The sequence below is a fragment of the Eurosta solidaginis genome, chromosome 3 (assembly GCF_040869045.1).
Source record: "Eurosta solidaginis isolate ZX-2024a chromosome 3, ASM4086904v1, whole genome shotgun sequence".
Classification (NCBI taxonomy): Eukaryota; Metazoa; Arthropoda; class Insecta; order Diptera; family Tephritidae; genus Eurosta; species Eurosta solidaginis.
The window spans coordinates 81,474,211-81,762,568 of NC_090321.1; the positions used below are offsets into that span (position 1 = coordinate 81,474,211).

Here is a 288,358-nt window from a genome sequence, read left to right on the forward strand (position 1 = left end):
TTACTTAGTTACTGCTATGAAATAATAACTACAGATGCACATGTATAGCTTCTCATATGTGCGTGTATTTGTGAGCGATATTTCCGCAATTATAACTACCTATTTTGGGAAGCATCGCAGATAAGATATCTGCATGTGTTTGTATGTGTGAGCGACACTTGCACAACCGTTGCATACTTTCGGGAGTATCTCAGATTAAGCATGTGGTTGCGCGCTGCTTCTCCGCTGCGTGTGCGTACATATGTGTAGACAAAATGATTGAATTATTGATGCATACAAGTCACTGCTTAGTATCGGCTTAGAGATGATAGTATCCCTTAATGCTGCTAATATTCGTTAAAATACGTATGCACATATATATTCACCGCGCTAATGACTTCTTCTGTTTACTTTGATTGGAGCGTGATTATGGCTCTGATGTCTCTGTTAGACGATTGGAAAACCTTTTCTTCAATCCGATCCTGTTTTTGGGTTATTTTCGAATTTTCGTATTTCGCTCTCGAGCGTATGAATCTGCTACCGCTAATCGCACGTTTATAGAGGTCCTGTCTCTAATTCATTCCTAAACAGAAAATTGTCCTGGAAGCTCAGCGTGAAAAAGAGAGTGAAGAAGGCCTCGCCTCCTCTCGCTCATTGGGTATTTCCTGCAATTTCAAAGCATATTCTTACTACGGAGGCCCTGTTTGGTGGACAACCGCATAAAAAAGAACCTACCTAAAAAAGTGAGAGGGGATATGCAGGCTTGAATGCTTAGCAATAAGGGAGCGCAAAACAAACCCGACGGCAGCGCTATATGCCCTTCTGTACATTCTACCTGTAGACCTGATGGCAAAGAACATAACATCAACACCGCAGCGAGGCTCAATGCGACGGGTATCTTAAGCGCAGACCTAACGGCCATAATTGTGATCAATTACTGGACGAACAGACTACCTAATTCCGTAGCAACGGTATTTTTTTGTTATACCTTGGTTATTTCATATCTCATATTTAAAATTTTTATTCAAGTATTTTTGCCTTTTCTCTATTAATCCTTTCAATGTACTCTTGAGCTATGAATTCGTTTTCGGGTGAAAACAATTTCGTACTTTACTGGGCTACAACTTGCTAATCAGAAAAATCTATAATAAAACGACCTCGGAGCTTAAAAGGTCATTAGAGGGAGTTGAAGATGGTCTCAAACCAAAATTTATAACAAATCAAATTTTGAAATTCGATATAAAATAATGAAGTTACAACCGAAAAAAAAACGTGCAAAGATCAACGATAATTTAGAAATCTGTTTCCAAGACCCTCTCAACATAAGCTTCAAATTTGGGTGAGGACTACTGAAACTTTTTTTCCGACTAACCCTTGTGTGAACCGATGGTTCCTAAGTAATTAAGAAAGCAGAGTCTGCGTTATACTGTGCTGATCTGGAAATAAAGAGATCTTACAAGCCATCAAATCACTTTAATATAATACCTAAAATTGTGTTAGATTGTTAGCAATTCCTGAAAACTATCGAAATTGGGAGAAGCATACATCTTTATTGGGTACCAGAACATATTGGAAAAGATGAAAGGAAAAAGCGGATGAGCCAGCTAAAAAGAGCACATCTCTCGAGTTTTACTCCGTAGACATCGCAACCAGATTGGGTGAGATTAAGATAAAGCGAGTGTCGCACATGTTCGCCTAACAGAGAAATGCGTGGAGAAAAGCGCAGGACTGTAAAGTAACGAAAATCATGTGTAGGTCTCACAACCTAAGACAAACAAAATTACTATTATGGTTTAAAAGAAAAGACAGTAGACTCATGACGGGTAGTAGTAGGAAGTACGGGCTGGATGAGGAAACAATCAAGCATGCTTTGTGCTCGTGCCCTGCGCTTACAGGCTAAGATTTTAGCTATAAGGAGTGACACAGCTGTCAGATCAAGAAGCAGCATGTAGCTCATGTCCAAAAAAAGGTAATAGGGTGCAACTATATTATAACAAAGGTCCTCGTTGTTGATAGATCTTTACTGTTTGGTTATTAAACAAATTTCTGGTAACACCATAGACTCATTCAGTATACGTAAGGTCCTTACGAATCGGCCGTTTTTACTTAGCCTAACCTTATATAAGGAAAGTGAAAAATGACTAGAATGTACGCATATTTCCAAACACTTGTTATAAAAGCAACTGATACAAAGCAAAAATATTAATAATAAATCATACGATATTTGTAAAAGTAATTTCTTACAGCTGTTTTAAACTTCTGGTTAATACTTACGTAGCATTTAAGTAATCATAAATAAGAACTGTTACACAACATTTTAATTCCACACATTCTGATGATATTACAATTTTTACACGGAACTTCAATAAATTTGACAAAGTTGCGACAATAAAATCACAAATGGCTTAAAAAATAACAGCATAAAAAAGAATTACACGCGTCCTTTGTCGCCTTTTAACATTTAGTGCCTAACAAATGGGGTGAATAGTGCGCCATAGTAAAGGCAAAGTCAGCGGAAAAGCCAAATAAAAATATTGCGAAACAATAAAAATATACTTAACAAAAGGGATAAAATGTACAAATTTTTGGAAGTGTTTTGCGACACATACACATATTCATACATTACACATACACATATACATATACACATACATATACACATACATATACACATACCTATGCATACAATATTAACTAGCACACATTTGTACATGACGAGGGCAAGAGGACGAACACAGTAAACATAAAATATTAAAAGTGTTTAGGAAATTGTGTGATGATAACAGCAGCAACCATTTTTTATTAGTTTTTTTTTCTGATTTTTTTTTTGCTTTGTTTTTTGCTTTTGTATGGTGGTGTTAGTCATAAAACTTGCAATAACAACAGCACAAAAGAAATAACATTCAAAAAATACTAGAAAACAAATGTTATGAGTAAAATTATGAGTATAAGAAAGGAAGATAGTTGGAGAGAAAAAAAAATGAATGGTGAACAATGGTAATGGCAAGGCTTATATGGATAATGCGTGACAATGCTTAAGCGCCTAAATGTATGCATACATATTTAACCAGTCTCTTTATAGATCTGTGACCTAAGCATTACATAAAAGCAAACGCGTTTGCCAAAGAAGTCGAGCGAAGGAATCAAAAAAGTATAAAGAGCTGACTTTAGTTTTCTCATATAGTTGAGCAAGCGGAATGTCGACTGTGTGCGATGGCCATGTTCATTTTTTAATAACTGTCCAACATATCCACAAATATTTGCATATGAACAGCATATACAGGGTGTACTAATATGTTGAGAAGGTTTCGCAAAACTCTTTTTTTTTTTTTGATCCTTGGAATTACAGCCGAGATAGCTTTTTGTTGTTACTTGATTGCTTAGCATCCCATTTTTAAATTAATATGCCCTAATATTTGCCCTGATAAACTCTATAAACAACAATTAAGGAAAGCTAAGTTCGGGAGTAACCGAACATTATATACTCAGCTGAAAGCTTTGGAGATAAAATAAGGGAAAATCACCATTTAGCAAAATGAACCTAGGGTAAATGTGGAACAGGGTGACCCAGAACATCTTCTGTCGGGTACCGCTAATTTATTTATATATGTCATACCACGAACAGTGTCCCTGCCAAGATTCCAAGGGCTTTTGATTTCGCCCTGCAGAACTTTTCATTTTCTTCTACTTAATATGGTAGGTGTCACATCCATTTTACAAAGTTTTTATCTAAAGCTATATTTTGCGTCAATAGACCAATACAATTACCATGTTTCATCCCTTTTTTCGTATTTGGTATATAATTATGGCATTTTTTTCATTTTTCGTAATTTTCGATATCGGCCATATTTTATAACTAGATAAAGTGACTTCAGGTAAGTACGTGAACTAAGTTTAGTTAAGATATATCATTTTTTGCAATTTTCTTTTATCTTTGTATTTTGTTGCACCATATCATTACTGGAGTCGAATGTTGACATAATTTACTTTTATACTGTAAATATATTAAATTTTTTGTTAAAATTTGACTTAAAAAACTTTTTTTTAAAGTCATCCGATTTCGCTAATTTTTATTTAGCACACACATAGTAATAGGAGTAACGCGCCTACCAAATTTTATCATCATATCTTCAACGACTGCAAAATTACAGCTTGCAAAACTTTTAAATTACCTTCTTTTAAAAGTGGGCGTGGCACCGCCAAAATTTTCCTAATTTTCTATTTTGCGTCATAAGGTTAACGCATCTACCAAGTTTCATCGCTTTATCCGGGAATTATCGCACTTTTTCGGTTTTTCGAAATTTTCGAAATCGAAAAAGTGGGCGTGGTTGTAGTCCGATTTCGTTCATTTTAAATAGCGATCTGAGATGAGAGCCCAGGAACCTACATACCAAACTTCATCAATATATCTCAAAATTTACTCAAGTTATCGTGTTTACAGACGGACGGACGGACGGACATGGCTAAATGAATTTCTTTTTTCACCCAGATCATTTTGATATATAGAAGTCTATATCTATCTCGATTATTTTATGCCGTTACGGATTACCGTTAAACGAACAAAGTTAATATACTCTGTGAGCTCTGCTCAGCTGAGTATAAAAAGACGTGAGTACCAAGTTTGCGTGAAGTCGCATTCAGGTGTACGTCTACGTAGGTTAGAAAAAGTTAAACCACAGCAAAGGAAAATTTATTTTTTCGATAACAGCTCGATAATTTTTCGATACATTTTTGATTTTTGGTAATAATCGATTAATTTTAGAATGGAATTGGTAACATCCCTATAAGAGATCTACAGCTTTTTCATAGCAAACTGGTAACCCAAACGAAACAATAACTCGTGGATAAAAAATCAGTGATTTATGGATTTTTGTTATGATAGAAAATTTTTAGCACTCCGAAAAAAAAAAATCGATAGACGGGTATAACTCGTTGATAACACACCTATAAAATATGTACAATAAACCGCTGGCATTTCGATAACAAATTCATGACACTCCGTCCAGTTTCGGGTTTGGCTCAGGTCCGGTTCCGGTTAAAATTCGGATTCCAGTTCGGTTACGGGTTCGGTCCCTGCTCACAGCTTGGTTCCGGTTTCGTGTTCTGTTTTCGGGCTCAGATCTGGTATGGTTCCGGTTCCTGTTCCGGGTTTGGGTTGCTGTTGTTATAGTTGTAGTGTTAAAGACATTCACATTGTAAGTTTTGGGAGTGTTATCGATGTTGGTGGTCCTTTGCCGAAGACATATCCGGCAATTTCCGGTAAAAAGCAGCATTAACATAGAACCTCCTACGCCACCTCGCCATGCGGAGCTACTATATACATATATGTATGATACATTCATATTTCAAAGAGGATTCCTCTCGGGTGGGTACGGTTGACAACTGGGTTGCGGAAGCTGTGCAGCTATAAGGCTTTATATTACACTTACCAGCTCATTGAATCTTAGTTTCAAGTCCTCGTATCCATGAGTTAGGTTTCTTGTTTTTAAACGGTTTTCTTTAGCTTCAGTTGACAGGCCGGCCGCACGGCTGTATGCTCGGCCTTTGTGAATGAATTTTGTAATGAAATTTAAGTATCTTCCCGATAAGGTACAAGCTTGAAACTTGGAACACAGTTCAGGACCCGATGACAATGCAATAAAAAGAAAAAAACTCCGATAGGTGGCGCATGGATCGAAATATTTGGAACACATAATACATACATGAATAGAAAGCGACCTATGATGCCCGATTTGGCTTATATTGGGAACAAATATTGTATACAGTCCGGTAGAAGTGACATCAAAATATTTTGGAGTTCGAGGGGGGACAAGCATACGTGGTGCAAAGTCGAGTAAAGTCTTTGGAAGGATTATGTATTGAGGACTTAGATTATAACAAATTGTCAGGAAAGAGTCCTTGTAATAATGAGTCACTAAATGAACTAAATAGAATGAGAAATAATAGGCAATTAATCAAAGACTAAAAACTTCAAAATAAAATAATTTAAAAAAATTTTAAGTTAAACGGTTTTATTGAAAACAATACTTACATAAAGCAATAATAATACTAAAAGCTAAAAAAATAATTAAGTAGGTCCTACGTACTAGTCATCAAACTACTCATCAATCTGTTCACCATTCATTATAGTCATAAGGAAGATCAACAGAACCTTAATAAGGTCATGCTTCGCCTCACATTTTTAGAAATTTCACTCGTCCAACGCTTTTATTTAATTGTCTGATCAACTGTGAGGAGTGTGATGATTAGTACCTAGGACCTACCTAATTATTTTCTAGTTTTTAGTATTATTATTACTTCATGTTAATATTGTTTTCAATAAAACCGTTTAACTTAAAAATTTTTAGATTATTTTTTTTCTTGTTCGCCACACGATGGCGCTCACTTACACCGCAATCTAGCCTTACGAATATAGGGCGGAAAAACTTATTTATTATTATTATTAGGCCTTGATGCACTGCGAACTTTGTTTATATCAATAGGGCCTGACCTCGCAGCGTATTACTCCACGTGGAGGCTTTTATGTATTTAAGTACAGTTATATGTTTTTATGTTTAATGGTGTGTTCAATTTTACTTAAGATAGGATAAAACTGATATTAGCCAAGAAAGCAAATACAACACAATAGTCAAATGGTTAGACGATTGTGATTTCAGCAGTTTGACTGCGACTCGATCCCCCATGAAACCTGTTGAAATAAAGAAAAACAAAAAATTAGGAAATTGCCTGACGATGATGATGTGGCGGTTTTCGAAATTGTACCATCGCAATATGCCAGTAAATGTTTCCATCTTTTCAGTTTTTCCCAATAAAACCAAAATAATTATTGAATAACAATTATTATTTACCGGTGTTAAGCTCATTAGTTCTTAAATATAAGTACATTTTCAGGATTTTTACGCCATATCGCGAGATGATTAAGGGTCACGTCACCTAGATGAGTGTTTCATCCTCCAGCACATAAAAGCGACAGGTTTGTGTATCCGATTGATTTAACTTACTTAGGTGACATTGTCGACGGGGGACCAGTCAAACTTACGGTATATGCAAATGAGGTTGCAGTTGTCATAAGTGGCAGGTGCCTTCCAACAATTAGTTATTTGCAGCATCGGGTGTTAGGGGATATACATGCCTGGGCATCTGATGTCGGGTTGATGCGGAGAAGACGGATATGGTTACTAGGAAATATAAGGTCCCAAATTGGACTAGGCCTAAGATTTGTTAACCTACCGGCTTTACTTATATCCTCAGAAGAAAGGCAGAGAGCTCCAAAATTAGGGAAAGTGCCCTGATTTATTGAAAAATCATGCGGTTGATTGTTATCATCCAGAGTAAAATTTGAATTGAAAAAATCTGCAAATAAATTGGCTGCAGCACTGGGAGTTTGTGCAGAATTGCCATCACGGAAACCCCATTTGGGCACACTGGCGCAACATTTTTTAGACTTTATAAGTTCCAGATTTTATATTAACCTCAATATTAAGAATGTAATTTTTGTAGAGAGATCCATTCAAATTGTTAAAAGTCGTTAAATTGTGCCTATATTTAGCAAAGAATGTGTGATTCTTGGTACATTTAAAATTTTTACGATATTTGTTCTTCAGGTTCCTCAGTTTTTTAAGTCCTTTTTGTACCACGGCAATTTGTAAGGCCGTTTTTTCGTACCGGAATATTATCCAAGCAGTGGTTGAACAAAATTATTTTTAAAAACAGAAGAACTTTCTGAGGTGTTAAGACCCCTAAGTAACTCCTCCCAATTTATTTCAAATAAGAATTCGTTGAAAGTTTAAAAATCACATAAGGAAAAGTTAAAAGTTAGTCTGTACTCAGAAGTATCTGGTGTAAAATAATAAAAATTAAATTTTATAATCAGAGATAGGTAATACCTGTCCTTATGAGTAATTGGATTCACACACTCACTAACTTCGCAAAAAATGTTATCACTTACAAATATAAGATCTAGAAGCCTGTTTAAGGTATTGAAATATTCATTAATTTGACATAAATTAATGCTAAATACATAATCGATAAAGTACAATTCATGATTTGAAAGAATATTATTAGGAGTGAGACCATAGTTAGAAGAGTTATTCGACCAATGAATATTACAAAGGTTAAAGTCACCTAGCACGCAGCTTGCAGGACATTTGGGAATTTATTAAAATAAAAAACGGATGAGCATATCTTTCTTAGCTTGTACCGTAGACGTCCCAATAAGATAGGGCAAAATAAAAAGAAGGCGACAGTCCACATGAAGACTGTGTTCGACCTGCATACGTAACTAACGAAGTTACTCTTATCATTTTTATCTGAGTTTTGGTAGGGTTTATTGGTTTGGCAATTGAAAAAACTTCTGGTAAGAGTATGGACTCATTCAGTCAATTTGAGATCCTCAGGGACCTGCCAGTTCAACCTTACCTAACTCAGGTGACATCGTAAAATACAGGGCGTCTGCTTAGATAAATGAGCTTGGCTGATATTCTCGTTGCTGGGAGTATAATCAAATTGCCTTGTCTAGTCTATCCGTTCATTACCTTTATATGCTCGATGCCCGTGAACCCATCCCAACAAAACCTTGGTTTTGGCTCCCAAATAATTAAGGCATACAATGCTGTAATATACTTGTTTAGAGTTAGTTGTGTAAGATTGCAAGGGCTACCTGTATGTTTGACATAATAAGCAACCTCCTCAAGGATAAGTCTCTCCGTCGACATTCTCAACCGCAAATTTCTATTGCATGCATTTCTACCTACATGGGGGGTAACATCCCATTGGTATCAATTCTTGAACTTCGGCCCATAGATAAGTGCCGTAACGTAATACAGAGCACTTACTTTTTGTATGTCAGTACTATTTATAGCCCACCCTGTAGAAACTTGCAACGATAATATATTTTAAGCACTTTATAGTTCATGCGGTAGTTTTTTACTTGGATTAGGAAAACCCGTACAACGCGGTTTTGTTTACAAGCTAAAATGAGTGGGTCGCAAGTGTTACACTACCGTAATCAAAGCAATGCTGAAGCTAAGGGGTCATATAAATGGGTCATCTGAAGCTGTCAGCCAAAAGTGAACTGCAGTGTACTTAACGGTGTGTGTTTGCATATGCAGTGTCCAATTTGTTCATATTTTTATTGCTGCACAAAACACGTCACGCTTTGAGAGGGGCAGTGAAGTATGAACTGGCCAGTCGAGTTAGTTGGATCAGCACCTCCTGCAGTCAGTAAGCTACGATACTCTTTTACCGTTAGTCACTATTTTTCCTTCTCTTGTTCTATCACATCTCAACCTCATATTCTTTTTTGTTTACAAGTTTTTGTTATTTTATGCTGCCATTTTCCTTCATCAAAAACCCTTACCGATTCGAAATATGACGCATAAATGTATCTGTATGTATTCATGTATTTGTTGTATTTATTGTTTACTCTTGAGAATGCGATCATTTCATCTCGTCGCCACTTGACTTTGCCGTCAGTTTTCTGAAAGGAAGATGCATGAAATTTGTTTTTGTAACAAAACAAATGGTTAAATTGTGCGTAAGGCTGAAAAAAAAAAATGTTGAAAAGTTTTGAGTGGGCTGGTGAAACAAAGAAACACACAAGCAATAAATTGAGTACCGTTGTCGGCTGTGCAGAACTACTCGTATCAAAAATAAAGTACATCTATACATATGAATAAATTTTGAGATGAACTTGTTTTCAAACTTGTTAAATACTTTACACGCACTTATGAGCTCGAGCGGAACACACATATCAACAACAAATTCATCTGAATGATAACACATTCCCACAAAGTATGAGTCTTAAACTTGAGCCAGTCAAAGGACTGATACCGGTCTGTTCCAAAGAAGAGTTGAGACTTTGACCATTTTTTTATCCGAAACTTTGGAGGCAACTGCACTGGGATAGAAATAGGATTCGATACAGAATGGAAATTTTAAACAGTTTCGAAACTGAATAAAATACTTAAGACCCATACCTACTGTTTGGGTGTCGGTTCCAATAAAGTTTTATAGCATTTTCAATCTAAGCTTCTTTTTGCATTTCCTTCCTATTTCGGTGCTAGAAGCAGAGCAAAAAATTACGCATAGTCGTTATTGATATATGAATAAACTAGCGGACCCGGCAGACGTTGTTCTGCCCTAACTTTGGTCTGTCAGCATACGTTTAAAGAAGTTTTACTCTCTTACTCTCCCTAGCCCTTTTTCTTGTACCTTTATTCAGTCCTCCACGAGTTTTTCCCTTTCTATACGTCTCCTTCTCCCTCTCCGGCTTTTCCATCACTTGTTTTCCGCTCTGTTCCATATAACTCTATCTCTTTCTCAGTCTCTATCTCCATCACCCTTTTCTCTTCTCTCTAGTTCTTATTCTTCTCCATCCCTTATTCTCTAATTCCAGTTACAGTCTTAGCCCAAAATTCCCCGTCCCAGTCAAAGCACCAGTCCTCCTGGTCCTAGTCCCAGTCGGTCCCATGGTCTATTTCGCCGTAAAAAAGTGTAGTAATAACTAATCTAGGCAAAAAAACCTATATAACATATTTTAGTCAAATCGAACCATGAATAGAAATTGTTCGATTGGGTTGTTCCCTTGTCCACTTTCAGGGAAGAAACTTCACAGGAAAACTCTTATGTTTGATTACATTAAATCTCCTTAGTGCAGAAACATTAGCATTCTTGCGGACGTCGTTCGGAGTCGGCGTAAAAGATGTTGGGATCTATAATTCTAGGAAAAATAAAAAAAGGACACGATGCAAATAAGAAGAGAAGCTCGGCCTAAAATCTCTTTGGAGGTATTCGCGCTTTGCAGTGCTACTAAAGTTAGGGTATTTTACATCTACTCGTATAGCCAAGCTGCTATCAAGGCCTTGAGTTCAACTACAGTGCGATTGATGTTGGTCCGGAGGTGCCTGACCTCGCTTTTGATTGCACCGAACAATTTTATGCTTAAAATTATCTAGGTCCCGGGTCATATTGATATCCCTAGCAACTGTTAAGCGGATCTCTAAACCTGCATCAGTACAACTGAACAGGATGAAGATGACTTTAGCAATTTCGGAATTCCGCTGGCCACCTGTTGACTGCTCCTGCATACATGGGCTTCGAATCAGCTCAGCAAGCGTTGGGCGGACACCACCAATCGCAGGGTAGCAGGATCTTTCTGTACGGAGCTGGATGGCAGGAGGTCTGCCGAAATTATTGGGTTCACCTCTCTATGGTCATTGAGGTTTTGGCAGGACACAGTCCAATGGGATTCCATGCGATTCGTCTCAATATACTGGAAACCCCATCCTGCTGCAACTGTATGGAGGATGATGAGGAGGAATCATCGAGTCAATTTATGTTCACTGCACAACTTTTTCCAGAACTAGCAAAAGTATTCCAGTCGCGACTCACTAGGATCTCAGGAGGGTTTATAAAAGGTTGAGGTCGGTCTCATTTGAAACTACTATATCGTTGCTACGCAACGACTCTCGAAGAAGCTTTAGCTTATGTAACCGTTATTTTATGTGGTATGTATCACAACGGAACTTCATGCTGTCCAAGTGCGCTTCCCCTACCGGGGTAGCTACCACAATATTATGAACTATCGACTTTGTTCCATTATTCGAAATATTGATATAGATTTTGTTTTAAATGGACGTGGTCGAAACGATTACGTTCAGTTTCACAAAGTATATATGTATATTAGACTGGGTCGATTTATTAACCGATATCGCGCCATCGATTTTTTGATAGGGTTTGTGTTCAGGAAAAAAAGTTCCACTACGCACACCCAAAAAAATAATTTTCGAGCCTGCGAAATTTAATTTTTTTGACTTTTTTTCGACTTTGATTTTTAAGGTTTTTTTCATGACCTACTAAAAAAAGTATTTTTTTTTTCCAAAAAACTCTTATAGACCACGATGTAATTACAAGGTGACTGATGTTGGCAGCTTCTCTTTCCAATCCGCCATCTTGAACTCCCACTCTGAAACTCAATTTGCCTCTTTCCAAAACTACTACTTTTATTCAGAAGAAAAAGTGTCCTAAAAACTACACAAGGAAATTTTTCTGAAAAGCTATGCAACGGCGTCACTTTTTCTCCAAATCTATTTTGTGCTGACTTTTATACAATTCGAATTCATGACAATTTTCATAAAATAATTTTGTCTATATAACAAAATTATAGAAATTTTAATATTTTCGTCGCAAAATAAAGGTAATTTGTTTAAAACAATCATTATAATATACATTTAAATGATATTTTTTAATCGGGACATTTGCTTTTCCTTTCCAGGTGCTTTTTTCCTGCTCTTTGCCGCTCTGAGGCGTATTCCGAAAGCATTTCTCCCGCCTGTTGCCAATGTTTCAGGTGTCACACAGGCACAGCTTTGTTAACCCTGGCGTTTACGTCGCTAAACCCCACTTTTATATATTTTTAGAGTTAGCGCTCGAAAGTTCATTACAAGCGCTAGTACAATGTAATATTCTTCGTCTGTAGCTCGTAGATTAATGTTACATTAAAGAACTACTACACAAGAGTCAAGCTTTTCTACAACTGACCATATTTCTTTCATATCTCTTGGTGGTTGTTTTGTTTTCATGTATATGTTTTTTTATGTGGCAGGTGCCAATTCCAGTGCACATCTCGGACAGCAAGCAATGGTGTTAAAATACTCATTGTATAGCGGTCCATCAGAAAAACTTGAAACAGTTTATGACGGAGTGAACATGCCTGGTTTTAGCCTTAAGCACATTACCATACTGATGGTCAGTGTACCCGTGGGCCATTCGATGGTGAATGACGAGAAAGTTTCATACTTATTCACATTCTTTATACAGTTACAACCTTCTATAATTTTTATCCCCGCAGGTTATCCAATCTTGTCTGCGGTGCTTACTGGTTAATCTTGGATGGGGCTGTGAGACGTGCCTCATATGATGTAGCAGTATCTCCGATTCAATGCCCGACATGGCAAACTGCCATGTTCTTATGGGAGCCGGCTGCCTCAGTAATTTTCGTAATGCCCGGTTAACCCGGTAATTGGGTAGCCGGGTATTATCTGACCTTTCTTCTCCTCTGAAATAACTAATGTTCCTATTCATATACAAATACATGCAGTTACTACATACCGGCCGCCGTGGTGTGATGGTAGTATGCTCCGCCATCCACACCGAAGATCCTCGGCTCACTCCTCGGGAAAAGCAACATTAAAATTTTAAAAACAAGTTTTCAACAAGAAGAACATTTTTCTAAGCGGGGTCACCCCTCGGTTGTGCATGGCAAGAACTCCGAGTGTATTTCTGCCATGAAAAGCTCTCAGTGAAAACTCATCTGCCTTACAGATGCCACTCGAAGTCGGCATAAAGCAAGTAGGACCCGTCCCGCCAATTTGTAGGTAAAATTAAAAGGAGCACGATGCAAATAGTAAAAGAAGCTTGACCTTAAATCCCTTCGGAGGTTAGCGCGCCTGTATTTATTTATTTACATTGTTCGCACGTTTTGGGTAATGATCGATCGCCCGGGTACTTGGATCCCCCCACATGAGTACCCGGGTATCTCATTACTCAAGTAAAATGATCAGCCCTACCTCTCGCCAGGCGTATTGCAAACTATAGCAGGCCACTGATATTTCCATTGTCAGCGCAACGTCATCGAACTTCCTTCCCTCATTGCGTCATCTTATGTTTATGTATGTATAGTAGTAACTACTATATAGAATAGCCGCAAGCATTAGTGGAGGAGTTTGGTCTTCATTAAGTACCTTCGCTGTTTATTCTTCTTGTAATTCATTTTGCCTTTCGGAACACAAACTAAGCGATATATCTCAGGTTTGCCATACCAAAACAGAATTCACGAACATTAGGTTCACAAAGGCTTTGAAGAAAGGATAGTAATCTATCTTTAAGCGGCGGCCCTGCATGTTTTATGCAAACTTCGAACGGCAGAAACTTTTAATAACAGAACTAGAAGTATATTAGGAGAGACTGACATAAACGTATTTTAATATAAGAATTATTTTCAAGAAACGTGTAAAAAAAGTACTTAGGCTTTGATACAAAAAAGTACTTTATTTAATAATATTTCACAAAACGGCCCCTTCTATTCTTCCCCTTTCTCTCATCATTAAGCAAAACTGAATGGATTTTTCACTCGAGTAGGCATTCAATAAAGCAATTATGAGATAATTATAAGTATTTTCTATGGAACATTGAGTTCAATTAGGGCTTTAATGTAGAAAACTTGACTAATTAATTCATTTCTGTGGGAAATTGGCATAACATACTCTTAGCCTTAATCGTAGCTTTGCTGTCAATGTAAAAATTGACGCGGCTGCAGTTTAAGCTTATTTCTTGAAATATTTTTGAGGATATACTGAATTACACAATTGTATCGAAATCCAAACCACGAATTTATTTTGCACGAAAACCGCCAACATAAAACACTTTGGGTCACACTGAACTTGCGCCAATAAACTCATACATGCTCTGTTGTTGGTGTATACATGTGCGCATGTGTGTGTGCACGTTAATGCGTATGAAACACTGCATGCATTAATTTTCATATCAGCAACAATGAGTTCTTTCAAAATAAATAGTGCGCTTTCTGGACGTTTAATGTAAGTCCAAATTAATTTAGTTAAAATTTATTTGTTTCAATTTTGTTTACATGACTTTCTACTTTATTTGGTTTTCTTATTGTGACTAATGTACCGGCATTACCTATCGCTTGCACGACTAAAATGCATAAAAAACAAAAAGAGCTTGAGCAAAAGATAAAAAGCTGTCCCATACCAACTGAAGTAAGAATTTAAAAAATAAAATCATCTTAACATATTCATTTAAGTTATCATTTTTCGATTACATAAGCACCAAAAAAAGATTGTCAACGAAGTTTTCTTTCATTGTTTTTTTTTTTTTATCTATGCTATAAATTAGAGATATAATTTTTAAATCGGTTAACGTCCCGATTCTAGTTTGGTAACAACATTAAACAGGTATTAAGGAGTATTTTAAGAGGGAGTGGGCCTTAGTTCTATAGGTGGACGCCTTTTCGAGATATCGCCATAAAGGTGGACCAGGGGTGACTCTATATTGTGTTTGTACGATATGGGTATCAAATTAAAGGGGGCTTTAAATGGGAGTGGTGGTAGTTTTATATGTGAAGGTGTTTTCGAGATATCGACCAAAATGTGGACCAGGGTGACCCAGAACATCATTTGTTGGGTATTGCTAATTTATTTATATATGTAATACCACGAACAGTATTCCTACCAAGATTCCAAGGGGTTTTGAGTTCGCCCTGTAGAACTTTTTCATTTTCTTCTACTTAATATGGTAGGTGTCACAGCCATTTTACAAAGTTTTTTCTAAAGTTATATTTTACGTCAATAACCCAATCCAATTACCATTTTTCATCCCTTTTTTCGTATTTGGTATAGAATTATGGCATTTTTTCATTTTTCGTAATTTTCGATATCGATAAATTTTTGTTCGATTTATGGCATTAAAAGTATTTTAGACAAATTAAATGAAAAAGGCGGAGCCACGCTCATTTTGAAATTTTCTTTTATTTTTGTATTTTGTTGCACCATATCATTACTGGAGTTGAATGTTGACATAATTTACTTATATACTGTAAAGATATTAACTCTTTTTTTTTAATTTGACTTAAAAAATTTTTTTTTTTAAAAGTGGGCGTGGTCGTTCTCTATTTTGCTAATTTTTATTAAGCATACATATAGTAATAGGAGTAACGTTACTGCCAAATTTCATCATGATATCTTCAACGACTGCCAAATTACAGCTTGCAAAACTTCTAAATTACCTTCTTTTAAAAGTGGGCGGTGCCAATCGCGTTGTCCAAAATTTTACTAATTTTCTATTTTGCGTCATAAGTTCAACTCACCTACCAAGCTTCATCGCTTTATCCGTCTTTGGTAATGAATTATTGCACTTTTCCGATTTTTCGAAATTTTCGATATCGGAAGAGTGGGCGTGGTTATAGTCCGATATCGTTCGTTTTAAATAGCGATCTGAGATGAGTGCCCAGGAACCTACGTACCAAATTTCATCAAGATACCTCAAAATTTACTCAAGTTATCGTTTTAAGGGACGGACGGACGGACATGGCTCAATCAATTTTTTTTTTCGATATTGATGATTTTGATATATGGAAGTCTATATCTATCTCGATTCATTTATACCTGTACAACCAACTGTTATCCAATCAAAGTTAATATACTCTGTGAGCTCTGCTCAACTGAAACTTTCCTTTATTTCAAGCTGAACAAACAAATATGGTACCATATTTTGATATAGGATAAGTCTATGTCTTTCACCAACCAAACGTTGTGAACCTAGTTTTGGTTACAAAGCTCTTGGTTCTAGCATTATGCTGTTGATTGCAATCAAATAAAATGTATAGTGCAGTTAGGTTTTAGTAAGAAACGGTTCAAAATTTGCGTTCTGGTGTTGCCGAACTATATATGTGGAAATTGGCCGGACGGGACCTACATGATTTTATGCCGACTCCGAACGGCATCTGCAAGGGTTTGAACCCAGGGGGTTGAACCCAGGGCTCCGGTGTGGTAGGCGGAGCACGCTACCACGGAATGTTTACCGGAGTGAAAAAGAAAGAAAAGTACCAATTGTGGCTACTGCCTGAAAAGGATCAAAATTGAAGAAAAGGGACCAGGGGATGAAATGGGGTTGGAAGGGACCATTTTTGGTCCAAATGGACCAAAGTGGCAACCGTAAAAGCGAAGAAAGCTACCTTTCAAAGTTCTCCACCGACACTGGTGAGTTTTTCGGTGATGACAGCGTTACCACGTGGGCCAGAATCGCGGATAAAAGAACTGGTAACGACATTCGGTTACAAAATGTTCGGAGTATTATTTTACCGGTAACACTGAGAATAGGGGCGTAGATCGGACATTGACTAGTCGCGCACTTCTGACTCGATTATTTTCCGCTTGCTTGGCTAAGATGCGGAAAAACCTGAGAATCCGCCTTTCGATAGTCATAAGATTAATATTTAGTAATAAACTGTAAAGATGTGACTATTTTAGATAATGCAGAATACCTTACGCCTTTCATGAATAGAGCTGAACTATAATCTACTTAATTTAATTCCGAAGTTTTGTGACATCTAAACAATGAGTTGAATAAGTTTTATAGATAAACGATCATTTAAAAAAAATCAAAAACAAAAAAAAAATCTTGGTTATCCCCAACAACGACCCAATCCGCTTGGGAGAAATCAAAAATAGACAGGAATTGCATATGATCCATCAAGCAGGAAAGGCGTGGACTTAAGCGCGGGCTGCAAAATTTCTTAGATCATGTGCAAATAATACGATGTTAGACTCCCAAAGTGGATCATAACTCTGACGAGGGAACACTTAAGGCTCACAATGGGTGTACTAACTCGACAATGCCTTTACTTCTGGTTTCACAAGGCCTCCTCAGTAACAGCACATGTAGGAAATGCCAGCTGAAGGAAGAACACGTTCTGTGTTCGTGTCCTGCACTCGCCAGGTCAAGGCTCCAGCTATAAAGTGCAGCACAGTTGACAAATCTCGAGACAGCAAAGAGCCTAGAAAGCTTCTAGTGTTTTCAAGAGGATGGAGTTATTTTTTAGCAGTCCAGGTTTTTGATAGAGGTTTTCAGTTTGGTCCTTAGACAAACTTTTGGTAACACTACGGTCTAATTCAGTCTATGTTAGGTCCTCATGGAAAGGCCACACAGCAAGAGAGAGATTTTGGCGGATAAAATAGAATAGAATAGAATCCATTGTGAACGTAGACGTGTAGAAGAAAAATTGTTATAGCTCATCCGACATTTGAACCGTCAGCGCAGTACTATTCAATAGCATTAGTTGGCAGCAGGTGCTATCTGTAGCATCCAACCAACCGGCCATACTCCTCTCGCTGGAACGATAAATTGATTTCATCACATCTCAACGCCACAGCCTTGGCGAGAGAACGTGACTTTGTGAAAAAACAAGACCCTGGCGACTCTTGAATTAGGACATAAACTTGCGCATCGGACAGCTTGTGGATAAGCATAAGCGAGGCGAAATGGGAGCAACATCTAAAAACTGTAACCTCTCTGCCGATATAAAGGCAATCGTCAAGTCCTTCACAAATCCGACGAAGCACAATGACAAAGTTTCGGATAAGAAGAAATACGCGGGTGTTTCGCGCTGGCAATACGTAATACATTTCCTGCTTGACAAACCTGCCGCCAGTAGCCAAGACACTTGAAACCGTCGTGCTCTCTCATTTATCGCAAGCTTTTATCCATAAATTCTCATAAATGAGATTGTGGGGAACTTGAAAAATAAATTTTTTTTGAATTTATTTTAATTGGGAAACTAGTTTTTATATGATTTTAATAACGAATTTCCTGAGGATGGCGCATGGAGCGTTGGAACCCCGTGGATCAATGTCAACAAAAAAATATTGTGCTTGTTTATTACACAATCCATGACACAATAAAACCAGAGATCATACGGCTGGGAGTACTTAATGTTTGTGTGAACGTTTCCAGAGCTAGCCATAGCTGTTTAAAATGAAGTTCTGATAAGCCAAAGCTTTTTTTTTTTGCCATTACCTGATCTATTAGCTATTATTTGTTTGCAGCATCGTTGCTGTAAAACCTCTGCCGCTATATATTTTTTCACCAGCCACTTCTTTCTTCAATATGATCCTACCTCAACGGTTGGTTTACATAGAAAAATGTTGGGTCTTGAGACAGTATACCGTCAATCCCGAGTTGAGCATTACAACTCTCCCAGATACACCAAAGGCAACGTTGTTATATCGTCTCAGATCCTCAATCATCTAATTGATTCTGAAGATCCAGTCATTCAGTTCCGTAGACTTAAACTTTTCCATTTCCTCTCACGAAAAGGAAATAAGCCCTCCCACAAACAGAAAACACAAACCGCAGGCGTTACATTATATTTCAAAAAGGCATTAATGTAGTGATTTTTTATGATACCGAAAAAATCAATTATACAGATAAGTCAAGAAGCAACACTTAAATATATGAGGGCGAGTATTGCCAAGTGCGACTCCGTTTTGAAATATTGACTACACCTGTCAGGTTTTATTGCATCATGTACAAAAAACTCAACCCAACAAACCATAATAATTTGTTAATTTTTTATTCTGCCATTTTCCGACCATGCGTATATCAGCTTCAGCATGCCCCTGAAGAGAATAGAGATGAGAGGAACCTTTAGAAACTCTAGGTCAACGAACTGGAATAAATTCCAGAAACAGGTAGAAACAAAAGTGGGACAACCCAAAGATGTTGCCAATATGGAGGAACTGGAGGAGTCTAATGAATTCCTAACAAGGACGCTTATGACCACATATAACAAAGCTTGCCCTCTAAGAAGATTCAGAGGAAAAGCAAAGCTGCCATGGTGGAGCAATGAGCTGAGTTTTCTAAGAAGACAAGTAAAAGAAATGTTTAAGCTAGCAAAAACCGCGGAAAGCGAAGCGTGTCGGGACGAGTACAGGGATCTACTGAGGATCTACAACCGTGAAATTTCCAGGGCGAAGAGAATCTCATGGAAAAGTTTCTGTACGGACATAGAGTGCTCCAGGGAAACAGCACGGTTGAGAAAATTCCTAACAAGGGGAAACATAGTCCAGGGACTAATAAAAAAGAGAGCGGGGAATGGTCACGTAATAGTGAAGAATCCCCTGAAGTGCTTCTCGATATACATTTCCCATCGGGAGATGGTTTAGAAGAGCCAGCAGACAGTACTCACACTTCGATCACGGAGCGGGTAGTGACGGGCTTGGTGACCGATACCAAGATAGAATGGGCAGTGAAGACGTTTTCTTAAGTTTAAATCGCCGGCCCAGATGGTATATTTCCGGACATGCTACAAGTTTCAAGTAGGGCGGTCGTGGAATGGGTTAAAACAATATTCGATGGGTGCATAAGACTCAATCATGTGCCGCACTCTTGGAGAACTACTCGTGTAGCTTTCCTACCAAAGGCGGGGAAGATCGGTAACGTGTATCCCAATGAATGTAGGCCCATTAGCTTATCATCATTTCTGTTCAAAACCTTTGAGAGGCTGATAGATGTGTACATAAAGTCCAACGTGGATGAAAAGCTGCACTCCAGAACACAGCATGCGTACACCAAAGGCAAGTCGGTAGACACCGCATTGCATAGGCTGGTAATAAGCATAGAGAAAGCCCTCGAATATAAGGAATATGCTCTAGGAGTCTTCTTAGACATTGCCGGGGCTTTCAATAATGTTTCTAAAGGGGAGATTATGGACGGTCTTAATTAAATTAAAGTACATCCAGCCTTAAAGAAATGGATCGGCTGAATGTTAGATTGCAGGAAGAGTACAACAGAATGAGGATTGTACGAGGCCACGAAATCAGTGGACAGGGGCACTCCGCAGGGAGGGGTGCTATCACCTCTGCTGTGGACGCTGGTCATAAACCAACTGCTCAGGCGACTCAATGAGGGACCCGTAAAACTTACGGCTTACGCAGATGACGTTGCAATTGTCATAAGTAGAACGTGCCTTTCAATGATTAGCTCTTTGATAGATCGGGCGCTTCGGGATATTCATACCTGGGCATCAAATGTCGGGTTGGAAGTCAGCATGAATAAGACGGATATGGTCTTGTTTACAAAGAGGTACGAGGTCCCAAATTGGATCAGGCTTAAGTTAGTAGGGGTGAGCCTTCAGGAGAAACCTTGCACAAAATATCTAGGAATCATCCTAGACAGTAAGCTGTTATGGAAGCTCAACGTGGAGGAGAGCGTGAAGAAGGCTTCAACGGCACTTTATGCATGTAAAATAATGCTGGGGTGTACGTGGGGCTTGTCGCCCTATCTTTCTCATTGAGTTTTTACAGCGATTGTAAGCCCTATTCTATACTATGGATTTATTGTTTAGAGGAAAGCCACACAAAAAGTAACCTACCCCAAAAAATTAGACTATCAATGCTTAGCATTACGGGAGCCCTGAAAACAACCCCGACGGCCATTCTGCACATTCCACCTGTAGACCTGGTAGCAAAGAACATAGCGTTAACAACTGCAGCCAGGCTCGGTGCCTCGGGGCAGGTTGAGCGCCGACCAGGCGGCCATAGTGGTATAGCGTCATCAATCACAGGACGAGCAGACTACCTGATTCCCTATCTGCGCTTCGAGGGCGATCTTAAGGCCACAATAGTGGTGTACGATTGGCGCAAGGGTGCTCAAATGGCGGTACGTGTGTACACAGATGGTTCCAAAATTGTGGACGGAGTAGAGTCCGGCGTATACTATGCTGATCCGGAAATAAACAAACCCTACAGGCTGCCGGATTACTGTAGCGTTTTCCAAGCGGAAATAGTAGCCGTAACCAAAGTAGTAGAAACCATGGAAGAGAATAGCCTAAGCTGCAATCGCGTTAACTTTTATATTGACAGTCAAGCAGCATTTAAGGCAATAATCTCGCATAGCACAGCATTTAAATGCGTGTTAGAGTGTAAGCAGTCCCTGGAGAGAATCGGGACAGGGAGAAGCACACATTTATATTGGGATCCGGGGCATATGGGAATAGATCGAAATGAAAAAGCGGATGAACTAGCTAAAAAGGGCGCATCCCTTGAAGCTTGTTCCTTAGACGTCCAACTAGACTGGGCGAGATTAAGTGAAGGCGAGAGATGCACATGATCGACCACAGGAAAGGCATGGGTTCAAACGCGGGACCGTAAAGTGTCGAAGATTATGTGTATGTCTTACAACCTTAGACTAACAAAGTTGCTTCTATCATTAAAAAGAGAGGACTGTAGACTCATGACGGGTATTCTGACTGAACACTGCCTTCTGGCGTCACATGCCTTTAAATTAGGCTTGGTCAGTGATAGCAGATGTAGGAAGTGCGGGCTCTAGGAGAAAATGATCGAGCACGTTCTGTACTCGTGCCCTGCACTTGCCAGGATAAAAATCCAGCTATTAAGAGTGATACAGCTGCCAGATCTAGATAGCAAGTGGCTTAAGTCCTAGGAAGCTTCTGGTATTTGCCAATAGGACGGAATTATTTTATAACATAGGTCCTGGTATTTGATAGGGGTTTTCAGTTGTTCGTTGAAAGAAACTTCTGGTAACACTACGAACTTATTCAGTCTATGTGAGGTCCTCATTGTGCCAGCCAGTTCAACCTAACCTAACCCATTCTGCCACGAAAATCGGTTTACAAACCACAATTTATGTACAAATTTTCACTAAGTTAGCACGAAAGGTTATCGTTCCAGCCAAAGTCAAACGGTTAATATGGTTTCCTACGTCAAAAAGTGACCTTACGTTATATGCTTATACCATGGCTATTCCTTGAAGGTCGAAACGAGAAATTCCTCCCGATCCTTTCGTAAGCAATATACTGCATAGGCGACCAGAAACAGGAAGCAGTCACAGATTTCCTCTATATGCTCTAAATGCTGGCTAAAAGTAAGTGAAATGGTATGTGGCTGAAATATTGCGCCAATTGGGGTGGTTTCAAGTTAAGAATAAGATTTGAATATAAACTTGACATAACAATAATAAAAACCCAATTCCTGTATTTTAAAAATAGCTAGATCGCATTATTTCCTTAACTTCCTTTATAATGAAAATATAAATAAATAGAAGGTGCAATATTCCTTCGAAGAGTATAAAGGCCGAGCTTATTCTCCAATTCGCATCGTGCTTCTTTTGAATTTTTTTCTAGAAATATGCGGGACGGGACCTAAATGTTTTACGCCGACTCCGAATGGCATCTGCAAGGTAGACAAGTCTTCATGGCAGAAATACACTCGGAGTGTTTGACAAATTACTGCTAAGGGGCGACCCCGCCTAGAAGTAATATTTTTCTTAATGGAAAAAACTTGTTCGTAAGTTTAATATTGTAAAGAATTTAGGGAAATCCTGGTTATTGTGCACCTAACGTTCGTGTCGCTGAACTGTCGAATAAATAACTCCAATATTCAGTATCGCAAAATGGTCTTTATTAGACTACTTTGGGAGTAGTAGTATTATATTTCACTTCACAATAGCGTGTTTAAATGAAACTGATTACTGATTCGTCAGCTTGCGCTGCTTTTATTATCTCGATTTTTTCGTTCCTACATTTCTCCTAAGGTCTAGGCATTTTGCAAACAGTTCAAGAACAATCGTATCTCATGCTTGGTTGCGAGCTATATACATGTATATTTGTAGTTTATGCTTTTCTACTGGCCATATCCGGGTGCATGTGTGAGTATAGTGTTAACTACTTTGTACTCTTTACTTTAGTTTTTAAAATAACCACTTCGACTATCGTAGGAGTGCGGCTCCCACTCCCGGGAGAAAAGGCTTTGAAGAGATTTACAAGGTATAATCGAAACAGCTGTCGCCTTGTCCGTCCTGATGTCACGTTGCTTACATTTTTCCCAAATTATTAAATAAATTATAAAATTAAAAACTGCTTGAAATAAATGTTTTCATACATTTAAAGCGGTACGGGCAATCCCCGGTTAACTCGTTATCGTAATTTTAATTCACAAACAAATATTTGTTGGTATCACAAACAATTTAAGAATAACGCTCTTAAATGTATACCCTCATGTAACTTTAATCAAAATCATAATTCAAATTCCGAACAAAACTTAAACTAAAAAAATCCATTAGGACGGTGACGGATAATGGAACTATTATTAAACATACTCGTCGCCTATTCATATTTGATAAATTCAATAAACTTAATTTTCTTATCGATACCGGCGCAGTTTTATCAGTTATTCCTTTTTCTAGATTAAAAATTTATAAAAGAAATTCGGATCTTACTTTGACTGCAGCAAACGGTTCTTCAGTTAAAACTTTCGGTACAAAACTACTTAAAATTGATTTAAGTTTAAAAAGAGATTTCGAATTTCCATTCATTATTGCGAACATTGATACACCAATTTTAGGAGCAAACTTTTTAGAAAAATTCGGAATTATTGTCAATAGTAAAAATAAAGAAATAATGGATTGCTGGATCTTCTGGATTGTCTGATATTTTCTCACTCAAAATTCCTATTGGTCAAAATAAGTTTTCAAAATTACTTAATGAATTTCCGTCTATTACTTGTGAACCAGATTATACTAAAAAAGTTAAACACCATACGGTTCACAGGATAGAAACAAAAGGTATTTTACCATTTTCGAAACCCAGACGTCTTGATCCAATCAAACTTAAAATTGCTAAAGCTGAATTTGAATTTTTAGTTATAGTAGTATATGCAGACCCTCAAATTCTCCTATTGCATCTCCACTTCATCTCGTTCCTAAAAAATAACAAAATGATTGGAGACCTTGCGGAGACTATCGAAGACTTAATTTTATTACTACACCAGATCGGTATCCTTTACCACATATCCACGATTTAACAATTGATTTAAAAAACAAACAATTTTTTTCCAAAATTGATCTTGTGCGTGCTTACCACCAAATTCCAATGGCAGAAGAAGACATTCATAAAACTGCAATAACTACCCCTTTTGGAATGTTTGAATTCGTAAGAATGCCTTTCGGTTTACGAAACAGTGGTCAAACTTTCCAACGCTTTATTAATGAAGTATTTTCTCATTTCGATTTTTTATTTACATACATTGATGACATTCTTATTGCCACTGATAATGAAGATCAACATACAAATCATTTAAAATCAGTTTTCAAAAGACTTGAAGAATATAATTTAAATATTAAACCTTCAAAATGTACTCTCGGTGTAAATAAATTAAATTTTTTAAGCTACGAATTTCAGGTATTAAACCATCTTTAGATCGAATTGAAATCATAACAAATTTTGAAAAACCAATTTCTATAAATAAATTACAAACATTTTTAGGTATGATAAATTCCTATCACAGATATATTAAAATGTTAGCAACAGAACTTAGTCATCTGCATGAAATGTTAACACATGCAATTAAAAACAAACTCAAACAATTAAATTGGACAAATGAAACCACAACAGCTTTCGAAAATGTTAAAAAACTTTATGCTAAAAATACTTTACTTACACATTTCGACAAAAATGGTACTTTATCATTAGCAGTAGATGCATCAAATGTTGCAATTTGAGCAGTTCTTCTACAAACTAGCAATTTTTCAAGAAAATTAACTACAACGAAAACTAAATATTCAACATTTGATCGTGAACTTTTGGCAATTTATAATTCAATTAAACATTTTATCGACTTTAAAACGCTTTTGATTTTCTCGACAGAAAATATATTTGGGAAATACTACGAAAACGAGGGATGCCCAATAAAATAATCAACATTATAAAGGCAATGTATGCCGAATTTAAGTGCCGGGTCAGTCACGATGGGTGCCTCTCAGAACCCTTCGAAATTAAAAGCGGGGTACGACAGGGATGCATATTCTCGCCGCTCTTGTTTATCTTGGCATTAGACGAGATTATGAGGAACGCAGAAAATGGTGGACACGGTGTACAGTGGACGCCTTTCACTCAGCTAGGGGATTTAGAATATGCAGACGATGTCTGTCTGCTAAGTCACAGAAGTACTGACCTTCAACACAATTTAGAAGCTGTCAACACACATGCAAAGGAGGCCGGACTAAGCATCAATACAGCGAAAACCAAAGTCATCAGATGCGGCTATAGTATTTCATCAAGGCTATTGATGCTTACGGTTGACGAAAATGAAATCTAAGGTATAGAGTCCGTTGTTTATCTTGGTAGTATTGTCTCAAATAAGAGCGGTGCAGATGAGGACGTTCAGTCTCGCATAAACAAAGCAAGAATGGTTTTTGGGCAACTGGCAAACGTGTGGAGGTCCAGCCAAATATCTTTAAAAACGAAGCTTCGACTGTTTAATTCGAATGTTAAATCAGTACTGTTTTATGCTTGCGAGACGTGGAAAAGCTCAACTTTAATTCAGAAACGTCTAAAAGTTTTATTAATAAATGTCTGCGCCGAATCCTGAAAATTCGATGGCCGGAAAGAATTTTAAATGACGACTTACGGTTTAGAAAAAATCAACCTAAAGCTGCCACAGAAATAACCAAGCGTAAATGGTCGTGGATTGGTCACACTCTCAGAAGACCTCCAGTAAATATAGCCAGACAAGCTTTGCGATGGAATCTACAAGGAAGCCGACGACCTGGTGCACCTGCGAAAACTTGGCGCAGAACTGTGGATAAAGAACTCGAAGACGCAGGATACACTTGCAATGACATCACAAGAACTGCACCTAACAGAATAAGATTTAAGTAGGTGGTCGAGGCCCTATGCTCCAATAGGAGTTGAGGAAGATGATGATGATGATGAAATATTTTAAACATTTTCTTGAAGGTAGAACTTTTACAATTTATACTGATCACAAACCTTTAATTCATGTTCTAAATTCTAAAGTAGATAGATCTCCTCGTCAACTACGTCATCTTGAATATATTGCTCAATTTACAAATGATATTCAATATATACGTGGAAAAGACAACAAAGTTGTCGACACACTTTCCCGTATTCCAGAAATAAATGCAATTTCAACTCAAGATATAAATTTAGAAACTTTATATAAAGAACAACAAACTGATACATTTTTAAAAAATACCATTTCTGATCAAAATTCTAAAAATAATTTAAAAGAAATTCATATTCCAGTTATTAATTTAAACATATGGTGTGATGTTTCTCTACAACCTTTTCGACCTTATGTTCCACATTCTATGAGAAGAATTATATTTGACAAAATTCACTCATTATCTCATCCAAGTATAGGAGCAACTAGAAAATTAAATCAAAATAAATATTATTGGCCTAACATGCGTAAAGAAATTAACGATTGGACTTCATCTTTTATCAGTTGTCGAAAATCCAAAATTTCAAGACATACTAAATCTCCTATTCAAAAAATTCAAATACCATCAGGTCGATTTGCACATATTCATATGGATATTGTTGGACCTCTTCCAGTTTCGAATGAAAATTGTTATATTTTAACAATTATTGACAGATTTTCACGTTGGCCTGAAGCTTATCCACTTAAAGATATTTCAACAAATACTATTGTAAAAATTTTTATTCAAAATTATATACCACGATTTGGTGTATCATTAAATATTACAGTAGATCAAGGTTCACAATTCACTTTAAAATTTTTTACGGAATTAACTAAACATTTAGGTTCTCATAAAATTCATATATCTCCTTACTATCCCCAAGCAAATGGCATGATAGAGAGATTTCATCGAACTTTAAAAGCAGAAATTATAGCATCAAACGACTGGGTTCATTGGTGTGACATTTTACCATTCATTCTACTTGGTTTACGGACATCTATTAAAGAAGATTTAAAATGTTCATCTGCTGAACTTGTTTATGGCCAAACACTAAGAATACCTATGAATTAATTATTTCAAATAGTAATAAAGAACATGATTTTTCTAATGGACGCTCTTCACAAAATAAGAGAACATTTTTGGCTTGTTCATTCTAAAGTTGTTAATCATAACAAAGAAAACTTTTTCGTTCCTAAAAAATTAGAAAATTGTGAGAATGTGTTTGTTATTTTTCTTCGTAAATCTAATTTAGAATCACCTTATGAAGGACCTTTTAAAGTTATCTCTAAGAAACATAAAACATTTACAATTCAATACAAAAATACTATTAAAAATATTTCAATTGATTTACTTAATCCAGCAAACATACTTTTTAACACTAATTTAAATACAAATACAAACACAAATACATTGAACAACAAAAAACAATAAAAGGTTACATTTAATATTAATTAATAATTTCTATGTTTTACAGTGTTAACTACTTTGTACTTTTTACTTTAATTTTAAAATAATTTTTAGTTGAGTTTTCGTGTTAACTTAAAACTTTTTGAATAACTTCAAACAAGAAAATTCTAATTAGTATTAAAATATCTAAACTCAAAAATAAACAAAAATAAATTTTTAAAAATAAAATAAATATTTGGTTTATTACCAAATATAGTGAGTAAATACTTCGGCTGAAGATTACATATGTTTGTGAGGATCTCTTCTTGTTGTTGTTGTTGTAGCGATAAGGTTGCTCCCCGAAGGCTTTGGGGAGTGTTATCGATGTGATGGTCCTTTGCCGGATATAGATCCGCTACGATCCGGTACCACAGCACCATTAAGGTGCTAGCCCGACCATCTCGGGAACGATTTATGTGGCCACATTAAACCTTCAGGCCATTCCCTCCCTCCCCACCCCCAAGTTCCATGAGGAGCTTGGGGTCGCCAGAGCCTCATCTGTTAATGAAGCAGGATTCGCCGCGGATAGGTGAGGTTGACAACTGGGTTTGGAGAAGCTATATATTCCGCTGGCAACCTGGAGGATTGCGCTACCCAGCCCCTTGAATCTGGTATTTTAGTCGCCTCTTACGACAGGCATACCTACCGGGGGTACATTTTGATCCCCTAACCCGATCTCTTCGTTGCCTTGTATGTAGGTGTGTAAGTGATGATTGACTTGTTCATGTACATAAGTGTCGCGGCTTGCTGTTTTTTGTTGTTGTGATTATTTACTAATGTATAATTTGAGCCCTTTTTTTGCACCGCCTATTCACTGCACCTCTCACCTTACAAACCGTAGCAAAAATAAATAAAAGGAAAAGGATTCCGTATACAAAATTATTTATATAAAATATTTAGCTGCGATGGCGCAAATCAACCGAATCGTATCGAAGTTTACAAATTGTGTTTTATGTTTATAAACGAATGTATATGTGTGGTGTGAAAATGTATGTGTGTGAAGGTGTTATTGTTAGTGTGTGGTGTGTTTAGTGGGTGACAGGGTTGCACCTGCCAGTGTGCCAGTGTGCCGGTGTGGTGGGTCACGCGCCTTAGCCAACTAACAGCATAGTGATGTCACCATTCGCCACAATATGTTGATTTGCCCGGTTGTTGATCTCAGGATCTTCAGTGTGGTAGACGGAGCACGCTGCTACCACACCACGGCGGCCGCTATGATATTAAATATTAAAAAAACAAGTAAGGAAGGTTAAGTTCGGGTGTAACCGAACATTACATACTCAGTTGAGAGCTATGGTGACAACATAAGAGAAAATAACCACGTAGGAAAATGAACCGAGGGAAAACCTGGAATATGTTTGTATGACATGTGTATCAAATGAAAGGCATTAAAGAGTATTTTATGAGGGAGTGGGCCATAGTTCTATAGGTGGACGCCATTTAGGGATATAGCCATAAAGGTGGATCAGGGTTGACTCTAGAATGCGTTTGTACGATATGGGTATCAAATGAAAGGTGTTAATGAGTATTTTAAAAGGGAGTAATCCTTAGTTCCATAGGTGGACGCCGTTTCGAGATATCGCCACAAAGGTGGACCAGGGCTGACTCTAGAATGTGTTTGTACGATATGGGTATCAAATTATAGGTATTAATGAGGGTTTTAAAAGGGAGTGGTGGTTGTTGTATAGGTGGTCGCCTTTTCGAGATATCGCCATAAAGGTGGACCAGGGGTGACTCTAGAATGCGTTTGTACGATATGGGTATCAAATGAAAGGTGTTAATGAGTATTTTAAAAGGGAGTAATCCTTAGTTCCATAGGTGGACGCCGTTTCGAGATATCGCCACAAAGGTGGACCAGGGTTGACTCTAGAATGTGTTTGTACGATATGGGTATCAAATTATAGGTATTAATGAGGGTTTTAAAATGGAGTGGTGGTTGTTGTATAGGTGGTCGCCTTTTCGAGATATCGCCATAAAGGTGGACCAGGGGTGACTCTAGAATGAGTTTGTACGATATGGGTATCAAACTAAAGGTATTAGTGAGAGTTTTAAAAGGGAGTGGTGGTAATTGTATATGTGAAGGCGTTTTCCAGATATCGACCAAAATGTGACCCAGAACATCATCTGTTGGATACCGGTAATTTATTTATATATGTAATACCTGCCAAGATTTTAAAGGTTTTTTATTTCGCCCTGCAGAACTTTTTAATTTTCTTCTACCTAATATGGTAGGTGTCACAACCATTTTATAAAGTTTTTTCTAAAGTTATATTTCGCGTCAATAAAACAATCCAATTACCTTACCATGTTTCATCCCTTTTTCGTATTTGGTATAAAATTATGGCATTTTTTTCATTTTTCGTAATTTTCGATATCGAAAAAGTGGGCGTGGTCATATTCGGATTTCGTTCATTTTTCATACCAAGATAAAGTGAGTTCAAGTAAGCACGTGAACTAAGTTCATTAAAGATATGCCGATTTTTGCTCAAGTTATCGTGTTAACGGCCATGCGGAAGGACAGACGGACGACTGTGTATAAAAACTGGGCGTGGCATCAACCGATTTCGCCCATTTTAACAGTTAACGTTATAAAATCTATGCCCATACCAAATTTCAAAAGGATTGGTTAGTTTTTGTTCGAATTATGGCGTTAAAAGTATCCTAGACAAATTAGATGAAAAAGGGCGGAGCCACGCCCATTTTGAAATTTTCTTTTATTTTTGTATTTTGTTGCACCATATAATTACTGGAGTTGAATGTTGACATAATTTACTTATATACTGTAAAGATATTAAATTTTTTGTTAAAATTTTACTTTAAAAAAAATTTTTTTTTAAAAGTAGGCGTGGTCCTTCTCCGATTTTGCTAATTTTTATTGAGCGCACATATAGTAATAGCAGTAACGTTCCTGCCAAAGTTCATCATGATATCTTCAACGACTGCCAAATTACAGCTTGCAAAACTTCTAAATTACCTTCTTTTAAAAGTGGGCGGTGCCACGCCCATTGTCCAAAATTTTACTAATTTTCTATTCTGCGTCATAAGTTCAACTCATCTACCAAGTTTCGTCGCTTTATCTGTCTTTTGTAATGAATTATCGCACTTTTTCGGTTTTTCGAAATTTTCGATATCGAAAAAGTGGGCGTGGTTATAGTCCGATATCGTTCATTTTAAATAGCGATCTGAGATGAGTGCTCAGGAATCTACATACCAAATTTCATCAAGATACCTCAAAATTTACTCAAGTTATCGTGTTAACGGACGGACGGAAGGACGGACGGACGGACATGGCTCAATCAAATTTTTTTTCGATCCTGATTATTTTGATATATGGAAGTCTATATCTATCTCGATTCCTTTATATATGTACAACCAACCGTTATCCAATCAAACTTAATATACTCTGTGAGCTCTGCTCAACTGAGTATAAAAATATATATGAATCGATCTTGCTACATACCTTACCGCTTCAATTTCGACTCAAACATCGATTATTTATGTTTCGATCTAATAATTAACTCTACTATGTATATATACAACTGTACATACATACATACGTGTATGTGTTTAAATTGCTCTTTCACTTCGTCACTTACTTTTGCTCCTCTCATTCCGTTTATCAAAAGTCGTCTCGAACGCTCGCACTAATTTAAATACACCAATTTCATTCCCTTCTGCGCCTGCCTTCTCACGCTTTACATACTTGAGTGTTTACGTATATGCGTGACCCTCCGCTGTTTGATCCAATGAAAACTTACAGTTTATTTATATTTCAGGTATATTCTTTTTCGTGGATACCTTTAGCTTTGCGGACAAACTTGCAACCACTTGTTTGTCTTTGGTGTTGAAAAGTCGTACAAGTTTTTTGTTTTGCTCATTTTTTTGTTGTGCTTTGGCACCATTGTACGCTACATACATACGTTATTTGTCTTTAGTTGCATGGACTTAAATTTTGAGACCATTCGACGTGATTTGCGTGGGCTCAAGCAGATTATGGTCTATACAAGATTTGTGTGTATGTAAATATGCATATGATATGCTAAAAAGTAGTTGCAACTAAGAAGTCAACAACAGTAACAAAAACATCAGATAGACCCAAATGGCTTCAACAACATTTCAGCAACAGTAACAATGAAAGCAATGAAAGGGCGGTAATACCTCTTACAACCGTTAAGCAATACATCACAACCAGCGCTGACAGGCGCTAAACTAACCAACCAAATTTGTGTATACCCCGACATATCTTTGCAAAGCCCCAATTGAGAAATTAGGAGCAGGGCAATATCTGATGTTAGGCTGCGTATGACGTATGATGAAATATCTAGCAGTGGTGATGAGTGAAGCATGTGGAAAAGGTTTCAATGCGAAAAAACCACAACTACTTCTGCTTGAATTGAGTAAAGTTGTTTCAAAAATCAAATACATTTTACTTCCTTTATAGATCGTTTTCATGCTGATCCGTGATGCGTTGCTTCAGCAGAAGGAAATCTTTCAATCGAATTCGAAGTAAATTTCCATGGTTCAAGCGTCTGGAAGCCAAGAACATAATGCAGAACGCGATGAAAATGCAACTGTAAAAAAAAATTAGCTACGGGCGATTTTTACGCTTGAGATTTACGTTACTTGCCGATGACCTAGAAACCTAAAACTTTTAAATGCAATACTACTTTGTTACTGTGAAGGAGCTGAGGGACAACTGAGGCTATTGTGATTTGACACACAAGGGTAAACATGACTTAGTTATATACATCAAGTTGGAAAAATTATCCCATTGAGTGCAACGAGCCCTGTGAATCAAAGAAAGGCGGAGTGATGCCAAAAAACTCTCTAGCAATCCTAACAAAACTGTCCGTCCTGGCGTCTTGTACCCGGGGAAGAAAACTATCCATGGCAAAATACCAACGGAAGCAAAATACTTGTACAGACCCCTTACGGGGAGTGCTCTTCTAGATGCTATCTTGAACAAAGCAACAGGAGCTTTCTTTGCCTTCCCTCGAATCTATGGTAAAACATGTGGACTGTCTCCAAAAGTAGTATACTGGACATTAGCAATGTTATGAAGTCAACAGGCCCCTATGATATCTTAGTTTGGAGGCTGAAAACCCTGCAAAGAAGAGCAATAATAAAATTATGCAAACACCATCTAATCGTTTGTATTGGCAATGAGAACGTCCCCTGCTGATGCACTTAGTGCCTTAGTGGGAAAGAAGCAACACTTGCTGCATTAAGACTCCAAAATATTTCTGAGCTTAAGATCGGAAACATGACAGGGCATATGAAAGTTATAAGAAAAGTCATGGAAATTCCCATATTGCTAGCACGTGATGCAATTACGCCTAAGGTAAGAATCTCATGAAATTTCGAGGTGTGAAATGTGGACAAACGTCTTTAAGAAACAGGGAATTCAATAACCCTGACTCGGAGATCTGTTCCACGCATTGATCAAAATTGGATGACAGAAAAATGGGAGCTGGTATCTATGGCCGAACTTGAGAAATCGATACCAAAGGGATGCTACCCAACAATTTTTCCGGCAGAAATCTATGCAACAGATGTTTGTATTAGAGAATATCTACGAGGAGGCTCATTCTCGAGGAGTATGATAATAATGTCAGATAGACAGACAGCATTGCACGTATTGCAGTCTCACACAACTACTTCTATACTTCTGGATGAATGCATCGGAGTATTGATTGATCGGGGAGCCAAGAACAAGGTTTTGTTAAAATGGGATTCCAGAAATTAGGTACATTAAGGGAATAAGCAGGAATACTACTATTCCAAACAGGTTTCTATAGGAGCATTCTATAGCCCAAAGCCGAAAGGAAATGGACTCACACAGCCACACACTAGTTACTGAGAAACAAAGCAGTTTAGAAAAAAATGGATTGAATGCCCAGGGCAAAGGCGGACCACATTTTTTATACTCCCAGGAACGAGTGTATTAGCCAAACTATTCAATTCAAGAAGCAGAGAAAAAATTTCCTCTAAGACGTGCACAGGTCGAGACAACTGAACAACTCAAACGAGATTAGGAACCTTCAGATTATTTTCTTAATAAACCAGGGACCTGAAACTTGGAACATAGCTTAGAGTCCTTTAGATTGTGAAATCTTACCAACGATTGAGCCATAAACTAAAAACTTTACATAGTTCAGGAAAACGATACAAACTTAAGAAAAATTTTGTTAGGTAAAAGAAATTCATATGTGGTTAGAAGTCCGTCTATCGGTTTTTAAGCAGTTTCTGGGTGAGATAAATAGCTTAATATTTAAACAAAGCTTGAATTTTATTAAAATGCAACACTAAGGTAACAACTTTCCATAAGATGGTGCTCCAAATAGAGCTTACGGAGTCTTGCGGAAAACTTCTGCTAGATGACGCATGTGTCGAGATAATTTGAAAATTCGTACGAGATTTGGAATATTCAGGTCTGTCTTTAAGTAACATCCCAATAAGCTAAGAACATGCAATTTTAAATGTTATTGAAAGTTCAGTGAGCTAATGTGAGAAGGCGACAACCTGGCTAGGCCACTCTGATATAATCGGTTTAAGGGCTAGCCGGGGGAGATCTCATCGGCAGCGTCTGTACACCTCTAGGTGCGGCTGCAAGCGGGCGTCTGTCTTGGAGCAAGCGGCTCGCTATATAAGAGTGCAAGTAATATTTTCACCCCCGCTGAGCTGGTTGTGCGCTGGGCTTGGGACCCGCCACGTAAAACCATACTCCAATGAAATATAACAACAAGCCTCGGATAAATACACTCTCTATTGATGACGACCATGGCAAACGTTTGAAGGACAATGAATTGAGGGCATGCACCTGGAACGTCCGCTCCCTGAATGGGATTGGTGCAGATGCCCGGCTGGTTGATGTCCTCGTCAAAGCAAAATCTGACATCACCGCCATCCAAGAAATGCGTTGGACGAAGCAAGGAAGAAGGAAGAAAGAAAGAAGATCAAAAATTGTGACATATATTGGAGTGGCCATACGAATAAGCGCAGTTTCGGCTTCGGATTCGTGGTGGGAGAGAGACTTTGTCGCCAAGTACTGGCGTTCACGCCTGTGGACGAGCGTCTCGCCACTATCCGAATAAAAGCAAAATTTTTTATTAAAATATTATTCATCTGCGCCCATGCGCCGACAGAGGAGAAAGACGATGAGGTGAAAGACACTTTTTATGAACAATTAGAACGCACATACGAGCGCTGCCCCCGTCATGATATAAATGTCGTCCTTGGCGACTTTAACGCCAGGGTAGGTAAAGAAGGTGTTTTTGGCCCTACAGTCGGAAAGTTCAGCCTACACAATGAAACTTCTCCTAACGGACTGAGGCTGATTGACTTTGCCGGTGCTCGAAACATGGTCATATCCAGCACGAGGTTCATGCATAAAAAGATACATCAAGCTACATGGCTGTCTCCTGATCGAAATACTCGCAATCAGATCGATCACGTTGTGATAGACGGACGGCATGCCTCCAGTGTTTTAGATGTGCGCACGATCCGAGGACCTAAAATCGACTCGGATCATTATCTCGTTGCAGCCAAAATACGCACCCGCCTCAGCGCGGCTAAAATCAAGGAACAAAAAAAAAGGAAAGCTAGACGTCGAAAAGCTTCAATCACAACAGACTGCCAATGATTTCGCAACTCGACTTTCACACCTGCTCTCTGAGAGCACAACTCATCCTGAAGGAATACAGGAGCAGTGGGAGCATATCTCCAAAGCACTTCGTACTGCCGCCCAGGAAAAAATTGGTTACGGGCGGCCACGAAAAACAACTGGTACGATGAAGAATGCCGCGTTGCAACCGAAAGAAAAGACGCTGCCTACAGGGCTACGTTAAAAGTGAGCGCGACAAGCGGAGTGTGTGAACGCTATCGCGAGTTGAAAAGGGAAGCGAGACGCCTTTTCAGGAAGAAAAAAGCAGAAGCAGAAAGGCGTGAGTGCGAGGAGCTTGAGCTGCTAGCCACCAGGAATAACGCCCGAAAATTCTACCAAAAAATACGGTGACAGACGGAAGGTTATAAGACCGGAGCAAACTCCTGTAGGAATGAAAACGGCGACCTTGTAACTGATGTCCAGAGAGTGCTTAGATTATGGAGGGAATACTTCTCTGCTCTCCTAAATGGAGGCAGCAATTCACCGCGCAGAGATGAAGAACCCGATCCAGCAATCGATGATGATGGAATATATGTCCCCCCGTCCGATTATGACGAAGTTAGAATATCAATAACCAGATTGAAAAACAACAAGGCCGTGGGCGCTGATGGATTGCCTGCTGAGCTATTCAAGTTCGGCGGCGAGGAGTTGGTAAGGCGCATGCAGCAGTTTCTTAGCAAAATATGGGCGGACGAAAGCATGCCCGAAGGTTGAATCTGAGTGTTCTTTGCCCAGCCCACAAGAAGGGTGATACTGCAAAATGCACCAACTATCGTGGAGTCAGCCTTCTTAATATCGCATATAAGGTCCTTTCAAGTGTATTGTGCGAAAGATTGAAGCCCACCGTGGACCGGCTGATTGGACCTTATCAGTGCGGCTTTAGACCTGGTAAATCTACCATCGACCAGATTTTCACAATGCGCCAAATCTTGGAAAAAACCCGTGAAAAGAGAATCGACACACATCACCTCTTCGTCGACTTTAAAGCCGCCTTCGACAGCACGAAAAGGAGCTGCCTATATGCCGCTATGACTGAATTTGGTTTCCCCACAAAACTTATACGGCTGTGCTAAATGACGTTGAGCAACACCATCAGCTCAGTCAGAATTGGGAAGGACCTCTCCGATCCGTTCGAAGCTAAACGAGGTTTCAGACAGGGTGACCCCCTATCGTGCGATTTCTTTAATTTGATGCTGGAGAAAATTATACTAGCTGCAGAACTTAACCGCACTGGAACAATATACTATAAAAGCGTGCAATTACTGGCATATGCTGATGACATTGATATCATCGGCCTAAACACCCGCGCTGTTAGTTCTGCTTACTCCAAACTGGAAAAAGAAGCGGTAAAGATGGGTTTGATGGTGAATAAGGACAAAACGAAGTACCTGCTGTCATCGAGCAAAGACTCAGCGCATATGCGCCTTGGCAACCACGCTACTTTTGGCAGCCATAATTTCGAAATAGTAAAAGACTTCGTTTATTTGGGAACTAGCATCAACACTAGCATCAACATCAGCACTGAAATCCAGCGAAGAATCAATCTTGCCAATAAATGCTACATTGGATTAGGTAGGCAATTGAAAAGTAAAGTCCTCTCTCGGCGAACGAAAATCATACTCTGCAAGTCACTTATCGTACCCGTCCTGCTATATGGGGCATAAGCATGGACCATGACAACAGCAGATGAAGCGGCTTTGGGAGTGTTCGAGAGAAAAGTTCTTCGAAAGATTTATGGACCTCTACGCGTTGGCGATGGCGAGTACCGAAGAAGATTTAATGATGAGCTGTACGAGCTTTACGCAGACATCAACATAGTCCAGCGAATTAAAACGCAGCGGCTGCGCTGGCTAGGCCATGTTATGCGAATGAATGATGATGCTCCGGCCAAGAAAGTGTTTCTATCGGAACCCGCCTATGGAAACAGAGATAGAGGGCGGCCCCCACTCCGTTGGAAGGACCAGGTTGAAAACGATTTAAACTCCCTTGGTGTGACCAATTGGCGCCGGTTGGCGGAGCGAAGGAGCGACTGGCGCGCCTTGTTGGACGGCCATAACCGTTTAGACGGTTAAGCGCCAATTAAGTAAGTAAGAAAATTCAATGACAGTTTAATATATATGACACAAAGTTTCACTCCAGACATAATATTGATGAATTTTTATTTTGAAATTTTAATCAAAACCAAAACTATAAGGGAAGAGCGCTGTATATAGATGTTCAATATCTTCTTTACTGCTCAAATTTCGATCTATTTGGACTTAAAATAATTGCTCAAAACTATGTCAGTGCGATGCCGTGGTGTGGTGTTCCGCCTACTAAACTGAAGGTTCTGGGTTCAATCCATGACAAAGAAACCTTAAAAATTTAGAAACAAGTTTTTTCAATTAGAAAAAATTTTTCTATGCGGGTCGCCCTTCGGCAGATTCCATTGGGAGTCGGCGTAAAACGTGTAGATCCCTTCCCGCCAATTCGTAAGGAGAATTAAAATGAGTACGACGCAAATCGGAAGATATGCTCGGTCTAAAATCTCTTCGGAGGCTATCGCGCCTTGTATTTATTTATTTTCTTATTACGTCTGCGCAAGATCGGCATACTGAAGCGATTAGTTCACAACTTAAAAGCAGTAAAAGTTGAATTAAGTCAAAATAAACATGAAATATAGCTTTATATGAGACGTTCATACGACAGATAACGCAGGTAGTGCCGGTGTACGTGCCACATTCTACACTTCAGATTCGATTTACGGTTCGGAGGGGTGTGTCATGGGAACGAGTACTTTTCTTGATCCAAAAGTGCAATTAGGGAAACTAAAAACTAAACGTAACTAGGTAGCTCTGTAACAAACGTTTTCTGTTGCCTTCATTTTCCTTAACTGAATTTGAATATATTCTTCAAATAAATCATATTTGACACTCCATTACTAAGAACTTACAACTAAAGCGGAGCAGAGATTTACGCGTGTATGTGGTTCTAAGTTTTCACAGACCAAAGAAAAGTAGAATGGCGGACAAACAAAACATTTACGTACACGCGATCCAACTAATGGCTGGTGATACTAAGCGACATAATGAAGAAAATCTTTAGATTTTGCGCCGTGCCGTTTGTAGTGAAGTGTAGTGATTTAAATTAGGTGCACAAAAAAAAATACAAACAATAAAAATATGTACAAAAATTATACCCAGCAAACATAGTCCCTAAAGTAAGAACATTTTTATTTAGGCAGGTTGGATAACTGGTGTAATCTCGACTAAAGAAAATTGATATCCTGTGATTATACCTTATAAAGCTCTTCAATGTATTTTCTCCCACGAGTGAGACTAGAACACGCACTACTGCGATTCGTTGACAAATACTCTCGACCAACGTCACGTTATGCCGAAATGCAACTTTATCTCAATTGCCTTGCTTTTGCATATATTAATTGGGACTCAAACCTTCGCCTTCTATCATACAAAATTAGGTTTCTTCTTATTAGCTTACTCACTCTAAAAAATCAGAGAATATAACTAGGAGTATTTTTTATACATAGGCTTAATATTGGAGAAATTGACTCCGCTGACCGCTTTTGATAGGTCACGCCCGGTATACTCCGTTGTTAATGTACACTATTCAACCCTCGCGGAAGAAGAAACCAGACTACCAAGGGAGACACGAGACACTCTGACCAAACATTGTTCTGGATACTGTAACAGGTTAAACTCTTGTGTTTTCAGAATGCCCGGCATGCGATGTGCCCCGACATGACACTAGTCATCTTTTCAATTGCAATGTGGACCTAACCAACGCCTCTAATAGCAACATCCCAACCCTGTTGAATCTGCTAGTTTCCTTGGACTCCTGTTAAGGGATTTTGAAGACAATATGTAATTGGTTGCACATATTGAATGGGGCGAAGCACTGTCAACACAACAACAAATACTCGATTCCAAAAAGCATCCTCACAAAAGTATCAGTATAGAATGGCAAAAGTATCGATATGGTCAAGTAAAAAAAAAATATTAATACTTTGCGGGGTTTACCTCCGAAGAAATCTTGGTCGAGCTTCTTTTCCAATTTGAGTCGTGCTCCTTTTAATTTTTACTACAATTTGATGGGACAGGACCAAGATATTTAATGCAGACTTCAACAGAGTTTTCCTAAATTATTGATAGTGCTTTGACAGAATTTTAAACCCAGGTCCACTGGTGTGGTAGGCAGACCACGCTACTACTGCACCACGCCGCACGGTGGGGTATTTGATCAATCAAATTAAAAAATCAGTTATTTGTGTTCAAAAACTAGTTGTTTCACTTCATTGTTATGAAAGAAAATATTTGACAGTAAATTCACGGTGTTCCGAGCAGAATTACTATGGATCGAGCCCCCGGTTTCGGATGGACCCGGGGTCATTTTTTGGCATTACATGAGAAATGTTAATATGGGTATCGAACGAAAAGTATTTTACTCCGCATTTCTATTGACATTTTTAAGAAGGTTTGCCACTTAGGGTTGCCACCTCACCTGTTTTGTATTTGTATACATTAATGAATATCAATTAATAACTCGAGGTTTAAAGTTGACAATTTATTTTAATAACCTAAAGCACTTGCTTTTTCGGTGAGTTTCAAAACTAAAGTAAAACTTACAAACTAATCGATTTTTAATCCTAACCTACAGCTGCCACCGTCGTAGTCGCTGCTGGTATCGCCACTGGGAAGAGTTCCAGGAACGCCGCGCTGTGACTGGCTTTTTATGATGTTGTGGAATTTGCAGATGTTCGAAATACGACATCTGCATGAATTCACTCCCACGATTGGAGGAAGTTCTTATGATTGCTGAACATTAATACGAACCGCCCTGCAGCTGCATGTTGGTGTTGAATTGAAGATTCGCAGTAATTAGCAAATGCTGGCTAGCCGCTAGTGAATTTCTTATTTTGATCGCCAGCTCTAGGAGATAAATTTGCTGACTTTGTTTATGTGCTAGTTTAGTGGCTGGCCTTGGGCTGCAGGTGTTAACTCATCCCTTCTAAATAAAGGCCGTCCTCGGACTTTTTAAGGCTTTCAATGACAGTGTGGATAACGTGCTTTTGGTGTTTCCTGTTTTGCTTCTGCCACAGTTTGAGGAGGGAGTAGCCACAGAGCAGGATTGCGATAGTAGCCAGGCCAGATAGTATTGGCCACACCACGGTTCTCGTCTCCATTCTTGCAATGTACCCCAAGTTCTGCAGATTCATTCTTTTAAGGTATGGTAGGCCAAGTATATCTTGCTTTTTGATAATATTGACAAGTGTTGTCGTCGCAGAACCTGGCAATTTCGTCAACATACCATTTTTGTTCTCAAAGCAAGATCCATTGATTTAAACCTCGTCCTCAAAGGTTATAAGGTATGTAGCAGTAACGGTTTTACAGGACCATCATTTGACTTGATCACAGCGGTATTGTCGTTGATAACTATAATACCTTCATCAACAAATGTAACGGGCTCAAGATGGCTGGGCGCGTGCTGCAGTGAGCCACACTTCCCAAGTGTAGTTGTTGTGCGCATGTTGTATTCTGTAGCTTCTGACAAAATGTGGATGTGAGTGCCGTAATACAGTTGCCAATAGCCAAAATCTGATTGTCACAGTCAGCGACGTTGTTGTTGTTACCAAAATGCAGCACAGTTTCATTGTGTTGAACGGGAAACAAGATGTCTCTCTTACATACTAATATAGGTTTCGGATACTTTATTAAAAAATATAAAAAATTATTGTCTAACAGGGCCCTAATACTAGATACCTCCATTAAGTCTGTTAATTATCATTTTTACATCTTAAAAATTTAATATTGAGGGATAAATGACGCCAATCCTTGCAAGGGCAATGGCTGAAATCAAGATTTCAATTTCGGAAATTAAAACTCTATTTATGGCGAGCAATGTTTCGTATAAATAATTAGTGTCAATCTTCTTAACTTTAACATTGTTTGTGGTTAGGTTCACTGTATCTGTTAGCTCGTTTAATTGTTTTTTTGTACTTCTGTGTTTATTTCTATTTTCTTATTTTCTGAATTAATTAGCTCTTGTTGTCGACATTTTAAATTTTCAAAATCATCGAAATCTGGTGTTCCCGCTATAACTTTCAAAGCTGTCCCTAAAATGTGGGTACTCAATGTTTCCAAAAGTGTTTTTATATGTCCGATATCCGAGTCCAATAACATCCTCATGTGAGATGCAGGGAAATGCTTCGTTAGTTCCTTTGTTTCTTCGGCTATTTCCATATAAGTCCTGAGATTTGTTGTGTGTTTAAGGAAGTCAACCTCCTGCCAAATAGTTACAATCCCGTCCTGAATAGGTATGTAACTAGAGTGCGAGTAATCAGTCAGTTTTGGTGTCCTCGACCCAATTAGAAGTATCACCGAAAGAATCCTAGAAAATATGAAAATTATTCTACCTTGGTTACCCTAAAATTTAAAATAAATTATTCTATGTTGTCCTTGTGGACAACCCTCCCTTTAATTAAGACTGTGGTCCCAAGTCTGCTTCTACCTTTTCCTCTATGTAGAGGGGTGTCAACTTATTCCCTAATCTTGTATTGGTTTTCACCAATACACGCTCCCCCACGTCGAATACTCTATTTTGTCTGGAAGGTTATTCCTCTCCAGCAGTATTTGTTGGGCTTTCTCTATTCTATCCATTATTTCATTTCGCATATCCTGTAGTGTGGCGTGAATCACATCAATTTTTTGGTTTTTGCCGATGACAGAATGAATAGTTCGATCATATTCGAATGTAGCCAATAATAAAAGCTCAATTGTTTCGTCAATTTTTTTTCCAACTTTGGGCATCTCGCAATCTCTGCAAGTGTAATGTGGAAACGCTCAACTGGGCGCATTCACAATATCGACATCAAACTGATTTTTTAACAGAGACTTTATCGTTTCGGAATTTAGCGATGCCTCATTATCGCAGTAGACAGTCCTCGTACCCGGAAATATGTTCATTAGCTGCAGAATTGAGCCTTTCAAACCTACAATAGTACGGGATGGCGAGTTTTTTTCCGAAATATATGAAATTTCGTCTCAAATCAAGATTTGCCTCCTCCAGAAAAATTTGGTTTCTGAAAAAATTGAGTGGTTTCCTTGTTGATTCGATTGTATGAACAATGACATTTCGCTATGAATGGTGGCCATATCGAACTGCCCTTCCTCCTCTAGGACATGGATATTCTGTCGTGACAGTGCGCCAGCAACATAATTTTCCTTACCAGGTTTGTAAAAAATGTGTGCATTTTGTCCATCAATAAAAGCCTTCCAACGTTTAATCTTGGCATTTGGAAACGTGAGTGGCTGGTGATCTGTATAAATATTCAGATTCCTAACGCAGTAAAGGTAATTTCTAAGGCTCTTGAGAGCCCAGACAGTTGCTAGCAACTCTCGTCCGTTAGTTGCGAAATTCTGTTCCCGATCCTTCAGGGTTCTAGAAATCATAGTTATCGGCTCTCCATCCTGAGATAACACGGTCCCTATACCCATTGATGAAGCGTCCGTCGTTAGATCGAAAGGCTTCTTAAAATCTGGATAGGGTAGTATAACGTCTTCAGACGCCAACACCTATTTTAATTTGTTAAAAGCTTGCAACTGGTCTTCATTCAAGTTTACCCTTACTTTCTTCGATTGTGTAGACTTTACCGTTTTCACCTTTAAGGATATCCGTCAAAGGCCTTGCTATCGACGCAAAATTCTTTATAAAACATCTATAATAACTTGCCAGCCCAAGGAAGGACCTGTCATTGAACAAAGTTGCGGGCTGCTCGTAATTGCAAATTGCTTCGATCTTACTAGGACCCGTCTTAATACCGTCCTTAGATACCACAAAGCTCAAGTACTCCACACTTTGTGTAAAGAAGTGAAATTTTCTCAAAACCCACTCAATATACTCAACGTGTTTCTCCTCGTCTTCGGAAAAAATAATAACGTCATCGAAATAAACATAACAACACTTCCCTATCTGCTCTAGAAGCACGTCGTCGATGGCCCTCTGAAAAATGCTGGGTATATTCTTCAATCCAAAAGGGAGTATACAGGACTCGTACTTCCCGTGACCCACCGAAAACGCGGTCTTTTCTCGATCTTGCTCCGCAAGTGATATTCGGCGAAAGCCTGATTTAAGGTCAATCGTTGTGAAATACTTGGCCCTTCCCAGATTCCACAATATGACTGTAACATTAGGAATAGGATATTTGTCGTCGATGGTTTTCTGATTTAGCTTCCTAAAGTCTATAACCAGACACTTTTTAGTGTTACCCTGCTCACCCTTTCCTTTTTTCGTGATCGCGATGACCTTATTAAGCCATTTCTTAATAAGTCACGAATTTCCGCATTCACGAAGTCTGAGACATCCACAGGCTATGGGTACAACTTGGAATGTACCGAGTCGTCACTTTAGGTGCGAATAGTGGCGACAATGTTCGTATTGTAAGGGAGTGCTTCATTTGGGTCCGATAATACCCCCATTAAATTTTTTATCATTTTTTGAAATTTGTTTTGCACAACCTGCGGCGCTTCTATGTCTTCCACTTGTTCATTTCACGTTACCACACCTCAAGAATTTAAGTTCCTCGAAGTCAGAACTGTTTTTTATTATTTTGTTTTTTAAATCAAATATGGCATTTGTCTGCGTAAGCAGATCAAGCCCAACTATTCCGTCGAAAGTTAAAAGCATGGGGGGCAAAAAAAGGACTGTTTGTGCCAAACAAATTACGCATACATTTTTCTTTAACATCATTAAAGCCATGTATTGACTTTGCTAAAAACCGATTTTCGACCGGTATTACATTCTTAAGCTCTTTTAGGGGCTTAATATAATTATTTGATGCCCCTATATCTAGTAGTAATTTAATTCTTCTCCCTGCAACTGTTCTCTCGATGAAAGGTAGCAGGGAGCTTTTTCTAAAAAATGTATTTGATCTGTATCAGACAAATCATCGTCCACTGCTGCAGCCTCCGAATTTGCACATCCCAATATTCTTCGCTATTTTGACCTGAGGATAAGTTGTCAATTCTTTGTTTTTTGGTCCTGTAAATCGAGCGGAACCATGATTCGGCCTTTTCGCAGCCTGACCATGTGATTGATTCTGATTTGCACGAGGCGGCACCCAATTCCGAGGCGGAACACTATTGTTGGGTTGATGTTGCGTCCTTTGCCTAGAGCGAAGTGAAGAGTCTATTTCCATTGGCTGCACTGGCTCCATTTTTTTGGAGGCTTATCAGTGGTTCCCTGACTTCTATTAAAATGAGGGCTCTTTGATGGATAACTATCCTTACCTGTGGCTCTTCCACCAGTAACCTTTTCCCTATGCTGCTTCCTACCTTCAAATCTTTGGGCTCTATCTTCCAAATTCCTAGTGCAGGTACTCGCAAATAAGTATCGCTCGTGATTTGACTCTACCTCCTGAGCCAACGCTAAAGCTGGGAGGTCACTAGGTCGTACCGAAAACAGCACATCGCAAAGCGGGTTTCTAGCACCTGAAATGAACAGGCGCAAGGCGTCCATCATATATTTTTCATTGAGGGACGCAGCTATGGTCTTGTCGTATGTCATGATTGTCTCGTTGGTGAGTAGAGATAATTTCTTCTCAACCTCGTCGTGGTACTGCAGGGACGTTAAACTTCCCTGGCGGAGGGTTGAGAGCTCCTGATCGATTAGGTAGATGGGTCGTTTATCGCTGTATGTAAAATCAAGGCGACTTACTATAGCCTTGAAGTTTAACACCGTGTTGAAGGATACCAGCACCATATCTGCCGACCCATTTACCTTATTTCTAATTTTGGCAACAGCTTGATAATGCTTACTACTGCCTTCATATTTTTCAAAAATCTTATATGCCGTCTGGGCTGCCTGCCACCAAGAAACATAGCACTCCTGTTTTCCGTCGAAGTCTGGCAAGGACTTCACAATGTCAAGGGGTTCATCGCACTGTTTACCGGGCACTATCTCTATATCCTTATATTCCTCTACCTCAGGTGTAGTAATTTTCACATCACTTATGCGCTGACTAATGGCAGCCAGCTGCTCTTCAAAGTTTTCCCTCTGTACAGCGAGTGCAGGGGAAATGGCTCTGTCTATTTGTGCCTTCAACTGGTCGGCTTCCAAAAGCATATTTAAACCTGAATACCAAGCTCACTGATCACAAACACCACCGAGCCTTTTTTTATCGACTACTATCCTCTTTAACGTACCCAACAAATCAGCCAATTCACAATCACTCATGAACCTGGCAAATTACTTGCCAACGAAAATTTCCGCAACACAAAACAAAAACATTAATATGCTCATACGATTTCACAACCTCCCGTGCAAGGATTAGCGAGTTTAAAAAACTCACAATTCGTTCTCGTATTTTTCTTTTTCTTCTGTTAATTATCATATATTTTTAATATTATTTAACTCAAAATTCACAATTTGTATTTTCTTTTACTTTTCTCTCCTTCCTATTCTTTTAATTGTCTTATATTTTTAACATTTCTTTGTTCAAAATTCACAATTTGTAATTTCCTTTATTTTTCTTTCTTTCTTTTTCTTTTAGTTATCTTATATTAATTTTAACATTATTTTACTCGAAATTCAAATTTTTTTCACTCTACTTACACCTTAAAATACATATTTGTAAAATAAAATTCGATTTCCTGGTGTCCCCCTTGATGTCTGGGTTTTATTTTAGCTATGCCCCACGTTGGGCGGCAATTAATGAATATCTATTAATTACTCGAGTTTTAACCTACAGCCGCCACCGTCGCATTCGCTCCTGGTATCGCCACTGGGAAGAGTGCCAGTTCACTCCCACGATTCGAGGGAGTTGTTATGATTGCTGAACATTAATACGAACCGCCCTGCAGCTGCATGTTGGTGTTGAATTGCTGATTCGCAGTAATTATCGAATGCTGGTTAGCCGCTAGTGAATTTCTTGTTTTGATCGCCAGGTCTAGGAGACAAATTTGCTGGCTTTGTGTATGCGCTATTTTAGCGGATGGCCTTGGGCTGCAGGTGTTAACTTATATCCACTACCATCTCGGAAGCAGCTTGACTGATTTAAATCAAATTTGGTACTTGGATATAGTATTACATTTTAAAACTTTTCACCTATGTGTTACCACTGAGGATGTTTTCACAAGAGTGTCACCTTTTGCCAATAAGGGTATCAGTCTCTTATAAAATTGATCACCACCCAAAAAATCTCAGGTATGCGCAGTAGTTTTTATACCCAGCTGTACTTGTACACAGGGTATTATATCTTCGATTGGATAAGGTTGGTTGTATCAGTATAAAGGAACGAGATAGATATAGACTTCCATATATCAAAATCATCAGTATAAAAAAAAAATTTTTTGATTGAGCCATGTCCGTCCGTTAACACGATAACTTGAGTGAATATTGAGATATATTCACCAAATTTGGTGCGCGAGCTTATCTGGACTCACAATAGATTGGTGTTGAAAATGAGCGCAATCGGATGAAAACCACGCCCAATATTTATATATATAACATTTTGGAAACACAAAAAACCTGATTATTTAGTAAAAAATACACCTAGAATGTTGAAATTTGACGTGTGGAATGATATTGAGACTCTTGATAAAAATTTTAAAAAGTGTTTTTAAATGGGCGTGGCATCGCCCACTTGTGATAAAATCAATTTTACAAATATTATTAAGCATAAATCAAAAATCGTTAAAACTATCGTAACAAAATTCGGCAGGGAGGTTGCCTTTACTATAGGGAACGCTTTGAAGAAAAAATAACGAATTTGGTTAAGGACCACGCCCACTTTTGTATGAAAGATTTTTAAAAAGGTCGTGGACGAATAAAATAAGCTATGTCTTTGGAAAAAAAGAGCTTTATATCAATGGTATTTCATTTCCCAAGTGGATTTATAACAACAAATAGGAAAAACTTCAAATTAAAAAAAAAAATGGGCGTGGCACTGCCCCTTTTATGACTAAGCAATTTTCTGTTTTGGGAGCCATAACCCGAAGAAAAATTAGTTCAAAATACTACCATATATATATGTATTATTGCGGAGCCTTGCAACATTATTAAGCACACAAAACAAACAACAACAGCATTTCAAGTGTATAGCTGGGTATGTAATGTTCGGTTTCACCCGAACTTAGACTTCCTTACTTGTTGTTATTAAACTTTGAAACAAACACAAGCTTATGTATACCCAAACAATTACTGACATGATATGCCATGGAGAAAAGTTATCTTTTTGGTTTGCAAAGTTTTTAAAAATTTAATATTGAGAAGCATTAGTATTACAAGTAGAATAACTGAGACAAAACATGCGGTATAATAAATCTAATATATGAATTAAAAACACTAGAAGAAAATGCAACTAGATTTGATTAAGGCTAAACAAGTGAACAAGTATTTATGTTAGAAGGGTATATTGCTTTTTAATCCAAAAATATGTTTTTTACTTTAGATGTGCGCGGTTAGCTCCTTTGACGTTGCAGATGGGTTTTGGGGTATGTATACTATTCAGTGGACATCTAAGAACGCCAGGGAGTATATTAAAAAAAAATTGGAATATTTTGAAAAATCGACTTTTGGCCAGCTAGATTGATCAAATACCCCACCGTGCGGCATGCCGGAAAAGTATGGTAAAATTTGTATCGAAATTCGTGTCCCTATCAAAGGTTGATGGTTGCCCAAACTAATCTAAATGCTCTGAAACAAAAAATGTTTTTTGATCTTCTCAACAATTACTGAAAAAACATTTTTAAGCTCTGAGCATAACTGTTGCTGTTGTATAACACAAAATTTCTAAAACTCAAACTATAGTTATATATATGTATGATTAAACAATAAGACAACTTAAAATACATTCTCCTGTTGGTATAAGACATTTATTATCAGCCGCACTTACACTACCTTACTTGTTCTGATTTATTTAGAATTTTGTTTTTAAATATTTATTAATGAGCTTAAGTAAGTATGTTTTGTGCAACTCTTCATTTTTCTTTCGCTTTGTGTTTTATTTTTGTTTCAACAATTTATGTTTGTGTGCGGCTTCAGGTTGTCAACTTGCCGCCAATGTGCGACTTAAGTGCCCCATCAACAATGCAGCGTGTACGCATCATTCATCGCTGTGCTACCCATTGAGTTAGTGCGACTACTTGCCGATCAAAGCCAGCAGCAGCAGCAGCGGTTGACAGTGAACAGTCAACAACGCCAAGAACAACAAACATCGCCCGTTTAATGTAGCTAGCTTTGCCGCCTTCTGGCATACAGCTTGCTTGTCCACCACTTGTTTCCCGCTGCAGCCGACTAAAATCATCACAAATGCTCAGACTACTGGTACACACACACACATACACATGAATATGTAAAGCTATGCGTATTGAGCACTCCGTTTGGGCGATTGGCTGTCATGCGTGCCGCATTTACTTTACGAGTTGCCAACAAATCAATTTACATGCATTTCTTTTCATTTACTTTGTATTGGGTTTATTGCTTCCTTAAGCCCTTGTCTTGGTTCCCATTGAAATTATATTTACTTATTTACTTATGTTTGTACAGATTTCTTATATGTGGACATTAAGGTGGTTTTTGTAAGTTAAATAAACGATTTTTCCCTCTCACAGCTTCAAACGTTTATGTTAAGATCAAAAATAAAACATATACATTTTTACCCCGCTAAGCGCTAGTAAAGGGGTGTAACATAGGGATTAGATTAGGTTGAACTAGCAGGTCGATAAAGACCTCACATAGCCCGAATGTGTCCATAGTGTTACCAGAATATGTTTGACGACCAATCGGAAGAGCTCTAATCAGGTGCTAGGACTTATGTTATAGAATAAGCATAATAAGTGATAGAGCCTTGACCTGGTGAGCGCAGGACACGAACACAGAACGTGTTCAACGGTTTCGTCCTGCAGGTCGTACTTCCTACACCTGCAGTTGCTGACGGGGCCTAACGTATAACCATGCGACGCCAGAAGGCAGTGTCCAATTAGTTTGCTCATCGTGAGCCTTTAGTTTACTCTCTTTAGAAATATGAGCCATTTTATGAGTCAGACGCCATATTATTTGCACATGATCTTAGAAATCTTGCAGCCCCGTGTTTTTATCCACGCCTTTCCTGCTTGACGTATCATATGCAACTCCTGTCTTCTTTTTATTTCTCCCAAACGGGTTGGGACTTATATCCTCGATTCAGCGGGTGTTGCACCCTCCTTTGCCAACTCATCGGCCTTTTAGTTGCCTTCTATCCCTTTGTTACCGGGAACCCAGTATAAACGTATGGTCCGGCCTGAGAAAAGTTTTTTCAATGCCTCTTTGCATTACAGAATACTTCATGATGAAGTCCTGTGTAAGATTATTGCCTTAATCGCCGCCTGACTATCAATATATATATTGACGCGATTGCATCTTAGGCACGCTTCCTCCAGAATTTCTGCTGCTTTCTTCGCGGCTATAATTTCCGTCTGATATACGCTGGATAACGCTAACTTGAAGCCATTGGTATACACGTGTCATATTCGCACCCTGGCGCCAACCCTCCGGCTCGGGACCATACATTCAGGTTATAGCTAAGATTTTTCTATGAAATTAATTTGTCCGTGTTTTAATGCCCATAATCGATTGTACAATAATTGGCGATATCACAAATAAATTTTGGCTCTGATAGGAAACGGTTAGGGCGTGTTGTATAGGAGTTCCAGTTAAGATTAGTTTATGAAGACTCAATAATTTTAATCTGAAGCGACAACCCTCCACAAGCTTAAATCAGGTTCAACATTTTTATTTGACCTAAACAAAGTTTGCAACAACTCTATGGTATTTAACTACAGTTGACTGATATTCTACCTCAGTAGTGGTATGGTTGAGCTAAGAACAAAACTTAAACAAATTTTGAAAATGAGCGTGACACGCACATTTTTTTTTTTGTTACACTTCTCAAAATACATACCTTTAAAGCCATAAGTCAAACAATCCGAACGAAATTTGGCATACATTTTTTTTTTTATAGATACAACTGTTTGCTCTGAAAATGAGCGAAATCGCCTGCAAGCCACTTCTACTTTTTACGCTCAGCGTGCTTTGCACACAGAGTATTGTAACGAATTTTGTGCAACTCCGCTTATTTTATACTCTTCAAATTCCTCGCTCGCATACTTCTACGCGTTTCTAGAATTTAACTTAGTTACCAGCTATAACTACAGATGCACGTTATAGCTTCTGATATGCGCGTGTATATGTGAGTGATACTTGCACAAATGATTGCCTACTTTTTTGGGCATCTCAGATAAGATATATGCATGTGTTTGTGCGTTTCTCTCCGCTGCGTGTAGACATAATGATTGATTCATTTATGTAGATACAGGGGTGGCAGCTTGCTTTGCTGTTGTTGTGGCTTTATTTACTTAGTATCAGATTAGTGATGTGAGTATCACTTAGTGTTACTAAACTTCGTCACAGTATATTAACTATAGCAACAAAACGGTTGATCGTAACGGCATAAACAAATTGAGATGAATATAAACTACCATATATAAAAATGCTCAGGATGAAAAAAGGAATTGATTTAGCGATGTCCGTCCGTCCGTCTGTCTATGATGACGATAAAATGAGTAAATATTGAGACATCCTATTGAAATTTGTTATATGGGTTCCTTGGCACTCATCTCCAATCTCTATTTAAAATTAGCGAAATCAGATAATAACCACGCCCATTTTTTACATATATAACATTTCGGAAAACACAAAAAAAACTTATTATTTAGCAAATTAATACACCTATAATGTTGAAATTTGATGGCTGAACTGATATTGAGACTCTTGATAAAAATTTGAAAAACTTTTTAAAAATGGGCGTGGCCCAAGCCGACTTATAATAAAATGCATTTTACAAATATTGTTAATCATATATAAAAATCCGTTAACCTATATCAAAATTCGGCGGAGAGGTTGCCTTTTCTAGAAAGAATTTTTCGAGGAAAAGTTAACGAAATCAGTTAAAACCCGCGTCCACATTCTTATAAAAGAAGGAATTCTATTCACGGTTCGATTTTCCTGATATTTCGTATATTCGTAGCACTTGGCCTAGATTAGTATTTCCGAAATTTTTTTTTATAGGAACCAGGGACCGAATGGGAGTGGGATTGGGACTGGGACTAGAACTGGGGGGTGAGGTAAGAGGTAAAAACTTCTTAAGAGGTATGCAAATAGACCAAGCATAGGGAAGAATAACGTCTGAGGGGTCTGCTATTTATTTATAAATGTTTTGATTTTGACATATTCGTTCGAAAGGATGAAAACTGAAAAATCGAATATATGATTCATAAGAGTCACCCTAGTGAAGATATATATATAAATTTTAGAACATTTGAAAAAATTAGAAATCATATACTCGTACAGTCATGTACAATATCTGTACATATAAATTGCTCATCTACAAAAGCACTACTAAACCACCAAGTTAATAGGTTTGCAGAAAACCCCAGAATTTATGACATAAGCATACAAACTTGAATACCAGGGCACCAGGGAATATTGTTGTTTTTGTAGTGATAGCGAAATTCCCTAAAGGGAGGAGTTTATCGATGTTGATAATCATTTGCGGAATATAGAACCGGTACATTCCGGTAACAAGCACCATTAAGGTACTAGCCTGACCATCTCGGGAATGACTGATTATGACCACATTGGACCTTCCAGGAAATACCGCCCCATCCCCTAGTTCCATGAGGAGCTTGGTGTCGTCAAATGCATATTTGTAACAGGATTCGCCTCGCGTGGGTGCGGTTGACAATTGGGTTGCGGAAGATATGAATTTGCGCTTATCAACCCGTCATTTACTCATACGGTTGAGAACGTTCTATGTTCGTGTCCTGAACTCGCCGGGTCAAGGCGCCAGCTAAAAGGAGTGGTGGAGTTGCCAGAACTCGATTTAGCTAGGTCATAGAAAATATTTAGTATTCGCCAAGAGGACGGAGTTATTTTATAAAAGTCCCGGTATCTTGGCGCTTTTCCGTCCGGTCTTTATTGACCGGCCAGTTCAATCTAACCTAACGTAGTTGCAAGTAAAGAAAAATTTGTACATTTTTTGAATTTAAATGTTTAAAAATCAAGTAATTTCTCACAGTGTTGCGAAATGCAAATCTCGTTCAGCGTTTTGTCGTATGTCATGGGAGAATTCATACATCGCATGCCACCTTCCCACATACACACTTACATACATATGTATATATCTACCTACGTTAATGCATTCAGATAGGTAAATATCGACGTGCCATACGAAAACAAACACTTTCAAATTTTCTTACGAAATCTGACACTTCAGGCCTATGACTGACGAAAACTAGCAATTTTTTTGCATATAAAGGAACTTTGAGTATTGAAACAATTTTTTGCAGCAGCTGAAGTTTTAATGCTCATTATTAATTATAACTATTGGGCGCTCAGAAGCCCATGCGATATTGTCCTTACCTAACGCCAGTTGTTTCGCTATAACTGACGCATATTTGGAGCATTTAGAGAGATTAAGTCTTACCACACCTGCCTCTACCAGCTCAGTGGAGGTCCCTATCCTGTGCAGCAAAATACGGATGTCGCCATTTTTTATCTCTGGTCGTTTTCATCCATACAGAAACCATTATCCAGCCAACAAAGTATTTTTATTCATTGTAATATCATCACATCAATTCATAAAGCTCAAAACATCACACGTCCTTCTGTACACGCAATTTTTGTTGAAAAATTCCAAGTCTATCACTGAGTCACATGTGGGCTGATAACTTCAAAAGTGGTACATAGAAATGAGAATACATCTATGCGCTTAACCCCCATCAGCACGTGCTTTAATGCTCATATTTTCCAGAATCATTTTGTGGTTACCTGGACCGCATTTTGGCTGATATCTCGAAAACAGGTTGGAATATCGTAATAAAGCTTTCTGTAGAGTAAAGCTCTCTGGTTTTTTGTTGTCTTTGTTGTAGCAAAAAAGACACTCCCCAATATTATTGTTGGATCCTATCATTGTTGATGGTCCTTTGCCGGATATAGATCCTGTACGTTCCGGTAACAAGCACCATTAAGGACAAGCCCGACAATTCCGGAAACGACGCAATATGATCATTAGAACCTTCTAGGCCACCCCCACCTCACCCCTATTTCAATGAGCAACTTGAAGTCGTCAGAGCCTCGCCTGCTAGGTAGGTGATCAACAACGCCGTGTGTAGGTGATGTTGACAATTTGGTTGGGCAACTATAAATTTCGGTGGCAATCCACTGAAAGGTTTTCGCTTGACAATCCTTGACAAACCTGCTCAATATCTAAAGAAAATCCAAAATCTAGCTATAATAATATAAACAACCCATGCCATTATCGAGCATTTTGTAAAAAAACAGAGATATGAATTTGAGTGTTAGTTTTCGTAATCCACAAGACGAAATTGTCAGTTTCAGTCTGCTACAAAAATCTCGGTGCTAGTTTTCATGTGGAACTACGTTATGTAGTATCACCGGAGCTCGCGTTTGCTCACTTCTGGATAACCCGTTTGTTGTTGCTAGTGATGTTTTGATACGAGTAACTATGAGTTTACTCGAGTACCTTGCTAAAGTCCCGAGTATTTTTCGTAGTCGATTAATGGAAACAGCGATGCACCACACAGGAATGATGAACCCGATCCCGCAAGCTATGATGTCCCGTTATGAATAAGTCAGAACAGCAATAGCCAGATTAAAAAACAAAAACGCCGCGGACGCTAATGGATTACCTGCGTAGCTATTTCAAATACGGTGGCGAGGAGTTCTTAAGGCGCATGCATCAGCTTCTTTGCAAAATAAGGTCAAACGAGTGTCTGTCGAACAATTTCAATTTAAGAGTTCTTTGCCCAGTCCGCAAGAAGGGGTATCCTGCAAACAGCTCCAACTACCGCGGCATCAGCCCTCTTAATATCGCATATAAGGTCTTGTTAAGTTTATTATGCGACAATTTAAGCCCACCGTGAATTGACTGATTGGACCTTATCAGTGCAGCTTCAGAGCTGGTAAATCTACCATCGACCACATTTTCACAATGTGCCAAATCTTGGAAAACCCCTGCGAAAAAAGAGTTGACACACATAACCTCTTCTTTGATTTTAAAGCCGCCTTTTACAGCACGATCACAAGCTTCCTATATGCCGCTATGTCTGAATTTGATTTCCCCGTAAAACGGCTATGTAAAATGACGATGAGCAGCACTATCAGCTGAGTCAGAGTTGGAAAGAACCTCTCAGAGCCGTTCGAAAATAAACTAGGTTTCAAACAGGGTGGCCCCTATCGTGCGTTTTCTTTATTTTTATGCTGGACAAAATTATACTAGCTGCAGAACTTAACCGCTGTGGAACAGAACTTTTTAAAAGCGTACAATTACTGTCGTATGCTGACGACATTGATATTGTTACGAATATTAGCAACACTAAGGGGTACTGTCATTTCTAAGCCGATGCTAAGAGTGACTTGTATGCACATCCATAAATCAATCATTATGTATCTACATAAATAATTCAATCATTATGTCTACACATATATACGTACATGCAGCGGAGAAGCAATGCACATACACATGCAGATATTTTATCTGAGATATGCAATATAATTCTGGAAGTGTCGCTCCCAAACACACACGCATGAGCTGTGAGAGAAGCTTTAAATATTGTGAATATGTAGTTATAGCTGAGAAACTTATAGCAGATAACCAACTAGTAGATTCTAGACCAGAACCGCCTAGAAATGTCAACGAGTAAACCAAAAAATATAAAACGCGACACCAGTAGAGGCGCGAGAATTCAATTTGAGTTAGGCAAGCTATCAGTAAGCGAAGTATAAGTGTTATTGTGAAGTACTTTAATAAAAGCCATTTTGCATTATTGAAGAGTGGAGTTATTTATTCAACAGTTTAGTGATTCGAACTTAGGAGAAGGTTGCAAATAAGAGGAATTGCAAGTAAAGTCGTTACAATATCATCGGACTGAACACCCAATATTTAAGTTCTGCTTACTCCAAATTGGAAAAAAGCGGAAGAGACCAGTTTGATGGTGAACGAAATCTCTTTCAACTAAGCCATTGTGAGCAGTTGTAATTTCGATATAGCAAAAGTCTTCGGTTTTTTGGAAACCAGCATTAACAAAAACAGACATCATCTTAGCAGACCGAATTAAATACAGTGGCTAAGCTAACTAGGCCATGTTATGCGAATGAAAAATGATGCTACGGCTAAGGAAGTATTTTTATCTGAACCCGCCTATGGAAGCAACGGTAGAGGGCGGCCCTGACTCTGGCGGAAGGACCAGGTGGAAAACGATTTAAACTCCCTTGGTGTGACCAATTGGCATCAGTTGGTAGAGAGAAGAAGCGACTGGCGTGCCTTGTTGGACGGCCATGATCTTTTAAACGGTTAAGCGCCCTAATTAAATGTTGCAACAATACATATGTTAGTGACGGATCAATTTTCCTTAGTTATGGTGAGCTATTCGAAAGCTACGATGCGAGTAGGTATCGAGTACTTTCCATCGATAATATTTTAGCATCTAGTACTTTTTACGATGCTTTTAAATAAGTACAGGTATCGAGTACAATTTGGTATCGGAACACCACTAGTGGTGTTTAGCTAACTTCAGCACATCAAAAAACCAAACTTTAACCTAAACTGTAAGTGCTGCGCCTGCAACTAAATTGGTGCTGCAGCAAGCAGACGACAAATCGATCGAACCAGAAGAGACACAGCAAAATCAAGCATCAACCAAAACTGTTGCAGTTGCAGCTACTTCTGGTAATAGCAGCAACAACATCCAAAGGAAATGACAATATGTGTTTGAAATCAAATAACGACGATAAACAATATGACAAACATATGTATGTGAATATACTCATATAATGCCGACACAACTCGCCACAGCTTAACACAGTTCAATGCGCATGCACGTGGGCGTTATGTTGTTATATGCTCATGGCTCTAAGTTGGCCTGTTACTACTACTGCACTGTCACGGAACCTGAACACTATACGAGTACTATACGCACACGTTTGGGCGATCATTACTTTACCACTTTATTGCTGTAGTCATTGTTGGTTATATTTTGACGGTGCACAGTGGTTTATGTTGAAGCAAAAAGTTCATTTAAATAAAAATATGGCGTAAGTACAAATTACTCGTGAAGCTCGCTGCGTAAGCGTAAAGGTGTACGACGAGAAACCTGATGTTTTTTAGTTAGCCAGAGCTTGCCCAGGTGTTAAAGTTTAACCACAACAGGGGTAACTTAACCAGAAAAAAATTTTAGGAGGAGCTTCGTCGACTTCTTATCGGAATAACCGCTACCGACAAGTTATTGTTTTATTACCGGCAAATTACTACCGACGAGTCAGAGGCTTGTTATCAGTTTATTATCGGTGGATCATAGGTATGTAATGAATTTTTTTTGGTAATAAATTGAAGTCTTTTATTCTATGACAAACTCGATAAACTCTCGACAAAAAACGATATAATGCCGATAACTAATTGGTAACACTCCTAAAATAAATCAATAACGTTTCGAAAAGAAGCAGATGGCTTTCTGAAAACATATCGATACATTTTTGATATGAAATTGATAACATTTCAATAATAAATCGATAACCGTGGTATCTTTAATTGACGCTTAACCACTTAAGCGATTTTGGCCGTTTCGTGATAGCTGACGCCAATTGGGAGCACCAACGAAAGTACAGTCTTCCACCACCTGCCTCAGCGGAGGTTGTCGCCTTCATCTGCTTCCAAACTGCGATGTTGAATAAAATAATTTCTTGGCCGGAGCGTCCTCGTCCAGTTGCATACCGTAACCTAGCCAGTCAGTTTTTTGGTTTTTTTTCGCTGCAATATCGTCATGTGGCAACCGCCGTGGTGTGATGGTAGCGTGCTCCGCCTACCACACCGTGGGTTCGCACCCCGGACAAAGCAACGTCAAAATTTTAGAAATAAGGTTTTTCAATTAGAAGAAATTTTTTCTAAGCGGGGTCGCCCCTCGGCAGTGTTTGTCAAGCGCTCCGGGTGTATTTCTACCATGAAAAGCTCTCAGTGAAAACTCATCTGCCTTGCAGATGCCGTTCGGAGTTGGCATAAAACACGTAGGTCCCGTCCGGCCAATTTGTAGGGAAAATCAAGAGGAGCACGATGCAAATTGGAAGAGAAGATCGGCCTTAAATCTCTTCGGAGGTTTTCGCGCTTTACATTTATTTTTTTTAATATCGTCATGTCTGCGTAAAGCTCATACAGCTCATCATTTTACTTACTTGATACTCGTCATCGGCATCACAGACAATACCATAAATCTGCCGGACACTTTTCTCTCGAACACTCAAAGAGCCATATAATCTTCCCTCTACGCTATCCATAATTCCAGAGCATACATCAGAATAGGTATGATGACCGTCTTGTAGAGCGGGATTTTCGTTCATCTAATTTTCTACTCAGTAGTCAAAGTATCACTTGTTGGCAAGAGTTACTCTCCGTTTGATTTCTAAGCTGGAACTGTTTTTGCCGTTGTTGATTCTCAAATAGACGAAATCCTTCAGGGTCTCGAATTTACATCCGCCAAACGTGACGTGGCTACTAAGGGGTAAATGTGCTATTTTTTTCTTGGATGACAGCATGTACTTCCTGTTGTCTTCATTTACCGCAATACCCACTTTTTTGACCTTCAGAAGGCGCCAGTAATTGTACGCTTTTTTAATAGATTGTACCGATAACTCGTTGGCAAAACATCGATAAGGTTTGTTGTCGATTGGAAACTAAACACTTCAATAGATCGTCTATACCTCGTCGTTAACATACATTTTATAAACCGATATTTCGTCGATAAGAAATTGATGACACGGATCGCTTTTTCATTGCTGACAGCAGCATTTCCATATACATAGACGATTCTAAGTGAAAAGGTAGGCTAAGAAGGGGTATATTCAAAGGGCCAAGGGATAGAGATAGCTCGCTGATCAATGTAGTGTTTCCCAGGCAGGAGTTTCAGCTATCATGGAAGTAGCTGTTTGAATAAGAAGACACACTTTCGGCAAGGTACTGCCCCGACCAAGTCCTCCGGAACCTTATTTACAAAGTGGCCAAAGAAAATTTCGAACATATTAGACATCAAAGTTGATTGCACCAAATATTCGACACCAACTCCAGAACAGCAACAAAGTCGACAATTATCTTGCCGGCAGCACTTGGGGCAAAGACAAAAAAATTCCTATAACGACTGATAAAGCAAGTGGCCGGCCGCTTGTATGCTGCACGTCCCCAATATGGTCGCCGAGCCTAAAACAAACAACTGGAGGCAACTGCAAGTCTGTCAAAACACCGCGCTCAAAATTGTCACGGGATGTCTTCTTAAGTCTTGAGAACATCATCTACACAGTGACGCGAGAATACCCCCCATAAATGAGAGAAATGGAAGGATGAACAAACAGTTTCTACTGAATATCCAGAAAAATGGGCATTCCAAGATACATTTTATTGAAAAGTCCCCGCCTCCAAAGCGCTTAAGAAATCATCTCCGTAATCACTAGGAACAAACCCTGCATTTAATAAGCTAGCCGTTTGATAAAACGGTTCAAAAAAATACCCTAAGAGATACACAAAAATTCGTCGGATTACTATGCCGACAAATTCCGGCGAGCCCCGTTCTTAAAGACAAGACAAATACCCTGAACTTGCAATTGAGGAAACAAACTCCCCAGGGAGACACACGTCACTCTAGCTCAACTTTGATCTGGCTACTGTAATAGGTATAACTCTTACTTATCCAGAATCAAAGCCGACATACCCAATGGATTTTCTGCACAGCAAGTTTCCTTGGGATTTCGTTACAGAATATTGATGACAATTTGTGAGTAATGGCACCCATTGGATTGGACGAAGCATTGTTACTACAACAACACTGGCCTATGTGTGCCTCGCGGCAGGCACTTCAACCTAACATATGATCAGATTGCAATGGCAATATCTTGTGTAGTCAGAAAAGCTCGCGTTATAAAGTTTAGCTGATAATGTATAACTTCTATAAAATTTCCCTTACTTTGACCACTGTTCATGTTGATTTCACGTTGTTGGCGTACCCTACAAGGTAAAAAACAGCTAATCCTACTACTTCGTACATCAACTACTACAAATAATACCACTAAAACAAAAACTACTACTACAACTATGTACATTGATTAGTGGTTTCTTTTATTGGCTTTCATGTAACAACAAAAGTTGTTGTTGTTTAAGTTGCTTAGGCCCTAAAATTTCTTGTTCTTCTGCTGTTTATGCTTCCTAAGCTTCTTCCTATTATCTGTTGCCTCCTCTGCAAGCTCTCCAATTGCAATTAATTTAGCTCTCCGTAAAGCTGCTACTTTTGTTTTGACGCATTTGCCGATCTGTAGCTGATCTCTTTTTGATTTTCTATGCTCAGCTGGGTTGTGCCATCTTGTTTGCCACTTAGAAGTTCCAACATCTTCCACGCATTCGTCAGTCAATCTCCGCACGTCGTATAAAGCAGTATATCGAATCATTTTCATATTTCGAAAGTGAAGAAATCTAAACATTTTTAAATAGCTCAACGTGAGCTTTTGTCAACGGCATACTTTATATACGGATATCTTATCAAAGTTCGTGATTTTTATCTCTTTTTTTTGTCTTTTATTTTCTTGATTGAACATTTTTAATGATCGCATAAATCTTTTTAATTAACACCAACTAAGTGGTTCATCGGGCCAAGTGTGCTGGAATTTTAGTTATTGCTACTTAAGTGTTGTTGTTATTGTTGTGTTGCACAAGTATTTTTTCGTATTTGTTTTATTATGGCGCGGTGTGGTCCAATCCATTCTAATTTATGTATATAAAATAATCTTTCTGGTGAATATTTTAAATTTTTTTTGTGTTTATATGTCGAACGAATTGCGTCAACAGCTGGGCGTACGATCGGGCGGCGCCGTAGATGATTATTAACTGTGACAGATATATATTATATATTTTAGATATGAATACTAAATATATATCTACATACATATGTTTAGCTTATCCACAGCATGAAAACAACAAAAAGCACAACGCGGCTGTTGAGTTAATCGCGAGTTGCCCAGCAGCGGCGAGATCTGCATTAATCTTCGAAATACCTTTGCTTCGCAACGGTTGTGGGAAAAGTTAACGCAGCAGCGTTTCTGTTTTAAGTTTATTTATTTATTTTGTTGTGTTTTTTCGTTTCGTTTTGTTATTTTTATTTTTTTTTTTATGATTCAACACCGGCTACTTGACACTCTTGTCACTTGGACATTGCTATATGCAAGTTGTTGTTTTGTCTTAATCGTTTTTGTTGTAAATGTCTTAACGCTTATGTAGAGTTGCGTTGAGTTTTGTTTTTTTTTGGTTTTTTTTCATTTTCGGATTTTTATTGTCGCTGCTACTCAATTGTCGGTGCTCCTTAGCCTGAGGTATACTAATGTCCAAAATTATTTTAATTTCGTTTTTTTATTGCTCTGCCATCCGGTGTGAGTTTTGAAAAATGCACCTAAGGCTCTTTTAAACGACATGCGCTGACATTCGCTACGGTTTATGTAGAATTGCAACTTAACTTATTTTGGGATTCGGTGAATTATTTCTGCTTTGGGCATTTCGTTTTGTGAGGTCGCGGTAAATGGGTGAACATGGATTTGTCAGGTATTCAAAAATTTAAAAATGTTAATACTTCTATATTAAAAAAAAAAATATTAGAAATGAGACTGAGTAATAAATAAACAAATAAAATGTAAAAGTGTATATGTGTCTTTATATAGTTTTAGAATTTCAACTGTGAACATGCTCGAATTTTAATTGAATTCGAAAAAAATGCGTACAAATAATTGCGAGTCTATATTTAGTTAAATAATTGTTCTTTCAAACACTTGGAGTAAATTGTATCTTGGAATACATACATATATCCTTTCATGGGGAGTTTCAACAAAATAAGATATTCGTTATAGAAAACGTAAGTAAATCGTTAACAATATGGCTTATATCCAAGATTTAATCACAAGAGGTTTGCTCGGCTGAAAATTTTTTCCGAAAAATCGAATTGACATCCGTTAACTATGTTATTTCTTTGCGATTTTTCGAATAATATTAGTAGTAGAGAGTACTGAACTATGTCATTATCTATTAGTGGCCGAAAATATAAAAAAAATTTGTATTTTGCGAGGAAGGATTTCGAAAACTTTTTATTTTTTTGCAGATTTGTCTTTTTCTATCTAAACTCTGTTTTATTACAAAAAAAAAAAAGCACAAGCTTTCATTCAACAAAATCGATGGACTAATACAAAAGTTATAAGCATTCAAGTAAAAATATCCATTTAATACTTAAGTATTGTTGAATGAAAGCTTATTTTTTTTGTAGTAAAACAGACCTTAGACAGAAAAAACAAATCTGCAAAAAAATAAAAGGTTCTCGAGATCCTTCCTCGCAAAGTACAAATTTTTTTATATTTTTTCAAAAAAAAAAAAAATGGAGAAAATCCGTAATGATTGTTCGTTATCTTTGCAGGGCCCAGCAAAAAGTGTTGTATGCAAAGTTTATAGACATTTTATTACCTTTTAAAAGCTTCAAACCGTCTTGGAATTGCTCATTTCGTTCTTGAGATATATATGTGAAGTGGACCCAATCTTTTTTTTTTTTTTGGAAAAAACCGTTATTCGTAAATATCTTAAAAACGTTACCATAGAATTAAAAATAATCGCGATTTTCGAAATCAGGGGGAGATTTTACAGAGGAATTTCATAATGGCGTATCTGGTGCATTTGGGCTGTAAACCAATGATATTTTTCAAAAATTTATCATTTCCGGATTTGTCACAAAAAGGTCCTATATCAGAGTTAAGTTGAAAAACGCCTTATCTCAGAATGCTTTTCATTAACTCCCTCGTATGTCAAAATGCATTAAACTTATGTATGCTCAGATAGAGAGTTTTCGAAACAAATTTTGAGATAGTGTATTTTTGAATAAAATTCCGACGTACGGTATTCTTCAAACAAATTCTGAAAGAACTCTTTATCGATTCACGAAATATTTAGGAGAAAATTAATTATTTCCCCCCAAACCTTTTGCCATTTACAAATTTATTATCACTACTAATATACTACTAAAGTTACTTTTCTACTACAATTTTCGCTGAAGGGGATTGAACTATTTTCCGTTTTCCTTACTTCTTAAAAGAAACCCGTCCAGATTTTTAAATTTGGGGGGTGTCAAGACTCTGTCGTCATTGGAGAACAAACCTCTAGTAATTGAATCATGCGTTAGATCTAATATTTTGAAATTACATACAAACAACAGCAATCATTTTGGGTCGATATTAAAAAACAAAACAAGAAAAAACAAGCAAGGGCGGGACTATCTTCGGCTGTACCTTTCATGAATGGAGCTGAACAACAATGTATTGAAATATCAAAAATTCATAAAATCTGAACAACCGTACTTAACTATTTTTTCAGACAATAACGTATGATATAGGTGTAAGCATTTCAAGCTTCTAGCCATTAAAATGAGGAAGAAATCACGTTAAACCCCTTATCTGAACAATAAGTTGTATGATATATATGTATATATTATATATATGACAGATCTTGAAAATTTTTTCAGACAACAGTGTATGCTTTATTTGTAATCATCCTGTGAAATTTCAATCCTCTAACTGTTGGAATGAGGAATAACTGACTAAAACTTTCTTTTTCGAAATATCGGTTGTATAGAAGATATATGTTAAAGTGGTCCAATCCGGCAGGTTCCGACAAACGGTCAATCGGACACTCAAATATACCAGCTCACCAAAGGCACCAGCTCACCATTGCGCTCAAACAGACAGAGAGACGGACGGAAACTCAGCTCGTCTTCATGATCATTTCGGTATACTTATGGGTGGCTATCTGTTCTCCTTTAAAGACTTACAATTTTGAGATTCGTGACAAACTTAATATACAATTGTATTTTCATGAAAGGTACGAAAAAGGGAAAACGGTTTCAAGTGTCCTCCCTAATGACTAAGGGAGAGATATCGCTCGATATGATTATGCTTAATTGGATGTTTCCTTGGTTTATTGAAAGTAAATCCCTTGACTATTTAAATTTTTCCAGAATAACGCAGGAGGACAAGAAGATTTTGCAAAACATGTGTCATGTAGCTGAATCCCTTATCGACAGGTTGTCTTTAGATAGGCATGACTATGCTTAAGTGCTCTTCATCCGAACCTGTCTATAGGGGAACACGTGACAGATTGTCGGCGGAAAGCCCTTGCGCACTCATTCTGATACGACAAAATTTTGTCACCAAAAGCGCTACATATTTTGTCGTAAATTGGGGGGACCTTACAAAAAATTCACGAATGACCATAACTTGCTCACGCCTACTGTAAGGTAACAGTTTCTTTGATGTTCTTCCAATTTGGTTCTTTAAAGGTGAACATCCATCGGTCTCAGTTACTTTGTGACGTGCTAAATAATGCGATTTTGTAGGTTGATTTATCGCACTGGATCCCTTTCGATCGCTGTAACTGCAGACGCAGAAGGGGGAAAGCTCGGCTTCGGTATTTAGCGGTTGGTGTCGAGAAATTCGATGTCGAATTGATGCCAGACCCACTATGTCATCAGATCAAAAAGGGGAAGTGAATGAATGAAAAAGACACAAAAATAAAATACGTTTATAGCTTAAGTCATTCAAACAAGTACTCTCGCTAGGCATCGTAGTTTATCAGCTCCGCACTGACATTTGCTATACCTGGCGAGCTGTGACAGCTTCCCAATACTCTTGTACTAACTTTTAATAACTGTGCGCCCCTGATTGATGCACTAATGTTGGTATGGTCTCCACAACTAGGGTAACAGATGACCGAGAGTGGGCAGATGTAGAAACCTAGGAGACTAGCAAACTTAAGAAATTCATATCGACCGATATCCCTCCTGTCGACAGTAGCCAAGAAATTTGAAGCCGTATATCCAACATTTCACCCCAGACCCGCTACTTGCCAGTCATTAGATGGCTTCCGAATATTACATAGCACCAATACCGCGCTTAAGGCTTGGAAGAGTCCACTCTTCCTCCCAGACAACAATAGTTGTCCCTGTTGTGTTAACAGTGCTTCGCCCCATTCAATTGGTGCGGCCACCCATCAAAGGCCTTTAATGGGATTCCAATGAAACTACCAGCTCCAACATGGGCGAACCAAATGAAAGTTGGTGTTAGCGGCCTAGGTTCCACAGGGTCGTGTCCTACTCCCACTTTTGTTTAACTTTTACATATCGAAGCTCCATTCTCCTTCAGAAAGGGTTACAATTGTAAGGGAAATTTACGTCTATCACCTTCAAGGCACATGCCACCGAAATTGTACTCAACTACAAAGCCGCTACAAAATCGTCATGTCGCTTGCCGGCAGCTCTTGAGGAAAAGATAAGAAAAGAATGCTGCACACCACGTACAAAGCAACTGGCCGGCCGCCCATGAGCGACGCGTCGCCAGTCTGTTCTTTTTGTCTAAAAAAAAACATACTGGAAAAAGCTGCAGGCCAATCGAAATGCTACCTCCAAACCTGCCCGGAATGATTTTTTATCACACCTAAACATCATCTACATAGTGAGAAGAAAGAGCTCTATATTAAAGAGGTAGCGAAATTCTGAACACACAGTTTGTGCTAAATTGTCACAAACCGGAACACCGTAGCAAACTTTCTTGATCTAGCTCCATCTCCAAGAGGTATAAGGAATCATCTCCGTACGGAATATGATTATCGATAAACACTTTTGCTTGATCAAGCCCAGTGAAGCCCGCTGTCAGTATAACCTTTAAAACCCTTGCAGAAGAAGAAAGCACACTTCCCAACTTCGTTCTGGATACTGTAATAGGTTAAACGCTCACTTGCATAGAATCAACCCCGACATAAGAAATTTATGTAATTGTAATGTGAGACCTACGCCCCTAACAGCAAATTCCCTATGGTCCATCTCTGTTGAAACTTCTAGTTTCCTTGAACTACCGTTGTTGTTGTTATTGTTGTAGCGATAAGGCCATCCCCCGAAGGCCTTGGGGAGTGTTATCGATATTGATGGCCCTTTGCCGGATGCACATCCGGTACGTTCCGGTAATAAGCACCATAAGGCACTAGCCCGACCATCGCGGGAACGATTTAGTATAACCACATGGAACCTTCAAGGCCATAACGCCCTCCCACCCCCTAGCTCCATGAGGAACTTGTGGTCGCCAGAGTCTCGGCTGTTAAAGTAACAAGATTCGCCACGGGTAGGTGAGGTTGACAATTGGGTTGAAGAAGCTATATTTTGCACTGGCAACACCTTCAACGGGGTGCTGTACACAACCCCTTGAATCAGTTTGCTATTTTAGTCGGCTCTTACGACAGGCATACCTGCCACGGGTACATTCTAAGGCCCCTAACCCGCTGGAGGACTACCGTTAGGAGACTTTGGTGACAATTTGTAAGTGGGTTCACCTTTTGAATGGAGCGAAGCACTATAAGCACAACATCGTCAACTATCGGGCTCTATTGTGACCCCAAAATATCTTTCGAAGCTCATATATACGGCCTATGGCCTGCACTCAAGCTGCGCCGTGGTCTATAGCCTTGTTCCAGTTGCAAACGCTGTAATCTTAGCCATAAGGTCTGTAGGTGGGATGTGCAGAATTGCATGCAATATTTCGGTAGGAGTAGTTTTCAGGTTTCCCTTTACGCTACTTCGATAATCTGCATACCTCCTCCAGTTTTTTGGTATACGTACATTTTTGTGTGGCTGTCCACCGAACAAGGAACCCATAGTAATGTATGGACTTGAAAATTGCCGTAAATACACAGTGAAGGAATTTAGGCGACAGGTAACATGTGCATCCTTTTGCATACATACAGTTTCACGGAGTGTTTATGCGCTCTCTCTTCCACATTGAGTTTTCACCGCATCTTACTATCTAGTATAATTTCTAAATATTTTGTGTTGTAATTTTCTTGTAAGGTTACCCCTCCATGTTTGAGCCTAGTACAATTAGGGACTTTATAATTCTTAGTAGAAAATACAAGATCAGTTTTTCCAACGCGGTTAACCCGACTCCAGAAGTCCAGGCATGTACATCGCGTCTGATCCCTCATAGAGCTGAATATTGGTAAAAATCTGCCTCTTATGATGACTGTAACGTCTTCTGCATACGCCGTGCTGGTGGTGAACCGCATAAGCAATTGTTTAAAGAAATGGCCTCGCATAGACGTTATCCAACTTGCTAAGGCGGGATGTACTCAATAGAATTGAGACTGTCGAAGATAGCTCGCTTTGATACATTATTGAAAGCCCTGACAATGTATAGAAAAACACGTACGGCAGATGACTGCTTCTCGAAAAGCTCGGAACGTGTTAAGTCTTATGCAACCCTCAAATATTACGCTAAGCCATTTTAGTATCGCATCTGAACCCGATGATTTGAACAAACACACATCATCGACTTTATTTATTTTAAATAGGATTAAGAAATATTTCATTAGGCGCTATATAATCTGGTAAAATATGTAATCTAATTTATTTAGCAGAGATAAGCAAGCAAAAGTCAGCGCAATTCAATTACAAACATATAAACTATCTCTAATGACAAAATAGCAGATCGATATCAAAAAATCGGCAGACGAAAAAACGAGAAACTTGCATTAAAATGTCACTGTGGAAAGGCAAACAAAAAGAAAAAGGCACTAAATTAAGCCTGTCCAATTTATAAGCTTACGCCCACCTCGCGCTTATGAATATTTGTATATTTGGTTAACGAAAGCATTAAATTTTTGGACTTTTGCATAAGAACAAACGTAAATTCAGTTGGAAGTCAGTTAACAGTCTCGTTGTGTAGATTTAGAAATATTTTACATAACAGGAGCGCAGTGAATGGGGGACTAACGAACCGAAACTTATCTACTGGCTCTTAAGGGAGCGATTGAAATTTGAAAAGCGATACCGGTATTTCAATAGGAATTTCAAGCTAGTTGTTGACTTCGTAAATGCAAAAGTTAACATTACCGCCTTGCAGGGCGGCTCTGACTATTAATTTGTGATTGGAGGGAAGAGAGAATCTGCTAAAAATTGCTTATTAGAAAGGAGGGAAAAGACGAGCAAAGACGTCGTTAACAAAGTGTTTTATGCTTTTGTTGTTGTAGCTGCAAAAGCACTAACCAAGGATTTAGTGGAGTGTTGCGGATGTGTGAATCGCTAAACTGTTGAATAAATCACTCCAATATTCAGTATTGCAAACTGAGCTTTATTAAATTACTTTGGGAGTAGTACTGCACAATTATACTTCACAACCAATAGCGTGTTTAAATCAAAACTGATTCGTCATTCCTCAGCTAGCGCTGCTTTTATACTCTCGGTTTCTTCGTTCACCCATTTCTCTTAAGGTCTAGTAATTTCGCGAACTTCATGCTTGGTTACCAGCTGTTTACATGTATATTTGTAGTTTGTAGCCATATGCGTGTGTATGTGTGAGTAACTACTTCGGCTGATGACTACATATTTGTATGTGTGAGATATCTCTTCGTCGCCTTTTACGTAAGAGTGGCTGCTTTATTGTTGTTGTTCATTTATTTAGTAACAGCTTAGTCATGCTAATATTCGTCACAATATTTTAAGTAGAAAGTGATATTGCATCTCAAACTTACATTTATCCGCGTTAACAATCTCTGAATGAGCTATGTCGTTGCTGTCGGTTTGAAATGTGAGATGTAATTCACATTTATTTTTTGTGAGACAGCGTTAGTGCGAAAAATTATTTCAGCCCGAAATTATATCGGAAAGTTATTATTTTTGTTAGCTCTTGTTTCTCGCGTAGACTTAAGAACAATTAGTCTATCTTCATACATTTTAAAAGCTTTGCAATCGAGCTTAATATTTGGGGTAAGAGTTCTGGAGATTTCAACATGCCTTATGTAAGGTAAGCTCTACAAGAAAAATCTCCACTCGATTGCCCAAATGATAAGCCGAAATAATAGAGCGCTACAAATTCGTGTTATCGAAGCGACCCTGGTAATATTTATTCAAAGAATACTGCTAGATAAAAGTGAAAAGCGGTACTCTAGGTGGAAAAAAGTTTATGACTAGCAGCTCGATGGCTTTTCTACGAATCCATGTAACGACTTGCACCTTCATCATCTACAAAATCCGCGGCGGTCAGACTAGCATAAAAAGATGCAAGTATCAAATCAGCGCTATACCTGTCCACTAGAGATCGTGTAACTCCTTATGTAGTGTTTTTAAGGGACCATAACAATAAAGGTACTCCCCTGAAAGGTAAAGATTCGTTATCTTCTGCAACTAGGTGATGCAATGGCCCTCACGCTCGAGCTTCACGGAATTTTGAGGTGTCTATTGTGGACAGAACTCTTTGGAAAGAGGGAATCCATATACTGGCCCTGACTCAAAGGTCTGGTTTACGGATGGATAAAAATTTAATGACGGGAAAACGTGAGCTGGCGTGTATGGGGCGAACTTGAAGTAAAAGATACCTATGGGATGTTATCCCACTATTTTTAAGGCAGAAATCCATGCAATAGAAGTTTGCGGTAGAGAATGTGTTATCCTCGAGTATCCTCATTATGTCAGACAGCCAAGGCTGCCTGGCTGCGTGCCTTGTGGTCTTACACAGAAGAGTTTAGGATTTTGTGCAAATGGTCTAGCATCATTGAGATGCAAACTTCCGTAGCATATTTTTTATATTTTTGCAATACCTCGGCTGTGCCGGAGACTTCATACCTCTCAAGAATGGGGCCGAACAATAATCTTATCCCATTCGTAATCACCAAATAATGCGCTGTATAAGATAAGAAATATATAGGGAACAGATATACATACCTAAATGATTTTAAGATAAATAAAAAAAAAAAAATAGCAAAAAACCCCCTTATTTGAACGATCGGTTGTATGGAATATATATTATATATAGCTCTGATCGAAATCATTTTTACAGGAAATCTTCTATGATATATTAGAAAATTTATCACCAAGTTTAACGTATTTATATTGGAAATTAAGGGAGAAATGGCTAAAAATCTTTCTATCTGAACGATCGGTTGTATGGGATATATACTATATATAGCTCCGATCAAAATGATTTTTTCATGAAATCTTCTATGATATAGTAGAATAAATATCACCAAGTTTAGCGTTTTTATATTTGAAATTAAGGTAGAAATTTCCAAAAATCTTTCTATCTGAACGATTGGTTGTATGGGATATATACTATATATAGCTCCGATCAAAATGATTTTTTCAGAAAATCTTCCGTGATATACTAAAATATATATCACAGGGTTTCAAGTTTATACTTCCTAAATTTAAGGAGAAATGGCCAAAAATCTTTCTATCTGAACGATCAGTTGTATGGGATATAACTATATATAGATCCGATCAAAGTATTTTATCTTTTATGATATATTAGAATATATATCACCGAGTTTCACGTTTATACTTTCTAAATTGCGGCAGGAATGACCAAAATCGTCTTATCTGAACGATCGGTTGTATGGGAGATATATGTTATAGTGGTCCGATCCTACCGTATCCTTGTGCCAAATTTCATTAAGATATCTCAAAATTTGAGGGACTAGTTTCTTTCAAACAGACAGACGGACGGACAGACGGACATGGCTATATTAACTCAGTTCGTCGCCCTGATCAATTCGGTATACTTAATGGTGAGTCTATTTTCTATATTTCTCAACGTTACAAACATCGGACCAAAGTTAATATACCATTTCATGTTCATGAAAGGTATAAAAAGTTTCTCACGATCGGTGGCATATATTTGCTATAGCAACGTCAAAACCCTGCCTAGAGCCCTTCGTTGCATATACATACATATTTACATTTCTCCAAATATTTACAAAAAAATATAAAATTATCAATGTTAAAGTTTTTGTGTGATCACTAACGAATTGAAATGGAAAATAATTTGATATCAACTTTAGATCAAATCAAAATTTGTTATTATTAAATTTATTGTATTTATTCATGATTGGTAAATAAAGAGTTTTATTTTATAAGCCAAACAAATGAGGTGTCAATGTAAGGCAAAACAAACATTCGTTTTTGTATTCATTTCAAAAGTAAAAAAAAAATTATATAAAAAATGTATTATTAAAGCATAAACTTAACAACAGCCTATTCAAACATACAAATTTACATATTTTCACGTATAAATAATAAACTAATTTCATTTGCCGTTGAAAGCACAATAATCGCTAAGCGAATGGGCAATTTTTGCCGCCGTGGCATGGGAAAGAATTACGAAAGTGCAATAAATTTGTCAGCGGATGCAAAGATTTTGTAATACCCACATAATATTTATTTATTCATGATTGGTATTCTATTGTGCATAAAAAATATTTTTTATTTAATTTACTGAGACAATTGGCATTTTAAATTTATTTTAATCAACAAAAGTGGGGATTTTGGATGCGTCTGGCTATTTATGTGGTCCAAATGTGGGTCGAAATGTGACATAAGGAAAGTCATAAATTTTAAATTTTCATCTATGATTGGCAGCAAATTGTGTTTGGCACGTTTCTTTGCTAACACATTAATAACGCGCGTGTGTGTGTGCAAGGAAACTAAATTTTATGAATCAAAGATTGAAACCAAAAGTTGAATGTTGTGTAATTTGCTAGCAATTTTTGGTTTTCTCTCTTTATATTTATTCCTTATTTTATATGCATTTGAGAACTTAACTTGTTATCAAATCTCAAAAAAATAGTTCTCGAAAACATCTTAAATAGCCGTTGATAGCGTACTCAAACTGAAAGGCACGCTTTTACTTTGAGATTTTCCATACTTCTCAAATTGAGAATTCCATTTTCACTATGTTTTGTCTAACATGACCGGCCTGAACGTGAAACCGTGTTTCTACGAAGAGGTAGTCTTGACCTCCCCTGGTGTCCCCAATCAGCAACGAACAAAGAATGGCTGTCGAGCTTATTAGGCAAAGACCAAAATTAGATAGACGACTTTGCCCCAAATCCTAAAAGGGTTTCTGAACTAACGGCGCGTGTGTTAACATTGATGATATCAAATTCATTAGCAGACAGCAGTAATTGCTAGCTGGAGAGAGCAGCAGCCGCTGATTGACGTCCGATAAGACGAACGCTTCATTCCGGCAGGTAGAATATATGCAATCACACCACATTTCCCGGCCGAAGCTACAGCCCTAGCAAGAGAACGTGATTTTTTTCTTGGACGTTTCGGGCAGCGCACTGCCCTCTAGTGTTCCGATGAAACGAAGTCTATTTTTTTCATGTACCCACATCACGCGGTACCGTTATGTCTTTAGGCATACTTTCACGGGGAAAGGCGATGTAATCGCCACTGCTTCGCATGAGAGGAGAAATGAGCTCCTTTTCGCCATGCATCAATCGCGTCATCACTAGAAAAACTATTTTACACACAGCAGTCCAACGATGTATGTCTCTGCACCTTAAGGGAACTGAATTACTCATGGAAGGCTCACCATGGACGGTTTTATCTCCAAGAGAATGTGATTCGACGACACAGCTTGACCCTGGAGAGCCTCAGGTAAGAAATTTCAACTTGCGTATTATGCGGCTGATAAACGAACCGAAATGTACTAAATGGGCAGAGCATGTAAAGAACTATAATCTCTCTGCGGTCTCGCTAAATTTTGGTTAACCGTCGAATTCTTGTCTAAACCGACAAAATACAATATCCATCGCATTTGGCGATGAAACTGTAGGACTTGAAGAAATGCGCGAGTGCTTTCTGCCCGCAAGGCTAGACGTCATGCAAATAGACGTGCACATTAAGCTGGGTTGATTTGCATGGACGAAAGTTAACCCATATCGCGCCATCGAGTTTTCGATAAGTTTTGGGCTCAGGAAAAAAAAAGTTCCACTAAGCATACCCAAAAAAATAATTTTCGAGCCTGCAAAATTTGAGTTTTTTGACTTTTTTTCTTTGATTTTTAAGGTTTTTTCATGACATAATTAAAAAATTTTCATTTGATTTTAAAATTTTCATTTATACCCTGTCAGACTCAAAATTGTCCGATAAAAACTTTGGCGATAACAGTTTTTTAAAAAAAAAAATATATATATATTTGTTGGGTTTTGAGGAATGTTTTGGTGAAAAAATTAATTTTTTCGCCTTTTTTTTTTAAGAAACGTGCAAAAGTGTTGCCGATGAAAACGAATTTGTCTCATAGTTCCTATACCACTTAAAAGTATGCGAAAAAAACATTGGCATTAACAGTTTTTAAAAAAAAATTTTGTTTGGTTTTTGGGGCTTGTTTTGGTCGAAATCGATTTTTTTAATTTTCAAGGCTCCAAATCATTTTTTATGTATATGTTCCGTTAGACCCACCAATAAGTATACCAAAATGATCAGGGGACGAGCTAAGTTGATTTAGCCATGTCCGTCCGTCCGTCCGCCTGTCCGCTTGTCCGTTTGTTTGAACGCAAACTAGTCCCTCAATTTTTGAGATATCTTGATGAAATTTGGTAAGCAGGCATATTTTGATGGGGGATTTGACATTTGTCGGAGTCGACCGGATCGGACCACTATAGCATAATCCTCCCATACAATCGATTGTTCAATAGGAGGGATTTCGCCATTTCTGCCCCATTTCTGCCTCATTTTAACAGCTAGCAACATCAAATTTTACCACAAGCTTACGTATTGGGCATAGATGGTTGTCTGAAAAAATCGTCAAGACCGGATATATTTATAATAAAAATCACATACAACTGACTATTCAGGTAAGAGTATTTTCATCATTTTTTCGAAATCGATTTTTATTATAAATATGTCCGATATTTACGATTTTGTCAGACAACCATCTACACTCAGAGAAAAAATCGTTCTAAAACGAACGAAACAAGTTCAAAATTAAGAACATTCGTTGACAAAAGTCTGTTAAGTACGTTTTTTCTTAACTCGTGACCGACGGGCTTGTTTTAAGAACAGTTTTTCCAAGCACACTTTTCGTATTTTGTGACCACTTTGGTATTGATGTGTGAACCTTCTGTGCTCATTTCAAGAACTACTTGGCTTGATATAAGATTTTTCGTTCTCACGCTTCGAGAACGATTTGTGGTCGATTTAACATTTTTCGGTCTCAATTCAAGAACGGTTTGTGTTGATTTTTGGGGGGAGTGAGGAAGGTAATTTTTTCAAGTAATACCCATTTATTTATTTCTTTTATTAATAAATAATTTTTTTGCCATTAATAAAAAATAGTAAAAACAAAAAAAGTTATTACTAAAATTCCAAAAGATTAGAAAAAACGCATAATATGCATTTTTTCATATAATTCTCTTATTGAGAATGATGCAATCTGAATATATATTTAAAACATTGCATAACAAGATTGAGAATTACCTGTTAATATGTGAATGGAACTCAACGAAAAATAAGAGTAAAAAAGGTAAGAACATGAAAAACTTGAATTGAGTCCGGTGGTGCTCGAATTTTGAACGGCGTTTTTCTCTGAGTGTATGCCCAATACGTAAACTTGTGGTAAAATAGTAAAAGCTCCTTCATAGGAAGATGGTAGTGGCACTTTACCTGTCAAAAACTTTGACACATTCAACCATGGCACACTACTCCAAGACAAAGAAAATTAATATTAGTCCCATCCCCCTTGACTTAAAAAGGAACCGAAAATTATCTGGTCAGCAAGCGGAGTTTCAATTTAGGAACGAAACCTTAAAACAGGGAGTGTGCTATGCCCACTTCTGTTTAATCTCTACGTATCAAAGCTGCGTTCCCCACCAGTAGCAGTCACGATCATTGCTGACGACTGCCATATAAAGATATCAGGACCTGACTCTTCAATAAACAAATTAGTTTCCGAAATATATAGCCATCTACACAGCCTCTTGACTTTTTTCACCTCCCGCTTAAAGATCTTAGGGGTAACATTCGATAACCCTCTTACCTTCAAGGCACATTCCAACAAAAGTATTTAAATTAGTAAGCGGCAACAATATCCTCAAGTCGCTTGCTGGCCTCACTTGGGGAAAGTAGTTATAACGGGACGCTGCTAACGCAAATAAAAAAATTGAACGGCCGTTCATGTCCTACACGTCACCAGTTGGATAATCTGGATCAAAAAAACAGGCCGGCAAAAAAACTGTACTCTGATTTGCTACGGGATATATTCCTATGACCCTTGAACAATACCTTCATAGCCAGGCAAAAAAGCTCAATATAAGGGAGCGTAATAAAACTTGGAGCAGGCATTTTTTGATGAATTGTAACAAAGCTGGACATCCCAGAAAATAACTGCTTTATCTAGCCCCGCCTCCTAAAGTGATAAGCAAACATCTCCGTAAGCACTAAGATGTGATCCAGCGATCTATACACTGAGCCGTTTGATCCAGATAAGCATAAGGATTCGTTAAGCCTAATCCGCACTGAGTCGGTGGATACTTTCCCAAGGTCGGCCCCGATGAACCCCGTTATCAATACATTCGTTCTGAAAACTGTAATAAACTCAACTCTTAGTTGTGTAGAATCATCCCCGCACCAACTCCCTCTGGTGCAGGCTTCTCATTTTATTTTAAATACTAGTAATGTTCCACTTTCGCGTTGTAATCGATTTGGTGGGCAAACAAAATGTTCCGTTAACTGGTCAAGCACGCAATCATCGATTACACTTTTTCACAAAATTTTTTTTAACGGTATTTCTTTTTTTCCTTAAGCATTTAGCTTAGCTTTATTTATGGGAAAGATATTAATTTTGCTTGTTTATTTTTTTCTCCAATATACTTTTGATTGGTAGTTTGGATTGTTTGTGTGGAATGCGTAGGCGCCAAAATTGTTGCGGCAACATGCAATTACATACATACACACATACATATGTTAAGCCACATATTTTTATTTACATACTTATTTACATGAACAACAATGAGCAGTCGCGTTCGAACAACAATAAACAAAGTGGTGCGCTTGCAGTCAGGCTGACTAACAAGTTTGAAATGCCCGCTATGCAAATTTTACAGTGGGCTTCTTTCTTGGATTTGTTTTCGAGTACAAATTTTACGAAAATTTGATTATTCCCATAATGCGACTCGAACCTGTAATAAATCGTCTATCGACCCTAAAAGACTAATGGAATTTCTTCGGAATCATCCTAGCTTTGTACTTCTCCTGGCATGCGTGTTTAAAAGAACGGTTCTTCTTATGAATTGAATTGAATATATACAAATTTACAAAAAAAACTTAAATTTGAGTCTTTAACATTGTTGCTTAAAGTTTAAACCATCAAGTAGACATTTATGATCAGCCGGAAATCAAAGCTGGTACTCGCTGTTTGACCTCAGCCTCGACGAGCAGAATCAACATTAAGTAAAACATTAGCGCAGTAATAATGAATTTGCTGCGCTCTATGGGTGCTTAGAAAGTCATGGTTGTCAATCGAGCGCCATTGTATCCTAGTGGTCCATACTTAAAGACATAATTCTTTGTGTCCACTTTTCTTAGTCTGAAAACCAATATTTCAATCCAAATAATAATTAAATAAGCTCAATGTATTCCTTTGCGTGAACAGAGGACAGAACAACTTTTTGATTAGCAAACGTTATAAAAATCGTAAATATCAAAGTGTGTCCCTTCTCCGTGATTTAAACGATTTAGATAGTGCCCAGAGTAACCATTGTCCTTCAGCTACTGTATTTGTCCTTTTCATGCATTTTCAAACTGAGGGATTCTATCTTATGGGTGTAGTTGTAGTCATCAAAATGGAAACTTTCACTATGTTGCTGAGAGAAAAATTGTCGTCCTGATAGTGGTTTACCAAGTCGTTGATACTAGGCGTAGATATGCTTAAAAAATATTATTTTATTGCTTACGTAAATGAAATCATTCTGTGGATGAGCGTTTGTATGCAAAATGTGTTTTCCGAAATGCGCGAACTAACAAAAGCCTCTTTAGATGTTGGAACTCTGCTTGTTAGCGACTACTACATGAAAGAAATTCTGTTACTGGAATGCATGAAAGCTCTGTCACATAAGCAGTTTTTTATATAGATGATTTTAAGACAAACGTATGCATTATGAGTAGATTGCACGTATTTTTATGGAGAACGGCAAATTTAGCGACACTAGTGCCATCTGACATGAAAAAGTAGCCATCTTCCAACTTTTGTTGCAAGCAAAGCATAAGAAGAAGAATTTGACAATTGATTTGGCTAAGGGTGCTTTCGCACTTATTTTTCCCACTTGTTGGTACTTTTCTAAAATTTATCACAGTTAAAATCTGCTATTTAACAAATGAATAGAACACAATTTTATGTTAGCAAATCATGCTAGAGTTCGCTTTGTTTCATTGCTGGTTAATGTAAAACTAAACCACTATCACAACGATCGTAATACTCTTTCCAAAACGGTTACAGTTTCAGTTTTGAAGAGCGCTGCTCTGGACAAAAAAAAAAACACCACAACTCAAAATCAGGCGGAGATATTTAAATCCTTTCGCGTAGCTCAAATATAACTGAAATTTTACAAAAACAAGCTCGATGGTGTGGCCTGGCACAGATACATTTTACTGAAAAAACCTACAGTCCAACACGTCTAGTTTATTATCAATTTGCGTTTGAAGGTTAAACTGGTCACAAAGTGTATTTCAATCATATGCACCACGAAGTTGGCATGGGTTGATGCAACATGTAGAAATGAAAATTTTCTCGGATAACAAAGCTTTCAGATTTTTCATAACTTGATCAAAGACCCTCCCCAAATAATTATATATTTGAAATATTCGGTGACATATCTATAATTACCATGTTGATCTGTAATATCGTTCTAAAATGATTCTTTGTGTTATTATTTCTCAAATCTGGAATTCAGCATATTTATCCAGTTTCAGTATGTTGGTTATGAACTTAACCTCGAATAGCTTCAATAAACAAATTTTTTACCATTTTTATACTCAGCTGAGCAGAGCTCACAGAGTATATTAATTTTGTTCGCATAACGGTACCCCATAATGGCATAAACTAATCGAGATAGATATAGACTTCTATATATCAAAATGATCTGGGCGAAAAAAGAAATTAATTTAGCCATGTCCGTCCGTCCGTCCGTACATCCGTAAACACGATAACTTGAGTAAGTTTTGAGGTATCTTAATGAAATTTGGCATGTAAGTTACTGGGCACTCATCTCAAATCGCTATTTAAAATGAACGAAATCGGACTATAACCACGCCCATTTTTTCGATATCGAAAATTTCGAAAAACCGATAAAGTGGGGTAACTCATTACCAAATACGGATAAAGCGATGAAACTTGGTAGGTGGGTTGACCTTATGACGCAGAATAGAAAATTAGTAAACTTTTGGACAATTGGCGTAGCACCGCCCATTTTTAAAAAAGGTAATTTAAAAGTTTTGCAAGCAGTAATTTGGCAGGAACATTACTCCTATTACTATATGAACAAAATTTAAAATTCAAATTTTAACAAAAAATTTAATATCTTTATAGTATACAAGTAAATTATATAGACAATCAACCCCAGTAATGATATGGTGCAACAAAATACAAAAATAAAAGAAAATTTCAAAATGGGTGTGGCTAATTTGTTTAGAATACTTTTAATGCCATAAGTCGAACAAAAATTTACTAATCCTTGTGAAATTTAGTAAGGACATAGCTTCTATGTCGATAAATGTTAGTGAAAATAGGGGAAATCGGTTGAAGCCACGCCCAGTTTTTATACACAATCTACCGTCTTTCCTTCCGCTCGGCCGATAACGCGATAACTTGAGCAAAAATTGATATATCTTTACTAAACTTAGTTCACGTACTTATCCGAACTCACTTTATCTTAGTATTAAAAATGGGCGAATTCCGACTATGACCACGCCCACTTTTTCGACATCGAAAATTTCGAAAAATGTAAAAAATGCCATAATTCTATACCCAATACGAAAACAGGGATGGAACATTGTGATTGGATTGGTTTTTTGACGCAAAATATAACTTTAGAAAAAACTTTGTAAAATGGGTGTGACACCTACCATATTAAGTAGAGGAAAATGAAAAACTTCTGCAGAGCAAAACCAAAAGCCCTTGGAATTATGGAAGGAATACTGTTCATGGTATTACATATATAAATACAGATGATGTTCTGGGTCACCCTGGTCCACATTTTTGTCGATATCTCGAAAACGCCTTCACGGAACTTATCTGCTACAAAAACTTGATTTAACAGCGGTGCGTCATCAGGATCATCCGTAAAGAAGTTAGAAAAGTGGCTATCATTTAGTTTTTTTTTTTTTTTTTTTTGTTCAAAGGCCGAATTACCACCGCTACCGTCATTAACTCGATGTCATCAGTAGCGCTGACATCCAAACTCGTGTCTGACACACAAATATCATTCCACTCAATACCGCTAGTAATACGACCAACGTAAAGTCCGTGCACACTAAGCGACGCCACACGTACCGACAAAATATTCTTTGCATGTATTCTTATGGATCCATGCACACTTAGCGACAGTCGGGCGACACGACACGACCAAGTTGGCCAATTAGGCAAAAATTCCGCGAATATTTTGTGGAACGTGTCGGTATGTGTCGCGTCGCCTAGTATGCACGGACTTTTACTACTGAACAGACGCAAACATTATTTTGGAGTCATTGCATTGAGTTGGCACCAGCCTTCTATTGGCGCCACGGTGTCACCACCACGAAAAATGCGCAGATACACAGGCTTATGAGTTTTTCATATCAAGTTGGTGAAAATGGAGCGGACCTCAATTACTTTCGTACCCGTTCCACAAAACAGATACGCATCACACTATAATGCTCCCTCTTTTTTTATATTCTTTGTTCTTGAGTAGATAGAACATGATAGTGTTTGGTTAGTTATTTGTGCTATTTTTTTACCTGTAGACCGTTATATATCTCACTGTAGAGCAAATACTACGCGAGTATACATATGTTTCTTGTTTACATATTTTCATGCATCTACATAGGACTCATTGTAATCGATCCAACAACTTGTCAACTTGTTCGTTGCCACACTTCAAACAAGTTCGATACAAGCGCGCGCATCATACAAGCAAAAAATAAAATACATCCCCCCTTATATTGCCCAAAACAAATGAAGTTAGTGCGCGCTGCTTGAATTTTCCGAACGCTATCACAAAAATAATGACAACCAACAACAGCTGACGACTATGGCCGTGACTATTGCTGTCGCTCTTGGGCACTAGCGCGCGGGTGAGGTGCGAAACGTCTTTTGTTGTTGCTACTGCTGGCTGGCTGTAGTTATTTGAATTGCGGAAAAACTCGTCTGCCTACGCGCGTGCGCATATGCGCCATCATTTTATGCCGCGCTACACTTTACTCACACGCCACGCTGAGCCTTGCACAACACGAATTTGGTATTTGTCTTTTATGCAAGCGTTCACTTGGTGGCGGCTGCATGGCGCGCGCTCGTCAATTGCCATAAAAATTCGCCGTAAGCACTTTTGTCAACTGGTGGCAGCAGCAACAACAATATCAACTTTAATAACAGCAACATTTGTTGTTGTTGACGTTTGACAGCGACCTGAGTTGCACATTCGCGCTGCGCCGCATCTCATAGTGATCGCGTTGATAGTGCTAATCATTCTTAAGTCGAACGACATACGCGCCGGATCGCGCGGTGAATTTAATATAAATAAACGATAAAAAATTATTGAGGCGATCGTTTTGCAAGGTGCTGCTAGAGACGGCACTCTGTTTAATTGTAAGTGGGCGGTGGAATGCGCCGCGTTTAACGCTGCGTCCTTTTGTGGCGTATTTGCTTGAAAATAATTCAAAGTGTAGTAAAAGTTATTGCCTTTTTAACTTCTCGGTTTGGTGCAGTTGTGGAATAGTGTCTGAAAAAAAAAACTTACAAAATATTTGATTACCAGTTTTTATTCGAGTTAACAGAAATCACTTTATTTGAAAAAAGAAGAAATTGTTAAGAAAAAAAGTGTGATGAAATTAGTTAATATATTATTTTTCGCTTTTCCCGTTTCACTAAGCTAAAAGCTTCGATTCATCTCACTTCGGTCATAACGTTGTGATATCAATGCGCTCACTGCCATTGATCTTAGCTCTAAGAGGAAAACGCTCTTCTAATTTATCATAGACTGTGGCTCATTGCATTTAAATATCACGTCAATCGCACAACATTTTTTACTACCCGTTACAATTAATATAAATTCATAGAAATAATAACGAAAATTGTTAGTATGATCCAGTCTAAGTTATCTGGTGTGTTTGTAATCTATGTAGGTGTCAGCTTGCCTCCTTCGTGCATTCCATTTTATGACATTAATACGACTTAATGCATTTGGTAACGTTATTAAATGCCCAAACTATCAGCGGTTCATAAGTTTTGCTATTTGTGTGTAAAAAAAGGTGCAATCACGGTGAATGTCGCCACAGGAAGTGATATCATGATCTACAAATTTAAGTCAAATGCGCGAAGTACATTATAATTGACTACTCATGCTGGTTTTTTAATTATTTATAGGTAAAGTGCATGGGAAAGTGTTTTTTTGTTCGTTGATTGATGCATTTTTTTTAGAGACAGTGATGTTTGTTAGGTTAGATTGAGCTTGAGGACTGCACATAGTCTGAATGAGTCCACACTGTTACTAGAATTTTATTTAACGACTAAACTGCAAAACGTCGAGGGATTTGGTTCCATTTTTGTTCTTGTTGAAGTGATAAGAACACTCCCCGAAGGCCTTGGGGGGTATTATCGATGTCGATGGTCCTTTGCCGAATGCAAATTCGGTACGTTCCGGTAACAAGTACCATGAAGGCACCAGCCCGGCCATCTCGGGAACGATTTAGTATGACCACATGAAACCTTCAAGACTGTACCGCCCTCCCACCCCCTAGATCCATAAGGAGCTTGGGTTGGGCAGAGCCTCGGATTTTAAAGTAACAGGATTCGCCACGGCTAGGTGTGGTTGACAATTGGGTTGGAGAAGCTATATTTTGCGACTTGAAAGGGTTGCACTACACAACCCCTTGAATCAATTTGGTATTTTAGTCGCCTCTTACGACAGGTATACATGCTGCGGGTATATTCTAAGCCTCCTAACCGGCTGGGGTATTTGGTTCCATCTTCGGGTTTAGTTTTGCTTTTGATTTCCTTTCTGATGTTTTCTCTCCCCTCCTTTACTCTTTTCCCCTTCTTTCCGTTCCGCGTTATTATTATCTTTATCGACATTGTTATTAAATTGCTCTTTTTCTTCCTCCACTTCTCCTGTTTGATCTTCTCTATATTACCTTCTTCTTTTCCTTTGCCCTTTCTCTTTTGTATATCATTGATTAGTTTTTATCCCTTGTTGGTTTCCACTAAAAGATTTTCTGTCTGATTTCGCTCATATCAACTCACCAAGAAAAACGTTGCAAATATTTTGCTAGAGTGTACTGACTAACGTTATGCTTATATCTAGGATTACTCCATAACCTGACAAAGATGCTTGCAAAGATATTTTCACGATAAAATAGAAGTAGATATAATTGGCGGACGTAAAGTAACCATTGATTTATTGTTGCAAATTTTAAGGATTCTCGTTTATTCTTTTGACTTCTGTTATCGCGCGAATCTCTGAACTGTTAAATAAATAAACTCAAAAGTTGCGCATACAACTTTTCTTCATTTACAGTATTACAATGGCAGTAGAGTTTCATAATTCAAAATTTTCGAGTTTTTCACTTATAAGGTGTTAAAATCAAACTGATGTACTCTTTCCCAGACTAGACTGCTTACTTTCTTTCAGCTGCCTAGTTCGGCAATTTCTTCCAGAGTCAGGACTTTTCGCAAACAGCCTTATCGATAAGTTGCTTATTTACATCTCTCATATATTCGCTGTTGTCAGTGTGTGTAATACCGTTTACGCTCTTAGCTGGTGTGTACATGTGTGTGTAGTTATTTGTTGTCTCACCTGCTTACACATCCCGGAATTGCTCATCTTCGCCACAACATTATTCAAAATCACTGCAGCTTTTCAGCCGCGAAAGTTCTGAGTGACGGTTAGCGCAAAGGCTTACCCAAAACACGCTTCTAACCAATATACGAAACCAGATCTTTGGAAGAAAAGAAACCGTGAAATTAACTTTCACCCACTGTCAGCAGGGGAAAGTAGCTGGCCGAGGATTTCACGTCAATAAATATCACAAAGTTCATTTAAAACACTCGAGAGAGTCTCACTTAATCTCTCCGTTTGAAATAGTTTTCATTGCAGAAATTGGGGCTTCAAGCTCATCGCTAGCTATACACATTCCAACTTAGGAACATATAATGTGGTAGTCTACCCTAAACGAGTAGCACAAAATAAGAAAGATAAACACGGTAAACGAATGCTCTTGGGAGGTGTGGCAGCATCGTGCCAAGCTTGTGTAAATCACATAGTCCTTACCCAGCTTTCAACTAAGCATATTAAAGTTGTATTAATATTATTAGCTATGAATACGAGATAAACTTGAATATATGTATGTGAAAATAAAATAACAAATAAATAAATGTAAGGCGCGATAACCTCCGAAGAGATTTTAAGCCGAGCTTCTCTTCCAATTTGCGTCGTGCTCCTTTTTAATTTATCATACAAGTTGGCGGGACGGGACCTACTTGTTTTATGCCGACTCCAAACGGCATCTGCGAGTTTTCACTGAGAGCTTTTCATGGCATAAATACACTCGGAGTGCTTGCCAAACACTGCCGAGGGGCGACATCGCTTGAAAAACTTTTCTTCTAATTGAAAACCCTTATTTCTAAAATTTTGATGTTGCTTTGCCCGGGGTGTGAACCCAGGGCATTCGGTATGGTAGGCGGAGCACGCTACCATCACACCACTGTGGCCGCCGTATGTGAATATGTTGACAATTCCAGTTTAGTACTTTACTAAACAACTCTGAAGAATAAAAATAAATATAATACAATCATCATTTATGGTCAGAAGTCAGATAAATAAATTTAAATCAATCTCTGTAAAGGCCATGCCTATTTATGTGCTGGAAAAATGGGATAAGATGATTCGTGACAGCTTTGTGATCGGTTTGCCACATATGGAGAAGCAAATAATTTTATTTATTTGTGTATTTTTTACCAAAAATGCAATTTAGTAACTTTTACTTTGCTGAAAAGGTATTTTTAATTATTGCGAAAGTATTTATTAAATTGGGTAGAGTATTTGCTTAACACAACGAATGAGGCGAGCTCAAATCCCGGATAGGTAAAATCATTCCACTTCACATCTCATCAAATCTAAGCGAAGTTTTTTTTTTGTATATAACAAAGCATTCTGCGGCCGGTATTGAACAATCATTAAGGTTTCTTTCTTAACTAAGGACAAACCTAAATTTCGTCAGACGAAATATTTTATCATTCAACATTAATTGACACTTAGCCGCCTAAGCGATTTTGGCTATTTCATAGCAAGTCATGCCAGCTACCCCTTTTTCGCGGTAGCTGACACCAATTAGGAGCACCAAGGGAGGTCGGGTCTTCCTCCACCTGCCTCTCCCAACTCAGTGCTTCCACTCTTTTACTTCCAACCTACGGTGTCGACTGAAATACTTTCTTGGTCGGAGCGTCATTGTCGAATCGCATAACATGACCTAGGCAGCCAAGACTTTTTTATTTGCTGCGCTATCGTCATATCTGCGAAAAGCTAATACAGCTCATCATTATACCTCCTTCAATATTCGCTGTCGGCATGACGGAAGGGAACATAAATCCCCGGAGAAATTCTCTCTTGAACACTTCAAGAGCCATCTCATCTCTCGACACTATCCATGATATGATTCAGAGCCATACATCACGACAGTTTTTGTTTGTCGAGTGGACTTTACTTTTCAGTTGACTACACAGTTCAAAGTAAAACTTTTTGGCAAGAGTTATTCTTCATTTGATGTCTAGACTGGCATTGTTTTTGCCGTTAATCCTGGTTCCCAAATAGACAAAATCCTTCACAGTCTCAAATTTATATCCGTCAACAGTGAGAGGTCTTTCCCAGCCCTTACGGGGCTGGTGGTATTGCTCAACGTCATTTGGCAGAGCCTTGTTAACTTTGCAGGGAACTTAAAATCGGGCATAGCGTACAGGACACTGGAATATCCAAGTAGCTTGGTGTATCTTTTTATGATGGAATCTGGTAATGCAGATGACCATATTTCCATCCGCGGCGAGGTCAATAATCCTCAACCCGTTGTGGGATGTCATAACGTGGAGGCAAAATTGTCCGAATGCAGGACAAAAGACACCTATTCCTTGTCCACCCTGGCGTTAAAGTCACTCAGCATGGTCTTAATATCATAGCGGGGGAAGTCATCGTATGACTTTTCTAGTTTTTCCTAGAAGCAGTCAAGGTCCTCGGCGGCCGCCGTGATGTGATGGTAGCGTGCCCCGCCATCCACACCGAACATCCTGGGTTCACCTCGCCGGGCAAAGCAACATAATTTTAGAAACAAGGTTTTTCAATTCGAAGACAACTTTTCCAAACGGGGTCGCCGCTTGGCAGTGTTTGGCGAGCACTCCGAGTGTATTTCTGCCATGAAAAGCTCTCAGTGAAAACTCATTTGCTTTGCAGGTGCCGTTCGGAGTCGGTATAAAATAAGAAGGTACCATCCCGCAAATGTGTGGGAAAAATCACGGGGATCCCTACGCCAATTGGAAGAAAAGCTCGGCCTAAAATCTCTTCGGAGGTTATCGCGCCTAACATTTGTATACCTTTCATGAACATGAAATGGTATATTAACTTTGGTCCGATGTTTGTAGCGTTGAGAAATATAGAAGATAGACTCCCCATTAAGTATACAGAATTGATCAATGCGATGCACTGAGTTGATATAGCCATGTCCGTCTGTCCGTACGTCTGTCTGTTTGAAAGAAACTAGTCCCTCAAATTTTGAGATATATCAATGAAATTTGGCACAAGGATGTATTTTTGTATTATATTAGACATTTCTCGGATCCGGTAGGATCGGACCACTATAACATATATCTCCCATACAACCGATCGTTCAGATAAGGGGGTTTTTGGTCATTTTTTTATATTTATCTTAAAATCGTTTAGGTAGGTACATCTGTTCACCATATATTTCTTATCTTATATAGCGCATTATTTGGAAATTACGAGTGGGATAAGTTTATTGTTCAGCCACATTCATTCAGCTGAGCAGAGCTCACAGAGTATATTAACTTTGTTCGTAATCCGTAACGGCATAAACTAATCGAGATAGATATAGATTTCTATATATCAAAATGATCTGGGTGAAAAAAGAAATTCATTTAGCCATGTCCGTCCGTCCGCCCGTCTGTTCGTCCGTCTGTAAACACGATAACTTAAGTAAATTTTGAGGTATCTTGATGAAATTTGGTACGTAGATTCCTGGGCGCCCATCTCAGATCACTATTTAAAATGAACGAAATCGGACTACAACCACGCCCACTTTTTCGATATCGAAAATTTCGAAAAACCGAAAAAGTGCGATAATTCATTACCAAAGACGGATAAAGCGATGAAACTTGGTAGGTGCGTTGAACATATGACGCAAAATAGAAAATTAGAAAAATTTTGGACTATGGGCGTGGCACCGCCCACTTTTAAAAGAAGGTAATTTAAAAGTTTTGCAAGCTGTAATGTGGCAGTCGTTGAAGACATCATGATGAAATTTGGTAGGCACGTTACTCCTATTACTATATGTGTTATATCGAAATTACGAAAAATGAAAAAAATGCCATAATTCTGTACCAAATATGAAAAAAGAGATGAATCATGATAATTGGATTGGTTTATTGACGCAAAATATAACTTTAGAAAAAACTTTGTAAAATGGGTGTCACTCCTACCATATTAAGTAGAAGAGAATGAAAAAGTTCTGGAGGGCGAAATCAAAAGCCCTTGGAATCTTGGTAGGAATACCTTTCGTGGTATGACATATATAAATAAATTAGCGGTACCTGACAGATGATGTTCTGGGTCACCCTGGTCCACATTTTGGTCAATATCTCGAAAACGCCTTCACTTAAAACCCTCATTAATACCTTTAATTTGATACCCATATCGTAAAATACATTCTAGAGTTACCCCTGGTACACCCTTATTGCGATATCTCGGAAAAGCGTCCACCTATATAACAAAGGCCCACTCCCTTCTAAAATACTCATTAACACCTTTCATTTGATACCCATATTGTACAAACTCATTCCAGAGTCACCCCTGGTCCACCTTTATGGCGATATCTCGCAATGGCGTCCACCTATAGAACTATGGCCCACGCCCTTTTAAAATACTCTTTAATACCTTCCATTTGATACGCATGTCACACAAACACATTCCAGGTTTACCCTAGGTTCATTTTCCTACATTGGGATTTTCCCTTATTTTGTCTCCAAAGCTCTCAGCTGAGTATGCATTGTTCGGTTACACCCGAACTTAGCCTTCCTTACTTGTTTTTATTTATAGTCATTGTCTTTTTCGTCTATATGTGCGCAAGTCCTTATAAACGAAATGTTAGAAACTTCTTTTTAATGCTGATCGCCGCGAGATGCTCGCTCACAAGCCGTAAACGGAAGTACTTGGGTGCGAGGATTTTTTCCCCACTAATAGCCCAACATCTTGGCTCCGAATTTCGCGTTTGTTCATATGGCCACTGTAGCAGACGTCGCAACGCACTATCGCCCTTCTGCCTTCCTGTATGGCGGTGATGTCGGCCTTCACCTCGAAAAGGACATCAACAGGATGAAACAGCAGGGCATCGGTACCTTCTTCCAAAACTGTTAGAACATTCTAGGTACATGCCCTCAAATTATGGTCAAGCAAAATATTTGGTGCATTATTGTGCTATACATTTACAAACAAAAATTCGTTTTTCAAATGTTTGTAAGTTTTTATGTATACATCTATGTGTAAATTCCAAAAGGAGGGGTACAGGGGTAGTTGTCCTAGCAGTGGCAAAATATCCAATTTGGCAAGAAATTCTTCGACTTCTCATGCCCAATATCTAATCTCTTCGGTGGGTACATCTTAAAAGTCTTTAGTTTACTATTGTTGCCCTCATGTTGCACTCCTAAACTCTAACTTTTGAACTAAGTCACCTGCCGATATGCAGAATGACTCATTTTGTATGGAATGAGACCCCTTTTCTTGAAAATTACATACGCAAACCCACAAGAAAAATACACAAGAAAACTCACATTGCGGTAGCCGCTTAGCATTGTTGGCTGTTGACATTGCAGAGATTTTTGTGGAACGATAGTCAAAAGAACAACGTATTGAGCGCCGGTTTCTCTTTAAAATTAGCTGATGCATTTGCATAATATTGACAGTTGTTCGCTTTTGGAACGACTAATGAAATCAGCTCTTTTAACAGAAAAACGAGTTACGGTTACAATATCTGTAATTTGTACAGAATATTGCTAACTTGAGACCAATAGTTTCTCTTCTGTTGAAATAACTACACAAGTTTGGTCTCTTGAAAAAAAAAAAAAAAACTCTATTGAATTAAACATAATGCGTTAAATTTCACTGAATAACTGTAAATTCAAGAGCAACAGGCCTGATTTGTTTATTTTACCAGGTTCATTACCTTCGGTATAGTGGCATACTTGCAGAGCTACAGAAATGCATTTGTATAGGACTCCGGTGAGTCCGATAAAATTTCAACAAAACTAATAATATTTAAAAAAAAATTTACATTGGTAGTGTTAAATGCAAGGTTTATTAAAATAACAAAAGAATTAAGATAAATGCTTTACAAAAAAATTATGAAAGTTTAACAATAAAATTTTTTGTACGGGAATTGTAACAAGTTGTTATCCAAAAATAAACCTTCTGAATTTTTTTAATTATTTAATATTCACAAATAATTGTTAATGAAGAGATAAAGGATAGTGTCCCAGTACCAGTCCCAGCCTAAGAGGGTAGTAATATATGGGCCGTTTATTTTGAAAGTGGCATAAGTCATTTCCAACTCATGGTCTTAAATGCATTGTTATTTTTGAACGAATGCATATATAGATGGTCCTACAATTATAAAATAATAATAAGAATTGCATCTTTTGGATATTGGACTCTAACAAACTGGAGGCGAGGAGAGATACAAACAAATTATCACTGAACCTAAACGACATGAAATGACTTATGCCACTTTCAAAATAAACGGCTCATATATTCTTGAGCGCTGTTTCATAAAAAAAAAATAATAACAAAAAATTTTCTCTAAAGAAGTAAAAAATATTCGGAGATGGACCACCCTTACATTTTGGGGTGCGAGAAATAGATAGGATCAGATTCTTATATTTAGGGCTTTGTACACTCAGAGAAAAACGTCATTCTAAAATCCAGCACCATCGAACTCAATTCAAGCTTTTCATGTTCTTACTTTTTTGTTCTTGAAAAACGAACGACCTGTTCTCAAAACAACAACCGTGTTCTTGAACTGACAACCATTTTCTGGAAAAGAGAACGGCTGGTCTTAAAATATGAACAAATGGTCTATTAATGAGAACAATGTTCTTAAATTAAGAGATATGTTCTTAAATTAAGTTCAAGAAAAAAGAAACGGCATAATTCGTGTGTACTACAACGTTAAATATAACATTTGGCACAATATGTGAAATAGTTGTAGTGGCCCAGCGGCTATGATGTTGCGGTTGCAATCGTGTGGCACGAGTCCGATCACCGTGAAACTCTAAGTTTTTTAAAACAATGTTTTTATATTCTATTTTTTAACTCTTATTTTTCTTAAGTTCCATTCACATATGCACAGGTAATTCTCAATCTTGTTATGGAATGTTTTAAATATATATTCAGATTGCATCATCAAGTAAGAAAAATTTCTCAGTAAGAGAAACATATGGAAAAATGCATATTATGCGTTTTTTCTAAACTTTTTGGAATTTTAATAATAATTTTTTTGTTATTAAAATTTTTTATTAATGACAAAAAAATTATTTATTAATAAAAAAATAAATAAATGGTACCTTCCCACTCCCACCAATGATCAAGCAAAAACCGTTCTTGAATTGAGACCGAAAAATGTTAAATCGACCACAAATCATTCTCGAAGCGTGAGAACGAAACCCCTTAAATCAAGTATTGTTTGAAATGAGCACAGAATGTTCACACATCAATACCAAACTGGTCATAAAATACGAACGGTGTGCTTGGAAAAACTGTTCCTAAAACAAGCCCATCGTTCACGAGTTAAGAAAAAAAGTACTTAACAGACTTTTGTCAACGAATTTTCTTAATTCTGAACTTGTTTCGTTCGTTTTAGAACGATTTTTTCTCTGAGTGTAAAGAAAAGTTTTTCAGCATTGCCCTATCACAATTTAGGCCAATTAGAGAAAGGCATTTGCGTATAAGTTGAGAGCTGTCTTTCAGAAGCTCGTCACTATAGCAACAACATACTTTTGTTCAGATTGTCAAAATCTGCGTGTTGGTGTTAGGTGAATGGAATATAGAGAAAACATACAATTTTGCAATTCTTGTGTGTTTTGGCAAAACACACTTACTTAACTTAAAGTGATGTGAAACTATATTTGTATAAAAAATTCACCACCACGTCAGTAAATAAAATCTCTATTCCAGTGAAATGAAAAAAATGAAATCAGCTGATGACTTAAGCTAACCATATAATTGACCCATGATGAGAACGATGTGATTTTCAAGTTAGGCGACTGCTTGAACGCTTAAAATTTGAGAAGTTTGCACTAATGTAACTCAACCTAAAATGTTTATTGGGATAATATTTACCAAGAGGATGCTCCAACGTCACGGGCGGAACATTTCGTTTTTTATATCATCTTTGTTGAATAATTCTGATAAAACCAGATTTCAGGGACTGATAAATAACTTGAGACACTTAACATCGAAATAGTACTGTTATATAAAAAAGCTCATAATACTTATTATTTATGCAAATTATAATAAACTATAATTATCACTGGTGGGACAAATAGAGACGCTATCCATTAGTAACTTATATATTACAAAAACACTGCAAGTATATGGAAGCAGCTTGTTTTGTTTAAATACTTTTAGATTAACAAACACTTAAGAAATCCAGTAGTATAAGAAAAAGATAACTTTTTCTAAAATGATTTTGTTGCTATAATGTAAAATTAAACGACATGGGTGGAACATGTTCGAATGAAAAACGTTAAATGAAATTGTTAATAGTAAATAAAGTATTACAAAGGTTTAAAATATGATTCACGTCATGGGCTAAACAAATTTTTTCTCTCTCTAAGGGTTTGATTAAGATTAAGTTGTTGTACTTTGACTAAATTTTCTACTGGATGTAATTATTCGATATACTACTACTCATTTCTAACAACAGTTTCTGGATATTTGACATGGATGGTAGACATTTTATTGTTAAATAATTCCTTAATAACTTTAAAGAAATCAAAGATGAATTGTTGGACTTATTTAAAACGAGTTTCTAATATTGTATAACAAATATAAAAGAAGAATGACTTTCAAAATTTAGAATAACAACTTTTGGCCTTTTTTTGGCACGGATGGGACAAAGCTAAGACTGTTCGATAGATCTTATATAAAAGAATAAAGGCTTTCTATAATTTGATATTTTAATCAGCTCCATTAAACCATGATGAGTTAATGTATCTATTTTTCTTATTAATCACTTGAGTCTTAAATCATCAATTTTTTGACAGCTTTTTTAAAACAAGCCTTTTCTACCTAATTGAAAGAATATAATCAGCACTTTACTTTAAGAGGAAAGAAAGGTGTTGAAACTGCATTTAGAGAATAAATGTAACATTATTGGGATGACTGAAGGCTTTTCCAGTATTTGTATCCACACGGCCTCCACTTTTGTAAGAAAAATTATCTGCGCACCAAGGTTCACTTTCTCATCGAACCTCTCCACGGCAACTTAATAATAATAAGATGTAAAGGATTTACTTATTAGAAATATCGATCTTACAAATTGAAAATCCCATAAAACAACAACAAATTTTTTTAGTGAAAATGTTGACCTCCAGACAGCATTACTGAGAGATATTAGTAAAGAAAGGGCGCAAAACATCAATGTGTTGTACACATTGTTCTTGAAATCTCGTCCGCTTATGAAGATTTTCAACTTCACTGCTATGTAACATTTTTCGATGTCAATCAAATTTAGATTTCCTTACTTGCTTTTTATATATTAATTTTTTCATTAATCTTAAAAAGCAGCCCGAAATTTAAGAATTTTAAAGTATTTCGGTATTAAATACGCTATTATATCTAAATATTTGTATATGCAACCATACTCCTAGTATATTAAATAAAAATAAATTCCTTACTGCCCACACAGAAAAGAGGGTCAACAATTGCACCTGAAATGAGAATATATAATGAAAATTCCAACAAGTTTTTCTTTTAAAGCTCTTTTAATTTCAAAGACCTCTCTTTCGACATTTAATCTCCTAAAATCTGGTTCGTTACTTTTCATTTCTTGTATTGATTACGTGAAAGAAAGCATCGTGTTATCAATGTGACATATCAATGACAGTTGAAGTGTCACTTCAATTCTTTGTATAAATAAATATTTACGAACTCGAATTTTCACAATGAACAATTTTGTTGCTGTTGTCGAGTTGATCATGTTGCATTCTCATTACCTGTATCGTACAGGTCAGATTAGTCGATATGCGTTGCAGCAGCATACAACATACATACCTACAATATAACTGTCAGTTGTCCCGCTGTGAGCTACTGAACTCGCTTTTAGGCCGCTTGATAAGCCGCTTAGAGAAATTTCTCTCCCCTTCTGACGTTCATTGTGCGGAAGATGGTTTAATTGTTGATGCAATCGGTTTTTCTTTATTGTTGCATAGCGTGGCAAGTGATCGATGCGCTGTCATTGCCACTGTTTAAATATTTTCATACGCACACATGCTTTTATTACCATTCCACAATCCGTCCTTGGGACAATGTAGTCTTTTTCTTGCGACTTATCAAACATATATCCGCTATAAAGACGCACGATGAACTAAACCAATAAAATTAAGCCGGAAAAATGTATAAAATGCAAACTTATGAGTTTGAAATAATCCATTGTAATTGAGTTGTGCACGTTGAGAATGTAGTTTATGATTGAGTTGCTGAATGAGTTTGTGCAGCTTTCAAACTATTGTTTTTTATGTAGATATATATAAGCGATTCCTATGCAACTGTCAAACTGTTTTTAAAAATTAGAATTAGTATCTTACGAGTATTATTTGTCACCGATCCACCATTTCAGACATAGCGGCATATAGGCAGCTCCTTTTTCATGTGAAGGCTGCGTTAAAATCGACGAAGAACACCTCTTCGTTTCGCGGTTTTTTCCGAGATTTGGCGCATAGTGAAAACCTGATCGATAGTAGATTTGCCAGGCCTGAAGCCGCACTGGTAAGGTTCCATCAGCCGATTCACGGTGACCTTCAACCTTTCGGACAATACGCTTCGCAGGACCTTATATGTGATATTAAGAAAGCTGATTCCGAGATAGTTGGCGCAATTTTAAGGATTCCCCTTCTTGTGACTGTGCAAAGAACACTTTCCTATCTCCTCGCCAACGTATTTGAATAGTTCGCCAAAATCGGGTGGGGCGACATTAATTCCGTCATCATCGTTTGCGGGATCGGGTTTATCATCGCTACGCGGTTCATCGTTCTCTCCATTAGGAGAGCCTAGAAGTGTTCCCTCCAAAATCTAAATACTCTCTTAACATCGGTTACAAGGTCGCCGTTTTGGTTCTTACAAGAGATTGCGCCGGATTTATAACCTAATGTCCATCGCCGAATTTTTTATGAAGTTTGCAGGCGTTATTATTGGTGGCTCTTAGCTCAATCTCCTCGCACTCACGCTTTTCGGCCCTGCTTTTCTCTTCCTGTAAAGTTGCATTCTTCTTGTTGCGCTCGCAATTAACGTAGCCCTGTAGGCAGCGTATTTTCTTTTGGTTGCCAATTTTTTCCGCGGCAGGGGTACTGCTCCTGCATTCCGTCGGATAGCGCGAACGTGGTCAACCTGATTGCATGTATTTCGTCCGGAGGGAGCCATATAGCTTGATGTATATTTTTATGCATGAACCTCGTGCTGGATATGACTAAGTTTCGAGCACCGGCGAAGCCAATCAGCCTCAGTATATGTAGGCTAACACCCACCTGGCATTTAAATCGCCTAGCGCGAATTTTATATCATGGTGGGACGGTGCTGGTATTTGCCTTCTAAGCGTTCATAGAAATATAAAAATTTTGCTTTTAATCGCCTCTCCCACTACGAATCCGACGACAAAACTGCGCTAATGCATGGCCACTTCTGTAAATCTCACACTTGCTGATAATTTCTTGCCATTATTTGTCCATCGCATGCCTTGGATGGTGATGTTGTCGACCGAGGACATCAACAAGCCGGGCATCTGTGCCAATCCCAATAAGGGAACGGACATTCCATGTGCATGCACTCAAATCATAGTCACATAAACGTTTGCGGAAGTCGTCATCAGTTAAGGGGTTTTTCTTTATCTAAGGCCTCAATTTTCTTTTAATTGGAGTGTGGTTTAATGTGGGGATGAAAGTATTGCTTGTACGTTTATATCTCGAGCCGTTCATAGACAGATGCCACTTGCAGCCGCACCTTGTGGTGGAAAGATGCTGCCGATGAAAATACCCCAGCTATCCTTTAAACTAAGCATGGCACATTAGCTCACCACTAAACATTCGGAAGAAAAAATCGTGCAACAAGTGAGGGCCCTCAACTGAAGCACATATTGCTTATACTTTTTTGATCTATGTGAGACCAACTAATTGTTGAAAATTCAAGCAAAAGTAAGCAGTTTAGATTTTTGGGATACTCTGTAGGAATATCATGGTCAGCTGAAATGAAGTCAGCATCATTTTCGTCCGAAAATAGGTCAGATTTACAGTCTCGATAAAACACTATTTTCCTTGGGAGTCATACTTATCCAACACTTCCGCACTAACGTCTACTCTAACATGCGTTCTTCACTGAGTTGTAGGAAGATGTATGGAGGCGTATCATTAAGGTGAAAAACTGTGTTTAAACGTTTAAATTTTGAGTGAGCTCAGAGGACTCGGGGTATGCGATCAGCGGTTAAACTGTTCCAAAATTGTCAAGAAGCAGTATCGATATTATATTGAAATTTTCCTGAAATGATACCTAAAATAATTCCAAAGTGATCTCTAAATTGTTCCGAATAGGCCCCGCAATAATTTCGAAATGATTCTGAGGGGTTTCTATACCTCTCTCGAAATGATTTCAAAATAGTCTTGAATTTACCCGGAAGTTGTCCCCAACATAAATCGGAAGCGATCCTGAAATTGTTCTGAATTGATTCCGATATAGTTTCGAATGATTTTGAAGCCAACCCGAAATTTTCACGAAACGGTACCGAAGCCGTCCCAAAATGGTTCAAGAATATACCACACAGTTGAAGCTTGTCTTTAGTTAAGGTCGAAAACTGAAAAACTGCGTACGATTTGTCACATACCAACCGCGGAATGCTCCTTGTATGATATTTCACAACAAACGTGATACGGTGGAGAAAAGTACGAGTATTAAAAACATTTTTCAAATGGTCGTGGCCCCGCCGCTTTTATAATTAATTTTTCCATAAGACTCTTAGTGCAGTAATTCGAACAAAAATAGACCAACCCCAACAGAATTTTATAAGAGCATTGTATCTATGACAGAAATTGTTTATTGTAAAAATGTTCAAAAATCGGTTGGAAATAAACAAAAAAAAAATATTTAAATATGAATGGATGGGTTCATTTTTAGTTTATGCCGAACTTAGATTTATATTAACTTTGGTAACATAACGATTGATCCGACATAAATAAATCGAGATAGATATGGACTTCCGTATATAAAAATTAAAAAAAGGAATTGATTTAGCCATATCCGTCCATCCGTCCGCCTGTGATCACGATAACTTGAAAAAATTTTGAGATATCTTATTGAAATTTGGCAAGTGGGTTTCTTGGCAGCCATCTTCCATCGCTATTTAAAATGAGCGAATTCGGATTATAACCGCGCCCACTTTTTATATAACATAACATAACATTTTGGAAAACACGAAAAATCTGATTATTTAGTAAATAATACACCTAGAAGGTTGAAATATAACGTGCGGACTGAGTTATCCAGTAATTTGAATTATTAGCGGATATGGGAAAGTTCTTTATTCTTACTGTTTGTATTTACTACAATTAATCAATTCGCACATTTCTTCATTAACTTGTAAACTATTACCCCAAAACTTCTATTACCTTATCAAAAATGCCTGTTAGTCGAGTGTCACCAATCGATTTTTTTGGACTTTTTATTGATTCTGCGATTGATGTTATTTTCTGTATATTTTTTGCCGTTACTAACTTGCAGCTTGGTTTACTGGTCATGCATAACTCAATTATGGCAACATCAACATTTGTCAGCTAAATTTGGTTGCATTTGCCGGTTTGTCGATTTGCAACATTCCACACTTTGACAACTCTGCTTCATTGCCATCAAAGGCGAAGTGCAATGCTGCAAAAAATATGCTGCCACCCATACATTCATTTATTTATCTCTACTTTGAGTATTCACGATTTTGCTGTGTTACGCAGTTTACGCTTTTTTTTTTTTGTTATCTTTTTTTTACTAACGCAACTGTCAACGCATAAATGATAATCAATTTGTACTATATTGCAAAATCGTTTTGGCTACTGGATAATTTTGTGTGATGACATTAAATTTTAACTCAGCAAAATATTAAATGCGCAGTAGCAACTAGTGGCCGATTAACAAAACAAAAAACAGTTTTGAAGAGCAAAAGTATACCCAGAAGTACAAATACTCATCGTCGCTTTTTTTTGCAACACTACCTATCGACAAATTTTAAAACCTCTCAAACACCACTGCATATTCCACCTGAAGACCTGGTGGAAAAGAACATAACGTTAACAACTGCAATGAGAGTCAACGCCTCGCAGACTATACGTCCATAGTAGTATAGCATTATCAAAACGGACGTACAGACAACCTGAATCCGTATCTGCGCTTCGAAGGGCTCAACATAGTTGAATAGTTATCGCAAGGGCGATTAAATGGCAGGCGAGGCGAGACAGGTGTATACTGATGGTCCCAAAGTAAAGGAAGGAGTAGGGTCTGCGGTATACTGCGTAGATCAGAAAGTAAACAAATCCTACAAGCTGCCAGAATCTGTAGTGTTTTTCAGCGCAAGTGGTAGCCGAAACTAAAGCTGTAACAACACTGGAGGAAAATATATTAAACTGCAACCCCGTCAATTCTTACATTCACAGCCAAGCATTGCTGCTATAGTATCTCAGAGCACAACATCTAAGATGTGCTAGAGTGTAAGCACTCGCTGCAAAGGATCGGTATAGAAAGAAATATGCATCTATATTCGGTCTATGTGCAGATGGTTATACATAGATGGAAATGAGAAAGTGCATGAGCTAGCTAAATAGGACGCATCGCTCGAAGCTTGTAACTTAGACGTTCCAATCAGATTGGGCGAAACAAAAAGAAGGCGAGAGCCGCAAGTGATCGACCAAGCACACAAAAAAAGAAAAAACACATAGCTAAAATGAGAAAAACATTTCATAAAACAATTGTCTTTAAAAGAAGAAAAATTTCAGTGTAATGCTGTAGTGAGTAACGCTGACGGCAGAGTGATCGCTATAAGAAATACAATCGTAGTTTTTGTCATATCTCTTTTTTGCAGTTGAAAAAACTTTGCTCAAAATTTTTGATATTTGCTTAGTTTAATTCATGATTAGCTTAGTCCGTTCACAACAGTTCGGCGGCAGCATATATTGCGGTGTAATACATTGAACAATGTAAAACTGTTTTTTATTATTATTGTTTTTCAATATATTTCTTAATGCAACAAAAAAATTGGTCCTGTATTTGGAGATATGGTCTTTTTTTCAATAAATTTTGGTCCCTAATGAAAACAACACGCAATATGGACGAGCTACCGTTATCTTCGCCCGCTACTCAGAAGCATGAATGTGCAATTTTTCCGATTTTGTGTTAGAGGCCTCTTTGGATTACCTTTTAGATTATCTAGGTTCTACTTCAATCTAGAGCTTCCTACGTACATGGAAACCCCAATAATTTGCAATGCCATTTTCACGAATGTAGAATTCAATCACACAATGCTGAGCCAGAAAATAGAATATGGCACATTCATGTTTCTGGCTGACAAGGTAATGATCGGGCATGTCTTACAATTCGCTTTCGCATGAAATTGTCATCGATAACGTACTGATATATGCTGAACTTCACTGTTCCGATTTCATTTTCGTACATCAAATCGCAATGATCTGGCATGTGCCAAGAATCGAAATCGCAAATTTTTTTCCATTTTCAATTCGTGAAGCTATCAGTACGTGGAATTCATAAAAATGTGCAAAAAAAAAAAAAATAGAAATGTAAGTATTTTTAATTTTTATTTACTAAGATAATTAGGTGCATGGTTATTTGCAGGGGAAAACATAAAATGCTGAAACAGGAAGAAACATTTTTAAACTTTATGGAGCAGCATCCTGATGTTGCAAAAAACTACAGCAAGGGCGATCGAGTTGCAGTGGAAGCTCTGTGGGCACACCTTTCCAAAGAATTAAACAGCCAGGGGCCACCGCAAAAAGATGTAAATGGATGGAAGAAGGTAGATAAATTCTTTGAAGTAATGTAACAAAGGTATTTAAGGCTTTTCTTTAGCAGATTTGGTCGGACTGGAAGGGCTGTATTCGTAAAAAATTGTCGCATAATCGGAATGAAGCAAGAGCTATAGGTGGAGGTCCCTTTAATCAATTTATGTTGAGCTCTATGGAGGAAAGCAATGTGGCCTCTACACTAGTGTCGAAGGTACTGCACAAAGCGTGTCATACCGTGTAGATGAAACAAATATGGATTTGTCGGATGACGATAATCCTACACCAAGTACACCAGTGAGTGCAAATAAGCGACGACAGAGCTCAACGCAAGACTGCATTAAACAGCATATGGAAACAGAAGGGGTTGCAGTTGAAAATATCTGTGGTAGTTTGAAGGACCTTATTCAAAGTATTGATGAAATAAATAATACCTTTGAAGAGAACAATTGTACAGGAACCAAATTAGGAGAGCTGATTTCAAAATAGAACGAATTAATTTTCGATCAAAATGAAAACTTTCGTCGGCACTACGCAAAAATGGGGAAGATAGGCCTAGCCAAAAATTCAATAAAAGCACGTATGTTGCAGATTGAGGAAGAGAAGTGGGAGTGGACCAAACGTGCATCAAATAAATAATTTTTATTTATTCCAGCGATTCAAAATATAATTAAATTTATTAATTAATTTATTAAATTTCGCAAATGCATCAAATATGTTCTCAATGAGTTTTTATTTTTCTTTATGTCTGCTCTTTTTTAAGCCACATATATATGTAACATGTTGAGGTTTTATTTAATAAAACACTTATAAAAAAGTTATAGTATTTGTATTAAACTATTTGCGATATCATCCCTAATACTTGTCGCCGCAGTTTGAAAATTGCTATTGTCTTCAGCAGGTTCGTCGTTGATTACTTCCTCGGAAACCACGTCCATAGTATGATTATCATTATGAAATCGACATATACTTATTGTGTAAAGCGCAGCATAAGTTGATAATTTTAACAACTTTCTATGGCAAAACAGTTTGTAAACACTTAAACCTACTTTTTAGCACTCAAATCTAATCTTTTAACCATGTCTTGGGCTTTTGCATGTTGCATGTTAAATTTATGTTGCGAGATTCCACCAATTGGATCGCGATAGGGTGTGAAATGATTCCAAAGCATAGCCGGAATCCCCTAGCAACCAAGAGCTGTGGTCACCACTTTCACAGTTGGATAACAGAGAGCGGTTTGCACTGGATAAATTGAAAAAAAAAAGAGTCATGGCTTGATCCTTGATGGCACGCATCTACAGCTTTCCGATTGGCCGTTGAAATCCTCCTGCAAGAAATCTTAACGTCGCTGCTAGATTCAGTTCCACCGATATGGACGATGACTTTACTAAAAGCTTGATATAGTTAATAGTATCATGAAGAGCCTCTTTTTATCCTATAGTATGAGACAAAGCTGCATAAAGATTTAGTACGTCAATACTGGGCAATCACTGTAAATACGCACTTACACATGGTCCGGAATATCCAAAGGATTAGAGTGATCTCTTAATAGACGTCGCCTAACTTTCTCAATACATTTCCGATTGTTTTGATGCATTAAAAAAACAGAAAGTGTAAAAGTGCTCATTTTAACACAAATCTTAAATTTTCAGTTAAATAAAATTGCTGATATCAAAGAATCAAATGATTCGAAGCTAACTTCGAACCTGATTCAAATCGCATGAATTGCATCACAACTTAAACTAATTCACGCGATTTGTCATTTCGGTTTCGAAAAGAAATAGCGGGATTTCCAGCACATGCCCGGATGTTACTGTTTTTATGACCAATTCGTTGATATGGCTCAACCATTTTGGAAAATAATTAAGAACAGCACACATTCGTATGTTCGAATGTTCGGGTACACGTGCCTGAATATTGGGCACCAACTCGTAACTCACCAAAACTTTTCGAGGTTCACACACAATTGTATCACGATTTTTTTATTTAAGAGCCGGACCCGTGCGCATCTTGCGCAACTTATCAAATATCAACAGAAATCAGCTGTTCTATGAATCAATTAAAATTTACAGCTTGCGCTGGCATCTAGCGTATGTTAGCAACTGTCGGTAATGCAATGCAAATATTCACAATAGAGCCATAGTACAAATAGATTTCTTTGTGTGCTCACAATCGTTTATTTTTAACAAATTATTTTAACAAAATATAGCTAAACAAAGGCACTATGACCAAAATTGCCCAAAGCTAATATACCGAATCTCCATCTTTACAACCAAAACTTTAGATTCCATATAAGAGCGAAAAAGGGACCCGTACATAAAATCAGCATTAAGAAATAATATATATGATAATTATTTTACTCAGGGAGCCATAAAACTACCCATGCGATATATATGCTAGTTGAGATACACAAAAGAAGAGCTTTATAAGGTATTCTTCATAAAAAATTATACCGATGAAGAATTTTTAATAGCTGAATATCCGAAAAAAGATAGTTCTTTAATTGAAGACAAACCGGTTTATTCGAAGCCATTGCTGCTTCTCGAATCAAAACTAAAATACTAGAAACAAGTAAGGAAAGCTAAGTTCGGTTGTAACCGAACATTACATACTCAGCTGAGAGCTTTGGAGACAAAATAAGGGAAAATCACATTTAGCAAAATGAAGCTAGGGTAACCCTGGAATGTGTTTGTATGACGTGTGTATCAAATGAAAGGTGTTAATGATTATTTAAAACGTAGTGGGCCTTAGTTCTATATCGCAATAAGGGTGGACCAGGGGTGACTCTAGAATGTGTTTGTACGATATGGGTATCAAATTAAAAGTATTAATGAGGGTTTTAAAAGGCAGTAGCCCTTAGTTGTATATGTGAAGGCGTTTTCGAGATATCGACCAAAATGTGGAGCAGGGTGACCCAGAACATCTTCTGTCGGGTACCACTAATTTATTTATATATGTCATACCACGAACAGTATTTCTGCCAAGATTCCAATGGCTTTTGATTTCGACCTGCAGAACTTTTTCATTTTCTTCTACTTAATATGGTAGGTGTCACACCCATTTTACAAAGTTTTTCCTAAAGTTATATTTTGCGTCAAAAAACCAATCCAATTACCATCTTTCATCTCTTTTTTCATATTTGGTACAGAATTATGGCATTTTTTTTCATTTTTCGTAATTTTCGATATCGGAAAAGTGGGCGTGGTCATAGTCGGATTTCGGCCATATTATATACCAAGATAAAGTGAGTTCAGATAAGTACGTGAACTAAGTTTAGTTAAGATATATCGTTTTTTGCGAAAGTTATCGTGTTAACGGCCGAGCGGAGGTACAGACGGTCGACTGTGTATAAAAACTGGGCGTGGCTTCAACCGATTTCGCCCATTTTCACAGAAAACAGTTATCGTCATAGAATCTATGTTTCTACCAAATTTCACAAGGATTGGTAAATTTTGGTTCGACTTATGGCATTAAAAGTATTCTAGACGAATTAAAAGAAAAAGGGCGGAGTTACGCCCATTTTGAAATTTTCTTTTAATTTTGTATTTTGTTGCACCATATCTTTACTAGAGTAAAATGTTTACATTATTTACTTTCATACTGTAAAGATATTCAATTTTTTGTTAAAATTTGACTTAAAAAATTTTTTCTTTTAAGTGGGCGTGTTCGTGATCCGATTTCGCTAATTTTTATTTAGCACATATACAGTAATAGGAGTAACGTGCCCACCAAATTTCATCATAATATCTTCAACGACTGCGAAATTACAGCTTCCAAAGCTTTTAAATTACCTTCTTTTAAAAGTGGGTGGTGCCACACCCATTGTCCAAAAGTTTACTAATTTTCTATTTTGCGTCATAAGTTCAACGCACCTACCAAGATTCATCGCTTTATCTATCTTTGGTAATGAATTATCGCAATATTTCGGTTTTTCGAAATATTCGATATCGAAAAGTGGGCGTGGTTAGCGTTCTGAGATGAGTGCCCAGAAACCTACATACCAAATTTCATCAAGATACCTCAAAATTTACTCAAGTTATCGTGTTTACAGACGGACGGACGGACATGGCTAATGAATTTCATTTTTCACACAGATCATTTTGATATATAGAAGTCTATATCTATCTCGATTAGATTATGCCGTTACGGATTACCGTTATGCGAACAAAGTTAATATACTCTGTGAGCTCTGCTCAGCTGAGTATAAAAATTGTGTGAAAAACTGTTTTTACCAAAAGAATATCACTCTTTTTATAAAAATCTTGAGGGCAACGCTTTACCCGAACCCAAAATTTCAGAAGATTCTGATTCTGATGAGAATAAGAACTAATTCTAAGTTTGCAATAATATCTTAAATAAAAACATATTAGTGTATATGAAATTGAATTGAATGTTGGGAAAGCCACTTCTTGCTCCTTCTTCCATTCAATAGCTTTATTTTTTCTTGTAAGTTCATGGAGGTTATGGGCTACGCTGGAAAAGTTTGGTGCAAATCGCCGGTAATATGTGCACAGCGCAAGGAAACTTCTTAATTCATGCAAGTTCTGTGGTCTTGGCCAATCCTTTACTGCCTCTATCTTTTCATTTGCTGTACGGATATCTTCTGTCGTTACCTTGTGGCCCAAATAATTTACTTCCTTTTTAAACAGCGCACACTTTTTGGACTTAACTTCAGACCAGCGCCAGCTATTCTCTGGAAAACTTCCTCCAAGTTTTTAAGATGTTCATCGAAGTTCTTGCCCAATACGATGATGTCGTCCAGGTATACCAAGCATGTTTTCCAGTGCAGTCCTTTCAATACCTGATCCATGAGTCTCTCACAAGTAGCTGGTGCATTACAAAATACAAAAGGCATTACTGTAAATTGCCAAAGAGCATCTCCGACGCTAAAGGTTGTTTTTCTTTGTCTTCCTCCTTAACCTCCACTTGCCAGTAGCCACTTTTCAAGTCCAGTGTGGAAAACCATTTCGTACCAGAGAGCGAGTCCAAAATGTCGTCAATTCTTGGCAATGGGTAGCTATCCTTTTTCGTGGCGTCGTTCAACTTGCGGTAGTCCACGCAAAACCTTATTTTCCCATCCTTCTTCTTCACAAGTACCACAGGTGGCTCCATGGGCTATCTGATGGTTCGATGACGCCGCTGTCGTTCATTTCTCGTACGATTTGACTCACAACTTCCCGTTTTGCCAGTGGAACACTACGAGGAGCTTGACGTATCGGCCTCGCGTCTCCAGTGTCAATTTGATGTTTCACGACATTGGTGCGGCCTGGTTTGGAGCCATCCTGGTCAAATATGTTTGCGTACTTTAGGAGCAGTTGCTTTGCCTTACTCTGATAATCTTCCTCAAGCCCCTCCATTGGCGATTCTTCGCGAGCTCTCAGTTTTACTAACCCAAAATTTTGGAAAAAAAATATTCGATTTTCAAATATTTTCAATCATTTTTCTATTATTTTGTATAGCTAAAAAACATTCCCAAAGTGGACGAGCTACAGCTATTAATTTCTGTTTTTGATACTGAAATCTGCCACGGTTGTGACATTTTGACAATAAGTTGCACATTAAAAAAAGCTAGTATGACTTTCAAGATTTTCCGTAAAATTTTAGGGTTATGTCAGCAAACTTTAAAGAAAAATGGTACAATAGACGGCACTTAACTTAAAACTACAAAGATACAAGTGCCACGGTTGTGACACGATTTTTTGATACGTACCGTTTTTCCAGTTCTTCAGTGTTTAAAAATGGATATTAGTTATTTTAAGACTGCAAGCATTAACATGGAAATATGCGGGGACACTTGCTGATCACAATTCACACTCACACAAAATTCACACGCCACAAACCAGTGTGCAATAAAGCAGTAACAACCTAACGATTTGAATAAAATTGTTCACTCAAAAACTCATGGACACTTTTCAAAATCAAATTACAAAGCGAAAACAGAAATGTTATCATTAAAACAACATTTAGTATTGAAGATTAGGTGAAGTATTTAATATAATGACAGTTTATTACTCTTGTAATTAAAGATTAAAAAAGTTACCACCTAAAATGTTATGAGAAATGTGGTTGTGGATATGCCACGGTTGTGACATTTGTAGGGTATTATGAACTATAACTTCATAAAACTGATGACCAGTCAATAAAATTCAACATGAAGCTTTAAAATAAACTCAATTTTAACTCAATTACATAATTTAATTCATAGAAAATGCTTTAATATATTTCAAATTTCGGAAAGAATCAGCCATATGTATGTATATATGTATTTACATGCATCTCTGCCAACATTTGGAAGCTAAGACTCCGATTCCGTTTCCGTTAAACTCACTTCCTTTACAATAATAATTGTTTTGTGTATGGACGCTTTTAGTAGGTATGTATATAATTTTCAGTTTCATTCGTACTTATACCGCCTTACTTGATTTTCTTTCCATGTATGTATGCACGAATATTTACAATGTGACATTTGTGCAAAAAAAAAAAGTTATAATAATAATAATCTTGCAGCACTTTAAAAAAGTGTTCGACAATATGATTTTTATTTACTTACATATAACCTTATACTGTCTACATATGTATGGAGGTATATTAAAATTCGTAGCGCTCATTTAATATTTTGTTTTTGTTTGACTTTAAAATGTTTGCAGTGGACGAATATTCGATAATGTGCTGATAAAAACCAGCACTACCATCAATATAAATACATACATACACACAAACATACACGTATTTGCTTATACATGTATGCAAACATACAAATATTGCGACCAAAATTTCTTCAATCGAACTCTGTACTCACAACTTTTTAAGTGCAATAAAAACAACAACAAACACCTCTTCAAACAAAAAGCAGCACTGGTGTTTTCATTTGAGCTCAAAAATGTATTGGCAGCATTTATTTGTGTTGATCACTGCAACGCTGTGGATTCACGATGTTTCATCATTATCCCTCGATCCAGGTGAGTACAAACTTCATACAATATTTATGAAAATTATCTTAAGTGTATATTTATGTTTTGAGACAAATAAATTCGACTTAATATTGGTGTTGAAAATTCCTTGATATATTAAATATTTATCTTGGCTTTTGGCGAAATTTTGCAATTTATTTACGAATTACTTTTATTTTTTTTTTTATTTTAACTGCAGTTGCTTCAGCTGAGCTTGAACAGCACATCAAAAAGGGAGATTGTGTGATTTCAATGCGTCACATTCGGTAAGTTTTGAAGAAGAAGTGTTGTATTGATTAAGTATTAAGCGCATTAGCCAGAGCTCCAAAAACGCTCATCAATTTTTCTAATTTTCCCCTTGTTAGCCAAACGTAAAGATTTATTTTTTAAAATTATGTATTTTCCCTTTTTATTATCCTTGTTCTGTGCGAAATTTATTTTGAGATGCGTGCTGCAACAATAAATTTAAGTAAATAAATTTCTTGTGTTGTATCTAGTGAACTGTGCGAAAGACTAAAGTCTATAGTCAACAAACTCATTGGACCTCATCGGTGTGGTTTCAGACCTGGTAAATCTTTTATCAACCAGATCTTCACGATGCGCCAGATCATGGAGAAGACTCACGATGAAAGAATCGACACTTACTGTCTTTCTGTTGACTTCAAAGCAGCCGTTGATAGCGCGAAAAGAAACTGCTTGTATGCAGCTATGTCTGAATTTAAGTTCCCTACAAAGTGAATAAGGCTCTTCCAACGGCGTTGAGCAACTCCATAAGCATTGGGAACGACCTCTTCGAATCATTCGATTCCTACAAACAAGGCTACTACGTTCATGCGATTTTCTTCACATAATGCTGCAGAAAATAATTCTAGCAGCAGAACTAAACCGTAATGGTTTAATCTATTATAAGAGCGTACAATTACTGGCGTACGCCGATGATATTGGTGTTACCGGCCTGAACAATTGCCTTCTCGGGATTAGATAAAGAACAAAAAAAAAAATGGAGTCTTTCGGCAAATGAGGAAAAGTACTTGCTGTACATAGGAATAAGAATCGGCGCATCGCGTCTTGGCAGCCACGTCAATTTTGACGGAAATAAATTCAAGACTTTGTCGTTAAGGGAAAAACAATATCAGCTTAGAAATGAAAAGAAGAAGAACTCTTGTCAACAAGTGCTACTTTGGGCTGAGTAGGCAGTTTAAAAGTAAAGTCCTCTTTCGACAAACTAAAATCACGCTCTAAAAGTTGGCTGTTGCAACGTTAGAGAAAAGTTCCTCGGAAGATTTATGGTCTTGTACGTGATTTGACCGGCGAGTATCAGAGGAGGTGTAATGACGAGGTGTATGAGCTTTAGGTGACAATAGTGCAGCGAATAAAAGCCAAAGGCTTCGCTGGCTCAAGTCATTTTATGCGAATGGACGAAAAGGCTCCAGCCAAGAAAGTATTTCAGTCTTCACCGCAGTGTGGAAGCAGTGGAAGTGGGGACCTACACTGAGTTGGGAGAGGTAGATGGTTGACGACTTGACCTCCCTTCGTGCTCGCAATTGACGTCAGTTTTCGTGAAACAGGAATAGCTGGCGTGACTTGTTACGAAACCGCCAAAATCGCTCCGGTAGCTAAGCGTCAATATACCTTTCATTGACCGTTGGTGGTTTCGTACTTTATATACCGAGTTCGCAAGTAGTCTTTCAGAATATCTAGCATAGCTGCTGAGGTGCCCTGATTCAGCGTTATAGTGCCTCAAGCATGTCATACCAATTGGCTGATTTGAAAGCTCGGTTGAACACAGTCTCTACTTTCTTGACTACATTTATCCCTACTCCAACCTAGAGTACCCTCTCTGGAAGCCATGCTGTCTATTATACAGTCTTTTCCGTTCCCTCAGGAGGATCTCTATCAGTTTATTGTGCGGTGTGTAACAATCAACTGCAGTCACCTGTTCTTTAGAGTTATTATCTCGATCTGCATCTGATTCCATCACGCGTTTAAAATGGCTGGCCTGATGAGTTTTATACTAAAAAACTTGTCAAAATATTGAAAAACGCCATCTCGAACAGCATACCAGCCAATTTGACGGATAATATATCACACTAGTTCTAAGTGCTTCCAGCGGACACGTTGCAAAAATGTTTAGTTATAGAATTTATGCAGAATTTACCACCTAACAACCTGCTAAATATTTAGTTTTTCATAACGTTTAAGAAAAAGGACTTCTTAAATTTGTCTTAGACTTTACTGCAATATTAAAAGGAAACATTTTATTCACAAATAATTCTGATAAAAGTGCGTTGAGTTAAGGTGGCATACAAAATTTCTGCTCAGTAATCTGACGTAAAATTCGAACCGTTGAGCGGATCAAAATACTAAACCTTGCGTTCAGAAATTGATCAATCTGCAATTGATCAACTGTTGCGTCGAGTAGCGCCCAATGCAGTTGTCATGAAGAGGCATCTACACGACTGCAAGTACTTTTTAAGATTCACTGCATTTCTGAGTAGGTACTGCTAGTTATAAGTATCAGGATCACTTCCGAATAAAAATAAATACCGCTCGATTTTTCATTTTTAATAGTCCTGCCTTGTTTAAAGCTTTTCTACCTCATTAATACATGTAATCGATTGAATTTCCTCAGCCCTCGACGTAAATTACACATCTCTATTGAGGCTCTCTTTATGATCGATTTTCCTACGCTTAAACACAAATTCTCATTCTTTCTGGATCGACGTGAGCAACGAGTAACATTGGACATTAGCGCTAGTGGCATAACCGAATCACTACATTTTGCCATACCAAACATTAATGAAACAACAACAATTCGTTCGTTGGCGCTTCACTTTCATAAGAGTCGCATTGCCTTGTTGGTTGATTGTAAAGAGAGCGCTGCACATGAATTGGATATGAATTTAGCAAAATTATATATACAAATGGATGATCCTGTGATAAAATTGGTGAGTTAATCAAACACATTTTCGATTTCAATAATACTGGGTGAACAACTCACAGTTTAATTGATAATTGTGAATATTTTGTAGAATTAATCGCGAGAATCTATTGTGAATACATGAAAACCAAAATAAAACAGCTGACTTTTGTTTACACTTTTGCCTTACATTCATAGATTATAGAAAAGAGACTAACTAAATTGCGACTGTCCCGCCCACGTCCTTATGTATGCGGCTTCCCGACTTGGCAAGCGTGTTTCAAGCTGAGATTTTCGCTATCCAAGGGGCGTGTAAAACGTTAATGAATATCTGCAGTAACCGTGACAGAGTGGCTATTTTCTCAGATATCCAGGCGGCTCTTCAGGCCCTCGGGTCTGCGACGATAACATCAAACCTGGTTGGGCAGTATAGGGTAGAGATATACGCTGCCGATTTTAGTTGTTTTTCGCACGCCGCCGCCGAATGTCATAAATATCGGCGCGGCAGCGGCAGCGGCGGCGTTCGGCGCGGTAATATATTTTCTACTCATTTATGACTGTCTAGGCCGTTTATTCTTCATGTCTAAAATTGGTCCGATATGGCCGAACGGATGCGCATCATTGCCAGTTATAATAATCCAATTGCGAAATTTAACTGTTGTTGTTGTTGTTGCAGCGATAAGGACACTCCCCGAAGCTCCTGGGGAGTGTTATCGATGTTGATGGTCCCTCGACGGCTGCAGATCTCGTACGTTCCGGTAACAAGCCCGATCATATCGGCAACGATTTGGTATGACTACATGAAACCTTCTAGGCCATACCGCCCTCCCACCCCCTTGGGGTCGCTAGAGCCTCGGCTGTTAAAGAAACAGGATTCGCCACGGGTACAGGCGGTTGACAATTGGGTTGGAGGGTTGACAATTGGGTTGGAGAAGCTATATATTGCGCTGGCAACCTGTTGAATTAATTTGGTACTTTAGTCGCCTGTTACGACAGGCATATCTATCGCTGGTATATTCTAAGCCCCCTAACCCGCTGGGGGAGCAAAATTTAACTCGTTCTAACCGTTCAAAAGTCATTTAAAAAACAGGCGCATTCAATGCCAGCTTAACACGGATTTTGCATCACCCAATTCACCATGTTATTAAAACAAAACACTAAACGAAAAGTTATATAAAAAATTTAAATGCTCACCTTTCATAATTTTTCAAAAAATTTATGAGGAAAAATGAATTCAAATAAACTGAACCAAGTCGAACATGTCTTTAAATCGTCCTCAAGTTATTAAAAAAAGCAAGTTAGCCGAAAAAGGTGCCGATTTTTTTAAAAAATCTATATCCTGATTGGCTAAAAGAATAAGCGAAACCAGTGATGTAACATCCTTTAGTAGGTTCCAGGGATTCAAACACTCCTTTGAAGTGATTCTCACCTCATACTTATGATACGTATGAAAAGGGTTTGAAAAATCACTTGGGCTTATATTCAAACATCTATTTATTTGCGGAATTTAAAAATAGCGTCTGAAGTTTTAATTTTGATTTTAACTTATCATCTTGCAACACCCTAGTCTCCCGGTTTGATATTTCCTAAAGTTGGCGGTCCTATCCCAACTAGTCCCTTGGAGTGAATCACATTGATTATAGCCTATCAACCAAATTTAAAAAAAAACTTTATCCAGGGTCCTTGTAAAATTAAAATTATGTAGATGCGCCGAGGATTATACTATTTTCACCCATGAGTTAATACTTGGACTACGTAGGATTTCGAGGGCGGCGTCCTTGGCCGAATAGTTACTCCCTAACTTTTAAAGATGTCTGGTAGTAGTCGGCAGCATAGAGTGAAAAAAAAACCCAGAGCTGCTAATAAAGTGACGTCGACGAAGGTATGAGTTCGAAGTCGCAGTCCTACAGTTTCTGTGCTGGCATATGGTATGAGGGCCAGCAGGTGTGGTAACGACTGATCGTCAAGACTGCTACTGTTTGCACATCGGAAATTATAGATCTTATAACATCATAACAAACTGGACGCGCCCTTTAGCGCAATCAACAATAGGCTATCATTGGTGCTAGTCATAAAATTGTACCAAGAGAGTCATTATTATTAAAATACCATTAATAGCAACCGTAAGTCATCTTTGTACGTGACCAACAAGGAGCCGCAAATGATTTAAAGAAATCGTGCCGACAACGATTATTAGGAGTTAGCCCAGAACATCTCCTTCGGTGGAACTACGCTTTGTACGAGACATACAAACAAAAGTGTGACCATGTTAAGTACTTCAATTTTTTTCGACAGACGCAGCAGTAAGGGTAACTTAGACCGGGGTTAGGTTCGAAGCCTCCGTGGAGTAATTGAACGAAGGACAGTCCCTCCAGAAGGAGCTACTCCTGGAACTTTTTGAACGATCCGTGAGACTTTGAGGCAAAACCCCGGATCTTTCCGAATTGGACAAAATGTTTATTTCTTTAATATGTAAAACCTCACTAAATATATTTTTTTTATAGAAAAATCAAGCTTTGTAAATTAAAAAAGTCGGCGCATGATCGGCGTAAACCTCTAGTATAGAGAGAGCGCCATTGTTCTGTCGAGCCGGCAGAACGCTACTCTGATATGGGTACCGGGGCATCAAAACATACAGGGTAAGATATGGCGGATGACCTGCCACGGCATGGAGCGGCTCTTGATGTCTCAGGCGCGAGGAGGTCCTTGCAATCCTGGGACTCATCAAGGGTCGCATAAAGAAAAAAGATCTATAGCTGTCCTTAAGATGAAGAGAAGGGATAAATCCAGAGTAGTTGCTGTGCTCACGGGCACTGGACAATATGGATACATGCGGCACGGATGGGACTGGAAAACAATACCTCCTGTCGCAGCTGCAAGCGTCTGGAGGAGGAGAAAATGGTTGAGTATCTGTTGTGCGAATGCCCAGCACACTGTCGAAGCAGAATAAAGTTTCTTTGAAAGCCCTTTTCCGAAAGCCTCCCAGAACTCAAGGGTGTTAGGCCGGGAGAGCTCTTAAAATTTATAAACTCCACGGGATGGATATAGGGGCACGGGTTCTCCTGAGGTGCTTGAAAATTCTTATCAATCTTCTTACAACACCCTTTCATTGGTTAACTCACGAGTTGTGGTATCAAAACGGCGCATGAGCGCTAATTGGAATCAATTAGGACTCGCCACGCCAACCAACGAACTAACGAATGTGAATACATTTTGACTCGAGAAATTTATTGAAAGCATCCTAAGGGTATTCGCTAAGTCTTGCAAGGTACATTGGTTGCCAAACTTATACAAATCCTATGCTAAATATGCATGATTAAGGGAACTCCTTATTTTTGAACCTGCAACATATATGTGACACAGTCCTGCAAAGCGCCAGTTTTGCCTTACAGGGTTAATAACTACCACCGAACTAGTGCTAATTTGATACAGAGCGGGCAAGTTGAAAGCCACACTTGTACCACCAGCCTTCAAAACTGGGCTTTATATGTATACCCCGCAGGGAAGTCTATAATTTGTGATACATGTTTCTAATTCAGAACTAGACATAAATTACCAAATAAGAACTTGGTCGATAGTAGGTAGATTTTCTCTAGTAAGGAATTATAGAGAGGGTAATGCAGCGGAGAATTATTTTCATCCAATTTTTGCCTAGGACATTGCCATGTAAAATTCGCCAGTTGAAAGAATGTGAAAGAGTTTAAGGGCTAACAAGTGTATCCCACCTATAAGTGCCCTTGTTCATAACAATATCTTGATAATACCTGGGCGACCGAGCTTTGCTCGGCAATCTTCGAGTATGCCTCATAACATAATTTGTTCTACATGCAATCATTAATCAGACTCTACTTTTTTATTACATTCCAAAAACATGTAAATTTCACGAATGACAACTATCAGTTAATTTAATTTAATGTCAACTTACTTCCCTAAGGGCCATCTGTTGGTTAGATGTCGTTTTCAAAAGGAAAATATGCCTCTAGTGTTCAACGGTAGTAAATTGCCATGGTGAGACATCTTTTTGCTATGGTGAGAAATCTTTCTAATAGTAATCTGTGAGAAATTGCAATTATTCATTTCAAGTTTGCCAAAAATATGCATTTAAATATATTTTGCTAGAATTTTCCACGATGCCTTGATATTGCATTTCAATTTTATTAGCGATTTTTTTTTAATTTCGAATAGCTGGCAACCTTGTGAAACATTCTGAGTGGTTTTCTTTTAGCAGTTTGGTGTTGAGAATAAGTGTCGCTTTCCAATTTTGAAGAAGTGATTAAAAATTTAGTAAGGTAGCTCTAACGCATAAAAAACTTGTATTCTCATTTATAAGAGCTCTGTGTTTCTTACAGTTCCGTGAGCGCAAATATCCGTTATACTTTGACGGCAATACTGAGGCTGCATTGCAGCGTGCCAACTGTCAAAAGGGCATCAGCCGCCGAGGAAATCGACGCTTGCTGAAGACGAAAGTGACTACTGAGAGAGGTGAGTATTAACAGTTTTCGTGGCGTTCTCAAACGGACACATTTTCGGCAAGAAGTTGGCAACGAAACGTAAACCCTCTTACCTTTGCGCTAATTGATGAACAAAGAAATGAGATGAATGCAAATAAAACTTTTAGGCTTGATAAGCTATAAGTCTACCAGGTGTTTTGTCAATATATACCATGCCAACCTAATATAAACGCACGCAAGTCATTTTCTGTCAAAAATGTCTCATGCACATACAACTTGTATGAGAGCAACCCAAATTGAATTTGCTGCGTGAAAACCTAACTCGATTTCCAATTTTTGTTCTGCGTGACATTTAGATTTGACGTTTGCACACATTCTTTACATTGTCGCAACGCATGCTTATTTGGGTTTGGGCAAAAAACGCCGGTTGTTTGCGTGCGCTAAAAAAACGCAGTGCGGTTTTATTAGGTTGGCATGTACTTAATTCATTGGCCACCGTGGTAGCGTGCTCCGCCTACCACACCGAATGCCCTGGGTTCACACCCCGGGCAAAGCAACATCAAAATTTTAGAAATAAGGTTTTTCAATTAGAAGAAAATTTTTCTAAGCGGGGTCGCCCCTCGGCAGTGTTTGACCAGCACTCTGAGTGTATTTCTGCCATGAAAAGCTCTCAGTGAAAATTCATCTGCCTCGCAGATGCCTTTCGGAGTCAGCATAAAACAAATAGGTCCCGTCCCGCCAAATCGTAGGAAAAATTAAAAAGGAGCAAGACGCAAATTGGAAAAGAAGCTCGGCCTAAAATCTCTTCGGAGGTTATCGCGCCTTACATTTTTTTTGTTTTTTATTTATTTATTTTTTATTTAATTGGCCAGCTTCGCCAGGCCCTCTGGTAAAATCAGGTATAGATAAGAGTAATTTTTGTACCGGAGCGTCTTTATCCATTCACATTGCATAACATTGATAGCGATCATTTGGCAACTGGGGATTCAAGAGGTTGATAACCGCATTTCACAGCTGTTGCAACCAATTGTCAACCTAACTTATGCGACGGGAGCCCTGTTACAAAGATGAATGTATTAAACACATATTTAGCAGGCAATGCTCTGGCGACCCCAAGTTTCTCATGCTCATTCTCGTGCTATAACCTTAATCGTGCTTGTTACCGGAACGCACCAGATTTATACCCACCAAAGAACCATCAACATCGCTTACACTTACCAAACCTTCGGGGAGTGTCTTTGTCGCTACAACAACATCCACAACACTAGATACTGAGATTATATTGGCGGTAACCATGATTTAGTGGAGTGACTTCTCCAATTGTATATCTATAAATATTTATGATATGAAAGCTACCCAGTAAAAGTGCATCTCCTTTAGAAGATGCCATAATAAGTCCGCGTAAAACAAGTGTGCAGGTCCGCAAATTTGAAGGAAAAGTTAAAAGATCAGCCTGTCGCAAATTGGAAGATAAACTTATTTTAAATCCCCTCGGAGAAGACAACATAAAATCACAATTATTTAATGACAGGCGATTTAAGTTTTGGTGTCTGAGTTGTTGTATTTTTTTTTGTCAGAGGAGAAAGCATCGAAAGTCTCAATGAAGCTCCTACCGTCTGAATACCATTTCCTCCGATACTACCGGTACTAGTATTCCGTCAGGAGGTAGGCTGAGCACTAGGCTCTTCTTCCCTGGGCCACGTTGCAATACTTTCTCAGTCGCACCGCTTTGGATATGCAGGAGCTAAAACCCATATACCTATGCGCCTGTTTACACCCACCCTTGCTAACAACATTCATGTCTTAACCGATATAGCACAACTAAATGTTTCCTTAATCCATCTATACTTTGTAAATCTTTAACTCTAAGATGCAGTTAGTTGCCACATTTGAAAGGACATGTCTCAATCCGTGCTCAAACAATCACTACGTTTGGAACTATTGCTTTTTCACTGCTACGGCGGTATTTCTATAATTGGAGAGGCCTTATCTCCAATCCGTGTCTCTGCTTTTGCATTTGATTTTTTCTTTGCATATTCCGTGGTTGAAAAGGCTGTTTTCAAATTCGTCTCTGGGATCTGTCTATGTTGCCTGATCGTCGCAACCACATCGCAGCCTTTCTAGACATTTTAGCCACTTCTGAGCTTTGACTAAATAAATGTGTTAAAACGAAAGATTGAAACTAAGTTCTATTCATATAACTAATTTTTGGTTATTATTTTTTAACTTTTTTGTTTCAGAAAAAAATAAGAAACGTGATGTACGAAATTTTTACAACTCCGACAGTTATGAGCGTTATACACAAGGTCAGCTTCCTTTAGATTTTGAACAACGTGGTGATATACCAATGATGCATGGAGACTGTGAAGGTAAACAATTTTTTAAACCAAATTTATATTTAAAAAGTACAAATATATATTGATCATTCAATTTTTAACGCTGGTACATATTTGCATATTTTAATTTTTACAATTGCTCGTTCACTGTCTCTATGAGCGCCGACAGCTTAGCGCTTTCTGGTTTCTTACTAGTTTTTCTGTCATTTAAGTTCACTTCCTGTATTTTCGCTTTCTACTTCTACATCAATTTTTCTTAACTCATTTGCATATCTAGAGTGAGTGCAGCTCGCATTCTTCTCTCAAACTGTCAATTCATTTAACAGAGACAAAACCCATATAACCTTTTATATCTACACTGAAAAAAAAGGAATCACTATACAGACGCCTTGTTTCGAATGTAAAATCAGATACTGACCAATACACTCTCAAAATATTTTGATAATTGAAAAATACTCCAGAGTAGCAGTACAGCACCGGCTCTGAACATATACAGAGCTGTTTTAGAGCGGAGCAGAGTAAGTATCAGAATAAAAATGACTAAAGAAATGCTATTTGGAGTGGAGCGATAGCAAAAAAATAAAAAATATAAGAATCTTTGTCCGGCAGTGGTTTGTAAAACGTCGAGATCTAAAACTGCGGAGCTACAGAGAAGCTCAGTTGAGAAACATACATACACAAAACAGAATACAAAGAAAATCTATCTACATACAATTTATTTAATTATTAAGAGAAGAGAGAACAGGGCTCGAATTACAACATACGATCACGGATCGGCAACCATACGAAAAAAAATTAAGTGAAACATCAAACGTATAAACAAAATGAGATAATAACATACGATAGCCAACGGAACGTAATTTATTTTCAATTCACAATAAATTTTACGATCCACATTAGGTTGGATTGTATTTTTAGCTCACAATTGATTTGGAACTATCAAATTTGTTGCCAAAAATATAAAAAATAAAGTAAATAACTGCGATGGATTCAACTTTATTGTTTCTTTTGTAATAGCGAAGGCGATGAAAAGATATTCCGAAACAGAGAACGTATAAAAATAGACAAGAACCGCCAACAGAACGCATAGCGGAAAACAATAAACCATCAAATCGCGGGTAGCTAATTCACCATTGAGCAAAGCTGGGTAGTAATGATTACTTTAGGTAATCAATACCCGTCGATTCACCATTACATGCACTTGAGGAAAGTAATCAATTCCTTTCCTCTACAGCAAAGGAATTGATTACATTTCAATTCCTCAAAAAAAAAAAAAAAAATACCAAAAGTAATTTCGTTTTTTGAGGCTCAAGTACAAACAATTTTTTGTTTGTAATTGAGAAAAAAAATACTTTGTTTAAATGTAATTTCTACCCAAGTACTTTCGAAAGGAATTGCAAATGTAATTGCAAATTTTCCAATTACATTACGAGGAATGGAAAAAGTACTTTCGAATTTCCCATTCCTGAAAGGAATTGCAAAAGTAATTGAAAAATTCTTAGTGTAAAAAATATTTTTGCGATTCAAGCCGTGATTTTATGAGGCCATGGTAACTTTTTGGACCATAATAAAATGTTTTTAAAACACAGGCACTGCCTTCATTGACTTGCAATTTATTTCTTCTCGCCATATATGAGTGAGATTAAGTTAAGATTGTATCATCGTAGTTTAGATTTGCTGTTGAGTGGCCGGCCAATTGCTTTGTACGTGGCTAGCAACGTTTCTTCATCAAGTACTACTGACAAGCGACATGGGGATTTTGTTGCGCCTTTGTACTTTAGATACAACTTCGATTGTATACGTCTTGAAGGTGAGAGTGTGATCGAATCTTACTCATAAGATATTTTAATGGCTGACAATCGGTAGCGTAACACCATCGACGCGAACGTCCAATATTTCACGTCGCAAAACAGTGACCGTAGACTGGCCGGCTAGGTTCAGATAATTTGCAGTTTATCTTTTTATACAAAGCGGAAAGGGTGAATCTTCTGTATCTTGGAGTATAGTACCATGGTTGACTGTGTCAAAAGCTTTTTACAGTGCTGGTAGTGCTATATATTTCGCGGAAGTCATGCTGATGAGTGGCTAGGCGAAGATTCGCACTAAACTGACGAAGCAGGAAGGTTTCCAATGTCTTCGCTACTCGCAAACGGAGCGATACCGGTCGTTATAACTTACCATCGCTAGCCGGTATCCCAGGCTTGAAAACGTGCGTCAGGTAGCTTTCTCCCTCAGCGCCAAAATGTTTTAGCATTGGCATGACTACTCCATTTGGACCTATTTATTTAGAAGGTTTGGCTTTTTTCATGGCTTCTTCAACTTCTGTGGGGTGATGGCAACGGGTCACACGTCGTGTTTGTGTCTATGTTCCCCTCATGCGGGGAATTAAAAATTCCGGGCATTAAAAATTGCCGGCAAAACCGCTCACACATGTCTTCAAGTCACCAGAGATGTATCGCCAAAGGCGATTGATAAATTACACAAGCCGAAAAAATTTAACCAACATTCAGACTCAGATACCGGACTCTATGGCTTATGATGCACTGAATCCAAATCTGGCCTCAGAATTGCTCTATATGGTCTGGTTTTCGAGATATCTTAACCTAAAAGTGCAAAAAACAACCGTTTTTGCATATTTGAGTTATGTAGTCTTACAGATGTTTTCTTTCACCAACATTAAAGGATGGCACCTTTAAATACAAGTCTTCTTCTTTCAAATGGCGTTGAGTTTGCTAAAATATTTTTTCGCTTTTACAACGCATTTTGAAATTTTGTGGTGTGGTAGGGGTGGTTTCTAGGGGTTATATACCTTTATGTTAGGATATATCGAAAACCGGAGCTGATAGAGAAATTTTGAGGCCAGTTCTGGGTCTGAGATGCTGTCGGCCTGTGTTATCATTGTTCTTTTTTTGGGTTAGATATGGACTTAACAGAATCCTTTAATTAATTTTTAAACATATATCAGGTGAGCTCGAATCTTAGCGCTGAGCCTCGCAATATTGCAGCACAATGGAAATCAATGTATAGATCCCAATGTCCTATCCTGCGTCGGTATATTCGGATTCTGATTCTGCAGAAGTAGCTGTGTATCCTTCGACATCATCACGCATGGTATCCATACTATAAATTTTGGTACCGTGGAGATTTGCGCGTTATCCACAACCTCGAATTTGCGTTCGTGCCTTGGCTTTGGAGGTTTGGAACCACTTCTTCCAGCCACAGCAAGCTCGCGAACGCTATCATCTCCACATCAGGGCCTTACGCGATTGTCCCGGAACATCTTAAGCATTAAGTAAATAAGCTCAGGAAAGGATTACTACGGTCAACCAGTACCGAAATCAGTGACTACCTTGCCACATCATTCGTCTTCTCGAGAAAAGCCGGAGTCTTAGCTTTTTCTCCCTTTGGCTTATCTCTTACTTTCCTAGTTGGCACTTCGCCACTTTTGATGTCCTTTCTCTGACTTGCAGCTTTCGAGGTAGTTGCTCTCTCGCTATTGGGGCCACCTGTCCTACAGATTTAGGCCTACTTATCTTGTCTATGCGGCTGGCCTGCCTCGCGGGTCTGGGACGGGGTCCTTTCAGACTCTTGAAAGCAGACTTTTCGCCTTCCGCTGTGCGTAGCCTCTTCATTCTGCCATTCGACACATCTTCCTACTCGTACCGGTTGCAGTGCCGAGAGTTTCTCGTAGCAAACCTTTTGAACTGCCTTCGAACTACTCCTACCGCCTCATGAGCCCATTCCAAGCGCTCGATCTCCGCCTCTGTTGGGTCTACCACTCCTCCCAGGCGTTGGAAAATTCTTACTGCTGATCGGTAATGCGACGGTCTCTCTTACTTCCTCTACCCAGTACCCTCCCCACCCTTCTACTCCGTTTTCAGTTGTATGCTTTCCAACACGGAGTTCATTGAATCTGCACTCCTCTCGCTCCCCGGGTTCGACGCATTACTTAATGCTATTTTGTCGTTTTTGGCTTGTGACTCAGTCCCGACAGGGCGGGCTCAGCGGTTCAGTATTATGTACGGGGGAAAAACCGTCCTCCAGAGCAGCGCCCCTTACTGTGGTAATGCCATCAATACTTCCCGAGTGGTCCGGTATCGGGAAGGCTTTGCTCGAATGTATCCCCTGCCTGCAAATCGTCCAATAGGCACGGTCCGAATAACGCAGTGAATTAGGGGGTTTCCAGTTCTTGTTCACCGACATTCCGCCGCCCTCCTATTAGGCGAAACGGCGTAGATGCCAGTCCTAAACCGCTGCGCCTCATAGTCGGGCGCTATGGTGTTCGGCTAAGCCCTCACGCAAACGACAAGGTGCCTACCTTAGTGAGGGATATTAGAAGCATACTTCCAAACCCTTTTCCCATATAAAGCCAGGTAATTCATGCGAAAAATTTACAATTTCATCAACACAAATTGTTATTTATTGGAATCCTGTTTTCTATATTGCATTTGTCAAATATGTAACAACAAAAGAAAACGCATTTTAAATAATTAATGGTGTTTACGTTATGCCAGCTGAATGTATCAAAGAAAATTAAAACGTATGCTGCTTTCCTATAGCCGCCACCCTTTGATAGAGGAGGAACTTTAAGCTGTGAACTTTAAGAGGATAATGATTTTATATTCATTGGTGTTTCCAAATGCTTTCAGTTACCACTCACAAGAAAAATCTGATGAAATAATGAAAAGTGTGACTCGAAAAGTCACCCACATCAACCGGAGTAAGTTCCTATACACAAACTAACTTGTAGTTTTTCAATTACTTTCGCAATTCCTTTGAGGAATGGAATGGGAAATTCGAAAGTACTTTTTCTATTCCTTGTAATGTAATTGGAAAGTTTTCAATTACATTTCCAATTCCTTTCGAAAGTACTGGGGCAGAAATTACATCTGAGCAAAGTATTTTTTTTTTTTTTTTTTCAATTAAAAACAAAAAATTTTTTGTACTTGAGCCTCAAAAAACGAAATTACTTTTGGTATTTTTTTTTTTTTGAGGAATTGAAATTTAATAAATTCCTTTGCTGTGGAAGAAAGGAATTGATTACTTTTTCCAATTACTTAGGAATGTAATTGGTAATGTAATGGAATTGAATTTACCCAGGTCTGACATTGAGGAAATGTGGAATGAGATTCGTCAATTCCAACACCAGAAAAATTTTATTTTGATATAATAATCACAATTTAACTCTGTTTTTAAGTTTTCAATAAATCTTTATTGAAATTTTACCGAAAACACCGAGTTTTTGCTAATCTTCAAGTAGGTAATATGGTGAATTACCTGCCACCAGTTTGACAATTTCTCTTGCTGCCCGTCGTTGATTATTCTCTATAGATTTACGTCTCTGGTCCGAAGGCTGTTAAGAGAGTACAGTAACCCTTTGGACTTATCGAACAAAGCGGAAGCATATCATTTATGTATTATTTCTTTGTAACAAAAAATTATTCTTAATCTAGAACAGGGATCGCCTGCTAATACGCGTCCAAAAATATCGAGAGGTGTATAAAACGCGTATTGACCTCGAAGACAATAATATCAAGGCGGAAAGGAGATATTTGCAGTTGAAGTTGGCAATTTTCATGTGGTTGTTGTAATATTGTTGTGAATTGAAAAAATATTGTATACAAAGCGATTTTGCACGCATTTAATTTTGATCCGACCTCATTGGTGGACTGGCCAGGTTAACTTTTTATAAGCGCGGACGAAGGCCGCCAAAGCAGAAAGTTGTTCTGCACAAAAATACTATAGATCTCAGCCCCGGTTTCGGAGCGACCTGGGGATATCTTTCGGGTTTTCATTAATATCTTTTGAGCGAGTCAATACGCGTCTTCTGACACCTCTCTCGATATTTTTAGACTATTATTAGTAGTCGAACCCTATTCTAGACTATTATTTTATTGCAGTTTCTTGAAGAGATTTCGCTTAAATTAAGAACTTTTTAGTTATTTTCTTGAGAAATTAAATTTTAAGCAAGCCGATACCAAAGCGGGTGTCTCGCCATGAATTCTGCCAATACTTCCTTTTGGCTTGGATTGAGCTTGTTTGAATTCAACCTTTATTAACAAAGAGTTTGAAATTGGTTATTATATTTTATTTATTGATCTATTTTAACAATTTTCTTACATTTTCAATGAAAATTGTGTTTAAAAGATCGCCGGTTTGTAGAAGTAGTACCTGCACGCTTTTCATAATCCAAAAATCATGTTTTTACGTGACGAGTTATACGATAACGGATGTTACGATTTGGCCCAAGCTTTTTATTGAAAGAGCGAGTCGAAACACCAATTGTTCTCGAGTGAGAGCTATACCTCCTATTGCTGTCCACCGTGGTGTGGAAGTGGCGCGCTCGCTTACCACATCGAAGGCCCTGGATTCAAGGCGCAAACAGTTACATCAAAATCTTTAAAGGAAGTGTTTTCTAATATTTCTAAGCGGAGTCATACCTCGGCAGTAGTTTTCCAAACATTCCGAACCCGTTCTGCCATGAGGTGTTTCTCATCGAAAATTCATCTGAATGCATTTCAGGAAAAATTAAAAAGAAGCACGAAGCTAAATGGAAGAGGAGCCCGGCCAAAATATCTTCGGAGGTATATATATTGTGCCTTGTATTTGTATACTTTTTAACGTATAAATCAAGTGATATAACCCTAGCGGCCGAAGATACCGGGCCCAAATGGCTCCCCAGGTAAAATTTTGATGCATATTCTCCTGGAACCAATTGCATAATATATCTTGCGTGTTAACTCAACCCATTTGGTTTGATCAATAAACTTTCTGATGCCCTTTATGGAGTTCCCAGGTCGGCCAGTCCAAAACTGCCTAGTATTTTGAACCTCCCATTCCATAGGATTCCATTCTTTATTGCACCGCGACTGCTTCAAAGGTGTTCAACGATGCACTGGTGTTCAACAGTTCACTACGTTTTCATTGCCATCAATGTTCCTGAGAACGTATATGGTGAATCTAATGCATCGATCTCTGCTTGGCTGACCGAGGATATGCATAACTCATCGTCGCTTACCCGATTCTCTCTTACCTGGCTCTCTCTATACCTAATATCTCTGCTTGGAAGATACTAGCTGAGTTTGAAAGACGGAGGGATATTGCGACTTAAAGCTGTTCGAAGAAAACCCCTGGAACAACACCGTAGGCCATGACGCAATGACTCAAGCAACGAGATTGTATCCAAAGCAACAAAAGACTTTAGCAACGAACTTGCTTTAGACATTTTACGTACAACTGTTTGTACTATATTCAACTTTTCCTTCAAGAACCAAAGTTAAGTAGACAGATACATAAAATTATTCGACGACTTTATATATTTTGGGTTTGCCTGTGATTCCCTTCGATCACGACTTTTCTTGTTTTAGTGCTAATATCGATTTCTTGAATCAAACGAAAATATTTTCTGCATTGACATTTGACAAAACAGCACTCAAATAACTTCACAGCTGCATTTAGAGCCACCCATAGCAGCCTCCTGCAGCAAAGTCAATAATCACAGCTTGCGATGTTCTGAGTCCAAATGAAATCAACTTCTGTGGCAAATGTTTGGGTGTAGCTACCAATGTCATACGACATCATTTAAAAGCAACGAAAAAATAAATTTTAAAAACATACATGAATATGCATGTAAACATGAATAGATCTTTGTAATATGTTGAGAAAAAAGATGAAATTGTGCACATTTGCAATTGCAGTGTACGAAATAATGCATTAAATATGCATATGTATTGGGTAATTCCATAACAAATCGCTAAGTGACGTCGATGTCGAACAATGTCGATTTTAAAGAATTTTGGCCGATATTTTGTGTAAAGTACCCGGCTGTAAAACAAATTACCGGTTCCAAAGTAGCCGGTTCCTAAAAAATACCCCGTTCTGAAAGAGTACTGGGATCCAAGAAAGTACCCGATTAAAAAACAACCATCCGGGTCTAAAACACTACCGGGTTCTTAAAAAGAACAAGGATCCAAGAAGGTTGCAGTTTCAAAAAAACCGGTTCTTGACTAAGTACTCGGTTCTTAAATATGTCGCTGGTTTATTTCAATAGCATTTTAACGAATTTAGAGAAACTCCACCTATTTTACACCTTCGACTAACGTTCGTATCACGAAACTGTTGAATAAATAACTCTAATATTCAATAATGCAAAAATGGTCTTTATTAGACTAATTTGAAAGTACTTCACAATAATACGTTAAGAATTTTCACAAACAATAGCGCGCTTAAATCAAACTTATTACAAGTTAATCAGCTTTCGCTGCTTTTATACTCTGTGCCCAAATATCTAGACGTTTTTTCTGCTAGAAGTTATCAGCTATATGCTGCCAGCTATAAACTACAGATACACGTTTATAGCCTCTCGCATAGCCATGTGCGCGTGTATACGTGAGTAATACTTCCACCGATGACGACATCTGTATGTGAATTATCTCTTCGTTGCCTTGTATGTATATGGGTAAATGATGACTAATGGGTTTATGTAGCTTGCTTAATGTTTCTATTGTTGTGCCTTTATTTAATAACCTTGGAGATGGTAATATTCGTCACAGTATCATAACCCAAAGAGCATTTTTGACTCAGTAGGCTAGCTTAGGCTGAACTGGCTGGTCCGTGGAATATTACATAGATTAAATGATGTTTTTTAACGACCAAACTGAAAAACGCCATAAGAAACCAGGAACTATGTAATAAAACAACTCTGTCCTCTTGGCGAATACAAGAAGCTTTTAAGGACCTACGCTACTTGATGCTTCTCGATTTGATAGCTGTGTTACTCTAAACGATGGAGATTTAGCCTTGCGAGCAGAAGAAACGATCACAAAAAGTGCTCGATCGTTTCCTCCAAACTGCACGTCCTACATCTGCTATCGCTGACAAGCCTTATTTAAAAGCATGAGACGACAGAAGGCAGTATCCAGTCAGAAAACCATCATGAGCCTACAGTCATCTTTTTTCAATGATAAGAGTAACTTTCTTAATCTACGGTTGTGGCATCATCTTCGGCACTACGCAGCTCTTATTTTCACTCCTTCCCTGCTTATTAGATCATGTGCAGCTCGTGACTTCTTTTAATCTCACCCGATCTGACTGGACGGTCTAGGATACAAGCTTCGAGCGATGCGTCCTGTTTACCTGGCTCGTCCGAATTTTTCATTTGCATATACTCCCATATGGCATGGCACCCCACTAAGATGTAAATTTCTCCATATACTGCTTCAGCTACTATTTCCGCCTGAAAAATACTACAATGATATGGCAGTTTACAGGATGTGTTGATTTCCGAATCTGTGCAGTATACTGCAAATCTCGCTTCTTCCATTACTTTGGAATCATCGGTAAACACGTGTATCGCATCGTCTGCCATTAGAGCACCCTCCATCTATATTGTGGCTTTTAGGGACCAAAAGAAGAGTAGCCAGGGAGATAGGTGGTCTGTATGTCCAATATTTGTTGCCGCTATACTACTATGGTCACATGACATGGAATGTGCAGAATAGCATAGAGTGCAGTCGTCAAGGTTGTTTTTAGCGCTAAGCATTGATTGCCTGTATATCTCCTCTCATTTTTTGAGGTAGGCTGTCATGTGGCTACGCACCAAACAAGGACTCCATTGTATAAGATAGGCTTAAAAATCGATTTTAACGTCCAATGAGAGGGGGCGACAGGTCACACCCCCACTCCGGCATTCTTTTAACAGCATTAAGTACCGTCGAAAACGTTTTCACTCTCTCCTCCACGTTGAGCTTCCACGAAAACTGACAGTCCCAAATAACTCCTAAGTTGTTGGTACAAGGTTTATTCTGCAAGGCCATCCCTCTTAGCTTAGGCCTAGACCAATGCGGGACCTTATACCTCCAAGAAAACAAGATCATATCCGTCCTATCCGCGTTTGCAATTAACTCGACATTAGACGAGCTTAAGAATTGAAAGAGTTGAGTTTTTGAAAGGTTATTTCCACTTATACAAATGCAATGTCATCTGTTCAACGATTAAATGACCTCGTACAGCTCCATCTACCAAGTAATCTTTCTGAAATTAAGCATGCAGCCGATCCATCAATATAGGACTGGATGTGTTTCTGTGTACTTAAGACGCTCCATGATAGACCGTTTAGAGGTTGAATGCGCAGGCAATGTTTAAGAAGACTCCTAAGGCATACTCCTTATATTCCAAAGCTTTATCTGTGGTTATAATCATTCTGTGCAATGCCGTGTCTAAGGACTTGAGTTTGTGATTTGAAGAACAGTTTTTAGTATTTGAGTTAGTAAATAATTTTTTTAACTCTTTTGTTCAATGTGCTTTAAAAGTATGTGTTTTTAATTTTTTTAATCTATATATATTTTTTTTTTGGTGATTCAGGAAAATTTTTTTTATGTGACAAAACTAAATTTTGGAAAAAGTAACGAAAGGAAAGAGTGTTAAGTGCTTCGAATTGTCTTGGAGCAACCCATATACAATGCTTTACACTTTGCTGTTGTTCTTTGTTGTTTTTGTTTTATTTCCTGCTCTATAGTTACCTTGTGCTGCGCCTGCACTCTACAACCAAAAGCCCACATGCAGTTGCGCATGCGCAGCAGCAAACAACTGTACATAGCAACACTCGTACAGCAATAAACGCCTTAAATGTCGGCAACGACATTGGCGGCATTTGCAAACTTGTAAGTTTTAGCGCAAAGGCACAATCCTCCTTTCCTTCAACACTCTTTACTCAGTTAACTGATTACCCCTTCTCTATCGCTTCAGTGCACGCATCAAAGGCGCTGTTTGTTGTTGGCTGCAATTGGCTTTAGTGCAATTCTGACTTAATTTAACTGCATTTAAGTGGCAGAGCACTTTTTATATTTTTATGTTGAAATGCTTTTTTATTGCAATTACTTTAGTCCATATTCTTATTCATATTGCGCTTTTATATATTCTTCTTTCTCTTAGACGCCCTCGCAAAATCCATCAGCGACTTAATGGCTTTGGTGAAACTATTGCGTGAAGATATCGCCCACCAACGTGAAGAGATCGCCTACTTACGCAAATTGATGGAGAATTGTGCCGGCTGTCGGGAACCCGCAACGGACAACAATTTACGCATTGAACCGACATGTCGTACATCGAATCCCTGTTATCCTGGTGAGTGTCTAGATTAAGCGTAGCAAAATGTCAAATTTAATTCCACTGATTGTATTACCTCGACATTAGTTGGAGACCATCTGGCTTAAGTGCAGTTGATCTTACTTGAACAAATACTTAAGCGATTGATATGCATGTGAGTGCTAGTTAGTGTTGGCCAATAGGCACATACTGGGTCAAGCATTTGGTGCTTCTGAGTTTTATTAAAATTCGTCGAGTTAATATAAACCCATTTAGAATAATAAAATAAAAAAATTTAAAAAAGAAAGAAGATAAGCAGGAAAAGTGGAAGAAATGGTACAAGAAGGTTTAGCCGGTCTCATGGAAGACTGGATAGTTTTATTTAAGTATCAAAGCCTGAAACCTTTTAGCTTTTTACTTTCGCATTGTCAGTCTCTTGGTTTTGTGCCTCGAAGATCACTCAATTTCAACTCGATACAGTTCACTTCTTTGACAGGCCGACTTAAGTAAAGCTTTTGATTCTGTCAATAACGAACTTCTAATTATTAAACTTAATTTACTCAGTTTTCTGAAGCATTTACTTGTCTGGCTTGCAAGTTATCCAAATTTTCTTTCTAAGACTTTTAGTGTAACGTGTGGGGTTCCACAGGGTAGTCATTTGAGTTCATTAATCTTAATCTTACATTCCCGAGCTCTTACCTCTTTTATGGATGGAACGCTTCAGGATATACATACCTGGACACCTAATTTCGGGTTGCCCGCCACTGCAGAGCATACAGATATGGTCTTGTTTACTAAGAGAAACAAGGTCCTAAATTGGGCGAGGCCTTAGCTAGCGGGAGTACCGTACTAGAAAAATCTTGCACAAAATATCTAGGAATCACTCTAGACAGTCAGTTGCCGTGGAATCTCAAAGTGGGGTCTATCGCCCTCTCTCGCTCGTTGGAGCAGCATCGCAAAAAAGAACCCTCCCCAGATTTTAAAAGTGGTATGCAGACTTGGTTTAATATTTTTGATAAGACACAAGCAGTACTTCGTCGCTTTATAGTGTTAATCTGCTAAGTACATGCTTTCTAAAAATTTCTTTTTGATTCAGCTTAGTAGAGCAGGATCTAATGCATCAAGCAGGCAAAAAAATAAAATCAAATATGGGCAACCACTCTATGATGAGGTTGCATCAAAACGAACCACGTTGCGTAATCTAGGAAAACGGCTCCAGTTGTCTTCAAACCCGAAGCAGGAAAACCCACTAATCTGCTTCCAAAACACTTCTGGCCTATTTGTTTGACATATATTCTGCTCCAAGCCGTAGAGAGATCTGGAGTCGGGTTAAACATAATTCCACTAAACCTAAGCTTATAGGGACAGCCCTTCAAACCCTTCAATACAGAAAAAAAAGGAATTATACTGGATAGTAAGATTTAATGTGAAAGAGAAACCGTACAAAGCTTCCTTGGCATCGCATGCATGCAGGAGACTGCCAGGGTGCATGTAATATCTGGCGGACAAACTCTCTCATTTGGTATTTACGGTAATTTCCAAGCTACTTTACTATGAGGTTCTTGTTTGGTTGACAGCTGCCACGTATACCAAAGAAGTATAGGGGTATGCAAATAATCAATGCTATGGGAGCACTAAAAGCTATGCTGACAGCAGCATGGCATGCCATTCCGCTTGCAGACCTAATGACAAGAAATATATCGTTAGCAACTGCAACAGCGCTTAAGGCCTCTGTAAAGCTTCAATGCAGGTCATATGGGCATAGCAGTACAGCGCATTAAATAAAGGACGAATTATCTACATGGTCCCGTGCCTGAGCCTCGCAAGACATCCTAAGATCACAGTCACATGATCCATCAATCAGGAAAGGCGTGAACAGGAACCCGGGACTGCGAAATTTGTAATATCATGTGCAAATCCTACGACGTTGGGCACGTCCTTCTGGTGTCACATGTTTATAACTTAGGCCTCGTAAGTAACAGCAGATGTACAATGTGTCAGCTGCAGGAAGAAACGGTTGAGAGCCTTTGTGCCCGTGCCCTGCGCTCGCGAAACCAAGGCTCCAGCTACTAGGGGCATCAACTATTAAGTTAGGTACTAGAAACTTGTAATATTTACTAAGAGGTTTTCCTGTTTGGTCGTCAAACTAGTTCTGGGGGTCTTCATTGACCTCTTGGCTCGTTCGGCTTAACCTATTATGAGTTCGAAAAATTCACACAGTTTGGTTCTGTCATGACATAATATGCTCTTTTACAGGTTTGCAAATAATACCTTTGGAAAAAAGTTTTAAAAACTCAGGGCCAACTTTTAGTGACTTAAAAGATGCACTTTGTAAGATTTAAATTCATGTAGTTCAATATCAGTTTTTTTATTTGAAAGTTTTCCAAACGACACTTCCCAAAGGCATTAAGTGGTGTTATCGATGTTGATGGTCCTTTGCCGGATGCAGATCCGGTACGTTCCGGTACCAGGCCCGACCATCTCGGGAACGTTAAACAAATGTTCTGTTAGAGCGGTGCGCGGAATACCTATTAATAGTGGGTATGGATAGCAGTAAATACAAATATACAGATAGAAACGTCCAAGGCGACTCAGCTCATCATATTGATCATTTCAATATATGTCTATCTATTTTTCTTTTGATACTTACTATCATCAGACCAAAGTAAATATGCCATTTTATATTCATTAAAGTTATAAAGAGTGATATTTTTATTTTGCTGCGTTTTGTTTTTTTGGAATTAAAAAAAATATTTCAATGCATGGACCACCCTCTTCATAAACGGATATGTATATTTACTCTTTGGCTCGGCTATCTTGCATTTTGTTTATTCTTTGAACGCTTTCTCATTTTGTTTTTATCGCTCATTTCTCCAATGAATTCTTTCCTTTTTTATTCGTTGCACAGGTGTCGACTGCTTTGAAACGATGGCCGGTCTGAGATGCGGTCGTTGTCCGGCCGGCATGGTTGGTGATGGCAAGACCTGTAAGCCAGGCGCTACTTGTGCGGAACGTCCCTGTTATGTGTAAGTAAACTCAGTAGATTCGAATTTTTATGACTTTTTTTATTACTCTTTCTTAAGTGGTGCACGCAATTTTTTCTGGCTATCTTTACTATGAAAGAACAAAAAACAAAAATATTTTGATGTGCGCATGCGCAATTCATTCACACCTTTTCAGAGAAAATTTAGGAGCATTCAATTTGGGATATGTGTGATTAATAAAGTTCAAGTTGATAAGAAATTTATAATAGTAAGTAAATAGAACGAAATTTCCATGTAAGGCAAATGCTTGAAAAATTCTTAGTATTTTCTACAATATTCAGAAAAAATTCTATCACTGTGTTTCACGCCATCCAATAGCGGCGATTACTCACTAATTATCGTCGTCATCTATCTTCTAGCGAAAGTCTAAAAACTGACACTTTCAACAGAGTGTGACCTTAGGCGTTGGTTCCACACTGCAATTGAAGATATTTTTGATGTCATACGGGGACAAATTAAATGCAGGACAAACATACGTTTCGTACGCTGGAGTTAAATCTAAATAAGGAAGAGTTAAACTTTTTACAATATCCAGATCGTTGTTGTGATGAGAGTGATGTACGACTCATAAATAATTCTGCTTTCTTCTACCGCATGAATTAGGTATTGGGTTCTGGGACTGAGGTCTACGGCGGTGTAATTCATCTCAAGAATATACCATACAAATGTAGATGATGCTGAGAATATTCTTTCCTCATTGATGACTCGTCCATAAGCACATTCCCCTTTATAGATGCCCTTCGAGATAGGGAGGGCGACAAAGGGCGCTCTGTAAAGACTTTATAGCCGCAGAGAAGGCTTCGCTTGCTATTGAACGCATTTTATTAGTCCTGCGCTGAGGATGCAAATGTCCGCCGAATTGTGACAAGCGTGGTGCTTCACTATTCCCCGCGCTGAACATCGTGTCGTCCACTTGTTTCGCTAACCTCTCTCTCTCTCTCTCACGTTTAATCGCCGACCGCAGGACGCCCTTAAGCGAGGCCATCAAGAGGCAAAAAAAAAACGATTTTAGGAAATAACCTGATTTATACAAGAAATTAAATGGCCATACACCAAAATGATAACCCTGGTTCAGGAAAAAGGCGTGAGTACTAAGTACTCGTGCAGTTCGATGTGGACCAATGCAGTTGGTACGTCTAGCAAACTAATGTTTTTAAGTTAACTAGAGCTCGCCCAAGGGTTGAAGTTAAACAGAAACAAATAGTTTCGGTATCAATCGATACCTATGTATGAGTTATTTTTTTACTATCGACTTATTATCGATAGCGAATTAATACCGCTGAGTCATCGGCTTCTATCGGGGTTTTATCAACGGTTTGAGGTTTTATATTAAAGCTTTATCAGTAACCCTTGCATAACAATCCTATGAAACGTTGTTCGCAAATCGATAACACGCTGATAACAAATCTATAACACGCCGATAAAAATTAATAACATTCCAAAAAAAAAAATAAAATTCTTCAATGAAAAGTCGATAGATTTTTGATAAAAAATCTAAAGATTTTTGTTAGCGAATCTACAAGTTTTTGATAACAAACCGATTACAAGTCGATAACTTTTGCTATCGATAGCAAAAAAACAGCAGTACGATAAGAAATCGATAGCCTGTTAACATCCGTCCATAACACACTCATAACAAACCTTGCCTTGTTCTGACATTATAGTATGGTGTAGTCTGCACTAATATTTGCATTCTCTACTCACCCATACAGTCCCTCCAACATTATTTGACCGCTAATTTTTTCAAATGAGTCCAAAATATGTAAGAAATATCAGACTCAGAAATATGTTCATATAAGAGTCTTTTATGACTCTTACATAATGAAAATTATGAGCCGTATGCGAAGAGTTTTGTTTTAACAAAGAAATATTCATATTTTTTTTTTAGAATTTTTTCTTTTAAACAAATATAAAATAACTTCATTTGTATAACATTTTTTGATGTTGATATCTTATATGAAAATTGGCTTTGCATCTTTAATTTCTGCTGATCAATTCAAGTCATCTGCATCCTAATATAGTAGGTTTTTCATTGATTTTCTGATCTGTTTGGGCCGCGGAATGGCCTCACCGGTATGCCACATCCATAAAGAAATGTTTGGTTCATACGTGGATCCGTTTTTGACTCCAATAAGTGCCTGAAGTAAGCTTCTTAATATGCCAACAGGTGTCAAATATGACTCATATTTAGATTCGTGAATGAAATTCGGCTCATATCGGACGATCATCATAAGAAAGGAAATACGCTCATTTTGGAATCTTAAATGAGCTTTTAAAGAGCGTAAAATCTCCAATTTAGGACTCCTTTCTGTCTTATTTATGACTCCAAATGTTTGTGGGAACATAAAAGTACCACACATTAAGCTTCTATTTACATTCTACATACATCCTTCATATAGCACACCCTTACCGTGAGCTGAGTTACTGTGATGCCCAGAACGGGCTGTCGTCGGAATTATAATGATTGAACTCTCATAGTCTTGGTGGACATTAAACACATCCGGTCACCACTTTAAACTAGTATCTACTGCCAATCATCACATTTCGAGCTCTGTAAAAGTTGATCAGCTAGTGACTCTGGAAAAAGAATCAAATTGAAATGACCTTTTCTTCAAGTTAGGTAGAATATAGCAGACTCTTCTTTGTTGCAGTCATCTTAACCCTATTTTAAATTGAAATTGCTCCCTTTTTTGGGATACGTGCCAAATATTTCAGCACATCGCCCTCTAAAGTGTTATTTAAAAACCAGTTTCAAATTTCATCTTCTCAACGTAATTTAACGAGCGTTAAAACTTTTTATCACCACATTTCATTGGAGTCACAGAAAACGTATCATCTGCATATACGAGTACAGACTTCATACCGCTTGAGAGGATTACAATTTGCATACAAATATGAGTGAATGCGTTTAAAAGGAACGGCTTACTTTTATGTGGAATCTAAGCTACCAGCTTAATGCATCCCTAATAAAAAGGATCGATAAGCCGCCAGTGTGTTGATTGGTGAACGATGCTGTAAGCAGGTTGTAAATTACCTTGAAATTAATTTACTTGCCAAGTGAAGGTGTTTTTGATGTCCAAAGGCAATCGCACATAATCGCCAGCAACTCCAACTGGTCTTTTGTTTGTGTTTTTGTTTATTTGCAATTTTACACCTTTGCGCCTGTGCCCCTGCATTGAATTGAATTGAGCAATCAGTGTGAGTGGAGTAGAAAGAGCGGCGCATATATGAATTTGCATATTGAATACACTTGCCACATAAGATGCAACATTTTATTAGTGCCGCAGTGTTGTTAAGATAACGTTGTTTTTGTTGTTGTTGTAGTCGCTATCTGCATGAAAAACCCCTGGATGCACGCGACTCATTTAATTGATTTACAGCAGCAATGAAAGCAGTTTTACGCCCAAATGCTTTCATGATTTTTGTTTTTTTTTTTTTTTCTTATTTTAACTTTTTATACAAACTTATTCTTTTACGTTGATTTTGTATTGTTTATGCATCATTTTTTATTTATTTTTTTTTGTGTTTACAAAAGAAATTATCTACGACTTATTGCTGTTGTTTGGTGGCGTCCGGTCACATATCACCCTTAATGCTTGTTGACATTTACGAGTTTTTGTTGAATCAACAATACAACGCCAACAACCACAATGATTGTAGGTGAAACAACTTTAAACATTAACATATATGTATACATGTGTGTGTACATTTTAAAACATTTGTTGAAATGTTGATGGTATGTTATGTGTTCATACAAGTTGTTTGGTGGCCACAAACAAATACCAATTCAAAACAAATTATGCAAATCAATAAAGGTGGGGTACATAAGTTAGATGCCACTTTAAACAAAAGCTGACTCAACTTTAATGCGATGATAAATAAGTCGTGATGAATATATCCGGAAATAATATATTTGGGCGCTAGAGCTGCAAAAATATCGACTTAATAGTGATAAATTAAATCGTCGCTATTGACATTTTTAGATATCGATTATTGCCGCTCTGGAATAGAAGTAGTGTGCTGGCCTACTTAACGAAGGTCTCTAACGCCGCTCGACAATAGTTTTGTAAGGGCTTTCGTGTATATTCCTATCATACAATGATACATATGCAGACGAATTAGTAATCTGCGGGAAACAAAATCAAATCACTCGCAAAAAGTCCGGAGCATCATAGAAGGGTGTTGTGATACCAAAATACTGTCTATCAATCCCAACAAAACTCTCCTAGTGGCTTTTACCAGGGGAAACAAATTTTTATGCCATAACTATCCCGGGGTGACACCAAAATCAGATTCAGAGTCAATGAAAGCAAAATGCCCAGGGGTTACACTTCAAAGAACCCCCACGTGGACAAACAAAGCAACAAAAGCTATGTTCGTCTGCACTGGAGTCTATGCGAACATATGTGGACTAACTCTCAAAATGGTACACTGGACATTTAGTAATTTTGTGAAGCCAATAATAATTATGCTTCCTTAGTTTGGTGGTGGAAGAAGAAATACACAATCTTGTAGTCTTACAATATTGTAATGAATTTAGGGAAATCCTGGTTATTATTATGTATTTTCTGCTAACGTTCGAATCGCTGAACTGTCGAATAAATAACTCCAATATTTAGTATTGCAAGCTGGTATTTATTTAGATTGGGAATACTTCACAATTAATCTTCACTTCACAACTAATACCGTGTTTAAATCATACTGATTACTGATTCCTCAGTTTTCGCTGCTTTTATGCTCTCGGTTTTCTCGTTCATCCATTTCTCCTAAGGTCTAGCCATTTCGCGAAAATGTGTTCGAGAATAATTGTATCTCATGCTTGGTTACCAGCTATATACATGCTTTTCTACTAGCCATATGCGTGTGTATGTGTCAGTATCAACTTCTGCTCTTAGCTGACGACTACATTTGTGTATGTGGGATATTCTTCGTCGCTTTCTATGTAAGTTTGGCTGCTTGCTGCTTTTTTTGTTGTGATTATTTACTAACAGCATAGTGGTGCTAATATTCGCCACAATATTATGATGAATGGTGATGCATAGGAGTCCTAAATGGTCTAGAACCCAAAAACAAAGTTTTGTTAAAATGTGCTCCCAAGCATCAGGGAGATGAAGGAAACATACCTGCAGACTATCTAGCCAAGCAGGGTGCAACTGTATTCTATTGTATGTGGGTTAAAAAAAGCACACACTAGTTCACTGTCACATCTTTCACCCAGATTTCTAAAGTTAAACAGAACTGTGGATCGTGAGTGTTGGTATTGATTTTGGTCATGACGCCAGTACTGATTACCCGGCAGCTCAGCTGCACCTGAATGTGTTTGTATTACGAAAAAGTAGAAAGAAACTGGTAAAAAAAAGCTGCCTTGTCTAGGTGGTGCTAATTATTTTAAAAATGTAAGTAGTGTGGAAGTGGCGTACTCCGCCTACCACATCGAAGGTCTTGGCTTCAAGTCCCGGGAAAATCATCATCAAAAATTTAGATAAAGTCAATTAAAAACAAATGGCTGTAGGGTCGCTTCACGGTAGTGGTTTGTAGGTTCCGTCTCGCCAATTTGTAGGAAAATAAAAAACAAACAGGATTTCAAAGACATTTTTCTTACATCTTACATTCAATTCTTTATAGCTACATATTTCCCGACGACTTTCTGTTGTTAAACAAGTTTTCCCCCTCTTCTTCCTTGCTTTTCCTCTTTTTCTTTATTTTCTGTATCCTTAAACCTTGCTCCTTTTTACTTGGTCTTAATTGATCTTCTTCTCTCTCCATGCCCACATTAATCCTTTCCAATCTTTTCATTTCACCTGCCTTTCTGCATCTCTCTCCCTCCATCCCTATTCTTCCCTCCCATCTTCTCGCCAGTCCCTTCACCACACCGTATCTCTATCCCCGAACTTTCCTTTAACCTCTTTCCCCAAAAGGGACTCATTATCGATCACGCCTTATAAGCTTACAATTACATCTATAAGATACCCGCAACTTAATGATGAGCATTGCACCCAACTCCGCTCTTATTCGATCATAGTAAATGCTTGTTTTTATACCTTTCAAGAAAATGCAATATTATATTAAGTTTGGTCCGAACCTCAAAATTATAAGTCCTTAAAAGAAAAGGGATATTATATTATATTAAGTTTGGTCCGAACCTCAAAATTATAAGTCCTTAAAAGAAAAGGGATAGACCCATCAATTAATATTATGAAATGATCAGAATGACGATCGCATTTGATTTGGCCTTGCCCTTCTGTCTTTTTGAACGACAACTAGTCCCTATTTTGGTGTCTGATTAGATATTTGCCGAGCCCGACTGGATCGGGTTATCCATTGCATATATTTCCAAACAACCGATTTTTCAGAAAAAAACGTTTTTTGTTTCTTCCTCAATTTATTAGTTAGAAGCTTCAAACGTATGCTTTCGTATATGGTAATTATTGTTGTCTAAAAAGATTTTAGAAATCGGTCGCATATATAGTTTATATACCATACCACCGACTGTTCAGATACGAAGTTCATCGTCATAGCTATCTCATGTAGACAAGAAGAACCGTGCAATTTTATGTGAGGCTTTAGTACCAATCAATTGAAAGCCAAATGAAAAAAAAAAAAATAAAACACTTGAGAGTTTTGCAAATAATTGCCGAAAGCTACCTCGCTTCGAAAAACTTGTCTAAATTTTGATGCATTGTCCGAAAATTGAGCCCAGGATCTTCGGTGTAATATGCTGAGAATGCTACCACCACACCACGGCGGTCGTGTAATCAACCAATTGCTTACGCTGCTCGACATCGGACCAATCAGCTTACGGCGTATGCGAGATTTTTCTATCAACAATCAGATCTCTTATGGATCGGGGCATCGGGATGAACATATCCGTGCACCTGGGGTCGAATTAACCGCCAACACGAAAAAAACCAAGTTATTAATATACTAAGAAATGTAAGGTTCCTTTTTTGACTAAGCTCTACAAGAATAATAAGGCACAACATATTTAGGAACTATGATAGATAGTAAGTTGTCGTGGAAACTACATGAGGAAGAGAGAGCGAAGAAAGCTGCTATCGCACTGTATACATGCAAGAGGCTGCTAGGATGCACAGACTCCACGTCGCACAAACTCTCTCATTGGGTATTTTATGTACAGCCACACAAAAGTACGTAAACCAAACAACTAGAGGAGTTATGCAGATAAGCAATTATTATCATAACGAGATCCCTAAAAGTTACCCCAACAGTAGCCTTGCATGCCATTCCGACTGCAGACCTTATGGCCAGAAATATAGCGTTAGCAACTACAACAACGCTTAAGGCCTCGGGTCAGCTTGAGTGCAGGCCTTATGGCTAAAGCAGTATAGAACCATCTTATATTGGACGAAAGGGCTACATATTCCCGTGCCTGAGCTTGGAAGACCATCCTGGGGTCACAATAGAGCATAAGATTTGGTGCAATGTTCCGGAAATGGCAGAACATACATGTGCATACAGATGGTTCAAAATGAACGGAAGGGGTAAGGTCTGCTGTTTACTGTGTCGATGCAAAAATAAGTAGATCCTACAGGCTTCCAGGTCACCGTAGTGTCTTTCAGGTGGAATCTGAAGCCGTGAGGAAAGCATAAAAAAAACTGATCTAGAGGAATCGCGCTTATCCTGAAGTCGTGTCAATATATTTATATTGATAGTCAGGCAATAATCACACACAGTACTAGATACAAAGAGGCATTGGAGATACCTCGCTAAGGCCGGTCCATGCATCCATACTGGACTACTGGTGATAAAAGAATGGAAGGTATCGAAAAGGCCGATGAGTTGGCAAAGAAAGGTGCAACAGTCTATGAAACGACTGGAGAAAATACGACAAAAGGAAAAGCGTGGGGAGAAGAGCGGGGCTGCAAAATTTCTAAGATCATGTGCAAATCCAAATACGTAAGACTCAAAAAATTGTTTATATATCTAAAGAAAGAATACTTTGAGTTCACGATGGGCATATTAACTACGCAATATCTCCCGGCGTCACGTGCTCATAAGTTAGGCTGTGTCAGTAGCAGCAGATGTAGGAAGTGCGAGCTGCAGAAAGAAACGGTTGAGTACGTTCTGTGCTCGTATCCTCCGCTCTCCAGGCAGAACTGCGAGGGGATTAGAGTTGTCAGATCTTGAGGTAGCTATTTGGCTAGAAAACTTTTCGCAAATGCCAAAGGGAAGGAGTTATTTTGTAACTAAAGTCTTGATACCTAATGATGTTGTTCCCTGTTTTTGTTATTGACCGGCCAGTTTAACGTAACCTAACCTAAGAACCAATCAATTATATATTACATATCTTATACAGAGGATTATTCGGATATAACATGTGGGATAAGATTATTGCTCAACTTCATTCAATAAAGGTATAAGGCTCAAGGCACAACCGAAGACAGTTCCGTCCTTACTTGTTTAAATGTTGCCTTTGTTTTTATTTGTTAGTGATATCATTTGCTTGCATCTACATTAAGTGCCAATACTGTCGCTCTTGCATCGAACTGATAACGCTTATGGATGTTTATTAAAAATGTATGCATACGAGTAGATACACATAGATACATACATACATGTTACAGATGCAGGTGTGTGCGCTTTAATGCGGTAACTCACTGACGCACTTGTCGATCGCGCCGCCTCTAATCCAATGGCTCAGTGCTTTCTAACCAAGATGCAGTTAACTTCGCTAACATCTCTTCTTCATTTTCGTTTCATTCTTCTGACTCTTCTTGTTCAACTTTTGAGTGCTGGCGTTAGACCACATTCCACACGTCATTTGAAATTTTATGCATTTACTCGTACATTGGATGAAACTTTTTTTCCGGTACACGCCTTCGCTTAGGGTTTCAGGTTACAATTAGGTTCGATATTTTAGTGTTTTTTACATAAGAAAACAAAAAAGTTAATGCAAAAGGTTTACCATACTCAAAGTGACTGAGTGAAAAAGTGGCTATGAATTTGTTGACTTTTATTGCGTCGTAATTTATGCCTAAATACGAAATGAAAGCAGTGCAGTTACTCCGTTAGTATCATAGTACGGACTGACTGAAAGTGGCATATAAATCTTTCATATAACTGTACAGTACGTACGCCCTGCAAAAGTTCAGGGTATGCTCGTAAAATTTAAGAAAATACACCGACTGATGCCTATTTTTATTGTTTGCATGTAGCCCTCGTTAAGTCAAGGCGTTTCAGGTCTGGTAAAAAAATGTCCCACTTTTAGTGCCATCATCAAGATTTCAGCGCTACCGTTTCGAAAAAAACGGCACCTAACAACATACCCCATAGGCTGGTAAATAGAGGCACCCCGCAAGGAGGTGATCTCTCTCCGTTACTTTGGGTGGTTACAATAAAACGGCTACTTCAACTAATGGAAGTTGAGGGTTGCCTACGCGTATGATGTTTGTATTATTAAAAATATGTAAAATAGATAAAAAGCGCGATATACATACTTCCGAAGGAATTTAGGCTGAGCTTCTCTTACAATATGCGTAGTACTCCTTTTACTGCTTCTGCAAGGCAGATGAGTTTCCTGAGAAGCTTTTCATGGCAGTAAAATACTTGGAGTATTTGCCAAACCACGGCTGACGGGCGACCTTGCTTAGAAAAACAGCTTTCTAATTGGAAAAACTTATTGATAAATTCTTGATATTACTTGAACCCAGGATCTTCAGTGTGGTAGGCGGAGCACGCTACCACCACACCATCGCGGCCGCCTATTTATGTTATTATGTGGGGGAAAATTCCCTAAAACACTCTGCAATCTTATGAAGGCTGCAACTGAAGATGTAGCTGGGAAAGAAGCTCGGGATTCGGGGTTAACCAAGAAAAACTGAGCTGACTCTCTTGTTAAGAAGGTACAAAACGCCGTATCTTATACCATCCAAGGTCTACTGTTAAAGCCTCATTTTCAGCGATAAACTTATGTATATGGGAATCATGGAAAGAAAACTGCTCTGGAGTGCCAATATAGTGGGTCAGAAAAGGAAATCAAAAACTGCGTTGCTCTCTTGTAAAAGAACAATAAGTCTCTAGTGAGGGTTTTCTAAAAAAGTAGTACATTGGACGCGTCAAATTTCTATTGATAGTCATAAGTAAGACCAACTGAACCTTAATCAGGTTATGCTACGCCCCAAATTTTTAGAAATTTCACGCTCCCAATGCTTTTATTTAATTGTCTGATCAACGCCCTAGATTGGAGAATTGTTTCCAATAAAAGCGTTTAAGTTAAACAATTTTTTAAATTATTTTATTTATTTTATATTTATTTTAAAAACCGCTTAGGTACATATGTCCATCTGTTCACTATATATTTCATATCTTATACAACCAATTATTTGGATATTACGAATGGGATAAGATTATTGTTCAGCCCCATTCATGAAAGGTATGAAGTCTTCGGCTATGTCGTATTATTATATGTATATATAAAAAGTGGTCGTGGTTATCATCCGATTTCGCTCATTTTAAATATCTATGGGAAATAAGTGCCAGGGAACCCATTTACCAATTTTCAAAAAGATATCTCAATATTTACTCAAGTTAAGTGCAAAGCACGCTGAGTATGAAAATAATAATTTGTCGACTAGAAATGTTCAAGTGGCAATATCTCAGCCAAATTTCAATGGATTTATTATACTCGTGAGTTTTTATCGCTAAACTAAATATGGTCTCTTAGTTAGTACTCTTTTGTATATAGTGACAAGCAAAATAGTAAAGAAAACGTTTACTCAAAATGCAAAAATCCAAGTTTTTGGTTTGTCTAGATATCTAGATATTTTTGTCAATAAAACTAACATTTGTACATCGTTACAAGTAAAATTGACCGAAGGATAAACGGATGGAAAGTAATATACCAGGATATGTCTCCGTTTATGGAAAAATCGGGGTTTTGCGCCTAATTCCGGATTTTGAGGATGCATTCGAAATTGTAGGGTATGTCTCGCATAGAATATATTTTCAATATCATATAATATTATTCACTGAGAAAAAATTATCACGCCCGTAACCATACTTTAGCTTATATCCAGCATTTTAAAAAGACATTAAAAATTTTGTAAATGTACCGGCATAGTGTCTTTTTCAGCTTTAGTCTCTCATTTGAGGAATGTAAAATTTCCCCTTGTCTTCGCTAAGTTTTGCATACTTTTATAAGCATTAAAAAATTACTTTTATTTCTTGTAGCGTCGAAACCGCATTACATATGGTCATATACAATTACTTAAGTTAGCTTTAACCCCTTTGCGGCACCATCTAACCATATTCAAATAGGGCTAACATTTAAATGTGATGTTTTTAACCATGGTATTATCGTTTGCAGGGGTTAGACTGGTAAAAATTGTTTCACTAATTTATAGTTACTAGCCGGACCCGTGCGCATCTTGTACTGCAAAATACAAGTCTCATATCAAGTATCAACAGAAATCAGCTGTTCTATCAATCAATCATCTATCAATAAAAACTTACATGCGCTTTCGCTGCCATCTGGCGAATGCTTGCAGCTGTCGGTAATGCAGTGTTAGTTCTAATGAAATATTCACAATAGTGCCAAAGTACAAATATATTTCTTTGTGTGCTCACAATAGTTTATTTTAAACGTACTATTTTAATAAAATATAGCTAAACAAAAGCACTACGACCAATAATGCGCTAATCGCACGAATCTCCGTCTTTACAACCAAAACTTTATTTATATATTTGTATTCCAAATAAGAGCGAAACAGGGACCTGTACATAAAAGCAGCTATTAGTAATAATATATAAGATTGGGGAGAACTAATAAATCGTCGGTTTATATTCAATAAACTCCGTCAGCAATTTTAACGAAACTGAGTTTCAGATGGTAAAATGATCTCTATCTCTCCCTTCATATATGGCATTAATACGAGCCTTAAAACTTATCTCAAATGGTAATAATGTTCATTTAAAATTTTTCTGCAAACATTTTTACACCAAGATAAACTCAAGCATAGCTTTAGTGGCGTAACGTTTGGGTTCAATGGTGTAATTGGGTCGAACTAGGCATAAACTCTGGGACTTCAGTATTATCAGTGACAACAAATATTTTGAGTGATCCAGGTCCGTCAGTCCGCGGTTTACGTGTTAACATTATCGCCTTCCATATGGAACCCTAGCACTTTATCCACTATCACTAGATATGATTATCGAAATAAGCGCTACATCGCAAAAACTAATATTTTCTTCGCTTGCAATAACCTCTATCAACAACTTTTATTTTTTTAAATAATTTCCATTCGAGTAGAAAAAAAACTCTATCCGACTTTAAAAAAAAACTAAACTACGCTGAGTTTAGCCCCCAGCGGGTTGGGGGTTAGAATATACCCGCGGTAGGTATGCCTGTCGTAAGAGGCGACTGAAATACCAAATAGATTCAGGGGTTGTGTAGCGCAACCCCTTCAGGTTGCCAGCGCAATATATAGCTTCTCCAAACCCAATTGTCAACCTACCTATCCGTGGCCTATCTTGTTTCATTAACATCCGAGGCTCTGGCGATCCCGATCTTCTCATGGATCTAGTGGGTGGGAGAACGGGATGGCCTAGAAAGTAGCATGTGGTCACAACAAATCGTTCCCGATATGGCCGGGCTTGGTACCGGAACGTACCGGATCTGCATCCGCCAAAGGACCATCAACATCGATAACACTCCCCAAGGCCTTCGGGGAGTGTCCTTATCGGTACAACAACAACAACAACGGTGAGATTAGAATACAAAACTGATTTGAATACATAACGGGATCTTTTATCATCCATTATGGTACTTCATATTATTACCAATTTACAGTTTAGCTGCCAAAACGGTTTCTCTGTTGTACTGAAAACTGAGGTTTTTTTGATAGAGGGTATTGAATATAAGCCGACAGCTTTAAAACAGTTCGGCTTACCGCAAACAAAGCCATAAGGTTAGCCAAGGCAAATTATTTTAAGTGTAAGTTGAGTTCTGCTTTGAATACAAAAGAAAAGTGGAACAAAATCAAACAAATAGGAATTGGAAAGCCCAAAACTGACTTGTTTCATCCCCCTGATGTTGACATCAACGAAGTCAATAATACATTTGTAAGACTACCAAAATCAGCCAACAATGTGTGTATTGTTAACTACTCCGTGCATGTTAATGTTGACTTGAGTTTGTTTGTGTCGACAATTGTGATGTTGTGCAAGCCATACATTCTGTGAAGTCTAACGCAATGCGGTTTGATGGTATATGTGCAAAGTTTTTAAAAGTCATTCTTCCCAAAGTCCTTCCCTACATTACTTACTTGATCAACTCAATTCTGACGACCGGTGTTTTCCCAATATACTGGAAACTCCAAAAGTTATTCCAATCCGTAAACAAAATAATGAGTATCGACCATTAGCCATACTCCTCTCTAAGGTCGTTGAACGTATTCTACATGGACAAATGTATCATATGTATATGAACACAAGCTCCTGTCAGGCAGTCAGTCCAGTTTCAGGTCAAAGCGAAGCTGAACAACGACACTATTTTCTGTGACAGAAGAAATTCGTGAGCGAATGGATGAAATTTACATTGCCTTCTTAACACCTCTTGACCACTCTAAAGCTTTTGATTCTGTAGACCATACTTTGCTCTGTAGGAAGCTGGAAAACTTATTTAACTTATCTGGTCATGCAGTTGCCTTTATAAGATCATACCTTGGCGTTCCTCAAGGCTCCATCCTGGGTCCTCTGTTATATGTTCGGTATATCAATGACTTACCCGATATCTTTAAGTGTTGTAATGTTCATATCTACGCTGATGATGTGCAGTTGTATACGTGTTGTCCTCGTGATCAAATTAGCTTGTGCATAAGCAACTTAAACCACGATTTGAATAAAATATTTTCATGGGCTACTATGAATGGCTTATGTATAAACCCGAATAAGTCAAAATGTATTGTTATTCATAGAAGCTCTTTTCCCACTAATGATTTAGAGAATGTAGTGTTTGACAATTCCGTTTTAGAATACGTAGAAATGGCGAAAAACTTAGTTGTAATTTTTAACAAAACATTGACATGGAAAGACCATATTTTTAGAACGGTTGAAAAAGTGTATGGAATGCTTCGTACAGTAGGGTTAACACAGTATTTCACGTCTTTGCACATAAGACTACTTCTGGCTAAGGCGTACTTAATACCTACGCTACTCTATGATTGTGAGATTTACTCAAACTGTGACTATGTGTGCAAGAACAAACTAAATGTTGTTTACAACAACATTGCTAGATATGTTTATGGGTTGAAAAGACTTGATCAGGTTGATCAGAATGAAAGGTTGCTAAACATTTCTTTCGAAAATCTTTTAAAAGTGAAAACACTCTCCTTCCTCCACAAATTGATACACACGAAGGAACCTGACTATATATATTGTAAGCTTATTTTTCTGCAATCATCAAGACCGGTGCTTCTTCTTACGCACATTAGATACCGCACGCTAACCTCTGAACGCCAATTCTTTGTTACTGTAATACGTGTTTGGAACTGCCCACCTACAAGTCTCCGACTCTTAAGTAATGCTCTGCACTTCAAAAAAGAGCTAACATCATTTTTTAACGACTCTTAAGCTGGAGACATTGGTGCTTTATCGGTAACCGTATCGGTAACCTTATAACAGCTGATTCGACCAACCTTATGAGAATCAATGCAATCGATTATTGGTGCCGCTAAGGTCGTAACTGTATCGTAGCCAACCAATTGGGTTTTGGTTTACCGTCGCAACGATAAACAGCTGATTACGTTAGCGATACAGATACAGCCATACGACATACGGCACCAATGACTTCGGCTTTAAACTGGATCTCAACTTGTTGTTAAAATGTTCATTTCTAAGTCCCTTTCCCTTTCTCTGTGTCTTCTTTCTTTATTTGTTAAATACTATTGTAACGAACTTACTGCAAATCCGCTTATTTGCAACCTTCTGCTAAGTTCGAATCATTAAACTGTTGAATAAATAACTCCAATCTTCAATAATGCAAAAATGGCCTTTATTAAAGTACTTCAGAATAACACTTATACTTCGCTTACTGATTAACTTGCTTAACTCAACGGATTGATAGCTTAAATGAAACTAACTCTCGCGCCTCTACTGTCGCGGCCTTTTATACTTTTTGATTTCTCGTTGCATACTTCTAGGCTTTTCCATTCCAGAACTTACTAGTTAGTTAGCAGCTACAAAACTACCAGCCACAACTACGTTTATAGCTTCTCATATGCGCGTGAGTAATACTTGCACAAATTATTGCCCTCTCTTGTGAGCACCTCAGATAAGATGTATGCATGTGTTTGTGCGCTGCTTCTCCGCTGCGTGTACGTAAATATGTGTAGACATAATTATTGATTCGTTTATGTAGATACATAATGATTGATTTATGGATGTGCATGTTATCACTCTTTAGCATCGGCTTAAGGATGAAAGTACCCCTTAGTATTGCTAATATTCGTAACACTTTTTTACCTATAATCAGCCAAAGGTTATGATCACTACTACTGTCTTTTAATATTTATTAATTACTTTTCTTTAGTTTTAAGATTTATATCTGAAAATACATCAACATTTAACTACTATCTGTTATATTTAATTTAATTTGATTAATTATTATAAATGTTCAATATTTATAGCTCATGCTATTCATGACTAGCACTGTTAAATAATGTCAAAATTGTTGTGCTAGGAACAAATTTTCAAATAAAAAAAAAATAATACAAATATGTTTATATATTCGCAGGGGCATACTTCTTAAGGCACTAAAAGCGATATAAACTTTTGTTTTTGATGTGTGACGATTTAACTTCTTCAATTTTCCATTTGTACTACGGCACCACTGCACTGTCCTCTTAAGTCAATCCATGGCTGGAATTGGTCCTAAGTGGCCAAATGTGTTAAGTGGCTGAATGACTGTGCGAGGTGTTTTCGTTTTCCATTTGCATTAGGGATGGATGCGTTGCTTACAATTTTAGTACCGATCCCGCTTGTTCTGAAATTTTATTTTATTATTATATACAATTCCGAATTCGCTCATTCTTACCACAAAATTAACAAAATACAGCAGTCAGTTTTTAAATCAGAACAATTCATATTGGCATCCATACAATTCAACAAGCACTACGGCGACGTTGTTTTGTGAGTGTGAATTACCCTATGAAAACATTCAGATTACCATACCAAATCATGGGTGTTTGGTGTTTTACGTTACAAAAACATTGCACCGCTGGAAAAGATTTTTAAAAGAAAGAAAATCCCCAACATTTCCACTTCTTGAAAGCTTTTTTTGAGTTCGCTAAGTTTTCAGTTTTTTTTTGGGAATATCGAAAAAAAAACTTCGGCGCCGACTCGTCTTTAAATTTTGATGGATCACGTATTAATGCCAATCACTTACATATTGAATTTATAAAATACCGAGAATCCCGCTATAACTGCTCATCTTTAGTCTTCATGTCGTTAACCAAGCTATGCTCGTAAGGCTAAAAGCAGAAGTTTATCTAAATATTAGGGATGACGATCCCGGGAATATTTGACTTTAGTCCCGGGAGGGTAAACAATATAATTTTAACAACCATTTTAGTAATTTAAAACTATCCCCATACCCTCGTTTCAGGAGCAAAATAAGCATTAGATACATAGGGAACTAAAAAAACAATAACATTTTTTGTATTTTTTTAATCCGAAACAGAACTTTTTTATAGATAGTTTTTCTACCTCAAAGTGCCACTCCTACTCTTTAAAATATATTTGGAATATTTTTTTTGCTTCTGAAAAATTTTCGATGGAATTTCTAGAAGTGGCGTGACCTAAAATGTTCGCAAAATACGTGTTTTTGCACATTTATGTTAAAATATATCAAAAGCTAGAACCAATTTGAAAAAACTGGTAATGTTCAGGTTACTACTTTAATGTAACCTAAGCCTTCCTTGTTTTTTATTCCAGTTTTTGATACGATTTTCACGGCTTCAAATTTGTTTTATATTCTTGGTTTTCTCTGGGTAAAATCTGACCGCAAACTTAGCCATGTCAATGAAAACGGCTTGATGCTTTTGCCGTCCGTTTTGGCGACAAGGTGACAATTAAATTGACGAGCATATGAAAACGGCAATCGCCCAACGGAATGGCAAATTTGGCACTCATACTTCAGTTGCTAATGCTTGGTTTTCACTTTGTCAAATTTGACCAAAAACTTGGCAATATCAATGAAAACGGCTTGATATACAACGTCAAATGCGTTTGCCGTCAGTTTTGACTACAAAATAATCATTGAATTGACCAATAAATGTCAACGACAATCACCCATTAAATTGGCATTCAAATGAAAGACGGGAAATAACGAAATGGGTTGTGAAATAAATGAACACAAAAGCTTAGCGTTGGTTTCGATCAAGCACTGCTTTATCGACTTGGTGTCAGTAATATGAGATAATGGAAACGCCTTTGACCCCAACTAACCAGCGAGTCAGCTTGAGTAAGTTTTTGATGTCATTCATTTGACCTAAGGAAAATAAAGCAATAGTTTGTATTTTGGAAAAAATGGGAACAACTCTTACACCTCCTCTATGATGGACTAATTGATATATTCCGAGGTTTTGCACAGTGCTGAACATCACTTTTTCAAAAAATGTTTAGCCGCTTTGGCTCCCATTTTTGATGTGTCAATTTTGGCTTTGAAATAAAGTCAAGTATCCCTCAATTGGCCAGCACTTTGGACAGTTTGGCGGATTGGCTTTTTGAAGATTCAAAAGCGCTTATTCCTTTGATTAAAATTTGTTTGTGAAAGTAAGAACAAGGCCATAGCATGAAAAAAGAAGAAATCGAAACAGCTGTCGCTTTGTCTGTCCTGATGTCACAATGTTTAATTTTTTCCCAAATTATTAAATAAAAAAGTTTGACGTATGGTTGAACCAGCTGGTTCGTGAACTGAGTATGTAGTGTTACGACCAAACTGAAAAATCCTATTAGAAACCAGGAAGTCCTCTTGGCAAACACCTTCTGCAACCCAGACTTCCTACATGTGCTAAAGTTCTAAGACCCGCACATGATCTGCGACATTTTGCAGACCCGCGCTTGGTTACACACCATTCTTGCTTGGTCGAACATGTGCACCTGTCGCCTTCCTTTAATCTCGCTCAATAAGATTGGAACATATCCTAAAACAATCTATACAGGCTTAATTTCGGGACAATGCCTACAATTTCAGCTCACGAAAATCCCGAATGGCAAAAAGACCCGAAAATTTTCAGCCCCACTGCATTCATAGATATATTTGAATGGACGCAAGTATGTTTTGTTTATTTGTTGGCTCGTGGTAGATACTTATCCCTTGCGCACTATTCATCTCGACTTCACTCTCTCCAATGGCGGATACAGGGGGGGGGGCGATGGGGCGATCGCCCCCCCCCCCCCTCCCAAGACCTACCTGAATAAATATAGGGTGTGCTTAATTTGCCAGAAATTGAAATGCATTTTTTAGATTTCCGTAAAATTGAGATTGAATGAAATATTTCTTATCTTCTTTTGTCTGCTTGTCTAGCGAAAAAAGGTAAATAATAAATAAGTGAGTTTTGCTTTTTCCGCTTATTGCCGCAGATATGCCATGGTTTGTGAATAAAATAGCTGAAACATCGTGACCTTGCAAAACATAAAAAAATTCTTCATATCACCAACCAACTTCATTTTTTTTTTATAAAAGTTCCGGAACACACCTAATATGTCGTTTCATTTATGCAATATCAGAGCCACTGATGACCTGATACGAAACTTTTCTTCTCTCTCAATTCGTTTCCAGGAATGGGGCTCGAAATCAGCTGCCTGTTCATTCAATTGTAAACAAAAGTTCATTCGTTGTAAACAAAAGTTCATTCGTTTCCAAGAATGTGGCCTGAAGTCAAATTATTCATCTCTTTTTTTCCTTTTTTGATTGCTGCAATAGATATAGATTCAAAATAACTCCACCTAGTTAAAGCCACAAGTGAAACTCTCTTAACAGAAAGAACTAGCTTCTACCTTTGAGCTGTATAAAATCATTTCTTGATTGTTTTTTGTTCGAATTCTTTCAATTAGTTGAGCTAATTTGAGTGCTTAAAGATAAATTCGATACGTTTATTTGTAATTATGTCAAAATGGTGTTCTGAAGTTAATCATTAATTTATATTACTGACTTCCATGGCAAAAATGGATTTTGAGCTTTCGGCCATGATCGCCCCCCTCATCTGGAGACCTGTATCCGCCCCTGACTCTCTCTGATTCATGCATACTTATTTATTTTGACTTCCCATACGTATCAATGCATTTGTGTACATACATACATACAAACATACATGAATGCGTATGCCCTGTGGCTTTTGTGCTGCTGCGTAGGTGTTGAGACTTATGCCCAATGTCTCAAGCTTTCAAATGCCGTTGCGGTCACTAATGGAAACTGCTAAGTGTGTAAAGTTTGTATTTGCTGCCTCTTTGAGTCTACTTACTATTTGCAAATCCTAAAAAGTTCAGTAAGTAGTCAGCATAGTGATATTCATACATACTGGAACTGATCGTTAAATGATGGACGCAAAAGTTTACCATTAAATGGTTTTAAACGCAAATATGTATGTATGTACGTTCATATATCTGTAGCTGCGAGGTATGTGCAAAAAAGTACATATAGGGAAAAAAGCAAAACAAGTTAATTCTTAATCTCAATGATAAAAGAAGATACAACATTATCAAATTTAGAAGCATAGGCCACTAACAATAACTGAGTTACAATATATTGCAAGAAGGTCAAGAAGACCGGGTAAAGTTTGAGAGAGATAATAACAAAATATATTTTTTTCAACTTTTATAACATGGAACTCAAGACTCTATAGTTGCATGGAAAGTTGGGTCGTCAACGCGGCTTTAGGAGCTGGCTCAGTATGTAAAATGACTGCCAGAGGTACCCCTCAGGGTGGCGTGCTATCGCCTTCTCTTTTGATACTGGTATTTTATGAAATTCTAGATATCTTTAAGGCAAAAGGAACGAGTTTAGTCGCATACGTCGACGACTAAGGGATTCTGATCACAGGTAAATTCCAGCTAACGATTAACGAGCCGTCACTTTGCGGCATTTCGCAATGGCTAGGGAAACCCGGGCTGGGGAAAACCTAACAAAAACGGAACTTGTCCTGTTCATAAAAAACAAAACCAAAACTCCCTACTTTAACAAACTGAGGCAAAACGATACAATAATAAATCTCTCTTCTAACAAAAAGAACAATCAAGATATCAAGGGCAGTGAGCGGCGGACCTCAGAAAGGGTTAAACATAATTTTTCACTTACTGGCTTGAAAATATCTAGAGATTTTTAAGTTATTTACTGCTAAGGTAACTATTTTCGCCGACAGCCAGGCATTAAAAGCACTAGCTGGGCGCAGAGGCCCAACAGAAGGAACTGTAATAATAAACTATCGTCGAAGTAAGTGGCCCCTTACGTTTAGCGAGTTAAACATTAGAAATATTACGCGAACTGAAAGAGAGGAAGACTACCAACAGTAGTGCGAAATTAAGAAATATCTCTTTGAAAGTCATAGCTTCACGGGTTAAGTGTAATCTTTAAAAAATATATCTACTAATAAAACTATTGAGCATGTTCAGCCTAAATGCGAGTTCTGGATAGAACACGTTTAAGACTCTTCGGAAGATATTTTTCGCAAAATTCTTTAATTTATTGAAAATTCGATCTGGTCGCCTTGTTGAACGGCTAAGCGCCAATTTCGTTAGTATGTAAGTACATAGCTACTTGTAACACCATGATACCCACCTACCTACCTATAGTAGACTATTGTCGTATATAAATTTCGGTATGTATTGAAGATTTTTTTGTCTTATTCTTGTTCAAAACCCATTCCTACTCTCGTTCCCAGTCCCACTCCCACTCTCATTCTTCTCTCACTCCCAATTTCACTGTCCGTCCAGCTCACTAATCCCACTCCCACTTCCTCTCCCTCTCGCGTTCTTGATTACTAACATATCCAAGCTGATGGCAACATTGTGAATATACATTCTAAGTCCACCATGGTTAACATTTTGTTCTATATCTTAGAAAAGGTTTCTCATATGGAACTCAAATCCACTTACAACCCATAGACGATATTCAGTTATGTATAAAGTTACCAACAGATTTTGCATTATTTTTTATATTGTAACGAATATTAGCAGCACTAAGGGATACTATCATCTCGAAGCCGATGCTAAGCAGTGACTTGCATGCACATCAATAATTAAATCATTATGTCTACACATATGTACATACACGTAGCGGAGAAGCAACGCACAACCACATGCATAAATCTGAGATACTCCCGAAAGTATGCAATGGTTGTGCAAGTGTCGCTCTTATCTTAGATTCTCCCAAAAGTATGCAATTATAATTGTGTTCACACATACACGCGCATATGAGAAGCTAAAAACTTAGTAATTTTATAGCTGATGGCCAACTAGTAGATTCTAGAAATGGAAGCGCCTAGAAGATGTGAACGAGAAATCACAGCGTATAAAAAGACAGCAACAGTGGAGGCGCGACAAACAGTTTCCTTTAAGCAAGCTATTGGTTGTGAAGTATCAGTGTTATTGTGAAGTACTTTAATAAAGGTCATTTTGCATTATTAAATATTGGAGTTATTTACTCAACAGTTTTGTGCTTCGAACTTAGCAGAAGATTGCAAATAAGAGGATTTCAGTAAATTCGTTACATTATGTATATGAAATTAACCTATTCGAAAGGCTAGCTAAATAATAAATTTCAAAGGAATTGCAAGCAAAGCATTTGGACCTTGGTCCACCTGCCGGAAAGAAAGGGTACCGAATACTAAGATTGTCCAAGAGGAGGGACTACGCTTTAGAGTTTTTCGAATATATCGGCTACTTGTCCACATCCCTGTAGGAATATTTTCTCAAATATTAAGCTAGGCAAATATTTTGATAAAGCTCGGTCCCTGGTCCACTTCCTTCCACACTTGAAAGGAAATTGTCTCAAATAATAATAAAGTTAAGAAAGTACCCACGTACCAAATTTCAAGCAAATCGCAAAATAAGTTATAATTTTTTGTCGGCTCTTGGCTCAGTTCCCGAAAGAGAAAAAAGAGAAAAAAAAAACGGACCGAAATGTAAATTTAAATCATCAACAAATCCTCTTGAAAACCAACACAAAATTTCTTCAAAATCTGCCAAGTCGTTTCGTAGAAGTTCGGTTACAAACACACGTACAGAAAAAATAAATATATTTAGATGTGTACAGATAAAAAGTAATTTGTTTTTAAGGCAGTTATATTTAAATAATTTTGTTTGCCTTACATAAGTATGTGCCTCTTATGCCGCTCAAGAATATATTATTTGCATATCTGCGGAAATTGCTACGCTTAGTAAAGCGTTCCCTGAGGCCAAAATATCTAGTTCAAAACTGATGCGCGTCTAGTGCATGGGGAACTACTACTAGTTCGCCTTCCATTCTTTACATGCTTTCAACAGGCGAATTTTACATGGTGATGTCCTAGACAGTGGAAATTGTCCCCGTTGCATTATCTTTTCTATACTGAAATAGTTCAGAACAATATACGGCGCGCCATTACTCAATTGAGCCAGACTGGCTTTAAACATATTCTTAAAGCCCCGTCACATAAGCAGTTTTTCATATAGATGCGTTTTACTCAATCGTATGCATTATGAGTAGATTTCACGTATTTTTATGGAGAACGGTAGAATGAGCGACACTGGCGCCATCTTGCATGGAAAGGAAGTCAACTCCCAAATTCAGTTGCAAGCAAAGCATAATAAGAAGAATTTGACATTTGCTTTGGCTAAGGGTACTCGCACAATTTGCAAGTGATATTATTTTTATAAAATCTTTCGCAATTAAAAACTGCAATATAACACATGAATATGACACAAAATATATTGGCAAGTATTTTTGTTGTATAGGGAGAATTTCTATAACAGTGCTTCGCGAAATTTTGTATGTGAATGGGCAAGACGAGGTAGGTAGGTAGTCAATTTCCAAGTCTGAAGTTCCTTCATATTTATAAACGCCACATCTTGGTTGATTATGGCACTGTTACTGGAATGCATAATCTTGTGTTAAACGCATCTCTACACGGTTGTCATTTTGGGTCCATTTTTGGGACCAAATTTGGTCTGCTCGGTCCTTTTTTTTTACTTTTGGTCCTTTTTGGGCGACCGTCACGGTTTTGGTACTTTGATTTGAATTTTTGAATTTTTTTACTTTCATAACAATACGCAACACATAAAAAATTTGCTTGTTTGAACACCCTGTGAATGGCAATCTATTTTCAGTAACTCTCACCAGCAGAGCTATTGGCCGGTTTCACATAGAACTCTTTGTCGTGTAAAATTGTGCGTGACTCGAAGTAAGTGGCGTTAGGTCAATACAATTAGCAAATTTAATGTCAGATCTCGAAATAAAAGCGTACATGCTGTTTCTCGCCTAAATTCTTAAAATTATAAATACCTTAAATAAAGAGTTTCAATCAGAAAAGATTCGTCTGCCATTCCTATAACATCAAATAGAAGCACACTTCAAACTTATATTGAGCAACTTCATGCATAATGAGTACATAAAAAATATTTCGTTGTTTTATAGCTTTTAAACGTTTAAACGGTTAAAAGCCTATTAAGTAAGTAAGTAAGTAGTAGTGAACAGCGGAGGCATTGTTAAATAAATCGCTGCTAAAAATCCAATGTAAGTAGGCTCTGTTGTTTTTAGACAACATTTTTTGTAATACATATATGTAAGCAGTGTTTGAAATTCGAAGCTTCTGTCTGTTAAAATGGGGCAGAAATTACGAAAGGTACCAAAAAGTACCCTTATACTCCCCAAGTTAGGCAGTTCAGAATGTTGTGTATTTGGTGTTGGAAACGTTGCTAAAGGCAAATGAAAGCTCCGGATCCTGAACAACTTTAAAAAGTTTGTTTGCATATTTTGTTTTGTTTTGACAGTTGTTAATTTGCTATTCAAAATTGTGGACAGATATTGATATTGGCACCGCCCTCTTGTGATAAAATCAATTTTACAAATATTATTAATCATAAATCAAAAATCGTTAAACCTATCGAAACAAAATTCGGCAGAGAATTTGCCTTTACTATGAGGAATACTTTGAAGAAAAATTAACGAAATCGGTTAAGCATCACGCCCACTTTTATATAAAAGATTTTTAAAAGGGTTGCGGATGAATAAGATAAGTTATATCTTTGCAAAGAAGTGTTTTGTAACAATGGTATTTCATTTCCCAAGTGGATTTATTACAATAAATTGGAAAAACTTCAAATTTAAAAAAATGGGCCTGGCACCGCCCCTTTTATGGCTAATTTTCTATGTTTCGGGAGCCATAACTCCAAGAAAAATTAACGGATCGTAATAAAATTGGGCACATAAATTGTCCCCCTTGCAGGAAATATTTCTAGAAATAAAATAATTAAAAAAATTTTTTAAGTTAAACGGTTTTATTGAATACAATATTTACATGAAGTAATAATAATACGAAAAGCTAGAAAATAATTAGGTAGGTCCTAGGTACTAGTCATCACACTCCTTATCAATCTATGGCGTTGATCAGACAATTAAATAGAAGCGTTGGGCGCCTGAAATTTCTAAAAATGTGAATGATTAAAGTTCAGTTAGTTTTACTTATGACTATCAGTAGAAATATGACGCGTCCAACGCTTTTATTTTATTGTCTGATCAACGCCAAAGATTGATAAGGAGTGTGATGACTAGTACCTAGGACCTACCTAATTATTTTCTAGCTTTTCGTATTATTATTACTTCATGTAAGTATTGTTTTCAATAAAACCGTTTAACTTAAACAATTTTTTTTAATTATTTTATTTTCAAGTTTTTAGTCTTTATTTAATTGCCTATTATTTCTCATTCTATCTAGTTCATTTAGTGACTCATTATTACAAGGACTCTTTCCTGACAATTTGTTACAACCTAAGTCCTCAAATACATAATCCTTCCAAAGACTTTACTCGACTTTGCGCCACGTATGCTTGTCCCTCCTCCAACTCCAAAATATTTTGATGTCACTTCTACCGGACTGTATGCAATATTTGTTCCAAATATGAGCCAAATCGGGCATCATAGGTCGCTTTCTATTCATGTATGTATTATGTGTTCCAAATATGGACCAAATCAAATCGATTTTTGTTAATATCTCGATCCTTGCGCCACCTAGCGGCGATTTTTTTTGATAGGTCGTTTCTATTCTTGTATGTATTACGTGTTCCAAATATGAGCCAAATCGGACCACAAATATGATTTTTGTGAATATCTCGATCCTTCCGCCACTTAGCGGCGATTTTTTTTGATAGGTCGATTTCTATTCTTGTGTGTATTAAGTGTTCCAAATATGAGCCAAATCGGTCCACAAATACGATTTTTGCGAATATCTTGATCCATTCGCCACCTAGCGGCGATTTTTTTCTTATTATTGCATTGTCATCGGGTTCTGAACTATATTCCAAGTTTCATGCTTGTAGCTTATCGGGAAGTTACTTAAATTTCAATTACAAGATTCGTTCACAACGGCCGTGCAGCCGTGCATGCGGCCATGCGGCCTGTCACCTCAAGCTAAATAAAACCGTTTAAAAATGGACGAGATTGGTTAAAGACGACGCCCACTTTTATATACAAGATTTTTAAAAAGGTCGTAGACGAGAATAATGAGCTTTATCTTAGCGAAAAAGAGCTTTGTATCAATAGAATTTTACTTTCTAAATTGAATTATAACATTAAATTGGAAGACAGTAAAATTTTTGAAAATGGGTGTGGCACCGCCCCTTTTATGACTAAGCAATTCTCTGTGTTTCGAGAGCCATAACTCGAAAAAAAACTAACATATTGTAACGAATTTACTGCAAATCCTCTTATTTGCAATCTTCTGCTAAGTTCGAATCACTGTCGAAACTGTTGAATAAATAACTCCAATATTGAATAATGGAAAAATGGCCTTTATTAAAGTACTTCACAATAACACTTATACTTTGCAACTTGCTTAATAACCAAAGTGACTGATAGCTTAAAAGAAACTGATCTATTGCCCGACGGATAGCGTGCTTAACTGAAACTGCCCATAGCGCCTCTACCGCTGATGCTTTTATACTCTGTGATTTCCTCGTGGCATCTTCTAGGCACTTCCAGAATTTACTTAGTTAGTTATAAATTTCTCAGCTACAACTACAGATGAATAATTTTTATAGCTTCTCTCATACCCCATGCGCTTGTATGTGTGAGCGACACTTCCGCAATCACAATTGCATACTTTTAGAGCATTTCAGATTAGATATCTGCATGTGCTTCTGCGATGCTCTCAGCTGCGTGTACCTACATATGTGTAGATATAATGATTGATTCGTTTATGTAGATACATAATGATTGATCTATGGATGTGCATGCAAGGCGCTGCTTAGAATCGGCTTAGATATGGCAGCACCCCTTAGTTTTGCCAATATTCGTAACAATATCGTAACGAAACTGGGTACACCGATTTTCCCTATAGCAGGAAATATTTCTAGTAAAAATGGGCGGAATCGTTTAAAGACCACGGCAAGTTAGATATAAAATAAATTTAAAAAGGTTGTAGACTAGAATAATAAGCTATAACTTAGCAAAAAATAGTTTTGAACAATGATATTTCACTTATCAAGTTTTATTGTACGAGGAAGTGGGGAGACATTTTTTTAAACGGGCGGTGCCACGTGTTATGTAGAAAAGTAATTTATCTGAAATGAAATGTGCAATTGGAGCTCGCGCTGAGTATATAATGTTCGTTTACAACCGAACTTAGACACCATTACTTGTTATGTTCAAAATCATCCCATATGTGTGATAATTAATTGAAATCAGACTCTTTCTCTTTTCACATATTTATCGCGTTGATTTTTGTTGTTTCAAGCATATTGTATGCATTTCATATTAATTTATGCAGGTGAACTGGTTTATCACCAAATCGTAAATATTGATTGATAGCACATCAGCGAAAACCAATATAAATTTCCTTCATAAATTGACGTATTCTTTTTATACTCAGCTGAGCAGAGCTCACAGATTATATTAATTTTGTTCACATAACGGTAATCCGTAATGGCATAAAGTAATCGAGATAGATATAAACTTCTATATGTCAAAATGATCTGGGCGAAAAAAGAAATTCATTTCGAAAATTTCGAAAAACAGAAAAATTGCGATAATTCATTGCCAAAGACGGATAAAGTGATAAAACTTGGTAGGTGTGTCGACCTTATGACGCAGAATAGAAAACTAGTAAAATCTTGGACAATGGGCGTGGCACTGTCCACTTTTAAAAGAAGGTAACTTAAAAGTTTTGCAAGTTGGAATTTGGCAGTCATTGAAGATATCATGCTGAAGTTTGGCAGGAACGTTACTTTTGTTACTATATGTGTGCTAAATAAAAATTAGCAAAATAGGATTACGAACTCGCCCACTTAAAAAAAAATTGTTTTAAGTCAAATTTTAACAAAAGATTGAATATCTTTACAGTATATAAGTAAATTATTCCAACATTCAACTCCATTAATGATATGGTGCAACAAAATACAAAGATAAAAGAAAATTTCAAAATGGGCGTAACTCCGCCCTTTTTCATTTAATTCGTCTATAAAACTTTCAATGCCTTAAGTCGAACAAAAATTTACCAATCCTTGTGAAATTTGGTATGGGCTTAGATTCTAGGACGATAACTGTTTTCCATGAAAAAGGGTGGAATCGGTTGAAGCCACACCCAGTTTTTATACACAGTCGACCGTCTGTCCTTCCGCTCGGCCGTTAACAAGATAACTTCAGCAAAAATAGATATATCTTTACTAAACTTAGTTCACGTACTTATCTGAACTCACTTTCCCTTGGTATAAAAAATGGCCGAAATCCGACTACGACACGCCCACTTTTTCGATACCGAAAATTACGAAATATGAAAAAATGCTATAATTCTATACCAAATATGAATAAATAATAGTTTAAAAAAACTAAAAAAACACGCTTATATAGCTAACCGAACTAAAAGATAGAAAATAATTTTCAATTAAAAAGAGTTTATATAACAGTAGTAGAAGGTCAAACAATCATTTATCGTTAATCACCTAAAATAAAATTATAGTAAAATTTAAGTTATTAACAGAATAACTTAATTCACAGTAAAACGCGTGGGGTGCATTTGACTACATTTCATATCTTTCTTCTCAGATAGTTGCCAATAGAATGATTGTAACATTCAATATCAAGCACCCAACGCTTTTTACTGTGAATTAAATTATTCTGTTAATAACTTATATTTTACTATAATTTTATTTTGAGATGATTAACTATAAATGATTGTTTGACCTTCTACTACTGTTATATAAACTCTTTTTAATTGAAAATTATTTTCTATCTTTTAGTTCGGTTAGCTATATAAGCGTGTTTTTTTAGTTTTTTTAAACTATTATTTATTTTTAATTTTTTAGTTCAAGTAATTTTAAAAGTTTTAGTCGAGAGTGATGAAACCTCGAAACGCCAGCGGTCCATGGATGAATCCAACCCCACGGCACCGAAGAGAGCCAAGACGCAGAGAGGCTGGACGCGTTCTTTCGCCGAAATTGCCAAGGGTCGGCAGATCATTGGCATTATAGACGAGAGCAGAGAAGATTGCAGAATCCCGAAACAACAGTGGAAGTTGATCGAGGCCGCGCTCGCTACGGTGGCCGTTAAGGTTAAGAAAGACAGCCCTGGTCCACCGCCATCTTACACTGATGCAGGGTGGTTCCAGGCCAAAGTCAAGCTAATTGCCTGTGACGACGCCAGGTCGCCGTCACGCTGATAGGGGTGGTATATCCGGGCGCGCGCCTCAAGGTAATGGAGGCGCGCGATATCCCCTCACGACCAAGGGCTAGAGCCTGGGTTCCAGTGACGCCAACGGACCCAGCTGACATCCTGGAGCTGCTCCAGGAGTACAACTCGTCACAGGTTTGGAAGTCAACCTGGATAAAACCGAGCTTGTCCTCTTGACGTGGAGGTACAAAGTACCAAATCTTACAACGCCAAGAATTGGGGGTACGTTCTTAGCGTTTAGCGATCAAGTCAAGTATTTGGGAGTCATTCTGGATAGGAAGCTATTATGGAGTGAGCATATAGTGAAGCGATCCAAGAAGGCAGCAGCAGAGCTGTTCACCTGCAAGAGGGCAATTGGCACCTCCTGGGGATTCTCCCCTAAGGTGACCTACTGGATTTACACAGCCATTGTGCGCCCGATTCTTCTTTATGGTGCCTTGGTCTGGTGGCCTGCACTAGCTAAAAGTACCTATCTTAAAATGCTTCAAAAGGTGCAACGGATTTCGGAGCTCTGCATTACCGGGGCTCTCGGCTCCACTCCAGATTCATTAATAAAGGAATGCGTTTTTCGCATTATGTGCAAGATTTCAAATCTATTGACCTTATGTCCGTTAACCTTATTTCACCCCACCATCACATTAATGCATTGTCATTGAGCCCTGATATGTGTGCAAAGTTTCAATCAAACGTATGGGCATTCAAAGTGGTAGTAAAGCCAATTGGCCGTATGGCCGTTGACCTTATATCACCATACCTCCACATTAATGCATTGTCATCGGTCCCTGATAAGTATGCAAAGTTTCAAATTAATCAGACTTCTAGAAACCGGTGAAAATTAAGCTCAAATATTCCGTTACATACAGGCCAAGCTAACAAAAGCGTGTTAAAAAAAGAGATGAAACATGGTAATTGGATTGGTTTATTGACGCAAAATATAACTTTAGAAAAAAGTTTGTAAAATGGGTGTGACACCTACTATATTAAGTAGAAGAAAATGAAAAAGTTCTGCAGGGCGAAATCAAAAGCCCTTGGAATCTTGGCAGGAATACTGTTCGTGGTATGACATATATAAATAAATTAGCGGTACCCGAGAGATGATACTCTGGGTCACCCTGGTCCACATTTTGGTCGATATCTCGAAAACGCCTTCACATATACAACTAAGGGCCGCTCCCTTTTAAAACCTCATTAATACATTTAATTCGATACCCATAGCGTACAAACGCATTCTAGGGTCACCCCTGGTCCACCTTTATGGCGAAATCTCAAAAAGGCGTCCACCTATAGAACTAAGGCTCATTTTTTTTAAATACTCTTTAATACCTCTCATTTGATACCCATGTAATACAAACACATTCCTGGGTTACCCTAGGTTCATTTTCCTACATGGTGATTTCCCCTTATTTTGTCTCCAAAGCTCTCAGATGAGTATGTAATGTTCGGATGCACCCGAACATAGCCTTCCTTACTTGTTTTGTTTTGTTTTTCTTTATGCGTTATCTCTGCGTAAATGTAGTTATCGATATATGTATTTACGATGAACAACATGAGCTTAATTACTGAATTAAGCACAGTCAATTTTTACAACTTATCAAATGATTGTATTGAGATATTCTTGATCTATGTAAGTAAAATGTATGTACATTGGTGGGTTGTTAAAAACGTTGACAATATAACTCAATTATATGTATTCAAATATATATATGTGTGTACATTTGTTGTTTTAAGATTTAGTTTCTTTTTAGCACATGTTAAATTTCCCACGTTTTCTTGTTTGTACTTCATCTTTCTCTATTTTTATACTCAGTTGAGCAGAGCTCACAGAGTATATTAAGTTTGATTGGATAACGGTTGGTTGTACATATATAAAGGAATCGAGATAGATATAGACTTCCATATATGAAAATAATCAGGATCGAAAAAAAATTTGATTGAGCCATGTCCGTCCGTCCGTCCGTCCGTCCGTCCGTCCGTCCGTCCGTCCGTCCGTCCGTCCGTCCGTTAACACGATAACTTGAGTAAATTTTGAGGTATCTTGATGAAATTTGGTATGTAGGTTCCTGAGCACTCATCTCAGATCGCTATTTAAAATGAACGATATCGGACTATAACCACGCCCACTTTTTCGATATCGAAAATTTCGAAAAACCGAAAAAGTGCGATAACTCATTACAAAAGACAGATAAAGCGACTAAACTTGGTAGATGGGTTGACGTTATGACGCAGAATAGAAAATTAGTAAGATTTTGGACAATGGGCGTGGCACCGCCCACTTTTACAAGAAGGTAATTTAAAAGTTTTGCAAGCTGTAATTTGGCAGTCGTTGAAGATATCATGATGAAATTTGGCAGGAACGTTACTACTATTACTCTATATGTGCTAAATAAAAATTAGCAAAATTGGATGAAGAACACGCCCACTTTTTAAAAAAAAATTTTTTAAATTCAAATTTTAACAAAAAATTTAATATCTTTACTGTATATAAGTAAATTAAGTCAAAATTCAACTCCAGTAATGATATGATGCAACAAAATACAAAAAAAAAGAAAATTTCTAAATGGGCGTGGCTCCGCCCATTTTCATTTAGTTTGTCTAGAATACTTTTATTGCCATAGGTCGAACAAAAATTTACCAATCCTTCTCAAATTTGGTAGGAGCATAGATTCTATGACGGTAACTGTTCTCTGTGAAAATGGGCGAAATCGGTGGAAGCCACGCCCAGTTTTTATACACAGTCCACCGTCTGTCCTTCCGCTCGGCCATTAACACAATAACTTGAGCAAAATCCGATATATCTTTACTAAACTTAGCCCACGTACTTACCTGAGCTCACTTTTTCTTGGTATAAAAAATGGGCGAAATCTGACCATAACCACGCCCACTTTATCGATATCGAAAATTACGAAAAATGAAAAAAATGTCATAATTCTATACCAAATACGAAAAAAGGGATGAAACATGGTAACTGGATTGGTTTATTGACGCAAAATATAACTTTGGAAAAAACTTTGTAAAATGGGTGTGACACCTACCATATTAAGTAAAAGAAAATGAAAAAGTTCTACAAGGCGAAATCAACAGCCCCTGGAATCTTGGCAGGAATACTGTTAGTGGTATTGCATATATAAATAAATTAGCAGTACCCGACAGATGATTTTCTGGATCACCTGGTCCACATTTTGGTCGATATCGCGAGAACGCCTTCACATATACATCTAAGGGCCACTCGCTTTTAAAACCCTCATTAATACCTTTAATTTGATATCCATATCGTACAAAAACATACCAGAGTCACCCCTGTCCCACCCTAATGGCGATATCTCGAAAAGGCGTCCACCTATAGACCTAATGCCCCCTCCCTCTTAAAATGCTCAGTAACACCTTTCGTTTGATACCCATATCGTACAAACATTCTAGAGTCACCCCTGGCCCACCCTAATGGCAATATCTCGAAAAGGCGTCCACCTATACACCTAGTGTCCACTCCCTCTTAAAATGCTCAGTAACACCTTTCGTTTGATACCCATATCGTACAAACATTCTAGAGTCACCCCTGGCCCACCCTAATGGCGATATCTCGAAAAGGCGTCCACCTATAGACCTAATGCCCACTCCCTCTTAAAATGCTCAGTAACAGCTTTCGTTTGATACCCATATCGTACAAACATTCTAGAGTCACACCTGGCCCACCCTAATGGCGATATTTCGAAAAGGCGTCCACCTATAGAACTAAGGATTACTCCCTTTTAAAATACTCATTACCACCTTTCATTTGATACCCATAACGTACAAACACATTCTAGAGTCACCCTGGCCCACCCTAATGGCGATATCTCGAAAAGGCGTCCACCTATAGACCTAATGCCCACTCCCTCTTAAAATGCTCAGTAACACCTTTCGTTTGATACCCATATCGTACAAACATTCTAGAGTCAAACCTGGCCCACCCTAATGGCGATATCTCGAAAAGGCGTCCACCTATAGAACTAAGGATTACTCCCTTTTAAAATACTCATTACCACCTTTCGTTTGATACCCATATCGTACAAACACATTCTAGAGTCACCCTGGCCCACCCTAATGGCGATATCTCGAAAAGGCCTCCACCTATAGACCTAATGCCCACTCCCTCTTAAAATGCTCAGTAACACCTTTCGTTTGATATCCATATCGTACAAACATTATAGAGTCACCCTTGGTCCACCTTTATGGCGATATCTCGAAAAGGCGTCCACCTATAGAACTAAGGATTACTCCCTTTTAAAATACTCCTTACCACCTTTCATTTGATACCCATATCGTACAAACACATTCTAGGGCCACCCCTGGCCCACCCTAATGGCGATATCTCGAAAAGGCGTCCACCTATAGACCTAATGCCCACTCCCTCTTAAAATGCTCAGTAACACCTTTCGTTTGATACCCATATCGTACAAACATTCTAGAGTCACCCCTGGCCCACCCTAATGGCGATATCTCGAAAGGGCGTCCACCTATAGACCTAATGCCCACTCCCTCTTAAAATGCTCAGTAACACCTTTCGTTTGATGCACATATCGTACAAACACATTCTAGAGTCACCCCTGGCCCACCCTAATGACGATATCTCGAAAAGGCGTCCACCTATAGACCTAATGCCCACTCCCTCTTAAAATGCTCAGTAACACCTTTCATTTGATTCCCATATCGTACAAACACATTCTAGAGACACCCCTGGTCCACCTTTATTGCGATATCTCGAAACGGCGTCCACCTATGGAACTAAGGATCACTCCTTTTCAAAATACTCATTAACAGCTTTCATTTGATACCCATATCGTACAAACACATTATAGAATCACCCCTGGTCCACCTTAATGGGGACATCTCGAAAAGGCGTCCACCGATAGACCTAAGGCCCACTCCCTCTTAAAATGCTCAGTAACACCTTTCATTTGATACCCATATCGTACAAACAAATTCTAGAGTCAGCCCTGGTCTACCTTTATGGCGATATCCCTAAATGGCGTTCATCCATAGAACTATGGCCTACTCTCTCTTAAAATACTCTTTAATACCTTTCATTTGATACACATGTTATACAACCACATTCCAGGGTTACCCCAGATTGATTTTCCTTATTTTGTCTCCATAGCTCTCAACTGAGTATGTTATGTTCGGTTACACCCGAACTTAGCCTTCCTTACTTGTTGTTTTTAAATTGTTTTGTTTTTCTTTGCTGTAAATCAAAAGCCGATATCGTTAACGCCCTCGTCCCACGCGTATATGTATATAAGTATGTACCTGAGAGTATGTAAGAATATTTACGGCAAGCATCCCATGCATATGCATTTTGTTTAATTCAAATAATAAGCATTTTTCCATATTTAAATTATTATTGTATGAAATCCATTGTTCACCTTTATAAGATGACCCTCTTCTCAGTCTTAAATCTTTTGTTAATCCCTGAGGCTTTTTGGTTACACACATCCCACTCATATTTTTAATAAACACGCTTTGCACTTAGCGCTTACTCCTATGAAATGCCATTTTCTCGCGTAGCGAATTTTGCAAAAGTTATACACTGCAAGAAATAAATTGACTATTCATACCAAAGATAAATTTGATATGAACGAAAATCTTCTTCCTATGCTTTATTTGTGTTATAACCGATGCCAAATAGAAGCATTACACTTCAAAATATTCTACGCTATTTCCAGTTGTAAATGAGAAAGTGTCAGTTGCAAATACGGGTTGTTAATGGTTAATTAGAAAGTGTCAAATGTAATTGAGAACAATGAAGCCAAACTCATTAATCTAGACAGGGAGGACCTAAGAACTCTCACTGTGTACTGTACGGGACATTGTGGTCTACGATATCACCTAAGTAAGTTAAATCTATCCTATATTCACATTTGTCGTGAGGTGGAGGATGAACTGCCGGTTAACATTCTCGTCGAATGCGTCGCTCTGGCAAGGCAGACACTCTTAATCTCTATGTGATATGGAGTAAAAAGCTTGAAGAGGTACTTAGGTACATCAAAAGCCTCCACATACAAAATTAGGCTGAAAGGTCATATACAATAGATCTGCACAAAGGTAGCAGTGCTTCCAGGCCTAATAATAATAATAATGATAATTGAGAACAGTCAGATGAAAAGGAGTGTCATCAATTGTAAATACGAAAACGTCACCTTCGATATAAGAAGAGTAAATGAGAGAGCATTAAATGAGAATTGGAAATAAGAAAGCATCAGATTTCAGAGCGTCTAAGACTGTGTAAAATGGCCCAAAAAATTACTTCGTATTGTTGAAAGTCCTTGCAGGTGAAAATTTTATAAAGGAGATTTGTTGACTTATTTCGTTTTGTTGATTTTTCGATAGGCTGGATAAATGATATTTGTATATTGGAACGATTTTCCATCATTCCTTGCCAAATCTGGTTTCGAGACAAACCGTTTTCTCCTTTATAAAATTTTCACCTGGAAGGACTTTCAACAAGACGAAGTAATTTTTTGGGCCATTTAAAACAGACTTAGATGCTCTGAAATCTGATGCTTTCTTATTTTCAATTTTCATTTGACGCTCTCTCATTTACAAATGACTCTTCTTAAATATATCGAAGTTGACGTTTTCATATTTACAATTGATGACACTCATTTTCATCTGACTGTACTCAACTATTATTATTTTTATTATTGTTAGACCTGGAAGCACTGCGACCTTTGTGCAGATCTATTGTACATGACCTTTCAGCCTAATTTTGTATGTGGAGGCTTTTGATGTATCTAAGTACCTCTTATCGATTTGTTTTCGCAAAAATATAGATTTTTTATTAAAATGTCATCGATGTGCAATTCACAAAAAATAAATGCACATCTCACAAATAGAAAAATAAACAATTAGTAACTGTTTGCCATCACTAGGGTAGGCTTCACTTGAGGAAAACTACATAGCGCCCGACTGAACGGCTGGTCGATTTTATGGCTACGCCATTCCGAATCCTAGGAAAGCTGTGGAATGTCGGCGCCCATGAACTGTCGACCCCTCTTATCTAGGTGTTACGTTCATTGGATGATTTTCAGCGAGTGACTATATTCCGCTTAGGCTTCGCTGGCTAGGTTGTGTTATGCGAATGGACGAAGACGCTCCGGCCATGACAGTTTTTCAAACGACTCTCGCATTGGGAAGCGGGGTAAAGGGGAGGCCTCCACATACTTTTTAGAGTCAGGTAAAGAAAGACCTGACATCGCTTGTTGCGCCCAAAGGGCGTAAGTTATCTCGAAACAGGGACAACTGTCGTTACTTGTTACGAAACGACCAAAATTGCTTTGGCGGTTAAAAGACAATTAATTTTGATGAGCACATTCGGCTATATTTTAACGAAACTATATTTTAAACGGTGGTCCTACCACAGCTAGGAGAGCTGCTGTGATGGATGATTTTTCTTCCCCATATTTGATATTAGGCCGCTCAGTCTAAGCCCTGTCGGCCAGTTGATCAACCGGGTAAGGGTACCGTGTTGAATTGAGATTTTGTAGGACCAGTGAGCGACCCCAGACCCGTGGCTGCCACGGAGGCTAGCCGTATTGACAAGCCATGTTGTTCTCAAGCTAAAGAAGATACAGACCCCAATAGCAATGAAGTCATTACCTCAGCAAGACAAGTTGGAAAGATGGAATTAAAATTAGCGGCATCTCAACAAAAAAAAAAAAAAACATCCACAAAAAATATGGGCACCTGTAGTGCAAAAATGCCTACGGGCATTTGACCTTCTTTGTGGGTTTGTTTCTTTGGTGCGTTTATTGTTTTGTGTTTATTTGTTGTTACGTCAAGTTCAAACTACTAAAATTACTGACTTTTACCTGCTTCAGTCAGCCACACAAATCGATCAGTAAAAACCACCCTCGGTTCTGATTGAATACACAGTACACACACATAAATATACACAAACATCAATTTTGAAAAAACCTGCTCATGCACCTGCGAACTATAAATACAAGACAAACGACAACAACAGATCAGAACGAAAATCGACACTAATGATGGCACAACCCCGAAAACGGTTTGTCTCGAAACCAGATTTGGCAAGGAATGACGGAAAATCGTTCCAATCATTATTATTTGAATAAAACGTCGATAAAAAGTCGTTATTGTTTCGATAGAAACCCGATATGTTTTGGATAAGGAGACGATATTTTTTTACATTATCGGTTTTTTCGATGTTTTTCTAAAAGTTTTAGGCAATAAATTATACGTAACGATTTCAGCGATAGTAAGAAAATATTTGAAAAAAAAAAAAATTTATCACCGAGAAAGAGGGAAAAAATTCTAAAATTAACATATTGGTTGTTACTCGTGATAAATCGAATTGCCTTTTGTGTTTAGCCCGTTAAATGCGATCTCTGATATAAACAAAAATTTCTTCACAAAAAATGTGTTTATCGCAGAGATAAAGCTTAAAGTTTACTTAAGACAGCGGCCGAAGCTTGTTTTCAATATCAAAGTTTTATTGCCTTCAACAAATAATCATTTTCACACTAGTTGCTTGCTGTCCCTTCTTCAAAAAAAAAAAAAAAACACAAAAAAAAAAACAATTGAATATCTTTTTTCTTCGCGTTCTCCAACGTCCAATTATATACCTGCCTTAGTTATTGTTATTGTCCACCTAATATTCACACGTATGTGAAATATGCGATGTTCATGTGAAAATCACCTTTTAGCTTATTTAGTCCCCCAAATGGCGTGAAGCGCTGACGCAAACCGATCGCAGTGCTGCCAAGATCATTTATATTCTTTCTACCCAACCAATTGTTGTTGCATTTACTGTCAAACGTGCTAACTCATAACACACGTCCCGTTTCAAAGTTAAGCGATCGAACATTCAACTCAGCACATTTCATTAAATATCCTCTTGTTCTACCATTTGCTGTAGATATGTACAAATGTATGTGTGTTATGTATAGTTTATTTACTGTTGTTGTTGTTTTTTTTTTTTATTGTTACAGAGGCGTTCAATGTCACGATACTTTGAATGGTGCACAATGTGATGCTTGTCCTATTGGCTATGTAGGTGATGGACGGAGCTGCACTAAACACAATCCATGTATGGATGGACTTTGTCCCTCGGGTAAGTAAAAGTTAACGCACCTAAAGTGATGTGAAATAAATGCTCAATTGTTGTATTGTTTTGCTGGTGGTGTTCAGAGGCGTATAAAATACATGTGGGACCACCTTTAAAGCATTTGGTGTGAGAAATAAGAACACATTTGAATTGTTTAAGTTGAGCATCACTCCTATCCAAAGGAAGTTGTAGTATACCTTTACTGACCTATGTGATCGCGAACAAAATTTGGAATATTTCAATTAAAATTTTAGACAAACGTAAAACTTGGTCGCCGAGTCCAAATTTGAGGTCAACATTGTTTTGGAAAAGTTAGAGTAATCGAACACGGCATAAGTTGGGCTTGGTTTTTTTACTTTTCTTAACTGTATATTAGTGCTGAGTCAAAACACTAAGTATATCAAGATAACGCTTAAACTAGAAGCTTTTTGGGACCAAGCTTTATTTCTGCCTCAAGATCTGGCAACTTTGCCACACCCTGTAGCTGAAGTCTTGACCTCTCGAGCGCAACACGTACCGAAAGCGTGCTCAACTGTTTCTTTCTGCAGCCTACGTATGCTGTTACTGGCGAGGCCTAACTTAAAAGCATATGACGCCAGAAGTTAGTATCCAGTCGTTATGCCCATCATGCGTCTAAAGTCTTTTCTCTCTAGAGATGTAATTTTAGAAATTGTGTAGCCCGCGCTTCTATCCACGCCTTTCCTGCTTGATATATCCAATGTAACTCCTGTCTCCTTTGCCAACTCATCGGCATATCAAATGCCTTCTTTCCCTTTATGACCCCGGAACTCCAGTACAGTATGTTCCAGCCTGAGCGAAGTCTCTCACATGCTTTTTTGCATTCCAGAACACTTCTTGATGAAGTACCTATTGTGTGAGATTATTGTCTTGATCACCGCCTGACTATCAATGTATAATGACGCAACTGCCCACCAAACTAGGACCCTATAGTAAAGTATGGGCTTGGCAATTGCCGTAAATACCCAATGACAGATTTTTGGCGATGGGCACCACGTGTATTCTAGCATCCTCTTGCATGCATACAGTGCCACGGCGTCTTCATTTCCTCTCTGTTTCACATGGAGTTTCCACGACAGTTTACCATATTTTATAATTCTTAGATTATTTTGCTGTCCTTTTCTTCCAAGCTAAGGATTAGTCCAAAAATATAAGATCTTTTTTTCGCATTGGCGGTTAGCCCGATTCCAGATGCTCAGGCATGTATATCCCGAAGCGCCTGATCCATCACAGAGGTGATTTTTGGTGCGCATTAGCCGCTTATGTTGACTGAAACGTCATCGGCATACGCAGTGAGTTTGACTGGTCTTCTGTCGAACCGTCTAAGCAAGTGTTTCATGACCAATATTCCAAAGAATTGGTGATAACACCCTACCCAGCGGCGTTCTTCTGTTTACAGATTCTGCAGTTTATCATGGAACCAATGCAATTCGTTAAGGTCGGATATATTTCAATCGAGTTGAGATCATCGATGATTGATCTTTGCAAGACTTTGTTGAAATCCCCAGAAATATCCAGAAAAACGCCTCATTTATATTTTATTTTATACATACATCTATGAATCTAGCGTTTTGAGGAAAAATTGTTTTTGTCTTAGTTTTGCAGTCTTACGCTCCATCTTCTGGTCGTTTGGGTCGATCACGGCCCACAAGGTTCTGGCCATTCATAATGCTGCCCTACGCTGTGTATAAAGTCTCCTGTTTTCTCTGCTTTGTTCCTTTGGCCACTTTTCTTTTAAGTTCCGACTTGCTTGCCATAACCTTACGGAGCTCACTGAATTTCCGCTACCTTCGCTCCACTCTATCGCTTGCAGTACTGTTGTCTTTCCTAGATTTTGACACTATACTCCTTCCCCCATCTACCCAATAATCTCCTTCAAGCACTCACCTTAACATAGTGAGTATATAAAATTATAGATTAGGAAATTCTTCAAACCACGTCCAACGTGACATCGCCCTTGCCAATCTACGCCTCTGGTTTTGTTATGGTTATTGAAAAATAATATCTCTCCTGTCCTTAAACCAACTGTCAATTAATGATTTATTATATTGGAAAATTTCGTAAACAGGAAAAATTTGAATTGGCAATCAAGCTGCATGCGTTAGCCTTAAGCTACAGTTGCACTGAGTTACCTTAGGCAATATACAACAAAAGTTAATTGAAATTGTTGCTAATTGATTATTTTTATTTTTCCAAACTCATTTTCGAATACTTCGCTATATTTTCGCTTCATTTACGCAATTGCAATACAAGAAAGAAAGGGCGTTGAGCTCAATTTAAGATCTTACAAATCATAAATCTCTCGACCGGTTGAGGCTGATTGACTTCGTCGCCGCTCGAAATATGTCCATCTGCAGTACCAGGGTCCAGAATAACAAGATACACCACGCCACTTGGCTGTCTACTGGTTGCAGACCACGAAATCAAATCGATCATGTCATGACCGACGGCAGGCATAATTCCAGTGTCCTAGATGGGCGCACTCTACGAGGTCCAAATATCGACGCCAACTACTTGTGGCAACCAAGAAATGCTAAGGCATATGTACAGTAAAGAAAGTACGACCAGTGACACAAGGAAACTTTGCCGTCGAAAAGCAGCTTAAGAAACAGACGGCTGATGATTTCTTTACTCGGCTCTCATACCTGTTCACTGAAGGCAATCTTTGAACTAACCATGTGGTCGAGCAGTGAAAGCATATATATCTCTTTTTGCGCACCGCCGCTCTTGACATCACATGTTTCCAGCGAACCCGAAAAAAAACGACTGGTACGATGAGGTATGTCGCGCTGTTTCAGAAAAAACAAAGATGTTTCCCATAGGGCCACGCTGCGTACAGGCGCGGTAACGCCTGGATACAGAAAGACGGCGAAAGAAGTTGCTTGTATGCTGTTATGTCTAAATTTAAGTTCCTTGCAAAGTTAATAAGGCTCCTACCTTATCCACCCTGTCGGAAAATCAACATAACAAAATAAGTAAAGGCTCTATCAAATGACGTTGAGCGACACCATAAGCTCCATGAGGATTGGAAAGGACCTCTCCGATCCATTCGAAACCAAACGAATATTCCAACAAGGAGAAGCAAAAAGTCGTCCGGTAAATGAGGACAAGCATTTCGTGTATTGCAAAAACAATAGCAGTTTAGAAATCAAATGGAAAATAAATCTTGCCAACAAGTGCTACTTTGGACTGAGTGGGCAATTGAGAAGTAAATTTCTTTTTCGACGAACAAAAATTACGCTTTACAAGTCGCTGATCATACCTGTCCTGGTATATGGTTTGGAGACATGGACGATGTCCAGAGGAAATTAGAGGCATAGTCGGAGTTATCGATAGAAAAGTTTGCCGGCAGATGTATGGTCTTGTTCGTGATGCTGACGGTAAACATCGAAGGAGGTGTGAAGATAGTGCAGCGATGAAAATCGCAAAGGCTTTGTTGGCTATATCATGTTATAGGAATGTATGAAGCTGTTCCAGCCAAGAAAGTACTTCAGTCGACATCACAGTTTGGAAACAGAGGAAGGGGGAGAAAGACTTGGCCTCCCTTGGCGTTCCTAATTGGTGTCAGCTATCGCGAACCAGGGATATCTGATGTGACTTGTTACACGAAACAGCAAAAATCGGTTAAGGAGATAAGCGTCAATTTATGATAATGATGAAGACTGATGTATATTGGAACGATTTTCCATCATACCTTGCCCAACTTGGCTTGAGAACAAAATATGACACTGAAGATGGCACAACGCCAAAACCGGTTTGTCTCCGAACTAGATTTGACACGGAATGACGGAGAATCCAGCCAAAATCAACAAAACAAAATGAATCTAACCTGAGAACCTTCGAAAAATATTTGCTAATTTCTCGGCCTGGACTTTTTTTTAAGTTTTGTCGTCCTGTTTTATCACCCTACCTCGGCTGCCAGCTCGAAAATGACTTATCTACAAATTATTTTCAAAAATGACCTGTCTGCGTGTTCATTAGAGTGCCGGCCTACATCCCATCTACATGTTTTTCGAAACGAACATTTTTTGAAACAGATATTGAGATATGGCGTTTTCGAAACGGCAACTGAGAAAGCGCGATATTCCACTGAGCAGTCGATTTGCTCTTCTGAATGAAAAAAACAATACAGAATTAAATATTTCAATGGTTTTCGCGCTTATACTATGCATTTACTTTTCTTTGACTTTAAGATATCTTTCTTCTTTTGTTGTTGTTATACAGGAAACTTTATAGTACCCGTCCAAAGTATTCAACAATATCAACGTGAATCTAAATACACACGAAAATATTCGACAACGACCAATTAGATTGAAGGTCAATTTGCTAATTCGGCACACTGCGAATGTTTGAGCAAAGTTGTTGTTGTACACTGGCAGAAAAGCTGGGACTAATTAACACAGAAAATGGAAATAATGTATTTAGAAAACTTAATTTATCTTATTTAAAGCTAATGTTGTTAAAACCAAAATAATATATACAATTATAATTTATGTAAAGTATAATAAATAAACTTTTTTAAAAAAGGTGTGTTTTCATTCAAATAAGATAGTTACGCTAATTTATCTCAAATTTCATTTTTCCATTTTCTGGGTTGACTTGGAATATGGGACTAAAATAAGAAATCATTATCATCCCCATAATTCATTTTACATAGAGCTGGCAAATATGCTTGTACCCGTGATTTTGTTATAGCTACTAAAAGCTCACTGTAAATTTCAACGACCGCTTGGAAGGAATAAGCTCGACTGACTGTTTGTGACCGCCATGGGAGTGGCACCGCCCCTTTGACCAAGCAATTTTCTATGTTTCGGGAGCCATAACTCGAAAAAAAATTAACAGATCGTAATAAGATTGGATGCATATATTTTCTATATAGCATGAAATATTTCTAGCAAAAATCGACGGGGTCGATTAAAAACCTCGTCCACTTTTATATATAAACGATTTTGAAAAGGGTCGTAAAAATAATAAGCTATCTCTAGTGAAAATACTTATGTATCAATGATATTTCACTTAGCAAGAGGAAAGTGGGAGACATTTTTTTTAATGGGCGGTACCAGGCCCCTATTCCAATCAAGCATTACACAACATTTCTAGAGCTTCAAAAAAAAAAATAAATTCCTTGTAACAAAACTCAAAAAAGCAATTTATCTGAAATGAATTGTACAATTGAAACTCACGCTGAGTATATAATATTCGGTTACACCCTTACTTAGACATCCTTACTTGTTTGAGTACCGTTTTGTAGGCCAACATCTTTATCAGAAAACAGGGTACTGCGCTGAACTGCAAATTTTAATGCTAGATGCATGTAAATGTGTTTTATTTTATTAATTTAATTGATATTAACATAATGAAAAATAAAAAAGACAAAAAATTAGCTAACACATATATAGTGGCAAAACAGCTTAAGTCATATAAATATTATCAAGCAAACGTTGTGGTAGTGAGATAAATACAAATTATTTCTTTCTATCTAGCGTAGGAGCCTCAAGTTCATTTCAGTGCCCTGATTTCAGGTAATGATTCAAACTTTTGAACCCTATCTTGAAAGCCTGTGAAAAATGAGTTTAGCTATTATGGCTAGTGTCCACAGAGACATTGCAATAACAGTAACAATATGTATATATCTGCTGCTGGTGAGGATGTTTGCAGGCGCCGTTTAGTAGAGTTATTCTGCGACATCTAGTGCAAATTATTCTCAACGCAAACAAAAGGCAAAGAAATGAATCCTTTTATTATATTATTTGTTTTGATCCAGTATCAATCACGAATAAAAACCGCTGTGAGTTAGAGGTCACAATTACAGCTCACGTTGTTCCCCGACAATCATGGTATCGGCCAACATTGACTAATTGACTGTGCTGAGATAATTTTTGCTGATTCGAACGAAGCTCACCAGCTCTTTGATCTTCATGATAGCTGACTCCTATTAAAGTCAAATCCTTCTCCATGTAATTTTTTCAACGCTGTGGAGGTATTAACTTTTCTAAGCTGCTGCCGTCTGGTGGTTAAAAAATACTCTCTGATCAGTGGAGTTTTCATTCAATCGCAAAACACGACGTAGCCGGTGTCTCTAGCTTCTCACAAGAAACCTTTTTATATGAGTCACTGACCAGAGCTAAAACTTACCTTTTCTGTTAAAATATGATTTACATTTTTGTATGCGGTCGACCATGACGTTGTCCATAATTTTTTATGCTATCAAATCAAAACCATGCCAGGCATTTATGTTGTCTTTTTTTGGTAGAATCTCTATGTCCGTCCTTATACCTTATTGCTTTTGTTGTTATTTCAGGAAATAACGACCTATCGCAGTTTTTGTCAAAAATATTTCATTTAAGAACTTGTTTTAAAAGCTCCCTATCTCGGCATGTAATTGGTATATCTGGAGTAATGTTACTCAACTTCTACAATACCTGGGTTGTGGTATTTTTAAGAACAGCTCTTTCAGGCTACCCGTTTTGAGAGGCTCGTCAATATTAGATCACAATTTTTTTATACTTGACCCTCTTTGCTGAAGATATGGGGAGTTACACTGTATCATAAAGTGGGAACAATGTAGATGAGCAAAATAAAGGAGCAAATAGGAATTAAAAGAAAAATAAAAGTAAAAGAAAGAAAAGGAAAGGTGTGTTAGCTTTGATGTCGATAAGATATTAACAAGTTATCGATTTTTATCGAAGTTTTATAAATATACTATCCATACCGAAGGTTATCGATAGATTATCAAAAAGTTATTAAAGAAAACTTAAATATTATTTGTCGAAAAGTTATAAAGAGTTATCGATTTGTTAACGAAATGTTATCGATTGGTTGTCGGAGTGTTACCAATTTGTTTTGACCATAGTATCTAAAAGTTATCGATATGGTACGGAATAGCTCTCCATTTATTATTAATAAGTCATCAATATGGCATCAAAAAGTTATCGATTGCTTATCAATAGGCTATCGAAATATTATGTAAAAACTTTACACTTCTTACCGCATTGTTACCAATTTTGTATAGGAATGTTATCGCTTTGTTAGATACGACTTTTCGGTTTATTGTAAAACAGATACCAATAAAGCTTCAAGATAAAACCAACGGCACAAATATCTATAACCTGACAATAAAAGGATGACAAAAAATCTATAAGACACGGTAATAATAAGTTACTTACAAATTCAGTTTTCTCATTTCCTGAAACGCGAACACAGGCAAGATTGGTTTCAGTATCGAAACCTATTAAGGTCATGTAATTTGGTATTCCTCCTTTCTTCAGCAGCGAATGCTTCAGACCCATTATTTTCCCTAACCATTACTACCGTAATGGTAGGTGGCAAAATACAAGGTTACCGACGGGCGTTTTGTTTCGGGGCTCATCCATTATTTACTGTTATGTTGGGCAATAATTTTAAAGGCCCCAATTTACATCGATACCCTGAGGGAGTGAATGCTTTTACCTTTAGCGCCTGTAGAAGAACATAATCAGATCTACCACCCATCTTAGAAAAGAATCGGTTCTACTATTACGAAAATTAAGGCATACACTCTGAGGACAATTATTTTGCTATTCACATACCGTGATGATTGTGAAGACTCAAGGTTCTTAAAGATAAGCCAAGATAAAGTTTTCTCCTCATGGTGATATTGCTCCGATTTTTTGACTGTTTGTTATATCAGTAAGCTCCCACTGCATAAGCTTTGAGGTTTAGGACTGTAAACAATAAGATATAGTGTTTTGGGCGCACGCTGTTTCGACAGTTTTTCTGAGGTGAGAAAGGTGGATCCTACCTAGATTCATAAGGAAAATTAAGTTGTTTGCTGAGGAAAAATTAGCAAGTGTCTGGTTGGGCGGTTGTGTCCTCACCCAATACACTTCCGTGCACGCCCACTCAACCTAACATGTCATCACAGACATGAGTCTGTCTTGCTCAACTTACGTCAGTATAATGTCATACATTTAACTGTGATCTATGTAGACTAAACCCTACATAACTAACGCATGTTCTGCATTTGGAGTGTTCACATATAACACATATCTTCTGTTGAACTCTCTTTCGAAACCAACTCGCCTAACAATACCCTCTCTATGGTCCAGCCCTGTTGAAACTAATTATTTGGGTCTTTTGTTAGACGGTATTGGGTTAAGTCAAAATATTGTTACTACAACTAGACCAAACTATTTGTCGACCACTCTTAAGAGACGGTTACGAGCTGTAAAAGTTGGGATGTCATAAGGTCATAAGGTCAAAAATACATATGTGGCTTATGATCAATTGAAAACTATGTAAAAAAAACCGAAAACTTAATTTGGTAGTACTTGCTTCTAAGTTTGTATGTTTGCTAAGGAATCTCAGGCCCTCTGCATACTCGTTTTTCCCATAAAGTGGAGATGACGAAACAGTTGGTGGTAAGGGTTTAAGGTCATATGTACGAACTGTTAAATATTCAGATCAACGCGATTCAGACGCACTTTCCAGGAAAGTTTGCTTTTCCTTTCTGGAAATTTAGATCCGATAACTTATGTTCCTGATTGATATGTTCCCGCTTACATTTTTCAGGAATGTCTATGTTGGAGTATTTAACCTTTCAGGCATACATTTTTTTTAAGTTGTCCTGATGAATCCTGGCCTGCCCATGGTATCCTAAATAGATTTATCGCCAAAAGAGATCCATTTTTTTTCATTTCCGCTGGGAAATCCAAGGATATTTCCAATACTTATCACCTCGTATGAGGCGAGCCGTGAAGTTAAACGTCAGTCAGAACGCAGGTAATTCTCTCAGATCTTGACAGTTAGTTACGTTTTCTAAGGTAATAAATGTTCGGCGGTCTGATGAAATAATTTCGGCCGAACGTTCAATTGAGAGGAGTAGGGGGTAATATGATGGGCCGATAAATATATCTGGCGAGCTGTTACAGTTTCACAAAGTCGTGTTGGGGTGTCTTTGTTCACTATAACAAATAGATCCCATCGTTTTCTTTTTTTTGGTGCATATTATTAACTTTTCTGCCCTAAATAATGCGCTAATATCAGGACGAGAAGTGCTTGGTTATAAGAGATAGCGGGGATTATATACATGTCGTAAGAGGCGACTAAAATACCAAATTGATTTAAATGGTTGTGCAGCGCAACCCTTTTAAGGGGTTGCCATCGCAATATATATCTTCAACCCAATTGTCAACCTCACCTACCTATGGCGAATCCTGTTTCTTTAACAGCCGAGGCTCTGGCGACCACAAGTTCCTCATGGATCTAGGGGTGAGAGGGCGGAATGGCCTAGAATTTTTCATGTTGTCATACCAAACCATCCCGAGCCGGTCGGGCTAGTCCTTTAATGGTGCTTGTTACCGGAACGTACCGGATATGTATCCGGCAAACGACCACCAGCATCGATAACACTCCCAAAGGTCTTCGGGGAGTGTCCTTATCGCTACAACAACAACAACAACAATTATGTTAAGAGAAAGTTGTGACTGTGGCCAATGACGGGGTTAAATGCATACACTGACTGCACGTTAAGGTTCAACAAGTTATGGAGATTTATTTTGTTTTGGTTTTTCCGACCGATACTTTGAAAACATCAGGATATTTTTCAATATTTTTGCATTTCCAAATGACGACCATGCTTTGCGATCAACGCGAATCTATACAAGGCAAGGCGAATTCTATACCAGATAATGTTCCCCACCAGCCGATTGCTTCCACTTCATTATTTTCCAAATAACACCTTGTACTACAACATGTCAGTTAACCGGAATCCATGAACATTTTCTTTTGACTTGACATTCTTCTGCAAGGCGCATTGTGTTGAATTCGCTTTGCCGGCGCCTGGTATAGATTCGCCTTGATATAAGGTGATAACAAAGCGAATTCAATCCAATTGACCGTCAGAAGAAGCACTCGGCTCGGAGTACGAGAAACGTGCGTGGTTCTTCATTTAAAAACACAAAATGATAAAGTCCAATAACTTAAATTTTGTATGTGGGACATGTTGTTCCATCTATCACAACAAAAATTGCAAAGCTTTATAGATCCGTCAATGTTATGTACGTCCGTATTTTTACGTATCTAGGCGTAGAATGCGTTGAAATGGACTTCCCACCCTACTTCCATTGCATACCGTGCATGCCTGGAACACACATGAACGGCACCAAATGTCGTGATATCAACGAATGTGAGCTTTATCATCCCTGCGATCCGAAAACGGAATGTATCAACTTGAATCGCGGTTTCCGATGCGAAACATGTCCACTAGGCTTTGAAGGAAACCATGGCGGAGGTAAGAGAATATCTTTTATCTTGACTTCCCGTACAAAATTATGTAAGATATGGTGTTATATTTCATTCAGGATTATATGCTGAATATATTGGACCAGATTTTCGCAAGCAAACCTGTAATGATATCGACGAATGTGCTAAGGGATTTGCCAAATGTCATGCGCATTCTGTTTGCGTGAATACTATTGTAAGATAAATTTGTGCCGTGGATTTCTATACAAACTTGTTATTAACAAATAATATGCCTTTATACTATAGGGATCTTATCAGTGCAAGTGCATTGACGGCTTTTTCTCCAATGGAACCGATATTTGTATACCCACTTCGGATATATGTCCCGATGGTGCTGTTTGTGATCACAATGCCTTCTGTGTTCTTAGGGACGACTTTAAGTACACTTGCAGATGTAACGTTGGTTGGGCTGGCAATGGCTTTATTTGCGGACGAGATCGCGATCTCGACGGATGGGCCGATTTTGAGCTGAATTGCCCAGACATGCATTGCAGACGTGATAATTGTCCCGATTTACCCAACTCGGGTCAGGAGGATGTGGATAATGATGGCATAGGTGATGGTTGTGATGATGATGCCGATGGTGATGGTGAGAAGAACGACAAGGACAATTGTCCATATGACTATAATGACGATCAGTCCGATTCGGATCACGATGGCGTTGGTGATGCTTGTGATAATTGTCCTTTTGTGCCGAATCGCAAACAATTGGATTCCGATCATGATGGCATGGGAAACGATTGTGATGACGATATTGATAACGATAATATTATAAATATGTACGACAATTGTCAAACAGTGCCCAACCCAAATCAGTCTGATGTTGATAATGATGGTATCGGTGATGCTTGTGATAATTGTCCAACTATACCAAATCCATCGCAAGAAGATAGAGATAATGATTTGGTTGGTGACGCGTGTGATTCGGATATTGATGGAGACGACGATGGTATACAGGATAGTGAGGATAATTGTAACTCTATAAGTAATTCTGATCAGCTGGATACCGACGGAGATGGAAAGTAAGTAGAAATAGTAGAACTCGATTAATAAAAACTTAATAAACTATTTTCTGATGACTTTAGGGGCGACGCTTGTGATGACGATATGGATGGTGATGGTATACCAAATCATCGCGATAATTGTCCTTTAGTTCGGAATCCAGATCAAACTGACTTAAATCGTAAGTATTAGGATTTTTTAAACTCGAAACGTGTTCTACGTTTTGAGCTAAATATTACCTCCAATTTTATAGGTTTTTAATACCTCCTGCGAGGTATTAAAAACCTCGCTCAGCAATAGGCACATCCCTATAGGCTGACTACACAATACCATCTTTTATTATCCTTACTGTGACTTTGGTGGCAGCAGTTGGGTGCTGAGCCCTACCACATCGAAGGTCCTGAGTTCTAGTCCCTACAAAGCACAATTCCTCATGGATCTAGGGGGCGGAATGGCCTTGAAGGTTCCATTTGGTCATACTTAATCGTTCCCGAGATGGTCGGGCTAGTACCTCGATGATGCTTGTTACCGGACCGTACCGGATCTGCATCCGGCAAAGTACCATGAACATCGAAAATACTCCCCAAGAGGGGAGTGTCTTTATCGCTACAACAACAACAATAAAGTTTTTTAGGCATGTGCGCCCCTCAATAAAAATTCATCTGTTGTGCAAAGGAGCACGACGTTAACTGGGGAAGACGCTCATCCTAAATCTTCTCTGAGATAATCGCGCAAAGTATTTATCTTTTTTGTGTCTGTGCGAACTCACAAACAGATGAAGTGTGATCTTGAGACAATGGATCTTTGAAGTTTCGACGCCTTTAGTTCTTTAGAAGATCGTCAGACAAAACAACTCGGTACCAAGCACTTTCTGACTAGCCCTGCTTAGTATTTTATTTCGGCACTCAAAGCTTTCCAATTCATCAGATTTTCCCATGACCTTTATATATCATTATTAAATCAAACGGTAAAAACCTTAACGACTAGATTACAGGTTAACTTAGTACTATTTAACAATTTTAAAATGAGGTTTACTGAGATAAGTAATAAGACTCAATGCGTGCCTTAAACAGAGACCTTGGCATTGCAAAGTCCAGATCAACGCTTCTGGATAGGCGATTAAATTCAACAAGACCTCGTAGAAGAGTTGCGAAACTGAGGTAATTCGAATGCAGCACTTCAACGCGGAAAGTACTGTGAAACCGGAGAGCTCTGCTAGGGACACTGAAAGTCAACTGCCCGAGTAGTTCTGGTTGGGAAGGTACAAATAAAGGCTAGAAAAATGGAAATTTGGGCTGCATTCTACTCGAAGTATCTGCTTGTCATTCGATCTTACGGACCCCTGCAGTATCTTCCGGGCGGAGCTCTTTGCCATAAAAAGAGCAGATTGAAATGGTCAGAAAAGATCCCGAATGGATATATGGAGGAGGCCGGTCAGAACGTCCACCACTTGGTTATCTTATGGGAAGAGACTAGGATGATTCTATAGAGTTTGATCTCAGCAGAAGCTGTTAGGATTCAGAGGCATATGAGTCGATCCATATTTTATCTTTGCAAGGATTGCAAGAAAGGCGAATCAGATATCTGTGCGCATGGTTTTTTGGCAGTCTGGCGAGGGTAGGAAAGGTGTATATTTCTTTCCTACTTAGGGTAGTTGTTGGAAGTAAATTCGACTGCGCGTCAACCCGGCACTGAAAGAGGGTATTCACAAAGTACAGTAGAATATTGTATGTATGTTTTTTGAAACTCTCTAGGCTAGGCGCGCAGTAGTTAAATAACTCGCTACAAAACGAGTTGTGCCTAATAGATCTAATGAAATAAGTTTGTAATTACAACTCAGATATGAGTTTAACGCGACCCTGCAATGACTTTAGCATCATTGAGCTTTGATCTATATTTTGTCTCGAGATAAAGTTATTACAAAAAAAAAACCCTACAAAATAATTATTATTAATTACATATTACTTCATAATTCATCATTTCATTCAGGCAATGGTAAGGGTGATATTTGCGAATATGATGAGGACGAGGATGGAACACCGAACTTTATCGATAACTGCCCGAACAATTCGATGATATATTCGACTGATTTCCGTACGATACGTTCGGTTATACTAGATCCTGAAGGTGATGCACAACGTGACCCTAATTGGGAAGTGCATGCCAATGGTTCGGAAATTGTGCAGACGCTCAACAGTGATCCGGGATTGGTAGTCGGTCACGACGCTTTTGGTGGTGTAGACTTTGAGGGCACCTTTTATGTTAACGATGACACAGATGATGATTATGTCGGTTTTATATTTAGTTATCAAAGCAATCGAAAATTCTACGTTGTAATGTGGAAGAAAGCAGCACAAACTTATTGGGAATCGACACCATTCCGTGCTTCATCTGAGCCGGGTATACAAATAAAATTGGTTGACAGCATAAGTGGACCTGGTTCTATGTTACGTAATAGCCTTTGGCATTCAGGTGATACACCAGATCAAGTGAAACTGTTGTGGAAAGATCCATTGAATATAGGTTGGAAGGAGAAGACGTCATATCGTTGGTCTTTGGTGCATCGGCCGGCTATTGGGCTTATACGTTTGCGGTAATTTATTTGAATATACCAAATTTTTACACACTATAAAATAATGACAAACATATTTTGTGATTCCAGCATGTATGAAGGTGACCATCTGGTTTTAGACTCTCACAATGTTTATGACTCGACGTTGAAAGGTGGCCGTTTGGGCGTTTTTTGTTTCTCCCAAGAGATGATAATTTGGTCAGATTTGATTTATAAATGCAACAGTGAGTACCTTATTTTTACGTTTTTTTCGTATTTATGCAAATTCCCAATTAAATTTCTCTCAGCTCATGTGCCCGGTCTTATATATAGTGAATTGCCGCATAATCTGAAACAGAAAGTTGAAGTGGAAAGATAGGCGGAATAGGCATTTGGAAACACACAAAAGAAACGGAGCAACTTTTTCCTCTACGCAGATGAACTAACACTCTGGTTGGCTGTTGCTTCCATTTCAGTTGTTAGCTTGGTATCGAAGTTGGGACTGGAGTACTCAAAGCTCCCTGTAACTGAAAATGTAATACTACTTTATGTTATAATGTCCCCGTCCCTTCAGTAAGTTAAGCTTAAGTATAGGTAAATTATTTAATAAATTCTAACCGAAATACTAAATTAACGAAGCTGAGTTACATTTCTGAAGAATATTTTAGATACGGTGAGTTGAAAAATCTATAAATATCAGGTAAAAATAAGCTCTTTTTCCTAAGCGACACTTTTTTGGCTAAACAAGTAAGTTGTTATTTTGTTTGAACACAGTCTTTTGAAGGCTCTTCCCCTTTTCTCTTCCAAATTGAGTTTTCACAACAATTTTCTCTCACATAATCACATCTCGTAGCTTTGATACAGCGCCTAGCTTCCACGTAAATAACACTAAATCCGTATTCTTCGAATTGATAGTCATTTGCCCTTTATGGTTACTAAACGTCCTCTGCGTAAGCCGAGAATTTGGTTAGTTCCACGACAAAGCCGCTTATGCAGCTGGTTGGTGATCTGCGTCCATGGCAGATGTGATTATACCCCACTATCTCTCGAACTGACACCGTGATTTATGTAGAACGAAATTGTGAGATAATCTTCTTACAAATTAATATGTAGCCGATCTAAGACCGAGCGTACATCACACGCGACTATAACATTTTTTCGAATTTCGATATTGGTTGTCTCGTCACTTCCGCTTGCGACCTGCGGTATGATATGCCAACACCACTATGGGCGCATATTGTGATCCCGATTTCAGAGAAAATATTTAGATATGCTAACGACACACAGTCCAGACGGGCCAATCTGCAGACATAACTATATCTCGAGGAAGCACAATCCATACAACTCCAAATCCCGATAGCACACAGTTCAGAAAAATTTTGTGTAATTTAAGAAAAAAGAGGGGGGTGAAATGTAAATAAATTTTACTTCTGTGGCTTTAATGTTGTCCGCAAATTACTGTAAAATTTACAAATCTTGCAATCGATTTCTAGTAGGTTAGGTTGGTGGTAGCTGCCCTAATAAGAGAAGCTCATTTGGACAACATGAAGGTCCGTTGTGATACATATACAATAAAATAACGGTGACGTAGATATAGCTACTTAGAGAATCTTTGGGTAGCAACGATAAAGCTCCGAATGCTACCGATCTCAAATTTGGATAAATCCTCGGGAGATCCAAGTGAGTCGCGACCGAAGTACTTTCGCCTAGTTCTAGAAAAAGCTGGGCAATCAAGCATAAAGTGATTTGGTGATTCCACCTTATCATCCTCCATAGAGCTGCAGCAGGAAGCAGTTTCCAGTATACTGAGACGTACCGCATGGATACCCATGGGACAGTGCCCTGTCAAAATCCCAATGACCATTGATAGGTGAGCCTTAGTGAACCCAATTATTTCAGCAGACCTCCTGCCATCCACTTTCGGCCAGAAAGATCTTGCTACCCTGCAAGAGGTGGTGTCCGCCCAACGTTTGCTGAGCTGACTCGAGGCCCAGCTATGGAGGAGCAATCCACAGGTGGCCAGCGGGATCCCGAAATCTCTACAGCCATCTTCATCCGGTTCAGTTGTACCGATGCGAGCTAAGAGATCCGCTTGACAGTTAACGACCGGGCCGCGGCCGCCTTTCCCACAATAACTACTGGATATATGTTCAGCATGACGTTCAGTGCCAAGATAGGTGTTGTTCTGAGAGCGCCGCTTATACCGATCAGCGCCATCCGTTGCACTGACACTAACATTTTGGAGGTGCTCGCCATGTCCAGTGCTTTCCACCAGACCAGCACCACATAGAACAGAATCGGTTTGACCACCATCTCATAAAGCCAGTGCACTACTCCTGGCGAGAGTCCCAACTCTTTCCGATAGCCCCTCTGCAGCAGTACAAGGCAACCGAGGTCTTCCTGAAATAATTAAGTATAAATAGAAAAGGCTCTGACTTTGGAAGTCGGATAATGAAATTCTTTCTCTTTTATACATAATTTCTTAACCTATACATTCATAATTATTCTAACACTAACAAACTAAAAATATGTACATTTGTAATAATAGTATGCAAAGTCAACAGATTGCTTCAGTGGTCTATTTATGTAAACCATGTAAAATGGTTGTGTGTGTGAATATTTTGGTGATTAACATTAACAAACTAACACTGAAAATTAGACATTCCGATCGGCACGTGTATTGACCGGCGTAACTAGCTGAGCAAAAATATGAAGGTGTGAAATGCAAGGGTTTCTTATTCGACATACCTACAAACAAACACACGCATTTCATGTACTATGTTTTTCTAGTTCTCTGGTTGAATGTCAAAAACATTCTGCGCTAGAAGTAGAAATGTCAAAGCAGCTAAAAAAGTAACCATCTGTATGGTTTTGCCATAATGAAATTGTTTAGCTAGTTGGAGCGTTTTTTTCGAGCTCGCGTAATAAAAAAACCCCTATTGTAATATGACTGCGTGTGGCAGGTTCATAAATATGCATTGGCATAGAAGTTCATAATGCATAATGCCGCAAATGTATTGCATAAGTGGGCATGATGCTTATTGCTACACAATCTTCCACATTGGGCCTCCAGGACAGTTTCTTGTCCAAAACCATCCCCAAGTATTTGACCCCATCAGAAAGTATCAACGGTACCCCTCCAATCGAGGGAGTTCTGAAATCGGTCATCTTATATCTACTTGTAAAAAGAACTAATTCCGTGTTCCCCTGGTTGACCGCCAATCCACACGATACAGCCCACCTAGCCACAGTATCCAGGTAGCCCTGCAGAACACCGCGCAGGGTGCCCAGAAATTTGCCTCTGACTAGGATAGCGAGAGCATCTGCATAGGCAATCACCCGACAACCATTGGCTTCCAGCTCTACAAGAAACTCGTTGACTACCACAACCCAGAGCAGAGGAGATAGGACAACCCCAGTGGCGTGCCCCTGCACACCTTCCTCTCAATTATGGCCCCTCCCCACTCCGCTGCGACAATTCTGCCGCATAGAAGTTTCCTAAAAAATTCAATCAGAGCCGCCTCGACTACTAATCCCACCAGAGCTCTTTCGATTGCCCCGGTAAGACATTGGTAAAAGCCCCGTCGATGTCTAGAAAGGCACCCAGAGCAAACTCTTTGTGTTCTAGGGACACCTGTATTTGCTTTAAAATCGAACGGAGAGCCGTTTTCGTCGATCTGCCTTTACAATATGCATGCTGCGAAGCCGACAGTAAACCCCTAGGATTTTCGAGTAGCTTCAACATACTTCAAAACTCGGTGAAAATGCAAGGGAAAAACGTTCGCTAGGTGGCGCAGAGATCGTGATATTTGATTAGCTCTTCCGTGTTTCGGTAGATCTGAATCTTTGATTAAAGCTTACAGTTCTAATAAAATACGAATTTTGGATAAAAAATTCTTGTAGATGCGGCAGGGATCGAGAAATTCAAACAAGACTTTGGATCGAACTAGAAACTTGGGACCTCACAATTATTACATGCCAAAGAGACAATGCAAAAAAAAGGAGAAACAATTTCAGAAATATGACGTACATGTTGAGATTATTCGAACCTTCATAAGAAATTTGCAATTTTTGGTTCCAGTTTTAAGTAACTTTCCCGTAAGCTAGGGGTTTGAAATTTAAAATGCCGTCCAGAGGCCAAAAACAGTGCAACAAATTGATAATACGGTGTTAGGAAAATGATAACTCTCCGAAAACAAATAAATAACCTTCTTACAACATATCGAAGACATTTCGATAATATTTCAAAAACCAATTGATAACTGTTCGTTAACAAACTGGTAACACTCTCGTAACTCCCCAGCGGGTTAAGTGGCTTAGAATATACCCACGGTAGGTATGCCTGTTGTAAGAGGCGATAAAAATACCAAATTGATTCAAGGGGTTGTGTAGCGCAACCCTCTAAAGGGGTTGCCAGAGCAACATATGACTTATCTAACCCAATTGTTAACCTCACCTACCCGTGGCGAATCCTGTTTCATTAACAGGCGAGGCTCTGGCGACCCCGAACTTCTGATGGATTTAGGGGATTGGACGGCGGCATGGCCTAGAAGGTTTCATGTGGTCATACCACATCGTTCCCGAGAGGGTCGGGCTAGTACCTTTATGGTGCTTGTTACCTGAACGTACCGGATCTGCATCCGGCAAAGGAGCATTAACATCGATAAAACTCCCCAAGGCCTTCGGGGAGTGTCCATATCGCTACAACAACAACAACAACACCAACAACAACAGCAACAACATCAACTCTCTGAACAAATCCTTAACATTTTGAAAACATATCGAAAACACAAAGTTGGGAACGCTCCGGTAACAAATCTAAAAAGCTCTGTTAACATATCCAAATATTTCGATAAATTTTCCATAAGAAAACGATAATATGCCGAAAACAAATGGGCGAATTTCAGATAAAAATCGATATATTTCGATTACAAATAAATAATTTATTTATAAAATGTCGATAAATTGTTTATAAATAATCGACAGATTTCGATAAGTATTCGATAAACACCCGAAATTTCGTTTAAAAAAAAGATAAGAGATCGATAAACTTTGTTATCTGTAGCACATTCATTACACATCGTTAACATATTGAAAACTCTTGTGTTAATTGATAACTCGTCGATATGAAATTGATGATAAGTTCATATTACGTCGATAATGCACCCATTACAGACCGTTGACATTTAGTCCAGTTTCGGTTTTGACTTCTTATCGTTCCTTTTCCTAAACATTTCGTATTTTTTCTTTCCTTGCGCTTACGTACTTTACCTTTCTTTTCTTTGTCTTGGCTTTGCAACTTATGACCATACCCATCATTACCGAAATCATTATCATACTGTAACGAATATTAGCAACACTAGGGGGTACTGTCATCTCTAAGCCGATGCTAAGCAGTGACGTGAATGCACATCAATAATTAAATCATTGTGTCTACACATATGTGCGTACACGCAGCAGAGAAGCAACGCACAAACACATGCAGATATCTTATCTGAGATATGCAATTATAATTGTGGAAGTGTCGCTCACAAACACACGCGCATTTGAGATCTATACACGTACGTCTGTAGTTATAATTATAACAGATAACCAACTAGTAGATTCTAGAACAGAAGCGCCTAGAAGATGCAAAGAGGAAATCAAATAGTATAAAAGGCTTCAACAAAGAGGCGCTACAATCAGTTTCGATTAAGCACGCTATCTGTCGAGCAATAGAAGTGTTATTTTGAAAGTACTTGAATAAAGGCCATTTTACATTATTAAATATTGGAGTTATTTATTCAACAATTTAGTGATTCGAACGTTAGTAGAAGATTGCAAATAAGAGGATTTGCAGTAAATTCGTTACAATTGGTATCAGAAGAGGAATTGTTGAATAAATTTCAGAGGACAACAAGGACATGCAAAGAACAGCGAATTGAAGATCCGGCAACTGAAGAAGGAGTTGGGGAGCCGTGGATTGAATACAACCGGCATTAAACTCGAACTTCAGGCATGAATACGAGAGGCAATGGAAGCAGAAGGAATTAACGTGGAAGAGTATGTCTTTCATCTTGATGTCGACGAGACAACAAAAATTGAAGAGAAAAATGAAACATTGCAGACAGTTACGAGCACAGACTTGAACATGATTTTAGCTGCAATATCTGCTCAAACATCGACAGTGTCATCTCAACTGGCAGAACAGAAGGCACATATGGCATCTCAACTAGAATCCCAGGAGAACCGTATAACATCCAAGATGGAAGAACAGAAGACACGTATTACAGAAATGTCGTCAGAAATAACATCGAAGATTGAAGCACAAGAAACGCGTATTTCAGAAATGTCGACACAGATTACATCCAAGATGGAAGCACAAGAGGAGCGCTTATCATTGCAGGTGGCACAAATGTCTTCGCAGTTAGAAGCACAGAATACAAAAGTTGTACAGCTCGAGGACAAAATGGATGCCGAGATAGAAGCTTTGAAAAGTCGTATACAGGAGTTGCAAATAAATCGCCCAACAGTTTCAGCGAGTATACCAAAGGTAAATACACCATCCTTTGATTGTTCTGTTCCTTTTCAGGTCTTAAAGCTACAGTTTGAGAAGACCGCAGCAGTAAACAACTGGAATGCTGAAGATAAAGCTCCAGCTCTGTTCGTGGCACTGAAAGGGCCTGCCGCGGAAATCTTACAGACTATTCCAGAGTACGAACGGAACAGTTATGACGCATTGATGGCTGCTGTAGAACGAAGGTACGGAAGAGAACACAGGAAACAGATATACCAATTAGAATTGGAAAATCGTTACCAAAAAGCTAATGAGACTTTGCAAGAGTTTGCTTCGGATGTTGAAAGGTTGGCTCATTTGGAAAATGCGGACGCACCCGTGTAATACACCGGGAGGGTAAAAATCCATAGTTTTATAAATGCCATACGAGACGTAGAAACGAAGCGAGCGACATATGCAAACCCAAAACCCACATTCGCAGAAACGGTATCCCATGCGCTGACCCAGGGAACAGCGTCACTTTTGAGTAAGCCCACATACAAAGCTCATCGCGTGGAAGTGGAAAGGCCAGACTGGGTATACACAATTTTGGAAGCATTAAAAGGAACGCAACAGAAAAACGATGGTGCTGTCAAATGCTTTAAATGTGGAAATCCAGGGCATATTGCACGTTATTGCATATCAATCCTAACAGTTCCAGCAATGTGGGTGGCCGTAAAGGCAGATCTGAAGGAGAGGAGCAAATCTCAAAATCCACTCAATCGTTAAACTAAAGCGAGTCAGCCGCAAGGGCGACAGCTGGCTCCCTCAATTGAATGCCCCATAATCTCTATCTCGCAAGGAAGAAGATCAAGCAATCTTACTGTCGGAGGACATGTGGATGGAAAGAAACGTTTACTGACTGTAGATAAGGGTGCATCCCATTCCATCATTCGGTCAGATTTAGTCAATAAGAAGATAAGACCATTGCTTGGAGCATGATTATGTACAAGCACGGGAGACGATACTCAGGTAATTGGAGAAGAAGCATGTGAAGTAGCAATTGGGAACGTCACGGTACTACACAATTTTATAGTGGCAGAGATTGTTGATGAAATCATAATTGGAGTGGATTTCTTAATCGACCAAGATATCAGGATCGATATGCAAAGCAAGACGATGCGATATAAGAACATGGATGTGTCACTTAATTTCGGCTACGAGAGAGGCTACAGCAGTAAACGAGTGATGGTGGAAGAGAGTCAGCAAATACCACCAAAATCCGAAGCAGTCATATGGGCAAAGGTTGATGGAGATTGTGGGACAAAGAAGTTGTGGGTTGCCTAAGCAGCAAACAAATCAGCACCGAACATACTTGTAGGAAAAACCCTGGCTATGACAAAGTAAGAGTACTCAATGAGTTCAAGTCACCACTCAAACTGACCAATGGAGCTATTTTGGGCAGATGCCAAGAGGCTGAAGTGGTTATTAACTGTGAACAGCTCCAGGAACATGTTTCATCTAGTAATACTGATCTTTCAAATGACATCACGGCATGGACGGAAGGGCTAGAGGAAGATTATCTGAGTAAGGCAAAGCAACTGCTCCTAAAGTACGCAAACATATTTGACCAGGATGGTTCCAAACCAGGCCGCACCAATGTTGTGAAACATAAAAATGACACCGGAGACGCGAGGCCGATACGTCAGGCTCCTCGGAGTGTTCCACTGGCAAAACGGGAAGTTGTGAATCAAATCGCACAAGAAAAGAGCAACAGAGGTCATCGAACCGCCAGCTAGTCTATGGAGCTCACCTGTGGTACTTGTGAAGAAGAAGGATGGGAAAATGAGGTTTTGCGTGGACTACCGTAAGTTGAACGATGTCACGAAAAGGGATAGCTACACATTGCCAAGAATTGACGATACTCTGGATTCGCTCTCTGGTATGAAATGGTTTTCCACGCTGGACTTGAAAAGCGGATACTGGCAAGTTGAGGTGAAGGAGGAAAATAAAGAGAAAACAGCCTTCAGTGTCAGTGATGGTCTTTGGCAATTTACAGTGATGCCTTTTGGACTTTGTAATGCACCAGCTACTTTTGAGAGACTCATGGATCAGGTATTGAAAGGACTGCACTGGAAAACATGCTTGGTATACCTGGACGACATCATCGTATTGGGCAAGAACTTCGATGAACATCTTAAAAACTTGGAGGAAGTTTTCCAGAGAATAGCTGGCGCTGGTCTGAAACTAAGCCCTAAAAAGTGTGCGCTGTTTAAAAAGGAAGCAAATTATATGGGTCAAAAGGTAACGACAGAAGATATCCGCACAGCAAATGAAAAGATAGAGGCCGTTAAGGATTGGCAAAGACCACAGAACTTGCATGAATTAAGAAGTTTCCTTGGGCTGTGCACATATTACCGGCGATTTGTACCAAACTTTTCCAGCGTAGCCCATAACCTCTATAAGATTAGAAGAAAAATAAAGCTTTTGAATGGAAGAAGGAGCAAGAAGTAGCTTTCCAAACATTGAAAGAGCGTTTGTGCACTGCCCCAATGTTGGCATATCCGATTCCAGGAGCAACCTTTATTCTAGATACAGATGCGAGTGGATATGCTATAGGAAGCGTTTTATCCCAAGTGGTCGTTGGACAGGAGAAGGTAGTTGCATACTACAGCCGTTCGATTTGAAAACCAGAGAGGAACTATTGCGTTACACGGATAGAGCTGTTGGCATTGGTAAAGTGCATTAAACATTTTCACAAATATCTCTACGGCCATCGATTCCGCGTCAGGACAGATCACGCAGCGTTGAAATGGCTTCTGTAGTTCCGTAATCCAGAACTACAATTGGCACGGTGGATCAAGCAGCTACAAAGCTATGACTATTCCATTAAACATCGGAAAGGTAGTACCCATGGGAATGCCGGTGCAATGTCACGAAGACCATGTAGTTTGCAATGCAAGCACTGTTCAAAGGCCGAGGCTAAAGAAGACATTATAGATGTCCGGCTAATGATTATAACATGTACAGAGGAATGGGACAAGGAACAGCTAAGGAAGTGACAGCTACAAGATACAGATCTGTCACATGTTATACAAGGGCTCGAACGAAACGAAAGACCAAATAGAGAGGAGATGTCAGCAGAGAGTCCCATTGCGAAGCCATATTTAACATAGTGGAACAGTTTAGAATTGATATCCGGTTGCTTGCATCGAATATAGGAGAGTGAGAATGGTCAATGCAAGAAGAAACTGATAGCTGTTCCCAGAAAGAGGATTCCTGACGTGCTCAGCGAGCTACATAAAGGTCTAAGCGGAGGTCATCTTGGAATCATGAAGACGCTCGAGAAGATTAAACAGAGATTCTATTGGGTTGGTTGCCGTCAGTCGGTCACTGAGTGTATTGCGAACTGTGAGGTTTGCAGCAGAGCAAAAGGGCCCAAAACCCGAAGTCATGGCCAGATGAAGCAATATAACTCAGGTGCGCCATTTGAAAGGATCGCTATGGATGTCGCAGGTCCATTTCCTACTAGCAACTGCGGAAACAAATATGTACTGGTAGTTATGGATTATTTCAACAAATAGCCAGAGGTATACCCAATCCCAAATCAAGAAGCGGAAACAGTAGCAGAAGTGTTTATAAACAATTGGGTTGCAAAGTATGGTGTACCAATGGAGTTACATTCTGACCAAGGCAGGAATTTCGAATTTTACAACAACCACATGAAAATTTGCAATTTTTTTTTGCAAATATCTCCGAAAAGAAATAAGATAATTTCCGCTTTCAGAATCGTGGTCCTGGGATCAAGACGCGTCTTTTGACACCCCTCCGGATATTTTTGGACGAGTTTTAGCAGTTGTACCCTAAAGTAAACAGTTACCAATTTCGATAACAAATTGATAACTTTGTGACAATATTTTGATAAATTTTTGATAAATATTGGATAGCTTTTCGAGAGTAAAATGATAATTTTTTGATAATAAATCGATAACTTTTCGATATCAAATCGTTAGCTATTTGATAAAATATCGATACGTTTTTGATAAATAATTGACGAGCTTTCTATAATAACTCGATAAAATTTCGATAAGAAACCGATGACGGTTAACAAATCGGCTTCCCAATGATAACCTTTGCTTTTGGTCGCAAATTTATAACACTTCGATAACAAATCGATTACTCGTCTATACCTCGCCGTTAGGAAACCCATAACCACCGATAACTCGTCGTTAAAAATTCTTTAATAAATTCATAAACGCCTTGCTTTGCTTTGCTGTCTCATTTTGCTGATATCAACTCTAACACCTTCATTGTTCCCGCACTTAATTACAATGTAGTGAATTCACTCACGGTTACATTCTGTATTCCCCTATACATCATACCAATACCGCCTACACTTACATTCTATACTCCCCCATATAGCCTACTTTTTCCGAAGACTATGCTTACGCCTACATTCTGGACGCCTCCATACCCATCATAAAAACTTTTTAAATAGGTCGACACGATGAAATCAGACTCCAAAATGCGATGTAAAAATATCAGGAATCCGTCTTTTTCGCTACTTCACGTAAGAATATAACTCAATAACCATAACCAGATTAGGAAATGCGAATATGCAGCGTAACGGAAACCTTTAGATAAGTATGTACAATTGCATCTCTGTGTGTGAACGTTTTTCAAATTTTATCGACCTCTGTATTTGAATGCCATTTATTTGGTTTCATTTTAATTTAGATAAATATGTAACAATACACAATTTCATACAGTTCAGCCATATGAGATTTCAAATATTCAAACAATTTACCCATCTGCATTTTGATAGAAACCATAATGATCTCAATTAAAAGCTGTCAATGTAAACCGCATTTATCATTGCGCTTACGACTGGGTATCTGCGTGGAAAAACAAAGCAGGAGGCAAATTCAGGCGAAGCGATTTCATATAAAGCAAACATATTTGAGGCAAAATAATAGCAACTGAAAGAACATCATCACAACAAAATGTGCGACATTCAAATCGGTTGTGAAAATGTGGTATAAACCATCAAAATATACAAAAAGCTGATGAATGCTTTCAATATTGACAAAGTGTGGATGTAGAATTGCTAAACTATTTTATTCGCACTTAAAACCAATGTACGTCGTATAATCGGATAGGATCATATTTTCAGTTGATGAGAGTACAAGTAGACGTACATATGTTTGAGTGCATTAGCGTCTAAACGAAACGAATGTGCAATATTAGGAATAAAAAAAAAATAAATCAATGTAATGCGCAATAACCTCCGAAGAGATCTAAAGCCGAGCTTCTCTTCCAATTTGCGACGAGCTCCTCTTGAATTTCCCTACAAATTGGCCGGGCGGGACCTACATGTTTTATGCCGACTCCGAACGGCTCTGCAAGGCATATGAGTTTTCACTGAGAGCTTTTCATGGCAGAAATACACCCGGAGCGCTTGCCAAACACTGCCGAGGGGCGAACCCGCTTAGAAACATTTTCTTCTCATCGAAAAACCTTATTTCTAAAATTTTGATGTTGCTTTGCCCGGGGTGTGAACACAGGGCATACAGTGTGGTAGGCGGAGCACGCTACCATCACACCACGGTGGCCGCCAATATTAGGAAATATTCGGCAAAATACCAAGTATTTAATTGTACCTAGTTAAGGTTTTTTTTGCGGGTTGGGATGGAACAAAAACAACGTCAGTTTCGAAATGCTGCGAACTTTTTCTCTTGAGCACTGCTAGAGCGACACCGTCCATGATTCCGAGCCATACATCAGGACAGGTATGATCAGCTACTTGTTCAACGTGATTTTTGTTCGTCGAGAGAGAACTTTGCTCAGTCCAAAGTGGAACTTGTTGGCAAGAGTTATTCTCCGTTTGATATCTAGGTTTACATTGTTTTTGCTGGTAATGCTGGCTTCCAAATAGACGAAATCCCTCAGTCTCGAATTTATATCCGTCAAAAAAGACATGGCTGCTAAAGCCCGAATACGCCGATTCCTTCTTACATGACAACAAGTGATTCATTGTTGTTGTTGTTGTAGCAGTGACAAGTGTTTCGTCGTTGTTTTTGTTGCTGTTGTAGCGATAAAGGCACTCCCCGAAGGCCTCTTACGACAGGCATACCGCGGATATATTTCTAGCCCTCTAACCCGGGCTTCTTCGTGTCCTAGTTTACCACAAGCTCCACCTTTTTGCTTCTTCATCTACTCCCGAAAACAGAACTCAGGCCAATAATGTCAATATCATCAGCATACGCCAGTAACTATACGCTCTTATATTAGATTGTGCCATCACCGTTTTGTTCTGTTGCTAGAATAATTTTCTCTAGCATTATGTTAAAGAAATAACACGAAAGGGAGTCACCTTGTCTGAAGCCTCAGCTGGTTTCGAATGACTCGGAGATGTCTTTCTAATCCTTGCGAAGCTGATGGTGTTGCTCACCGTCATTTAGCAGAGCCTTATAAACTTTGTAAGAAACTTAAATCTGACAAAGCAGCATACCAGCATCCTCTTTTTGCGCTGTCAAACGCTGGTTTGAAGTCAACGAAAAGATGGTGAGTGTCGATTCCATTATCGTGGGTAGTCTCCAGAATCTGGCGCACTATGAAGATCTCTTCTATAGTAGATTTACAAGATCTTAAGTTGCACTTATAAGGTTCAATCAATTTATTGACTATGCGCTTCAGTCTTTCGTACAGTACGCTAGATAGAACCTTATATGCGATATTAAGCAGGCTGATTCCTCGGTAACTGGGATCGCCTTTCTTTTGCACTGGGCAGAGTACACTTAAGATGGAGGCATGAGCTCATCACAACATATTTCGCATAGGAGTTATTTCATCCCTTTACCAACTCTTCGCCTCCACCTTTAAATAGCTCTCCATAACTTAAGCAAACTCTGTAAGTCAGTTATCAGGACGCCATTACTGTTCCTGCAGAAATCTATCGCGGTATTGAAACCTTCCGTCATCTGACGCATTTTTTGGTATAGTTTTCGTGCATTAGTCCTATTAGCCAGCAGCTGAAGCTGCTTGCACTTACACTGTTCTGCCTCACGTTTTATCCTTTTAAATAGGCTTTCAGTTTCCTTCTTCACATTCGTTTAATAAAATTGTTTGCTAGTGGTCGTCAACGAACCGTTTGCTCTATCTTATGAACCTAAGTAAAAGTGATCCACTCTCCCAACGTCTTCCAAAAACGAAGCACCCAGAAATCTGAGTCGTCTTGTATACAGTCCTGGAGAAAATAAAAAACTTACTAGTCTTCCTCCTCATCCTGACAGTTTCTGCAGATGGAGTTTGTAGATGGGCGTTACCGTCGGTGCATTGATGCAATAGCGGAACGAGCTGTGATGACACGCGTTAATATCACAGTAGTTTTGTTTAGCTTGAGAAGAAAGTTAGTTGCTCTCCTACCCAAACATGGCCATAAGGACCTTGTTGGTCCACAGCAAGTCCGTTACCCTTATCTCATTTTTCTCAATTTTTTTCTGAGAAGATAACCCTGCGGTGGTCGTATGGAGCTTTCCAACTCGATTGTGTCCATTTTGAAACATTTACTGGCCATATGATCTGCAAAATTTATTCCCTTCAGTAACACTGTGCCCTAGGACCCACCAAAGGGAGACACTGAAGTGTCTTCTAAAGCTCACTTGAAGAATACCTTATATTCTGCACATGGAAGTAAAAAAAAACACAACGCCGTGATGTGGTCGGAGTCAGACGTTGGGTCGGTTTTCATAGAAACAAGAAATGCTCCTAATTCAAAATCTTCGGATGGGCACTTGCGTATCACTACATAAATATGAATGAGTATTAGTCTACATGTATATGGTCCAAGTAATGCGACAAAACAGTATTTAAACATTTCTGACACACGCAACAATACACGACGGAGTCTTAAATGCAGGGCGAAATGGCGGGATTAAGGCAAGCGTGTGACAACATTAAAATGTGAGAAATGGGATGGTGTGTACTGCAAAATCGGGTGCCATTGGCAGTAATTTTAATGATAAAGCTGATTACTATGGTCGCAGTTTTGGCGTTGGTGTCGTCGCTGTTTTGATAAAATCCCACTTTAGATGAGCCGGCGGCCATAATGTACTTAAGAGCGTATGTAATTATTCATGAAGGTTTGTTTGTACATATGTATATATGTAAGTACATCTAGTGCTGATTTCGAACATGTGGAAAATAGTTACAAAGTAGTTGTGGCTTTATAATTACCATCAAATCTACACAAACTCAGGCGCACACGTTTCAACAATTATTCATTGTAAAGTACTCAAATTTATTCAAACTTTGTCTAAGTTAAAAATACGATAATATTGTATGTCAATATATTTGTATTAGAAAATGCCTTTGGCTCATAGCAAAATAAACTTTCTCTACGACAGCCATACATTACTTACAACATGTAATAAATCGTTTCGGGTTTTACAGATGATAGTTATATATATATATATATGTAGATATTTGTAAAGATAAGAAGTTGAAGTTGCCCAAAACGATGGAACAGTGTTATGAGAAGCTTAATGTAGCAATCGAATATTTGTTCATACCAAACGCAAAACAAAACATTCATGAAATGTATGGCGTCTTCAATAATGTGATGAAGTTTGAATAGTTCATAAAATCTGTAAAGGATTTGTTTCCTCCCAATGCGTTGCCGCTATGTTATAACGTAACGTTACGATCGCTAAGGAGCGGCCGGTATAATCACCATTTTCAACGGAACCGCTTTCGAGGAAAGCAAGTCTTAAGGGAAAAATTGTTATAAATATGCCCGATCTGGAAGATTTTTTCATACAAAAACATGTGCCTTATACATAAGCACCTGATTTCTAGTTCTTAAAATATGGAAGAAAAGTAAAACAACCCTCTTAACATAACATCAGTTCTTTGGATTTTTTTTTATGTTTTGAAGACGGAGAAAATACTTCATGCACTGAGTAAGATATTTAAGCCTCACTACTAGACTCTCCGAGTATAGGGCTCTTTCTTCCTAGAAGAGCTACCCGCTAAAACCTTACCCCATCTGGGACCGCGTTTAGAATTACTTCGAGTACCTGTGCGCACTATGTGAGCTCAGTGGCTACTCTCACGCTAACGGGCTAGGCAGCCGTTTGATGGCAAGTATATGCCTTACATATGTGCTGAACTTATCCCATATATCGCCTCTGCAGTCCATGTTATTTGTGGCACTGCCCGGGGATATATAACCAAGTACCTCTCCTATGCAAAGTGCTCGCATTTAAAGAAGGTGTGGCATACATCGCCTAATTTTCCACATAATAGGCTGTTTGTATTTTTAACCTTGTCCTTTCTGTAATGATATTTTCGGAAGTATCAGTGTCGTCCGCAAAAGCGACAAGAAAGCTGCTGTTTGGCATGCCCATTCGTAGAAGACTGTCCGTTAGTAATTCTCCTTAGGTCGGGAGTAGTTTCTTATATCATTTTGCGGTACCTTGAAATTTCTTTCTGTTGTCTCAAGTATGTCGTACCACATTACTGAGCTAAAAGCGTTTTTGACGTCGAGCGTATACAGCAAGACTATCGGTATTTCTCTGTGGCACGCTGTCTCTCTGGCTTCTTGGCGGTTCCATGCTGCCGGTGAGACAGCCCTTCCCTTCCTCTAATGCTACCGTTAGACGTTGCTTCAGAAGACTTTCCCTCAATTGTCTTGCAGTGTCCAAATGCACTATGCGCTGTAAGGTGATGGAGAGTTTGGGTACCATTCCCCTTTTCTAATGACAACTAGCCGTGCTGTCTTCCATCTGATGAGGAAAGTTCTTTTTTCGAGTCGAATCTTCTTCATTAATATTTTACATTCTTGTCCCCAGGGGATTCCATCCACTTTCTCGCAAAGCGTTTTCCGTTAATTTATTTCACCAATATACCTCTGGAGGGATACCATGTTTCTCTCCGTAGCTTAGGCATGCGAAGGCAGAGCATAGTTTTTTCAACCGTCTCTTCCGTCGCACTGTAGATGTTGGTTATCCTTCCGGAATTCGCTACAACTGATGGGGAGAATATGGCATAGTCGACTTTTTGTGCGTCCTATGTCAATGTTTTGAGTGACACGTTTGGAATATGGATGTATGGGATACATACTATACAAGCGGTCGAAACCGACCATTATTTTTATTTAACTCAGAGTACAATGTATGACGTAAACGTAAGCACCTAGTGAAAGTTTTAACGAGGAACAGTTGGTAATATGAGATATATATTGTATATACGACCGATCTTGATCATCAAGATATCTCAAAATATCTCAGCTCGTCTTCCTGATCATTTCGGTTACTTTATGCTTGAAGTGTCTATTCTCCTTTAAGAAATTACAATTTTCGATTTCGGACTAAACCAAATATACCATTTCGTTTTCATTTAATTAACAAATCTGTGGTTTCGAAAGTTCTACTGTAGTGCTCTGCTGATGTCCGAGTTTTCTTAATAAAATATCGCATGTGTTCTTGGAAACTAGTTCAAGTTTTGTGACCCGTATGACCTATGTCGTTTGGTGGCATTCACATATTAAAGCTTACGGTTTAACTTATATCTTTTTCCACATTTCACATAGAATAGAAGACAAATCAAAAAATCTATTTTAAAATATTTGTAAAATGTATCCACTGTCCCACTTTCATAGCATATGTACATACATTGCGAACTCATTTTCGACAAAATTAAAACTTTCCCAATGTAAAAAGATACATACAGATGCGTTAGTGTGCGTATGCATCACCACACACTCAATTGCTATTGACTTTCCGGAGGCGCTCAATTTTCAACAAACTTTTCTTCGCATTCTCTAACAAATGAAGTCACAAACACAAAGGATTTTCAGTACCACACAAGTAAAACCATAGCTGGAGTCGCAGCAAAATTTCCCTTATTACCCGCAATACATTTACGTTTGATAATTTCACACTTTTAATAGCTCTTGTTGCTAAAACTTATTTCCTTGCCAAAAAAATGTTATTCAGGCCTATTGTATAAATCTTAATAAATTCTAAAAAGAGGCCAATTATCTTAAGCTTTTTAATATAAAATTCGGTGATTTAGCTATTAGGAAAGCGGGCTCGTCCTCTCCCTTGGTAGCTAGCAATAAGGAAAAGTTTTCGCTCCACAACTTAAGCACTCTGTCCGCCAGTTACAAGGTCGCTTTTATCATTCCTGCAAAAATCTGCCCCAATCTTGAAATCTTCCGTCATTTGTCGGATTTTTTGATAAGATTTTTCGGGAATTGTTTCTACCAGATAGCATCTGAAGCTCTCGAACTTACACCATTCCCTCCGATAATGCTCCAATATACCGCACGTTCCCGCGTCCGTACGCAGTGTGGCTCAATAGGCAGCTTGGCCCTACTGATGGTTTTAGGAGCAAGTAAAATAAATAATTATTTACAAAAGAGTTCTCAGAAAATTCGAATATGCCTTAGCACTTTACGTGTGGAGTCGGTTTAAAATATGTAGATGCCGTCAGTGTAAAAAAAATATATAAATACTTGAAGCGAATCACCTCCAAGAAGGTTAATTCCGAGCTTCTCTTCCAATTTGTATCGTGCTCCTTCTTTATTTTTTCCACAAATTTTGTATGCCGAGTCCGAACGGCAGCAACCAGGCAGATTAATTTTCACTAAGAAGGTTTTCATTGGCAGGAATATAGTCAGAGTTTTTGCCAAACCGTTACCGAGGGACGACCCTGTTTAAAGTTTTGTCTTAAATCTCGATAAAAACACATATTTATGTGCGAAAATACGCAAAGCTTGATGAGGTATAAGGGCAACAGCTTTCCATACAAAAAGAATCGGAGCAAAAGAGTAGTTTTTGTTGTTGTATTAACGATAAAGATACTCCCCGAAGGTTTTGGGGAGTTTTATCGATGTTGATGGTCCTTTGCCGGATATAGATCCGGTACGTTCCGGTAACAAAGCACCACTACGTTACTAGCCCGTCCATTTCGGGAACGAATTATATGACCACATTAAACCATCTAGGCCGTCCCGCCCTCCCCACCTCCTAGTTCCATGAGAAACTTTGGGTCGCCAGAGCTCCGTCTGTTAATGAAGCAATATTCGCCACGGAGAGGTGAGGTTGACAATTGGGTTGGAGAAACTATATATTGCGCTGGCAACCCCTTGAGAGGGTTGCGCTACACAACCCCTTGAATCAATTTGGTATTTTAGTGGCCTCTTACGACTGGCATATCTACCGAGGATATATTCTAAGCCTCCTAACCCGCTGGGGGCTGAGCAAGAGAGTCAAGTGGCTTATCGGTATGCTACAGATAGAGGAGTAGAGGGGGTACATTATCGGAAACTATTCTTACAGTGAGATGATTGGTGTTCAGCAACTACTGAAGAAATGCCCGCAAGAGTCGTCTAGCGCGAGTTTCGTGACGGAAACATCTAAGCAGCATTATAGTAGGGGGTACGACTAACGGTTGCAAAATCGTTGAGTAGCTGCAGACCGCAAACCCTCCTGTATTAAAGGGGTAATTGTACTGTACAGGTACAGCGGTTGCCCCTTGTGAACACATTTTCTCAATTTAGCATTATAGATATCAAGCGAGGGCAGTGATATACCAACGGCACAGTGGATTGAGAAGGGAGGGGTTAAGCCTTAAGCCTCCCTGCTTCCTATAAGCAATCCACGGGAAAATCGGTATCGGGAGAAATGCACTATTGTATTGGGTGCCCGGACAAATGCCAATAAGCAAAAATAAGGAGTCGGACGAGCAGAATAGGAAAGGCGCATCTCTCGAGGATTTTCCCCGTAGACGCCCTAATCAGATTGGGTGAGATACGAAGAAGGTAAGAGTTGCACAAAACCGATCAAGTAGGTAAGGCGTAGAAAAATTCCGAGACTGTAGCGTGTCGAAAATCATGTGTGGGTCTTACAATCCTCACTAAAAAGAGGCGACTGTATACTTATGATGGTTTAACTGACTGGACATTACATTCTGGCCTTATATGTTTTCAAATTAGGCCTCGTCAGTGATATCAGATGCAGGAAGTGCGGGTTGCAGAAATTATTTGAGGTTTTTGATCAAGTTTTTCAGTTTGGTCGTCCTGCAAACTTCTGGTAGCACTACTTACACTTTAAGTCTTCCACCCTTATCTACCGTCACACGGTGGGATATCTCATCAATTTAGCTGGCCAAAAGTAGATTTTTCAAAATATTCCAATTTTTTTTTAAATGTACTCCCTGGCGTTCATAGATGTCCACTGAATAGTGTACATATCCCAAAACCCATCTGCAACGTCAACGGAGCTAACCGCGCATGTCTTAATTTGTGTAAAAATTGTATTTTTGGATTAAAAAGCTATAAAACCTTCTAACCTAAATACTTGTTTACTTGTTTAGCCTTAATCAAATCTAGTTACACTTTCTTTAAGGAAAGGTAAATGTGGTTTTAATTCATATGTTAGATTTTTTATACCGCATGTTTTAATTGAGTTATTATACTTGTGAGACTACTCTTTCCAATATTAGGTTTTTTTAAAAACCTTGCAAACAAAAATATATGCCTTTTTGTATGAATTAGGCGGGGTTGCCCTTATTGCTTTTAAATGTATGAAAACATTTATTTGAAGCAATTTATAATTTATTTAATAATTTGGGAAACATTTAAACAACGTGACGGCAAGACGGACAAGGCGACAGCTGTTTCGATTATACCTTGTAAATCTCTTCAAAGCCTTTTTCCCAAATTATTAAATAGAAGATATTTCTTTTCCATGGCATTTCATGTCAGTAATTTTTTGGCAATAAATAAGCTTTTATTTTTTGTTCCAAAATTTAATAACAAAAACAGTTGCGCATACCCGCGATTTTTTAGTGGTGGTAAATTTTGTAAGAGACTGTCGTGAAAACCAGTGTTTTTTAGTTATCGTGATACAGTTTTATATTCTCCGATATTGGTGTTTTGTATTTACTCAGATATATGTACCTACAATAAGGTGAGGTGACAACCTTACCAAAAAATGTATTTATTGGAAAGTGGGAGTTGAATACCTTTCCTTTCATACCCTTATTGGCATATCTCATTTAATTTTTTTTAACTTAATAAAGGTGGCGGCAACCTTGTGAAAACATCCTCAGTGTCAACACCTAGGTGAAAAGTTTTAAAATGTAATACTATATCGATGTACCAAATTTGATTCAAATCGGTTAGGCCGAGATGGTAGTGGATATACAAAAAAATATAAAAAATAAGGTGAGGTGGCAACCCTAAGTGGTAACCCTACTTAAAAATATCAATAGAAATATTGACATATATCATGTAATGCCAAAAAATTACCCCGGGTCCATCCGAAACCGGGGGCCCGATCCATAGTAATTCTGCGCGGAACACCGTGAATTTACTTTCAAATATTTCCTTTCATAACAATGAAGTGAGGCAGCCACTTTTTGAACAGATATAACTGCTGTTTTAAAATTGGCCAGCTAGATTGATCAAATATACCCCACCATGCGTCAGCTATTTAATTAAAACGCTCCTAAATTTCTTCCAACAACACTACAAAATTTTGCCAATACCAATATTTTCCTGTCGATTGTATAAAAAGGGCCCAGGATTATGCTAATTCGATGTCAGTTTTTCAAAATGCGAAATGGCGGACCTAATATGGCGGTAAATTGTTTTCAAAGTGTTTTGATTCTCTTGAAACTTTCTTTGTATTCGATACTTTATGAGGTTGCCGATTTCCATACCGATGTCAACTTCTTAATATTTAACATGACGGGTCCTATATGGCGGTCAATTAAAAAAAAAATTATTGAATTTTTTGGAAAGTAAGTATTTTTAGGTTGTTCACAAAAGATGATATTATAATATCCTTAAAGGTGACTTGAGAAAATGGCGCTAAAATATCGTAATTTGGTAAACTTAAGAAGATTAAATCAATAACATGTTGAAGGAAGTAACAATAAAGTTTTTTTATTATTCATAAATGCGCGAGCAAAAAATTTTACAAAAATTGTGCAAAACGAGCATGAGTTAAGTCAACTTGTATAAAATCTCATGGACTACTCATATTTGTGGAAGCTATATTGCCACAGTTAGAGCGTGGATCACTGGGCATTTTTATTGTAATGAGAATATGTTTTTCCATAATATTTCTTAATTTTTTGAGAGTACAAATAGCTTAAAATACATACATACATATCTAATTTCCCTAAATAAATTCATAATTTTAGATTCGTACGCCATGACTTGAAAACCTTATTATATTATGGAATTACCAGTATCACTATTGCATTTTTTCCCACTCATTAAAGATAAGTAATCGCCGTCTTATGGTATCCGTGACCCGAAAAACTGAAATTGAATTCAAAGTCAAGAACCTCATAAGCCCTCGAATATAGAGTTTCAAGAGAATCCAATCACTTTGAAAAATATTGACCGCCATTTCGGGTCTACATCTTGAATTTTGATAAACTGAAATCGCGTCATCAGCTACCTCATAAAATCAAAACTCAATCACTTTGAAAAAAGCTGACCACCATATTGTATCCGACATTTTGAATTTTGAAAACCTGGCATCGAATTCTTCATCAGCGATATCATATACCCCGTAATGGTGATTTTGAACCCAAAACAATACGCGATATGGTCAGAATTACCATTTCAGCTTCACCGATTTCCATTTCGCAACATTTTTTTAGGCGCCACGCCTATTCTAAGCATCCAAGGCTGCTGTGAATAACTAGATATATTTCCCAATGAAGCACGAATTTTAACATGCAAAAAAAATTAGTGTACCTTTATATTGACGTTTAAAGAAAATATGAAAATTAAGAGCATCTCGATTTTTTATAAAAACGACGACCTCTAAATTATTTTTTTTACATCATAAAAAAGTGTGTGTCACTTATTTTTTAAAAGGAAAAATATTGGGAGATAAATATGGCGAACTTCAAAATAAAAATTTTTAATCGGTTTGTCAACATCAATCCAATATGTTTCCTAGAAAGTATTTAAGAACATATTGCATCCTTCCTTGATACATCGACGAAAATGGCATCATGGATAAATTAGTGATCGGGCGGTTTGCCTGCAATAAAGAGAGTGACAGATGGCCATTGTGCACTCGGAACAGAATTGCCAATATTTAAAATTGAAAATATGAGGCTCTTCAAAAGGAGCTTTCACACTGTTACCGACGATATGAATGTATGTTTTCCAGAAATTGATATAACTAGCTCTTCATAGTTTTATGTAACCTATCTTCCTAAGTTGCCAGTACGGTGGGGAGAAGGCCCTAACACATATTTTTAGTACATGGGCGTATAAAGTCCTCCCTTCACATTTTTTCTTGCTTCATTTAAATTAAATAAATGCGAGGCGCGATAATATTCGAAGATATTTTAGGCCGAGCTTTTATCCCAATTTACGTCGTGCTCCTTGTAAATTTTCTTACAAATTGGCGGGACGGGACCTACTTGTTTTATGCCGACTCCGAACGGCATCTGCAAGGCAGGTAAGTTTTCACTGAGAGCTTTTCTTGGCAGAAATACACTCGGAGTGTAGCCAAACACTGCTGAGGGGCGACCCTGCTTAGAAAAAATGTATTTTAATTGAAAAACCTTGTTTCTAAAATTTTGAAGTTGCTTTGCCCGGGTCGAGAACCCAGGATCTTCGGTGTGGTATTATCACACCACGGCGGCTGCTTCATTTACTCAAGTTATATTGATGGAGGTTTAAGGTCCGACCAGTTAGAATATTTATATCTGCAACTTTAGAAACACTCGAATATTTTTTCCGTTTAAATCAAGTTCACAGTGACTAATGAGTACCAAGTTCGTTTTAATGGCCAGGGGAAGAAAAATGATTTGCATGTTGAGGTAGTGTATCCACATACACGTACATTTAGTTAAATATGTTAATGTATATGTATGTGTATGTAGGCACTCATATGAACTCTTATACACCACAGCATGTTCAATCTGTTTTTCAAGTTTCCCTTTTTCATACCGCACTGCTTTATCAACAATCAGCCCTCCAATATTTAAGTATTTCCTCTGTGCTTTGCATTCGAAAATTAGCGTTAGATTAATTTAATTAGTGCATGGGCTGAACAGCGACTTTGAAAGCTCGTGGTGTTGTGGGGATTGTTAACAAAACCGCATATCTATGCTCTATTGAGTTTTTTCTTTGCAAAAATCATAACTTTTGAACCAATGAAGATATTTAAAAAATTTTAATTGCAAATGGAAGCTAATTATTTGGAGTTTTATTGTGTGAAAGCTCAGAATGTCACTGATACAGCATGCTTCAAAAAATTCGTCAAAGTCGAAAATTTTTAGAAAAATGCAAAAACAAAATGTTTTTAGTAAAAAATAAAAAATAAAATAAAATGAGATTTGTCTTATAATGACGTATTTAAGCATTAAATAAGATAAACTAATGATTTTGATAAGATAGCGTGGCGCTGCCCACTTATGATAAAAAATTTTATCTAAGTAGTCACGAAATCAATAACTACCAAAATCGATAGACGTATTGTTTCTTTTAAATGGCAATACTCTTATAAAACTCAAATGTCCGTTTTTGGTGCCACAATAACAAGGTGCTTTAAAATTCATCGTAAAATTTTACATTTTTTTTTTAATTTACAAGCCAAATATGTATTTTATTAATAACTAAAAGTTATTGAAAGTGGTTCAATGAAATTTTATTTGAGCTAAAGATTAAACAGCCAACGAATTTTGGAAAAAGGGAGTGGCACTGCCCATTTATGCTAAAAAGTTTGATCTGTTACTGGTTACCAATTTGTACCAAACTCGATAGACGTATTGATTTCTATAAAAATTTAATTATCGTTTGAAGGCGAAATGCCTAAGCTTTAAAACAAATTTGATAAACTTTAGAGAAATGAAATAAAGAAAAGTATATATTTATAAATTACTAAATTAATTCTTTTTTTTTTTTGAAATAAAAAATTAACTTGTACATAGATATCTTATTTTTCAGTAAAGTAACAAAATTGATTAGTAAATCTCTTTTTCATTGTTCTGATAAGAAGTGAGAAACTTATTTTATCTTAACATAGTCATGGTCACTGGAACCATTTCATAGCTATACGCATCTGTAAGATATTTTTGTGTTCTTACATTACCTCATAGATGATATGACTGGATCAGAAGAGATAGCTAACATGTTGAAGAGGTCTTCGTTTTGTCTAACTCGTGATACTCTGCATGTGTTCATACATCTATACCTTTTGTAGTATTTGTTCTTAGATTCTTGAGCTTCTTCAGACAATTGGTACTAATGGTAAGCACTGGTACTCTATTAAATCTTTTCCATGTGCTAAAATTTAATGTACAGTTGGTGTAAGTTTCTTCTCAGGTTAGTTTTGATGCAGCAACTCTGTAGTTTTAGATGCATATTCTCCAAATTTGGGTCCATTAACTGGTTCATGGCAGTTTAAAATATTTAAAATTACTCCCAATCTTTTCACAATATCTCTATCAACTCCTGTTATGCGAGCAGTCACTTCATCGTTTTCAAAAAATCTTCTTGAGGAGTTACCATCATTTGTATTTCCGTATCCATACTTTGGACAGACAACTCTAAGGCCAATCTCTTTATAGAATGCATCCTGAATTATTTTTTTTCTCCTGTTTTGTTTCTCCTTACATGTTGTATTGTCGTCAAAAACTTCTCCTTGTTGTGGTAGTGTATAAGCCAGCTTCAAACCAAATTCCATACATCTTATCCTAACATGCAAAGGAGATATTCCATACTCATAATTTAGTTCGTTAGTTATTGAATCATCCAGATTCATCCGATATCTATAAACAGCGCCAAAGCTTCTTCGGGAGTGTATTTCCTAGGTAGCGCTATTGGTGGTGTGGGAAAGCTATTTTTGATCCTCGTCAGTCGCACTGGACTTGCTACCGCAACTGCTTCTGTTATATGAGACTTCACTTTTTCTTCGTCTTTTTTATATTTTATAGCCAGTGCTATAAAAGATGAGTCGTGGCCATAGCTTTTGTGGTATCAGACAGCTTTCTTTTCCTTGTGTAGGTAGAACACTCTTCTATGGGTTTTGTTGGTCTCCCTCTAGTTGGATTGGTTGACGTGCTAGGCGTTTCTTCGTCCAAAAAAGTTTTGTCAGCTAACCACTTTTCATGCTTACTTAGAAATTTTGAATTGTTACGATAGACGTCCTTCCATTTTATTTCTATCATAATGTATTGTAAACCATTTTTTTCTTCCAGACCTTCCTTTTCTTTAATGATTGTTTCACTCGCTAATTCTCTCATAATAGCCTCAACGAAGTCCCGTCTTAACTTTGTAGATTTAAACACCGCAAATAGTTTAAAGTTTTGTAGATACATATTAGAATTGGCTTCGAGTGTATCTGACTAAATATTAAACTGGGAACTATATTTAAAAACACTATTCACTTTATTTAAGTAAACAGAATACGAAGACGAAAGATAATGTGCATTGTATGATGGATAGCTTTATATACCTACTCAATTTATTAAAATTAATTTTAGGTATACAATTCGTAACTAAAAAACGTATGTTGTTAACAAGTTCCAATAACAAAAACGACCTTACGGCCGTACTGATTTATATATACCTGCTCAGGCGCGTATTTATGCCCAAGGTTGTTTAACTTTATTTGATGTAAAAAGTGAAGTTGCAGCTGGACGCAGGTAGACTTTATGAATTTAGGTAATTGAATATTTCACAAATAACTACTGATAATTTGACGGAGCACATATTTTAACATTTTTTTTCCATCAAAGTTTTAAAAAGGGCCTAAAAATAGGCATTTCGAAAAACAGGTATATCCGCCAACTTTTAACAAAAAAAAAAACTTTTTTTTTTGTTTCAATCCTATATTAAATTATCTTTAATTGCTGTACAAGAAAATGACAACCGGCCGCCTTATTTACTCACAAAACCATTTTAAATACAACGAAAAAGAAGAAAAATTTCAAATTTTTCCCAATGTTGAAAATTGGTCAAATTTGAGCGGCTCTACCTGGTAAACTATAATTTTCTGTGAAATACAGTTGTACATTCTTGATCCATGGAAAATTCTCTATTAGAAACATGTATAAGGTTTAGCGAACGCTTTCATGATTTTTTTGATTTTGCCATGCTTTAACGGCAGAGGCGCCACTTTGCGGCGTTTCGACAAGATTTTTTTTTTTTGAAAACATTAATTACGTAACGCTCTAAAATTAGTTTGTGTAAGTATACGGTTTTGTTAACAATCCCCACAATGATGAGATGAGAAGAGATTGGGATATAAAATTTTCTAACAAAATTAGGGAGGCTCGAAATTCATTTCAGACCTATGGTCCCATGGACAATATTACTCACTATCGACGTCTCAACGTACTCGAAAACACGGAAATCTACAAACAGAAAACGTTCGACGGTAGAATAATAAACGAACAGATAAACACAATTTCTGACACAATATTGGAGCCTTTAAAATTTGTTTACAAGAAACAAAGGAATCACACAGGTACTACAGACAATCACACAATAACAAATAAACACAAAACAATTAACACACCAAAACAACAAACCCACAAAGAAAGTCATACCACTAAAATTACGGATTTTTACCTACCCCAGTCAGCCACACAGATCGATTAGTAAACCACCCTCGGTTCTGAATGAATACACAGCACATACACATACCTAAATATACACAAGCATCAATTTTGGCAATACATGCTCATGTATCTACGAACTATAAATACAGGACAAACGACAACAATAGATCAGAACGAAAATCGACACTGATGATGACACAACACCGAAACCGGATTGTCTCAAAACCAAATTTGACAAGGGATGACGGAAAATCGTTCCAATATATATAAATCGGTAACTAAACAAGTTTTCATTCGATAGCAAAGCTGTTTTCGTTTGCAATTCAATTGTTTTTAACTGAATAATTTTTGAAAGAGTTTGAAGTAACAATAACAAGCGAAAAAGGGAATAAACATAAATTATGTATGTTGGATCTTAAAAAAGGAGGTACATAACTACTCACCCAATAACTTTTTTGTTTTTGAAAGCATACAATAAAATATGTTGCATAATCCATTGAAATCCCTACAACAACCCAACAAGATGATTTCTACTTAGATATTTACGCCTTGTGCTTGCCAAAGCTGGAAGTTAAGCCAAAAGTGATCGCTGGCTTAGCTGACCACAGGCATACCTAACTAGTAGCAGGCTGCAACTGGCGAGTGAAACACATACTTCCTTCCTGCCTTTCTCATTACAGTTCGTATGAACGAGCCATGTTTAAAGATCCAAAAATTTGTTTGCTGCGACCGCGAGCGACTTCAGGTAAGCACCACTCCCCTCATTCTTAATAACTACGGCTTTCCTTTGGAACATGCTGCAGTGATCTCTCAGCCTTAGCTTTCGGCTGACTCCTTACACAGGGCCACTGAACATTGCCTCGGCCATGACAAACCTTTAGGTCAAAAGTGCTGATTAATTCGAAAACTGGCGATTAGACTTCCACGCTATAGCCATGTTGCGGTGCCCATCGTTGCTCTCGAGGAATCTTACACCGCATGAGTAGATCGACCATACGCCCCAACGTGTCTAACAAAAATTAGAACTGACTGATCCATCTAAAATCCTTCAGAGGATATCACAGCTTTTCCGCCTACGGAATGAAAATTACGTCACTGATATTCCAAAATTTGTGATCATAGTCCAACTACAAGCCGTTGGCGGAAATAGCTGTCATACAGCTGAAAATAATCTCCATATATATCTGCAGCTTTACAGCTTAAAGGAGGTCATATGCCATGCAACCGCTGTGGTTTTCTTCATAAAGCAGTACTGATTAAAAGTGGCACAGTCATCGAATTGCTAGGTGACTAGGCATATCTCCGCCAGCATATTAATGTATTCCTCTTCCGTTCAGATTGACCGTCTCTCAATCTACTGATGAGACTGTTAAGAAGTCACTGTTTAGTAAGGATATTTGGATAACCTATTGGATTGGTCACAAATATCTTCTGCATAATTATCGCATTCAAATACATCCAAATAATATTAAATAGGGAAATTCTCTCATTCCAGGAAGCGTAGTAAACGAAGAAGATATTCAATATTTTCTAGGGCAAATATTTAACTCTCAGCGAACACACCATTTACGCAAGTAATATCCAATTGATCTGATACTACATTTAGCGCCAAAACTTAAATATAAAATGCAAAAAGTCTACAAAACTGTTGCGCACAGAAAATTGCTGCCTTTTTTAAATAAAAAATTCGTTTCAACATTCTTGTGGCCTTTAAAAATGTTGTATTCAAATATACATGAGTTTGAGGAAAGTTAATTTTTCATAAACGTATTCAGTAAAATCGAAAACTTTCTACGGTTTCTAGACAGAAAGAATACACCTAATATAGCATACGATTTTGAATAACATTTGTAGTTGTAAATCACCATCACAAATGAAGTAATATTACAAAATGGAGTAGCATTTGGCAATACTCGCCCTTATAAATTTAAGTATTGCTTCTTGACTTACTATCAGAACTGAATTTTTCAGTACCATAAAAAATATTATATTAATGCCTTTCTTAAGTATGAAATAAAGTGCAGGAAAAAATGGTCTGTGGTCTGTATTTCCTTTTGGAGGAGTGTATATTTGTTTTTCCTGAGAGGAAGTGCAAAAGCTTTAGTCAACGGAACTGAATGACTGGATCAGAATATCAACTTGTGAGCAACTAAAGAATACGGAAACATACTGCTGACATCAATGAGGTGATTGACTATCTGGAACTTTATCATGAAGTTGCGGATGAGTATTTGGGAGGCTTTCTATATGAAAACTTGGGATTGACGGTATACGATCCCTAGACTCAACATTTATCTATGTTAACCAGAAAGAGGTGGCTGGTGTAAAAATGTATCGCGGCAGAGGTTTTATAGCAACGATGCTTCAACAAATCTAAGCTCATAGATTTAATTTTAGTCTTCCGTTTAACCTTTTTTACTCCTTTGTGTCAAACCATTACTCTTATTCTTACTCTCACCCTTCTTCTTCTTCTCTGTGCTCTTCCGAATTCCAATTCCTTTTTCTTCTCATTTCCTTTGATTTCCATTATCTTTTATTTCATGTCCCCGTTTCCACTGTGGAAATATATCGAGTTTGGCTTTCTCCCACGCATTACCAAAGTAGTAAAAAAGTAGCAAAATAGTACCAAACCTTTTCCCTCCCTAGTACTCTTAAATTCATGAACGGTGCATAAGGATCGTCAAATCTTTGTTGTTGTACTACTGAATTCGCCTTCGTTTTTTATCGCGTCACGGTAATAAGTAAGAAAAATGGCATTGTCTTAAAATACGATACGATAGTGAATGTATGTAGCGATACCAATATTGCCTCTCATACTATGAGTAGCGGAAACTTTTTACACAACGATTGCCGGATCCATCACAGAAAACACCGTGTTGACATTTTCTTTAAGTTTTGTTTATTATTTTATTTATTTTTTCTTTGGTTTCACAGCTGAGTTTAGCACAATTCAAGAGTCGTCGAAAATTTACGATTTTCCATGGAATGCTTGATATATAGACTTTAAAAGAAAATTAGATTTTGTGGCAAAACTACAGCCCAATAACATAATTTTCGTACCTTTATGTGAAAATGTCTCGAAAACAAAAACAAAAGGGATTAACCTCATTCGATAAACAGATTATGTGTACACTCATCGTTTAGTGTCGTTCGATGTTGCTTCCTTATTTCCCAGTATCCCAGTAGATTTGGCCCTTGATATAATAGATTCCAAATTGGACCAGGTAAAAGAACACACGTCCATGGCAAAAGAGCTTTTCTTGACCGCTGTTAAGTTCTGTATCAAGGAAAACGATATTTTAAGTACAAGGATAAAATATACGAGCAACGGTCAGGAATGCCAATGGGATCACCAGCTTCACCTGTATTAGCGGATATCGTGTTGGAGGAACTGTTAACCAGTAGGCCGATTCTGTAACAAATTTAAACAACATTTTTTGTTGTTTTCTCTGTTTAGCAATTTTCATTGTTTTTATGTGATTCTGTAACATTTTAGACAATACTTGAACTTGCTTATTGGCAACAATTACAATCAGCTGATTTTCTTTGTTTATTTTTGTGGCTAGTCTAAAGACATTTCATTTTGTGTTGTTAATGACATTTGTATTGTTTACACAGTTTTGAGAATAGAAAATAAATAATTACAAATTTTGTAAATATTGTGAAAAATGGCATTCGAGTATATTTGATTGCATATGTCCCGTAATGAGCAACTAAATATGCCTACTGTTGACCGGCGCCGGCTCCGGGAAGTTGATGATCCATTCGATTTAATTTCAACGAAGTTCCGTAAATTGTATAGATTGACTCCCGGTATAACTAAGGATATAGTGTCGCAGCTGAATATACAGTTAAAAAGATCAAGAATAACAGCGCTATCACCCGATAAGCAGGTAATAGGTCCTATAGGCTATAAACTTATTTTTATACATGCATTATATGTGATATTTAAAATGGTGATAGGATCTAGCAGCGTTAAGGTTATATGCCACTGGATGCTACCAGCGCCCGGTGGGCGAGCAGTGGGGAATTTCCATGAGCCAAACCTCAATAAGCCGTTGCGTACATTGTGTGACTGATGCAATAAACAATTCGCTGTTTTTCAATCACATAAAATTCCCTATGATCCAAATAGAGCGCCAGGCGGCAAAAGAAATTTTTGCATCAGCGCCTTCACCATTTGTACCGGGCACTATCGGTGCAATCGATTGCACTCACGTGTCAGTTTTGGGTCCAAAAGATAATGAATCGAATTACGTCAATCATCATGGGTACCATTCGATCAACGTGCAAATGATAAGAACAACACACCCGAAAGAACTTTATCAATAGTGCCTGCTTGTTAAAATTTGCAGATATGCGATCCACACCTTAGAATTTTAAACGTGAATGCGAAATTTCCTGGAGCAAGACATGACTCGTTTATTTGGACCTCCTCCGCAGTGCATCGGGTATTGCAACGCTCATACGAAATTGGAAATTTAAATACGTTTTTGATAGGTAAGTTGTTTTAATTCCGTTTGACTGTGCAATATAAAATTATAGGCGATTCTGGATATCCGTTGGAGCCATGGCTGATGACACCTCTACCAAACGAGACTGAAGGAATGCCTATATTTCGGTACAACGAGGCGCTGTGCAAAGCACGCAATCCTATCGAGAGACCCTTTGGCGTCCTTAAAAGTACATGGCGGTGTTTATCCCGCCAAAGAGTACTCCTCTATAAGCCTAGTTTTGCCGGAAAAATAGTTAATGTGTGCGCAACTTTGCATAATATACAGCTAAGCGATCAGACACCCGACTTCGACGATAGGATTGTTTATGATCCCGAAATACAAATACAAGTTGGTTCCGATACTGGTATGCCAAGTTCAATTGCAAAAGGTGTCCAACAAAGGATAATTGCAAACTTTTTTTATAAGTAATATTATTTTTACACTCGCTGGATATTCTCCAAGGATTCCCAATGTTTTCCCTTTACTATTAAAAATACCTTAAAAACGGATAATATTGACCTGAGATATGATTTTGCTGAGAAACTTTTTTTACTGAAATTCTGTGATACAACTTTTAAACATATCCGCCCAGTTACTCCTTTTTTTATATGGGGTAGATCGATATGTTTCTTGTTTTTTAAACATTTTTTTATTTGAAGTTTAGACATATTAAGCCGGAAATTCGAAACAAAAATCACTTCGAAATTTCGAAAAAAATTTTCTTCATTCCGAAGCCTTAAGTTCCTAATTAGAGATCGAATTATAAAAAAGTAATATCAATATGTAACAAAAAAAAACACGTTTCATACACTAAAACATGTAAATTTGAAAAAAAACAATGGATTTGTCATAGTTAAATTTCTGACCAAAAACCGTGTGAACACTTTCGAAAAACTTTTTGAGCAAAATAAAATTTGGCTTTCGAATTTCGATTTTCTTGAAAAAGCCTTTATGGAAATATGTTAATCTTTAAAAACGTCTTTTCAGGTATAAAAATACTGAAAACGATATAACCTGCAACCTTATGTCCGTTTCGAAAATAAAATAAAAATTTAGATAAAAACTTTAATTTCATCGAAATTGCGAAAAAATCATTTATTGCCACAATTAGTGTTGGATCATTCCATTTCAAGACACCCGGTCGGCGCAGGACATGATTTTTGATTTCGATGAAATTTTAATATGTTGTTCTTTGGTCAAAATAATGAAACACGTGTTTTTTTCTTTGGATTTATCGGAAATTGAATTCCATAAAATGCAGTCGGTATTTTATTCACCTATTTTTTCAACTGTCAATAACGTTGTCAAAAATTAACCGATTCTCATGATTTTTTCTTTGAAATGTTCGTTATTATATTTACTTTTATATAACTTTATAAAAAATAGCATATAGTGCAAAAAAAAAAGTTTAATTTCTTTTTTAATAATTGATTTCTCAAAAAACGTTACTTTTTTTTGTTTAAACTTTTTCTATATTGAGTGAACAGTTCATGTTTCAACTTGGCTAAATGCCTATTAGCCGAAACTTGTTGTTTTCGAGATATGAATTGTTGAATATTATGTATGTATTGAATGTATTGCTCAAATAAATTTGCAGTTTTCGTCAGGTAAAGGCTTTCGAAAACTAAAAAGTGCACAAGAAAAAATTTTAATTTCAAAAACGTAAAACTAGATATACAAGAGTCGAACATATTGCGCTTCAAAGGCGAGTTAAACTACTGACCAATTGGTCATTTCAACACTTTTTCCAAAAACTTTTGAGCAAAATAAATGGCTTTGGAATTTCGATTTTCTTTAGGATCAAAGCCTTTATGGAAAATGAAATCTTTAAAAATGTCATTTTAATTATAAAATAGTTCAATTCAATATATATTATGCGACATTGCAATTTACTACATTCGAAGAAATGTATATTATAGCATGTTTTTACTATAGGAATATAGTAGAGTTACAAATACGTTCCGAGTTGTATGAAGCACATGAAATTCGAACTCCTCGAGCAAATGCAATATTCTTAATCAATCGTTTAAAATCATCACATTATTTTCAAGAATAACACCGTGGTGTGATGGTAGCATGCTCCGCCTATCACACCGTATGCCCTGGGTTCAACTCCCGGGCAAACAAACATCAAAATTTTAGAAATAAGATTTTTCAATTAGAAGAAAATTTTTCTAAGCGGGGTCGCCCCTCGGCAGTGCCTGGCAAGCGCTCCGATTGTATTTCTGCCATGAAAAGCTCTCAGTGAAAACTCATCTGCCTTGCAGATGCCGTTCGGAGTCGGCATAAAACATGTAGGTCCCGTCCGGCCAATTTGTAGGGAAGAATCAAGAGGAGCACGACGCAAATTGGAAGAGAAGCTCGGCCTTAGATCTCTTCGGAGGTTATCGCGCCTTACATTTATTTATTTTTATTTTAACACATTTATAAAAATGTATACATACTAGCAAACCTAAATACAGATAATACATAGTTTATTTACAAATACGAATTATATTTCAGTCATGTTTTAAGATAACGATGATTAATATTAATTTGAATATACAAATCAAATGCAATACACCACACCGTACACAGAAACTTATATATATTAAAATTACAAAAAAAAACATTGTAATTAATTTGTAAAAATAAAATTTGTGATAGCATACAGTAAAAAAATATATATGTATATAAGAACTTTTACAAAATAAAAGGATAAAAAAATAAAATTTGAGATAATAAGCTGGAAACAGGCCTTTAGTTTGGCATTGCATAAGTGACATTAAAAGTCTTCATTTATCAGTAATCTATCATGATGTAAAGTTTGAGTGGCAATTTATGCTATGTATCTCAGAAATGACTGAGCACATAAAAAAACGTATTATGTAAATCCGTACTTAAGACCACTTTAAATGCCACTTATATAATGCCAAATTTTATTTGTAAAAATGACTAAAATAATGGTTGACATATAATTTGAAAAAAAATAATAGTTATTTCAAAATATAATACATCAAATTTAAGCCTAAATATTTTTAAATAACTGTTCTTGTTTTTTCAAATTATGTGTCAACCATTATTTTAGTCATTTTTACTTTAAAAAATTTTCTTGTAATTTCTGTTGGAGAAGCATTACATTTGTATTACATTTTCCTTAAAAAAATTTCTTGTAATTTCTGTTGGAGAAGTATTACATTTGTATTACATTTTATTTAAAAAAATTTTCTTGTAATTTCTGTTGGAGAAGCATTACATTTGTATTACATTTTCCTTAAAAAAATTTCTTGTAATTTCTGTTGGAGAAGTATTACATTTGTATTACATTTTATTTAAAAAAATTTTCTTGTAATTTCTGTTGGAGAAGCATTACATTTGTATTACATTTTCCTTTAAAAAATGGTCTTGTTGTTTCTGTTGGAGAAGTATTACATTTGTATTACATTTTACTTAAAAAAATTTTCTTGTAATTTCTGTTGGAGAAGTATTACATTTGTATTAGATTTTACTTTAAGAAAAGACAAATGAAAACCATTGCACAAAAAGGCCAAAACAAAAGCAATTAAAGGCGTGAAGTGTACTCGAACGAAGAAACTCACTACAATGAAAACTGTACTCAAATAGTAGGAGATCCAGATATACAACGACCTTGACCCATCTGCTCAATAAACAAAATGCACTTTATATGCATTTTGGAATGCATGCAAATATTTTGAGGGTTGGTTGCCTGGAAATATCCTTGCAATGATACTTTACATTATTTTCTCTAAAGGACATTTTTTCAAATAATGCAACCATTTGCTTAAGGAACAAATTATACAGTAATAATATCCTCTATACAGTGAAATAAAATTAATTTATTAAACACTTCGGGTTCCATAGGTTTTGTAATTTCGATTGGTGTATAATTTGTTCATTAAGTAAATGGGTACAAAATTTTAAGCAATAATGCACTTTTAAAAAATTAGTTGAAAAAATCCTTGCTAGGAGATTTTCAGGCAACCCACTTGCAAAATATTTTATTGCATGCCAAAATGCATAAAAAGTGAATTTTGTTCATTAAGCAAAAAGGTGAATGTCGTTGTATTGACGGAAATTAGACTAAATCTTTGAAGTTTCAAAATCTGTGGAGATAGTAGTTCTTTATTATTTTTTGTGAGAATCAGAAGGGTTATTTTAAGTATTTTCTAGGGATTCTGAAGATGAGTGAAACAACTACATCATGAACCTGACGATATCGTAATCCTGTATCATTGATTTTTAAACTTAGAAATATGCATTACAAACGACTGAAAATCTAATTTAATAAAATTTAAATATTACCCGTTCGCTTGCTTTTGTTTCGATTTTCGTACAATGCCTTTCATAAAATTAAAATAAAATAAAAATGGACTTATACAACATATTGATAAATATTTAAGTTATTTTTACAGTTTAGAAAGATACGGTGGTTTTAAAAAAGTCATCTTGAAGCCAAATTTCCGAAACTTTTAGTATGCAAAAAAGTTGTTTACTAACTAAGTATCTATTGCGGAGTACCCAAAGAATATGTAAATTGCGTGAAAGCATTCGCACAGGTTTTCACCCCCTCGCTAAATGCTATCATTGCATCTGCCATTTTTTCTGTGGCAACAGCCATTCTATTTATTGCCTCAATCTGGTTCTGCGAGGACTCTACATGCATCTAATAAAAGAAACAATTTTTGAAAAGAAATGCAGTGTTTTACCATATGCGTATATACCCTTTGTGTTTCGGCTTGTGTTTCGGCAATCTTTAAAAATGTTGTTGTGATGGGTGATTCTTCAGACTGCTTCCTCTTACTTCCCCTACGTGGTGTACGGTTTGGGGTTTTTGGAGTTTCGCACCATCATTCCGATTCGCCTTCGGGCAGATTTAATGACGTAATTCAGGGGTCTCCTCGTCATCTACGACCAGTTGAAAATCTTCATCGTGTTCCATGAACAATTGCAGATCCTATAAACGCATGATTAAAATGAAATTTGATGAGCACATAAAAGATGATACAAAACGAATTACTTCTTGCATGGGAATATTCTCATTAACATCTGACTCTCCTTCCATGTAGGTGATCCCTACTAAATCTATGACTTTTTTCTCCAAGTTGGTAAGAGCAGTTTGTTGAAGGGGTCTGTTTCCAGTCATATTCTGTTCCTTCTTCAGATCGCGCACATGAGTAGATGTGCGACTTTTTAAATCCCGCCAGACCTATATAGGAAAAGATATTTTTATATTTTATTTGTTACAAGCGGACCCCACATACTCTGTTTTGTTATGCCCGAGCTTTGGCTTTAGTTTATTTAACAATTTCAAAAGTATATACAGAACTAAATTTTTAATTTCCACTTTCCGGTTTTGGTAACGAGGTCAAAACACATCTTTTGATACCTCTCTCCCGACATTTTAGACGTGTCTTAGCAGTTGTAAGCTAATGGAAAGAAAGAGCTCTCCCATGACGAAAGAAATGCTACAACTACATTTTACTAATAATGGTTTCACAGGGCAGAAAAAGCAAAAAATGCACTGCACTATGTACTTACCTTTAATTTATATAATAACTAGCCTTTACCCGCGGCTCCGTCCGCAAGGATAAATTTAAATATCTATATGGGCTATTCACATATCAAGTTATCTGTTTAAAATTTTGTTTTCTGTGTAATGCATTTTTTTTTTGTAATTGAGTAAAAAAAAGAACTAAATGAGCTGATAACCTGATAGAATCCCAAATGATCCCGAAATTATCCAGAAAAAGCTACGAAATGGCCCCCACGTTATCGTGGACGGATCCCGAAAACCATCCAGAAATGCCCCGGAAGGGTCTCCAAAATTTACCGGAATAGTCCCAAAAAACACCGAAATGACAACGACACGATTCTAGACGTATCCAGAGAACCACACAGAAATGATCCCTGAAGGTGTTCCAAAATTATCCCGAAATAGTCCCGAAAAATTTCCGAAATGACTCTGACGGACTCCCGGATGGATCTCAAAAACCATCCAGAAAATATCCAGGAAGGGTTCCCAAATTATCCCACATAGTCCAGAAAAAGTTCCGAAATGACCCCGAGGTGATCCACGACGGATCGCGAAAACCATACAGAAATGATTCCGGAAGGGTCCCAAAATGAGCCCGAAACAGTCCGGAAAAGACCCCGAAGGGATCCCGCACGGATCCAGAAATGATCCTGGAAGGGTCCCATAACCATCCCGAAAAAGTAACAAAAAATCTCGAAATGACTCCTACGGCAACCCGGAAGGATCCAGAAATGGCCTCGGAAGGGTCCCCAAATGATCCCGAAATAATACAGAAAAGGTCATGAAATGACCCTTAAAGGGTCCCCAAATGATCCCGAAATAGTCCCGAAATTAACCTGATGGGTTCCCGTACAGATCCCGAAATACATCCAGAAGTGATGCCGGAAGGGTCCCCAAATGATCCCGTATTAACGGATCCCTAAATGACCCTGACGGGATCCCGGACAGATCCCAAAATCCATCCAGGAATGATCTTGGAAGGGTGCCAAAATGATCCCGAAATTGTACCGGAAAAGTCCAGAAATTACCCTCCGACGGGATCACGGACGAATCCTGAAAACCATCCTTAAATGATCCCGAAAACGTCCCGAAATTACTCTGACGGGATCCCGTACGGATCCCGGAAACCATCCAGAAAAGATGCAAAAAGGCTCCCCAAATGATCCCGTATTAGCCCCAAAGAAGTCCCGAAATGACCCCGACGAGGTCCCGAGCCGATACCGAAAACCATCTGGAAATGATGCCGGATGGTATCCCAAATGATCTCGAAATAGTCCCGAAATGACCCAGACGGGATCCCGAAAACTATCCAGAAATGGTGCCGAAAATGTCCCCAAATGATGCCCTTATAGTCCCGAAATGATCCCGACGAGATCCCGAACGGATCCCAAAAACCAACCAGAAATGATGCCGAAAGGGTCCCCAAATGATCCCGTATTAGTCGAAAAAAAGTCCTGAAGTGACCCGGACGGGATCCCGGACGGATCCCGAAAACCATCCAGAAGTGATGTCGAAAGGGTCTCCAAATGATCCCGTATTAGTCGCGAAAAGTCCCCATCCAGAAACGATGCCGGAAGGTACCCTGAATGATCCCAAAAAGCCCAGGAATAACCCCGACGGGATCCCAGACGGATACCGAAAACCATCCAGATATGATGCCGGAAAGGCCCTCAAATGATCCCCTAATAGTCCCAAAATCACCCTAACAGGGTCCCGGACGGATCCCGAAAACCATCCGGAAATGATGCCAAAATGGCCCAAATGATCCCGTATTAGTTGAGAAAAAGTCCAGAATTGACCCCGACGGGATACCGGACAGATCCCGAAAACTATCCAGAAATCATGCCAGTGGGCACCCCAATATGATCCCGATATAGTCCCGAAATGACCCCGTCGGGATCCAGGACGAATCCCGAAAACTATCCAGAAATGATGCCGGATGGGACACCAAATATTCCCGAAAAAGTCCCGAAAGTACCCCGACAGGATCCCCGACGGATCCCGGAAACCATCCAGAAATGATGCCAAAAGGGTCCCAAATGATCCCGTATTAGTTGAGAATAAGTCCAGAATTGACCACGACGGGATACCGGACGGATTCCGAAAACTATACAGAAATGATGCCGGATGAGACACCAAGTGATCCCGAAAAAGTCCCGAAATTACCCCGGCGGGATCCCCGACGGATCCCGAAAACCATCCAGAAATGATGCCAAAAGGTTCGCAAATGATCCCGTATTAGGTGAGAAAAAGTCCAAATTTAACCCCGACGGGATACCGGACGGATCCCGAAAACCATCCAGAAATGATGCCGAAAGGGTCCACAATTGATCGCGAAATAGTCCCGAAATGATCCCGGAATAGTCCCGAAAATGTTCCAAAATAACCCCGACGGGATCCCGGACGGATACAGGGAACCATCCAGAAATGATGCCGGTAGGTACCCCAAATGATCCCGAAATAGCCCGAAATTACCCAGACGGGATCCTAGACGGATCTCAAAAACCATCCAGAAATGATGCCGTAAGATACCCCAAATTATCCCAAAATAGCCCCGAAATGGCCCCGACGGGATCCCACACGAATTCCGAAAACCATCCAGAAATGGTGCCGGAAGGGACCCCAAATGATCCCGAAAAAGTCCCGAAATTACCCCGACGGGATCCTAGACGGATCTCAAAAACCATCCAGAAATGATGCCGTAAGATACCCCAAATGATCCCAAAATAGCCCCGAAATGGCCCCGACGGGATCCCGGATGGATGACGAAAACCATCCAGAAATGATGCCGGGAGAGACCCAAAATGACCCCGAAAAAGTCCCATAATGTTTTCTGTGTAATGCATTTTTTTTTTGTAATTGAGTAAAAAAAAGAACTAAATGAGCTGATAACCTGATAGAATCCCAAATGATCCCGAAATTATCCAGAAAAAGCTACGAAATGGCCCCCACGTTATCGTGGACGGATCCCGAAAACCATCCAGAAATGCCCCGGAAGGGTCTCCAAAATTTACCGGAATAGTCCCAAAAAACACCGAAATGACAACGACACGATTCTAGACGTATCCAGAGAACCACACAGAAATGATCCCTGAAGGTGTTCCAAAATTATCCCGAAATAGTCCCGAAAAATTTCCGAAATGACTCTGACGGACTCCCGGATGGATCTCAAAAACCATCCAGAAAATATCCAGGAAGGGTTCCCAAATTATCCCACATAGTCCAGAAAAAGTTCCGAAATGACCCCGAGGTGATCCACGACGGATCGCGAAAACCATACAGAAATGATTCCGGAAGGGTCCCAAAATGAGCCCGAAACAGTCCGGAAAAGACCCCGAAGGGATCCCGCACGGATCCAGAAATGATCCTGGAAGGGTCCCATAACCATCCCGAAAAAGTAACAAAAAATCTCGAAATGACTCCTACGGCAACCCGGAAGGATCCAGAAATGGCCTCGGAAGGGTCCCCAAATGATCCCGAAATAATACAGAAAAGGTCATGAAATGACCCTTAAAGGGTCCCCAAATGATCCCGAAATAGTCCCGAAATTAACCTGATGGGTTCCCGTACAGATCCCGAAATACATCCAGAAGTGATGCCGGAAGGGTCCCCAAATGATCCCGTATTAACGGATCCCTAAATGACCCTGACGGGATCCCGGACAGATCCCAAAATCCATCCAGGAATGATCTTGGAAGGGTGCCAAAATGATCCCGAAATTGTACCGGAAAAGTCCAGAAATTACCCTCCGACGGGATCACGGACGAATCCTGAAAACCATCCTTAAATGATCCCGAAAACGTCCCGAAATTACTCTGACGGGATCCCGTACGGATCCCGGAAACCATCCAGAAAAGATGCAAAAAGGCTCCCCAAATGATCCCGTATTAGCCCCAAAGAAGTCCCGAAATGACCCCGACGAGGTCCCGAGCCGATACCGAAAACCATCTGGAAATGATGCCGGATGGTATCCCAAATGATCTCGAAATAGTCCCGAAATGACCCAGACGGGATCCCGAAAACTATCCAGAAATGGTGCCGAAAATGTCCCCAAATGATGCCCTTATAGTCCCGAAATGATCCCGACGAGATCCCGAACGGATCCCAAAAACCAACCAGAAATGATGCCGAAAGGGTCCCCAAATGATCCCGTATTAGTCGAAAAAAAGTCCTGAAGTGACCCGGACGGGATCCCGGACGGATCCCGAAAACCATCCAGAAGTGATGTCGAAAGGGTCTCCAAATGATCCCGTATTAGTCGCGAAAAGTCCCCATCCAGAAACGATGCCGGAAGGTACCCTGAATGATCCCAAAAAGCCCAGGAATAACCCCGACGGGATCCCAGACGGATACCGAAAACCATCCAGATATGATGCCGGAAAGGCCCTCAAATGATCCCCTAATAGTCCCAAAATCACCCTAACAGGGTCCCGGACGGATCCCGAAAACCATCCGGAAATGATGCCAAAATGGCCCAAATGATCCCGTATTAGTTGAGAAAAAGTCCAGAATTGACCCCGACGGGATACCGGACAGATCCCGAAAACTATCCAGAAATCATGCCAGTGGGCACCCCAAAATGATCCCGATATAGTCCCGAAATGACCCCGTCGGGATCCAGGACGAATCCCGAAAACTATCCAGAAATGATGCCGGATGGGACACCAAATATTCCCGAAAAAGTCCCGAAAGTACCCCGACAGGATCCCCGACGGATCCCGGAAACCATCCAGAAATGATGCCAAAAGGGTCCCAAATGATCCCGTATTAGTTGAGAATAAGTCCAGAATTGACCACGACGGGATACCGGACGGATTCCGAAAACTATACAGAAATGATGCCGGATGAGACACCAAGTGATCCCGAAAAAGTCCCGAAATTACCCCGGCGGGATCCCCGACGGATCCCGAAAACCATCCAGAAATGATGCCAAAAGGTTCCCAAATGATCCCGTATTAGGTGAGAAAAAGTCCAAATTTAACCCCGACGGGATACCGGACGGATCCCGAAAACCATCCAGAAATGATGCCGAAAGGGTCCACAATTGATCGCGAAATAGTCCCGAAATGATCCCGGAATAGTCCCGAAAATGTTCCAAAATAACCCCGACGGGATCCCGGACGGATACAGGGAACCATCCAGAAATGATGCCGGTAGGTACCCCAAATGATCCCGAAATAGCCCGAAATTACCCAGACGGGATCCTAGACGGATCTCAAAAACCATCCAGAAATGATGCCGTAAGATACCCCAAATTATCCCAAAATAGCCCCGAAATGGCCCCGACGGGATCCCACACGAATTCCGAAAACCATCCAGAAATGGTGCCGGAAGGGACCCCAAATGATCCCGAAAAAGTCCCGAAATTACCCCGACGGGATCCTAGACGGATCTCAAAAACCATCCAGAAATGATGCCGTAAGATACCCCAAATGATCCCAAAATAGCCCCGAAATGGCCCCGACGGGATCCCGGATGGATGACGAAAACCATCCAGAAATGATGCCGGGAGAGACCCAAAATGACCCCGAAAAAGTCCCATAATGATCCCGGAAACCATCAAGAATTTATCTCTCAAAGGTACGCAAATGATCCCGAAAATACCTAGACGGGATGCCGGACGGATCCCGAAACCTATCCAGATATGATGCCGGAAGGGTCCCCAAATGATCGTGAAATTGTCCCGAAATGATCGCGGAATAGACCCGAAAATGTCCCAAAAACAACCCCGACGGGATCCCGAACGGATCCCGAAAACTATACAGAAATGATCCGGTAATGGTCCCAAAATGATCCTGAAATAGTCCCGAAAAAGTCCCGAAATTACCCCGGCGGGATGCCGGACGGATCCTGAAAACCATCCAGAAACGATCTCGGAAGGGTCTCGATATGACCCTAACGGGATTACAAATAAGGTGAAGCTAATTATAAAACCATGTTAATAAGGCAGCAGGCGCGTTGGAGCGAATGAAAATTTACAAAGAAACATACAGGTAAAGCTAATAAAAGCGTACTAATAAAAACAATTGATGGAGGGCGGATGGCGGGAGGAGATGGAGAGCACCACCGATCGTTTTTCCAAAATTGTTTAGATCTCGATCTCTATGAGCCAGATACCAAAAATTATTGATTTAGGAGAAAATGTATATTGAGTTATAACAATTTATAGATTTTACACCAGAGGGTGAGAGAAAGGGGGAGGGGGACGTAGGGTGTCACTGCTCATTTTGTAAGCCCTCGACTTATTTGACCAATTGAGTTTGTAATATTGGTGAACGTCAATATAGGTAAAGTTATAATAAGTAAAACTTATTAAAAAGTATTTGTTCGAAGGGGTCGTGGGTCCCCTACCCCCCTTTCCATGTTCGAAAAAAATTTCGCTAGTAGACTATTGTCTGTGTCCCAAATTTCATCAAAATCCGTGTAGCCGTTCTGGCGTGATTCAGTCACAAAGACGAAAAAATACAATAATTAAATTATAAATGTTCCTAGGGGGCGGGAGCTTCCACCATTTTCAAAAAAATATAGCTGGTAGATCCTTCTAGACTATTGGCTATATGTGTGCAAAATTCCATCCAAATCGGTCCAGTCGTTCTTGCGTGATTGAGTCACAAAGACAAAGGTTTGGACAAATATACAAACATACAAACATCCAAACTTTCCCATTTATAATATACTAGCCTTTACCCGCGGCCCCATCCGCAAGGAAAATTTTAAATATATGGGCTATTCGCGTTAGCCTGCTTATTATCTTTTTAAAATTTTGTTTTCTGTCTAATGCATTTTATTTTTGTAATTGAGTAAAAAAAAAGAACTAAATGAGCTGATAACCTGATAGGATCCCAAATGATCCCGAAATTATCCAGAAAAAGCTACGAAATGACGCCAACGCTATCGCGGACGGATCCCGAAAACCATCCAGAAATGCCCCGAAAGGGTCTCCAAAAGTTCCCCGAATAGTCCCAAAAAACCCGAAATGAGAGCGACACGATTCTAGACGTATCCAGAGAACTACACAGAAATGATCCCTGAAGGTGTTCCAAAATGATCCCGAAAAGGTTCCGAAATGACCCTGACGGGCTCCCGGGCGGATCTCAAAAACCATCCAGAAAATATCCAGGAAGGGTCCCTAAATTATCCCGACTAACTCCAGAAAAAGTTCCGAAATGGCTCCGAGGGGATCCACGATGGATCGCGAAAACCATACAGAAATGATTCCGGAAGGATTCCAAAATGATCCCGAGGTAGTCCGGAATTGACCCAGATGGGATCCTGCACAGATCCAGAAATGATCCCGGAAGGGTGCAAAAACTATCCCGGAAAAGTAACAAAAAATACCGAAATGGCTCCTACGGCATCCCGGACGGATCCAGAAATGATCTCGGAAGGGTCCCCAAATGATCCCAAAATGGTCCCGAAATGACCCTGATGGATCCGGCAAACCATCAAGAAATTATGCCGAAAGGGTCCCAAAATGATCCCGAAATAATACAGAAAAAGTCACGAAACGACCCCTAGAGGATCCCCAAATGATCCCGTATTAGCCCCCGAAAAGGTCCCGAAATAACACCGACGGGATCCCGGACAAATCCCGAAAACCATCCAAAAGTCCCGCATTGATTCCGACGGGATCCCGAACGGATACCGAAAATCATCCAGAAGTGATGCCGGAAAGGTCCTCAAATGATCACCTAATAGCAAAATGACCCTGACGGCATCCCGGACTGATCCCAAAATCCATCCAGAAATGATCTTGGGAAGGTCCCAAAATTATCCCGAAATAGTCTCGGAAAAGTTCAGAAATTACCCTGACGGGTTCCCGGACGAATCCTGAAAGACATCTCTAAATTATCCCGAAAAAGTCCCGAAATGACCCTGACTGGACCCCGAAAGGATCCCGAAAACTATCCAGAAATGATGCCGGAAATGTCCTCAAATGATCACCTAATAGTTCCGAAAAGACCCTGACGGGATCCCGAACGGATCCCGACAACTATCTAGAAATGATGCCGAAAGGGCCGGCAAATGATCCCGTATTAGTCGAGAAAAAGTCCCGAAATGAACCCGACGGGATGCCGGACGAATCCCAAAAACCATCCAGAAATGATGCCGGAAGGGACACCAAATGATCCCGAAAAAGTCCCGCAATAATTCCGACGGGATCCTGAGCGGATACCGAAAACCATCCAGAAGTGATGCCGAAAAGGTCCTCAAATGATCACCTAATAGTCCCAAAATGACCCTGACGGCATCCCGGACAGATCCCGAAATCCATCCAGAAATGATCTTGGGAGGGTCCCAAAATTATCCCGAAATAGTCTGGGAAAAGTCCAGAAATTACCCTGACGGATCCCGGACGAATCCTGAAAACCAATCTTAAATGATGCCGAAAGTCCCGAAATGACCCTGATGGGACCCGGAAAGGATCCCGAAAACTAACCAGAAATGATGCCGGAAAGGTCCTCAAATGATCTCCCAATAGTTCCGAAAAGACCCTGACGGGATCCCGAACGGATCCCGACAACTATCCAGAAATGATACCGAAAGGGCCCGAAAATGATCCCGTATTAGTCGAGAAAAAGTCCCGAAATGACCCCGAAGGGTTGCCGGACGAATCCCAAAAACCATCCAGAAATGATATCGGAAGGGACCCCAATGATCCCGAAAAAGTCCCGCTATTATTCCGACGGGAATCTGAACGGATACCGAAAACCATCCAGAAGTGATGCCGGAACGGTCCTCAAATGCTCAACTAATAGTCCCAAAATGACCCTGAGGGCATCCCGGACAAATCCCGAAATCCATCCAGAAATGATCTTGGGAAGGTCCCAAAATGATCCCGAAATAGTCTCGGAAAAGTCCAGAAATTACCCTGACGGGTTCCCGGACGAATCCTGAAAGCCATCCTTAAATGATACCGAAAAAGCCCCGAAATGACCCTGACGGGATCCCGAAAGGATTCCAAAAACAATCCAGAAATGATGCCGGAAAGGTCCTCAAATGATCCCCTAATAGTTCCGAAATGACCGTGACGGGATCCCGAACGGATCCCGACAACTATCCAGAAATTATGCCGGAAGGGTCCGCAAATGATCCCGTATTAGTCGAGAAAAAGTCCCGAAAAGACCCCGACGGGATCCCGGACGAATTCCAAAAACCATCCAGAAATGATGCCGGAAGGTATCCCAAATGATCCCGAAATAATCCCGAAATGACCTCGTCGGCATCCTGGACGGATACCGAAAATTATCCAGAAATGATGCCTGAAAGGTCCACAAATGATCCCCTAATAGTCCCGAAATTACCCTGATGGGATCCCGGACGGATCCCGAACACCATCCAGAAATGATGCCGGAAGAGCCCCCAAATGATCCCGAAATAAAACAGAAAAAGTCACGAAACGACCCCTAGAGGATCCCCAAATGATCCCGTATTAGCCCCGAAAAAGTCCCAAAATGACCCTGACGGGCTCCCGAAAGGATTCCGAAAACAATACAGAAATGATGCCGGAAAGGTCCTCAAATGATCCCCTAATAGTCCCGAAATGACCTCGTCGGCATCCCGGACGGATCCCGAAAATTATCCAGAAATGATGCCGGAAAGGTTCCCAAATGATCCCCTAATAGTCCCGAAATTACCCTAATGGGATCCCGGACGGATCCCGAAAACCATCCAGAAATGATGCCGAAAGGGTTCCCAAATGATCCCGTATTAGTCGCGAAAAGTCCCGAAATGACCCCGACGGGATCACGGACGGATCCCGAAAACCATCCAGAAATGATGCCGAAAGGGTTCCCAAATGATCCAGTATTAGTCGCGAAAAAGTCCCGAAATGACCCCGACGGGATCCCGGACGGATCCCGAAAACCATCCGGAAATGATGCCGGATGAGGCCCAAAATGATCCCGAAAAAGTTCCCAAATTACCCCGACGAGATCCCGGACGGATCCCGAAAACCATCCAGATATGATGCCGGAAGAGCCCCCAAATGATCCCGAAAAAGTCCCCAAATGACCCCGACGATATCCCGGGCGGATCCCGAAAATCATCCAGAAATGATGCCGGAAGGGTCCCCAAATGATCGCGAAATAGTCCCGAAATGATTCCGGAATAGTCCCGAAAATGTTCCAAAATAACCCCGACGGGATCCCGGACGAAATAGTAGTCACGAAAAAGGCCCGAAATGACCCTGACGGGATCCCGAAAACCATCCAGAAATGACTCTGAAGGGATCCCCAAATGATCCCGGAAAAGTCCACAAACCATCCAGAATTGATCTCTGAAGGTTCCGCAAATGATCCCGAAATAGTCCCGAAAGTCACGATAAACTCAGACCCATCCCGAAAATCATGAAGTAATTATCCTGGAAGGGTCCCAAAATTACCCCGAAATAACTCCGACGGGATCCCGGACAGATCCCGAAAATCATCCAGAACTGAGCTCTGAAACGTCCGCAAATAATCCAGAAATAGTCCGGAAAAAGTCCCGAAAAACTCCGTCGGGATCCCGGACAGATCCCGAAAATCACCCAGAAATTATGCCGGAGGGGTCCCAAAATGATTCCGAAATAGTCCCGAAAAAGTCCCGAAATGACCTTGAGGGGATCCCAGACCGATACCGAAAACCATTCAGAATTGATCTCTAAAGGGTCCGCAATTTATCCCAGATAAAGTCGCGAAAAAACTACGAAGGAACGAAGATCCCGAAAATCATAGAGAAATTATCCCGGAAGGGTCCCAAAATGATCCCGAAATAGTCCCGAAAAGGCGCAAAATAACCCTGACGGGATCCCGGACGGATCCCAAAAACCACCCAGAAATGATCTTTAAGGGCAACTGACCCCGAAATAGTCGTGAAAAAGTCCCGAAATTACCCCGACGGGATCCCGAAAACCATCCAGAAATTATCCCTGAAGGATCCCCAAATGATCCAAGAACAGTCTCGAAATTCCCTGACATTTTCCCGAAAAAGTAAAAAAATAAACCCGACGGGATCTCGGACGGATCCCGGAAACGATCCAGAAATGATGCCGGAAGGGACCCCAAATGATCCCGAAAAATTCCCGAAATTCCCCCCTTGGGGTCCGTCCGGGATCATCCAGAAATGATGCCGGTTGGTACCCCAAAATGATTCCGAAATAGGTCAGAAATGACCCAGTCGGGATCCCGGACGGATCCCCAAAAGTATACAGAAATGATGCTGGAAAGTGAAATGATCCCCTTAAAGAAAGATGAAAAATGAAATGATCCCCTTATAGTTCCGAAATGATCCTGACGGGATTCCCGACGGATCCAGGAAACTATCCAGAAATTATGCCGGAAAGGTTCCCAAGTTATCCCCAAATAGTCCCGAAATTACCCTGACGGTATCCCGGACGGATCACGAAAACCATCCGGAAATGATGGCGAAAGGGTCCCCAAATGATCCCGCATTAGTCGCGGGTTCCGAAATTATCCTGATGGGATCCCCGAAGGATCCCGGAAACTATCCAGAAATGATGCCGGAAAGGTTCCCAAGTTATACCCAAATAGTCCCGAAATTGCCCTGACGGTATCCCGGACAGATACCGAAAACCATCTAGAAAAGTGGCCGGAAGATACCCCAAAAGATCCCGAAAAAGTCCTGAAATGATCCAGACGGGATCCCGGACGAATCCCGAAAACTATCCATCTAGGTACCCCAAATGATCCCGAAATAGTCCCGAAATGACCCCGCCGGGATCACGGGCGGATCCCGAAAAAGTCCTGAAATGACCCCGACGGGATCCCGTACGGATCCCGAAAATCATCCAGAAATGATGAAGGTAGGTACCCAAATGATCCCGAAATAGTCCCGAAATGATGCCGGAGGAGACCCCAAATGATCCCGCTAAAGTCCCAAAATGACCACGACAGGGTCCCGGACGGATCTCGTAAACCATCCAGAAATGATGCCGGAAGAGACCCCAAATGATCCCGCAAAAGTCCCAAAATGACCCCGACAGGATCCCGGACAGATCTCGTAAACCATCCAGAAATGATGCCGGAAGAGACCCCAAATGATCCCGCAAAAGTCCCAAAATGACGCCGACGGGATCCCGGACGGATCCCGTAAACCATCCAGAAATGATGCCGGAAGAGACCCCAAATGATCCCGCAAAAGTCCCAGAATGACCCCGACAGGATCCCGGACGGATCCCGAAAACCATCCAGAAATGATGCCGGAAGAGACCCCAAATGATCCCGCAAAAGTCCCAAAATGACCCCGACAGGATACCGGACGGATCCCGTAAACCATCCAGAAATGATGCCGGAGGAGACCCCAAATGATCCCGCTAAAGTCCCAAAATTACCCCGACAGGGTCCCGGACGGATCCCGTAAACCATCCAGAAATGATGCCGGAAGAGGCCCTAAATGATCCCGCAAAAGTCCCAAAATGACCCCGACAGGATCCCGGACGGATCCCGTAAACCATCCAGAAATGATGCCGGAAGAGACCCCAAATGATCCCGCAAAAGTCCCAAAATGACCCCGACAGGATCCCGGACGGATACTGAAAACCATCCAGAAATGATGCAGGCAGGTACCCCAAATTATCCCGAAATAGTCCCGAAATGACCCTGACGGGATCGCGGACGGATCTCGAAAACCATGCAGAAATGATGCCGGAAGATACCCCTAATGATCCCGAAATAGCACCGAAATGGTCCCGACGGGATCCCGGACGGATCCCTAAAACCATCCAGGAATGATTACGGAAAGGACCCAAACTGACCCCGAAAAAGTCCCGTAATGATCCCGGAAACCATCAAGAATTTATCTCTCGAAGGTACGCAAATGATCCCGAAAGTACCCCGACGTGATTCCGGACGGATCCCGAAAACCATCCAGAAATGATGCCGGAGGGGTCCCCAAATGATCGCGAAATAGTCCCGAAATTATTCCGGAATAGTCCCGAAAATGTCCCAAAATAACCCCGACGGGATCCCGTACGGATCCCGAAAACTATACAGAAATGATCCCGGAAGGGTCCCAAAATGATCCCGAAATAGTCCCGAAAAAGTCCCGAAATTACCCCGGCGTAATCCCGGACCGATCCCAAAAACCATCCAGAAATGATCCCGGAGGGTCTCGATATGACCCTTACGGGATTACAAATAAGGTGAAGCTAATTATAAAACCATGTTAATAAGGCAGCAGGCGCATTGGAGCGAATAAAAAGTTACATAGAAACATACAGGTAAAGCTAATAAAAGCGTGCTAATAAAAACAATTGATGGAGGGCGGATGGCGGGAGTAGAGGAGAGGACCACTGATCGTTCCTCCAAAATTGTCTAGATCTCGTTCTGTATGTACCAGATACCAAAAACTATTGATTTAGGAGAAAATTTATATTGAGTTATAACAATTTATAGATTTTACACCAGAGGGGGAGATAAAGGGGGGGGGGGGGGCGGGCGGAGGGTGTCACTGCTTACTTTGTAAGCCCTCGACTTATTTGACCCCTTGAGTCTGTGATATTGGTGAAGGCCAGTATACGTAAAGTTATAATGTGTAAAAATTATTGAAAAATAATTTCTCGAAAGGGTCGTGGGACCCCCACCCCTCTTTCCATGTTCGAAAAAAATTTCGCTATTAGACTACTGTCTGTGTCCCAAATTTCATCAAAATCCGTGTAGCCATTCTGGCGTGATTCAGTCGCAAAGACGAAAAAATATAATAATTAAATTATAACTGTTCCTAGGGGGCGGGGACCACGCCCCTTTTCAAAAATATATAGTTAGTAGATCCTTCTAGACTATTGGCTATATGTGTGCAAAATTTCATCCAAATCGGTCCAGCCGTTCTTGCGTGATTGAGTCACAAAGACAAACGTCTGGACAAACATCCAAACATCCAAACATCCAAACATCCAAACATCCAAACATCTTCACATCCAAACTTTGCCATTTATAATATGTATTAGATATTAGATTAGATTAGATTAAATTAGATTAGAATTAGATAATAACCGCGATCAAAATTCCCCGAATTAATTCCACTTTTGTAAAACTAATTTTGCGCGTACAAACTTATTTGGACAATTCCTCTTTGTGTTTTTCGCATTTTTTCGCCGGAGATGCCACATATCATTACTTTGAACAATCAGCTCTATGTCATTGTTTAGACCGAGTTACAGAATCAATGAATTGTTAGTGGAAACGGCAAAAGCTTTTGACTACTAACAAGTTTTCTTATTATTAAGAGTTACAGAATCGGCTTACAGATTTTAGACTGAATCGGTTAACAAACCACGGTTCCTAACAAAGTATGTGGACGACTTATTCGCTATAATAAGAACGGAAGATACGAACATAATATTGAATACACTCAATGGATATTGTTGCGACTAAACAACTTTTGGCTAAATTTACGAGGCTTTCGAAAGTATAAAGAACAGGCTTTACTGAGTTTTACAGAATTCGCTTTTATTATTTGTAACGTGTGAATATTGTTTAGTTTAAAATGAATAGTTAAATGCAATATATGGCGCACTTTTGCGCTTTACTAATAGTTATAGAGAAATTGTTTAAATTAGTTAAATTGGTAAATCGTTTCAACACAGCTCAGCTTAGTGGCGGTTTTGTTTGGTTTCGTTTGTTTTTATATCTTTTCGTGCCTCGTACGCGTCTGAATTCTCGTAGCAAACTAATTTCTCGAAGGAACGTTTCGGTTAATTCAAACGCGCTTACATTTTTGGCACGGTTGCATTTTTGAGTATCAATACAGATAAGTTGCAATTTTTTGTATAAATAATAAGATAATTCAAATTCAGTTTCGAAGTGATTGACAAGCAGTTTCATTTAAACAAGATTTAAAATACTGTAACGTTCTTAAGGAATATTTCCGAGCATTCTATGGTTTAAACTGTAACATCCTCCCCCCCGTGATTCACGTCACTGGTAAGAGAATCACTACCAACGTCAAGTATTGCAATTTTGGATGCTGGCCTTCGTATGACTCCGGTTGATGTCTTAACTAAAACGGATCTGACTTGACCATCTGGAGCTGGCTTTGCCTCTGTGACGATGCCCCTTTTCCAGTGCCCTCGGCTTTCGTTGTCGTCGCAGATTATAACAACGTCACCTACCGCTATCGGCTTTACTCTCTTATACCATTTAGTACGACGTGTCAAAGTGGGAAGATACTCAAGTATCCACCTCTTCCAGAAGGTTTGCTTCAGTTGCTGCGCTATATGCCATTGTTTGCGCAGACATTTTTCGTATGAGAGTGCAGGAGTTTGTATTTCATTTGCGCACCCTAGCAAAAAATGATTTGGTGTTAGAGGTTCGGCGTCTTTGTTTTCTAGTGGAACATGTGTTAATGGACGCGAATTTATCAAATTTTCTGCTTCAATCAGTAGACTCTGTAACGTTTCCAACTGTGGCGCTCGTTCTTTAAGTGTGAATATTAAAACGCGTTTTCGCTTCTCACCATTCTCTCCCATGCGCCTCCTGCAGATGGATTGGCAGGTGTGTTGAAAACCCACTCAACTCCTCTACGATCGCATTCCGATTGCTCGCGCCGACAAAATTTGTTCCCATATCGCTCCTAAGTCGCACCGGGACACCTCTTCGGTTTACAAAATTACGACAGACAATTATGGCGGAATCAGTCGACAGGTCCTTAGCTAGTTCTAAATGGATGGCTCTGATAGTTAAACAAGTAAAAAGCGCGACCCAACGTTTTTCTCGACGCCGGCCTATGGATACCAATATGGGCCCGAAATAGTCGACCCCTGAATACGTTAACGGGCGAACGAAGGGCGTAGTTCGATCGCTGGGTACTTGGCCCATGATTGGTGGTTCAGGTACAGCTGATAAGTTTTTGCACATTTGACAATTAGCTTTAATTGACCTTAGTACTCGGCGTGCGCTTGGAATCCAAAACTTCCGACGTATTGCGCATAGTGCTGCATCAAAATTATGGTGATGGAAAACTTCATGATAGTGTTTGGCTATAAGGCGGGATATAGGGTGGTCTTTTGGCAGAATTATTGGTCGCCTAGTTGACAGTGGTAGACATTCTGCGTAATCAATCCTCCCGGCCAATCGTAATGTGCTTTTCTCATCTAATATTGGGCTGAGCTTAAAGAGAGAATTACATTTCGGAATTTGAGCACCCTTACGTAACAATTCTATCTCGGCAGCAAACACATTGTGCTGTACTAGTGCGCAAATCAGTAACTCAGTTCGCTTAATTTCATTTGCATTAACAAAATTTGACGCATATTCATAGCCTTTACCCTTGCGAAATTTTATTATAGCATATCGTACCCATGTCATTACTCTTAAAAACTTATAATAATTTGAATACTTGTTGAATGGGATTACCACGTCTGGTAAAGCTATCGTGTATATTTGCTTAGAGCGTCTCTCCTCTTGGCATTCGTTTTGATTAATATCGCTTGGCATTACTGGCCATTCAGTATCAGGTAATCTCAAAAAGTTAGGTCCATTTAACCACTTACCATTTCCAGAAAATGTTTTGATGCGCGTTGCATCATCGGCTGGGTTTTCTATACCTGGGACCCACCACCACTGACTGGGTTCAGATGTTTGCAATACCTCAGCTATACGGTGTGCTACGAACTGCTTGTAGCATCTGGCATCGGACCTTATCCACTGCAGAACTATTTTTGAGTCTGACCAAAATATCACTTTATTTGGCTGAACGTCATGGCTATTGATGACCGCTTCTTTCAACCTTATACCCAGGACAGCTGCTTGCAACTCAAGCCGTGGAATGGACAGGGGCTTGAGCGGGCTGCATCGGGATCGACCAGCTACAAACATAACTTCCGTGTTGTTTGTGTATTGAATGCGCCAGAAAGCGACGGCAGCAAATGCGATCTCGCTCGCATCGACAAAAACATGCAGTTGTATGTTAGCATTCGGGTTCAAAAAACTTACGCTATAGCATCTGGGCATCTTGAAATCTTCGATGGTGTTCAGTGTTTTGTACCACTGCATCCATTTCTTATAAATGTCCTCAGGGATTGGCTCATGCCAGTCAACGCTTCTGTGCCACAAGCTTTGCATTAGCACCTTTGCTCGTAAAACCATTCCACAAACAAAACCAAGTGGGTCGAATATCGACATAGTAACGCTTAACATTTCACCTTTCGTCGGTCGTCTACTATAGTCCAAAACAGCTTTTGGCACTTTTGAAAATGTTAGCTTGAAGAAAAAATAATCTTCGTTTGGGTTCCAGTGCATACCCAGTACCTTTTCGGTAGCACCTTCACCTCGGCATATATAGTTATTTTGTTGCGTACACGATTGCGCATTGTTCGATACGGCTCGTATAAGCTCTTCTGAATTTGATACAAACCCTCTTATCTCGAAGCCAGCGCTGCTGTGGATGTCAATTACATCTTTGGTTACTTTAATACTTTCTTTGACGGTGTCAAAACTGTCCATGTAATCATCTACATAGTGCCTGTCGACGATGGCATCTACGGCTCTTGCGTTCATATTTCGATATTTTTCAGCATGCATATTTTTTATAAATTGTGCCGAGCAAGGGGAACTTATTGATCCAAATATCATTGCGCACATCACATATACTTCAGGTGCTTTTGATTGGTCGCCCTCTCTCCAAAGAAAGCTTTGCGCTCTTTGATCTTCTTTACGAATCAAGATCCGATGAAACATCTCGCGGATGTCACCACAAACTGCTACTTTACCCTGCCTAAACTTGCATAATATTGCTAAAAGCGATTTGGGTTGGTATTTTTCCGGCCCTTTCATTAAGGCACAGTTCAACGACATATTATTGATTTTTGATGCAGCGTCGAAAACAAGTCTGCGTTTGTTACCCTTATTTATGTTACATGTAGCAAAATGTGGTAAATACCACGTACGATCGGCACTTACACTTAATTCATCGGGGGAAAGCCGCTTCGTGTATCCCTTGTCTACATACTCGGCAATTTTTTCCTTGTACCACTTTCCATACTCTTGATCTCGTGCCATTTTTGCTTCAATTTGCTCTAAACGTTTTACGGCCGTACTGTAACTCTGCGGAAAATTTATATTATCTTTATTCCACAGTAAACCAGTTTCATACCTGCCGTTTACATAATTTGTTGTCTGTTGCAATAAATTTTCGGCTCTTATATCTACTTCTGATTTTACAATTGGCGATTTTACAACTTCAAACTTTTCTGCAGCAAAATATTCTGACATCTGTTTGTTTATTTCATACAGTTGTGTGTAATCAATATTTACGTGACCAACTGTGACGTCATTAGAGCGATATTCGTTCGATCCAAATAGTGTCCAACCTACCATTGTTTTGTGGACTGCAAAACCATCATCTAAATTGACATGTTTACTTGTTCTTATTAAATCTGCATGCGAAAGTCCAATTAGAATTTGTGGTGTTACATTGTTATAATCTGTGATTGGTATATTTCTCAGCTGTTCGTGACGTTGCATGAATTCGCTTAAGTTCAACGATTGCTGTGGTAGATACAACTTCTTTGTTGTACGAACTCCCCTCATTTGATAACTCGGTGCTGCTTCATTTATGCCGCCGATCTCAAACGATACTTGCCGCGACTGTTCGCTCATACTTTTATTTCCAATCCACTTCAGCCGAAGTAAATCGGTTTTGCCTTTGAGGCCAATGGCGTCTGCTGCCTTTTCTTCTAACAGCGATATTTTTGCGCCTTCGTCTATAAAAGCAATAACACTGATTTCTCCTTTTGGACCTTTTATTTTTACAGGCAAATATTTTAGGAGTGTTTGTTTACGTTGTGGTGAATTCGACATTTGGTCAAATGGTTGCTTTGGATTCAAATACATTGTAGCGACAGCTGTTTCAACTGATGAAATATTTGTTTTGTTATTATTACTAGGATTGTGAAGCAAACGATTATGATATTTATTACATGACGATATACCACATACACGTCGTTTTCGGCAGTTTTGCACACTATGACCGGGCTGTAGACAACAAAAACACAAGTGTTTCTATTTGATCAAATCCCACCGTTTGGAATAATTTTCCTCTTTAAATTTTGGGCATTGATTTAAGCTATGGTTTTGATCACATAATGAGCATCATTTTTCCTCTTTTGTGACAGTCATTATGGGTTTGAGTGGGCCTTTCGGCTTGTGGTGTGAAAGATCGTTGGACATATTTCGTGTCGGCATAACATCTATCGCCATTGACACGTACATGGCGGTGTTTTGCAACCAGTTTGAGAACTGATGCACATTTGGATATGGATTCTGCATTTCGAGGATGTGGCGTGTCCACTCTTCTCTCTTGTTGAGCGGCAATTTGCTCACTAACTCATCTATTAATATTGGGTTATTCAGATGTGGCGTAGCACCCGAAGTTTCTAAAAATGCTACTAAATTCGACACCATCGAACTAAAATTTAGTATATCGCCGATTCGTCCGGCAGTGACAGGTGGAAAGGTTCGAGCCTTGGCAATTTGGCTCCTAATCAGAAGCTCTGGGCGCCCGTAGTGAATTTCTAGTGTTTTCATGGCTGCATATACGCTAGATGGGTGTATCAGTAGTGACTCTACTCGCTGTCTAGCCTCTCCTTTTAGGGCTTTCTGAAGACGCAGCAAATTCTCCAACTGGGAGTACGAGTGCATTTCAGTGGTTTCCTTAAAGGCCACGGAAAACATAGGCCACTCTTCAGGGGAATCATGGAACTCTGGTAAATCTAAAATCTTACGTGTAGCTGAATATCGTATCGGACTCCAGGATGGGTGTTCCTGAGGGGTGGTTTGTGGGTTATACACTGAAGTTGTCGTGGGCGGAAAATTTCTTCCTGGTGGAAAATTACCTCGATAGAAGTTGTTTGTGTAGAAGTGTGGCTGCATTATTGGTGGCCGGCATGTTGGCGACCACATGAAAGCGCCACTGGTTGCATCGAGTTTGACGTTGGCTGTATTAACGTCGGCAGAGTTTAACATTGAGGCGTTGGCGGGGTTAACGCTGACTGAAGCTGGGTCGAAGAGGTTTGCAGTGGTATATAGGCCACTGTTATAATGACTGCAAGTACCCGTAGTGCTGGCAAAATTAGCGCCTGTGGTTATACAGTTTGTAGGTATGGTGCTGGTACAATTAGCACCTGGAGATATAAAATTGGCATGTATGGTGCTGGCAGAATTAGCACCTGGAAATATAAAATTGGGATGAATGGTGCTGGCAGAATTAGCACCGGCAATATAGGCACTAGCTGAAGTAGTGCTGACTTTAGTGAGGTTTTCATGACTTATTGTGCTTGCGATCGAAGGATGGGGTGTCTCAGATACAAATACACGATTACCTGAGTTAACAAAGATGACTTCATCGGGCTTGAAGCCGGCAGGCTTGGCTTCGTTGCTAGGTACGTCGGCGGCGGTGACGTTGTTAGCTGTTTGACGATGTAGGGCATCCTTGTATTCTACCTTTTCCTTCTCCGATGATACAAGTGACATTTGCAAGGTTTTTATTTGCTGGCGTAAGTCTTCATTGAGTTGACCATGTGCCACCATTGTGGTGTTGGCTTCGTCCTCACTGCTGGAACTCTTATTCGTACTATTGTTGTCGGCCATTTTCTTGTCTCGAATATTCGATGAACGCTTTCTCATACGAAGATTATAGCGTGAATTTACTGGTGCAGATTTTACGCGAGTACTTTTTGCGTATTTCATTAACAATATTTACGATTTGCGATTATATAAGCGCGGTTAGCGTAGCAATTTGTACGTAAATTGCGAAAAGATATAAAAAGATGTTGCGACTAAACAACTTTTGGCTAAATTTACGAGGCTTTCGAAAGTATAAAGAACAGGCTTTACTGAGTTTTACAGAATTCGCTTTTATTATTTATAACGTGTGAATATTGTTTAGTTTAAAATGAATAGTTAAATGCAATATATGGCGCACTTTTGCGCTTTACTAATAGTTATAGAGAAATTGTTTAAATTAGTTAAATTGGTTAATCGTTTCAACACAGCTCAGCTTAGTGGCGGTTTTGTTTGGTTTCGTTTGTTTTTATATCTTTTCGTGCCTCGTACGCGTCTGAATTCTCGTAGCAAACTAATTTCTCGAAGGAACGTTTCGGTTAATTCAAACGCGCTTACATTTTTGGCACGGTTGCATTTTTGAGTATCAATACAGATAAGTTGCAATTTTTTGTATAAATAATAAGATAATTCAAATTCAGTTTCGAAGTGATTGACAAGCAGTTTCATTTAAACAAGATTTAAAATACTGTAACGTTCTTAAGGAATATTTCCGAGCATTCTATGGTTTAAACTGTAACAGATATCACAGATCCATCAAATTCACATTGGAAATAGAAAAAGACGGAAAAATACCATTCTTGGATACATTGGTCATCAGAAGGAATAATTTCTTAACCATAGATTGGTACCAAAAACCAACAGCCTCGGGAAGGCTCATAAATTTCTACTCACAACATGAAAAAAGACTTATTTTGGACACTGCTAATAATTTTGTCAGACGAGTTTTGTCCATCAGCGACAATATTTACCATGAGAAAAATATTATAGTTATTAAAAAGATCTTGGAAAACAACAACTTTCCCACAGAGCTAACCAAGAAAATAATTGGCGATTATTATTCCCGGCCTAGTGATAGCGTTAATAAAGAAGCTAAAAACGTCAAGATATACAAGTCTGCAACATATGTCCCGAGATTATCAGAAAGAACAAGATATTCGAACATGTATGACAAAGAAAACGTGCGGTTAGCTTTCACCTATGACAACACACTACGGAAAATTTTCAGTAATCTAAAAGTTAAAATCTCAACTCAAGAAAAATCGGATATTGTATACAAGATTCCTTGCAATGGTGACGGGTTCCACATATGCGAGAAAGTATATGTGGGTACTACAAAAACAAAACAAGAATATCCGCACACAAATCTAACATAAAATTAAGGAACAATTTTGCGGACAACAAAACAGTTTTAACTTCGCACTGCCAAGATACAGGACATTACCCGGACTTTGACAATGTCGCTATTTTAGAAAAGGAGAGAAATTATAATAAACGTTTCGTGTTAGAAATGCTACACATAGTGGACACCCCTAATGATAAGATGATGAATTTTAACCCTTTCGCCCCTACTGGGACAATACGTCCCAGCAAACTTCAAATATGTGTATAACTTTTAATTTTTATCCAATTACGCATAGAAATGTGCCCAATAAAACCTTGAAGACTTCTTTGATGATCAGTAACCGCATTCCGTCATTATTGACATCAAATTTCCCTTTACGCAATATTTTGCACAGACATGTCGTGAAATTTCAACAGTAACGCGTTGTATTTCAGTGTGAAACGTCTATCTGGTACCGTTTGTATTCGTAATATACCGCTTGCTGTAAAGTTTAGGTGTGAATAAATGTTATTCCTTCGAAATTGGAAAGAAATTATAATGAATAAAGTAAGTTTTTTATATTTATAACTGCATTGGGACATATAAATCCCAATAATGCATTTGTGTGGGATAATAATATCCCAATATTTGTTTATACCTTTAGATGCGTACAAATTTTTGGCCCTTTTGGTATTATTGGGACTTATTGGTCCCACCTATAAATGTTAATAAATGTTATTGGGATTATATATCCCAGGATAACGGTAAAGATTCAGGTATGCCAAACATCTTATATTTTAGTCATATTACAGGATTAGCTGTCGTAATGATGAAAACACCGCCTGATTTCGAAAAAAAACTCAGGGGTGAAAGGGTTGACATCGCGAATCGTTCACATGTCTACCGCAACCTAATTAGGAACAACAAACATTCGTGACACATTTTTTACCCACCCACACAAATATAAAGGCTTCGTCTTCGTTTTGAATGTAATTGTAATGCTGAGATGACCACGCATTTATGTATTCGCCGTCTATTACTTTGTTGTTTTGAAAGTTTTTTGTTTACAATTACGGTTCTTTCATTTGTTTATACTCTCTGTTTAGATTATCAATCGCTGTTTCATTTTATAATTGTTTTGTTAAATGTTAGTCTTGCAAGTGTAGCTTAAGTTGTAAGTTGTGTTGATATGATATATGTTAATTAATGTTTTTAGGTGCATATGTTTGTTATAAATACGTATTGTTTTTTGCAGTCCTGATGATGACTTCAGATTGAGGTCGAAATATTGATATTAAATTAAATTAAAACCAAATAAAAGCGTTTTATTTAATCCGGCCTTGAGCTCAACAATAACAACAACGGTATAAACAGATTAAATGAACCGAAGACCTTTGGAAAATGATTAACTTATTCCTCGATTTGGACTTAAATAAATGGAAATAAATAAACAAGGCAAACGTAAAAGAGAAAGTGTGCAAATATAAATGAATATTAACGGAGTGACAGGAGCTCACATATGCAAGTAAATCAGGTTAACTTAAGTATAAAAAGTTATATGGTAATAAAAAACTTAACAAACAAACTCACATATGTGCATGTATATGAAACCAGATGTGCGAATATACAAACTTATAATCTAGTAACCAAAGAATACGTAATATGGTGAACTTCGCCCTTTTGACCCAAAATGGCCCATGACCGGCTTGCGAGAAGTGGAGCATCGAAAATGAATCAATAAATCCATGAAATATAATTTTCCAATCAATTAATTTTTAAGCATCGGCCACTCCACAACCGAGCATCGGTCAAGAGACCAAAAATAAAAATCATTGAATGAACGCAGCATCAAGGGATGTCTTCTTTGCGTATCGCACTGACACTTACATATGTTTACATATGTTTATGTGCCAGCCAGCAATGAGTGTGAGTACCTTGACTGTGAAAAAAATTTACTTACCGGCAAAGCAGTGGCGATGGTTCAATATTGGGATGAATTGATTGGATCCATTTATGGGACGGACGGTGGTTTGAAATGCTGCGTGTTTGATATTATTTCAACCGCTTGAACCTGAATGATGCCGATGTTGACGTTGTGGTACGATATTTGTTGTTATCCAAAAACAACTGTAAAAAAACGCTATACGACTCTCACGTAAACAACACGCACATAAAATCCATTTAAGTTTTGAATCTTTGTACACTAGGTGCTTTCGATATTACTATAGAAGGGAAGTTAGTAACGGGGAATGTGGACATTCAAGTTACTCATGTGGCAAGGTGTGCTGGCCTTGAAGCTAGCTATTGAATACAAAGAAGGGTCAAAAGCAAATATAAAAGGGAATGCTTCGCTGAACAAATAGAGGAGAGACGAATTTGCAGTGCAGCAGCTAACAGTGGGTTGTTTTATGATGCACCATAAACTAATCTTGCGCCAAAATGACCGGTTGCTATTTATATCTTGAGCATAATAATGAAAAGACCGTAATTTATTATCGAAAATGGCTTTATTGTTTTCCTAAGTATTCTCCGTGATAATCAATACCCTTTTGCATGCGTTCAAACCAATTTTCGTAGCACTTTTTCCACCTCGATTGAGGTATCTCCAAAACAAAGCTTTCGAATACATCAACGGCTTCTTCAGGCGCCGAAAAACAATAAGTACGTTGGCTACGTAATTTATTCTTGATTTGCAGAAATAATTTCGTGCCAAATCAGGGCTGTACGGAGGGTGACTCATTCATTCGACATTTTGGCCAGTCAAATAGACAGTTGTTTCTGCCATGTGTGAGAGCTGGCATTGTCATGATGAAGAATGATCCTTCGTTGCCGCTTCTTCTTCCGTATTTCACCAAGCACTACTGGCAAACACATGTCTATATACTATTCGGAATTCACCGTTCTTCGTTGCTCTAATGGCACGGCAGCTACATGTCCAGCTATACCGAAGAAACAGGCGATCATTTACTTCAGAGAGCTTCGCGCACGAATCACTTTTGTTGGATTTGGCTCACTTGGAAAACCCATACAGTGGATTGCTCTTTTGTTTTGGGCTCATACGTATAGATCCAAGATTCTTCACCTGTGTAGATGTTATCTACAGCCTTTGGTGCACCGCGATTGTATGTCTTGAGCATTTCTTTGCACCAATTGACAAGAGCATCTTTTTGAGCTTTTGTAAAATTATGCGGGATCCAACGCGAACAAATTTTTTTCACAGCTAAATGCTCATGCAACATCTTATTGATGCTCATCGTATTAATGCTCAGGGATGCCTCAATGCCAATGTTTGGTGGCACAGCAACTGATTTTGGACGACCTTCACGACTTTCGTCCCTGAGCGAACGGCGGCTACGATTGAATTCGATATACCAGCGTTACACAATGGCAAAGGATGGGGCTTCATCACCAAAAGTGGAAATAAGTTGTTCAAAGCACTCCTGTCTTCATAATCCACGGCGAAAGTCGTACAAAATCATCGGACGAAAAATTTTCCTAGTTAATTCCATTTTTTCGCTGAGATAAAAGTTACTGTAAACAACACAAGTTGTACTCAAATGTCAAAATTTTCTGAAGAAGGTTATGCTTGAAAACGCCAAACTTTCAATTGAAAACAATTAGTGTTGCCAAGGCTCAAAATATAAATAGCAACCCTCTATCAGCTTACATAACAGCTATTATAGCTCGAAACTCAAGCAAAAACATGAGTTGCTACACAAGCCCACTGGTAGAACTCTTGAATGCTAAAGAGTTAAAACGATAAAACCATTGAGTCGGAAGGCAATGAAGCCAAAAAAGCAGCCCGAGATAGCCCCGAAGATATCGCCACCAATGCGATGGGGACAGAAATTGGATCAAAACTAGATCTAAACAAGTAAGGAAGGTTAAGTTCGGGTGTAACCGAACATTACATACTCAGTTGAGAGCTATGGTGACAACATAAGGGAAAATAACCATGTAGGAAAATGAACCGAGGGAAACCCTGGAATGTGTTTGTATGACATGTGTATCAAATGAAAGGCACTAAAGAGTATTTTAAAAGGGAGTGGGCCTTAGTTCTATAGGTGGACGCCTTTTCGAGGTATCGCAATTAAGGTGGACCAGGGGTGACTCTAGACTTTATTTGTACGATATAGGTATCAAATGAAAGTTGTTAATGAGTATTTTTAAAAGGGATTGGGCCTTCGTTCTATAGGTGTTCGCCATAAATGTGGACCAGGGGTGACTTTAGAATATGTTTGTACGATATGGGTATCAAATGAAAGGTATTAATGAAAGTTTTAAAAGGGAGTGGTGGTAGTTTTATATGTGAAGGCGTTTTCCAGATATCGACCAAAATGTGGACCAGGGTGGCCCAGAACATCATCTGTTGGATACCGCTAATTTATTTATATATGTAATACCTGCCAAGATTTTAAGGGTTTTTTATTTCGCCCTGCAGAACCTTTTCATTTTCTTCTACTTTATATGGTAGGTGTCACAGCCATTTTATAAAGTTTTTTCTAAAGTTATATTTCGCGTCAATAAAACAATCCAATTACCTTACCATATTTCATCCCTTTTTTCATATTTGGTATAGAATTATGGCATTTTTTTCATTTTACGTAATTTTCGATATCGAAAAAGTGGGCGTGGTCATAGCCGGATTTCGTTCATTTTCCATACCAAGATAAAGTGAGTTCAGCTAAGTACGTGAACTGAGTTTAGTAAAGATATATCGATTTTTGCTCAAGTTATCGTGTTAACGGCCATGCGGAAGGACAGACGGACGTCTGTGTATAAAAACTGGGCGTGACATCAACCGATTTCGCCCATTTTCACAGAAAACAGTTATCGCCATAAGGTTATGCTTGAAAACGCCAAACTTTCAATTGAAAACAATTAGTGTTGCCAAGGCTCAAAATATAAATAGCAACCCTCTATCAGCTTACATAACAGCTATTATAGCTCGAAACTCAAGCAAAAACATGAGTTGCTACACAAGCCCACTGGTAGAACTCTTGAATGCTAAAGAGTTAAAACGATAAAACCATTGAGTCGGAAGGCAATGAAGCCAAAAAAGCAGCCCGAGATAGCCCCGAAGATATCGCCACCAATGCGATGGGGACAGAAATTGGATCAAAACTAGATCTAAACAAGTAAGGAAGGTTAAGTTCGGGTGTAACCGAACATTACATACTCAGTTGAGAGCTATGGTGACAACATAAGGGAAAATAACCATGTAGGAAAATGAACCGAGGGAAACCCTGGAATGTGTTTGTATGACATGTGTATCAAATGAAAGGCACTAAAGAGTATTTTAAAAGGGAGTGGGCCTTAGTTCTATAGGTGGACGCCTTTTCGAGGTATCGCAATTAAGGTGGACCAGGGGTGACTCTAGACTTTATTTGTACGATATAGGTATCAAATGAAAGTTGTTAATGAGTATTTTTAAAAGGGATTGGGCCTTCGTTCTATAGGTGTTCGCCATAAATGTGGACCAGGGGTGACTTTAGAATATGTTTGTACGATATGGGTATCAAATGAAAGGTATTAATGAAAGTTTTAAAAGGGAGTGGTGGTAGTTTTATATGTGAAGGCGTTTTCCAGATATCGACCAAAATGTGGACCAGGGTGGCCCAGAACATCATCTGTTGGATACCGCTAATTTATTTATATATGTAATACCTGCCAAGATTTTAAGGGTTTTTTATTTCGCCCTGCAGAACCTTTTCATTTTCTTCTACTTTATATGGTAGGTGTCACAGCCATTTTATAAAGTTTTTTCTAAAGTTATATTTCGCGTCAATAAAACAATCCAATTACCTTACCATATTTCATCCCTTTTTTCATATTTGGTATAGAATTATGGCATTTTTTTCATTTTACGTAATTTTCGATATCGAAAAAGTGGGCGTGGTCATAGCCGGATTTCGTTCATTTTCCATACCAAGATAAAGTGAGTTCAGCTAAGTACGTGAACTGAGTTTAGTAAAGATATATCGATTTTTGCTCAAGTTATCGTGTTAACGGCCATGCGGAAGGACAGACGGACGTCTGTGTATAAAAACTGGGCGTGACATCAACCGATTTCGCCCATTTTCACAGAAAACAGTTATCGCCATAAAATCTATGCCCCTGCCTAATTTCAAAAGGATTGGTTAATTTTTGTTCGACTTATGGCGTTAAAAGTATTCTAGACATATTAAATGAAAAAGGGCGGAGCCACGCCCATTTTTAAATTTTCTTTTATTTTTGTATTTTGTTGCACCATATCATTACCGGAGTTGAATCTTGACATAATTTACTTATATACTGTAAAGCTATTAAATTTTTTGTTAAAATTTTACTTTAAAAAATTTTTTTTTTAAAAAGTGGGCGTGGTCCTTCTCCGATTTTACTAATTTTTATTAGGCGTACATATAGTAATAAGAGTAACGTTCCTGCCAAATTTCATCATGATATCTTCAACGACTGCCAAATTACAGCTTGCAAAAATTTTAAATTACCTTCTTTTAAAAGTGGGCGGTGCCACGCCCATTGTCCAAAATTTTACTAATTTTCTATTTTGCGTCATAAGTTCAACTCATCTACCAAGTTTCGTCGCTTTATCGGTCTTTTGTAATGAATTATCGCACTTTTTCGGTTTTTCGAAATTTTCGATATCGAAAAAATGGGCGTGGTTATAGTCCGATATCGTTCATTTTAAATAGCGATGAGAGAATAGAGATTTTGAATAGAGATGAGTGCTCAGGAACCTACACACCAAATTTCATCAAGATACCTCAAAATTTACTCAAGTTATCGTGTTAACGGACGGACGGACGGACGGACATGGCTCAATCAAATTTTTTTTCGATCCTGATTATTTTGATATATGGAAGTCTATATCTATCTCGATTCCTTTATATATGTACAACCAACCGTTATCCAATCAAACTTAATATACTCTGTGAGCTCTGCTCAACTGAGTATAAAAACTTAAAATTAAATGAAGCACTACTCAAATTGGAAGAGAAGCTCGGCCTATAATAATTTGTATTTACAACACGCACTGCCAGACCAGATATTAAAATCCGGCTCAGTAAATTTAACTTCAGCGCTACTACGACTGTAAATTTACAACGTGCGAGTATTTATTTTGGTCCACACATAGCAGAAGAGGGATTGATGAAGAATATCACCTACAGCTACTAAAATACCTTGACTTTCTAACTTAAAGAAACCTAGGACTAAGCGAACCTCGACCGCAGAACATAACAGACCAGCAAGACTTTCCACTAATAAGCGATATTTTATCAAAGTATATGGCTTGCTATTGATTTTCTTATCGAGATGTTACCGGTTTGTTGCAGAAAATTTATCGATTTATTATAGAAATGTTATAGTTATGGTGTTGAACAGTTATTTGTTTGTAATCGCAAAGCTTTCAATTCGTTATCATAGTGTTACCAATTTGCTATCGACGTGTTGTCGATTTTTTATAGAAAAATTTAATCAAACATGTATCGATATGTTATTGAAAATGTATCGATTTACCATAGAATCGGTCAATTTGCATTCAACGTGTTATCAATTTATTATAGAAAAGTTATCGTTATGCTATCGAACAGTTATCAATTTGTAATCTGAAAGTTTCTATATGTTATCAGAGTTTTACGAATTTTTGTATCGGCGTTTTAACTTTTAGTAAAAATTGTTCATATGTTATCGAAAAGTTATCGGTTTTTTATCGAAAATTAATTTATTTCTTATTGTAATTTTATTTTATAGACTTATATCGATTTGTTATCGACAACTCATAGCTTTTTTTGAAATAATAAGTGATAAATCTTCAATATAAAATCGATGACTCATCTTTAACTCGTCGATAAGAAACCAATTAGAAACAGACGGCTTGCTCAAAATAGGTCCGTAGCAATATCAACGATGAAAATTTGCTCTCTATAATTAGCCGATAATAGGACAATAACATATCGGTATCAGTTGTTACCGATAAGAAGTCGACAAAGCTCTCCACAAAAAAATTTTTTTTTCTGGTAAAGTTACTTCGGTTGTGGTTGAGCTTCAAGACCTGTGCGAGCTCTACATAGTTAAATCATTCGTTTTCAATACGGAAACTTGAATGTTTAAACATCGAACTTCATGAGTACTTGGTACTCATGTCTCTTTTTTATGCAAAACAAGCGAACAAGGAATCACAAAGAGATACAGGATAAACAGTGAGCTACGCAAATTCGGCGCTTGTATAAAATCTCTAGGGCAAGAAAGCTAAGGATAAATAATTGCTACGAGCTTGCATCCCGCATGTTCGATAAATGTTTGATGCAACATTTTTCCGTACGGATTATAAATTTGTCTGGTACTTAACTTAGAGGCGAAAGGAGTCCCAGCTTAATATCTTCCTTTCATCCACTGTATAAATTAGTTACTGAAAGAAAATGATAGGGAGTCTTCCAAAATATCGGCTGAATGATGGCTCATCTTTTGTAGTGGTCATTCTATAAAATTTTTCTGACAACTTTATTACAAACAACGCGAATCAAACTCAGTCTTCGCCACTCTAATGTTCTAGCCTACAACCTATGTACGACTTAATGGTGTTTAAGTTGTTTTGGAACATTTGATTTCTAGGGAACTTTTGTAGAAATAGCCCATGGTGCGGTGCATGTTCAATCAAAAATGTTGTGACATAAATTGTTGATTTAGTGAACCTAAAATATGGCATTGCAGCACAACAACAACACCGACAACATTTATTGGCTAAACAACAAACAGCGAAACAATCGAGGTCAGAAAGCAAGTAAGCATTCACTGGAAAGTTATTGGCAAATAAAGCATAGGCGACGGGTGATATTGAATGCAGAGGACACCATGTGGTATGAGTGACAATAGCTCAGTGATTTTATGTGAATGTTGCATGTAAGTATGTAAGTATAGATATTAGAGTTGCCTCTTTAACTCCGGCTAGATAATTTTGATGGAACTCGTGCGAGACAACTTTAAAGCAACTATTCCAAATTCCAGCAACTTTCAGGATGATATCAAAAGTTATATTAGAGCGCGCATTCTCTTATACTAAACCTGTAGACCCCAGAAAGTGACATGCGGAACGGCACAGAATATATTATCGGCCCTGACCTATGAACGTCATTTAAAATGAAATTTTTGATCTTGAAATGCCATATGACGCGAATATACAGACAATAGTGCCGCAGTCGTAGGGGAAGCTCCTATCAGGCTGAATTGTATTTTGTACGGGCAAAAATATGGCTATCCATGCGTAGTCCCCAATCAGTAGCGGAAAAAAGAGAATAACAGAAAAACATATGGAAGAAAAAGAAATTCTGTGAGTTCCTTTCTCCTAAAAACTCATGCAGCGAATCATCTCCCAAAAAATTGTAGCGCACGTAGCAGACAATGCTAATATATTTGTCGTCGTTTATCTCATTTGGTGCCTGCATGTCTTAGCAGGTTCCCACTCAGCCTCGTTGGTTTCCGATTCCAAGCTCTTCAGTAGGTATTTGCACGAATGCTAAACGCATTTTGTTTGCACGTTTGAGCTCAGCGCTTTACGTCGATAGTGTGCTCTTCAACTTAAATCCTATGGTGCTTGCACTACCCTCAGCCTCGCTGTCCTAAATAAATAAATACACTTAAGGGAGACTGTAGTCTACGTTGTACTGCTGGGAGTGCATGTGTTGTTTGCTTTAGAACGGGTGTTCATCACATAAGCGGGACCCTGCTCGGGCGCTATTTTTTTGGTGGGTTTCATTGGAAACTGAGGTAGCACTGTTCAGGGTAATGTGGATGGCAACATGTCTCCTGAAATGATTGGATTCACTAGGGCTCATCTAATAATGGTCATTGGGGTTTCGACAGGGCACTTTCCAATGTGAATCCATGTGGTATATCTCAATATAATGGAAAACCAACCCTGCTGCAGCTGTATGGAATATGGTGATTTGAATCATCGAAACACTTTATGCTTAATTGCACAGATTTTTCCCCAACTAAGCGAAAGTATTTCGGTCGCGACTCACTTGGATCTCCGGAGGATTTATTCAAGGTCGAGCTCGGCCTCATTTGGAAATATATCGTTACTACGCAGCGATCCTCTAGGTAGCTATTGCTACGTCACCGATATTTTGTGGGGTATACAACAAACCTTCAAACTGACCAAGTGAGCTTCCCCCACCAGAGCAGTAACCATCTAACCTAAACTATATATTCTGATAGCTTACTTTTTTATGTATTCTGATGGCATACCACACTACACTTATTAGAGTTCTGGCGCATTCCGATGGCATGCTTATTGGAGTCTTGTTGCATTCCTGTCCTGTGCAATCAGACAGTATGCCGAGCGGAATCTGATGCATATCACTAATGTAAAATCTTACTTCAAAAATATGTTTTAATATAACAGTGGGAAAATTTTTATGTATTTGAAATTTAACTTTCGAATTCTATATACATACGAACCAAGAAACCCGGCAGACTTTACCCCGCTTGAAAATTGGTTTCAAAAAGTGAGCCTCGCTTCCCCTCTCCCCTCTCTATTCCAGTCTCGTCTAATTGATTCTCTATTTTTCTACTTCTTTGTGTCCATCCCTCATTCCATTTATCTCCCTCCCACTCTAACTATCACTCTTCTATTACTATCCCTCCTGTTCTCACCCCTATTTCCACTTCCATTCCAGCTCCCACTTCCTCTCCTTCTCTTACTTTCACTCCCACTGCCGCTTTCACTCCTACTCTGACTCCCAATCTCACTACAACTTTTCCTCACACTCTCGCTCCCACTCCCACTCAACAATCACTCCAATTCCTACTCGTGCGCACCAGTGTGGCAACCAGAGGGTTGTGAGCATCGGTGTTAGTAAACAGGTTTTGTAGCCTTCGCCGCTGCTGCTTCTTTCTAGTAATACTTGCCCGCAACAAGACTAAGGAGACTGATCTTAGGAGGCTGCTCTCGCACTAGACACGACTGCCAAAGCAGCCCTGGCTTCCCCAACTCATTATGTTTATAAAATGTAAAAGCTTATCTCTAGCTGGGCTAAGTAAATATTTTAGGGACATCCTAAATATTTACAATTGAGTTGAAGTTATTCTAAAGGTGGCTTAATTGTATGCGCGATGATGCGTAAATAATTTTCGTTTTGGATTTCAATGAATGTCGTAGGATGTATTAACCTAATTAAGTTGGAGCCAACAACAAAAACAATCGAATCGAAGATTTCAGCTCAATGACCAAATTTTTATCAAATATGCAGTGCGACTCTTGCAGAAAAGCAAATTATTTAAAATTTTAATATAATTGTTTGCTCGAAATAATGTTTGTATATATGGATGTGTGATAAATATGTCCACATATGTTTGCGTCCTGCTCAATTGATGATAATGATTTCATTAATTTCACGGCACTGGAGCTTCGTATTAATTTCGTTTCGACAAATTTATATTCACTGACTCAAGTGCAGTTACGGTTGACCCTTTGTGAGATTATATAGTTTTTTATTGATTCGTCATGAATTAGTTGAGCGATTTGTTGGATTTAATTATTATAGGAATAAAATACTTGGCACGATTTACGAAAATATTAAGGCCGAGCTTTTCTTAATTTTTTAATTTTAACTACAAACTGGCGGGATGGGACTTACATGCCTTATGCCCATTTCGAACTACAGCTGGAAGACAGACGAGTTTTTAGTGAGAAGGTTTTCATCGACTTGTCTGGGGAAAACCTTCTTAGATAAATGGCGGACTGGAATAAAACGGCTCTAGCAACAGAACGACCCTCGTAAAACTCGGTATGCCTGTCGCAAGAGGTAAATGATTCAATAGGTTATGCAACATAACCCTTCAATGGGCTGCCAGCGTAATTTATTGCGTTTCCAACCCAACTGGCAACCTTTCCTACCAGTGCCGAATCCCGTTTCTTTAGCAGCAGAGGCTCTGGTGACTCCAAGTTCTATGGAAATGGGATGGCCTAGAATGTTCAATATGGTCACCATATATACTTCCCGAGATGGTCGAGCGTACACGTTAATGGTGCTTGTTATCAGAGCGTACCGTATCTATATCCGGAAAATTACCATCAACATCTATAACACTCCCCAAAACCATCGGGGAGTATCTACCGCTTCGACTATAACAACCGTTCCACTGTGTTATAAGAAAAATACGCATTTTACGAGACATACTTCTAGTTTTAAGTTTAGTCGAGTATACAAAAGATTTGCACTGAGAATTTAGAATTCATCCTGAAGACGACAGCTGGTTAGGGGGCCTTCGAGGTGTGTACTTATCGCTACAACAACAACAACAACAATTCATCGTGAAAAGCTATTAATAAGCCATTCAGGCATCTCTTTAAGCACAAAGCTTAAATCTAGCAATGCACCAAAAACGCGTTCAATCCAAAAATTTATTTATTTTACAAAGTTAAAACGTTGATGTTCCATATGGCACAATACATTATTGACAAATTTCTCAGCTTTTGTAGACCTTTAACACAGAGTAACAATCTACACGAAAAAGCTGCAGAGCTAGGTGTGCGAGCGCTAAACTAAGATGGGTCGGCGCATACTGTGGTTGTATTAATGAAAGCGTTGTTGCTTCGAGTGCTCTATATTTACTTAGTTTGTATTAATTTGCGGTTTTCATCAAAGTTTATGTAAATATGTACATATATGTATGTACGTTAATGTGGGTGAGTACGCGCATTCGACGGGCATAGAATTTAATTAAATGTTGTGTATAGGATAATTAAATACTTATGTAGATGCGCGAGTGTGCTTACCTTTCGTCACACACGAGTAATGTCAATTAACCGGAGTAAATGTCGATATTTTCATACCATAACTTATTTTGGAGGGTAGTTTTATGAATTCTCTATATATAATTGTGAAAGTCTGTACGAGGTCGGAGTATCACGTCAAAACCACGCCAAAACCACACAAGCGCATAACGGGAAAATGTACATAGGTCTATATTTTACCTTCAGAAGGATAATAGGCATGTTTTTTTTTTACAACAAATGTTGGAAAGTTGACCAGGGGCCGACGTATGCTAAATAAAAAAGTGTACGATGCGATTTGCATTAAATTCGATATAGAGGTGACTACCTCATTATTTTATAAACTTTTCTTTTCGGGAAGTGGTCCACTCAAAAAAATTGCTTTGTCAAAAAAGTACCCTTGTAGCGAATTTCAAGCGAATAGTACCATAAATAAGATTATTTGGAATAGTTGGGCATTGGTTTCAGTCACAAACCACGTACACACATACATAAGAAATATATTTGTATATTAAGATTTTTATGTATGTGCGCTAAATATAAGCATACAAAAATCGATACCACTATTTTCTGTTGCTGCAGCGTTACATCGCCTCATCAGATATGACATCAACAAAACAATTTTTTTCTGAAATGAAATACGAAGCATCAAATTGAAAGAATGCAGAAAAAAGTTTGACAAATAGGAAACCAAATTGCCTACTTAATAAGTAAGAAAGTCGAAGAGCGGGAAGAACAGAGCGTTGTGTACCCAGCAGTTAAAATTTGTTCAACATTTTTTCCAATAGTTCCGCTGTAATAAAAAAGTGTTAAATTAAAAATTGGTGGGGCGTATCTTCAATTTTTTGTCACCTAAAGTCTCATTTACATCCAAAGTTTGCATTGTTTTATTGTTTTTCCGTTCTTTTGTGTGAACAGTTGACTTATAGCTGACACTTTTATATTACAACATTCTCATTCTACGCAGAATTTTGCGTATAAGCCTGCAGTTTGTTTAAAAGGGAAACCCTTAAGCTTTCAAACGATATAATATAAGGATTTTTAATGAAAATTTGTGATTATCGTACGTTGATGTAATAATAACACTGCGTTACAAAAACGAGCTTTAGTTCTGTCCTATGAACCAAATATACTTTTTCGGAAACGGGAGAAAAAATAAAAATACACGTGTATCGGCGATTTTCATGCACACGTCACAATTTTTTTTTTATATATAAAGTATAAAGCTCGTAGTGTTTATACTTTATACATAAAAAAAAGATTCTAACGTGTACATAAAAATCGTCGATACACGTGTATTTTTATTTTTCTTCCCTTTCCGAAAAATTATATTTGGTGCATAGGACAGAATGTGTGTAACGCGGTGTAATATCTCGAAAACAAGAACCTTAAAGAAAAATCTGGTTGGTATTCAGATTAAGCGATCCGAATACCTTTAGAAAAGTACTAGCCCACTTCTGGGTTTATTTCGTTTATTATCAAAAAAAAAAAAAAAAATTCAAAACGACCTTCTGCATATCATCGGTCTCATAAAAGACTAGGTTCATGTTCTAGAAAACTAGCACAGTTATTTGTCCACATAGAAGACTAACACAGTTTCGATTTTCAGGGTCGTGCGAAGATTTTTTTGCAAATTTGTGCAAAAGAGCATTTTGTTATTTAATATATTCAATATCTCGGAAACCGCAGTTTATACATGAAACGATAAACACTCGGGATAAAACTGTCTAAATTCCTTACCTTGGCCACTTTTTAAACAACACTTAATCTAGTGAAAATATGTTACAGTGCAAATGAAAAATTTTTATTGTCAGTCAACCATTTTTCGTGAATTTGCTATTAATACTTTACAGCCGATTTCGAACAATAACCATCCATCCTTTTTGATGAAGCGAAATCACCCTCCGTAAATTTTTCGTGTTATTTCGAATGTGTTTTTGATAAGGTCAAACTAAAAAACTATATGTGACCCGGCCTATGAAAAGGTGGCTTATGACTCAAAAAAATAATGAAAAGAAAAACTACTAAGAAACTGAAGAAATGCATTGTTTATCTTTAACAGCTGTTTCTTTTTTGAGTCATAAGCCACTTTTTCATAGGCCGGGTCACATATTATTAGATCGTATGTCCATCATCTTTCTCGCATGTGCTGCTGGCCACTATCAAAAACAATTTCACTTCCGGCTCTAAGTTACGCTATTCATTTCCCGGAATTACACCAGATTCTTTACCGACATCTTTATTACTTACATTCCCATCCTGTTCGGACGGCTTGAAAAAAGTGCCCGAATATACTTTTCCTCATTTGAATACAATTCTTACAAAAAACCCAGTGCTTCTTGGAATAACAGTCGTATTCAAAAGTTTAAAAAAATATAAAAGGCAAATAACCAACCCATTCAAAATCAATCTAGGCATTACAAAGGCCACAAGTAACAACAAAAGCCATAATCTAGACCTAGCCCGTCTAGCGTAGCCACGTGAATGAACACATGCACGGAAAAATTGCAAAAAAAAAAAAATTTTTCAAACTAAATTTTTATTCAACAACTTCATTAGAAGTTAGTTTGTATTTCAAACACTTACAACAACACCAATACAATTGTCTGATCGCGTTCATCGCAGACATTTCAGATCTACTAAACGCTTCATACCGCGTTTTTTCCACTCTTAATTTGTTTTGACTTTTTACACTAGAGCTCGTCCAGGGATTAAAGCCAAAGCACAGCAGCGGTAACTTTGTCACAAACAAATAGCTTCGTCGACCTCTAATCGGTAACAACCGATACTGATAAGTAATCATCAGCAGCGGGTTATTCAAGTCGAGTTATTTCAAAGGACGGGTTACAGATTTGTCACGGTATATGATTCATAACAAACCGTTTAGTATTCGGTTACAAACCGATAACACGCATATTAAAAATTGTTAGCACTAAAAAAAAAAGTGGATAATTTTTCGATATCGAATCGAATACACGCCGATAACAATTATTTATATAACACTCTGATAAGAAATAGATAATCATTCGATAACTTATTGATAATGCATCGATAGGCTTTGCTTTAAGTTAACTATCAATTGATCCCGCGGACCCTCATTCGGCGGACAACTCATTCCAGGTACATTTCATCCCACGGACAATTCATCTCTTGGAAAATTCGTCCCACGGACAATTCATCCCACGGACAACTCAACCCATGGACAATTCTTCCTACAGGCACATTTTACTATATTTCATCGGGTTTTCCTTCCTGACGTTATAACTCCAGAACGCACGAACCGATTTCCACAGTTTTGCATTCGTTGGAAAGGCCTCGGGCTCCGTGAGGCTTATAGCAAAGAAAATTTAGGATCGACGCGCAGGGTCTCGAGATATAGGCCAAAACGTGGATCCGCGTACCCCTAGAATGTGTTTATAGATATGGATATCGAATGAAAGCTGTTGATGAGTGCCTTAGTAGAGGGTAATTTTCAAACCCCTGGGTGACTAGGGTCTCGAGATATAGGCCAAAACAAGGACCCGGTTACCCCCAGAATGTGTTTATAGAATATGGATAACAAATGAAAGCTGTTGATGAGTGCTTTAGTAGAGGGTAATTTTCATACCCCTGGGTGACTAGGGTCTCAATATATAGGCCAAAACGTCGATCCGGGTACCCTAGAATGTGTTTATAGATATGGATATCGAACGAACGCTGTTAATGAGTGCTGTAGTAGAGGGTAATTTTCATACCCCTGGGTGACTAGGGTCCCGAAGCTTCCCAAGGAAGTCTGTTCTATGTACCAGAGCGACTCGGGATTTTTCCCGACCAAGGACTGTCATTTCAGTGTGACCCCTTTTAATTTTTTGCGTCCCTCCCACAAATTGTCATCCTCCCAGCAGCTCCTTGCAGCAGGACTGCTCCATACTCTCTTACTCCGGGAAGGCATCGAATCCAATCCGGGTCCGTCTCCTGACCCCGGTCTTGAGAAATGATTTTGCTGCATCTGCCGGAAAAGAATCTTTTTAGGGCGGTCATACTCTGTTCAGTGTGTCTCGTGCAAGGGATGGTTGCATCGGACAGGTTGTTCTGGGCTTGATCACAAAACCCGACGTCCACGTAACTTTTATAAATCTTTTGTGGCTCCTTGCTGTTCACGCCCAAGGGCGTCCCGTAGTCTACGCCTAAGCGCCCCCCCCCTACCTTCCAGCAGCCCCGCTGCTCAGTAAGCCACAACAAGTACCCACTGCTGCTCGCGCCCCACGGCGCCAACAACTCAAACAGCTGATACCACTCATAACTACTACCATCGTAGTAGAGTTGGTAGCAATGCTGATCATCAGTCCCTGCCCCCTCCCCCCCCCCCCCTCTTTTCCGGCAGCAATCGTGCAGGCCAGGGAAACAGACTCTTAGTCCCTACCTTCGTTTGCACCGTCTGCCAGCACAGAATATATAAGTTTGCGACATCCACCCAATGCAGCTCCTGCCTTGGGTGGTGCCACTTTCCTAGATGTTCTGGTCTCCGCGACGGCAACCCCCCGACGGGTTTCATCGCGCCATGTTGCCAGGTCGCAAACCCAAATCATCCGGGTACCCCAATGCTTGCCCAAGGACGCCCAGTCCCAGGGCCACAACAGCAACTGTGTCCTGGCCTTCCACAACCAAGGCGTAGTCACCCGTCACTTACCCCCAGTGTGGCGGCGTCTCCCCTTATGCACTTCAGAATTCTGCAGTTAAACTGTAATGGACTAACTGGGAAGATTACGGAGATAGTCGATTTCATGAAGCGGCGCAACATCCGCATTGCTGCGATTCAAGAGACTAAACTCACAGCAAGATCTGCATTGCAGACCTGCTCTGGGTATAATGTCCACAGGAATGACCGCGAGAGCGGAAATGGAGGCGGCCTCACGTTTATCATACACCACTCTGTGCAATATTATATATTTCATCCTGGCATCGACCGCAGGGACAATGTCTTAGAACGTCAAGGCCTATCTGTCCGGTCAGGCGATGTAAACCTAGAAATCATCAACATCTACATCCCTCCTGCCACCTGCTGCACCAGTGGATATCGCCTTAATATCAGGGCCTTACTCACTGGCAACAATCGCATTATCTTAGGCGATTTCAATGCCCATCATGATCTATGGCATTCAAACTTGCGGGCGGACAGTAGGGGTGAGATGTTGGCGGATCAAATAGAAGAAACGACGTTCTGCACAATAAACGGAAATGCACCCACACGTATGGTAGGAAGCTGTCACAGCTCGCCAGATATCTCAATCGTGAGCGCAGAATTCGTAAACTGCGTCAACTGGCAGCCGATGGTAACATTGGCATCCGACCACCTGCCCATACTTATTTCGCTCAATCGTACCGCCGACTTCATCGTCACCGAAAAACTCACTTTCATAAACTTCAAAAAAGGAAAGTGGGAAGAATATAAATCCTTTACAGACAACCGCTTTGCTGCCCTCCCTATCCCGACTGATGCCCGCCAAAGGGAGCGTGCCTTCCGTAAGGTCATTGAATCCCTCCCCCTCGGCATGTTTCATTCCCGCCGGGAGAATTCCCGAAATCCGGCCCACTTCCCGGCGGAGGCCGCAAACTTAGCGAGAGAACGTGACCTTATAAGACAGCTTGATCCGACCTCCAAATAAGGGATATAAACCAACGCATCAGATTGCTTGTGGACGAACACAAGCGGGTGAAATGGGAGGAGCACCTAAGAGGTTGTAACCTCTCTACCAGTGTGGGTAAACTTTGGTCCACCGTAAAGTCCCTATCGAATCCGGCCAAGCACAAAGACAAAGTTTCCATCGCCTTTGGCGATAAAATGCTGTCGGATGCGAAAAAATGCGCGAACGCTTTCTGCCGACAATATATAATGCATCCTACGGTCGACAAAGATAGACGGAGAGCCAATAGACACGCACATAAACACAAATTCAGCGCATCACCAATCACCATCACCGCTAAAGAGGTTGAGGATGCCATTGGTCGCGCTAAACCATCCAAAGCAGTGGGCCCAGACGGCATAGCCATGCCGATGCTTAAAAGCCTAGGGAAAGAGGGCTTCAAATATTTAGCGCATGTCTTCGACCTCTCTCTTTCCATCTTTGTCATACCCGAGAAATGGAAAATGGCCAAGGTGGTCCCGCTACTAAATCCTGGGAAACCAGCTAACATAGGTGAGTCGTATCGCCCGATATCTCTCCTATCGCCAGTGGCAAAGACGCTTGAAGCCATTTTGCTCCCTTATTTCCAAGCAAATTTGGAGCTAGCCCCTCATCAGCATGGCTTCAGAAAACTCCATAGCACTACCACCGCGCTAAATGCCACCCAGATAAATTGCGCTTTAAATCAATACCCCCACCATAGAATAGTACTCGTAGCGCTAGACCTATCAAAAGCTTTTGATACGGTCAACCATGGCTCGTTGCTGCAAGACCTGGAAGGGTCAACCCTTCCCCCATGTCTTAAAAGGTGGACCGCAAATTATCTGGGTGGTCGGCAAGCATCGTTGCAATTTAGAAACGAAACATCAAAACCAAGGAGAATTAAACAAGGGGTGCCACAGGGTGGTGTCCTATCCCCACTTTTGTTTAATTTCTACATATCTAAGCTACCTTACCCACCGGAAGGAGTCACAATCGTTTCCTACGCCGATGACTGCACAATAATGGCCACAGGCCCAGGCCCAAAGATCGATGCCCTATGCAATAAAATAAACGGCTACCTCCCCGATCTCTCCAGTTTTTTCGCCTCGCGAAACCTGGCATTATCACCGACTAAATCTTCCGCGACCTTATTTACATCATGGATGTCCCAATTGTCGACCATTTTGAACATCCACGTCGATGGCACTACGCTATCTACTGTCCTACACCCCAAAATCTTGGGTGTGACGTTTGATCAGGATCTACATTTTGGTGAGCACGCAGCCGCAATTGTTCCGAGAATTCAGAGCCGTAAAAAAATTCTCAAATCCCTCGCTGGCAGTACCTGGGGAAAAGATAAAGAAACGCTCATGACTACATACAAAGCAATTAGCAGCCGATTACGTGCTACGCGTCACCCATATGGTCGCCAAGCCTAAAAATTACCCACTGGAAGAAACTACAGGCCTGCCAAAATACTGCTCTCAGGATCGCCACGGGCTGTCTTCTTATGTCCCCAGAACACCATCTGCATAATGAGGCGAGAATACTCCCCATCAGGGAGAGAAATGAGATGCTGACCAAACAGTTCCTGTTGAATACCCAGAAACCTGGGCATCCCAACAGACATCTGATTGATGAACCAGCACCGCCTAGGGGCTTAAGGAGTCATCTCCGTAAGCATTTTGAGGAAATACGGCACCTGAGAACCCAGCAGTATGAAGCGAAAAAAACACAAGCAGGTCCTTGGTGAAATCCATAAACAGGCGTCGGACCTTTATGCCAGGAATTGCCCTGTGAATCCAGTACTTAAAGATAAGTATCTAAAACTCGCAGAAGAGGAACGCATACTCCCCAGGGAAACTCGTTTCACTCTTGCTCAACTTCGTTCTGGATACTGTAACAGGTTAAACTCTTACCTATCCAGAATCAACCCCGACATACAAAATGTATGCCCGCTTGCAATGTGTCCCCACATGACACCAACCATCTCTTTAATTGTAATGTGGAACCAACGCCTCTAACACCCCTTTCCTTATGGTCTACCCCTGTTGAAACGGCAAGTTTCCTTGGACTCCCGTTAGAGGATACTGATGACAATTTGTGATCGGTCGCGCCTATTAGGTGGGGCGAGCATTGCTACAACAACTAGCGTCTCGAGATATAGACCAAAACGTGGGCCCGTGAACGCCTAGGTAGTGTTTTTACATTATAGGTATCAGATTGAAGCTGTTGATGAGTGCTTTAGTACAGGGTATTTTTCATACCTATTGGTGACTAGGGTCTCGAGATGTAGGCCAAAACATGGATCCGGATACCCCTAGAATGTGTGTGTATTATGTATATCAAATGAAAGCTGTTGATGGGAGCTTTAAAGTAATTTTCATTGTGATATTCGATTTAGTCGCAGCAACCTGGCAAAACTGATAAATATGCATGCGAAGCCGAAATAAAGACATGAATTAATAATACCCACATACCTATTTGCATATGTCCTATTCGATTTGCCAGAAATTTGGTATATACATTTGCCTATATTAGTATTTACGATGCTTTTTTCCGGGAAGTAGACCAGAGACGAACTGGGACTGGGCTTCGGACTAGGACTGGACTGGCTCTGAGACTGAGACTCGGAGTGGGACTGGGACTGAGACTTGGAATGGGACTGGAACAAAATAAATACCACCCTCTGGGACTGGCAATAAGATATGTAGATGAATGAGAAGAACTTAAGGGAAGATAAAAGAGAGAAGGAGAACGAGACCGAGAAAGAGATAGAATGAGACGAAGACGGAGATAGATGAAGCGAAAAATACGGAGGGAGGAGTGAATACAAAGCTTTGGAAAAAGTGTAGAGGGGCGAGGGCAGAGCTAGACCGAAAAACCTTATTAAAATTTATGCAGATAGACCAAATTTAGGGCAGAACAACGTCTTCCGGGTCTGCAAGTTTTATTATAATTTATTTCGTTCTACAATTCTTTCTCAATGAATAACACTATATGACATTAAAAATATGTTCTTTGCGAAACAAACCTCAAGCTTTAGGTCTAGTCGAGTATGCAAAATCTGCTTACTTGGCATTTTGAATACACCCGAAAGTCCGGGAGGAGTGGGAGTGGAACAAAAATTCGCTATATTTGGTATATGTATTATATATGTGAGATTATTCAGCTTGGGAGGTAAAAGGAGTCAAATCAGGAGTGGGGTGGAGGGAGTGGAACTGGAAGCGCGAGTGGTGGGGGGAATGAGATTGCGATTGAAACAAATATTTTAATTCGCTATATTATATTGGTACATAGATTTCATATATGAAGAAGTTGAAATTGTTAAGGTTCTGGAAGTGTTGGCAGGAGTGAGAGTGGAAACAAAAATTTAATTATCAATGCCTCCGTAATTTTTGGAAGGAGTATCGAATATATAATATATATGTAGGTTCCATATATGAAGTAATTTAGGTGTGAGAGGTAGAGGGAATAAAAGTGAGAATGGAAATAAGAGTGGGTATGAGAGTGGGAATGGGTTTGGGGGAAGGAGAATTAGACTGAGAAGAGAGTGAAGATAAAATGAATAAGGAGGGGATAGTAGTAAAAGAAGAAATGGAAGAAAAAGTAATACAGTTAAATTCTTTTCGATTCTACAGAGACTGAAACAGGGAATTGAAGCTCACTTTTCAAATATAGGATAGGACACCGGCTGCCGGGTAGAATAGAGTTAAATAAAAGTATATAAAAATTTCAACAATAGCAAATATATACCTCGGTTGAATAGCGCAACTCTTTAAAGAAAAGACGTTGTATTTTGCTTGTTATATAAACCACATTAGCAAAGCCGATAAAGCCTTTTTTTTAATCATATTTTTCTGGTGAGGACAAGGGGAAACAATAAACTATTTTATTTCCACATCGTACCCACATTTAACCTCTACTACAAAATGACAGAAATAAATTCTGATCACTTTTAATTTTCGATTCAAATAAATAAAATAAATGTAAGGCGCGATAACCTCCGAAGAGATCTAAGGACGAGCTTATCTTCCAATTTGCGTCGTGCTCCTCTTGATTTTCTCTACAAATTGGCCGAACGGGACCTAGATGTTTAATGCCGACTCCGAACGGCATATGCAAGGCAGATGAGTTTTCACTGAGAGCTTTCCATGGCAGAGATACACCCGGTGCGCTTGCCAAACACTGCCGAGGGGCGACCCCGCTTAGACAAATTTTCTTCTAATTGGAAAACCTTATTTCTAAAATTTTGAAGTTGCTTTGCCCGGGGTGTGAACCCAGGGCATACGGTGTGGTAGGCGGAGCACGCTACCATCACACCACGGTGATTCATGGTGAATATCAATAGGGATTCGCCTATATACATATCCCCCATATGGCATATCACTTTCAGAGCCTACGCTTACGCTTACATTCAGGATTTCCCTAAACAAAGAAAAACAGCATAGCACCCAAAATCAAATCGCTTTGTTAAACCGATATTCATAATTATTTTAAAGTGGTTTCATTTCCCCATTTCGCGTTAATACAAGGTTTTCTCAAATAATTTGCTATTTCAGTTAGAGTAGCTCGGCTTAATTGATTAGTTTTACTATACCTGTTGTTAAGACCCATACGACAGACTTGGTTAATTTTGTGAGAGGTTCAGGAAAAATATAACCACCTCCGTAAAGTGAGCGCGCTATCTCAATATTTGTGAAGTTTTCTCTCATTTCCACCTATACGATTTTAGATAACAGTTTATGTATGTGTCTCTTTCACACCCTTGGAAAGGTTAAAATCGACTTGAAAAAAAAATAATAATAAAAAAAAATATTTTTAAGTTAAACGGTTTTATTGACAACAATACTTACATGAAATAATAATAATACTAAAAGCTAGAAAATAACTAGGTAGGTCCTAGGTAATAGTCATCACACTCCTCATCAATTTAGGGTGCTGATCAGACAATTAAATAAAAGCATTGGGCGCGTGAAATTTCTAAAAATGTGAGGCGTAGCTTTATCCGATTAAGATTCCGTTGGTCTTATATATTTAATTGTCTGATCAACGCCCTAAATTGACGATGAGTGTGATGACTAGTACCTAGGACCTACATAATTATTTTCAAGCTTTTAGTATATTATTATTACATGTAAGTATTGTTTTCAATAAAACCGTTTAATATAAAATTTTTTTTTTAATTATTTTATTTTCAAGTTTTTAGTCTTTATTTAATTGCCTATTATTTCTCATTCTATTTAGTTCATTTAGTGACTCATTATTACAAGGACTCTTTCCTGACAATTTGTTACAATATAAGTCCTCAATACATAATCCTTCCAAAGACTTTACTCCACTCTGCGTCACGTATGCTTGTCCTTCCTCCAACTTCACAATATTTTGATGTCACTTCTACCGGACTGTATGTAATATTTGTTCCAAATATGAGCCAAATCGGACCACAAATACGATTATTATGAATATCTCGATCCTTGCGCCACCTAGCGCTAATTTTTTTTCATAGGTCGCTTTCTATTCTTGTATGTATTATGAGTTCCCAATACGAGCCAAATGGGATCACATATACGATTTTTGTGAATATCTCGATCCTTGCGCCTTCTACCGGCGATTTTTTCCTTATTATTGCATTGTCATCGGGTTCTGAACTATATTCCAAGTTTCAAGCTTGTAGCTTACCGCGAAGTTACTTAAATTTTAATTACAAAATTCGTTCACAACGGCCGTGCAGCCTGTGAAGTCAACCTAAATAAAACCGTTTAAAAACACTTCGGTTTTGCCCGCTTTGATGCGATTTCCGATATTTGCTAGGTGGTATAGTAGAGCGCAGGAAGGTAACCTAAACCCTCAGCGGAAAAAGGAATGAAAGTAGGTGCAGAATCGTTAACCAGCGCGAAAACGGCATTCACACCAGCACAATAACCGCTTTGTGATAAATGATATCAAACGCTAAAGTAATGCACTATTAAAAAGCAGTCAAAACAATAACACACTCAAGCATAGTACAAAAGCACATACAGAAACGCAAATAGGAACAGCGTGAAGAACAGTGGTGCACTCGAGAGCTTCGGAAAACTATTCGATGTTCACCTACATGTCGTGTGAGCGCAGTTTTAACTTTTAGTTCAAGCAATGAGCATCTCATGAGTGAAATTTTATGCTCAAACATTCTTCATGCAAGCACATACTACACTACAATAAAAGTTGCGTTTGTTTTTGAGGTTCTGCGTGCGTTGTGCACCACTGATGTATATACAGTGAGATAAAATGAATTTTTGCTTTTTTTCATAGAAATAGCGAATATTCAGAGTGCATTCCCAGCAATAGTTTAACATATGTACATACCGACATACATAGCATACTCTTTACAGCGGGTTTATGTGACAGAACGTCAACAGAAGTCACAACGCGTGCATAACACAACGCCATGTAAACACACACAATACACATATTAACTGCAGTGTGATGTTAGGAAATTCAACATTACACGTATTTTGTACACCAGAAAATTTGATCCAGCAGTTGCCAGTCTATCAGCCCAGCATTTTTTGGGTGGAGCCTGCATTTTTCCCATCGTCATATTAAATTTGTTACTTCCGCTACTTGTCAGGCTCATCAGTATTTTGTTGCCGTTGGCATCATTGTTGTTTGTGCTTGTTGTTGTTTGTTGCCATTGCATACACCAACAACTCGCTGAAAGTTCAGCTTGAATCGAATTACATTCGCTAAAACGCTAGAAAAAAATTTGTATGCGAAAACAAGCGATAATTGCAATATATTCTCAATATTGTGAGCTATCGGAAAATGAAAGAACAATAACAGAGTTGTGGATAATGCACTAACATGCAGCTTGCATTAATACATAGCTGAATTGTGGTAGTGAAAATGAACAACTTTCTATAAAGTTTGAACCGTTGTGGTGAATACATTTTCTAGCTTTCTAGCTGCCTCGAGTTCTGGCAATTCAGTCGTCCCTAGTAGTTGCATGTGAGGCCAGAATGCAGTGTCCAGTTAGCATGTGTATCGTGAGCCTTAAGTTTTCTGTATTCAGAGATATGAGCAACTCTGTGAGTCTACTGTCTGCTTTGACTTATTCCAGGATTGTGAAGTCTACCGTTAACTCATGGAGTGCTGTACCCTCCTATTCCAACTCATCGGTCTTTTCGTTCTCTTTTATCCCTCTATGACTGGGAGCCTCTTATAGATGTATGGTCCGGTCCAAGCGGATTCTCTTCAATGCTTTTTTGCTTTCCAAGACACTTTTCTGAGGAGTACTGTGTGAGATTATTGTCTCCATTGCGGCCTGACTATCAACTATGATTATATATTGAAGCGATTGCATCGTAAGCATGCTTCTCTCGGCATTTTTGCTGCTTTCAACAATTTCTCCCTGAAAGACACTGTAGTGATCTGGCAGCCTGTAGAAACTACTTATTTCTGGATCGACACAGTTTATTTGGAACCATTGGTATACACGCATATAGTTAGTTCTGTCATATCTGTACTCTTGCGCAAATCTTCCGCGTTTATTTTGGCCCCAATATTTCTTTCCAAGCTCAAGGGTGGGACCATGTAATCATTTCGCGAAAATTGGTCGCACTAAGGGAATTTAAATCGATTTCCAATAGATCTAGCGAAGTGGGCGCCACCCACTTCTTCTTCTTCCGTAGGCGGGCTTCGATAAAAACAATTCCTTAGCCGGAGCACCATTCTTCATTCCCCAGCGAAGCCGCTTTGTTTCAATTCGCCGGACTATTTGTTACTCGCCTTTGTCAACTTAAAGAGGTCCTTAAATCTTTCGAAGAACACTCCTAGAACCGCCTCATCTGAGGTTTTATGGTCCATACTTCTGTACCATATAGCAGGACGGATACGATAAGTAACTTGGCGCGCCAGTCGCTTTTTCACATAGGGTGGAGCAGTGAATGGCCAGAGCGATTCTTTTGCATGCGGTTCAAGCAGCTTACTACTTCCGGTCGCTTGCGGCCAAGTATCCTCTGGGAAGCCACTGAACATCCGTTTAGTGGTGAGCTAATGTGAGAACGCGACAACCTGGCTAGAGCACTCTGACATACTCAGTTTAAGGGCTAGCTGGGGGATCTCCCTGAACGGGTTGTGCGCTGGGCTTGTGACCCGGCACGTCGAACCACAATCCAATGATAAGAAAAAACAAGCCCCGCCGTTTTCTTACTTTCCACATAATAACTTTTACATTGCAATATTTTTGACAACTGCACTTCCCCCAACTATGTATAGACAAAAAAGTGAACAAGAACATGACTTGAATCTTGAGCTGAATATTCAAGTTAATATGTTGGCATTTTTAGAGTGACGAAAAGTTATGCACACATGCATCGTGAGTACATTACTGGAATTTATTATAAAAAATTTCCATTGCAATTGCCTTCTGCTTTGATGGCAAATATCTCGGTCCCAAAAGTACCAAGCTGTGTTCAAAACCTCAGGTCACTGGACTATTGGGAAGCTCCCTAAAACTTGAAAGCAAATTTTAAGAAAATTCCTTTTCCAGATTTAGTGAAGGATTTCTAAGGCGCAATATCATATACTATTTTTTTTTAATTCATTAGCTTTTTCCTTGTTTGTAGGATTTTTTTCTAGTATAGCTAAACCCTTCTAAACAAAGTACCAGATAATACCTTAACACTGTCTTTAAACGGGCGATCATATCTAGTCTTAGCTATACGATAAATCCAGATATAATCAGATGGATCGGCTATATGTAAAATTGCAGGAAAATTACTTCGCAGGAGGGGTTGTACGAAGTCACGAAAACAGTGGACAGGGCACACCGCAGGACGGACTGTTATCACCTCTGCTATTGACGCTTCTCATCAACCAACTGTTTAGGCTATATGCAAAAGACGTAGACACTGTCACACAAGCGCTTTCCAATATTTAACTCCTTGATGGATTTACATAAATCGGCATTTAATGTCTGGTTGACCGCCAACGCGTAGAGGATGGATATGATCTTGTTTACTTACAGACACATAGTCCCAAATTGGGTCAGACCTAAGCAAGGAGACGTGAGCCTTGCGGGAGAAACCTTGCGCAAAATGTATATGAATCATACTAGACAGTAATTTGTCGTGGAATCTCAACTTTGAGATTGGAAAAAAATAGATTTTACTGCAGCCGCTCAACTTTTATATTGACAGCCAAACAACAATTAAGGCAACATTAGCATAGGTTCTAGAAAGCTTTTAGTATTTGCCAAGAGGACAGAATTATTTTATTAAATAGGCTCTGGTCTTTGTAAGGATTTTCAGTTTCGTCGCTATACAAACTTCTGATAACAACTTTGGCTCGTTCAGTCTATGTGAGGTCCTCACGGAGCGACCAGTTCAACCTAACCTAGTGGCTATACAACGGAATTAAGACCGTATGAATATATTTTTTCTCTAAACCAATTTTTTCTTTAATTTCAAAGGAAAATTAGTTTCAAAGTCAAAGCTGGGCTAATATTAATTTTAATTGAGTGCAATCAAATAGAAGCGAACGAAATTTAAAATAAATACTTAAAATTATGTGATAAAAATTCATCAAAATTTAAAATTAATAAATAAAAATTTCGCATAATTTTTATAAAATCTCTAATAATTTATAAGTAAATTTTAAGAGACATTTCAATTTAAATTGAGCTAATTAATTTGTCAAAGCAAAACAAAGCCAATTTTGAAAAATAAAAAAATAAAAATAAAAATGCGGCTGCAAACATGCAACAATTAAGTCAATTAACATTTGTTAATTATCGTATAGAACCACATGCGACATGCATATTTATATTTATGTGTATGAACTTATAGACAATGAATGGTGTCAGACATTCGAATGAATATAAATTTACGAAACCTAAATATCAGTGTAAAATGACAAATATTTACTCCAGTCGAATACGGGGTGGTTATATATAGCGTTAACCATATATAAGTCGTTTATTATACCTTTCATGAACATGAAGTGGTATACTAACTTTGGTCCGATGTTTGTAACGTTGAGAAATATAGAAGATAGACTCGCCATTAAGTATGCCGAATTGATCAGGGCGACGAACTGAGTTAATATAGCCATGTCCGTCTATCCGTCCGTCTGTCTGTTTGAACGCAAACTAGTCCCTCAAATTTTGAGATATCTCAATGAAATTTGGCACAAGGCGGTATTTTTGTATTATATTAGACATTTGTCGGATGCGGTAGGATCCACTATAACATATATCTCCCATACAACCGATCGTTCAGATAAGACGAATTTAGTCATTCCTGCCGCAATTTAGAAAGTATAAACGTGAAACTCGGTGATATATATTCTAATATATCATAGAAAATATCCTGAAAAAATCAATTTGATCGGAGCTATATGTATATTAACCTGGGTCGATTTGTATGGACAAAAGTTAACCTATATCGCGCCATCGATTTTTTGATAGAAAAAGTTCCACTACGCATACCCAAAAAATAATATTTGAGCCTGCAAAAAAAATCGATTTTTCGACCAAAATTCTTCTAAATCTCCATAAAAGAAATATTTTTTCAAAAAACTGCAAAAACCAATTTTGCATTTGGCAATTGACAAGAAAAAATACATAAAAAATGATTTGTAGCCTTGAAAATGAAAAAATGCATAAAAAATCGAAAAAATCGTTCATATTTTGCAGGCTCAAAAATTATTTTTTGGGTATGCGTAGTGGAATTTTTATACTCAGTTGAGCAGAGCTCACAGAGTATATTAACTTTGATTGGATAACGGTTGGTTGTACAGGTATAAAGGAATCGAGATAGATATAGACTTCCAGTAAATTTTGTGGTATCATGATGAAATTTGGTATGTAGGTTCCTGGGCACTCATCTCACATCACTATTTAAAATGAACGATATCGGACAATAACCACGCCCACTTTTTCGATATCGAAAATTTCCAAAAATCGAAAAAGTGCGATAATTCATTACCAAATATGGATTAAGCGATGAAACTTGGTAGGTGAGTTGAACTTATGACGTAGAATAGAAAACTAGTAAAATTGTGGACAATGGGCGTAGCACCGCCCACTTTTAAAAGAAGGTAATTTAGAAGTTTTGCAAGCAGTCGTTGAAGATATCATGATGAAATTTGGCAGGAACGTTACTCTTATTACTATATGTCTGCTTAATAAAAATTAGCAAAAGCGGAGAACGACCACGCCCACTTTTTAAAATTTTTTTTTTTTAATTAAAATTTTAAATGAAAAGTTAATATCTTTACAGTATATAAGTCAATTATGTCAACATTCAACTCCAGTAATGATATGGTGCAACAAAATACAAAAATAAATGAAAATTTCAAAATGGGAGTGGCTCCGCCCTTTTTCATTTAATTTGTCTAGGATACTTTTAATGCCATAAGTCGAACAAAAATTTACCAATCCTTGTGAAATTTGGTAGAGGCTTAGATTCTAGGACGAGAACTGTTTTCTGTGAAAAAGGGCGAAATCGGTTGAAGCCATGGCCAGTTTTTATACACAGTCGACCGTCTGTCCTTCCGCTCGGCCGTTAACACGATAACTTGAGCAAAAATCGATATATCTTTACTAAACTCAGTTCGCGTACTTATCTAAACTCACTTTGTATTGGTGTAAACAATGGCCGAAATCCGACTATGACCACGCCCACTTTTTCGATATCGAAAATTACGAAAAATGAAAAAAAAATGCCATAATTATATACCAAATACGAAAAAAGGGATGAAACATCGTAATCGTATTGGTCTATTGACGCAAAATATAACTTTAGAAAAAAACTTGGTAAAATGGGTGTGACACCTACCATATTAAGTAGAAGAAAATGAAAAAGTTTTGCAGGGCGAAATCAAAAGCCCTTGGAATCTTGGAAGGAATATTGTTCGTGGTATTACATATATAAATAAATTAGAGGTACCCGACAGATGATGTTCTCGATCACCCTGGTCAACATTTTGGTCGATATCTCGAAAACACCTTCACATATACAACTAATTTAATTTGATACCCATATCGTACAAACACATTCTAGAGTCACCCCTGGTCCACGTTTATGGCGATATCTCGAAAAGGCATCCACCTATAGAACTAAGGCCCACTCCCTTTTAAAATACCCATTAACACCTTTCATTTGATACCCATATAGTACAAACACATTCTAGAGTCAGGCCTGGTCCCCCTTTATGGCGATATCACGAAAAGGCGTCCATCTATAGAACTATGGCCCACTTCCTCTTAAAATACTCTTTAATACCTTCCATTTGATACACATGTCATACAAACACATTCCAGGGTTACCCTAGGTTCTTTTTACAACATGGTGATTTTCCCTTGCTTTGTCTCCACAGCTCTCAACTGAGTATGTAATGTTCGGTTACACCCGAACTTAGCATTCCTTACTTGTTTTCCTGATCGTTCAGATAGAAAGATTTTTGACCATTTCCCCTTAGTTTCCAATATAAAAACGTTAAACTTGGTGATGTATATTCTAGTATATCATAGAAGATTTCCTGTAAAAATCATTTCGATCGGAGCTATATATAATATATATCCCATACAACCGATCGTTCAGATAAGGGGGTTTTTGCCATTTTTTATTTTAAACTTATCTTAAAAATCGTTTAGGTATGTACATCTGTTCGCTATATATTTCTCATCTTATACAGCGCATTATTTGGAGATTACGAATGGAATAGGTTAGGTTAGGTTAAAGTGGCTGCCTTCGCTGTGCGAGCGGAGACTCCCGTACGCCGTTGTGGCCCGTTATGCTACCACGCGGGGGGCCCCTATTTCCTCTTACCCTACTTTCGAAGAAGAAGAAAGTTTAGACCACAGTGAGGCTAAACCAGCGCGTTTGCCTAATGAAACGCAAGATGTCGTTTGGATTTATAGATTCAAGCTCCGCAAGGCACCCAAAAAGTGTCTGTGGAGGCATTGGTACCTGGTTTTTGACAGTGCGGGACAGTGGCACAGATAGTGCTCAACGCTTTCCACCTCCTCCTCGTCCCTACAGCTGCGGCAGAAGTCATTTGTCTGCAGGCCCATATAGGCACCGTGAGTGCCCATGGGACAGTGACCTCTAAGAAGGCCCACTAGTGGGCTTATAGAGATACGGTTTAACAATATCACCGATCGCGATCTCTTTTCATCCAGCTTAGGCCAGATTTGCTTGGATATACTACTTGTAGGTTCCTTGGCCCATCTGACTATTGCCTGATCCGTGAAAAGAGATCGCAGGTAGTATTTGCAAGTGTTTAGAGGAGGGCTGGCCCAACCAGCGGATGTTATTGTTGCAATTTTCAGCTTGTTTTTTGAGGGTTTCTCTGCACTTCAATGCCACTAGTGACGAGGTGTTACTGCATTGCAGGGATTTTATGGCAGCTTGGCTGTCAGAGAAAATTTAAATAGAATTGGTCATCTGCAGGTTAGCAAGATAGAAGACTGCTTCCCAGATAGCTGTGAGTTCAGCCTGAAAAATACTGCAGTGATCGGGTAAGCGAAAGCTCTCTCTTAGATTGAGCTTCTCCGACAATATTCCGCTGCCGACTCTGTTTTTTAGTTTAGAAACATCTGTAAAAACGGAGATTTCGTGTGATCCCAGCTCTACGCCGTTTGCCCACTCGTTCCTCTCTGGGATTCTTGTGGAAAATTTGTTGTCCCAGCAAGGAGACGATGTTGCATGATCCAATTTCAAGAAGGTTTCGGGGACTTGCTTCAGGATCCGGGTGTGACCAAACCTGCAGTCCCTCCATGGTTCGATAGCATTGAGCCTTGCCGCGTTGCAGGAGGCACAGTATCTACCATATAGATCAGTTGGGAGAAGGATAATATATTTTCAAGAGCTTTGTTGGGAGTGGAAGAAAGGGCGCCGCTGGTAAGCATTGCCGCCATCGTCTGCACTCTCGTTACTTTGCTCTTGTTAGATTCGATATCGAGTGCCGTCCACCATACGGTGACGGCGTAGAAGAGTATGGGTCTCACCACTGCCGTATAGATCCAGTGGACTATGCGTGGCTGGAGACCCCACCTTTTTCCGATTGCCGACTTACAAGCGTAGAGAGCCATTGTGGCTTTCTTGGATAGTTCCTCCACATTTCGCTTCCAGTCAAGCTTCCTGTCTAGAATAACTCCGAGATGTTTAACCCCGGTAGAGAGTTTAATTTCCTTCCCGTTTATGGACGTGAGGGTAAATTCCGGTATAATGCGTTTGCGGGTAAAAAGCACCGTCTCAATTTTTTCACTGCTGATGTTGAGTCCGCATTCCCTAGACCAAGTGTTTGTTAGATTGAGAGCATTTTGTAAGAGTTCGCCAAGCACCGGAAGGTGTTTGCCGGTAACTGTCAAGGCTATGTCGTCGGCATGTGCAATGACTTTGCATCCGGTGGGCTGTAGTATAGATAACATAGCGTTCAACGTCAGATTCCATAGTAGAGGAGAAAGAACGCACTCCGGGGGGTTCCTCTGTTGGTACACCATATTAACAATGTGCTGCCCAGCTCAAAGAAAATAATTCTCTTGTTTAGAAGGAGCTCGACGAATTTCACAAGAGGGTCTTCCACCCCTAGTGAACGTAGAGGTTTTGTAACCGCTGTTGGGAGAACGTTGTTGAAGGCTCCTTCTATGTCGAGAAAGATACCCAGCGTAAATTCTTTAAAGGCAAGACCCTTCCCTATCTTAGTAGTGATAGCATGTAGAGTTGTCTCTACGGATTTGCCCTTAGAGTAGGCGTGTGTGTTGTTGGAGATTAGTGCCTTATTTGCCGATCGTCTATTATAGGCGTCCAGGAATCGTTCTAGACCTTTAAGGAGGAAGGAGGTCAGACTGATTGATCTGAATTCCTTTGGACTGTTGCCCGAAATCCCGCCTCATTTGGGTATGAAGACTACCTTTGCCTTGGTCCATTCCGTGGGGATATAGACCAGGCTGAGGCAAGCCTTGTAGATTTTAGCTAGCAACGGGCTTATAAGATCGCTTGCAGCTTGCAATTCAGCGGGAAATATTCCATCCGTTCCCGGAGATTTGAAAGGTTTAAAGGACTTGATTGCCCAGATAACTCCTTTTCGCCTACAATGTGGTCCAGGGGTCGAAACGGCCCCGGGTTAGATTGCGTGTTTAAGAGGTATGGTTGAGATCTTCAGCCTGGAAAATGAGTGCTGATCCGGGTTTCCAGAATTTCCGTACTAGAAGTGGCCCATTCTCCGTTCGCTGTGCGAATGCAGCTTGGAGGTATGGTGTTTTTGGAGAGGACCTTTCGTAGGTGATTGGCCTCTGAGACTTCTTCGATGTCATTGTTGAAGTTCTTCCAGGAGTCCCTTTTGGCCTTCTGTATTAACTTCTTAAAAGATTTTAAGGCGTCCTTATAATGGAACCAGTTTCCATTGCGCTTAGCCTCGTTAAAGAGTTTTCTGCTGTTTTTCCTTTGCTCGGAGATTTCTTGGTTCCACCAATAGGGTTTCTTTTTACCCCTTGCCTTAATATCAACCAACCTGGCCCCAGGCCACAGCTGTCCTAGCGAAGCTGTGGCGAGTTTGTAGAGCTTGCACGAGCGTTCGTCGGCGCAGGAAACAAGCTTGACCCTACCCTGGTACCAACCGGAATCACGGATAGTGGGAGCCGGCCCCGGATACTTGGTCATGATGTCCTTAAAGATCTTGAGAAAGCCGTTAAGGACATCCTTCCAGTTATGTAGGGTTATGTTCCTATCCGGGTGACCGCGATTCAAACCGCCAGCGTAAAGTTGGCCTTAGCCGCCTCTTGAAGGTTTTGGTCAGGGCAGGGGGAGTAGAGGTCGAAGGCCAGTGCCTTTTGGGATCGTTCGAGGCATTTCCCATAGACCTTTATTTCTTAAAGGCCGGCATCTTCGGGTCAGAAGGTTGTTTGGTGGCAGAAGAGGAGGGGTGGATGGGGTTGTTGTTGCTGCTCTTCTTGGCAGTAGGCCAGAGAACTTTTTTGCTCTGCCGTCAACTTGTTGCTAGGAGAGTTGCCAAGTTTCTCAACGATTTTGACGGCATTGCGAATGTTACGCTGGTGGCGGGCCGAAATCGGAGTTCGCTTATTTGCCTTGGAACCCTCAAGGGGTTCAGCCGGCTTGCGAGGTAGCTTTGCAGCGGTGGAGGCAGTACTTTTATCCGAGGAGGATTTAGTGCTGTTACCAGCCACCTGCTGACAAGAGGTGCCCGGTACGGGCGTGGGACGGGCCTCCTGTGCTTGCTCAGTCGGAAGTTGCTTTCCCTCTTTGGGGCTAGCTTTGCCGGCTGCCGCGGAGTTGGACTTGCCCTCAAGGGGTTTAGTCCTTCCGCTAGCTTGCACAGGTGGCCGAAGATTTGTTTGTTGCCGTGAAGACCTGGTCGGCACCGTCTGTGCGGTTCCCGACGAAATGTGGACTTTTTTAATGCCTAATCCAAGGGCGGCATCTTTACCCGTGCAGAGATTCGAGGCCAGGTTTTTGTTGTTCATCTGTCACATCTGGTTCGTCAGCTGCCTACTAAGGTGACACCGTTCGGCAGCGTGAAAAATACGAATGGGATAAGATTATTGTTCAGCCCCATTCACGAAAGTTATGAAGTCTTCGGCACAGCCGAAGAGAGTGCGGTCCTTACTTGTTTTGAAAGTGGCTTTAATCCATTTAAAAACAAAAATAAGTTAATGATAACAATGATCACAATCCTATATAAACTTTTTTTATTTAACAATTTAAGTCTAGTATCATTAAAATCGCTATGATTTTGGGGATTTGAAAATTAGTTAGCTAACAAAATCAAAAAAAATTATTTTGAAACCGGTTTAAGTCCACTGAAATAAAATGTTTTATTTAATATTTAATCAAAATTTATTATTTAATAATGAAGTTTACATGTATGCCTGAGATGAAACTATGGCATCGAGAGGTTCTCAAGTAGTAGGATCTTGTGTATTAAAACACTTCTAAAAACTTAGAAATCATAAACATGGCATTAACATGGTTGAAAATTGTGCATTCGGCAGAAAATAATGCAGGTATTATTGACCATAAGTTTTTACTATCAGGACATTCATTTTTGCAAAATAATAATGATTTTGTAGTGATAGAAATGGCTTTGAAAAAAAAATAATAATTTAATGTATGTCCCCTAGGATTACTATGAAATCATAAAAAAATGTCGAAAGAGTAACAAATATATATTAAATAAAATAAACCTCTGGAAGAAGCAATTCATAAAGGCTTAAAAAACACTAGTGGCGAACCTATAAATTCGCTAAGGATATGTTGGATGCGATTTATAAAAAGTGAACCCCATAAAATTATTTATAAAGAATCTATGGAAGTGGATAAAGAGTTCAAAATACTTGATTTATTACCTTGTTGGGGACGATCAAGGAACTTCAAAAGAAATAAAAAATTAACGCGTTGTTTGTTCAAATTATTCCCAAAAATGATTAAATAAAAATTATAAATTAAAAATTGCTTTAAATAAATGTTTTTATACATTCAAATCAACAAGGGCAACCCCCGCTGAATTCATATAAAACTAACACCATTATACAAAAATGCACCACCCATTTCCACTCCTAAATATAAGGATATGATGGAGTTACTAAGGTATATATCACCTATGCACCATGAATATTTTAACAACCTCACACATAATCTAATTGTGGAGAAATAAAACGGCAAAGTTAATATTATCCTTAATAAATAAATTAATTTAAATTAATTTTTTTAATAAATGAATTAACCCATTAAACGCGAAAGCTAAATAGCAAAGTTAGAACAACCAAATTTTTTGTGGTTACTACAAGGACTGATATGTACCCAAAACTGCAACTAAAAGTTTCAACCTCTATCCTGATGAGTCTGAACGACCCGTGACATATATGTAACACTCGCGTGTTTCTATTATGTAATAAAATTTTTCATGCTAACATGAAAATTAACATTTTTGAGATTCCGGACGTCTAAATCCCCATGGACCTCGGACTTCTCCGTAAGTGCGACAAAAGTGATTAGCAATACTTCTTCTAAACTGTAGTTGGGTTAACCCTTGTCCGCCTCTTCTATGTAGGAGCCAAGCATTTTGAATGGATACATCAACCAACCATGTAAAAATTGAAAACCACCACTTTTTTGCTCTAGCTCCGATCCGGTAAGCGTTGACGTTTTGGTCCATGCGGTCCGTGCCACCCATATTCTTATTGTACATTACAACAGCATTTGGAATTTGAACCTGAACCTTTGAATGTTCAGCTCTAGAGTACCTTATAGCTTTCCCGACTGGCTCCTTTCCAAATAAAGTTGATGCGATGGAAACTGCTGCATTGTCTACCCATTTTGTGACTATAATACCACACTCAGAAATCCGAGAACTAGCAATATAACCGCGTTCCATTTTCTTCAACTTATCCTTCAGTGGCAAAGGACAAGAGTTTGGTATATAATTTTGACGAATGGTTCCAGTTCCTTCATATCCATATTTTTTTAGTCCAAGTAAAACAGGTATTGAAGTGAAGAGATTATCAAAAAAGAATCTAAAGGGAAGTGGCTTCCACGTTTCATCAAATTCATCAATCATTGAAAATAAAGGAGCAGCGTTCTTTCCATAGCCTGCAGCGTATTCCTCGTTTGTTCTAGGGTTTTTCCCCTGATACATCTCAAAGTTTAGCAGATAGCCGGAAGGCGTATTTAGGCACCACATTTTATATCCAAATCTCAATGGTTTGCCTCTAATAAATTGTTTACAACCATGCCTGCCGTAGTATTCCACTATTGATTCATCGTAGGACAAATTCTGTTCTGGATGAAAGTTTTTTGCGAACTTCACCTTCAGAGCATCCGTTATGGGTCTCAATTTCCATATTTTGTCTGATAAATCTATCTTTTCGGGGTCAATAAAGTGCAAGTTTATGAAAATCACTCGAAAACGATCACGTCTCATCGAGTCAATAATAACACCATTTTGAATATCTTTGTCAACGCTCCAATATGCTTCTTTGTTTGGAGAATAGGTATATCCACTTATTATCATAATTCCCAAAAAGACCTTCATTTCTCTCACTGTAATATTTGGGTTCCCATTATTATTTAGGACTGAATACCTGTTTGACTCGTCACATAGCATTTGCAATAAATCGTCATCAAAAAACTTTTGGAACTGCTCGCATGGCTCTAAGTTGGTGCAGTCACTGTAATTACCGTTAGGAAAAATTGGAACTCTATGTTGGGTGTTATCGTCGACCCATGAAAAGGATGGCTTGGTTCTCTTCGCCTTACTATGTGGTTGCGTTGAAGCTGCCTTGCGACGACGATTATTGGCTTTTGAGGTGACAGCGATGTACTCGGCTTTTCGGGTGCTTTCTCAGAAGAAAATGATTCTTCCAAAAGGTTTACTTCTAAATCCGACAGGGAATGATTCAAGTAGTCTAAAATTTCAGTATCTATATTGAAGTCGGGGTTCTCTTCGACGTCGGTCTTTTTTCTTATTACTACTTCACTCTCCTCTACAAGCTGTGTATGCGGCAAGTTTTCTAAACTTCCCCCGTCTTCATCACTTGAATCTTCACCTGAAAGAGCGCCCGCATCAGGTGCCTCGATATAAATAGCTTTCACTTCATCTTCTTCATTGTTATTGAATTCCTCCAAAACGGCGCAAATATCCTCGACAGATAGTTTTTCCCTGGTAACCAACAAATATTATACTTTTACATTGACCGCACAAATCTTTATATAAATGTTTATACATAAAGCGAACCCGCGAGCGTGTCATATATGTCACGCTTACAAGAAACGAAAAAAAAACTTATAAGTACAGTTATTTTCATATCTTTTTTTATACGAACACATGCATTCGTAAAATTATTAAAATATGTAGAACAAAGCTTTCACATAATGTCTTGCACTTTGCTAAAATTACTACTTACCGATAGCGTGTTCCCATTTGGATAGTTTTTTTACGTATGTGAAATTTGCATCGTCTTCAACGCTCTATTGCTTTTGTTATACTAAACAGAAGAGCTAAACTGTAGTGCACTCTCACTCTTTGCTATGTTTACTGCGATTCTTATTTAAAAGTTTGAAACATTTAAAATTGCAATTTTGAAAAATCGTATATAAATATAGTGCTTTAAACGTTACATATATGTAATGAGTTAATATTTATTTTTAAACCCATTTTTTTAATTACATAAATAAAAATCTGTATCTGAATTGAACGCTTTCCTATTTATTTTAAAGCTTTTACATTCATCTACATCAAGCATAAAAGTTTTACAATTTCTTTCATTTAATTTCTTAAAATAAGTGAACTTATTCATTTCCACAAGCAAAAAATGTCATTTTATTAATTTTGAAAGTGGTTTTAGTCCATTTCAGGTTCTGAAACACAGCTTATTTTTCTAGTAAAGTTTACAAAACGTATTACGTTATATATTCTAACACGTTTAAGGTCACAAAGCCATACAAAAAATTAATACCACTTACCAATAATTTTGAAACAAATCAAACGCAAACCCTTAAATATCTCAATATTATAAATAATGGACTTAACCACTTTCAAAATAAACGACTCATATGTATTATCCTATCTCATCTTATCTGAGACGCTGTAGATGATAAATTCATTTCGCATGCGCTCAAAAAAATTCCTAAAAATTTCTGAGATATGCAAATTTCTTGAAACTCAGATTTTTTTCCTTGATTATGAATAATATTCTTAATAAAATAATTAAAAAGAAATTTTAAGTTAAACGGTTTTATTGAAAACAATACTTACATTAACTAGTAATAATTTTAAGAGCTAGAAAATAATAAGGTAGGTCCTAGGTACTAGCTATCACACTCCTCATCAATCTAGGGCGCTGATCAGACAATTAAATAAAGGCGTTGGACGCGTCAAATTTATATTGATAGTCATAAGTAAGACCAACTGGACCTTAATGAGGTTATGCTACGCCTCACATTTTTAGAAATTTCACATCAATCTAGGGCGTTGATCAGACAATTAAATAAAGGCGTTGGATGCGTCAAATTTATATTGATAGTCATAAGTAAGACCAACTGAACCATAATGAGGTTATGCTACGCCTCAAATTTTTAGAAATTTCACATCAATCTAGGGCGTTGATCAGACAATTAAATAAAGGCGTTGGATGCGTCAAATTTATATTGATAGTCATAAGTAAGACCAACTGAACCTTAATCAGGTTATACTACGCCTCACATATTTAGAAATTTCACGCGCCCAACGCTTTGTCTGACCAACGCCCTAGATTGATGGGGAGTGTGATGACTAGTGCCTAGGACCTACTTTATTATTTTCTAGCTTTAAGAATTATTATTAGTTAATGTAAGTATTGTTTTCAATAAAAACGTTTAACTTAAATTTTTTTTAAATTATTTTATTTTCAAGCTTTTAGTCTTTATTTAATTGCCTATTATTTCTCATTATATTTAGTTCATTTAGAGACTCATTATTACAAGAACTCTTTCCTCACAATTTGTTACAATCTAAATCCTCAATACATAATACATCCAAAGACTTTACTCGACTCATCGCCACGTATGCTTGTCCCTCCTCGAACGCCAAATCGGAGCACAAATACAATTTTTTTGAATATCTCGATACTTGCGCCACCTGGGTGATTTTTTTTCTTATTATTGCATTGTCATCGAGTTCTGAACTATAATCTAAGTTTCAAGCTTGTAGCTTTTCGGGAAGTTACTCAAATTCCAATTACCGCTGGAAATAAAACTATGCGTTCAAAAATAATTATTAGTTTTTATTATTTTTCTTGGAAATTTTAAATGTTTATATTTATCTGAAAGCAATGAATTAATTGTAAATACAAAGGTAAATAAAATATAATGGTTAATCAACCAGCTAAACGGTGAAAAGGCTACGTTTTCAAGGACTTATTTTACCTGTTAAATATTTGCATACAAACAGCAAAACCCAGCAAAAAAATTTTACCTTTTGCAGTACTGAATTCATTCAACCAAAATTTGTAATACGAGGGTTTACATTCGTAGAGATTATTTAAAACTCCACTCGCTTACAGCGTTATTGCCTCAGTGATGTCCAACGTTGCACCGGCCTTTGCTAGTAAATCCCCTTTTTTCAATGAAGGTTCATACCTCCTTGATAAGATGGACTCTGTCCGGTGTTTCATCTTTCAGTTCAGAAAAGCGACAGGTTCACGTCTCGGCTGGAAATAACCTAATTAAGTGAGAGTTGGTAGATCTTTTCTACTGAAATTAAAAATTTAGTTTGACACACTTTTCGATGAGAGTATGAAGAGTTTGGCAATTGTTGCTCTGAGATATTAGTCCAGTATTGGCAGAACTGTTTTGCTTCTCAGTTACTTATTGTTTCAACTATATATACTTTGATGAACCTATAGGTTCGGGCAATCAAATGCCGCTGTAGCAATCCATGGGGTGAGATGGTCTGTTTGTTTATTAGCTTCATGCGTCTCTTGCCCGGAAATGTTTTTTTTTTTATTCCAAAATCTCTGCGGACGTAACATCAATACGTCTAGATGGTGGATTAACAGCACACTTATATATGTATATAGATTTCTTGAAGTTCGTCCAATAGAACCAGTTTTACCATCATCAAATTTCGATTCTACCGTGAAAAAAAAATCTTAGTCAATGTCTGTATATGGATACTCGTATCGTGTTTCCAAGAATACTATGTCCATATTGGATATCTTGCGGAGAACTTTTCTCACAAACACTTCAAAAGCAGTTTTATCCAAGCAATATATCAGGGCAGCACCAAAAAAAGAGCATATGGCTAATATCCCATTAACAAGTAATTTAGGAACAAATAACGACAAAGATACTTGTGAAGAAGGAAACCAGACGTAGATGTTCTATATAAAAATTTTACCTATGTTTGTAATTTCAATGACCCTTTAAAAGTCGAGTTCAACTTCTATGTTCATAGATCAAAACAGTGATCAACTCAAAAAGTCGCAATGTTCGGAGAATACGACAAGCCTTTCATCGTTGATAAGTGGAGATATATTAATAAATCGAGAATACAGATGGTTGGTATTGAATTGTAAATCCCAAGGATATTCATAACTTTGAAATTCCAGAATTTTTAGTTAGCGCCCATTTGATCTAGGTGTGCGATATGTGGTTTCATTTTATGAATTTGGTTTTATATGCACACGCCCCGTGGTATTAAAAAGTTTTAAAAACAATTCTCAGCAATTTTTTGGAGATGTGTGTAACGTCAATTGGCCTTATGACTAGTACAAATGGCCATAAGGTTTCTCAAACCTCGTCAAGAAGTGTTCTTTGCTCAGGCCGGACCAAACTTCTATATTGGGTTTCCGGTCATAAAGGTATAGAAGGTAAGGAAAAAGACGATGAGTTGGCAAAGGAGGGTGCAGCACACGACGAATCGACGGTGGACGTCCTTATCCGTTGGGAATAAATTCAAAGGTTACAGGAGCGTACATAAATTTTACCAAGTTCATGTGCAAATCCTACGACGTTCGACTCACAAAGTTGCTAATATCACTAAAGAGACAACACTCACCACTCCCGATACTAACTTAATATTGCTTTCTGGCGTCACATACTTTAATCTAAGCCTCGTCAGCAAGAGTGGATGTAGAAAGTCCGAGCTGTACAAAGAAATGGATGAGCACGTTCCGTGTTTGTTTCCTGTGCTCGCAAGATAAAGGCTCCTAGGTCTTGAAAAACTTCTTGTATTTGCTAAGAGGACGGAGTTATTCTATAACATATTGTTACGAATATTAGCAAAACTAAGGAGTGCTGCCATCTCCAGGCCGATGCTAAGCAGTGACGTGAATTCACATCAATAATTCAATCATTATGTATCTACATAAACGAATCAATAATTGCGTCTACACATATGTACACATTCCGACGAGCACCATTTACATACAAGGCGGCGAGAGATGAGATGTCACACACAGATGAATTTACTTATACGCTTATGTATGTGCGGGAGACTGTAAACTACAAACTCACATCTGAGAAGCGCTAAAAAGTAGACAATTGTAAACAAGTAGAAACTGTATGAGAACTATACACACACGAATATAGTTCGTAAATTCTGGAAATGGAAGAGCCTAGAAGTATGCAGCGTAAACTATAAAAGCGGGGCAGGCGAGTAAGAAGTAATTCAGTTTGATTTGAGTTGTCAAGCAGTTTGATTAAGACGATGTCTAGCGAGCAATAGCAGTGTTATTTTGAATAGTAGAGTTTCATTAAGCTATCAATCAGTGTGGTTATTAAGCAAGCTATTCGTTGCACAGTTTGTTATTGTGAAGTACTTTAATAAAGGCCATTTTGCATTATTACAAATTGGAGTTATTTATTCAACAGTTTAGCGATACGAACGTTGGCAGTAGATTGCAAATAAGAGCATTTGCAGTAAATACGTTACAATATGTATGTCTTGTTCCTTAAATGGGGTTTATCCGTTCGGTTCATTCGTCAAACGAATTCTGGTAACATTATGCATACATTCATTATTCTATGTGAGTTCTGCGTTGACCGGCCAGTTCAACATAACATACCTAACTTACATTCATTCCATTAAAAAACCTGATTTTAAAGGGGGTTAGTGAGAGCTCATTTGATAAAAAGGACAAATAACTTATATATTATTTATAATTGCTGTTTTTATGTGCAGGTCCCTTTTTCGCTCTTATTTGGAATCCAAATCTAAAAATAAAGGTTTGGTTGTAATGATGGAGATTCGTGTTGTTAGCGAGCTTTGGGCATTATTGGTAGTGCTTTTGCTTAGCTATATTTTATTAAAATAATTTGTTAAAAAGAAAACATTGTGAGCACATAAAGAAATCTACTATTTGTACTATGGCACTATTGTGAATATTTGATTAAAACTAACACTGCATTACCGGCAGTTGCTAACATTCGCCAGATGGCAGCGCAAGCGCATGTAAGTTTCTATTGATAGATGATTGATTGATAGAACAGCTGATTTCTGTTGATATTTGATATGAGACTTTTAAATTTGGTGCTCATGATGCGCGCGGGTCCGGCTAGTAATTTCTAACAGCAATTCGCGACACTTTTCATTCCAATTCGATCACTTCAAATTACTTTAAGTTCAAGTGAAGTCATCCAACCAAATTTAAATTAGCAGGCAGCTACCGATAATATTGTTTTTAAGTTAAGTTTTTCGTATAGATGAAAATACGATTCACCATCATATAAAAATTACCAAAAATCAAGAAGAAGAGTTAAAAATTGAATAATCCGGTCATAGGTCTTTTCTAAGATTATTATAATCACCTACAAGTTTTTTCTTTTGCTGATTATAAATTATAAACTTACCTACATATGTACATATATACTCTGCGGTTTCTCTCTTTCCCGTTGGTCTATTTGCGTTTGTATTGCAAAATACATAATTGACCCTCAATTAAAATGTTGCGCTTTGCCTTGATTTGTCCACACGACATCACTGCTCAGTAGTAAATACAACAAAAGCAATAACCACACATAGCTGAAGCAATTGCAATAGCATAAACAACAGCAAAATATCTTTTCCGTAGCCAGTGGCTACTCATGCTAACTGCACTGCTTCATCGATTCAAATCGACTCGTCTCACCTCAACTCACAGTGTTTCGCGCACTGTCCCAACTCATCCTCTAATAATTACGTTAAACAGTCCCCCGTACAAACTGTATACATTCTGCTTGGTTGATCAGTTGCTTTGTGAATGCTGCGATGGTCCACCGATGTAAGTGGGTGACTGGTTCAACCAGAAACGGAAGGTAGGTGGATTGGCGTTCGTTTGCGCGGCAGGCCACATTCAGTCGGGTAATGAGTGAAAGGTTGGACTGAGTACGGTACGCTAATTTGGTTCAATGAAATATGAAAACCCAATTAACTTTGTCTGTGTCTGTTGGCGTTGTCCCTGAATTAACTCCCCATAGGATTTTCGTTGAAAGAATATTAAGAGCAAAAGTGCTTTGATTGGATTGACCTTTAAGTTTATGCTTACAATGAGCATTCATTGTTGCTTTGATTTAACTTTGAATGATTATAAAATATTTCATTTAAAACTTATGCTACAAAAATTTAAGAAGTCTTAAGAATCAAATAAAAATGGACATCGTTGTGAAAAGAAAGAAACTGGACTAGCAGGAAATCGCTTGCAAAAAGTTACTTGTATCTATGCACACCGATGGACAGTAAACCTCAAATATCCTTACAGCATCCCGTCATATATATTCACTCTTATAAAGGGCAATTTTTGACAAATAACAGGCGCCCAATTCTTTGTAGTTGAAGCCATATTTCGGGAAGCTTACCTAACGTAATCGGATCCATCTACTTGTAGGTAGATTCAAAATGCAGTTTTTAAAGATGAAAGTTTGTGCTAGATGAAGTGGCTCCATATCACGCAAGAAATACCACATAAAGCACTTTCTCTGGGTAAAGCATAGGTAAGGTTAAACTGGCTGGTCCGTGAGGACCTCACAGAGACTGCATGAGTTCGTAGTATTACCAGAAGTTTGCTTAACGACCAAACTGAAACCCCCTATAACCAGGACTCATATTATAAAACATCTCCAAACACTTGGCAAATACTAAAAGTTTTCTGGGGCCTATGCCACTTGCCGCTTCAGATGTGATAGCTGTTCCGCTCCTTAAAGCTGAAGTTTTAGTCTTGCCAGCGCTGGACACGAGCACAGTCAGAATACCCATGATTAGCCTACAGTCCTCTTTTTTTAATGATAGGAGTAACCTTCTTAAACTTAGGTTGTAAGACCTGCACATGAGCTTCGACAATTTGCAGCCCTGCGCTTGGCTTCACGCCATTCCTGCTTTGTAAATCGTTTGCAACTCTCTCTTTTAATCTCGCCCAATTTTATTGGAACGTCTACGCACAAGCTTTATGCGATGTGCCCAGTTTAGCTAGCTCATCTGTTTTTTCATTTTCATCTATTCCCGTATGCCAAGGGACCCAACGTAGATGTACATTTCTCCCTATCCCGATTCTTGCTAATACACTTTTAGTTGTTGGGCTATGAGAGATTATTAGCCTTAATTGCTGCTTGGCTATCAGCGTAAAAATTTACTCGGCAGCAGTTTGAGCTATTTTCCTCCCTTGTTTATACTGTTATTTTCACGGCTGCAACTTCCCCCTGGTAGTCTAGCTGCTAGTAGGATTTGTTTATCTCCATATTTGCGCAGTATACTGCAGATCCTACTCGTGCCATTACTTTGGATCCAGCGGTATACACGTGTATCCCCTCGCCTGTCATTTGTGCACCGTTGCGCAAACCTTCCACCTCTATCGTGGCTCCCAAAGACACATCGAAGTGCAGGTAGAAAACAAGGTAGACGCTCATTCAATATTTGATGACAGTTTATTACTATGGCCGTATGGTCTGCGCTGTTGTTTCCGCTATGTTCCTCGCCACCAGGTTTACAAGGAATATGCAGAATAGCATACAGTGCAGCCGTCGGGGTTGTTTTGAAAGCTTCCGTAATGCTGAGCATTTATAGCCTATATAACCCTCTGATTTTCAAAAGTACTGTTATTTTTGATTGACCGTCCTCCAAACAAGGCCTCCATAAGAATGGTTTTACAGTCGCTCGAAAAATGCAATGAGAGAGAGAGAGATAGCAAAAGACCTCACCTACATCCCAGCATCCTTTTACTTGCACAAAGTGCGTGCATTCTTCACTCACTCCTCCACTTTGAGCATCCACGACAACTTACTCTCTCTAATGATTCCATGTGTAGACTATTACTAATGTGATGAGGTGTAAAGGTAATGAGCCTACATAATTAACCCAATTGTGAGTCACAAATTCATACGGAAGTCCTTAAAAAATTGCATTTTTAAAAGGTTTGAAGAAGGGCGACGTGGGTGCTAGAAGCGTTGACTTCACACTACAATTGAAAAGATGGTTGGTGTCATGTGGGGACACCAGGACATGAGTTGTGTATGTCAGGGTTGATTCTGTATAAGGATTTAACCAATTTTAAAATCTAGAGTTAGGCGCGTCTTCGTGTGAGTAGTCTGTTTTTCTCTACTACGAGTCTCCGGTGTTGGATAAGACTGACTTTTGTGTATGACGCTGAGGGCCTGTTTGTGCTCATCTGGTTCAAACGTCCGAGTTTTTGTGTACCGTTATTCTTCATGTTGCTTGCGAAAATGACTACTTATATCCCTGGGAGGCGTGAACTCATCAATCATATGCCTATTAGAATGGCCAGCTTTCTGAGTATTAAACATAAACTGTTTATTGAGCATATTGTTTCCCTCTTTTATGAGAAGTATTCCCCTCACCCTGTAGATGATATTTTTGCAACATAAGAAGACGTCCTGTGGCAGCTCTGAGCGCGGTGGTCAGACAGGCCTTCAGCCTCTGTCAGTGTGTGACCATAACTGAGACCAGAAGCGCACAGGCGGCTGGGTTATTGATTGCTTTGGGTAGCCATGAGGGGCTGCCAACGTGGTGTGTTAGTAGCGTGCTCCGTCTATCACACCAAAGATCCTGGGTTCAGCCAGGAAAAGCATATCTTCAATTTGAAAACGACATCTAGCCATTTAACTACTTAACAACAGATGACGCTTAGGGAAGTAAGTTGAAATTTAATTAAACTAACTGATAGTTGTCATAACTGATAGTTGTCATTCGTGAAACAAGTTTTTGGAATGTAATGAAATTGTGAGACTTCCATAGTGTATAACTAAAAAAATGTTTGAAATTAATAATTCGGCGCATGAAGATACTCTACCTTAATAACTTAGTTCTCGATTTCACTAATTGTCATAACAATCCCTGGAATTACCCATTTCAAATTTTTCATTCCAGTTAATTTTGCGGTTAGTGTTTGATATGTTTTTGAAAACTATTTTTAAGGAAATCAAATATTGGTAAGTAAAAATATATAATATATGTACATATAAAAAAGTAGAGCCTGATTAATGATGGCATGTAGAACAAAGTATGTTATGCGGCATACTCGAAGTTTGCCGAGCAATGCTCGGTCGCCCAGGTACTTTCTCTTATTGAGAAGTTCTTCTTATTTGTTGATGCATTGTGAATATATATTTAAAACATTGCATAACCAGATTGAGAATTATCTGTGTATATGTGAATGGAACTGGACGAAAAATAAAAGTAAAAAATAGAATATAAAAAATTGCTTTAAAAAACTCCAGAGTTTGACGGTGATCGAACTCGCACCACGCGATCGCAACCGCAATATCATATCCGCTGGGTCTTACAGCTGCTTGATAGCTTGTGCCAAATGTTGTATATAACATTGTAGTGCACACGAACTATACCGTTTCTTTTTTCTTCTTCTTAATTTAGGAACATTGTTCTTAATTTAAGAACATTGTTCTCATTAATAGAACATTTGTTCATATTTTAAGACCAACCGTTCTCTTTTCAAGAAAATGGTTGTCAGTTCAAGTGTTTTGAGAACAGGTCGTTCGTTTTTCAAGAAGAAAAATGTAAGAACATGAAAAGCTTGAATTGAGTCCGGTGGTGCTGGATTTTAGAACAGCGTTTTTCTCTGAGTGTAGCTTCGAATTAGATACAAATTTAAACTTAAGAGCTAGTTGTTTGTTGACACTTTTTCGATAGCTCCGAACTAGAGTAAAAATTTACAGTTAAGATGTAGTTCTTTTCTCGGTACCATCTCGTTGGCTCTAAACCGGACCGTAATTCATGTTGCTTTTAGTACGATATTATTCCCTGCTTCTATAGTTCCCTACCGGTGGGAAAGTGTTGAAAAAAACGGCGTACTCATAGTCAAAGCTCTTTGAAGCTGGTAGAATTTTTTTTTGTTGGTGGCCTATATCCCAAATATGAAATATAAAAATCCTAACTGTTGATATATAATGAAAGAAAAGTTATTTTTTAACTAACTAGTACTTATTTGGCACTTAGGGTCTAGTTCCGTACCAAAAATTTGCATCACGAGTTCTGACTTCACTCCAAGGAGGAATTCATTCTAATGTTACGTGTCCAACCCCTCACAAGCTAAAATTATCTTTTTTTGATTTGTAAAATATAAAATTTTTTTTTTTTTTTTTAAATATAAAATTAAGGAAAAGTACAAATGTGTCTTAGTTTCTTGTTAAAACATGTGGTACTGCTGATTTTCTGAAATTGTGAAGTTCAATCTTTGAGTTACGACACAGTTTCAACAGATACATCTCTATGGTGACATG

The 288,358-nt window shown here is 38.5% G+C and overlaps 1 protein-coding gene across 7 annotated transcripts; it reads left to right on the forward strand.

Moving 5' to 3' along the window:
- Positions 1-59,900: 59,900 nt before the first annotated feature.
- Positions 59,901-181,364, forward strand: LOC137244071 (cartilage oligomeric matrix protein-like). 7 transcript variants are annotated; one of them, XM_067772581.1, is made up of 17 exons: positions 59,901-60,037; positions 61,202-61,392; positions 104,761-105,072; positions 105,263-105,329; positions 107,696-108,011; positions 112,333-112,465; positions 114,675-114,803; positions 125,703-125,894; positions 128,764-128,881; positions 166,763-166,884; positions 176,960-177,166; positions 177,237-177,352; positions 177,424-178,199; positions 178,263-178,360; positions 180,169-180,772; positions 180,842-180,975; positions 181,039-181,364. In XM_067772581.1, exons 3-17 carry the CDS (start codon positions 104,994-104,996, stop codon positions 181,107-181,109), a joined length of 3,162 nt encoding a protein of 1,053 aa, XP_067628682.1. In that variant the 5' UTR covers positions 59,901-60,037; positions 61,202-61,392; positions 104,761-104,993; the 3' UTR covers positions 181,110-181,364. The 7 variants fall into 7 exon arrangements, with proteins under 7 accessions (XP_067628682.1, XP_067628684.1, XP_067628681.1 ...); XM_067772580.1 differs by lacking the exons at positions 59,901-60,037; positions 61,202-61,392 and adding exons at positions 79,884-80,170; positions 104,319-104,486; XM_067772582.1 differs by lacking the exons at positions 59,901-60,037; positions 61,202-61,392 and adding exons at positions 79,884-80,170; positions 104,352-104,486.
- Positions 181,365-288,358: the final 106,994 nt, after the last annotated feature.

Bases quoted from the DNA above. Each gene is read 5' to 3' on its own strand.
- LOC137244071 (XM_067772581.1), top strand. From the start codon at position 104,994: ATGTATTGGCAGCATTTATTTGTGTTGATCACTGCAACGCTGTGGATT. The intron at 105,330-107,695 runs GTAAGTTTTGAA...GAATTTCCTCAG, and splicing joins ATTTCAATGCGTCACATTCG to CCCTCGACGTAAATTACACA. The intron at 180,773-180,841 runs GTAATTTATTTG...TTGTGATTCCAG, and splicing joins ATTGGGCTTATACGTTTGCG to CATGTATGAAGGTGACCATC.